The 250,978-nt window shown below is 39.0% G+C and overlaps 30 protein-coding genes across 43 annotated transcripts; 18 read left to right on the top strand and 12 right to left on the bottom strand.

Moving 5' to 3' along the window:
* The first annotated feature begins 18,859 nt into the window (after positions 1–18,859).
* LOC145889930 (adhesion G-protein coupled receptor G2-like) lies at positions 18,860–19,795 on the top strand. Its single transcript, XM_082980980.1, has 3 exons — positions 18,860–18,991; positions 19,073–19,555; positions 19,614–19,795. Exons 1-3 carry the CDS (start codon positions 18,931–18,933, stop codon positions 19,793–19,795), a joined length of 726 nt encoding a protein of 241 aa, XP_082837106.1. The 5' UTR covers positions 18,860–18,930.
* Positions 19,796–21,539: 1,744 nt separating this feature from the next.
* Positions 21,540–31,343, top strand: LOC145888717 (uncharacterized). Its single transcript, XM_082979539.1, has 9 exons — positions 21,540–21,614; positions 21,833–21,948; positions 23,966–24,053; positions 26,120–26,287; positions 27,055–27,117; positions 27,564–27,743; positions 28,863–29,023; positions 29,319–29,360; positions 29,582–31,343. Exons 1-9 carry the CDS (start codon positions 21,593–21,595, stop codon positions 29,636–29,638), a joined length of 897 nt encoding a protein of 298 aa, XP_082835665.1. The 5' UTR covers positions 21,540–21,592; the 3' UTR covers positions 29,639–31,343.
* A 795-nt stretch (positions 31,344–32,138) lies between these two features.
* Positions 32,139–37,560, bottom strand: LOC145888983 (uncharacterized). 2 transcript variants are annotated; one of them, XM_082979852.1, is made up of 10 exons: positions 37,215–37,560; positions 35,808–35,925; positions 35,340–35,482; positions 35,053–35,142; positions 34,785–34,896; positions 34,524–34,572; positions 34,291–34,364; positions 34,038–34,106; positions 33,811–33,866; positions 32,139–33,552 (listed from the first exon to the last, which is right to left on the bottom strand). In XM_082979852.1, the coding sequence occupies exons 1-10, from the start codon at positions 37,467–37,469 to the stop codon at positions 33,508–33,510; spliced, it is 1,011 nt and encodes a 336-aa protein (XP_082835978.1). In that variant the 5' UTR covers positions 37,470–37,560; the 3' UTR covers positions 32,139–33,507. The 2 variants fall into 2 exon arrangements, with proteins under 2 accessions (XP_082835978.1, XP_082835977.1); XM_082979851.1 differs by having other exon boundaries at positions 32,140–33,552; positions 34,524–34,578.
* A 3,016-nt stretch (positions 37,561–40,576) lies between these two features.
* LOC145888815 (protein dead ringer homolog) lies at positions 40,577–62,953 on the bottom strand. Of its 4 annotated transcripts, none has more exons than XM_082979674.1 (13): positions 62,788–62,953; positions 58,975–59,511; positions 58,594–58,695; positions 57,575–57,745; positions 49,047–49,119; positions 44,975–45,158; positions 43,735–43,848; positions 43,274–43,395; positions 42,947–43,089; positions 42,699–42,844; positions 42,454–42,530; positions 42,157–42,236; positions 40,577–41,706 (listed from the first exon to the last, which is right to left on the bottom strand). In XM_082979674.1, exons 1-13 carry the CDS (start codon positions 62,809–62,811, stop codon positions 41,635–41,637), a joined length of 1,845 nt encoding a protein of 614 aa, XP_082835800.1. In that variant the 5' UTR covers positions 62,812–62,953; the 3' UTR covers positions 40,577–41,634. The 4 variants fall into 4 exon arrangements, with proteins under 4 accessions (XP_082835800.1, XP_082835802.1, XP_082835801.1 ...); XM_082979676.1 differs by having other exon boundaries at positions 42,953–43,089; XM_082979675.1 differs by having other exon boundaries at positions 43,274–43,392.
* Positions 62,954–75,280: 12,327 nt separating this feature from the next.
* Positions 75,281–79,304, top strand: LOC145889492 (uncharacterized). 2 transcript variants are annotated; one of them, XM_082980455.1, is made up of 9 exons: positions 75,281–75,398; positions 75,793–75,814; positions 75,991–76,030; positions 76,170–76,186; positions 76,635–77,567; positions 77,784–77,912; positions 78,105–78,202; positions 78,326–78,541; positions 78,762–79,304. In XM_082980455.1, the coding sequence occupies exons 1-9, from the start codon at positions 75,340–75,342 to the stop codon at positions 79,123–79,125; spliced, it is 1,878 nt and encodes a 625-aa protein (XP_082836581.1). In that variant the 5' UTR covers positions 75,281–75,339; the 3' UTR covers positions 79,126–79,304. The 2 variants fall into 2 exon arrangements, with proteins under 2 accessions (XP_082836581.1, XP_082836580.1); XM_082980454.1 differs by having other exon boundaries at positions 76,632–77,567.
* A 1,480-nt stretch (positions 79,305–80,784) lies between these two features.
* LOC145889630 (uncharacterized) lies at positions 80,785–82,351 on the top strand. Its single transcript, XM_082980621.1, has 4 exons — positions 80,785–80,937; positions 81,160–81,315; positions 81,584–81,691; positions 82,029–82,351. The coding sequence occupies exons 1-4, from the start codon at positions 80,862–80,864 to the stop codon at positions 82,124–82,126; spliced, it is 438 nt and encodes a 145-aa protein (XP_082836747.1). The 5' UTR covers positions 80,785–80,861; the 3' UTR covers positions 82,127–82,351.
* A 1,374-nt stretch (positions 82,352–83,725) lies between these two features.
* LOC145889699 (intelectin-1-like) lies at positions 83,726–84,596 on the top strand. The gene is made up of 2 exons (XM_082980701.1): positions 83,726–84,250; positions 84,354–84,596. Exons 1-2 carry the CDS (start codon positions 83,741–83,743, stop codon positions 84,594–84,596), a joined length of 753 nt encoding a protein of 250 aa, XP_082836827.1. The 5' UTR covers positions 83,726–83,740.
* Positions 84,597–88,641: 4,045 nt separating this feature from the next.
* Positions 88,642–89,521, top strand: LOC145889779 (intelectin-1-like). The gene is made up of 2 exons (XM_082980810.1): positions 88,642–89,166; positions 89,279–89,521. Exons 1-2 carry the CDS (start codon positions 88,657–88,659, stop codon positions 89,519–89,521), a joined length of 753 nt encoding a protein of 250 aa, XP_082836936.1. The 5' UTR covers positions 88,642–88,656.
* A 4,616-nt stretch (positions 89,522–94,137) lies between these two features.
* Positions 94,138–95,017, top strand: LOC145889782 (intelectin-1-like). The gene is made up of 2 exons (XM_082980813.1): positions 94,138–94,662; positions 94,775–95,017. Exons 1-2 carry the CDS (start codon positions 94,153–94,155, stop codon positions 95,015–95,017), a joined length of 753 nt encoding a protein of 250 aa, XP_082836939.1. The 5' UTR covers positions 94,138–94,152.
* A 1,320-nt stretch (positions 95,018–96,337) lies between these two features.
* On the bottom strand, positions 96,338–98,753 carry LOC145889561 (uncharacterized). Its single transcript, XM_082980539.1, has 4 exons — positions 98,641–98,753; positions 98,163–98,306; positions 97,733–97,843; positions 96,338–96,536 (listed from the first exon to the last, which is right to left on the bottom strand). Exons 1-4 carry the CDS (start codon positions 98,693–98,695, stop codon positions 96,439–96,441), a joined length of 408 nt encoding a protein of 135 aa, XP_082836665.1. The 5' UTR covers positions 98,696–98,753; the 3' UTR covers positions 96,338–96,438.
* Positions 98,754–100,596: 1,843 nt separating this feature from the next.
* LOC145889929 (uncharacterized) lies at positions 100,597–109,353 on the top strand. Its single transcript, XM_082980979.1, has 21 exons — positions 100,597–100,654; positions 101,235–101,330; positions 101,725–101,832; positions 102,072–102,212; positions 102,507–102,633; positions 103,072–103,238; positions 103,521–103,789; positions 104,076–104,251; positions 104,514–104,689; positions 104,864–105,021; positions 105,230–105,428; positions 105,742–105,967; positions 106,224–106,376; positions 106,483–107,015; positions 107,099–107,236; positions 107,305–107,514; positions 107,704–107,832; positions 107,902–107,987; positions 108,218–108,332; positions 108,695–108,967; positions 109,175–109,353. The coding sequence occupies exons 1-21, from the start codon at positions 100,597–100,599 to the stop codon at positions 109,351–109,353; spliced, it is 3,717 nt and encodes a 1,238-aa protein (XP_082837105.1).
* A 315-nt stretch (positions 109,354–109,668) lies between these two features.
* Positions 109,669–128,254, bottom strand: LOC145890682 (myosin-binding protein C, slow-type-like). The gene is made up of 35 exons (XM_082981817.1): positions 128,039–128,254; positions 127,515–127,663; positions 126,764–126,900; positions 126,450–126,575; positions 126,060–126,224; positions 125,656–125,828; positions 125,129–125,312; positions 124,759–124,850; positions 124,270–124,411; positions 123,180–123,304; positions 122,835–122,971; positions 122,538–122,673; positions 121,708–121,822; positions 121,132–121,313; positions 120,730–120,855; positions 120,340–120,533; positions 120,124–120,258; positions 119,800–119,944; positions 119,298–119,452; positions 118,816–118,957; positions 117,568–117,720; positions 117,031–117,183; positions 115,927–116,082; positions 115,556–115,699; positions 115,223–115,299; positions 114,739–114,855; positions 113,906–114,148; positions 113,417–113,591; positions 113,036–113,136; positions 112,440–112,632; positions 112,235–112,373; positions 111,740–111,900; positions 111,217–111,367; positions 110,929–111,046; positions 109,669–110,675 (listed from the first exon to the last, which is right to left on the bottom strand). The coding sequence occupies exons 1-35, from the start codon at positions 128,139–128,141 to the stop codon at positions 110,613–110,615; spliced, it is 5,007 nt and encodes a 1,668-aa protein (XP_082837943.1). The 5' UTR covers positions 128,142–128,254; the 3' UTR covers positions 109,669–110,612.
* A 2,091-nt stretch (positions 128,255–130,345) lies between these two features.
* On the top strand, positions 130,346–135,226 carry LOC145889928 (uncharacterized). The gene is made up of 13 exons (XM_082980977.1): positions 130,346–130,359; positions 130,612–130,649; positions 130,835–130,910; positions 131,105–131,194; positions 131,299–131,427; positions 131,812–131,984; positions 132,313–132,465; positions 132,725–132,950; positions 133,245–133,419; positions 133,758–133,867; positions 134,159–134,315; positions 134,646–134,895; positions 135,117–135,226. Exons 1-13 carry the CDS (start codon positions 130,346–130,348, stop codon positions 135,224–135,226), a joined length of 1,701 nt encoding a protein of 566 aa, XP_082837103.1.
* A 723-nt stretch (positions 135,227–135,949) lies between these two features.
* On the bottom strand, positions 135,950–138,906 carry LOC145889174 (uncharacterized). Its single transcript, XM_082980068.1, has 3 exons — positions 138,639–138,906; positions 138,338–138,455; positions 135,950–138,042 (listed from the first exon to the last, which is right to left on the bottom strand). Exons 1-3 carry the CDS (start codon positions 138,853–138,855, stop codon positions 136,548–136,550), a joined length of 1,830 nt encoding a protein of 609 aa, XP_082836194.1. The 5' UTR covers positions 138,856–138,906; the 3' UTR covers positions 135,950–136,547.
* A 1,078-nt stretch (positions 138,907–139,984) lies between these two features.
* LOC145889161 (GDP-D-glucose phosphorylase 1-like) lies at positions 139,985–143,863 on the top strand. Of its 4 annotated transcripts, none has more exons than XM_082980048.1 (8): positions 139,985–140,044; positions 140,504–140,665; positions 141,001–141,152; positions 141,439–141,602; positions 141,674–141,703; positions 141,990–142,120; positions 142,470–142,590; positions 143,054–143,863. In XM_082980048.1, exons 1-8 carry the CDS (start codon positions 140,012–140,014, stop codon positions 143,311–143,313), a joined length of 1,053 nt encoding a protein of 350 aa, XP_082836174.1. In that variant the 5' UTR covers positions 139,985–140,011; the 3' UTR covers positions 143,314–143,863. The 4 variants fall into 4 exon arrangements, 3 of the variants coding, with proteins under 3 accessions (XP_082836174.1, XP_082836172.1, XP_082836173.1); XR_014399486.1 differs by lacking the exon at positions 139,985–140,044 and adding an exon at positions 140,186–140,406 and having other exon boundaries at positions 142,483–142,590; positions 143,054–143,192; XM_082980046.1 differs by lacking the exon at positions 139,985–140,044 and adding an exon at positions 140,186–140,406.
* Positions 143,864–144,065: 202 nt separating this feature from the next.
* LOC145889643 (uncharacterized) lies at positions 144,066–145,104 on the bottom strand. Its single transcript, XM_082980635.1, has 3 exons — positions 144,875–145,104; positions 144,432–144,670; positions 144,066–144,259 (listed from the first exon to the last, which is right to left on the bottom strand). Exons 1-3 carry the CDS (start codon positions 145,067–145,069, stop codon positions 144,211–144,213), a joined length of 483 nt encoding a protein of 160 aa, XP_082836761.1. The 5' UTR covers positions 145,070–145,104; the 3' UTR covers positions 144,066–144,210.
* A 2,656-nt stretch (positions 145,105–147,760) lies between these two features.
* LOC145889927 (uncharacterized) lies at positions 147,761–155,014 on the bottom strand. Its single transcript, XM_082980976.1, has 11 exons — positions 154,726–155,014; positions 153,498–153,757; positions 152,928–153,110; positions 152,517–152,591; positions 150,893–151,105; positions 150,583–150,605; positions 149,652–149,861; positions 149,080–149,238; positions 148,527–148,635; positions 148,155–148,291; positions 147,761–148,040 (listed from the first exon to the last, which is right to left on the bottom strand). Exons 1-11 carry the CDS (start codon positions 155,012–155,014, stop codon positions 147,761–147,763), a joined length of 1,938 nt encoding a protein of 645 aa, XP_082837102.1.
* A 3,958-nt stretch (positions 155,015–158,972) lies between these two features.
* LOC145888340 (histone H3.3A) lies at positions 158,973–160,252 on the top strand. The gene has a single exon (XM_082979070.1). It carries the CDS (start codon positions 159,011–159,013, stop codon positions 159,419–159,421), a length of 411 nt encoding a protein of 136 aa, XP_082835196.1. The 5' UTR covers positions 158,973–159,010; the 3' UTR covers positions 159,422–160,252.
* A 102-nt stretch (positions 160,253–160,354) lies between these two features.
* On the top strand, positions 160,355–173,018 carry LOC145888338 (rab GTPase-binding effector protein 2-like). Of its 6 annotated transcripts, none has more exons than XM_082979065.1 (20): positions 160,355–160,493; positions 160,870–161,010; positions 161,710–161,846; positions 162,190–162,256; positions 162,458–162,657; positions 163,011–163,145; positions 163,355–163,402; positions 165,270–165,405; positions 165,788–165,957; positions 166,832–166,911; positions 167,309–167,517; positions 168,094–168,158; positions 168,224–168,304; positions 168,638–168,853; positions 169,186–169,323; positions 169,517–169,642; positions 169,763–169,888; positions 170,170–170,274; positions 170,826–170,942; positions 171,610–173,018. In XM_082979065.1, the coding sequence occupies exons 1-20, from the start codon at positions 160,454–160,456 to the stop codon at positions 171,721–171,723; spliced, it is 2,451 nt and encodes an 816-aa protein (XP_082835191.1). In that variant the 5' UTR covers positions 160,355–160,453; the 3' UTR covers positions 171,724–173,018. The 6 variants fall into 6 exon arrangements, with proteins under 6 accessions (XP_082835191.1, XP_082835190.1, XP_082835193.1 ...); XM_082979064.1 differs by having other exon boundaries at positions 167,306–167,517; XM_082979067.1 differs by lacking the exon at positions 163,011–163,145 and having other exon boundaries at positions 167,306–167,517.
* Positions 173,019–173,425: 407 nt separating this feature from the next.
* LOC145889634 (tRNA N6-adenosine threonylcarbamoyltransferase-like) lies at positions 173,426–174,521 on the top strand. The gene has a single exon (XM_082980626.1). The coding sequence runs from the start codon at positions 173,469–173,471 to the stop codon at positions 174,492–174,494; it is 1,026 nt and encodes a 341-aa protein (XP_082836752.1). The 5' UTR covers positions 173,426–173,468; the 3' UTR covers positions 174,495–174,521.
* A 23-nt stretch (positions 174,522–174,544) lies between these two features.
* LOC145889636 (glyoxalase domain-containing protein 4-like) lies at positions 174,545–177,182 on the top strand. Its single transcript, XM_082980627.1, has 7 exons — positions 174,545–174,792; positions 174,864–174,913; positions 174,982–175,102; positions 175,362–175,557; positions 175,868–176,034; positions 176,257–176,424; positions 176,837–177,182. The coding sequence occupies exons 1-7, from the start codon at positions 174,703–174,705 to the stop codon at positions 176,933–176,935; spliced, it is 891 nt and encodes a 296-aa protein (XP_082836753.1). The 5' UTR covers positions 174,545–174,702; the 3' UTR covers positions 176,936–177,182.
* Positions 177,183–177,384: 202 nt separating this feature from the next.
* Positions 177,385–179,056, bottom strand: LOC145889637 (transmembrane emp24 domain-containing protein 2-like). The gene is made up of 4 exons (XM_082980628.1): positions 178,759–179,056; positions 178,410–178,605; positions 178,173–178,280; positions 177,385–177,955 (listed from the first exon to the last, which is right to left on the bottom strand). The coding sequence occupies exons 1-4, from the start codon at positions 178,933–178,935 to the stop codon at positions 177,831–177,833; spliced, it is 606 nt and encodes a 201-aa protein (XP_082836754.1). The 5' UTR covers positions 178,936–179,056; the 3' UTR covers positions 177,385–177,830.
* Positions 179,057–179,644: 588 nt separating this feature from the next.
* LOC145888668 (trichoplein keratin filament-binding protein-like) lies at positions 179,645–184,386 on the top strand. Its single transcript, XM_082979469.1, has 11 exons — positions 179,645–179,901; positions 180,133–180,300; positions 180,372–180,414; positions 180,584–180,709; positions 181,179–181,328; positions 181,725–181,864; positions 182,238–182,412; positions 182,606–182,749; positions 183,196–183,359; positions 183,658–183,823; positions 184,020–184,386. Exons 1-11 carry the CDS (start codon positions 179,711–179,713, stop codon positions 184,053–184,055), a joined length of 1,503 nt encoding a protein of 500 aa, XP_082835595.1. The 5' UTR covers positions 179,645–179,710; the 3' UTR covers positions 184,056–184,386.
* A 116-nt stretch (positions 184,387–184,502) lies between these two features.
* On the bottom strand, positions 184,503–192,632 carry LOC145888669 (CD63 antigen-like). Its single transcript, XM_082979470.1, has 8 exons — positions 192,549–192,632; positions 192,222–192,431; positions 189,735–189,809; positions 188,543–188,641; positions 187,810–188,104; positions 187,492–187,631; positions 187,040–187,123; positions 184,503–185,345 (listed from the first exon to the last, which is right to left on the bottom strand). The coding sequence occupies exons 1-8, from the start codon at positions 192,600–192,602 to the stop codon at positions 185,298–185,300; spliced, it is 1,005 nt and encodes a 334-aa protein (XP_082835596.1). The 5' UTR covers positions 192,603–192,632; the 3' UTR covers positions 184,503–185,297.
* Positions 192,633–194,220: 1,588 nt separating this feature from the next.
* On the top strand, positions 194,221–197,242 carry LOC145889306 (uncharacterized). The gene is made up of 6 exons (XM_082980241.1): positions 194,221–194,364; positions 194,759–194,935; positions 195,219–195,329; positions 195,392–195,505; positions 195,934–196,160; positions 196,432–197,242. Exons 1-6 carry the CDS (start codon positions 194,328–194,330, stop codon positions 196,453–196,455), a joined length of 690 nt encoding a protein of 229 aa, XP_082836367.1. The 5' UTR covers positions 194,221–194,327; the 3' UTR covers positions 196,456–197,242.
* Positions 197,243–198,599: 1,357 nt separating this feature from the next.
* Positions 198,600–199,295, bottom strand: LOC145890502 (uncharacterized). The gene is made up of 2 exons (XM_082981596.1): positions 199,182–199,295; positions 198,600–198,937 (listed from the first exon to the last, which is right to left on the bottom strand). The coding sequence occupies exons 1-2, from the start codon at positions 199,249–199,251 to the stop codon at positions 198,624–198,626; spliced, it is 384 nt and encodes a 127-aa protein (XP_082837722.1). The 5' UTR covers positions 199,252–199,295; the 3' UTR covers positions 198,600–198,623.
* Positions 199,296–199,734: 439 nt separating this feature from the next.
* On the bottom strand, positions 199,735–205,380 carry LOC145888347 (uncharacterized). Its single transcript, XM_082979077.1, has 10 exons — positions 205,096–205,380; positions 204,934–205,016; positions 204,659–204,852; positions 204,410–204,595; positions 203,220–203,455; positions 202,705–202,805; positions 202,218–202,388; positions 201,708–201,932; positions 201,288–201,483; positions 199,735–201,055 (listed from the first exon to the last, which is right to left on the bottom strand). Exons 1-10 carry the CDS (start codon positions 205,313–205,315, stop codon positions 200,694–200,696), a joined length of 1,974 nt encoding a protein of 657 aa, XP_082835203.1. The 5' UTR covers positions 205,316–205,380; the 3' UTR covers positions 199,735–200,693.
* A 1,278-nt stretch (positions 205,381–206,658) lies between these two features.
* Positions 206,659–208,231, top strand: LOC145888349 (bis(5'-nucleosyl)-tetraphosphatase PrpE [asymmetrical]-like). The gene has a single exon (XM_082979079.1). It carries the CDS (start codon positions 206,951–206,953, stop codon positions 207,869–207,871), a length of 921 nt encoding a protein of 306 aa, XP_082835205.1. The 5' UTR covers positions 206,659–206,950; the 3' UTR covers positions 207,872–208,231.
* A 1,839-nt stretch (positions 208,232–210,070) lies between these two features.
* LOC145888348 (uncharacterized) lies at positions 210,071–222,740 on the bottom strand. Its single transcript, XM_082979078.1, has 3 exons — positions 221,867–222,740; positions 212,582–212,688; positions 210,071–211,345 (listed from the first exon to the last, which is right to left on the bottom strand). The coding sequence occupies exons 1-3, from the start codon at positions 222,495–222,497 to the stop codon at positions 211,133–211,135; spliced, it is 951 nt and encodes a 316-aa protein (XP_082835204.1). The 5' UTR covers positions 222,498–222,740; the 3' UTR covers positions 210,071–211,132.
* Positions 222,741–243,094: 20,354 nt separating this feature from the next.
* On the top strand, positions 243,095–246,174 carry LOC145889926 (uncharacterized). Its single transcript, XM_082980975.1, has 9 exons — positions 243,095–243,133; positions 243,186–243,271; positions 243,485–243,580; positions 243,760–243,895; positions 244,014–244,202; positions 244,734–244,836; positions 244,897–245,048; positions 245,355–245,533; positions 245,974–246,174. Exons 2-9 carry the CDS (start codon positions 243,197–243,199, stop codon positions 246,172–246,174), a joined length of 1,131 nt encoding a protein of 376 aa, XP_082837101.1. The 5' UTR covers positions 243,095–243,133; positions 243,186–243,196.
* Positions 246,175–250,978: the final 4,804 nt, after the last annotated feature.

Below are 250,978 nucleotides of genomic sequence, written 5' to 3'. Positions count from 1 at the left end.
CCATGTGATGCTCAATGGTTTCGTGCCTATAAGTTTAAACAAAATTAATCGAAACAAATAAAGGTTGGAATTTTTCGAATTTGTGTCGTGATTTTAATTTTATTGGAACGGGTTTTGACCTACCACAGGCTTAGGTCTGCAGACAGACTTGCGCGGAGTGCTGCCCAGATCGTAAATATTTCCACGAACGATTTTTACCGGCTTCTGGTTTTACTGGAATAAATTTGAGGATGTTGCCACGACAATACTTCGTTTTGTATTATGACTAATCAATTACCTTCACACTGTACATGTAAGATACCTACCATAACTCCAAGCAGGAAATCATGTTAACAATTACAAAAATCACCTACAACATCATATCTAATGCAAGGGGTCAAATAGATAGATTCCTACTGAAGAATTAACCGCTATAGTTGCATCGCATTATAGATGAAAACGGTACCAGCTCTGTAATAACACGTAGAGTAATGATTGGTATTAATGGGTAGCGATGCTATTGATATAGTTATAATCGTCTGCTAAAACAAACTTACATCAGCTGTATGGCTATGTTGTCAGTTTTTTAAGGTGAATACTTTTTTTTGTGCTTAAAATCCTTAGAATATTTGTTATACATCAACACAGGTGTTGAATTTCCCTGCATCTCAAGCAGAATCGGTTTAAACAACAGGAATACCATCTACCAACGAAGGCAGCTCCTGATAACATGTTTTGTTTCCATGGGTGGTGTTTATTCTCGGTAGGATTTTTCCAAACATTGACGTCATTGGGTGTTGTTTATACTCTCTATGCTCGTGTGCAAATTATTTGTGTACAGGTGGATCTCATTTGCGTTACATTGCAATAAAAACAGGCAGTAGTGTTTTGTTACAGTATGGCTGAGGATCGATAACAAATGCAGGAAGATTAAATCAGTATTTTTCATCTTTGTCATCACATGCAAGGAAACGTTGGGGTTGTAGTAGAATTGTTCTTCAAGCCGACGCAAAAACATTCGAATATGAAGTTACTTATTACAATAATATGTGTGATTATGTTTGCAAGTTCAGTTCAAGGTACGATTACATCAAAGTAAATTGTTGAAATCAAATGTGTGCAAAAAATTTGCATTTTTAACATAATAAGTTTCCAAGGATTGAAAGCATTCATGTTCAAAGACCAAAAAACTATAAAAATTTTTTCATAGTTTGGACTCCAAGAATGCGTTCTTGTCCTTGTTGTGTACGATTTCTTATTCTAATTTAACAATAAAAGAATAACATATTTTGCGTGTTATATTTTTGTTGCAGCGCAAACAAAGACAAACCAACAATGCAAAGAACAAGGTTGTGACCGTTTGTGTCGTGGTAATTTATGCATGGTTGGTCATGCAATTCTTACATATTTCGTTTTATTGTTTTATTTTCAGTTTGTGGAAACTCGAGTCTACAGATAACATGTCCCAGTGATACCAGAATCAAAGTGAATTCCGGTTTCTTTGGACGGAAACTTCCATACTCAGAGTAAGTGTAGCTTTATGTTAGTCGTGTAAATTTTGACTCCACTAGTTTAAGCAACACCGACTATTTAATTGTGATTCCTGTGATAACGTGTTTTTTTACAAACAAATATTGCAAAATCGAAGAGTATCAAATTCACCTTGTCGTGACATGTATAATGTAGGTGTAAGCACTAATGCATATGCTCTGGTTCTATTGTAGGGTTTGTTATTCAACAATAACTAAGAAAGTTACAAACTGTGAACAACAAGGATCTGAGGAAAAACTGAAAACACTTTGTGACAACCAAACACAATGTACTCTGTCGGAAAGTGACTTTCTTCTTGCCGGCGATCCTTGTGCTGGAACCGAAAAATATATCGAAGTTGATTATACTTGTACCAAATATGAAGGTATGAGCCACAGGATTTACAAATTTAAATTGTAACAGTGCTTGCTGATAAACAGAAAATCGCGCGAATAAAGATGAACTTTCCCATAAAACAATATGTTCGAAGGCACTTCTTGCACGAACCCGTGTACTTGTAATTGCGATTGATTCCTCAACATTTTATCGGCATAAAACTATACGGCATTCAACAGACGTTGTTTTCTTCGCTTTGTTTACGGTTCTAGTTGTCGGCGAAACATATTTACACAAAATATCGCTTAGTGACAAGAACAAAATTACATCCTTATAATTTGCCAATCACGGCTGTCTGCAAATTCTGCACTTGTTACTTAAGATTATACAATCGATAGTTTCAAAAACTGTATAGGCCTGTGTATACACTACTAAAGTCATTAGCTGTTGTTTTCTTTGCAATTGTTCTAGTTGTCAGCGGAACGAATGCCACCTGTTGGCAAAATGGAAACAAACATGACTGCATCAGTGAGTGAATCGACCCTCGAGTTGCTTTGTTATGTTATGACATATTTAAAACAATTATTTATCTAACGTATTGTAAAATAATATTTCTGTTTCAATGCATCAGGCAATTTGGCAATATGATTAACAGTAAAGAATTGTTTCTATCATTATTGTTTATGCACTAATGTTACAAAGTTTACATAAAGGTTTTGTTACAAACAGTTTGTCAAAACAGTGAAGAAACACTTGACTGTTCGGAGGATGAGGTTATTGAGGTGGAATCTGCTTTCTATGGAAGGAAAGAACCCTACACAGTGTACGTAAAACATTTTCCGGCATTTAGACCCGGTGCAGATTCGTTGTTTTCATTGGTCGTGGGATCTTTAGGGTAAAATAATGGAGTATTTAAAAAACTGCGTAAATGTATCAACATAGCTTATCGAGTGCAGAGCAGTGAGAGTCAAAACCAATTACTCTACCAATGTAAACACATCCTTGATAACATTTTAGTTGAGTTGGGACCTAAATTTTAGTGTCATAAAAACAAAAACTTTTTTATTTGTAGTTATTGCTCGGAAAGAAGGTGCCGACAGTCCATGGAAGATACGAATTGTGACGCCGAACACTCATATGATAAAATCAAGTCAATTTGTCAACACAAGTCATCATGCAAACTGGGAGCATTCAATACAATATTTGGCAACCCTTGTAAACACACTCAGAAGTATATAGATGTGAAGTACAAATGCAAACCATGCAAAGGTAACAAATCAAGACAGTAAATGTTGCGCAATCAACACATTTATCAGAAAAAAACTAGAAGCCGCCTTTGTCCATTAAAAGCAGATGTCCTGCAAAGCATAAACATGCATTTGTTATTAATAGCAACGTTTCTCAGTACTGAAACCCGAGCTTGGGCCTACACAAATTTATTGTTGGAAACACTTCGCGAAAATATTTTGACTTTGCAGTTTTTGGATTTTAAACTTTGCTGTTGTTGAGGGGTTAATGATAACAAACGTTCTGTTTTTTTTGTGCTACGTCTTTTTTTAGATCCATCATGCCGAAAGGGAAAACAACTGGTACAATTTGAGGACAAAAATCTAGACGTACTCCGAGATTTCAAGGAAACCAATTCTTTCTACGAGTCAGAATCAACTATGGCTAAGGCTTTTCGAGCTGCAGAAGTGTTGGCTGGAAACGCAAAACCGTTCCTCCGATTTGATTCCGTAGAAGTAAAACTACAGAAACTCTTTAACCAAACCGACTTTGCCATCGCATTAACTCTACTAAATGTAAGCTTGGAAGAAAAGAAAATTTTTATCAACGAATCATCTCTTATAACGACCGCAAATTTCACCGAGCTCTTCGCCGTTAATGAACTTCCGTTGCTCGCCATCACAGTAAGCGACTTGAACACAGGACTTGTCACACAGGCTGAGGTGAACTACTCCTTGGCATTCCCGAGCAATTTGAGTTTTCAATCAGAGATCATGCCTAAGTTCAATGAAAAATCAAACGACAGCCAAGTTTCGTTTCACAAGTTAGAGTGGATTTGTGCTTTCATCGATTTTGAAACTCAGAGCTTTTCAAACGAAGGTTGCCAGAAAACAGCGACATTAAACGATTCGAGGTTGACGTGTTCGTGTAATCATACAACAATCTTCAGCATCCTCCTCGCTGTTGATGCTGTTTACCTCCCACCGCATGTTAAGGTCAGAAAATTTTAAATTGACATAAACACATTTCGGTAAATAGTACCGAATGTTCAACTGAAGGTTAATTTGGAAAGGTCGTTTGAATTAAGGATGGTTTTCGCTACGATATTCTTATCATGTGCAAGCACAATGCAAAATCCATAAAAATTGATTCTACATTGTAAACCATCACGTAAACTTCTATAGATTGTTTACATGCATTTTACAGATAATGTCGTACATCACTGGAGGAATATCGTCCTTCTTCCTCATCATCACCATCATTACGATCTTCAAAGTCCGCAAGAAAGTTTACAACGATCGCACTTTCATCCAAATCAACCTGGCGCTCGCCCTTCTTCTCTTCCATGCATTTAATCTGACTCACGAAGCCGCCGTGTTGAACCCACAGCTGTGTGAGGTGCTGGCTGTATGCTTGCATTACTTCCTGCTGTCTTCAGGTGAAATTATGACGTAAACGTATGCTGTCTTTCTCGTCTGAACAGTCAATAGCGTTAGACCAGGCAGTTAATTCAAATATACTTAGGATTCTTTTGTGATTTACCAGTACATATATTAAATGCAGTGTTCAATTTGGCATGAACTTATTTTCTTCCACATATTTTTTACAATGTACAATAATAACCCAATTTCATAGTGTTCTGGATGTTGGTGGAAGGCCTGACACTTGCTATGAAAACATCAAGCAAGGCCCTTCAGTTTTCCGCCATCAAGAGTTTCCAAATCAACGTGGGAAGATTGGTGGTCGGTTGGGGAATTCCCGTTATCATCGTGGCCGTCACAGCTCTCCTTGGTTTCATATTTTTGCCTCCTTACCTCACACCAAGTGTTGTCTACCAAGCAGGCTTCCAAACGTCAAAGTACGAGTACACACGTCGCTGCTTCCTCAACCATCAATCACATCTCTTCTATTGGACGGTGATTGGTCCGATTTGCTTCTGTGCCGCCGTCAACTTGTTGGTCTTGATCCACGTGGCTGTCTTCAGTCTTCGTCTAAGGTGCAGGAAACCACGACCTGCGCATCGAATGTCAAACGCCGAGGTCCTGAAGCGTATGATGCTACCAGAGGTGGCTCACGTGGCAAAGATGATGCTTCTGTTGATCCCAGTCACAGGAATTCCTTTAGTGATTGGAATGTTCATAGGTAATTATTAAATTTTGGATCATTTTCGATTTTCATGAGTTATTAACACAAACGAATTCCGAATTTTTGAACTGAAAATATTTAAAACCAACGTTTTGCTTTACAGGTATTGGTTCGACTGAAAGCAACGTGTTTTTCATGTACACCAACTTGGCAGTGAATGGGTTGCAAGGATTCTTTATATTTCTCGTATATTGTGTTATGTCGGTGGAAGTAAGAGAAGTAGTTGGAACAACTTTTTCCAGCATTCAGTTCAGCAGCCACTAGAATAACCACATTATTGCGTCCAAAGAAACCTGTAACTTTTCTATTACTGTATTCCCAACAGACAGAAAACATAAACCGCTCAATAAACCCCATTTGCAACCACATATTAATAACAGCACAAGTATATTGATGATGTGTCCAAACACTTGTATGCTTACCAGCTTTCATAAAACAAATGTGATTTTTTTATCCTGTCCCTTGTTTGATTATTTTTACCACACCTGGATTTGAACCCAGGATATCCAAGCCACAAATCTTATCTAACCAATGGGCTCTTGTTGAGTGTAGCTCTCGTACACGACTAGTGTTCAAGCCACTTATAGTGCAAATCACTGAAAAATGGAACTTAGTTTATTTTATCTTAATTAAACAATTGTAAATAAGTGATTTATGCAAAAGTGTGATTCAATGCAAAAAGCCATGCTTAATTTTCACTTCCTATTTCACCAGATTTGTTTTTATTTACTTTTGTGCCTGTGTATGTAAAAAAATCAATCGCCTTAGGCATTTGTATCGCAGTTGATCATACTTGCGCTTGGTTTATCTTTGCCGAGTGAATTTTTTTGACTTGATTTGCACATGAGAAGTTTCTTTCGCAATTTTTGACAAATAAACGGAAACAGGTTTTCTTTTGACAAATTACTTTATGTGGCAAGTTGCCCACGTGTTGCTCATTGGTTTCGTGCCTATAAGTTTAAACAAAATTAATCGGAACAAAGAAAGGTCGGAATTTTACACATTTGCGTCGTGATTTTAGTTTTATTGGATCAGGATTATAAGCAGATTTGCACGGAGATTTTGCACGAACGATGTTGTCACGACAATAGTTCGTTTTGTATTATGACTAATCAATCACCTTCACACTGTACATGTAAGATACGTATCATAATTATCATAAAAGAACGTATCATAAAAGCAGGAAACCATGTTAACAGTAAGAAAACCACCTGCAACATCATATCTAATGCAAGGGGCCTTTTGTATCATCCTTTATACTGTTTTTGCCTGGAATGTCGACGTCATGGCGTTTCGTGACTTCTTTGTCAAGTACTTCTAAGTACATCTATAGATGAGAACTAGATTGATTCCTACGGTGAGTTGCATCACATTATAGATGAAAATGGCAACAGTTCTGTAATAACGGGTAGAGTAGTGACTGGTATCTATGGTAACGATACTAATGATATAGTAATAATTGTAACGTCTGCTAAAACAAACTTACATCATCTGTACGGACTATATTGTTAATTTTATTTTATTATCATTTGTTTTTTATGCTTAAAAATCCTTAAGATAGAATAATTATTATAGATTAACACAGGTATTGAATTTCCCTACATCCCAAGCAGAATCGGATTAAACAACACGAATATCATCTACCAACGAAGGCAGTACCTGATAACATGATTTGTTTCCATGGGTGGTGTTTATTCTCGGTAGGATTGATCCAAACATTGACGTCAGTGCATGTTGTCTTTTTGAACTCTCTATGCTCGTGTGCAAAGCATTTGTGTACAGGTGGATCTCATTTGCGTTACATTGCAAAAAAAACAGGCAGTAGTGTTTTGTTACAGTATGGCTGAGGATCGATAACAAATGCAGGAAGATGAAATCAGTATTTTTTTATCTTTGTCATCACATGCAAGGAAACTTTTAGGTTGAAGTAGATTTGTTGTCGAAGCCGACGTAAAAACATTCAAATATGAAGTTACTTATTGCAATAATATGTGTGATTATGTTTGCTAGTTCAGTTCAAGGTACGATTATATTAAAGTAAATTGTTGAAATCAAAATGTGTGCAAAAAATTGCATTTTTAACATAATAAGTTTCCAAGTATTCAACGCATTCTTGTTCAAAGACCAAAAAACTATCAAAACATTTGTCATAGTTTGGACTCCAAGAATGCGTTCTTGTTCTTATACATTCACTGCAGTATGCATGCACATTTATTTGTGGTAAAAAGCGTCCTTGTTATGTGTAATTTCTTATTCTATTTAACAATAAAAGAACAACATATTTTGCATGTTATGCTTTTGTTGCAGCGCAAACAAAGACATACCAACGATGCAAAGAACGAGATTGTGACCATTTGTGTCGTGGTAATTTATGCATGGTTGGTCATGCAATTCTTACATATTTCGTTTTATTGTTTTATTTTCAGTTTGTGGAAACTCGAGTCTAATTAAATTCTTGTGTTTTTAGTTTGTAAACACTCGTCTCTACAGATAACATGTCCCAGTGATACCAGAATCAAAGTAAATTCTGGGTTTTTCGGACGGAAACATCCATACTCAGAGTAAGTGTAATTTAAGTAATCAGATAAATTTTGATTTTGTTAGTTCAACAACAATGACCATTTACTTGTGGTTACTGCAAAAATACGTTTTTTAACAAAACCAGATGACAAAAATCGAACAGTATTCACCTCGCAATAACTTGCATAGTATGTTGCTGTAGGAACTAATGCGTTTCCTCTGGTTCTTTTTCAGAGTTTGTAATTCAACATCCCTTTATGAAGAAACAAACTGCGAACAACCAGGATCTGGGGAAAAATTGAAAACAATTTGCAACAGCAGAACACAATGTACTCTGTCGGAAAGTGACTTTCTTCCTGCCGGCGATCCTTGTGTTGGAACCGCTAAATATATCGAAGTTAATTATACTTGCGCTGGAAATACAGGTAAGTTTAGTACAAAACATAGCTTACTAATAATTAAAAAATTTGTGATTGTTAAAAAATTGCCAATAATATAGTTTGTTCATCACGACTTTCTGCAAACTTTGACCTTCTTACTTGAGATGATATACAATAACTAGCTTTAGGTCACTTCATACTTTCAAAATCCAAATATATGGCATTCCCTCAAAATGTTTTGTCTTCTTTGCAATTGTTTATAGATATCGGCGACACGAGTGACACCTGTTGGCAAAATGGAAACAAACATCGCTGCATCGGTGAGTGAATTGAAAATTTCTGGGTGTATAGTTTGAGTCGCTCTATTTACGATATTACGATATGTTCAAAACATTTATTTATCTATTAATAGGCACAGTACAACGTCAATGCACATAAACTGACAATGCCGTTAAGGCAAAATTAATGTTATTGTATCAATTTTAATAAAAATCGCTTTGACGCTAATCGTCTGCCATTCTTTGTGAGTAATTTTGGACTGTGCACATTGAAACTTGATGCTCATTTAACTGCATGTATTATTGGTTGTTTAATTGAGGAAAAAGGCGTTTCAAATGTTTCTATCATTATTGTTTTTTTACTAATTTTTGCACTAAATTTTAAACTTGTAATAATGAAGTTTACCAAGGATTTGTTACAAACAGTTTGTCAAGGCAGTAAAAGAACGCTTGACTGTTCAGAGAATGAGGTCATAGAGGTGGAATCTGCTTTCTATGGAAGGAAAGAACCCTACACAGTGTACGTAAAACAGTTTCCTGCATTTAGACCCGGTGCAGATTCGTTCTTTTTCATGGTCGTGGGATCGTTAGAGTGAAATAATGGAAAGTATTTAAAAAACTGCGTAAATGTATCAACATAGCTTATCGAGTGCAGAGCAGTGAGAGTCAAAAACAATTACTCCATAACAATGTAAACACATCCTTGATAACGTAGATTTTGTTAATAAAAGGTGAAGTTGTCACCTAAATTTCGGTGTCACAAACAATACAAAAACTTTTTCATTTGTAGTTATTGCTCCGAAAGAAATTGCCGACAGTCCAAGGAAGATACGAATTGTGACGCCGAACACTCATATGATAAAATCAAGTCAATTTGTCAACACAAGTCATCATGCACACTGCGAGCATATAATACGACATTTGGTAACCCTTGTAGAGGCACTAAGAAGTATATAGATGTGGAGTACAAATGCAAACCATACAAAGGTATCAAATTCATACCATCAAGAACAATATGCCTTCTATCAGAAATACATGAGAAAAAAAATTAATTCATAGGTCGCCTGCAATCGGTGGCTTTTACCATTCTCTTCAGGTTAACCGCAACACGCCCCTGGTTTGCAAAATGTAACGAACTGTGTCAGTGAGCTATTGTATTATGCGCGTGATTTCAATATTTGCTCGTTCCTAATGTTTGTCAAGGAAAAAAATGTTTGAAAATATACCTGGCTCCCTCATTTTGACATGATCGCATTTTGCCATTGAAATTATTGATTGCTCAATAAACTATTTGTTAAAACTTTGGTTGGTTAAATAAATAAAATCTATTGCAGTTCACGTTGGTGGATTGGTGCAATCAGCCATTGGAAGTGATCCAGGCAACCCGGACGATTTGCTCAACATCGAAACCATCCTGTGGAATATTTCCAGAATTACAAGTTCATCACATCAGGGGGTTAACAAACTTGGGAATTCCTATCTAAGTATCCAATTCGTGAATCAAAACATGAGCTATTACACATCCAGTCTACACCTCGGTTCAACACACGTTAAATTCACTCTAAACACAAATACTTGCACCCTTATTATTGCTGCAGTATTTGAATTTAAAAGCAACCGAACCACAACACCCACGACCTTGCTACAAAATTCACCAAAACTCTCACAAATTATTCCCATAGCCCCTGTGAACACAACTTACTTAGTCGTTGTCGGTTGGTGCCAACCATTGAATAACTCCAAAGAAGTACAACGGTTGCCAGGCAACATCTCGTATAACGTCCAATCATCTTCCATGGATTCCGCGTGTCGAATGGTTGTTAAGGAAGGAAAGAAAACCAAAAATCAAACGAAGATGTCATTGCAACCAATGTGTTTTTTTCTTGATCCTGAAACAAAAAGGTTTTCTGATCGTGGATGCGTCACCTCCAGTAATGAGACAACAGGTCGTGTCACGTGCAAATGTAACCACCTCTCTATTTTCACCATCCTTATGGCTGTCAAACACGTAGTTATCCCTTACGGTGTAAAGGTTAGTAAAAATATCCCGTTATATTTAGTTGGACATCAGAAACAAATACCAAATTTATTTTCAGATAACAACCTACGTCACACAATCTACATCCGTTTTTTTTCTACTGCTCACTGTTGCAATCCTTGTCCTTTTCAACCGCAGTGGAGATCGTGTTCCGGTTCAAATCAGTTTGTCATTCTCGCTTCTTCTGCTTCACATTTCCAGCCTGGTACACGACCGTGTCGTCATGTATGATCAGCCATGCGTGGCCTTAACGGTTGCCACTCATTATTTCTTGATATCATCAGGTGAGATTAAACTCTAATACAATCTTGAAATTTCTTGCGGTTGCAATTACGAGGCAAATACACGTTGTTGATTTTTTTAAGGTATGTGGTTTCTTGCGGATGGAATACGTCTGTTCGTGGCAATATCAAACCCTATCGAATTCCAATTCATTCCCTCGTTCAAACTACTTGTTACATCAATGACCATCGGATGGATGATACCTGCTGCAGTTGTTGGTCTTGGAGCTTCCGTAGGTTTTATCTACGGTCTCTATATTCAACCACAAACATTCTACCAACAATGCCACACATATCAAAACCAATCATCACCAATTCCCAAGTACGATCGATGTTGGTTGGCTCCAAACACTCCCATCTTCTACTTCACCGTCATCGCTCCTCTTGCTCTCGTCCTTCTCATCAACCTGATCATTGCAATAAAAACATCCTACATAATGTTGAAATCTTCGAGGATGAAGAGAAGAGGACAGGAGTCTGACCACACCAATGTCTTGAAGTGTGCAAAATCATTTTTTCTTCTTTACATCACGCTGGGAGGAACTTGGGCGTTGGGTTTTTTTACTGGTAATCAGAAATACATAAAGTCAGTTTCGAGATGATTGCAAACATTTCCGTTTTACAGGCATTGGAAACGAGATCACAAACGAGGTATTCATGTACATCCACAGTGTGGTCAATGGTTTGCAAGGTTTCTTCGTTTTTTTGCTCTACTGCGTCATGAATAAAGACATTAGAAAACATATTCTTGCTTGCATCGGTTGCCATTGCTGCGGAGACAGACAACGCAACAATCAAAGCAACTAGAAATGTTGTTTGTCCATCACTTGTATTTACATAACCCACTATCACAGGTTATTGACAAATGATTTGCTTGTGTTTTGTTCTGTACGTGCGAAAACATCAAGACAAAGAAAGATCGACATGTCGTGAAACATAGAAATCCGTTTGAACGTTCACAGTCAGATGCGATCTGCTAGTTTCTGTTGTATGTGAAAATTGAAATACTACATTATATTACAGTGTTAATATTCGCATAGATTTCTTAGTTAAGTGTTTTAAAATGTGGAATGTACCTTTCTGTGTTTGCTATGTTGTTTGACTGAACTGTTAATCCTAGAAATTTGTGTTTTATCAATTTCAAATGCAGAAGTGCCGTTCTTTACTGTGCCTGCATTTTTGATGCTTGTGTAACAACAATTATCATTACAGATATTTGTGATCCAGCCTGGCTATGGTGTAAATTTTAGTATTTGATCGTTGTGTTACAGTGACTCTTGCGAACCTCCGATATCGTAACGTCATGCCTTTTGCAGCACAAGCACCTTCGTGAACCACAAAAAAAACATTCTGTTTATCAGATATCTATGATGCGCCATTGTTTACTATTCTGTATCCGTTCTTGTATTATGTTATCTCAAGCGTTACATAACATCACGTGATAAAACCAACCAATCAGCTCCCAGTACAGAGATCATAAAAAGCACTGTGTGTATTTGTAAAATCATTCTTTCTTGGTAAAATCAACATTCTATTTTTGAATCAATGTTTCACTTTCAAGTTGTAATAACTTTAAACTTCTATCGAAGACTTCGTTATGTGCTGTTATGAGGGACTGAGTGAAATTATCGAATACAATATTTATCCAGAGAACTTTCTAAGAACTGATTATTTTACCAAAAAAAGCAGCATAATTCACGCAATTACCGAGAGCGTTATTGAGAAACTGCTAAACATCTCTGAAGTAATAGAAGACGTTTACAGTTGCATACAATAGGTGTGATGGCCAGATAAATTCCTTCCCTACTTTGTAAGCCCTGTTTTAGAATATAACGGTTGGTGTATACAAACGATTCCACAAAACGACAAAATAAAGTCTAGAAATATATGACGTAGCAATAAAATTTAGTGATGCACCGAAAGTTCGGTTTGCCGAATTTATTTGGCCGAAACCTAGGTTTTAATAATTATTTGGTTTCGGCCGAATATTTTACAACGACCGCACTTTCATCCAAATCAACCTGGCGCTCGCCCTTCTTCTCTTGCATGTATTTAATCTGACTCACGAAGCCGCAGTGTTGAACCCACAGCTGTGTGAGGTGCTGGCTGCATGCTTGCATTACTTCCTGCTGTCTTCAGGTGAAATTATGACGTAAACGTATGCTGTCTTTCTCGTCTGAACAGTCTATAGCGTTAGACCAAGCAGTTGATTCAAATATACTTAGGATTCTTTTGTAATTTATCAGTACATATATTAAATGCAGTGTTCAATTTGGCATGGACTTATTTTCCTCCACGCCATTTCCACAATGTACAATAATAACCCATTTTCACAGTGTTCTGGATGTTGGTGGAAGGCCTGACACTTGCTATGAAAACGTCAAACAAGGCCCTTCAATTTTCCGCTACCAAGAGTTTCGAATTGATGTAGGAAGATTGGTGGTCGGTTGGGGAATTCCCGTTATCATCGTGGCCGTCACAGCTCTCCTAGGTTTCATATTTCTGCCTCCTTACCTCACACCTAGTGTTGTCTACCAAGCAGGTTTCCAAACGTCAAAGTACGAGTACACGCGTCGCTGCTTCCTCAACCATCAATCACATCTCTTCTACTGGACGGTGATTGGTCCGATTTGCTTCTGTGCCGCCGTCAACTTGTTGGTCTTGATCCACGTGGCTGTCTTCAGTCTCTGTCTAAGGTGCAGGAAACCACGACCTGCGCATCGAATGTCAAACGCCGAGGTCCTGAAGCGTATGATGCTACCAGAGGTGGCTCACGTGGCAAAGATGATGCTTCTGTTGATCCCAGTCACAGGAATTCCTTTAGTGATTGGAATGTTCGTAGGTAATTATTTCATTTTAGATCATTTTCGATTTTCATAAGTTTTTACCACTAACGAATTCCAAATTTTTACTTCCAGATTTGTGATCTGTGAATATTTTAAACCAACGTTTTGCTTTACAGGTATTGGTTCGACTGAAAGCAACGTGTTTTTCATGTACACCAACTTGGCAGTGAATGGGTTGCAAGGATTCTTTATATTTCTCGTATATTGCGTTATGTCGGTGGAAGTAAGAGAAGTAGTTGGAACAACTTTTTCCAGCATTCAGTTCAGCAGCCACTAGAATAACCACATTATTGCGTCCAAAGAAACCTGTAACTTTTCTATTGCTGTAATCTCAACAGACAGAAAACATAAACCGCTCAATAATCCCCATTTGCATTTCATATTAATAACAGCACAAGTATATTGATGATATGTCCAAACACTTCACTTTTTCCAAATATTTGTATGCTTACCAGCTTTCATAAAACGAATGTGATTTTTTTATCCTGTCCCTTGTTTAGATTATTTTTACCACACCTGGATTTGAACCCAGGATATCCAAGCCACAAATCTTATCTAACCAATGGGTTCTTGTTGAGCGTAGCTCTCGTACACAACTAGTGTTCAAGCCACTTATAGTGCAAATCACTGAATAATGGAATTTAGTTTAATTGATCTTAATTAAAAAAATTGTAAATAAGTGATTTATGCAAAAGTGTGATTCAATGTAAAAAGCCATGCTTAATTTTCACTTCCTATTTTACCAGATTTGTTTTTATTTATTTTTGTGACTGTGTATGTAAAAAATTCAATCGCCTCAATTTCATTTGTATCGCAGTTTTTCATACTGCGCTTGCTTTATCTTTGCCGTGTGAATTTTTTTGAATTGATTTGCATATGTGAGGTTTCTTTCGCAATTTTTGACAAATAAACAGGTTTTCTTTTGACAAATTGTGGCCCACGTGATGCTCATTGGTTTCATGCCTATAAGTTTAAACAAAAATAATCGGAACAAACAAAGGTTGGAATTTTTTACATTTGCGTCGTGAGTTTAGTTTTATTGGATCAGGATTATAGTCAGATTTGCACGGAGATTTTGCACGAACGATGTTGTCACGACAATAGTTCGTTTTGTATTATGACTAATCAATTACCTTCACACTGTACATGCAAGATACGTATCATAATTATCATAAAAGAACGTATCATAAAAGCAGGAAACCATGTTAACAGTAACAAAACCACACAAAATCATATCTAATGCAGGGGGCCTTTTGTATCATCCTTTGTAGGGTTTTTGCCTGGAATGTCGACGTCATGGCGTTTCGTGACTTCTTTGTCAAGTACTTCTATAGATGAAAACTAGATTGATTCCTACGGTTAGTTGCATCACATTATAGATGAAAATGGCAACAGTTCTGTACTAACGGGTAGAGTTGTGACTGGTATGTATGGTAACGATGCTAATGATAGATTAATAATCGTAACGTCTGCTAAAACAAACTTACATCAGCTGTATGGACTATATTGTTAATTTTATTTTATTATCATTTGTTTTTTATGCTTAAAAATCCTTAAGATAGAATAATTATTATAGATTAACACAGGTATTGAATTTCCCTACATCCCAAGCAGAATCGGTTTAAACAACAGGAATACCATCTACCAACGAAGGCAGCTCCTGATAACATGTTTTGTTTCCATGGGTGGTGTTTATTCTCGGTAGGATTGTTCCAAACATTGACGTCAGTGGGTGTTGTTTATACTCTCTATGCTCGTGTGCAAATTATTTGTGTACAGGTGGATCTCATTTGCGTTACATTGCAATAAAAACAGGCAGTAGTGTTTGTTACAGTATGGCTGAGGATCGATAGCAAATGCAGGAAGATTAAATCAGTATTTTCTATCTTTGTCATCACATGCAAGGAAACGTTGGGGTTGTAGTAGATTTGTTGTCGAAGCCGACGTAAAAACATTTGAATATGAAGTTACTTATTACAATAATATGTGTGATTATGTTTGCAAGTTCAGTTCAAGGTACGATTACATTAAGTATTTCACGCATTCTTGTTCAAAGACCAAAAAACTATCAAAACATTTGTCATAGTTTGGACTCCAAGAATGCGTTCTTGTTCTTATACATTCACTGCAGTATGCATGCACATTTATTTGTGGTAAAAAGCGTCCTTGTTATGTGTAATTTCTTATTCTATTTAACAATAAAAGAACAACATATTTTGCATGTTATACTTTTGTTGCAGCGCAAACAAAGACAAACCAACGATCCAAAGAACGAGATTGTGACCGTTTGCGTCGTGGTAATTTATGCATGGTTGGTCATGCAATTCTTACATATTTCGTTATATTGTTTTATTTTCAGTTTGTGGAAACTCGAGTTTAATTAAATTCTTGTGTTTTTAGTTTGTAAACACTCGTCTCTACAGATAACATGTCCCAGTGATACCAGAATCAAAGTAAATTCTGGGTTTTTCGGACGGAAACATCCATTCTCAGAGTAAGTGTAATTTAAGTAATCAGATAAATTTTGATTTTGTTAGTTCAACAACAATGACCATTTACTTGTGGTTACTGCAAAAATACGTTTTTTTAACAAAACCAGATGACAAAAATCGAACAGTATTCACCTCGCAATAACTTGCATAGACTGTTGCTGTAGGAACTAATGCGTTTCCTCTGGTTCTTTTTCAGAGTTTGTAATTCAACATCCCTTTATAAAGAAACAAACTGCGAACAACCAGGATCTGGGGAAAAATTGAAAACAATTTGCAACAGCAGAACACAATGTACTCTGTCGGAAAGTGACTTTCTTCCTGCCGGCGATCCTTGTGTTGGAACCGCTAAATATATCGAAGTTAATTATACTTGCGCTGGAAATACAGGTAAGTTTAGTACAAAACATAGCTTACTAATAATTAAAAAATTTGTGATTGTTAAAAAATTGCCAATAATATAGTTTGTTCATCACGACTTTCTGCAAACTTTGACCTTCTTACTTGAGATGATATACAATAACTAGCTTTAGGTCACTTCATACATTCAAAATCCAAATATATGGCATTCCCTCAAAATGTTTTGTTTTCTTTGCAATTGTTTGTAGATATCGGCGACACGAGTGACAACTGTTGGCAAAATGGAAACAAACATCGCTGCATCGGTGAGTGAATTGAAAATTTCTGGGTGTATAGTTTGAGTCGCTCTATTTACGATATACCATGTTCAAAACATTTATTTATCTATTAATAGGCACAGTACAATGTCAATGCACATAAACTGACAATGCCGTTAAGGCAAAATTAATGTTATTGTATCAATTTTAATAAAAATCGCTTTGACGCTAATCGTCTGCCATTCTTTGTGAGTAATTTTGGACTGTGCACATTGAAACTTGATGCTCATTTAACTGCATGTATTATTGGTTGTTTAATTAAGGAAAAAGGCGTTTCAAATGTTTCTATCATTATTGTTTTTTTACTAATTTTTGCACTAAATTTTAAACTTGTAATAATGAAGTTTACCAAGGATTTGTTACAAACAGTTTGTCAAGGCAGTAAAAGAACGCTTGACTGTTCAGAGAATGAGGTTATTGAGGTGGAATCTGCTTTCTATGGAAGGAAAGAACCCTACACAGTGTACGTAAAACAGTTTCCTGCATTTAGACCCGGTGCAGATTCGTTCTTTTTCATGGTCGTGGGATCGTTAGAGTGAAATAATGGAAAGTATTTAAAAAACTGCGTAAATGTATCAACATAGCTTATCGAGTGCAGAGCAGTGAGAGTCAAAAACAATTACTCCATAACAATGTAAACACATCCTTGATAACGTAGATTTTGTTAATAAAAGGTGAAGTTGTCACCTAAATTTCGGTGTCACAAACAATACAAAAACTTTTTCATTTGTAATTATTGCTCCGAAAGAAATTGCCGACAGTCCAAGGAAGATACGAATTGTGACGCCGAACACTCATATGATAAAATCAAGTCAATTTGTCAACACAAGTCATCATGCACACTGCGAGCATATAATACGACATTTGGTAACCCTTGTAGAGGCACTAAGAAGTATATAGATGTGGAGTACAAATGCAAACCATACAAAGGTATCAAATTCATACCATCAAGAACAATATGCCTTCTATCAGAAATACATGAGAAAAAAAATTAATTCATAGGTCGCCTGCAATCGGTGGCTTTTACCATTCTCTTCAGGTTAACCGCAACACGCCCCTGGTTTGCAAAATGTAACGAACTGTGTCAGTGAGCTATTGTATTATGCGCGTGATTTCAATATTTGCTCGTTCCTAATGTTTGTCAAGGAAAAAAATGTTTGAAAATATACCTGGCTCCCTCATTTTGACATGATCGCATTTTGCCATTGAAATTATTGATTGCTCAATAAACTATTTGTTAAAACTTTGGTTGGTTAAATAAATAAAATCTATTGCAGTTCACGTTGGTGGATTGGTGCAATCAGCCATTGGAAGTGATCCAGGCAACCCGGACGATTTGCTCAACATCGAAACCATCCTGTGGAATATTTCCAGAATTACAAGTTCATCACATCAGGGGGTTAACAAACTTGGGAATTCCTATCTAAGTATCCAATTCGTGAATCAAAACATGAGCTATTACACATCCAGTCTACACCTCGGTTCAACTCACGTTAAATTCACTCTAAACACAAATACTTGCACCCTTATTATTGCTGCAGTATTTGAATTTAAAAGCAACCGAACCACAACACCCACGACCTTGCTACAAAATTCACCAAAACTCTCACAAATTATTCCCATAGCCCCTGTGAACACAACTTACTTAGTCGTTGTCGGTTGGTGCCAACCATTGAATAACTCCAAAGAAGCACAACGGTTGCCAGGCAACATCTCGTATAACATCCAATCATCTTCCATGGATTCCGCGTGTCGAATGGTTGTTAAGGAAGGAAAGAAAACCAAAAATCAAACAAAGATGTCATTGCAACCAATGTGTGTTTTTCTTGATCCTGAAACAAAAAGGTTTTCTGATCGTGGATGCGTCACCTCCAGTAATGAGACAACAGGTCGTGTCACGTGCAAATGTAACCACCTCTCTATTTTCACCATCCTTATGGCTGTCAAACACGTAGTTATCCCTTTCGGTGTAAAGGTTAGTAAAAATATCCCGTTATATTTAGTTGGACATCAGAAACAAATACCAAATTTATTTTCAGATAACAACCTACGTCACAGAATCTACATCCGTTTTTTTTCTACTGCTCACTGTTGCAATCCTTGTCCTTTTCAACCGCAGTGGAGATCGTGTTCCGGTTCAAATCAGTTTGTCATTCTCGCTTCTTCTGCTTCACATTTCCAGCCTGGTACACGACCGTGTCGTCATGTATGATCAGCCATGCGTGGCCTTAACGGTTGCCACTCATTATTTCTTGATATCATCAGGTGAGATTAAACTCTAATACAATCTTGAAATTTCTTGCGGTTGCAATTACGACGCAAATACACGTTGTTGATTTTTTTAAGGTATGTGGTTTCTTGCGGATGGAATACGTCTGTTCGTGGCAATATCAAACCCTATCGAATTCCAATTCATTCCCTCGTTCAAACTACTTGTTACATCAATGACCATCGGATGGATGATACCTGCTGCAGTTGTTGGTCTTGGAGCTTCCGTAGGTTTTATCTACGGTCTCTATATTCAACCACAAACATTCTACCAACAATGCCACACATATCAAAACCAATCATCACCAATTCCCAAGTACGATCGATGTTGGTTGGCTCCAAACACTCCCATCTTCTACTTCACCGTCATCGCTCCTCTTGCTCTCGTCCTTCTCATCAACCTGATCATTGCAATAAAAACATCCTACATAATGTTGAAATCTTCGAGGATGAAGAGAAGAGGACAGGAGTCTGACCACACCAATGTCTTGAAGTGTGCAAAATCATTTTTCCTTCTTTACATCACGCTGGGAGGAACTTGGGCGTTGGGTTTTTTTACTGGTAATCAGAAATACATAAAGTCAGTTTCGAGATGATTGCAAACATTTCCGTTTTACAGGCATTGGAAACGAGATCACAAACGAGGTATTCATGTACATCCACAGTGTGGTCAATGGTTTGCAAGGTTTCTTCGTTTTTCTGCTCTACTGCGTCATGAATAAAGACATTAGAAAACATATTCTTGCTTGCATCGGTTGCCATTGCTGCGGAGACAGACAACGCAACAATCAAAGCAACTAGAAATGTTGTTTGTCCATCACTTGTATTTACATAACCCACTTTCACACCCACGTTTTTGACAAATGATTTGCTTGTGTTTTGTTCTGTACGTGCGAAAACATAAAGACAAAGAAAGATCGACATGTCGTGAAACATAGAAATCCGTTTGAACGTTCACAGTCAGATGCCGTCTGCTAGTTTCTGTTATATGTGAAAATTGAAATACTACACTAAATTACAGTGTTAATATTCGCACAGATTTCTATGTTAAGTGTTTTAAAATATGGAATGTGCCTTTCTGTGTTTGCGGTGTTGTTTGGCTGAACTGTTAATCCTAGAAATTTGTGTTTTATCAATTTCAAATGCAGAAGTTCCGTTCTTTACTGTGACTGCATTTTTTATGCTTGTGTAACAATAATTATCATTACAGGTATTTGTGATCCAGCCTGCCTATGATGTAAATTTTAGTATTTGATCGTTGTGTTACAGTGACTCTTGCGAACCTCCGATATCGTGAGGTCATGCCTTTTGCAGCACAAGCACCTTCGTGAACCATAAAAACATTCTGTTTATCAGATATCTATAATGCGCCATTGTTCAGTATTCTGTATCCGTTCTTGTATTATGTTATCTCAAGCGTTACATAACATCACGTGATAAAACCAACCAATCAGCTCCCAGTACAGAGATCATAAAAAGCACTGTGTGTATTTGTAAAATCATTCTTTCTTGGTGGAATCAACATTTTATTTTTGAATCAATGTTTTACTTTCAAGTTGTAATAACTTTAAACTTCTATCGAAGACTTCGTTATGTGCTGTAATGAGGGACTGAGTGAAATTATCGAATACAATACTTATCCATGGAACTTTTTAAGATCTGATTATTTTACCAGAAAAAGCAGCATACTTCACGTAATTACCGATACTCATGCGCTAGCGTTATAGGCGTATACAAACGATTACACAAAACGACAAAAAATGTCTAGAAATATATAAGGTAGCAATTAAATTGCTTTAAAATCAGATACGAACTGAATAATCTTTAAGGTTTATCTCCCATACCTTCTTTTTTCGTCAATTTGTTGATAGTATTTTTTGAGTTGTATATTTAAGTGATAAAAAATTAAAGTTATTGATTTGGGGTTATTATTAGTCAAGTCAGTTTTTAATACGACTCACGAGCATCACCTTGTGGTTAAAGTCATGTTGTTTTTACTCGAAACATTCCAGCAGCATGTACGTCACAACGAGAAAAGGTCGCGAGCGACTTGAATTTATTTTGGGAGTTGCGTTTTTCGTTGAAAGTACGGGGGCCCATCACGCGCCTAGCTTAGTTGAAGCGGCAATTTTACTCACCAAGAGTATGCTTTTATTTGCGGGACATTTGCAGAGAAAATCGTTTTGCGTTGAGTTGCGGTGTAACGACAAGTGTCATGCGCGTATTGTGTCAAACTAAGTCAAATTTATTAAATTGGTGAGCTGAAGTTATCCCCAACAAGTATTTTTGTCAGTTTCAAATCTTAAAATTTACGTAAATTATGTCATTGATGAGTATGTTAAATCTCCGACTGTATAGTAGTATTTATCACACTTCAGCATATCAGGACTCTGGAATTTAAACTTTTTGCCACTTGCTACGAGTACTAAACTTGCTTTTAAAAACACATTTCATGCAATATTTGTTTAAGAATAAAGACTACAGTTAAGTGAACTACTCTTTATTCACTAAATTTGCTATAAATGTTTATTGCGTTTGTTTCAACAGATTTTATTATTACAACAAATATTGTTTAAGAAATGGGTTAAATGAGTGAAAATGATTAGCAGCCTTGTTATCGGTAAGTTCCCATCTGTTTACACAGACCAAAATACAAGATTGGAGAAAATGTTGTGTGTGGATTATATATATATAGGCCTTAATGCATTTGTAAAATGACTGTCAGCTGATGTGTGTATAGTTAGATTTGTAACATGTAATTTAATGCCTTTTCTGAAGTGCCTCATAGTAAACTTCCATAATGTTAGGTTTGTTTGTAATCCATTTTTTATCATTCAGCTGTTGTGCTTCTTGGCACTACAAATGGACACTCATGTCCAGCATGCCATGAAACTTGTCAAGAAGAAGGTGTTTTCAGTTGTGAACCATGCATATGCAACTCCAAATGTAGTGCAGTAAGTTGTTTCTTCTTTGCATCAATTGCTTATCATACATATATATTAATTCTTGTGTTTATTTTAGCGACACGCCACATAAAAAATACATTTCGTATTTGATGCAATGTGATTTAAAATATTCACTTCATGCCATATATTGAACTCCCCTTCTATCTTTTTAGCACTACGTTGTCTTTTTTTTTTTATTAAATTAGGAATGGGTCTAATGCAAAAACAATTGGGATTATGGGAATGTTTTCTTCACTATGGCCTTAGATCTTATAAAATGTATTATATTAATTCTTCAAATGTTTGTATATGTTGTGTATCTGATAAGTGGAGCTGTATTAGTTAAAACAATTTCGTGCTTTTATAGTTTATTTACAGTAAACCATACCAATATCTCAATGACAACTTTGTGTGTGGTATATATAGATATATAAACAAGGCCTTTGTTATTTTCATAAAATTAAATTCATATGGTTTGTCATTGCAAGTGAACATAGCAGATGTTAATATGCAAAGCGTTTATTGCTAAATAGCTGAAATGTGGATTTTTTGTTCACATCAAAAATGCACTAACCGACATGGCTTAACTGCATTAGCTGCTTGGCATTGAATCACGCCAGCCGTTGTAAGTGAATAGAGATATTCCCATGGCTCATCACCATCCCTTTCTGCGGTGAGCAGATCTTTTTAAGGTTAAAGCCCAGCAGTGGGCCAAGTGCGTTTGCCTCACTTTAATCTGATTAAATTGCCTCTGAATGAGGAAGTGCAGCGGAAAAAATATTTGAGGAAGTGGTGGAGGGAAGATTAAATATAATGTGGTTTCAGTATTCCCAATGCTCTGTGCTCCTTAACCAGCATACACTAGCTGCTATTTCCATTGCAGCGACAAAAAGCGTTGCTTTTTATATCCCAGTAAACAAATTCATTTGTTGCAAAGGGTGCATGTATGATGAATGAAACAAATATATTAAATATTATCAATGAAAACTGTTTTTTTTTGTTTTTACTGCCTTATAACAATCTACACTGAGGCAAGATCCTTGGACTAACATCTTTTGAATCAAAACCACATCAAACCATATTGCTGTCAGATTACACTGTGTACTTGCGGTCGGCATATTTCCATGTAAGGATTAATTTTAAGGCAACATGCCTGTGGTGGCTGGGAGTGCCATTGGTTTTTGGATTCGAAAATCTTTCATGTACACATTTAAATGCTGTTTGTTGCCTTGTCCTTTTTTGTAGCTTAAAATGAATGATTACTTATTGCTGTAAATGTATACATATATATATATATATATATATATATGTAATTGGGACAAAACTGACAATTCCAACTTTTACTTAAAGTATTTCCCATGTCAGTCTTATGTATAGTGCCGGCTTCCAGAAAATATACAAGATGAGTTTCGTGCAATGAAACGTTAAATGTCAAACTCGCAGACACTTGGAGCACATTTTCCAAAAAAAACTCAAATGTTTTTTTGTCTGCGATCAAGTCAGTTTAATTAATCTTGACGAAAGGCGACAGTTGAAAGGTCAAATAGTGGATTGACCAATTCCAATTTAGTCGTGTCAGGAAACAGTAAACTGTTATTCAGATCAGTTCACACACTTCTCACTGAGCCTGTTGTTGATCAATGGTGCAAAAATGCACTTGACTGCTTTCTGCCTCAAGGCATGTTTGTCAGCTGTATGATTATGTGCCATCATCTCCACTTAGCTTTGAAACTTGAGCCACGCACCAAAAAATTGTGGACAGACATTTGCAACAGTTTGATTTCATCAAATGCGGTGTTAAAGTATACTTTCTTCCTTGATAATTTGGAAACACTTGATATAAACCCAAGTCGTACAAATACTTGGTTGAAATTTGCTTTCCATTGAGCAGTCGTTTTGAACACAGCTGCATTCATAATCAGTGCTAATTCGGAATGAGTTGAACACAGCTGTATCAGCTTTGGCATTTCTATTTAGAGCAATTAACTCCAAGTTTTTAGCACTTAAAAATGTTTTTATACTACAGGACTTCTGCTCGGAACCAAGTAAAGAGTGTGTCTTGGTGGAGTTCAAATGTTACTTACCTCGTTGTCCAAAACTGCCAACCTGTATAGGTGAGGTTTCATCTTGTTTGTTTAAGTGTGATTGATCTACTTCTCCTCCGAAACCATTTGTAGCACGAAAAGATTTATTGCATGTCTTCCTAATGATGCGCACACACTCCCCCAAGCTTTACAAATTTGTTTTAGGATTTTTTCGTATTTGTGTGATAAATTATATGAAACAAACTGCACTTTTTTTTCTGATGTGTTAAAGATTTTATGCGCAAAACTTAAAGTATATAATTCTAGATATTCTGTAGTTATTTGAAACACAGATCAAAAATAATTTATATTATTTTGCTAGTATAATAGTGTTGAATTTACCAAGTACAATTTCAACATTAAGCCTGCTTTTCATGGCATATACAATGTGTCACAATTTAGGATAAGAAAAAATGTCCTGGTGAAAGGGACAAAATTACACTTAATGCTTTGCCCAACAGTTCTGTAGCAATGGCAACCCAACCATGAAAGCTCATAATTTGACCCAAGTGCCCGTGGCTTATGCTGGCATTAAATGCGTATACAGTGAACATTTTGCTAATAAAACTCTACAAGGTTGTGGTACGTAAAATCAAGTAAAACATGTACATTTCTTCTGGTTTTTATTGGGATGTATTATTACTTTTTGTTTCTACTACTTTTCTGTAAGATATTTTTCATGGTCTTTTTTAATTTATGTTAAAAAAAAGTTATTAATATACAAACCTCATCAGTCTGGTGGTGTAAAGTCAACTAAAGGCCTTATCTAGAGACAGCAGTAAAAACACAAACATTAACTATGGCAACAAACTTTCCAATAAAAGGTTTCAAATCTTCAAATGTAAAAAAATCTTTATTTTTGAGTGGGCGGTAGATGTTCTGCTTGTGGTTTGTGTGGGTTGCTTGAGGTGGCATTCCTCATTGATAAGCGATGAGTCATTCTTGTTTGTCTTTTCAATGAGGTTCAGTATTCTAATTGCTTTTTTCCACCATGGCACAAATGTAATTTTGGGACAAATTTCAAGCAACTTTTGTGGTACAGTGGAGTGTTTAAATGGGATTAGTTCTGCATACTCAATGACAGTCGCCGCTTGTGCTTAATTTGCAACCTGATATGTTTTGTAAACACTCGCGTTTGCCGCAAGTACATTTCATGAGCAAAACACTGTTAATGTGAAATATCAGAAATCTTTCGAAATTCATGAGTAAGATTGAATGTTTAAACACTTATTGCTCTGTTATTTTCCATATTTTTTTGTAGATTCTCTTTAGCTTAGTTTGTTTCATGTACATTGTGTATACCAAATTACTGTTCGTAATTGCCTTCAATTAATTGATATTTTTTAATATAAACATATTTGAATGCTGTAACTTCTAAAGTATACATACATATTTTACAAATAAGACACAGTGGTTAATAGCATATTTTCATTGTCCAAAAACACAGAAAGTTTGGGTTTAAATCAAAGAACTTCTGAGTACAAAAACTTTTTCGCCTTAAGACGTTTTCCAAATGATCGGATTTACTCCCAACAGCCGTCAATGTGGGAAGAAATTAATTCCCAGATCAAATCATCATGGAATGTGGAACTTTATACTGGCTCTTTTGTTGTGTTTTGTTTTCCTGTTCCTTTCCTTTGTTCACCAACATGTTGTTATTTTAGGGCACATTTCTTGATCTTTGTTACATCACAATACAGTCCATCGCTTACATAATTATTTAAGAATATTACACTGTCATTAGTCGATCAAAACAGCTATTTCATTTAAAGACTTTTGTTATATGTCTTTACATTCTGATTGCATTTAAAACATTCTTGTGAAAACCAACATTAATTTATAACAAAAAAATAATAATTTGTACATTTACACAAGGCCCAAAATTATCAGCTTTTTCAGTAAATTAATAAAGGTTCTACTGATTATAAAATTAATATTAGTTTTCACAAGGATGTTAGAAATGCAATATTTGTACATATAACACTGCCTCTTCAGACAAAATCAATTTTGTAAAATTTTAAATGATCTAGCTGGCTTTAGTCTGGAACATTTAAAGTTTAAAATAATTTTATTTGTTACCTTTTTTTACACTTCAGATGTGAACAAGACATGCAATGGTTCCCCATTGAGAGTTAGCAATGGCCCAGCGGTTTTGTGCAGCGAGGGCGCACATGAATGCCCAAAGGACTATCAGTGCTCAAAGGTATCGAGTTACCCGCTATCAGTGTGTTGCAAAGAAGACATTAAAGTGGAGAAGCCTGAAGGTATATAACATCATGACTTTCATGTGGAAGCCATCTTCATTTTCAATTTACAGCTGTTAAACCTGTTTGGTTCACCCATATTATCTTGCCTAAGTGTGATTAGGAAAATAACTTTATATGATTTAGCTGGAGTTAAAGTTATAATTTTGTAATAATCACAACTGTTTTAAAATTGGACAGGTTTATTTATTTGGATTTATGTTCGAAAAAAAAATTATACAAGTTAATAAACCTTTTATAAGGCATTGCACAGAAGGTATAATCTCTCTATTTGTCATTACCAATTGCCCTTGACTAACTATGCCTGTGACTTGTGTTGCTCGCTTTCTTTCGGAAATGCAACGTGTGGCATTTTTGAGAGCGGCAGCTCGCCTTGCCGTCTACCTGTGACCTATGGTAGGTCATCTGAAACCATTGCCTTTGTCATGCCTTGTTGAATCATTACCAGAGTCTACCTGCAACTATTTTTCAAGTCAATTCAAGGGTGTCCGGTTGTGGGGAATAGCTGACATGGACCTGGCTTCAGTGTCTTGTTTGTTTGCTAAATAGAAGGGTTAGGTCTGAATTCTGTTTCACTTGGCTCAATTGCCAACAAAAAAAGTTATTTGTGTAAAACTAGTTATTTATTCACAAGCTAAAAGGTTTTTTTTTAAACGTGTTCCCACTCCCCCAAATTTTAACAAAAATGAAGCACATATTCTTCCTAAGAAACTGACTAAAAAAGGCTTAGTTAAATCCATTTCATTAATCTTGCTTTTTTTCTACAGAAGAAAATTTAAAGTGGAGTTGGCCGGTGGATCCAGGTTCATTTATACCAGATATTGAACCAGGTGGATACGACCAAATTATTTCTACACTTTGTACAAATGTAAACCAGACATAACATGTGTTGTAGCATGTGTAAAACATGCGCACAATGATAGTGGTTGTCACTAGTATTTCTATGGTTGTACAATCTCTCTTATTTCCTGGTATTGTGATGCTGTCACTTATTAAAATGCGGTAATGTTTAGAGCAGTTTAATTTGCTTTTACAATTTTTAGTTGTTTTTGTCTGTAAAAAAATAAAAACGAATATCTTTTGCCTTGGGCATGATGATGTTAAGTTAAATACTTTTTATCGCCCAAAGTTCTACCCAAACATACTTAATGATTTGTGTTTCATTTATGATACAATAAACGTATAAAACCATTGTGTACAACCGCCAAGCAAACTGTTCTGGTAATTAGGTATACAATGTTGTCCACCATTGTTATCATGTTTTTTTTGCATGCAGTTGACCCTGGCAAACCGAGCGACAAACCAGGTGGTGATGATGATTGTGAGGAATGCATACAGGACGCTTGTCTGTTTTTATCATGTCCAAACTACCCTGAAGCTGTGTGTGTAACAGACGACTGTTCCTGTTCATCCTATTTTATGGATGCCAATCAAGAAAAAGTCTACTGTGAGATTCGTAAGTACTTGCGTTGTTCACACTGTAGTTTCATGTGAAGTTTGCTTGTGTTTTCCGCATTTCTTTTTCATTGTATAAAACCAGGGTAACCTAGAACACCAAGGGGTTGGCCAATCTATGTGGCACATATCAGGCCTGCATATTAAAAAAAACGCACCAGGAAAAATACCTTTAGAAATCAATGAAAGTTGGTGATAGCTGGAAGCAAGTTTTGATCAAATCCAACCTATCCAACATTAACGTTAATTAAATGAAAAAGAAGGGGTAAAAGTTACGACACATCTACATCTAGAGTAAAAAATGCACACAGGAAGCATAAGGTTGTCCACTTGTCTCTGGTACTCAGTTTCTCCAAACAATATCACATGTTTTTAAATGGTGGCTATAACAATACAAAGGTTTTTTGTTGTTGTTGAAATCATTTGCTGACTAACAATTGGTATCGATACTTCAGCAACAAGCCAACATTCAGCATTCACAGTAAAATGAAAAGTTCACGTTTACTCCCATGTGGCAACTTATAAGCATGGCTTTTAGCAGAAGTGCCGACAGATATTGTAACCATGCTCCCAGCAGATATTAAACCTTGCGGCGTCGCTAGCTTGCCCTTGAGTCAACAACAAACTCATTTATGAGCAAGCGTTCACAACCACCTACTTGAGAACACCCTTTTGTGCTATTTACTTACAGGAGATCACTATTTGCCAAGCCCACCATCTTATTAAATGCACAGAGGGTGTGGTAATCCCGTTGTAATGTTTTGCGTTTCAGTATTTTAATCCTGTGTGGATCTCTATATTTTGGATAATGTGTTGATAAATTCACATTTAGTTTTTAAAAAGCCATTGATTTGTAAAAATTGTGTTATTCTGAGGACCGAAATATTGCAGAAAACACATATTTTATTTTTTTTGTTACTTACACTGATAGTGACATGAGTTTTTGCTGCAGTGTCAGAAAAAATTATATTAATGTTTACTGAAATGTGAATGTAGTGGCAAAATATTTTATTTTATCTGATTTTACAATTTGTCATAATTTACTGTGACATAATAGGTTTTAGTGTCAACCCGTAACAAAATAAAAGTTTTATTACAATGTCCTTGTTTTTTTCTATAGCTCCTGTATTTGACTTGTCATCAACAACAGCAGCCAAAATAGTGTCACTTGAATCTAGTGATGACGGGGATTCTGAAAGTTCAAAAGTGATAATGCAGCAAGTGATCATTGCATCTTGTGTGGTTTTCCTTTTTATCGTCATTCTTCTCATAACTTGCAAGGTTCGTAAAAAAAATCTCCCATCGTAAAAGCAAATCGTTGTTGTTCTCCCGAGGTGTGGTTTGTGTCTAGAAAAATGCCAAACCACAAAATTCATGTAAGACTTTCGTCATGAGCTCTTCTGACAACTTAAGCCAAGTGACAAAGTAGTTATATGTCATTGTGTAATTTACTCTCTTGTCTTTCAGTAGGCGAGCGAGGTTATATGCATGTCATGGAATTTATTGCCCTTTTACTGTTAACATGGTATTTAAACCTGGCAAAATTGTCAAAGTTTTTTCATGTTTTTATATTCAGGTAATTCATTGGAAAAGAAAAAGTATGTTCAGAAAACAACAGGTTGGTGTGTTTATGGTTTTAAATCTTTACGTTTACTTATTTTTTGTTCGTACTAGTACAATAATTACTTATATCAAATGCACTAATGGAAGTGATAAATATATTTTGAATTCTTTTAAACGCTGTATTTCAACAAATGATCATTAAACAAAAACATCTTTTATGTAACTTGTATTTATCAAAAATAATTACATTTTCATGACAAATTTTTTTCTCGGCAGGAAGAACAATTGAAGCCTCTTCGTGTTGGGAACAACAACAAAATGGACATCGCGTAGAATTTCAAAAAGGGTTCTCACAAATTTTACTCAGGCCACATATGAAAATTATAGAGTGCCTTGTACTTTGGACAAAGTACTTGAATGCATGCTATGAACTGTACAAAAACCCCTTCACTTGCTGCTCATTTAATGTTGTTTTCCAATTTTTATTGCGCCGTGATTTCACTGTATTTTTGCTGGGCTTTTGTGAGAATTCACCCCATCAGAATAGTAATCTACAACCCGCATGCCTCGATACTAAGCCAGGTTTCCCGCCGTGCGGCCACAACCGTTTTTTTTTAAACTAAATCACGTTTTCATTTTTGCAAACTTTTGATGTTGCATTCGCCAAAGGTAGTCCAGATATAATGGTTAGATTGCATTTATATGACTCCCCAATTCTATTATGACGTAACAACTCTTGGTTAAGGTGTGTCGCCGAATTTTGTAAGCATGACGTCACGGTAAACGGGTTGTGGAGCTCTGCACTGGTGTATTTCGATTTGTGTTTGGAATTTGGTAAATCATCCCTGATAAGTCAACTGTTACAACAGGTTTTCTTCCGAGACACGAAAGCCACCCAACTGTAACTTTCCGTTCGTGCTGATGAAATTGTGGGTTTACATTGACAGAATACATTTTTTTATAAATTTTTGTTTTAATGGTTTATCAGTTGCACTAACTTCTTTAAATTCTGCTTTGCCTCGAACTAAAACGCATACTCCCTATGTAATTATGTTGTCGAGTTTGGTTTATTTTACTAACGTTAAACAGTGCCATTTACAGTTTGAAGACGGCTGTTAAACCATTTGTACTTGTGCATTTCATGAGGAAATTTCATATACACCAGAACCGAGGTGCTTGTTACATCACAATGGTGCTATGCGTCGTGTAACACGCCTGCATCTGAAATCAGTTGTATCAAAAAATCTTTCTATCGAGTCAAGTGTTTTCTGCAAACGTTGAGTGTATTTTTTATCCGCCGGTGTATCAAATTATTTTGTCAAGTTGTGTTCGGAGGAGATTTATTGTGTTGTAAATTACTCTCGCTACAGGTGCGTGTGGACGTCTGCGTGCTTTCTAAAGGTGTTTTTCACATAACTTCTCCTTGTGGAAGTCACAAATCTAATGCAATGCACATTAATTTTGTCCAAGGAAGATAGCGAAACATTTGGAAAGATTTGCAAAACTTTGTGAAATTTGATGTTAACACGTGATATATATGTTTATTAGTCATGTTTGTTACAAACATATGTGGACCCAGTGGGATTGACGAGTTAGCTTTTTGAATTTTTTTATGGTTGCGTTGTATTTTGTAGTTTACGCCAATGTCTACTATATAAGTTTCTTGGAAGACGAATTTTTTTGCTTTGTTTTTCAATTTGCTGTTGTTGTTTTACGTCATATTCTTCTCACTTTTCTACTTCGTCAACAAACATTGAACGTCACAAACGCAACTGTTACGAAACAATTTACACGGACCACCGAATTGTATTGTGGTTTGCGATAAACAGTTGCTCCGCATGAGGCGCTCGTGTGCCGTAAACCCAAACCGCATTTGAATGTACACCCAAGCCTTACACGTTCATTGCTTACGGAAGTTTCACATTATGCCAATACGTCACTTCTGTGCATTACGCGAGCAACACATTTCTGTCACTTGATGGCGCAGTGCTGTTGTGGTACTGTCATATGAAATCATGTAAAATAAAAGTTCCTTGACCACCATAACCAGATGGTTCCTCGTATGAATTCTAAAATCAGTTGTAAATTAGATACAGAACATACAGGTTTTCAAACTACCATTGCCTTATGCGTACGTTTTCGAACGAACGGAAAATTTCCTGTACAAAGGCTTTTTTTTTGTTTCAAGAAGAAACAAACAGAAATAGACCAGGAGCTTTTTTAACAGCAGGAGCGTATGACGCAGCTAAAAATTAGAACGTTTTGATTTCACCGCAAGGTGGTGCTGCTGAGCTATATTTTGACGGATTTGCTGAAACATCGGTAAAGTCAACCCACCCATGCATTAAGAAAACCTGACCGAGGTTCTTGCCAAAGATAACCTAGGTTCCAAATTCCTTAGAACTCTGGACTTTGCATCCAGTGATCCGAGTTCAAATCTCGGTAGGACCTCGTTTCTTCTTTTAATCGCAATGGAACGTTTAGTTGGTTTGTCATTGCTTTACATGGTCCATGTGTGACGGTTTTGCGATTGTACCTTGATTCGTTGAATTCCTCCACATTTTAATAAAATCGAGATATGGTGGTCATGATTTGTATTTTTATCGATAATCCCCGCATCAATCCACAATGTCACGTGATCTCCAAACAAGCGACCTCGCTGCGACACATTTTGTTCTCAAATGCACCAAATAGGGCAGTATTTTCAACGATTCGTACACACAATAGAATGCTGCAATGCCTTACAACCGCACAGCAAAGCATAGGAAACAGAAATGTGCTGATTTTCTAGAGCGGCTGCACGTGAGAATTGTGGTTTATGTGACCAGTTCGTTCAATACAATGCACAGGAAATTAACACGTACACAACTGGTGTTAAAGCAGGTATGCAGAAACACACATTTTCTCGTGGTATGTCTTTCGCGTTCAATTTTTATGGTAAAAGAATTGTCATTCAGTACAATTATACACCTACCGAATTGCACTTATACTTCCAATAATATTTTCAAGTTCCAATTGAAAACAAGTGTTTTCAAAAGCATTTTTGATCTCCACTGTTTTTTTTTTATTTTCACCGAAATTTCAATAACACAACATTTGTGCATTTATTCCTTTAGCGATCATAGTGTTATACATAATAATAAGCGGAGAACGAGAGTCAATGCAGGGCAGGCGCATAAGGAAGACGTCACACGAAAGGGCAACAAAAACAACAATGCAACTGTTTGTTCCTGCCAGCAGGACCATTGGTTTGTTACTAGTCCACAACTACTTGTACTATGAATAGGCCCAGTGCATTGCGATGTATTACAGCTTGGCAAAATCACTTGTCCACCTAATTTTTGAGGTAGACAATAGTGTAACCTGATCAACAGGTCAAGCTGTGAAGCCAAACATCCAGTGCCCATTTAGCCAAGAAACATTGTCAATGCAATACATATGAATATGTCAAAGTACAGAAAAAGAAGTACTTGGTTTTACAACATTGAATATTGAAGTTACAACAAAGCTTCTATTCAAATAAATCGAATATACCTTAACTATCACATAAACGTGGATGTAAACAGACATTATTTTACAGCTGGCACATCAAAAGTGTGCTCTGGGAAAGGAGTTACATAATAGGCACATGTTATTGTTTTTTTTGTGAGAAGTTCATGCGCTGTAAGGGTTTGAAAGGCACATATAGCGAAAATTTTACAGTGTATCACAATTAAGATACTCGATGCCAACCATTACACTGTCAACATACTGCTGATAAATAAATTGTAACTGCTTTTTAGCTAGTATGTTTTTAAAGGACAACGCAGAATATTTGTATCTCTAAAGGTGAGAAGCAACATTGATATGCTTTGCAGTAAAAGGCATTTTTAATGCAACAAAAACCACAACTTCAAAACTTGCAGATAGTCCACACAAACCCCCTTTCAAATAAAGATGCATTTCAAACTATTTTCAACCACAATTCAGTTATAAATATACTCATCGACATTGCAAACTATAACAATACTAAATTTAGATAATAAAATACTTTCGTTTGGTTAAAAAGAGTTACAGGCCGTCAAGACAAACTTATTGTCTAATTGTAACATGGCAGTCATGGTGACTAAACGCTTACAAGTGCATACAATTCAACGAACTAAATAACGAAGGGAACTTTGGCTTGAAATAAAAAAACAAACAAGTAAATGAGGTTGGGAATATTATCGAGTAGTTTTCTTGTGATGGTTATGCTCGTGAAGTGTGACCTGTAACAACAACAAATACGCTCAAACACAAAGCAAAGACAATTTAACTGAAATTTCTATGGGCAACCTTTCCACCAAAATATTTAGTTTGGGCATGAAAGTCATTATAACAAAACATATTCCTTGCACTATCGTAACTAAATTAAAGTATTTTTTCAAAAAGTTTGGAGCAACATGGTCACAGCTTAGCACAAAAAAATACCAGTGGAAAATCATTGAGAATATGAGAGTCACTTTGTATATGTCGGATATATTTACCTGAGGAGGTTGCATTTGTAGTGAACTTGTTCCAGCGACAAATAACGGCTGAACATCTGAAAAAATATGATTAGGTAAAAATCAACATTTCAAGGAAAAACCTCATTCTTTCAATAAATAATGAATTTTTAAGTTGTAAAATAAAGGAACACTGCATATTTAAATGTTACAAATTTTTTTCTTTCCATCAGTCGTGAAATTACATTGGTTTTGGGTTGTTTACTTACTTGTTCTGGGAAAGGCTGTGTAGGAGTTGAGAAGAGCGATTGGAGATTCATCAGTTGCCTTTGCAGTTGCTGCAAAAGCAAAATATCACAGTTACTTTGAAATCATTTTCAATGTTGATAATGCACTTGTTTAAACTCTATTCTTGGAACAACATTGACTACTTTGCTATGCCAGATATTTACAAATAAATTGTTAGAAATAAATAAGAAAACAAATTAATCTATGTGTTGACTGTATGTGCAGAATTCCTACCATAAATGTGTTTCTGCTGTGGACTGTGGTGCATGTCAGATGACAGATCCTGAGACATCGGTAGCATGTGCATACTAAATTATAAGATTAATTTTTAATTTAATTTCCAGTGATTTTTGAAGGAAAAGGGTTGCTTAATGCTCCACCCATGATACAAAATTTTGCAACATTTTCACTTCATATTAACTCAACAACCAACAAATGTTCGTAAAAAAAACAAGAAAATGATTTACCTGGACGGAGAGTTTGTGGCTAGTTGCAAATGTTGTGAGTTGAGTTGCGCTGCTCCTTAAACAAAACAAACAGCATAAAACAAGCAAGAACAAGTGGGTAGATAAGTTCATTAAAGTATTAAAATATTCACCTTTTCCACATTTTAACTAACAATGCAAGTAAAAGTACTAAATTGACCACACTGAGCAAATGTTAGTGAAAGTTTTTTTATTCTCACACAATAAATTTCTGTTCATAAAATTAGTTTTGCTGAATCTCACCATGATGTGTTGACATCAGAGTAAGTGCAGGTGCTGACGGAAGGTGAATAGCTGCAGATTTTCCAACATCTGAGCTGTTCATTGCCACCAAGTTCACAGGAAGCGACGATTGCTGTTTACATAATTTTCAGGTTAATAGTGACATGGATACAAATTAGTATTAATTTGATGGTCCTTGTGGTAGGGTCACAATGTCCATCCAAAGATTTCAGACAAGTGTTGAAAAGCTTTGTATGGCAATTAGTTTTTGAACAGCTGCAAGTCTTACCTGCTGTATAGGAGGTGTTGGTGAATGCTGGGTATGTTGGCTTGAAATGCTGTTTAATATGTGATATGTTTTCTGTGCCAACATAGCATCCTGCATAAGAAATGAGAACAATGTTAGTCGAAAAATATACAATTAATTAATGTTTAATATGCACAAGTAAAAATTTTTGTACCATAAGCGATTTCTAAACCTAAAACAATTTAAGCAAACAAAAAACACTAAATGCAATAACAACACATAGCAACAAATATCAGAAAAAATACAGAAATTTACAGAAAAATGTTTACCTTGGTTTCTTCTGGAATATACGATAATTCTGGCTCCTCAAAGCCCTGTGCGCTCATTCTTTGCTCATCATGTGCTGAGTTTGTTACAACTGATGAATCTCCTGGATCCGGAGAGTTCAGGCAGGTTTGAATCAATTGTTTTCCTAAAAGTGGCAGGACTTCCCATTTACACACTGTGAAGTAACTGTACAAGCTCTACTAGTAATACCATTTATTAACAGAATCGAAACTATCATTGCACATACATAGTTTTACTGATCTTTTTTTTGCATTGATATTTATTTCATATAAAGTAATGGAATATATTTTTGTAATGAGGTTGCTAACATGTTTTGGTACACAGACAAAACATTTTAAAGTGTATGCAACACAAGTGAAATGTTATTTCATATTTTTTATGTGGCTTGAACACACTTATATTAGACATTTCATTTCAAGTAAACAGTTACTTAACAACACTTTGTTTACCTGCTTCACTTGATAGTATAGGCTGTAGTTTACGGGTGGCAAATGTGTACACATGACCAGTCTCACTTGCCACAAGCAACATAACTTGTGTGCCTGTCAGTGTTGCCAACTCGTGAGCCTACAAAAAATACATGATATTAGAGTTTGTGTTGCAAAAATATATATTTAAAATATTGTTTTCTTGTAGGACTTTCTGGATAAACATTTCAGTATAACATACTGTGATGTATATGCATATTGTACATCACAGGTTCCTATTGTTAGCGTGTCACATGTCCCTTGTGGTCTATATACTGCTGACTTGCTGCCAGTCAGTAAGTGGAGGTATAATTTTAGATCAGACCGCCGAGCAGGTTTATGAAGCCTTGTTTGGAAAGGGTAAGTTTCTGCTTAACATCATATATGGGCAAGAAACTTCAACCATTTTTTGCAGACAACACATAAGACAAAGGAAACTATTGCACTTCTATCAATAGCTGACAATACAAATGATCATTCAGAATAATTTTCCCAAATGGCAAAAGAACATTCGTAAATGTTAAGGATGTGACATAAGATTACAAATGTGTAAGTTGCGGACGTCTCATGCCATTTGTGGTATTTTTGTGACATCATTCAAGACAGCATTGCCTAATAGGTCACATGACGTGTGTTGAATTAAAGTGTGCGTCTTGCACTGCGCACGGCATGTGGTGACTAGTCTATGAATGAATTCTGACGTCAATTAGTTTCCTGCGTCTTCACCCACTATTCAGTGACACTCAATCAGTTGATTCAGCTTCAAAAACTGACTTAAATCAATATTGTATTCAGGAAAGTTTTGCATTTTATTGTTGTACCTACCACTACACCTACCCACAATAAGTTTGAAATATTGATTTATACATGCCTTAACCCGTGTAGTGTAGCTAGTCGTTTAAAACTGTTCAACCACCAAGAATACATGTTATAAACATCAAGACAATGACATTTTTGTTGTTTGCACTATGTGTCATACTTAAAAATATAGATGACCAACTTTCGATATTCACTTGTCAATTTTAAACATTAAAAAATGACATGTCAAAAATAATATAATATTTTGTAAATCCAGGTAAGGAAATTAAGCAAAATATTTAGCAAAATTAAAGAAAAAATTGAACTAAGTAGCGACACTGTTCAAGGCTGCAATTTCTCCAAATGACACCAAAAGGTAATACTTTTCACAAAACCACACAAGTAAAATTATATACAACAAAATTCAAAATAACAAGAACGCCAATCCTTGAAATGTGGTATTTGCTTTCGATATGTTTACGACCATTTAACATCTTTGCAACAAATTTGTTCGTGCGACATAACATTGTAAATTTAGATTTAAAACTACATTATTTTACTTCGGAAAGTAGCAAAAAAACAAATAGTAACCTTTTTCATTATTCCAGATTTCCTTTTGCTGAATGTGGTGTAGCGTCTAAGCTTGTTGTCAATGAATTCCATGTTAATCTTGACTCGACCGCGTGTCTTTTTGCCCGTTTTTGGCTGCGGCGTACCCGGGTTAGAGCCATGACTAGAGTTGTCGTCCAAAGGCAACGAATCGTCATCAGAGTCCAAAACCAAACCGTCTTCACCTCTAATGCCGTCCAGACCAGCGTCCAATCTTGATCTTTTCAGGCTTGTCATATTTGTTGACAGAAATTTCCTAATTTATTCTCAAAAACTGCCAAGAACACCAACGTATGCTTAAAATTCGCGCTGTGTTGATAGCAGCTGCGCCAGTTCCGTATTTGGCTGCTGACTCGAAACAGCTGACTGCGTTGTGACGACACAAAACGATGCGCGCGAAGAAGTAAACTCATTCAGATGATAATTGCTTCCTATGCCGACAATATTAGTACTATCTTCAATCAATTTCCCACAAATATGTGCATTACCTAATGCACCTAAAATTACTTCACCAGAAATAACAGGAAGGGCGTTTTGGAACCGCATTCTTTTCCGCGGATGAATACGTAGCTAGAGAGAGTACGCCCAAATATGGCGAGCGCTCGACATATATGGCGATGTGCTGCCAAAAAAGGAATGTAGTCAGCACATGTTACTGCCATAAATGGACTTGTACCTGCACGTGGAGTGCGCAACGATGTGTAAACATGACAGAAATAAATGGAGAAGGTTTTGTGCAATCGACTTGTGCATTTTACGACACTATTTCCTGTTTTTGAGGTACAGTGTCGATGAAATTGTCTTTGACCTGTTGTTGCATTGACAATTTTGCCTTTTATGCGACCGTTTGGGCAGCAATGCAGGCTTGATGTGCGGCATTTGGAAGACCTGCCAAAATTTTGCGCTTTGTGTGGGAAAGTCACTCCTAGATGGCGTGCAAAGTGAACTCAATCACGAAGCACAGCCAATTCCCGCGGTATTCTGTTCCAGCCCTGTGTCTCACAAACAATACGTCATACTTATACATCTCACAAAACAAGTCTGGAATTAGCATTGCAAGAATGAAAAATCTCACAATGCAAATTTTGACGATGATTTGTAGATTAGTGCTCGCAAACAGATTCACCTGGCCACCAAATTTACCTATGTGCAATCATTTGGTTTGCACATGAGTATTGCAAAAATATCGTGTTTTGATAAATATTGCTAAGGCTACACTGATAAAAGTATATCACCCAAAGCATGAACGTAATTGAGCTGACATATGCTAACTTGACAACATAATTAAATTATTTTATTTTAACTAGTCCTGCCAAAAAACGTAATTGAGCTGACATATGCTAACTTGACAACACGTCGAAATTATTCTCAGCGCATTCCTGCAAATCTTATCAGCCCGCTGTCACTTAAAGCGTCGCATAATTCCACCTCTTATCACATAATGTGATCGGTCATGTTATAAAGCGCGGTTAACCAAAGAGAGAAGGACGCGGGAATATCGTCCGAGGCCGTCTGCCAAGACCATAGAAGGAAATCGGAAACGAAATTCGCGAACGTGTTTACCGCGAAAGCATCGACGCACCCGCATCCACGTCATTCCCTTTCCGGGGGTTCCCCCGTATGGCCATGGAACGCACAGCCACGTCGTGGCAAGATAAAGCGAATTTTGAGCCTAGTGTGTTTTTTTGCCTCAACAGCAACTTGATAGCCGGCTTAGCCTCGGCTTAAGAAATTTTAACTGTCTCCAGAAAAACAACATAACTCTTTACAACTTGCGTTGATATGCATAATTATGCAGTACTTCTGCTTTCGACAAAGACTTAAGCTTTGAGATATGTTTGTTTAGAAAGAGGTTAAAAAACTGTTTGCAGTTAGTTACCACATGACACTGACTTTATTTTCGCAAGCGTTTACCCGACAAGAACAACACGATTGCTGAAACAGTCCATTACTACATACACAATAATGTTTAAATGGCAAATATACTGGGATGTGCATGTGGGCGCCAATCCCTTTATCTGGTGTGCTTGGTCTGGGTTTAAACTCAGCTCCTATGACTTTTCATGCATCGATGTTAATTGCAATTACTGCTGCAAACAGTTCTATACCATTAACAACCAATCAAATTCAATCGTTTGATCAGAGCACCTGAATACACAGTCTTTTACAATTATAATTTCTTTCTTCTCATCATACTGCACCTCATATAACCCCAATATCCAAACCTTTAAAAAACATCACTTCTTCTCTATTGCAAGAAAAATATTCAAATGCGAAACGACAGAAATAATTTTCTTCAATCATTTTTTAACGAACAATCAGTTGAAGCGAAAAAACAGAAGATCAGTTTTGACGAATTCCGACCAAAGCAAAATTTATCGAATCGAAATCTTTTGAGCGGTTGCTTTTAATCGTAATGACACGCGCAAAGACGATACGCGCCCTCCTTTCATCCCTTGCAATCGAATTGTGACGCAACAAACGACTCGTCGCGGTATTCGATGCAGCCTTCCACTGAACTGTGACGTCATTCGGCGTGCTGGTCATTTCGTGACGTTGGCAGTAACTGGAAAATCTTCGCAACGCTGAGTGGTCAGAGTGTGACGTAACAAACGTTGATTGTCGTGTACAATCGCCAACGCACGTTTATTATTATTCGAACATGACAGTGTAAGGCAACAACGTTCAGAAGATCAGTTGCCTTATGCGCAATAATGGTCTTGGCTTCGTTTCTTTATGACGCGATAATATGAGTTATTACTACGGCGTGATTTCCGCCGTGTGACTGTTCCAGACGCATAGCGGAGGGTTCAAACTATATGACTGACATTTTAACCCGAATGACCAAATTTAGGCGCAAATAACTTCGAAAAATGCAACAAAAGATCAATTGCTGTTCTCATTAAAAAGTGTGACAAATATAAATCTGTAGTAAATGAGGGTGGCGGCGTCGGCGTCACGTGACCTCGAAACTCCATCCGCTCGTTGCCATTTGATGAAGCACCGGAAATGAGATTTCTATTTCCTCCACAAATCACGTCTTCCGCATTCAACCGTGCTTCTGTAATTTGTATGCAAATTTCGTGTGTATTTTTAAATCGTCATTAGATTCTCGGGCGGTCTGGAAAAACGCCAATGCCAGAAATTCGAATTTTTTGTGCGCCACCGAAGGTCTTACCGAATATGTGGTTTATAATTTCAATTTCAGAAAAAAAATGCGTTGTCTGTTGGTTGTTATCATTTCAAACTGAGTATGTTGTATGAATAAATAAATTAATGTGCAACCTATAGAAAAACAGGTGAATTTTTACCAGTGCTGACCAACCATACAGCATTGAGGCAGTATTTTTTATTGACAAAATACCCTTCGTTCGCCGAATCGGACAAACCATTGCGCTAAAAAATTTATACATGCAAATATAACAAACGGCGGAAGAAAAAGGACAGTTAGTAGATGCGCGAGACAAATAAAAAACCCAGTTGCAATTCGGCTTGCTGCGCTACTGTATATCCGCAAATGACAAAATGTAAAATCCAGAACATAAAGGTTTTGTGATGTATCGGATGCAGGGATTAAAATGCACCGTATGAAATTGTTCGCACAAACAATCAAGTCGTTCAACGTTTGTACCAACTTTTGTTCGTGTTTATTTTCACTTTTGTTTATGTAAAAAAATCAAACTTCAACGCCGTTTAGGTCATCCGACACAAACGACGACATGATAAAACCGACAAAAAAATTCGCTCGATAAGCCAGAACACGTCTCGCTGGCGAGCTTTCACGCGCATTGGTGTCAATGGATGCCGCGATTGTTATCGTCGTTGTTCCAGACGGTGTGAAAACACTGAAACTTTTAGCGGGGCCGCCCTTGAGGTAGTGAGGTACGACAAGGATGATGAAGCACCAAAAACAATTAATTATGAAGATATCTGCGCGTCAAGTATGTTGGCAGATATTGAGCAGGTTTACACGGGTGGGGGTGAACGTATGTAACAGATACAAGGTGAAAGCCAAGATGCGCAAAAAGAAACATTGAGATGCTTTTTGTTGGCGTGTTCAGTAGCTCTTCAATTACAGAGTTTTAACAACGGGAGTTGTAGGCAAATAGAACAGATTCCTTTCCTACACATTCTAACAACACTGAAAGCGGCCGACCCCGTGTCACGTGACCCCCAATCGCGGGGAAACACCGAAAACACAAATAAAAAGAAAAACGAAAAAGAAAAGAACGACACTTTACATTGGGATAGGCTTGATGATTTACACCGCGCGGTGACAGTCGAGAGTTTAGTGCAATACGTCACGTCCTCACAGAGGAAGCAACTTGGCAGTGCGCGGTCGCCCTCCGGTGGCGGCAGTGCTTGCAGAATTGCAGCCACGAGGTGATGCAAGAAAGGTTGTTCATGTGGAATTGTGAGGGGGTGTGGATTGCTTCAGAGGTGAATTATTTGGGTATTGAGCGTAAAGAACTCCCTGAATGCAACAAATATGTTGATAGTCTACGGCTAAAATAACAGGGGTATAGATTTCAAGTGCAAGAAAAAGAGGGCCAATAAAGTTTTTTGTACTGAGCTGCAGACAGGGCAACTGTTTTGACCTAACATGTCTCATCATTGTAAGTCACACCATAACTGCACTGATGAGACCTATTAGGTCCTGACTACAGCTCGCCATAGAGATATCAAGACTGCTTCCATACAACAAGCAAATTCTGGCCCTCAACTGGGCATTGTTTTACACCAGTGACACAAATTTATTAAGATAGGAATTTGATTTAAACAAAGTATTTCACATTATTGTCAGCTGTTTTTTATAAATGGTTTAAAAATCATAGTTATCAAGCAATAACATGATGTTTTATAACTTTCTAAACACGCATTGATACAAATTTTAATGTGTCAACGTAAAGTTGCCATTTCTCACCTGATAAGTGATTCCGTTCACTTCCACTGACATGTCTATCGAGTCGCAACTTGACACTTCGTTCATATCCCCTTGTTTACCTGGAATATTTGCAAGGTAAGATATACGTTTTTATACGATTAAACGCAATTGGCTGTTACAGAAACTAACATTAAACAAAGAAATTTTTGAAATACTTTTAGTTCAAATGTAATTTTCATCGATAATCACGACTCGAAACATTTTAAGACAGTTAAAAAAATGTCACGTAACGTTGCAATAAATATTGCCAACTGAAGAAATAAGCATTGTACTAACCTCGGTCTGACATTGACATCTTTAGGGATGACCTTGAGGAAGATGAAATGCGACGCGGTTCTTCTGGAGTTAAACGTCTGCATAGAAATCATACTAAAGTAAAAATCGATTTCTCGTGAAAATAAAAATCTCATCCACCACCTCAACTACATCCGAATAGCTGTGTTTATTGTACTCTTTTACGGGTAGCATTTTTGTGACTTTAGCAAACATATGTTTCACTAATTTCAACACAAACAACTTACCTCGAAGAATCGTCGTAACACAGCTTTTTCTCTGGCGGTAATTCCCCTTCCGAGTAATCGGAGTCAATCTCTTTCTTTAGCGACATCTGGTGTTGGGCAGCCTGTTGCGCCGCGTGTTGAGCTGCTTGCTGAGCTGCATGGGCCGCCTAGATGCAAAACAATACGGATAATCACACCATAAAAATATCCAAAACACTGAACAATCGATATTGTCGAAAAACATCCGTACGCAAAATCAAGGGACTTACCCTTACTTTAGCTTGATTTTGAATGCTCTCTAGCGCCGCCATCGCCGCCACGTGTTGAGCGTTCGCCGACTGGAGAAGTTGTTGCTGTTGAGCGATGAGCTGTTGTGTTGGGGAGGTGGGCAGCATTCTGTCGTCGCTCTGGCCTATTGTTACGGAAAAATCGCATGTCAAACTTTGTAAAAACACGCAAGGAAATATCTTAAAATACAATAACCGCACTTTTTGACGATATTTGCAACCTGATGTGTTTTAAAGGTAAGTAATTTGATGTAAGCGAATATTTGTTGTGGTTCTAACATCAAATTTTTTTTGTGGAATCCAACGTACCGTATTTCGCTGCCAGGGAAGAGAGTTGTCCCAACCCGTTATGTGGAGGAAAGGAAAACTTGGGTGGAGTGAGCATGTTTCCTCCGTTGGCGTTTGGTGGGTATGAAAACAGGTGAGAGCTGCTGAAAAACACAAGTTTTAAAATTTAAAAAAGGATAAATTTATTGGTTGTTTTTCTTTGCAGTTCGAAAAAAAAATGAAATTTATTCGCATTGATAATTACTGGTGAACATCCATCATATGTTGCACATTATATTGGAGCGTCGTATTTTAAAATATGTATGCGCTTTGAAGGCAAGAGAAATACTCAAAGCAGACAGTTGACCTTCGCTACAAAAGGAATAGTATACGCTAGGGGGCAGCAGTGCTTCGTGAGCATCAAAATGTTTCAGGCAGCTGAGGTTGAAATTTCTCAGGTAGCGAAGAGTAACATTATTATTTATGTTACCATTGTTATTCACCTGTAGCTTGGTCGTCTTCCTTCTCTTCGGTTTCCTTCAATCGCAGCTTGGAGCTCAGATGGGCAGGAAAGCTTTTCCCTTTCGCACTCGAACGGATAAAGATATTTCATATACCTGGAAAGAAGGAACGAGTTTCATAACAAGAAGCAAGTAAGCGAGTGGAAGCTTGGTCCGGAATTGTTAACTTTAAAATGTTATACAGGAGGTCGATTGGCAACAACTTTCAGAGCGCCCAACAAGTAGAAACTTGATCGAAATTTGAGCCCAGGATGTCCTGGGTTCGAATCCCGTCGTGGTAAAAAAAAATAATATTCGGGACGGAGTTCATTATTTTCTTTTTTGTATTACCGCTGTATGCGTCATCAAACCGACGCTCAAAACACCTGCACGTATACAGTGCGGGCACAAAAATAAAGTTAGTGATGTAATGTGGGTGCGGAGCGAAGGGAATAAAACCCTGAAAAGGTTTCTATTCCTGGAACCAACAAGCTCGAATTCCGTGCGAGACTTTCAACCTTGCACCTCTCACAGATACAACCACCCCTGCTGTATTGCGCGCAGACTTAGAGACCTGATGTTATATGTACAGTATGGGTGATTGCGTGCTGCATATCGGGTTACGACCAGGATTAGTTGTTGGGCTGTAAGGCGAACCTCGCAGCCTTGGCCTGTAATTGAATTGCCTGACAGACGATTTGTCAACATATTAATGCCGCAGCCTTTTGTACAAAAGGGCGGGATGCGGAGGCGACGCCTTTTTACTTTCAGAGCTCGGCGCTTTTTGTGGTCGGAAAGGAGGAATTTGATCGGCCTTGAGGTACCATGAGCTGATTTCGCAACTCGGAGAAAGTTATTTTGCCTCTTCAAACTGCCTCAAAACAGAGATTAATCGCATTTTTTGTCTGCAAGGGAGCTTGATCATCTGTAAGACTAACATTTTAACTGAGGACTGTGGTTTTAACGAGGAAGACGCGGCGATAGCAAAAGATGAGTTTGCACCAAACCGTGGGTTTACTATTGATGGGATGTGAAATAAATGGATTATTTCTTTACTTTGATTTAAACTCAAATATTTCCAATATATTTAGCCACAATGTAATCCAACACTTGTTATATTTATAACAACTTTCGTCCAAGCTTTAACATCACAAGTGAATTCATTGCGGAGGCAGTCGCCCCAATTGAAAATCCTCTCGTCTTTCCTGTCATGTAAAATAAATGTAACAAAAAATATACTTACTGAGTGCGGAGAGTAAATGCTGCACTGGTGATAGAGGACGGAAGATTCAGACCCTTCGTTATTTCTCTCCAGATTTTCTTGTTGATGACTTCCACGAGGCCGCCTTTTTCAACCACTAGTTTGTACAGCTGATAGAGGTCCAACACTTGCTTCGCCATGATAGGAATTCGATTCACAGGCGTGCCTGAAAAAAGACAGAATCCGATAAGTTCTTGTTGCATTCAGTTTATAATTTCCCACAGTTTCGGAGTAAAGCAGTTAGTCCGAGTATCAGTGAAACCACCAAACAACTTTGTGTAGGTCTAAATACACTTAAAATATCCGTAGTCACTGCTGGATGCAGATCAATGCCTGATTCACATTGTTTTGCACGTCAACGAGTATGGTAACAATAACAATTACGCCTGTCCTTGGAAATTGTAATAATCTGTTTTTTCCGCATATTTGCGAAGGTGAAAGGTACCAGGTTTCTTAGAATCAGCATCGGTGACAAAAAACGCAGGGAATTACGTTTCAAAGGAGCCACGATTTTACTTCTGCGAAAACAAAGTTACGGTGACGATAACCGAGGGGAGGGTCGAGACCGCCGTTCTAGAATTATCGGCTCGCGAATCGAGATAAGACAAATCGCGGCCACGCTCCACTGATCGCGCTCCGTAATCGAATCCATTGTTTGAATTCGGTACGGCTCAGATGAGGGGGGGCGGTAGATGTGGGGTCAACAATGTTACCGACGATCCGCAACCGCCACCCCCCTTAATGAGTCAAGCGGCCCCACAAGAAGGGGGCACTGGCTCGGGGTCGAAACCCTCCCCAATCTTTCGACGTTAATCCGGCCCCGCGAAAACAATCGACTGCGACTCGATTTTTCACTTGTCGGAATTGTTACGCTTCGTTGGGTTCGCGCGATGCGGCGTTATGTGGCCGTCGAAGGGGGGTTGGGACCCTCAACATGAGGGGTCTTCGGCGCCACCCGCGCAGCGCGGTATTTGATTGTTACGTCAATATCAAACTGCGCTTAGGCGCACAACAAAGCATTCGAAGCAAAGATTCGATAACTTCGCCTTGACACTGCACATCAACTGTGACGAGAGATAAGCACGCCTTGGGCCCCACTCAGCGGCGCCTGGGGCCCGTTTGCGCCCTTGGCCCGTCATAGTTCAGTTTAGGTAACCCCGGGACGGCAGCAACGCATTCCGCGGGTAAATTTAAGCCATGGGGTCACGCACTTAAACCCAACTTGGTTACTTGGAATACACGAGGTAACATTTCCCTTTAATCTATTTTCCGCCGGGAGCAAAAAGTGATTGGTTTCCGACGCGAAAATGCTTTCTTGTTACCTGCTACTTTTGTTTGTGGCGTAACGTTAAGAGTAAATACAATAAAGTGGAAGGATTTATTCAAAATGTGTTAAAAACTTGCAGCATGTTACCGTTTTCAGATTTTCTAGTGAGCCAAATACAGATATACAATTTTTATTATCATAGAAAGTAGGTTATTTTAAAAGGTGACGTTGCAGAAGCGATGTTTTTCTCAATAAAGGCAATGTATTTTGGTCACAAAAATTACCAAACTTTTAGCCTCGTCGTGACGTGTCAGTAGCGGTTCCACGACCATCCACTCAACTTTTTATCCGAAATATCATCAAAAGTTTTTCGCGGCCATGAAAATCGCCGCCGGCGGTCCCTTATGCGCTAACAATGCTTGTTTTGTTACGCATTCGCGGGGACCGTGAAAAACTTCCCTCCCTATAGCCAGGCTTCGTGTAAGCGTCCCGACCCACACCGACGGATTAATCGATTGACGTCACAATAAAGACGTTATTGCGCAACAATCGTATGGGATACTAATAAACCGCTTGTGTTTGGCAACTCACGTTTAGGGTGAGGTTATTTCGCTCGTCGAATTTTGCTTTTAATTGAAGTGGATTATTCGCTCGACTGAACACGGGCGCTCAAGCGTAACCACGAGTTCGAATTAATGACAAGATCCAGAATTAAACGTCGGTCGACTATTTTAAGGGTGTTTTGTTCTGTTTATCACCATTAAACTTTAGGAATCGACTGTTTTGCGCACAAATGTGTCACGTGCACCTCAAGTTCAATTGCAATTTAATTTTAGAGAAGATTTTTGGCGAGTCTATGAAACCAATCACGTCTCGCATTGGTTAAAGCACATTGTGCGAAATGTGTTTTTTTAGAGGTTCACAATACCAATACCTAACAACAAAGTCTGGGGAAGAATGCGTGGTACAGCATATCCTTGTAATATTTATGGCAAATTCCAACAATGCGGCTGCGGTTCAGAATGTTCCAGAACAAAGAAACCGCCGTTCACTCTGTGTCCGCGGCCAATCATCAAGCAAAAAAAAAACCTTGCAAGCTCTCCATAATTGAAAACCTCAATTTGGTCACCGGTGGCAACCACCTTAACGTTTTGTGACGTCATTTCATGTACTTAGGCATGTCACCTATTCCCGTAGCGTTGCGATGTCGTTGTCTGCCGATGATTTATCGGCGATAATGGACTGTGGGCGTCCATTACGCAAATATTTTCAAGATACGAAAAGGAAAGAAGCAAGCACATAAAAAGAAGCTTAATTAACCGCTTCTGTCGGCAAAACAATGGGGCCTTTGCGTCACAAACGGAACGATTGTTGATGCAACAATAACATCGCTCAGCAAGGTACGGTTTCATATCGCAGACTGGGTCCAAGACCCGGTAAAACGAGACCCCGAATATGGGGCTCGGAGCGACCCTGGTGTTTCGGCGCTAATGTAACTCTGTTTACCGTGGCAACTGGCAAAATGGATTTCAAGCAGACTCGGCGGCGCCATCGGCTTCGAACGAGATGATGTGCGTGTTTTTATAGCGGCTTGCTATCGCTTGTATGCAGGCGCAACATTCAACCTTCCATGCATGATTGAACCAAACTCGAAACGCTGATTAAAAGTGGAGTGGGTGGAGTTAAAACAGCGCCCCCGCGTTGGGCAGTGAGTTTATTGAAGGTTTGGGATTGCGAGTTATGGGAGAAATTGTATCGGTTTGATCAGCTTCACTTAACATAATGTAAGGTGGCCATATTGGGTTATGCGGGGTTTGGGTTTCCGGTTGTAACTGTCAAACGTTTGACAAAAACTGTCCGCATATCTTCACCTAAACAGGAAGGCGGCTTTATTTGGACTAAAACGGTCATTCTTTGTCGGTGATATTCTATTTTAACTAATTTAAATAATATTGTTACATCCAGTCGTAAAACAATACAATATTTCAGAAAATTTCGCCATTTTTCGCCAACCAACTATACCCTACTACAAGTTAGATTTGTGATAAAAACTACCTAACGGCGCCCGTGATCTCGAAAACGCGCAGTTTTTGTGACGTAACAAAGCGTTAATTAAATATGACGCAGAAGGTTTTCAAAAAAAGGCCGTTGTCAACCTGACTTATCGTCGCTGCATAATGCATTTTCGTCACCAGGAGCAAACACACTTGTCGGAATTGTGGGTAACGCATTTTAATAACTCTCCTCGTGCATAATTTACACGGAAACCAAAACAAAAGAATCGCGGGGTTTTTGTGGCAACAATTCCCATGGAACAGCCTGCATAACACCGGGAATCTCCCTCGTTTGTTTAAATATTGCCCCGAAGGCGATTTTGAGGGTCAGTGTTTTCCTTACTACAACTAATAAGATTGAGTTCATTGCCTTGTTCATACAAAGCTTTGGACACCTTGATGTCGAATAAGGCTTTTTCTAAAAAAATGGGCACCAGACGTCGCAACCTTCGCATCAATGTGACAAGACGGGGTTAAACCCCTAGTCATTAATTCCCCCGTTCGCGAAGGATTCCGTGGTCAGAAAATAGAAGTGTCGAAATTCGACTCTAATCCGGAGCACTCGGACGGAACAGATCCCAAGCGATAAAATCCCCAATCGCTCGAGGGGCTGGGGGGAGGGGGTCATTTACGCCCCACCGGGCAGACTAAGACAACACGAGGGGCGGAAAAATCACGATTTATAAGTTTTGCACCCTCGTGATTGTGACGTCACATATAGCGATTGTAATACCTCGCTTTTGCATAAAGCTGAAGAGTTCGTCGAGGAATTCCTTCCGCTTGGGGTCGGTGTCGATTTCGTAGAGCTGGAAATAACATAGTTTCCATTAAACATTTCCTGTAGCGTTTACACTCATAAACTATTTGGTAAAGTTACAAATCTAACAGAAACATTTTAGGTTCACTGGCCCCACATTCTAACTTGTTTTTAAAGCAACATAACCAAGTTTACGTGATATAAATACAACAAAGTTCCGTTACAGCCCTACAATCTTGCATCTCACACTTTTTTTAAAGCAAAAGTATTAACTTTGCTGCGGCATACTTAATTGCAGTGGACACCATGTTGTTGTCATACAAAAGGTTTCCGGAAGGGCAAAGGCGAATACAATAAACAAACCATTACTTCATCGCGTCTAGAAGGCATCTAATCTGTGTTGGAAGCGAACACGTATTTCCCCCAACTGGTGACCCGCAATTAAACCTCATTAATACTAAAAAGAGGACGCGAAATTGCGATTACACCGCACTGCAGCCGTCGTGTATTGCGTCATAATGCTGAGATTATGACGTGTATATGCAAACACGGCCCTCGAAGCAAAATGGCGACTGCATGGGCCGGGATGTCTTTGAAGTATTGTCAAGTGTCTCAAGAAGCCTCTTTCTTGCTGTTTTATTTGTTTGTTTGTCAGCTTGGTGGAGTGTCGCTACTGAGTTTTCGGCCGCCGACTTCGAATTAATTAAATTTGTTCGAGTGGTCAGGGGTGCGCGCTGATCGAGGGGGGAGGGGGGCATCCCGCCCGCCGTCCATTGTTGCGCATTCCGTGTCCCATTGTTCGTAAACAATCGATTAAAGGCTTGAACACAAATCCACTTTCGCGCTTAAAGCGGTCAACCAATCTCAGGAAACTTGCCTTGAGACCAACTTAAAATTAACAACATTCGTTTGAAGAATCTGCAACTTAATGCCTCCGGATTCTCTCCAATCAATCCACATTTATGTTCATAACAAGAAATAGATCAAAAATATGTTTTTTTAGTGATTTAGGAACAATATTCTGAACATTATGAAGGGATCATTTTTTGGAAATTCACTCTGAACCTTGAGAGGATAACTTGAGTACAACGTTACAAGCATAAATTGGTAAGCGTGCCTAAAGCCGCAGCAAGATCTTTATTATCGACTATAAGCGCAGATTATGATTTTCCTTGCATTTAAATCTTCGGCGAAAGAAATTACAAGGCACCCTTTGGCGGTTACGTCACACTGCACGTAATTGTGAACAAACAAAGAGCACTTTTCGCCCCTAGATTAAGCCGAGATCCTCGCGAAATCCGCTCACCGAAGCAGAAATCGCGATTTATTGCTAAAAAAATCCCTGGCAATCCCTTATAAATCGTAAGGTATTGTTCGCGCGTGTACGTACAAGGGCTTGTGGCACTAATATCAGTTTGTGCTGCGATACTCCATGATATAGTTAGCTTGTAAGCAAGTACGTTCCCTTGGATATAACAAAACCAAATGAAGCGAAATGCTGCAGCCAAAAGAAACATTTCATGAATTGCGGCAATCAGAGGATTTTTGCATCTCACATCAAAAAAACGTTTTGCAAATAAATAAAAAAAAAACAGTGGACGCCGTTGTTTCGTCGTAATGGCAAATTAACGCGTTAACAGGCAAGTGCTAATGGAAAGTTATCCCAAAAGAATGCCGCTGTTCCACAGTCGAATTAATTGTTCTTTCGCGCGCTACGCGACTTAATTCCCGATCAATACGCGAAAGTGGCCGTTGTAGGGGGGGTGCGGCGGTCGAGGGGTGATGGGGACGAGGCCGCGCGAACGAGAGACCGTCGAGGGTTCTCGAATTGGGGGAGCGACAATGGAAAGTGACCGACGGACAGTGGGGGGTGTATCGATCCGATCTCGCGTAACTCGATAATAAAAAAGTTATAGCGCGCCCGCGAACATCTGTGGACTGAAGTGGAGGCGATGCACAATCAACAGCTCTCTTCAACTTCAACGAGCCGCCCTAAATGAAACTATCGCGCGTCTCTTTCGACCTTTCCATTAACGTTATCCTGATTGTAAAGCCCTGGCAGACACGCTGGCGCTCATTCGTAACGCTTATACAAGACCCAATGCCCCACCCCGCGCCGCCGAACCCAAACTGCATTACCCCACCAGGAGAGGGTTTATCGACTCGAGGTTTCACAGAGTCTGAGAAATAACTCGCCACAGCATCCCTTGCTGGTGAAGGGGACAAGGAATTGAAATGTCGCGGATCTTTACGTCCGATGTCTGCTTTCATGAATAATTGAGTTTATTTCTCAAAAGTCGCCTCCGGGGGTTGGCTTGAACGCCGGGGGTAAAAAGGGGGTGCATTTATCACGTGACCCAATCGCGAACGCAAAAATTGAAATATAAATAAATCATCGTGCCGCAATTAAAGATCAGCGCGGAGAGATTGAATCCGCGCAAGCGCCCGTCCGCGATATATTCGAATGTTTTATTGATGCGCGATTGTTTTGCCAACTGTTTCAAAAGGGAACCCATGAATTAGGCATGCGGGCAAGTGTTACGAAAAGCGTATCGCCCTTTAGACACGCTCGAACTCCTAGAAATCGCCAATAAGATTTGCTGCACTAAATGAAATTTTAATGTGTCCCCCCCTCCAACACTGCATCGACGCGAGCGAATCGCTTATTGCATCACAAAGCCCCACGCGCTTTATCTGCCCAACTGGCAGGATTGCGGACTGTTCATTGGCGCGTCATAATGCGCATTGTGACGCGCTGATTGGCGGAACAAATTTAGTGGCGTGTTTTGTCACAAGGGTGCTGTGAAGGGCGGTGAATTTGAATTAAAAGTTGGAGATCGAATTTACGAGCGTTTTTGTTGCCGTTTTGCGCATTCACCCGTTTAACGACTCACCAAGTAGTGTTGTAAACTGGATGCAGGAACACAATGTGGGTTTAGAGATTGTGCCTAAACTGCCAGCAGTAAGTTGTGACAAAATTTGAATTTCACGAAGGCATTCCAGTAGACTTTATGTTCATCATTATACCCAAAGTTTAAACATGAATCCTAACGACCAAATACAAAATAGCACCACTTATACCTTGGCACCTTAATTAATACTGTGACCAGTTTTTATTCTGCACCAGAACAGAACTTTTCAACCCCAGTTGGTCGCTGCAAAGACCCCGAACGTGATGTGTTCAAGTGTCCAATTTCCCCCCTGCCCTGGCGTGGACAGCGGTCAGCCATTGACCTCCGACCCTGATTTAAATTGACCGTCGCGGGGGTGGTTCTATATATCCGGCCCAGTGACCCCGTCCACACGTTCGGAGTGGTCAGTTAATGACCTTGCTGTTGTCGGACAACTCCGGTTACCGCGACCCCCACACGCGAGCCCCATTGTGACATCACGGGGTCTTCGATTCGCGCTAAATCTCGCGCTCTAATCCTGACAGATGTGAATCCCTTTAAGTCTTTACCGCAATTTGTCCACGTTCTGAGAGAACGCTGACGTGTCAATGGCGCAAAACATAACAACGAAAAAGACCAACAATTTAATATGGACTTGTCGCGAAAAAGAAGTGAGACAAGCGACCGTGCATCAAACTTAACATTCAAACTACAGGACAACCAGAACATTCCGGACTTGAAATCGACACTAATTGGTTTCCGAGGCAAGTTGAAACGTAATTTTAATCAAAAACTCGTGTGAGTTTCAAGCTTGCTGTCAGTGAAGGGGTCACGGAAACGGTTCTGGCAAATTTGATCTAAGTTTGGGGGGGGAAAGGTCCGAAAATCCGATGAAGAATTGGCGCGGTGCAAAACAGCGTGCTAGATTGGGTAAATAAGATGTCCATTTGGGAAGTGACCCGTGCTACAAGGGACATGCGGTGCCGGTCATCTCTAGAGCGCTTGTCTCTATAAAATAAGATTAATTCCCGCCCCAAAGGCGCCGAGTGATTTCTCGCAATGCTCATCTAACTACGCGGAATGCGAAGTGTCGAATTCTCGATGATGTTGCGGTTAATTTTTACTTCGTCTCTTATCAATGCGCTTTGAAATCGTATCTAGGTATTTTCGACTTGACAGCTCCCTTCAGAGAAATTAAAGCTGCGATGGTGGATCTATATATGGGTAGTAAAGCTTTTGGAATTCACCGGCCGTACCCATCGCTTGCCTTTTAGCGATAAAAAATCTCTTTTATATATACGGAGAAATAATAAATTTTGCGTTGATCTCTCAGAATGACAATAACGCTTTTTTATGTATATTGTTGACATTTTTGCAGCCTGCCAAATAAAGTGACATTATGCAACAAAACACTCGAGGTAACAAAGAAGTAACAAGTGAAAACAACAACAAACATTCCTTTATCAACCAAAAATGTGCAATTGTTCCCTCCACACAGTTTGATTTAATTCGAAATAGATTGTTACAGAACACATAGCATGCGATTATGTTTCTAAACATAATTCCTATTCTGTTAAAGGAAAGAGAATAACTTGTACAAATAAAAACTCGCCACCCCGACATTTGTACCGGCGCCAAAATGGGGCCCCAGTGCCCTTTTGCAATGCCGCAATTTCTGTCATGGGATCATGCGAACATCTAACACCGCCTTAAACCAACAAATAGCATCGAATGGTGCCTTAATGAGCGCATTAACCACTCGGCGAGAGGCATATATCACTCGACTTGGGCGAATTAAAACGGCGCACATGTAGCTGCTGCCATTCGAGCCTTCAAACAGACTCAATTGGCTGCGACGCGGTAACTTTGTAAAGCAAACATTTCCTGACTCTCTCTCCCATGACGTGGCGAAGGGGGGGAATTTAAGGGGCGCCCGAGAAAGTGGGGGCCCCACAAACGGGGCCCTCGCCCGAGACCCGAACGACGGGCGACCCGGAGTCTGAAACTTGACCTCGGGCGCTGGACCGTGGAAAAAACGCTCCGCTAATCCAATGCAGTGTTTACCGTGGCCTGTTCGCAACCACTCGCCTTTCATTCTCTGACTTCTTTCTGCTTCTGTTGCCGGGTGGCTTTAATCGACTTGTTTCAACCTAGAATGAGGCATCATGACTGAGTTCTGGGCCTCGGCGCCGGTTAAATGGAGGATGTGGGGCTTCGAAGAGTCGGTAAATACTAGCAAGGTGTACGTGTCATACAGTCCCACTTCGATTTAGCAAGAACATTTACGGTTGCTATTTTTTACATGTGACAGTCCTGTGACTATGATTAACTTGCGACAAAAAATATGAGGTGGTTCGCGCGCTGGTGAATTGTTTGACGAAGTAATTTCTGCTAAACTTTCCCACACAAACACCTGTTTATTTAAAAAATATAATTAGATATTTCAAATTTGGACAAAGTTGGAATTGGAGAAAATCTACACAGAAAAATCTTCTCTATCCATGTATGAGCCACGCAAGTTGACCTTCTACCTCTCGGTGTTCAACGCCCAATTACTGAACTGTCACAACACCGAATTGTCCACATTCCATTGATTGCGCAACCGCGCGCGATGCCGATGAAATTATTCGGAATAAGAACGGTAACAATATATTTTATTTACTCCCCTGGGTGAAGAGCAATGTCCATTCCGAACGGAATAATAAGTAATAATCACAATACGTCACAATCGCATCACTGTGACCGAACAATCGTTGATTTCAAACGATGCCGCGGCAGAGGGCAATGAAAACGCAATTAGTCGCATTGGGAGGGAAGTAATTGGTATCGCCTTCAACCAATCACGAATCGCCATCGAATTCCAATCGACCAATCAAAACAATTGACATGCATCGTATGAAGTATGGTGTGAGCATTTTTTTTTTTTAGTTAAAACCAAAACAAATTCTGTTAAAATGTATGTTTGATCGACAATAAATCAAATTAGCTAATTGCAAAAAAAAATTTTGAAAGCAGAGCTGAGTTTGAGATAGGGTGCTGTTTTCAACAAAAAAGGCATTTAATAAAATAGTGTTTTATAGACATAATTCATACTGTAGGTTTTTATAATTTATTAGGTTTACGGGTGCAGTTCTTCTATATCTCTGTGTTTCTGCTATTGTTTAATTTCCTGATATTGCGATAAGCCACAGGACGAACAGCGAAAAGTAATATCACAGTTGACTTTTTCAATAATTTATTTCCCATATCCTCATAGCACAGCCCACTAAAGGCATTGTCTTCAACCTTTCTCCCGTCTTTGAGACCGTACAATTAAAACACTTTTAATTTTATATTTTTGGGCGCCTCTAAGATCACCTTCGCACTTTAAAATACATCTCCTTGTTGTGTTTCATTTGTGTTGCGACCGTATCACATTTCTTTATGAAAGTTTAATGCCATCTCATCCGAGATCTTAAAATCCAGAGTCCGCCAGCCAATACCGCAACATGTGAGACATAAAATATCTGCTTTCAGCTTTAATTGCAACAGCCGCGCTGTGCCAGATGGGTTTTGTGCCATTTTTGTGACAGCAAATAGTCACGAGATGAAATGAAGGGGTAAACTGCGGTAAATTAACTGTCGGATCTTTTGAGACAATAAAGACAACTTATGGCCAAATGCATTTTTTAAATTGTATCATACAACGGTGTGTTGGATGTGGATTTATTATTAATTATTATGGAGTACACCAAAAATTTAGTCTTTTTTCCACCAATTAAGTAGCCGCATATCTGTTTTTAATGATTCATAACATCGGCAATACCTTTGGTGGCCGAAATGCCAAACAGCAGGGGAAGAAATTGTGAGTAATAAGTGATCCTGGAGTTGGAATATGCGAACAAACAACTTAATTATTAAAAGAATTTTAGATCTTTTCCTCGCTTTTACCCTTACGAGATCGAGTGGAAAGCTTTCGAATCTAATCCATTCAGAGAGTTGTCTGCAGGGCAGGGGTGAGTTGATATAAGCTCTCTTTAATTCAATCTTCTCGAGGCATCGATGCTTCGCGCGCTTGAGCGCTCGTTTCATCTCCTCTGGTGATCAGCCAAGAAGCAGGAATTCGACAATAATCCTTTACTATCTTCTACCGCAACGCCCCATCACAAATGTCTGCGATAAACCGGGGGCTTCGAGCGCGCGCTTGAGGCAAAGGTCCCAGTATAAGGGACCCCGCTAGCCCCGCTGGCGCCAGATTGTTGTTTCTATCTTCAAACGAGTTTAGTAAGAATTCAATCGCTCGTCGATGTCGTAATTAATTAGGTTCGGATCATTATCGCGAATCGCTCAGCAGCAAAATCTGACGAGTTGATTGATCGATACAAACCACCCGTTTTAAACGATTGAAAAGTGCCGGTTTCCTTTTGAATAATTCGAAACGGATTGTTGTTTCAACAAATCCGAAACGCACTGTTTTCTTTTCTACTACGTCTTATTAAAAACTTGTTTTTAAACATTTTGAGGGGGTTTAAACCGAGAGGTATTTTTAAAGTTGATTCGTGATATTGTGGATTGCAAGAAACATAAATAAACAAGGAGAAAATAACATGAATTCTGTGGGCTGCATACAGATGACAATTGTTTCGACGTACAAAGTCTCATCAGTGCAGTTTGGTGTGACTGTGGATGATACTGCCAGCCAAACGAATAATGCAGAACAAGAATTAACCAGTTAGATTAAACGTGGAGCCGTAAGTTGACAAACACAATTTAGCCCCGCTACCCCTTGTGGTGACGCATCCGAAGCGAGAACTTTTGTCCCCGGCCAGATCATTAAGGCTTCCACGTGACGAAAAAATCAAGATAAATGATTTCAATGCCTCACATGGCGTGTGCATTTGCACCGCACTCAAATGGACGCACTCAACCGTGGCTGAAAGAAATATTCCCAGTCAAGAAATTGCGAAAAAACTCAAATCCTCTTTCACATCAACAACGCAATGGCAAGCACCTTTATCTTCAGACCGATCAAAAAACAACCCTTGCTCAACGACAAAACAAGAATCCATTACAAACCGTATGTCTGCAATAGCGAAAGTGTTGTGCAAATCTTTCAACACATTTGTGGTCGTTCGCGACACCCCGACGCGACACTATAAGGGGCGTAAATATGTTTCCTCGCGGTGTTTTGACTGTCAAAAGCCGGTCGAAGCTATTTGAAGGGTTAAGGTGGGTTTTGATTTAAGTCACTGCGTCTGAATTGACGTTGCATGTTTCTACAGACGTTGTACACCGGGGTTATTGTGCTTATTTAGGGATACGGCGCCGCCTCTATACAGAGCTGGTCACGTGGTAAAATCAAGCATGGAAAGTGAATACAATCGCACAAAACCTTTGCCGTATATCGTCTGTAACTCTCTTGTAAAAACTATGATTTCATTCCAAATCAAACAAGCCCTCATTATCTACGGAACAATGGGGTATAACACAATAACAGCCTTCTATGAATCGAGCAGCAAGTTGACAAGCGTCAGTTAATCATGATATCACCTTACAAACCGTCATTTCCCGATAAAGCAAAGTACTCAATCTATGACGTCACGGTTATGACGTTGATCCACGCTCTCTGCTTACCTGTTTAAATTGTTCCTCGTACGTCCATTCCTGTTGACTGGCGCTGCCGCCGCTTGCAGCGCCCTTCGATTGTGACGTCACGCCGGATGACATGGACGAGTTTGATGACGCACTGGATTGTGTGGCTTGGTGTGTTGGGGCCGGAGTGTGCATGGGGGGATGGTGTGGTTGCTGATAACAGAAGTAACAGAGTTACACTTTGAGCAAACCAAAAAATCGTGCGCGTAATAATACTTGGAAATATTGAACTCGTTTAAAAACCCTTAAAATTTCCCTAAAGACGTCGAAACGATTTTTAAGTACAAATACACCGAGGTTTTCTAGCTGTTTGTAAACGTTGTACGCGAGCGTTGGCTTTCTGTTGCCAACTGGAATTTTCTACAAATTCCCTAGAAAACACGGCCCCATATTTGTTAACCAAATACGGCTTTCAACTTCGATAAAATAGGGAATCAAGGCCGCCTTCTTTGTACAAGCTCGCTTGCGATAGCATCTGGTCGACAACTAAGATTTACTGCAGATGGATATAAAATGTTCGGGGCACGATTTTATCTTAGTCCTCCGAGAAATTTCGTACATGAACCGAATTAATTTCGAAGCTTGTATCGAGCGATCCAATTCACGTTTTTCGGCAGAATCAACGACATCGATACAGACTTATCACGAACTTCACTCGTGGCGGAATTAAACGTTAGTTATCGAGTGATTTTTCATCACTGATTCGATAACAACATGATTTACTCAGATCTGCCCACTTAACAACGACATAAACCGCTTGTACTACACCAACATTATCGTTTTGAACATATTTTAGCCTGTTATTCATACATATGCTACTTCAGTTTAGTGCCTTGTAGAGTAAGAAACAGACTATAACTCGTTTTAAAGATGTGACGGAGCGGAGTTAGTTACCAACTACTACGTTACCATATATTCGGCATGTATTTTCAAATATTTTAGGTGAAATTTCATTTGTGGCGACATTCATTTTCCGTTAAATGTTTTGCCGACGTCCCAACCTGGTGTTGTACGCTTTGGTGTTCCTGTATTCTCTTCTGTGCTTCCACCGCCATCCTCTGTGCCATCTGCTGATGCTGATACAGTGCCAGTTCCCGAAAACCCTAAATAAAAGTACCAAAGTTGGAGAAAATACCAGTAAAGGCGCCAAATAGAGGCATGTCAGAGAATCGAGGTTCATTATCAAATCAAATCACTTTTGTTTGCACGCATTTTTCCACGCATGTGAACAATAGACGTGATACAAAAAATGGCATAGGCACCGAAAAAAACACAAGGGAATTTCGAGTTGCCCATAAGTCAGGCACTGGTTCCACTTAAACCAGTAATGATATTTGAAAAATGCCTTGAAATGTCAATGCAAATTTCCGGTGTTTGCTTACCTGGGGGAGTTGCGAGGGGTCAAAGTTAGCGAGGTTGTTCTGGAATTGCCCAAACTGCTGCAGCATCGCTTGGGGCATGAACGAGTTGAGGGCTGGGGCCATCCCGGTGCCCTCGGGAGAAGAACGCTGGGCCAACGCGGCAGCAAACGCAACCTGTTGAGCCATGAGCGCAGACGATCGCTCGCCCATCGGGGAACCACCTCTGTTGTGACCTTCGTCTTCATCCTTCCCGATTCCCATTGGCGAGGACAAGTCCTGCCTCCCATCCTCGTCAGCAGAGTCCTCGCCTCCGGGACCACCTTTGGGGGACTCGGAATACGAGCGTCTCCTATGGTCCGAACTATCGCTGAAATCGTCGCCGCCGCGACTGACGTCACCCACCATGACGTCGTCGGCTTTGTGCTGCTCAAGCATGCGTTGCTGGTGTTGGCGCTGCAAGTTTTCCATCACAGCTTCGAGTTTCATTGTGGCGGCGCTGACGTTTCCCGCTGACGCGGCTGCACCGAGGCTACCGGCCAGACCGATGTCAGTTTTTGCCTGCGAAGAAATTAGGCAGCGAGTTAAGGGGAAGATCGGGTTAAAGCTTAATGACGTACCCAAAAGACTTATTGTTTGCAATAATACACGCCAAGGCCAGCTGTGGTCAAATTAGCCATACAAATAAAAAACTTCAATGCAGTTTTTGTACATAAGTTTGAACAAAATAAACGATTGTTTTCAATTTTGCGAGGTTTACGCATCAAAGTATGATATTTCAGTGCAGCGGGCGGACTTTGTTTCGTCGCAGTAACCTTTGCAGGCACGAATATTGGGTCAAGTATGCACGATTAAAGTCTCGATCAGATCAGCATTTAATACCGTAACGCGACCTTTACGCTCGCGCTCCAATTCGCTTTCTATTTCACGACGGCGACGCGCGCAATCTCGAATGCACAATCTTGTGGTGAGGTCGTCCCCAGGCTTCGCGTGCATAGCAAGATCGAGATATCAAGGTGTTTATTAAACGCGGTTGGTTTTCCTGGAACGTTCCGTCCCAGCATCAAGTCTAACCGCCATGATATTAAAAATCGGCACGTCGACATTCTGTCAAACTTTCTTTCGTCCGATACAGGCAACAATGTGCATGTTGTTTGTGACGTCACAGAAGGAAATCGTAACTGCGATTCGCGACGTGTCGATTACGCTTTAGAAAGCTCATTGTGGCGCATTACACAAACATCGAACAACGCGCCCAATACACAATGCAGAAAATCCCCTGCACGACATTTAATTGTGACGTCATTTTCGCCGGCAATTCGACAAGGGATTAACATTGTCGCGCCAATTAGGGGAAAGTTTTAGAATAGCGACTATTTCTGTGCAGGAACACCCACAGAAGTTCGTGTCAAGCGTTTTACGCGCATGATCGCATCAGCAATATGTTCCACTATTTCAGTGTATTTAGAGTGAACCTCGTCTCGTCAACCAAACACTTAATTCAAAGTCTTGGAAGTTCAACATGGGAGTCGCCACGGGTGCTTTTGGAAAACTCAAGTCCTCACCAAAATGGAGACCACTTTCACCTTCGCAAAAATGGCGTCCACAGTCACGTTCCACGGTCGATACGCAACGTTTGGCTCAGCAAAATTCGCTACCTAAGCGACTCAAACTTCTAAACAGACGAACCGCGACCCCCCAAGATCACGTGACGGGCCTGTTAAGGGTGTCCGCTTATATCCGGTCGTTGTGAAGATAAGCGATTACTAAATAGGGGGGGCTAAGTAATAGCAGAGCTCTTTTGATATTTTCGGGGCAATACGAAACTTTCGTCAGGTGTGTGATCGCCTTTTAGGTGCGGTAGGAGTTCCAACGTCAACAACGCAACACCACTCTTGGCAGGTGGTAATTTGTTTTGTCTACTGAAACTTTTGTAGCGATCGCGTTCCAGTTTTAGGGGTAAAATTGCCTGGCGCGGTGGATAAAAATATGCATAAGAACCAACGGCGAATATAATTTCCTGAGAACTGGAATAAAACTGTTTTGAAATGAAGGCGCCTGAATTGAACAAAAAAAATATTTGATAGAAATATGCACGCGTCGTTCGGTCCACGTTGCTCGATACAGACTCGTGTTATTTTGCGTGGTTCACGAAAGTCATACGATTTTTTATGTGGTCATATTTTTTGAAGGTGTGGACCTGCGGTTAACACATAATCTGCTTTTGGGTTCGTACAACTTGTTCCCATGATCATTGCGGCCGTACTTTCCCGAACCTAGAATTAACTATTCGATCGTGTGCAACCAAACGCGTTTCCTGGGCCGATAGAGAAACCCTCAACCCGATATCAGAAGTGCCCGGCCTAAGAAACACTCAGCAAGCATTTCCATGCAACTCTATGGACGACTGCATTAGGCGTCCTGCGTGCATTACTTAATATTGTAATTATAGTCGGGTGCAACACGCTTCAACGATAACCAAATCTAAGTCTAGTGCTTACTATCTTGATCAAGTCCAGACAGTTGGATGTTCCAGAATACGTTGTAGTTATGACGAAACAAACGATATCGCTTTCAATTGCCAGTCGATAAGCGCCATTAACACAAGTGTGACGTCACAAGGGGTGATTGTCGTTGGTCTTATCGCATCATAATGCAATTTGAGGCTGACTGCCATACGTCAAAAACAGTTGGATTTTTAATTTGAATACGTACGCAAGCGTTAAGATTGATTAAATGGATGAACGCCAACAGCATCGATTCCAACAAGGGTATCACGTGTTTAATGCAGCTTCCAAATGGCGTCGATTTTAATATTGTTATTTTTTGGCACAAAAAACGGGTTGGCTTTGAATTAAATCTTCCCTTGGCACACGTAGGATTTTTGTGCATTTTCGCCAAATGTGTCGAATGTGTTTGCAGAATAATAAACTAATTTGTATCAGTTTGAACCAAGATAGCTTGGCACGCTGTCGATCGCGCACCGTATCACTATGTTACATATAGAAATACAATTTATGTTTGAAGTAGATTTTGGCATTTTTGCTGCTAACTCTACTCGTAAAACGGCATTTGTAATTTGAAATAAAACGTTGAGTAAAATAACGCTGCCGGTCCGGTCAAACCTAGTCGACGCGAAACACAATGCAGCGCAAACTAAACAGAGTATTTGAAATTTTATCCCTATTAATCGCATGTAAATGCCTGTTCTAACTAATCCCCCAACAATTAGATCCATCTAATCAACGTCACTCCCTCATCGCAAAAATATTGTTGTTTCAAGCGATTGTGACGTCACAGTGGGGGCATCTGTTGCGGGCAATTCGGTTTATATTATAATTCTATTGTTCATACGCGCGCGCATTGTGTGTTAATCGTGGGCGTTTCAAATCTCCCGCATTGCCGCATTCGAGCGCCTTTAAATGTGTATTATGCGAATTTGCTTAATACCTCACCCGTGCAGACGGGCGCGTCCCATATATTACAATACACCTGGTGGATTTCATCTTCGATTTTTGCGTATTGCGCAGTTTTCGAAATTACGATTCATCAATTCAAACCATCGGTTTATTGTCACCCAAACAAAATGCTCAATCACATGCCTTACAACTGACCGCCCAATGCACTTCGATTGGTAGTGATAAAACTTATTAGAATTGCTTGTCCACGTTTTCATTAACATAACTTATGAACAAAGCAACTGCTTTTCCATATTAAAAAAGAAACAATTTAGCAAATTTTTAGAAAAAAATTACGAAAATAGGCATTTTTCGTCGGTGATCGGCATAAAAAATATAAGTTAGGTAACTAAGCAACGGCACGTGACGTCAAACTAACCTGTGTGAGGTTCCCGACCATCATCTTTACGTTTTCTACGTTGTCTCTCGTTTGTGAAGTATAACAATGTCCTTTGTGACGCACTTCGTGGGGCTGTCAAGTTTATCTTTAGTGGTTATGGATCGGGTTTCGGATCATAACAGTGACAAACTACAAGTTATCAAAATACGTCCTGTAAATGAAAGAATTTATCATTTTTTTCTAGATTTTTGAGTAATTTAGATCTAAAATTCTCAGCATAATGGACTTCTTGTCCAGAATATGGCAGAAATAATGCTCATGAAAAACGACAACCTGTTAAAAATACTACGAACTTTAATCTAAACTATGATTTCAATGGTCACATCAAAAACAACAATACGAATCCTCCACACGCACGGTTAAAGTTCATAAAAACATTCTTTAACAACGCAGACAGACTTCAACGAAACTTAACCAACAAGCGAATATGGGGTAACTCCATGTCAACAATTTTCGAATCTTTTCCGTCTCCGCCTTATCGCAGTAGATTAATTTGCATCCCTCACTCCCGTAAACAGCGCGACACAAATACGAGTCGCGACCAATTCGCGTAAACCGCCGCGCAGAGACGTCGCGCGCAAGAAAAAAGCTACAAGAATTTCTGAGCGGGCGGTCCGGCATCGAACGAACATTTTGCGATAATTTATTTCCCCGCATTGAGATAAGATCGACATAGAACGTAATCTCGAGCGCTTGGTAGGTTTAATACACTGGCTTAACTGAGCCGAAACTTTGCTGCAAATATATTTACCTGCGTTACAAATCTTAATTGTCCGCATGTTTTTATGCTGACGTTTACAGACAATGTAAAGTTTGCATGAATACCTGAGCAATCAGTCCTCAGGCAAAACATTGACGCTTGTTTTTTAATTTTTGACGTTTTTTAAAATGATTAATTTATGAACACACATTATGTTCACGCGGTTTGCCAGTCTGTAATCGTAACAACCAGACAATACATGCGTAACATAGTAACATAGTAACTGCCAAAACAAAACAGTTTTGCAAATATTGTGGAAGGATATATAGGTTCAATTGTTCCTGCCTGGTTCAACTCCTCAATACACAAAAACATTTCGAAACATTTTTCATACGTTCGTGAAAAGCTTCAGGCCATTAAGCGTGAACTAATGTTTGGAAAGGCCATTTTGTTTTTGATGAGAGCGTAAAATATCGTATGGTTGACGGTTCACCAACTCACAATCCTCACTGTTTAGCCATCAACTCACTTTCAAAGACTTAAGGTTTGATAAGTTCGGAAACGACACTTTTTTGCTAATCAACGAACTTCTGAAACCTACAAACCATAGACCAACTGATTTCCTTGTTATACGACTTATCTAACAATACACTGGGCTCTGTCGTCCCAATACACCGAAGCCAAGACCACTGGGTTCAATTAAAACAAGGAAAGCGATTCAAATTGGACACTCTCATTAATTGCCCCTCTGTGACAAAACAAACACGCGCTTCGAATTATCAGGCTTTCATCGATTGTGACGTCACCACGCTTGACTCCATTAGTATCTGCGCACTGTCAAGCTAATCAAATCTCGAATGTTCTTCAAACATTCACTTGCTGCATTGATTGAAGCTGAAACTTGATTTAAATAACATCGGGGATACGTTGGTACTAGTTGATTTGTGACGGTTTGGAATGCTGTGTAAAGAATACTTGCATCATGTACAGATAGCAACGGGCAAGGGTAATAATTACGCGCAGTCAAATCTACCACAAGCAACATTCAAATAAGCCCCATTTTCCTGTTAACAATAATGATGACGAAAACACAATATCCAATCTCTCGTAATTTCGTTTTCTTTTCCTGTCTGCTCAGTTTTAAGGAAGCTGATCGTGGTTAGCCGATACAATGAGCAGAAGCTATTTCAAGGGCCAGCTGCGAACAATCTCAACTTATTCGATTGCGGTCGCTACTTGTGCGAAGACATGAGGATTCAATAAGAATTGCTGAATTCCAATGACAATTTGAAACTTAAGCTAAATCGCCCGGGCCCAATGCATTTCAAGTTGATTTTTTGCTCGTCCATGATTGTCATTGATTAAAAACACTAACTTGTGATACATACAAGTATAAACTTCATCTATTAATTGCCCGTACTAAATAATATAACACAACGCTCTTCGTTCAGCTCCACAGTCTCCAACTTCAACAATATCTTAGTCCTTCCATTAGTCGGTAATTTAGCAATACAAAACATAACTACCAGCTTTTTCAAATTTTCACGGAAATTGGACAATCACAAAACCAATACTATCTCACATTAAACCCTTTCATACAAAACGATCCAAAGCTCAATCCTCAGTACAAAAAATACAAACAGACCATTGCACCCAAACGGCGATGCCAGCTGCAGGCAACTCACTAAATACTTCGAGAGGCAAATGGAATCGAGGCGGGCACACTGGGCTTTATCCTGCGGCTGAATAACCCGCAATTGAGTGTCGACTTCTCGATGCAACAGCCGTATCGCGAAAGACGCAGTGCGCAATCGTTCGTTCCCTTCTGCGACTCGAGAGCTTCGACCGACGTTTGTTCTTTTTCCCATTCCGTTTGTCAATAAAAAAATGTACTCGCCCGCCCGCCCCCCACCTCAACGCGATCGCCGGGGAAGGGGGAAAACGAAATACCAGTTTTAATTGCGAAGTTGAGATATACCGCGACACTGTGCAAGGACAATACACGTGGTTTATCAAGGTTAAGTGCTGAGTGGCCGCTGGGCTGTGGCGATTCTTCCCTTTGACCTGACACCGCTTAGTGGTAAACATTTAACTTCAATAACCATAATTTGATTGGCACACGGAAATGTTACCGAACCAGTGTTTTTCTGACAATGTATTTTTGTGACCAGTAAAATTTAATTCTTAATATATACCACCTTTTGGCGCCAATTTATTCAATGTGTATTCAACCAACATTCGTCTGGCATGCGGCGAGACATCGGGCTTATAGCATTAACATTGAGTCTAGCTTTAAACTTCAAAAGACTGGGAAACGTTGATAGTTCAATACAGTGCAAACCTTCCTAGCACTTATTGAAATGTTTTCCTGTTTCTCGCCATTAAATGTCCCGTCAGCAAGAGTTGTGTTAAATAGGAGCGAAGGTATAAAGTTACGTATACCCAGAAGCGACATTTCACAGTTCAATTAACGTGACCGGTCAAGCGCGACGGGTTATAAACCAGACTATGTTTGAGTAACAAACCTCATCAAAAAACAGTCACACCCCAACGAACACTGTACATTTCTGCGGCCTTTTAGAGGCATGTATGAACTTTGCGATTTTGGCGCATTCGTTTATGTTGGTGATGGTGGTTAGATGACTTTTCGTTTTTCGATCAAAACAGGTGACGTTCACGAAGTGGAAAATATTTGGATACCAACAAGGGTTGTTTTGCCTCATTGAACACAGAACTTAGTGTTTTCATAGCCTTTCAACTCCTGATGGCATTAAGGCCTATACTTTTCCCAGCAATTTCCAAACCGATCTTCTAGCAAAAATTACCTGCCGTAAGTTCTATTGTAAGTTCCAAGCACAATATATTTCCTTGTGGTGGAAATGGTTACATCTGAACTTTTCCCCTTCCAGTGGCAGTTTTGAGCGAACAGGACAAAATAATTCTCACCAAAATCCCTTGGACACCGGCTTTGTAATTGCAACTTGTCAAAGTCGGGCAAGTTTTGTAAATGATGAAAGATTCTATTGGCATCATTGTCACAAGTATTAGTGGATTTTACAAAACAAACTCAACCAAACGCTACGGCCACAAAGTTGCCAGACCCATAATTCGATGACGGTCTACTGTCATTCAAATTTATTGTTAAATATCACACGCATATCTTACAATTATTGCGTCATAAACAAATTTGTTTGAACACAAAACAGTGATTTGATTGTACCAATTTCGAACGTTGCGTTTGTTATTTTAGACATCCGAGCGTAAAAGAGGCAAATACCGCCCAAAGTATGAGTGGCAGTGGTTTCACGCCCTATGCCTTAGTGACGTCACAAACAACATAGTGACTTAACAGGCAAAAAATATTGAATTTCAAAGTCTTTTTATAGCTGCTTTTTGCAGATAACTCGCTGTAACAAGCTGCATCAAATAAAGCGTGAAGGGCACTCGATGATTTCAAAACATGTCAAAAAATCGTCCATTCTTACCGCTAATTATTCAACCGTAACAGTTGGATTTGTTGTGTAAAGGTTAGATAGCTCGTCCTAAAATGTAACTACAAATTTAAAGTTGCTGCCACCACAAACCACAGTTTTGAATGTTCTTTTTATAGTAGTTTGTGGAATTGGTTTTAATCGCATTAGTTTTCTGACAGGGACTCCGAAAAAGTTTTACGTAACCCCATTTAAACTGAGATAATTAAAAACCTACTGTTACCCGAATAAAACTAATCACGAAAATTAAATTCAAACTACAATGGCCGTAATTACAAAGAAGGGTCTATATTTGTTGTCAAGGAACAAAGCTTGTTTAATGGAAAGCAAAACCAGCTGGCGGTCGCGACTGATTATGTAAATGCCTTAATACAGTTAGAAATAGGCACTTTAATTTACAGCCGTTGGACGAACAATAACAAGCGAAGAAAAATAATCAATATTTAACGAGCTGCTTCAAAGGAATTTGGGTCGCCGAGCAAAAGTAGGCACCCGCTAAGAAACAGTGTAAAACAAGCGTGATGCCCATTGTCTTTAGCGGTCATAATGCTCGCACTGTGACGTAACAACGCCGATTGTCAACGTCGAGCATCCAAATCGACTTGACATTTATTAGCGTTTTTGTGCAAAGTAACTTTCGCACGGCGACACATTCGCAACAATCGCCCTAACCGTGACGTAACCATTGCAACCTCTGCGACGCAACAGTGCATTAATTGAACCGGAGTAGTGCCAAAAGGTTCCTAGAGTTGCTAATGTACTGTGGTTAACGAGCGGACAGTAGGTTAAAATGCTTAGCAAACAATGAGACGACTATTTTACAAACCTGGTAGCTCGCTTGTCAAGCATGCCTATACACGAGTAAGGCCAAACTGCTAAACGGCAACGAATGAAATCTGTATTCCAGAAATAGGTTAACGTATTTAAAATACAGGTACACAGCCCCTTTTCTTGACACAATCATGTAATTGTAAAGGATTGACAACTACAGCAACTACAGTAACCAAAGTAATCACGTAATTTTTTGATTATTCCGCAAATCCATGCAGATGACTTAGTTTTATTACAATAGTCACATTCGTTGTACAGACACTTATGTTGAGATTTTTACCACATATTCCATGGGCAAAGACAAATAGCACCGCATTTCCCAATGCAATAAAGACAACGTCGAAGGCGCATTTGTCACATATCCCATAAATCAAAGACCGATTAGTTGCATGAAGCCACAGAGGGGCTTGCAAGGATATCCTACCATCCCCTATCGATTTGACGCTGAGCATGAATCCAGAGACATCGTCGTTTGACTTCATGGATTATAAATCGATTTTTATATTGATATGCAAGCGGATGAAACGACATCCACTAGCTGATTAAGTAAACCGCCCCTGAGGCCAATGATGCGAGCGTTTGAGAGAGAGCATGAGAACGAGGCAAGTAGGAAATCGTGTTGCATTGATTGCACTTTGTCGGGTGAACGAAACGGGAATATTCAAAATAAAGAATGCGGATCGTGTTACCGTAATTACGCATAGAATCTTTTCATGAAACAAAGTGCACAATAGTCTCTGCTAACTTGACTTCACTGATGTCTTGGCACATTGATACAATCTATTAACATTGCTAACAAGCTTTTCGCGAGTTTCCGGCGCTTCTTCAGGTGTAAATGTCATGGAATTTTTAATCGCTGGATGCGAAAGGATCGCAAAACCTGGAAAACCGTGCAATAAAACTAAACAGAGGCAATAATAGATTCAAATACACAATAACCATTAGCAAAATTATGCCAACTAGTTGTGAATTGGAAAAATCCGTTACCCAAAACAACGTTGGCACTCTGGCTTTGTGGAACAACAAAATGCAACAAATTCTAAAAAATATTTAAAAAAAACATGAGCACCGCGATTATAATGTAAGAAAAAGTACCAAATACATTGTGCGCTCTGTAATTTCCGCATTCCCCAATCCAGGCACCTTTTTATATTTAAACCAACTGTCTGAAGCCTCGTTTAACAAAGTTCGCATGAAGTTTGTGTCAATATTAGAATTGGCAGTAGCAAACACATGGTAAAATATGTTTAAATTATTAACTATGTTGTGAAACATATTTCAGATTGCATTAGTTTTATTAGGCGCATTACAGTGTGGCTATTTCAAAAGCCTTTAATCGGACTTACAGCATGAAGAAATGTTGAATTTCAAATCAAAACATGTAGTCGGTCGAACAATATTAAAGAAATATTCGCACAATGCACTCGCATTCTAATCTCAATACGTGTAGTTATGACGTCATAGTGAGCAATGGGTGGGACGCGCGATCGATCGGCATTCGACTAAATCATGGCAATTAAATCGAGACCGCCCCGATGTTCACCGTCCGGTTTGTCTGCGTTCGTCCCCAAAGGAAATAAACGCGAGATACAATAGACGGCACTGTGGAGTGGACAAGGTTATCAGCAATATTGCAGGCGGATTGGTAAATCGAATTTTCGCCTCGTCCCACATCCCCAATTGCAGCCAACAAATTAAGTACCGACTGCTCGCTTTTATTTGCTCGTGAAAAGGAAAGCAAACGACGCAATAACACTTGAGGTAATACGCGGACCGTCGAATGAGGTTCGGTGACGACGTTGCAGTGGCCGAATTCCCAAACCCACTGCCCATTCCCACGCACTTTATTGGCTAGGATACATGTATGTCCATTCGGTTCAAACATATATACAAGCAAACAGTATAATACAGTCTGGTGCTTCGTAATGACCGGTGGTCGTATGTCCACAAAAAATATTAAATTCGATGGAAATATTTCAACATAGTAATCCCTGTCCACAACGTAACAGATAGTTTATTTGTTAATTATGTTCAAAAACAAACCCGTATTGCCTTAAAGCTGGTACGAAAATAGACATATATGCGTATCTCGGTCACATGTTAAGAGATTATTTTGGGGATCTCTGTACGCGAAAGACCTCAAAACCCAAGAGCATAATGAACCGAACAGTACAACGCAAATTTTATGAATTTTTTTTAAGCCAGATTGTTACCACAATATACATATACTAATCATAACGCAAACGTATAGGACTTTAATTTTTTAATACAAAACAATTTGCCAAACTGCATGAGTTTGTTTATCGGACACCTGCCAGCCCCCACCAATTCACGCCCAGCATATGCGGCTCACACACGCATTAGCGAAATTGCGTTGGACGCATATTGAAATCGGACAAACCTTTTTGCATGTTACGGAGATTATTTTGCCAACAGCTTTTCGCGACAATTTGTTGTTCCCTCTTTGAATAATTCAGCTTATTGACTGCTAAAGGTCTCCATAATTTATGCAGGCTCATAATGCAAACGAACAAATTTTGTTTCTAAAAACATCACGTTGTATTCTTGGGTTTTCCGGGATAAGTGTTGACATTATAAAAGGACATATAGAAAAAAAGGCTAGAAAATTGGGATTGGATTTTATATGAGATTAAATAGCTTCAGTTATGGAATAAAAGTCATTTTGAATTTTTTTATAGATTTTTTTTACAATTGACAGGAATTCAATGCATTTTAATTTATTTATAATTTGCTGAAATTTATTGCGGCAAATGAATATAAAAAATAATTTGTTGATAAAATTTATGACCATTGTATGATTTAACGAAAAAAACACGGAGTCAAAATAATAAAACACACAAAAAATAGTTCTCGACGTTCGGTTTACACGAAACGCGCTTTGCACCTGGTGCGTCACGAAGCGCTCACACACCTACGTCACAATCGCTACGATTGTAACAATCACAATAAAACGATGAGCGCGCATGAATAATTGAGTTCGCGACCGCCGCATGCGGGAACAAGAAGACGTTTCGTCGTCCATCACAATATCGCACCCCACGACCGTCTCAACCTCCTTCAGAGAAAGATAGCAACACAGAGAATTTGAACCGCCCTTCGGCGTGTATATTGCGATCGCATTATGACGTCGACAATGCCGGATTGTCGTGGGCGCCCCGGTGTTTAATTATAGCCCACAGACAGAGCGAACGTCGTAAAACAACTAGGATTGGAACAAGATTGGGGGTCGGTGAATATTAACCGCGTAGGGGCGTTCCGCAATCGACGAATGCGCGCAATAAATACGCGAGACGTGTAAAGCGATCGTAAACGCGATTTATGTGATGGGGGGATGTATTGGCGGGCTTGAGAAAACTCGCCATGACGTTGCCCCATTGCGACAGTTGATTAGCGCGTCACTTCTTTGTGACGCAATAAATGCGTTGTTCGGATTACCACTTTCGCGTCAGAGAATGTTGGAGAGGAATAAAAACATTACGAAAAGACAAAAAAGGTATTTAAATGAAAACAAAACTTCGGGTATCTGTGCAGTCATAGTTTTAAAAAACACAAACACAATAAAATGAGTCGTTTACAGTCCAGGCACCCAAATGATTTGATTGTACAAATTTGGCTCAAGAAATACAAATAATTTCAAATGTAGTAATCGTTTCTAAAGTTAGCATTCATTAGGCCAGAACTCCCTTATCATGGCATAAATCACCACAGAATCTGCAACTCCTTTATCATCGTGACCACCCTATGATTTAAATCGTAATCATAGTCGTTACAAACACCTGGTTTACATTATGCACCACCTAGGCTTGCAGAAATTGAAATGTTTAAACGATTTTCATTTTAGACTTTTTTTTAGACCTCCAATTATAATTGGAAATAAATCTAGTTTGTCAAGAAAGAAAAATTCAAGAACATAATTGTGGACACAGTAGGACTATTCGAAACTGTCTGCTCTTTTCTGTTCAATACTTTATCCTTAAAAAAACAACCAGCTAAACCGCATATCACCCGCTGGCATAACTGCACAAAAATCATCAATGAGTTCGCCTATCACAAGAAATACACTTGCAACATATAGGCTTGGTGTCGGCTTGCCATGAGTTGAAAGCACTCATTGCGCGATTCACTATCTGTATTGTTTACTTAGGGAGCGCCCCTCGAAACGAATCGATATCATGACGTAGGAGTATTAACCCACCTCACTTTATCTCTTACCATAACCAAAACTTTTGCAAAAATATTTTGTCACATTTTCGTTCGTAGCATTTTGCTTTTATCGAAAGATGTGGCGGAATAATATGAGTAAAAAAACTGCGAATCTTTTACTTCGACTCAACGAGCAGAAACAAAACTGTTGCAACGACTTTAAAATCCCACCAATTACTCACAACAAAACTGCGACCGAGAATGATTCTCTCAAGTTCTTCGAAACCCAATTGTTTAGCCTTTTGTATATCACATTGGATTGTTGAGGCGCCACAGACTTTGAGGCTGGCTATCTATGAATAAAATCAATAAAACTGTGATGTAATTCTATTAGCCAATATTAAATATATTACATCGATTTGTATTCGATCGATCGTTTGTATGCATCAAATAATTGATGGGATAATTCGATATTTGCCGTAAATTCGCAAACTAACTGGGTTATTTCTTTTGCGTGACGTCTTTAAACATTCAATGGAACAAGGTGATTTGCAGGTTATGTATAGGGAGACAGCACCATTGAACACGATTTATCCCATATTAATTAAATAAAGCACCTGTAACTGATCGTACCAACATGTAAACATGCATGCACTATGTCAAAATACATGAATTTTTGAAAACGCCATGTCTGCTTCAAGCAACATTGCATCGCTACTTTAAATGCCTTTACAACTTTTTAAAATTATTTCTTGATGCCGCACCGGGATTTGAACCCTCGTTATCTACGCCACGAATCCAATTCACGTTTTCTACTTGGGATATTGGTCGGGCGCCCGATGTTTCCAAACTGTTGCCTATCTGACAGTACTGATTGCTCGCTAACGCCACCAAGCGACGTTGGGAGAGCCAGGAAAAATATATGTTAAAATTATGAATCTCAAAATACGCATAGATTTACACGCAAGTAGCACACAACCAAAGTCGGGTTAAACACTTGCACTAAAGATGTTTGGTAAAAAAGGAGGCACCTGAAACGTGATTAGATACTTTATATGCTGGTAAAACCGCAAAAACAGTAGCAAAGTAAATAACTTCCATTAATGTAATGTTTTTAACATCAAGTCGGGCTTGTACCATATTCACGTACATATATAACGAAAGCTCGTGCTAATAAAATTGTTCAACAGTCAGTCTGTTTAAAACAGTGCACCAGCAGCAAGTACTATACTGTATATATAAGTCACATACCGAACCGGTACCGAACAGTTTACAATAGAATTATTGCTGTTCAGAAACCCGAAGGTGAAATTTGCATAAAGTGATTCCTGATTTTAACCAGATCACAAACATTTTGTTCTAAATTTATTTTTCCTGAAGCGAGGAAGCAAAATAATTCTAACCAATCGGCAACTCTACAAATACATGCCTTTTTTATACCCTGTATGATGCTGTGCTATTTCGCATCTACCTTCCACTCAGACCAAAGCAACCTCGACATCACAGATGACTTACACAATGATGGTAGCTTAATTTAGTGCGATATGCGCCAATACAACTCGATGATCTGCACGTGCAAATCACAGAGGATTGTTGTTTTAGGAACTTGTAATAAATTGACACTTGAGCACGTCTGCTCGCCACCCATGCCTCTCTTTAAAGGGGAACTGACGATTTATTTCCGTCCAATATGCGTGTGGTTCTGGCTCAGGTATTTCACAACCCACGCAAGAGATAAAGTGGTTCTCTGGGTGGAGTTTGTCCTGTCGTTGAACCAATTTTTTTGATTCGTTTATCATTTACAGTGCATTGAAAATACAGAATCATGTGGTAATAGGTTCAAAAAGTTGGAAAAACTGTACAACGACATCGCGTATTTTCAACGAGCGGGTGGTTTAACTGCATTGCGAAAACATGTTTCCATTAAGTTGGTTTGCATGGAAACATACGGTAGGCTACGTCATCATTGTTTTATTGATGAAATTTCTACGGCCCCGAAAAGCGTTTGATGTTTCAGATCACAAATTACAAAATAAATCCAGGTAGAATTTAGCTGACACTTTTCAGTGAAATCTTCACGTAATAATCAGCAAGTAATTCCCCCACAGTGTGCACGTCTATAGGGGGCGTATTGTGGGCGGTTTTCCAGACCATCCCAGCTTCATAAAATGACACCGGTTCCCCTTTAAAGCTGGGGCGCTTTTAATACGGCTGGGTCGCGAGGCCAATCGATGTAATATAGGTAACTTGATTCCATTACACGAAACCGGAGAACGGCGTTTTATATAAAGCAGATGTTGAAGCGAGCTATGGCAAATCATAAATATTGATGCTCTTATGACGAACATGGCGCAGCGATTACGACGAAACAAAGCCGCTTGCTGTCCTTGACTGAAGGTCACTGATGGATTCGTTGAAAGTTCTGGCGACTTCTTCGAGGAATTTATATGTGTGATGCCTAATATTTTTAACAGAACTTTAACGTTCCTTTTAATAGCATGGTTTTATTGCAAATACCTTCCAGCGAAATCAATAATGCGAAAGGAATTAAACCTACTGAATGTAATATCGAGCTGGCAAAGCATTCCTCATTACGAAATATGATTAAAGTCCCGAAATTACGATAATGCTTGACTACAAAACACTTATCTTTACTTTAAACTTTCACCTATCATGAGGACTTAGTAAAGGTTGTGTAAAGAATGGATGCGGAATAAGCCTGGCGTGTTAAGGCTTTTACTTCCACAGGTGGTTGCAATATCATACTTATCCACACTGTCCTGTACCCCAAATAATTGAGGGTTTCCCTTCAGTTTGCTTAAGAAAAACTTTTTTAGTCAAAGAATTTCATTCGTTTCATTAGCGCTCTCTTGGTTGCAGCTCATTCTAAAATGCAGCAATGATGGACGCAGTCGTGTTCGAAACCTGACATGTCGAAACACCAGGTATAGAACATCACCGGGCAAAATAGGTGCCGTCATTGAGGCCGAACCCACAGAACGTAGGAACGCGGAAACGCTTTCACTTTCAACGGAGGTTGCAATTTCACCGAATGACCGATCACTTAATAAGCGCATACGTTCGTTGCAATATCCTTCCCAATGCAAGTACGTCATTAAACGCCAACGTGTTGAAATATACTGGTGGCGCTTCACTATACAGTATATAGCAAGCCCGCTTCCCAAACAATACGCCAATATTCATGACTCATAGACAAACGTCATGACGCAATCAATCACGTGATTTTAGTGGTCTGTCGTTACCGCTGTTACAGTAGTAGTGGTAATAAGATAGGTTGCAGCAGTTTTGCTTGAGCAGGAATTATTCACTAACGCGAAGAAAAACATGGATATAACGTGTCTAGAGCTACTGGATGGAGTTTTTTCGATATTCTTTACAATTCTGTGAGTGTTAGTGTGTTCGCACGCTTCTTGTCAGCATTGCTGCATGGTACTATGTTTACGTGTAATATGTGTATCAGACCTTTGAATTAACCAACAAATTAAGCGTGGATATGATTGCATTGTATTGTTTTGTAGTCGTAAGTCCAATGATAACATTAGCATAGGTTCATGACCCCTCCCAAATTTGAAAGTTTAATATTCACATTTTTTTCAAACATCCGAACTATGGCTTGATTTATGTATAAATAAAACTCGTTTTTATCGTTTTCTGCTTCGTGAGGCGATGTTTGTAACCAAAAACTTTTGTTCGTTCAAATCTATAAAATATTTGACCCCGCCAAAAGTTCAGACTGGCTACGCCACCGAATAATAACGTGGATATTTTGGATTACAGGTTACTTTATACCACATACAAGGTGAGTTGTTTTGTTGACATTTTGCGATTGGTTAATGGAAGTTTGTAATAAAAACAGAACGTCAAATGTACAAAACTAGTTGTACAACAACTTATTTTGATGACGTTAAGCTAATCTACTACGTTAAATGTTTTCAAACGATTTCCTGGGTGTAAACTTATGTTGTTTTTCTGCAGGCATTTCGTAAGTTTGCGAATCAAAACAAGAAGTCTATTGGTAAGTTCCATATGCATTAACAACAACCTTTCCAACCTGGTTTTGTTAAGTAAATATTGAAGCGTGGGCAGACTGAACAACTTTACATATCCATGACGAGTTGAAGCAAAACACTCATCGATACGTAATTACTTTGCAGGTGACGTCACAGCGCAGGTAAGACGAGTTGAAAGCGATGGGAATGACGTCATGCTACAAAAATCGCGCTTTCTTATACCGTGGTTCTTAACTAAGCATCTACCCCTAAGGGTGCACAGTGACATATAGAGGGGCTCCATTGCACTTTCTTATACAGCAATACCTTGATTGTTGAAGTTCACTTGCATGGGGGTTTTAAATAAAAATATATTTTTTATTATTATCGGTGACTGGGGGTTATCAGAGTTCATTAAATTGGCCCAATGAGTTGAAAAACCTACTAAACACATTCTGTTATACGATTCAAGTAGGCAGCAAATCGAAAAACACCAAAGTTTAAAAAACAAACCAAACTTAGTAGGTTAATTTGTTACAACCATGCAAGGACCAATGGTCGCACATTTGCGTTTAATTGAAGGTAGCATATATGTGGTTTAAAATAAGACAATTACCTCAACAAAAGCAGGACTTGACGAAGGCAACGCAAGAAGGGAGTGCAGACCGTGGAATTAAGCATAAAGCTGATATCTCCACTCCAAACATACAACGCCGTACACCTCGTAACCGTGTGGACGACAACCGAATTGGTTCTGAAGACGAAGCAACAGAAGACACAAATAGTTTGAATCCTGATTCAATAAATGACCTGTTTCTAAAAACAGCCGAGTTGGCCCAGAGGAGGAGAAAGGCGGGACAAACGCGCAAGGCGTTTCCTTGTCAATCGAAAGATTCCGAAACGAACGAAGCGCAAACTCAACCGCCTCCAAGAATACCTGCCAATGGTGAAGAAATATCATCGGAATCGCCAACAATCAGTGGCCCGGACAACACTGACACTGCGACTATGAGCGAGTTTTCCACTCCAGTTGTAGATTACACATACCGCGATTTGCTGCCTCTCCACTTAGACTTTCTCAAAGACAACAGCGGACCAACCATTTCAGGTCATTCTTACCCGAGATGTTCCACGTACAGCAAAGATACAATTTGCTCCCATGACGATTTGCGTGACTGGATCGTTAATATGAGGGATAATATCCCCCATAACCGAATACCTCTGTATTCCATTTCGAATCCTTATTTCAAACCACTTTGTCGAACGGATACGCTCGCACGAAGCGACGTTTTTCCAGCCTCGCCGATCACAACCCGTTTGTCGGTGTTATCCAATCACACCACTGTTGCTATGGATACGGATGATGCGAAGCTCATGACGCTCTCCGACTACATCCGCAGAAACAGTTTTACATCGGCCCCCATTCCGGAAGACGCGTTTGAAACCACGGTTCGCATCGGTCCGCTGGGTGGCGTGGCAGGCATCGGAGGCAGCATCTTACGCGTACCGCACGATGGCAACAAAGAGGGAAACGTTAAAATCGCATTGTGGTTTCGGAATGGGGTAATTGCTGAGTGTTAATTTCGATTTTTGCGTTGTACTTTTTGTCAGGGTCGTACGACTTTTGAATAGTAGACTCTGGATTTGAATTCATTGATTTTTACTTTCTAAACAACTTAAACGAACACAAGTTGATTTTTAACCATCGTTTTTGGGGGTAATGGTTGATAAATTATTGGAATTAATGCCACATTTGCGATTTAATATTTCTGTTTGCAGTCAGACCTCGGAGACCGGATGCTCGTCACTCCCACAATGCGTGTAGAGCGTGATTGTGACGTCACAGACAAACCTGTGCGGATTTCTTTGCCCACGTGTTATTGCGCCAACGAGGAGGCTAAAATATCTGTGAGTAAAGCAAATATGATCTGACTGGCAAAGGTCATACTTGTTATGGATGTTACATCACCAACCGTGAAACACCGATTAAACGTTTTGTTTGGCGGGCTTACGATTATCATCCAATAACCTGTAGGGCTCGGGATATCCTTGATCTTATATTAGTGTTGAGAGAATTTAAAACTCTTTTTCGGAAAACAGGTCGAATGGAGTTCGGATGGTTGGACATGGCGCCACCTAACGGAAGTTTCAAACAACAACTCGCGTTTTGTGGAGTTCGAAACGATTATGAATTGCAGGTAAATCAAAAATTCATTTTTTATTTATTTTAAAGTTTTCAAAAATAACAAATTGCAAATATTTTCTCAAACTTAAGTGAAATTCATAAGAAACTACTTCTACATACATTATGTAATAACCAGATTTCGAGCGACGATACCAAAGGATCCGGAACTAACCTTTGTAAAGTTTATGACGTCAGTGGCGTTCGCACAGAACACCGAATCAGAGGTTTCATTCACAAAACTAACCTGGTGCCTCTGTGACGCTAGCGGATATTCCGAGGCACGTGTTTGGCTGCACATGTCTCCTAGAGGAGTCTACGAACGTGTTGTGGAAGCAAAGACCTTCGCAATTCAGTAAGATAGTGTCCCTTATTCATTTAGCACTTAGAAAAACTTTTATATGTCGAAATTTCCGGATAAGACAGTGGTAGTGGTTAATACGTATAGCACTTGCAGTTCTTAGTTAATTTTGTGACAGTTGTCAAACATATCGAAGTGGCAACACAAAATCTACTAAAAGATAACTTCTCCAACCACCAGTGTCGATCAACCAACTTGTCCGACATTTTACCAGACAAAGTGACGTCATCAAAGTTCAACTCGTGGACAAAGAACAAGAAATTGAAGGAAAGGATCTGTGGCCGAGTCAGACCTTCAACAAATACAGCTTCCAGCTTGATAGCAGCATCAGAAATGCCCCTTACAACATCGCGAGAAACGATGACGTCATAATTACAAGTAACGTATGGCTTGACACTACGGACGACTGTCCCGAGACTAGCTCGCTACTTGAGCGGCAAATCGGGGAGGAGTCGGTGGAGGATCACTCCACCCACTCGGGTGAAAGGAGCAAAGTTCGAAGAGCGAAGACGTTGGCGGGACACGGATTGAGGAAGCTTGTTCGAAAAGTGCGGAAAAGGAAAACATCGTTTATTTGAAGCTAATTTTGTTGAAATCGTAGAAAACAACAAGACTCGTTGATGAGAAAAAAAGACTGCCTTCCATAGTAGTGGGCAAAAATGGTGGACTTTGCCTATATTATAATTGATATTGCACGCCACCTGTAACGTATCTTGCTCATATTGTTTTAAAACAGGGCTTTGTCAATGAATAAATAAGTTGCTTACAAAACAACATTATCCATACAAGCCAAAGAGCCTTACCGACCGAAAACATTGTGCACTACTATCTACAGCTCAATGCACATTGCACTTATTACGTCATTTTGAAATGAACGATTTGCAATCATTTGTTTGCAACGAAAGAAAAACAAATTATAAGAATGTCTTTTCAGTGGCAGGTGGTGACCACACAAACCAGCTTGCATTGTCAGTTTACGGTTGGTCGCAGAAAATCCGAGTTGTTAAAATGATAAACTTGTAATCTTCACATCTTTGTATGGGATTACTGTTCTCCAATGTCAACAAATTCAAAAATGTCAGTAAAGATGTTGCTTTCAAAAAGATTATTTTCCCCTTTAACACAGAATTTCATCAACAAATATTGCTGATACGTTGTGGTGGCTAACGTGTCCAGGCGGCGAGATGATGGACAACAACAAGCAACCGCTCGGTATTTTTTGCACCATCCAGGCCGTATCATTTTATTCCGCTTACAACAATACAGAAATGTATCGGATGACCCACTTGCCATGAAATGAGGTTGAATCGGCAAACACCAAACAGACAACCTCACCTGGGTTCTTGGTGGACGGGATATCTAGGGTTCGAATCCCGGTGTGGTCAAAGAAGGCAATAACAAGTTCCATGCGCTATAATTGCATCGAAATTCACATGTAATTTTTAATCAAACCGTACCTTACTGAAACAAGTAAGAGAGATTTAAGTTTTTGTCCTTGAATAACACCAGGCAATACAAGGGAAAGGGAAATATCATTGTGTTGTCGTCACACAAGCAAAAAAAATCAAATAATTTAAACCTCTTTTCTAATGACTTATCACGAAAATTGCCTTCGACTCTGTTTGGCTGCAATGACAGTGAACGTAACAAACCTGTTTTATTGGTACATTTGTGTTCATTGGAAATGTGTTTATTCGGCGCTTGTTTTTCGTCGACCCTGCCTTAATTGTTGACAATGCGAATTACGCTCTCCTAAGCACTCACTTAGGATCAGTTACACGACGCCATCAACAATGCGAGCGCACAAAACGAAAGGACGGCGCACTCCAGTAAGTTTGTAATTAAAGGTTTCGTGTCTGTTTGAAAACATACCTCGACCACCGCTGGGGTTAGTGCCGTTCGCAGAAAGCAAAGCTAAAACAAAACAGGGCTTTGTTACGTTGCGTAGCGACGGCTTGTTCCTTTGTTATCTGTCACTTTTGCTCGGCAATGCTCCGGGCCGATGTGGCTTCGCAATTTACTCACAGATGCCACACAAGACTGCATTTGATAGCACGTATAGTAGAAACGTTTTTGGCGCACGGTTGGAAAAGTAACAATAAAAGGAAAAAAGAGATTTGAGGAACATCAAGACATTGCAGCCAAGCTGGGTTAGCTGCAGATGATAGACATCCGCTTCGTCAGTGTTTAACAACGTTTTTCAAATTGTATTTTCCAATATCACTGTAATTTGTAACAATACGAATGGTTTTAGCACCTAACACTTTTTTGAAAATGCTTCAGCTAGATTGTTTACTTTTCCTATTTAAGTCTGATGTTTGAAAGGAAACGAATCAAGATGAACACTCTTCTTCTTACCAGCCTTGTGGCGGCCATGTGCCTTTCCTATGGTAAGTAAAAATTCATGCAATTGTGAGTTGGTTTAATGTCTCCCTGGTAGTTTATTTTTGTGGTTACCACGAATACCATTTTCCCATGGATCTGGAGTGTTTTGTTCTCCTATACATTGTTAGTCTGTGGCGTGAGCAAAATCTATTTCCCGCCATTTTGTCTGCTTCGTTCCTTCCGAGTTCACGCACCAGATTTTTTATCCTGTTTTGGTCTTTCTACAGCCTCCGGCTTGCAGTGCTATGTGTGTCTTCGTACCAGCATTGGAACGCTAGTAACCGGACACACCGATTGCTTGGGACCGAGTCCAAGCAGCTCACATTTGACTAATTGCACATCTGCATCCACCTACTGCCTGACAAGTGTTACCAACACCGAATGTAAGTAATTGATTTTAGAATTCTCTCTTCACCACATTTGACTCCACCTCAAGCGAGGTTCAAATGCTTTAGAGCACTTCCCGCTTCTAAAGGTCTTCGTTATTTATAAGTTTGGCCATGATTTCTGGCATTCCAAACCAAAATCGCTGTTCTTTATATTACTGTAGTCGAAAACAATTACGAAAACCAGATAAAATTAGAATTTGCCAGGGAATCCACCGATTCAGGTTACATACATCTATTGTAAAGTATGTGTTACCTCACGCAGTTCTAGGCCTACAGACTCAGATTATCTCACGTTACTGTTCTATAACCCAACTGAGTGGATGCAGCGAACTCCTTGGGGGAACTATCTGCCACACTTCCTGCAACACAGGTTTGTTTTTGCGTGCGATCTATTTGTGGCCCCTTAAAATCAAAGAAGTTTTAACGGAAAACAACTGTAACAGAGCCAAGATAAAAACGTCTCACAAACTTAGAAAAATCGTTTCGGCAAAGCGTTTTTACAATCGAGTAACAGGACTGTAATATTTGTCCATGACGCATAACTACAGCGCAAACATTTCACTGCATACATAAATTGGATGTAAGCTTCATAAAAAATTATGTCAGGAAAATGAGCAAAAATGTAAAATGATTCAAAAAGCGGCAGAAATGTGATGAGCAATATTCGAAATCATACCAGAAATAACGGTATCGAATTCTCTCTGCAGACGGTTGCAACACTGGCAATGGATCGGCTGGATTGAAAATCAACGTCGTTGCCATGGTGATGGCTCTCTTTGTCGGTGTTTTGTTTTCCAAATTCTGAGGACGCAGTGAACGCTTGTGCTACATTATGTTTGTGCCTGAAATGTAGCCGTTTTCGACTGATTGTAAATATTTGCTCATTGTACATGCACTGAAATTTATACACCGATCGAAACGAAAGGTGCAAAATGTTGCCTATCTTTTATTTAATTTTAGATACTACCCATATTTCGAATTTATGTAAAGCGATTCCATAAAAGCCTTAAAAATACACTGGACTTGTCAATACATGTCGAGGTTGCCAGGAAACAGATGAGTTGCGATTAAACAAACAGCGCGTCACCTGCAACAGATTTACGTAATCAGATACCACCAGTGTGTTCAGTGAATTTAAAACCGTTGAAGGGTGAAATGGGAACAACGGACAATCCGCGCGCACGTGACTGTGTTTCGCACAATTAAGATCACCTAAGATAATAGGATGAAAAACATCCCGGCCCAGTTATGACGTCATGTATGCGTCCACTCGTTTTAACGTATTGGATTAACGTTCTTTCTCTCATTTGAACTCCGAGTTCATTTGTTGGCAGAAAAAACGGCTACATTTACTCCACGTTGTTTCCGTGGAAGCATTGAGAAAATGAGCAAACTATGTATTAATTAAACAATGTCATGGGCAATGAGGTGGTTTACTTAACGTAAATCGCCTTCTGCCGTAGCAATACAGATGATTGCATTTGGAGGTGGTGAGTTGCAACCAGCAAACCAGCAAACCGGCTGATCCACCCCTAACTTAAACATCAAGTTTAACGAGTTAAACGAACAGGACTTGTTGACACAACGCGGCTGCGTTCACTCCCACGCTGTTTCCGTGATGGAATGAGAAACTATACACCTGCTATGGCATTCCTAAATTAGCACTCATCTTGTTAAAAAGCATTGAAGGGAGGTTGAAAGTAACGAACAGACGGTTTGGAAAATCGGGTTGTAAATATTTTTGAAAACTTTTGGCTGTGAGGGTAAACGATTGTTTTATTGTTTTAGCTAGAAGTCGTACAAAATGAAACTGATTACTTTTCTTTTGTGCGTTCTTGTCAGCATTTGGGGGAACATTTACTATGCCCGTAAGTTGAGATAATAAGGTGTAATGTTATGGTCTTATGAAAAACGTGCAAACCTAATGGGTGTATGAAAGTTACATACATTTTTACATTGTTAAACAAAAATATCGTAGTGTTGTTGTTGCGTTGACTGGATGAAAGTCGTCCAAGCGAAACGGGAGATAGGGAAAGGAAATATCTCATTTTCAGTGAAGTCATAACTCACGACGCGGTGGTAGATATCGGCCACCCCACTTATAGAGATTACTGTGAGATCCCAACGTCCAAAGGGTAGTGACTAGTATACCGCAAACCTAAATTATGAATAATATAAATGACTTGAAGCTACCGTAGGGTTTCCAAAAGTCCAAAGGGTGGATGAGCATCTGAAATTAAAAATTAAAATTGCAGTGAAACGATTTGGCGACTTGTTGGTCTAGAAAACAAAACATGTTTTCCACGCAGACGCTCAGTCATCGTGTCTCGAATTGCTCAACAACTCCACCACGCGGCCGAAAAGCGGTGTCTACACTCTGTACGATTCCAACAATGTCCCGTACCTCGCCTACTGTGACATGATCACCAATTTGGGAGGTTGGACCCTCATCGCCACCATCCATGAGAACAACATTGAAACCAACGGTTACTGCACTAGGGGGGACAGATGGTCGAGCGAGCAGGGAAATTCCCCACTGCGACCAGAGGGGGATGGGAATTGGGCGAACAGGAACACATTCGGGAACGTGGTTTCGGCCACAAGTGACGATTATAAGAATCCAGGATATTTCGATATTGATGCGAGTGATTTGATGGTTTGGCAGGTTCCCAACGAGACACCGATGGAAGATTGGAGATCGTCAGCTTATCTTCGATACAGAACCGACGACCATTTCTTGGACGCGTTTATCGACAAAGGAAATCTTTACACGCTTTTCCACGTCTTCCCGATCAGGTCTGGAGTTTATTCGTGGCCTCAAGACAACGGCCCGAGTTTTCCCGTCGTGTTTGATGAAGGTTCTGTGGGAGATGTTGTCCAACATTTTGGACCGAATGTTCAATCTCAACTTATTCCTGGCTACATACAGGTAAACAAAACTTTGAAGCAATAAACGCTCGTTATTTTCTCATCTTTTAACGTAGTATGAAATATATTACAGATCTTCCCATGTAAACACATGACATTTATAGTTCAGAACACTCACGGGATGGGCCCCGGACAGAACATACGCCTATGCGTTTTGTCCCGGTGTGAAAATGAGTTCAGACGGTGTAAGTAGTGAGATCTCCTGCATTGGATCAACCGGTTTCAACTACAGCGACAAACATTGTAGCGACTTTTCTGGAATGGCCAATAATGGAGTAGGGACAGGAGTTGATTGGAGCGCAGATCGACTTTTAATTGAAACCACATTTATGTTGTTTTATCGTTAACCTAGATAGACGCGATGAGGTATTGGCTATTTGGGTCAATATAAAATAAAAGCTACGTTAACGTGGAACTGAGTTTATACTTGTCATGGCATCACGCTTTGTGCAGAACAATAAAAAGCATGAAAAAGTTTTAATGGACAATCACCAGTAGTGTTTTAGTTGAAATTCGTACAAAAATAATGATGCGTAGACGCTCCATCCTATGTCTAGAGTTACTAAATAACTCTACCGTGCGGCCCAAAACACAAAGTTCCCGTTGCAACCAGATGGCAATGGGAATTGGACAAACAAAAGCAATTTCGGCAACGTGGTGACGATTATAACAATTCGGAATTGATGCAAACGACTTTTCAGAAAAGATTCATGCAAAATACCATGAGAGGGCTTCGTCCTACCAGACTGATATTATTGTGATTTTTTACACTGAATATACGGATGCCGTGCTTTTTCACGGGTTAATGGCATTCCAGTAGTTTGAACAAAATGAATTAAGCGCATACTCTAAATCCACAAACACACAGAATGAACTTGTTTATTTCGTCCATATACAATCAAATAATTACAGCGATACATTTTAAGCCTTTGAACAGCATAAGCATAATTATATGCGATTGTTATTTAGAATTTAGAGAATAAAAACCCAGCGAATACGGACATGAGCATCATAACTGCACTCATCTTGACGTTGTTTGGACCATTGTCACTGTTGCATCGATCTAGAGCGTTACCAGTGTGACTAAACGCAGTTGTTTAAATTATGGAAAAAAAGTGTGGTCTTCTTCCGCCGAAAATAAAATAAACGCGGCCACTCGGTGACGCTATTATTGTTTGTTCTGATTTAATCGTGTGCTAATGATAGCAGTCAGAAAATAATTTCTGGATTGGGATGATCAAAGCGATAGAACATGCAGGCACTTAATATCTTTACACTGACTATGATCTCTACAAACAGTAACGCGGTTAGTACGGCGAGCTTATTTCTTACAGTTTACGTATACAAAACTTAAGATAAAAGTGGATGTTTTTTTTTGTTTGTAGTTCATGGTATGGGAAGAACTTTCGACAAATGGACAGCATACATGATAAGTGTTGGTTGTCTATGTTCGTGTTTACCAACTCAATTTCCTCCTTTAAAGTCTCTCAGTTCAAAATTTTCAAAAACACCATCAAGCAGTAGTTAATGGGTTTCGTAATAACACCCAATGCGGAACCGGCACTGAAGGTTCTGCCCGTGAGAAACGACACAGTTGTTCGGCGTCGCAACTTGTGTTTGTGCAGATCATCACGTGACAAATATCCACGGTAGTTAAGTAATGATAAAAGCTATTCTTACCAGTTGCGGGTTAACCATTAGGTATACAAGACACATGCCAAACGCCAGTAAAAAATCTAAGCCAGGTAGGATTTACGATAAAAGAGGTTAAGTTTCCGATCCAAGCTTAGCTTTAAAAAATGGTTGCTGAAGTTATTTTTTGTTCTTGGGGAGTTATTTGTTGGTTTCGGAGCCACTTTCACAAATTGCCATAAGGCCTACAGTGCCTCAATACACTGATTCTTACTATATTCCGGAAACTCGAAAAGATTGACGCTGCGGTGGTCTGTTATTCTTTTTTGACTTTAGGCCGTTTAGGGAATATCGTACACGTAAAAAGACAGATCCATCCCTCAACACCAACCTGCACAGGATTGTTCCTGTAGTCATTTCATAACTATTTCTTGCTATTATTTAAAATACATCAATGCATTTGTACGAATGATATTGAAGCACAAGCACTTGTGTTTACGCAGACGCACAATCCTTATGTCCAGAGTTACTCAATACCTCCACCGTGCGGCCTAGAATACAAAGTTCGCATTGCGACCAGAGGGGATGGGAAACGGGGATTCGGCCACAAGTGACGACTATAAGAATCAAAGATATTCGGAATTAATGCGTCTTTTAACTCATGGGGGCCTTTGCGCCACAACGCTTTCCCTATATCAGACCGATATTGTTGTGAATTTTTACATTCAAGACGAGGAGGTTGTGCTTTTTCACTGGTAAAGAGCATTTCAGTAGTTTAAACAAAATGAATTAAGAGCATCCTTAAAATCCACAAACACACATAATGAACTTGTTTATTTCGTCCAAATACAATCAAATAATTACAGCGATACATTTTAAGCCTTTGAACAGCATAAGCATAATTATATGAGACTGTTATTTAGAATTTAGAGAATAGAAACCCAGCCAATATGGACATGAGCATCATAACTGCACTCATCTTGACGCTGTTGGAACCATTGTCACTGTTGCATCGATCTAGACGAATGTAAAATTGAAACAAATTATTACGTTTATGGCTTTTGCGAATCAAATATGATTTTTTACTACTTTCGTTGAAAAAAAAGTCAGGTTAAAAAGCATAAACTAAGTTGGCTCAAATGATTGTCATAGTTCCGTACACAAAGCAAAGTTATGAAATCTTATTGTTCCAAACCTTTGCAAAAAAAATTCAAATCATATTTTGTGAATTCTCGCGACCCAAACATAAAATTCTTATAGAATAAGTTTGACGTAACAAACGATAAAAGAACTAAACAGCATTGTTTAAGTTTTCGTCCTTTGCACACCCAGACACACGTTACCACAGGCTGGCAAACACTGAATCAAATCAGAAAACATAGCGGAAACCGTGTTCTGCTTGTGTAAGGTATTAAGGCTCTTAGCTAGCAACGGAAAAAAATGTGTATTTACAAGGTGAAAAATGATTGACATTGCGCCAAATATGTCTTAATATTCGTTCTGCGAGATCAGGAATGTTATTTGAACGTGACAACGGACAATCCGCGCGCACGTGACTGTGTTTCGCACAATTAAGATCACCCAAGATAATAGGATGAAAAACATCGCGGCCCAATTATGACGTCATGTATGCGTCCATTCGTTTTAACGTATTGGATTAACGTTCTTTCTCTTATTTGAACACCGAGTTCATTTGTTGGCAGAAAAACGGCTACATTTACTCCACGTTGTTTCCGTGGAAGCATTGAGAAACACGAGCAAAATATGTATTAATGAAACATTGACATGGGCAATGAGGTGGTTTCCTTACCGAAAATCGCCTTCTGCCGTAGCAATACAGATGATTGCATTTGGAGGTGGTGGGTTGCAACCAGCAAACCGGCTGATCCATCCCTAAATTTGTCATTAAGTTTATCCAGTTAAACGGACAGCACTTGTTGGCACAAAGCGGCTGCGTTCACTCCCACGCTGTTTCCGTGATGGAATGAGAAATTATACACCTGCTATGGCATTCTTAAATTAGCACTCATCTTGTTAAAAAGCATTGAAGGGAGGTTGAAAGTAACGAAGAGACGGTTTGGAAAATTGGGTTGACAAAAATTTTGAAAACTTTTGACTGTAAGGGTAAACGATTGCTTTATTGTCACAGCTAGAAGTTGTACAAAATGAAACTGATTACTTTTCTTTTGTGCGTTCTTGTAAGCATTTGGGGGAACATTTACTATGCCCGTAAGTTGAGATAATCAAGAGTAATGTTATAGTCTTATGAAAAAAGTGCAAACCTAATGGGTATATGAAAGTTACATACATTTTTGCATTGTTAAACAAAAATATCGTTGTGTTGTTGTTGCGTTGACTGGATGAAAGTCGTCCAAGCGAAACGGGAGATAGGGAAAGGAAATATCTCATTTTCAGTGAAGTCATAACTCACGACGCGGTGGTAGATATCGGCCACCCCACTTATAGAGATTACTGTGAGATCCCAACGTCCAAAGGGTAGTGACTAGTATACCGCAAACCTAAATTATGAATAATATAAATGACTTGAAGCTACCGTAGGGTTTCGAAAAGTCCAAAGGGTGGATGAGCATCTGAAATGCAAAATTAGAATTGCAGTGAAACGATTTGGCGTTGGTCTAGAAAACAAAGCATGTTTTTCACGCAGACGCTCAGTCCTCGTGTCTCGAGTTGCTCAACAACTCCACCGCGCGGCCGAAAAGCGGTGTCTACACTCTGTACGATTCCAACAATGTCCCGTACCTCGCCTATTGTGACATGATCACTAATTTGGGAGGTTGGACTCTCATCGCCACCATCCATGAAAACAACATTGAAACCAACGGTTACTGCACTAGGGGGGACAGATGGTCGAGCGAGCAGGGAAATTCCCCACTGCGACCAGAGGGGGATGGAAATTGGGCGAACAGGAACACATTCGGGAACGTGGTTTCGGCCACAAGTGACGATTATAAGAATCCAGGATATTTCGATATTGATGCGAGTGATTTGATGGTTTGGCAGGTTCCCAACGAGACACCGATGGAAGATTGGAGATCGTCAGCTTATCTTCGATACAGAACCGACGACCATTTCTTGGACGCGTTTATCGACAAAGGAAATCTTTACACGCTTTTCCACGTCTTCCCGCTCAGGTCTGGAGTTTATTCGTGGCCAGAAGACAACGGTCCGAGTTTTCCCGTCGTGTTTGATGAAGGTTCTGTGGGAGATGTTGTTCAACATTTTGGACCGAATGTTCAATCTCAACTTATTCCTGGCTACATACAGGTAAACACAACTTTGGAGCAATAAACGCACATTATTTTCTCATCTTTTAACGTGGTATGAAATATATTACATTAAAGTCAGATCTTCCAATGTAAACATATGGCATTTATAGTTCAGAACACTCACGGGATGGACCCCGGACAGAACATACGCCTATGCGTTTTGTCCCGGAGTGAAGATGAGTTTAGACGGTCAAAGTAGTGAGATCTCCTGCATTGGATCAACCGGTTTCCACTACATCGGCAAACATTGTAGCGACTTTTCTGGAATGGCCTACAATGGAGTCGGGACCGGAGTTGATTGGAGCGCAGATCGTCTTCTTATTGAAACCACATTTATGTTGTTTTATCGTTAACTTCGAAGCAACAGAATCATTACCAAATGATACATTAATAACGACATCAACAAACCATAAGCAAACCACACATAGGGTCAAAAATTCATCATGCCAGAATTATGCCGCTAATAAACGTATAGACTAAAACAGAAAGCCTTTCAAAATATACATGGCTTCGTATATTATCAATTGGACAGAATGATTACACTTATACTATAGGATACAGGTACTCAATTGCCGTGTATTTTTGTATGCGTTCAATTCTAAAACCGTTTATTCCAATTTGCAGTTGGTGAACAGTTTTACAGCAAACAGACGAATAAACTAGAACAGACACGATTCAAAACTAAATGCCTACACGGCTCCACCTTATTTAAATAGAATAAACTTATCTCAGCCAAGAAGGCATTACAATAACGTAAGATAAACCAGATTACAATGGATATGCACTAACACAGCATTACAAGCACGCGCACAACCCGAACACGAGACAAGTTTCAAAGCTATTTAAAGAAATCGAGAAATTCTAATTATCCTGATCACAGGCACAGGTTTAGAATTTTCCATTCCATCCATGTGAAGAGTGGTGAGGATAAACGCATTTGTTCAATCGCTTACTATTGTTGTGCTGAACATCACATGGCGACCGTCAACAACTTTCAACTCAATATTTTTTCCATGTTCCGGAATGTTGCTGCACTTAGCACGTAATTACCAAATCCATAAACTGTTTCTGTAACGTTTAACTTTCAAGGCTCGTAGGACCTGCTTCAAACCAGTATGGTGTATATGTCTTTATTAAAAACATAAAAGCGCCGCCAAACAAATAAGCGCTTCGCACAACGAGTCCTTCGCGTCACTGACCAAGAGCATAGAAATCACACTTAACCGTTAGAGGCGATAAAATGTCATGACGACAAAAATAAGTAAAACTTCTTAGTCATATTTTGGCAAAATTTCATGGTCAAGAAATTAAGTGGAATAAAGTAAAGTTTGCAAACTTTTAGCAGTTTATACTTTTTCATATTCTTGTGTTTTTTTGACACATTTAAGCGTTTACCTGTTTTATATGGTTCTGACTGTCAACAACTTCCTGCACAAATTAAAAGTTTGCTGTCATACGATGACGAGTATCACTTCCATGTCATTTGAGGAACGGGTGGAGTTTTCGTGATACGCAAACAAATATGTAGAAAAAAGCCTGCTGTTAAGAACTTTGCGAGCCACACCGAAAATTGGATCACTCCTAGACAATTAGTACAAAGGCAAGTGAAGTCAATAAAAGGATTTCTTTGAGCAACACACAGTTTGCTACTGTTTCGACCTAAAGGGTCTCATCGGTGCAGCTTGGCGGGACTCTTCAAACGACTTTGCCTACCAAATGGCCGTAGTGTTTCCATCTTCTTATCTCTGTAAGGATGCACCTAATTTGATGCCCAACGGATGCAGACGATTGTAGTCACCACAAAGTGGAGGTCTTTGTCTGGCCGTTTGGTCGGCAAAGTCGTCCGTGTAGTCACACCAACCTGCACTGATGAGACCTTATCGTTGGAAACCGTGGTAAATTATGTGCAGCTCACGGAAACTAAATGCTTTACCGAAAATACGTCAAAATCGTCAGTGCTATAAAAAGCATAAGGGGCTTGGTTTTATATACAGGCTGTGAAGTCGTAGGGACAGATGACTGGCAAAATATACCTAGATTAGCGATAAAACAACCCATTTCCATCTTTAAAGTATTTTAGTTTATAATGTGCAAAAACACTATCAAGCAGTAGTTAATGGGTTTCGTAATAACACCCATATAAAAGGTTCTGCCCGTGAGAAACGACACAGTTGTTCGGCGTCGTAACTTGTGTTTGTACAGATCATCACGTGACAAACATCCACAACAGTTGAGTAATGATAAAAACTATTCTTACCAGTTGCGGGTCAACCATTAGGTATACAAGACACATGCCAAACGCCAGTAAAAAATCTAAGCCAGGTAGGATTTACGATAAAAGAGGTTAAGTTTCCGATCCAAGCTTAGCTTTAAAAAATGGTTGCTGAAGTTATTTTTTGTTCTTGGGGAGTTATTTGTTGGTTTCGGAGCCACTTTCACAAATTGCCATAAGGCCTACAGTGCCTCAATACACTGATTCTTACTATATTCCGGAAACTCGAAAAGATTGACGCTGCGGTGGTCTGTTATTCTTTTTTGACTTTAGGCCGTTTAGGGAATATCGTGCACGTAAAAAGACAGATCCATCCCTCAACACCAACCTGCACAGGATTGTTCCTGTAGTCATTTCATAACTATTTCTTGCTATTATTTAAAATACATCAATGCATTTGTACGAATGATATTGAAGCACAAGCACTTGTGTTTACGCAGACGCACAATCCTTATGTCCAGAGTTACTCAATACCTCCACTGTGCGGCCCAGAATACAAAGTTCGCATTGCGACCAGAGGGGATGGGAAACGGGGATTCGGCCACAAGTGACGACTATAAGAATCAAAGATATTCGGAATTAATGCGTCTTTTAACTCATGGGGGCCTTTGCGCCACAACGCTTTCCCTATATCAGACCGATATTGTTGTGAATTTTTACATTCAAGACGAGGAGGTTGTGCTTTTTCACTGGTAAAGAGCATTTCAGTAGTTTAAACAAAATGAATTAAGAGCATCCTTAAAATCCACAAACACACATAATGAACTTGTTTATTTCGTCCAAATACAATCAAATAATTACAGCGATACATTTTAAGCCTTTGAACAGCATAAGCATAATTATATGAGACTGTTATTTAGAATTTAGAGAATAGAAACCCAGCCAATATGGACATGAGCATCATAACTGCACTCATCTTGACGCTGTTGGAACCATTGTCACTGTTGCATCGATCTAGACGAATGTAAAATTGAAACAAATTATTACGTTTATGGCTTTTGCGAATCAAATATGATTTTTTACTACTTTCGTTGAAAAAAAAGTCAGGTTAAAAAGCATAAACTAAGTTGGCTCAAATGATTGTCATAGTTCCGTACACAAAGCAAAGTTATGAAATCTTATTGTTCCAAACCTTTGCAAAAAAAATTCAAATCATATTTTGTGAATTCTCGCGACCCAAACATAAAATTCTTATAGAATAAGTTTGACGTAACAAACGATAAAAGAACTAAACAGCATTGTTTAAGTTTTCGTCCTTTGCACACCCAGACACACGTTACCACAGGCTGGCAAACACTGAATCAAATCAGAAAACATAGCGGAAACCGTGTTCTGCTTGTGTAAGGTATTAAGGCTCTTAGCTAGCAACGGAAAAAAATGTGTATTTACAAGGTGAAAAATGATTGACATTGCGCCAAATATGTCTTAATATTCGTTCTGCGAGATCAGGAATGTTATTTGAACGTGACAACGGACAATCCGCGCGCACGTGACTGTGTTTCGCACAATTAAGATCACCCAAGATAATAGGATGAAAAACATCGCGGCCCAATTATGACGTCATGTATGCGTCCATTCGTTTTAACGTATTGGATTAACGTTCTTTCTCTTATTTGAACACCGAGTTCATTTGTTGGCAGAAAAACGGCTACATTTACTCCACGTTGTTTCCGTGGAAGCATTGAGAAACACGAGCAAAATATGTATTAATGAAACATTGACATGGGCAATGAGGTGGTTTCCTTACCGAAAATCGCCTTCTGCCGTAGCAATACAGATGATTGCATTTGGAGGTGGTGGGTTGCAACCAGCAAACCGGCTGATCCATCCCTAAATTTGTCATTAAGTTTATCCAGTTAAACGGACAGCACTTGTTGGCACAAAGCGGCTGCGTTCACTCCCACGCTGTTTCCGTGATGGAATGAGAAATTATACACCTGCTATGGCATTCTTAAATTAGCACTCATCTTGTTAAAAAGCATTGAAGGGAGGTTGAAAGTAACGAAGAGACGGTTTGGAAAATTGGGTTGACAAAAATTTTGAAAACTTTTGACTGTAAGGGTAAACGATTGCTTTATTGTCACAGCTAGAAGTTGTACAAAATGAAACTGATTACTTTTCTTTTGTGCGTTCTTGTAAGCATTTGGGGGAACATTTACTATGCCCGTAAGTTGAGATAATCAAGAGTAATGTTATAGTCTTATGAAAAAAGTGCAAACCTAATGGGTATATGAAAGTTACATACATTTTTGCATTGTTAAACAAAAATATCGTTGTGTTGTTGTTGCGTTGACTGGATGAAAGTCGTCCAAGCGAAACGGGAGATAGGGAAAGGAAATATCTCATTTTCAGTGAAGTCATAACTCACGACGCGGTGGTAGATATCGGCCACCCCACTTATAGAGATTACTGTGAGATCCCAACGTCCAAAGGGTAGTGACTAGTATACCGCAAACCTAAATTATGAATAATATAAATGACTTGAAGCTACCGTAGGGTTTCGAAAAGTCCAAAGGGTGGATGAGCATCTGAAATGCAAAATTAGAATTGCAGTGAAACGATTTGGCGTTGGTCTAGAAAACAAAGCATGTTTTTCACGCAGACGCTCAGTCCTCGTGTCTCGAGTTGCTCAACAACTCCACCGCGCGGCCGAAAAGCGGTGTCTACACTCTGTACGATTCCAACAATGTCCCGTACCTCGCCTATTGTGACATGATCACTAATTTGGGAGGTTGGACTCTCATCGCCACCATCCATGAAAACAACATTGAAACCAACGGTTACTGCACTAGGGGGGACAGATGGTCGAGCGAGCAGGGAAATTCCCCACTGCGACCAGAGGGGGATGGAAATTGGGCGAACAGGAACACATTCGGGAACGTGGTTTCGGCCACAAGTGACGATTATAAGAATCCAGGATATTTCGATATTGATGCGAGTGATTTGATGGTTTGGCAGGTTCCCAACGAGACACCGATGGAAGATTGGAGATCGTCAGCTTATCTTCGATACAGAACCGACGACCATTTCTTGGACGCGTTTATCGACAAAGGAAATCTTTACACGCTTTTCCACGTCTTCCCGCTCAGGTCTGGAGTTTATTCGTGGCCAGAAGACAACGGTCCGAGTTTTCCCGTCGTGTTTGATGAAGGTTCTGTGGGAGATGTTGTTCAACATTTTGGACCGAATGTTCAATCTCAACTTATTCCTGGCTACATACAGGTAAACACAACTTTGGAGCAATAAACGCACGTTATTTTCTCATCTTTTAACGTGGTATGAAATATATTACATTAAAGTCAGATCTTCCAATGTAAACATATGGCATTTATAGTTCAGAACACTCACGGGATGGACCCCGGACAGAACATACGCCTATGCGTTTTGTCCCGGAGTGAAGATGAGTTTAGACGGTCAAAGTAGTGAGATCTCCTGCATTGGATCAACCGGTTTCAACTACATCGGCAAACATTGTAGCGACTTTTCTGGAATGGCCTACAATGGAGTCGGGACCGGAGTTGATTGGAGCGCAGATCGTCTTCTTATTGAAACCACATTTATGTTGTTTTATCGTTAACCTAGATAGACGCGATGAGGTATTGGCTATTTGGGTCAATATAAAATAAAAGCTACGTTAACGTGGAACTGAGTTTATACTTGTCATGGCATCACGCATTGTGCAGAACAATAAAAAGCATGAAAAAGTTTTAATGGACAATCACCAGTAGTGTTTTAGTTGAAACACGTACTAAAATAATGATGCGTAGACGCTCCATCCTATGTCTAGAGTTACTCAATAACTCCACCGTGCGACCCAAAACACAAAGTTCCCGTTGCAACCAGATGGCAATGGGAATTGGACAAACAAAAGCAATTTCGGCAACGTGGTGACGATTATAAGAATTCGGAATTGATGCAAACGACTTTTCAGAAAAGATTCATGCAAAATAACATGAGAGGGCTTCGTCCTACCAGACTGATATTATTGTGATTTTTAACATTGAATATACGGATGCCGTGCTTTTTTACGGGTTAATGACATTTCAGTAGATTGAACAAAATGAATTAATCGCATACTTTAAATCCACAAACACACATAATGAACTTGTTTATTTCGTCCATGTACAATCAAATAATTACAGCGATATATTTTATAAAAGACACAGACCAAACGCCAGTAAAAAATCCAACTAAGGTAGGATTTACGATTATAGATGTTAAGTTTCCGATCCAAGCTTAACTTCAAACAAATGGCTTCTGGGGTTATTTTTTATTCTTGGGGAGTTATTTGTTGGTTTCGGAGCCACTTTTACAAATTGCCGTAAGGCCAACTGCGTCTTAATACACTGATTCTTATTATATTCCGGGAACTCGGACGTGCACGTAAAAAGACAGATTCGTCCCTCAGCACCAACCTACACGGGCTTATTCCTGTAGTCATTTCATAACTGATTCTTGCTATTATTTAAAATACATCAATGCATTTGCACGAATGATATTGAAGCACAAGCACTTGTGTTTACGTAGACGCACAATCCTTATGTCCAGAGTTACTCAATACCTCCACCGTGCGGCCCAGAATACAAAGTTCGCATTGCGACCAGAGGGGGATGGGATTTGGGCGAACAGAAACACATTCGGAAACGGGGATTCGGCCACAAGTGACGATTATAAGAATCAAAGATATTCGGAATTAATGCGAATGACTTTTCAAGATTTATGCAAATCGTCATTTAACTCATGGGGGTCTTTGCGCCACAACGCTTTCCCTATATCAGACCGATATTGTTGTGAATTTTTACATTCAAGTCGAGGAGGTTGTGCTTTTTCACTGGTAAAGAGCATTTCAGTAGTTTAAACAAAATGAATTAAGAGCATCCTTAAAATCCACAAACACTCATAATGAACTTGTTTATTTCGTCCATATACAATCAAATAATTACAGCGATACATTTAAAGCCTTTGAACAGCATAAGCATAATTATATGAGACTGTTATTTAGAATTTAGAGAATAGAAACCCAGCCATTAGGGACATGAGCATCATAACTGCACTCATCTTGACGCTGTTGGAACCATTGTCACTGTTGCATCGATCTAGACGAATGTAAAATAAAAACAAATTATTACGTTTATGGTTTTTGCGAATCAAATGTGATTTTTTACTACTTTCGTTGAAAAAACGTCAGGTTAAAAGGCATAAACTAAGTTGGCTCAAATGATTATCATAGTTCTGTACACAAAGCAAAGTTATAAAATCTTATTGTTCCAAACCTTTTCAAAATCATCAAATCCTATTTTATAAATTCTCGCGAATTTACCATCACAGGTTGGCAAACACTGAATTAAATCAGAAAACATAGCGGAAACCGTGTTCTGCTTGTGTAAGGTATTAAGGCTCTTAGTTAGCAACGGTAAAAATGTGTATTTACAAGGTGAAAAATGATTGACATTGCGCCAAATATGTCATAATATTCGTTCTGCGAGATCAGGAATGTTATTTGAACGTGGGGCATACCAACAACGTAATCAAATTCGTTTTTACGCGTGGGACTTTTTCTGAAAGCAAACTTGCGGTTTTGGGTTCGCTCTGTTCCAAAAAAATTGTTGGTACAAGTTTTATCAGTTTCTACACCAAGCAAAATGCGACCAGGTGATGTTGTCGCTGCGAGTTTCTTTCAAGAAACGGTTCCAATTTAAAATTAGTATGTCAGTTGCTTCGCTACCTCCCATTGCTTTATAACTGTTTGTTTTTGTTCCGCCGTTGCTAACGTATTTGTTCGGTCGCTAAGCGACTCTATTCATGTGATTCCGCAACAGCAAACACCAACCCCCTAATTTATCACGGATGCTCAGCCATAAGACGCGCCATTACAATGGAGTCTTGAGCTGCCTTTTATCAGACAACAATGCCCATTGTTTCTGTCTAAACAAGTGACTGCACGGCTTGTATGTCGAACGCGGCATTTATTGTGAACTCTAAGGTTTGTCGGTGAGTTACCGAGTCGGTAAACTAATATTTTTACAGTTTTGACAACTGCGGTGCTCGGGAAAAAAATGACCCGACTCCCGTTTGGGAGATTTGTTGGGCAGAAAATAATACTTGTTGCGTTAAGAAACCTCGGCTCGGCGAAAAAATAACTCTATATTCATTCATATGTTGTTAATTGTTTCACTTTTATCTTCTGCAAAACGCGTATAATTACGAGAGACAAAACACATCCACGATCTGGTACAAACTAAAAGTAGGTCAGAGGAAGGACATGTGATGCGAACCCACATAATACACTTACCAGTGGTGCAAGAGTAGGTGCAAGTCTCAACGCTGGACACTGACTGACATCCAGTTGTAATCCCGGCCGTTCCACACGATCTTGTCACTGTAGTCTGGGTCACACCGGCCGCTGTAAACAGTGAGGTTTTTTTTAACTGCATTAACCAAGCCAGAACGTTTTACGATGAGCGGATCCCTAAGTTAGTTAAACCATTATTTTTAACTTGCAGAGAAGCTTATGGTGAATTGAAATTCCTTTTGATGTGAGCAACTTTTTGTAGAATTTGGATTGTTGAAACGAATCCTGCAAATCGCTTATATTGTAACAACACATACAAATTTCCAATAAAAGTTGCTCGTTTCTTGTGTGTTGTTTAAATATGGCTTCGGTTTACAAATTAAGGACGTATTCTTGCAGATTTCTAAAAATCCTGACGTTACATTCATACCAGATACAGTGCCGACAACATGAATGCAGTTGCTGGACGTGCAGTTTATCAAAAAGCTGGCACTTGGAGTTGGTCCGCTGCATTGGCTGCCGGTGGTAACAAGGCCGCTGGAGTAAGAACATACGTAGCATTCGATGCCGGTGGCTATAAAAGCAAAGATACGGTTTATTCGACAGGATAAAATTGTCCCATATAATGGAATAGAACAGTTGGACGAACTGAAATGACTGTGTATGGCAGTTTTGCAATACATTGTATTTTCAAACATGCATGAAAACAAATAATATTTATTTAGGGTATACACACTTGAAAGTTAATCATTACCAAAAAGTCATAAAGATTACAATTTACAGTTAAAACTGCGGATACAACTGACAGAATGCAATTAAATTGCGGTATTTCGTATGAGATACAGCCCTGGATTAATATCAACACAAATCATTTAAATTAACAATAGTTTAGCGCCAGTAAAATTTACCAATGGTAGCGCAAGCCACGAGAAGACCCAAACCGATCAGGAATTTGTTGTTCATCTTGTGAGTGAAGAAGGATTATTAAGATTTACACAAAAAAAAATGTATTAAAACCTATAAAGAAAACGTTTTTTTAATATTTTGTTTTCAACTTTAAACGTATTCATCGCAATTGCGTTAATGTGACATTTTTTTTCTTGAACAAAATACCAATACTTATCGCTTAGCTGCCAAAGTTATCTTGCATTAAATTATGCTAGCCACTGAAGTACAGATGAAAAACTAACTCAAAATATACCCACTGGCGCCAAGAGCTTAAGTAGGGAGCACTAAACATTGTGCCAACTGCTTGAGGTTCTTAAATGCGGATAAATGCGTTTCCACGTCAACGCCACAACAAACAGATATTTTTTCGTCACATACAATGTTGTTTGAACAGTTTTGTTCAACCGTTGAATACAAACATCCGTACGTACGATCCCGGCACGCCAAACCGTTTCTCTTATATGATCAAATCTTCCATTCAGGACGGGTTGCGACCAAGCGCGTCTTTTGTCACGATTGAATGACCCTTTAATAGGAAGTTGATGGCTTTGTCGACATTTTCTGTGCTACCTTTACGTTATATCTTAGTTAAATCTGCATCGCCAACGTCAAATCTTGACAAAATAATAGCGCCCCACGCATAGTTTTTTATAAACCTGAAGAAGTTGTGTTCATTGAGATTAATATTGTTCTTTTGAACATGGAAGCTTTTATTTATTCTCATTGTTATTACGTTTAGTTGTTTAAATTTTGGTTAGGACGCATTTTTAAATAATTTCAGAAAATTTACACTGATGCAGGATCTGCTTCGTTCTAACATTATCAATATTGTGTCCCGCTACAACAAAAAATACCATTGGACAATTGCCGAGCATATCCCATATTCTCTGTAGCAATCTTCTACGTTGGGCAAGGTTGTTTGTTCTCTCGTCACTAAAAGCGAGGTATTGTTGTCACCTATTGTCGCGGAGGTGGTTGTTACGATAATAAAACTCTGCTTTCCTTTTCAAAAAGCTTTTATTTTTGAGAAAGCAAAGAAAATAACGTTACAAAAGGCCCAATGTGCTGTAATAACAGGTAGATGCCATTGTACTGTTCCTGGTATTAAAAACACTCGTGTTTTTTTCATGGGGGGACATAAATGATGCGAATTCGAACACTGTTTGGCCTTCCACGCATTGGCGTGCAGAATATCGTTGCTGACTTCTTTGTGGTTAAAATAATGTCATGTCTTGTCATGCAATAACACTGAACCCTACTGCGTTGGTTAAATTGATGCAACAACACATTTCCTACTCTTAAACACAAATACCGATTTGAAGCCGACGTCGTCGAGGGTTTTATTCCTGAAAAGAACTCGCTGTTCATCCGAATTCATCGCCGACAATTACACGCAAGTATACTTAAGCATAGCAAGCAACGCGGCATCGCGAAACAAATTTGTGACCATGAATGATGGGGTGTGAAGAGTGTACCGGTAAATGTCAAATACAGAACCTCGGGCACGTTCAAGTTAAACACCTTGTGTTGAAAGGAGACAGAGCAGAAAATTAAAATCACATGGTTGGCAGACTGGGATGGGAGAATGATTTATTGTCTTGTCATAACTTATACCACACGTCTTCTGTCCACACTTTATCACAAGTAGTTTTTTAAAAACTGTCAACAGAACACGCGCAGATGACGACGTAAAATTGTCTGAAAAATGAAAGCAAATATTACGTTTTGATGCTAACACAAACAATTTTCCACAAAATAGACAATGGAACATAAAATCTCCCTGTTAACCTTAAGAGAATATAAAGTTCAATCTCTCCAATGATGAATCGGACACTGCAATTCGACGCAAACCCAAACATTAAAGCACACGCAGTTATTAGAAGGCTGTACTGCGTGTGCAGTTACGTAGCATAAACATGGCTACTGACGTGTCTGGTATGAACCCCACGTTGAAAGACGTCGTCTTGCTGGGGCGTTCGACTGCCACCGTCCCACGTCATTACAATATTAAACTTTCGTGACATATTTTGTCACAAGATTTCCACCTTTCAAAACGAGGAACAGTTTAGAGGAAAGAAGCAACATTTTAGGAGGGTAGGAAGGTTATTAGTCGGCAAACCATTTGTCAGCTGGTTTACGAACGCGAGTGGTTTTCTTTCAACAATACATCTTTATCTACAGCAAGAAATTCAACTACAGCTGCAAGTTATGCATCATCGTTGTTTTTGTGTTGCTGTGCTTTCTTTTCTTTGTGCATGTTTATTGTATGCAGGTAACTTGCAATACTATTTATTATCCTTTTAATAATGTCAAAAAGTAAGGACTTTTCGAAAATATTATGTTGCTGTATATATGTAATTGTATTTTAATTGATCTGTTCTCCTGGCACATTACCCATTACTCTGAGGAAATCTAGCTGAAAAGTAAAACGTCGGTGAATAAAGATTACGTTTAATTGTGCCAGAAGGACAGATTTTTCGAAAGTTTGAAGTGGAGATCAAACATGCAATTTATCATTTAAATTTCACTAACCTTATGTATTTCACCTCTTCAGATGGATGTTCAGACGTCATATCAAGCGTTCAATGCAAGAAACTAAAGCCACATATTTGCGGTGGAACGACAGCGCAGCTTTGTAGGAAGACTTGTTGTAAGTTGTAACCCGATCCAAATCTGTTTGCTTCGTTATTAAGACAATATATTTATTTCGCTGCTAGATTGCAACTTGGAATTAAACGCTTCTATGTTTGTGGTATAAAGTATATTAGGTGGAAATCGTCACGACGATTGGAACAGCATGGAAGAAGATTCCCATAATCGATTAACACGATACAAAACATAACGAAATTGTAAAACCACCCTAATTGTTATCACGGATAAGTTTTTTCGTAGCAGCATATTTATACTATTTCTAGCAACCTGTTACAATAAAATGACGCGGTCTTATCTTGACTGCAAACCAAATAAAAATACATAAGATAAAAGAATGAAAATACCACATATCAACCGATATAAACAGAGCATTGATAAAGACATGTTTTCAGGTATGTGTCCAGACTGGGTTGACAAATGTGCGGAACTCGTGACGAGCGTTACGTGCAGTCATCTCTCTGTGCGAACTCTCTGTGTACGAACTTGTTGCCAGGTATCAGGTGAGTTTGTTAAACCTCGAACTGGTTTGAATGAATGGATTGTGTTGTGCAGTTAATGGATATAATTGTGAATGTGTTTTTTTTGTAGTAAAGTCAACACATTATAATTCTTTGTATAACTCCCATTTAAAACAGGTTTCTTTCATAGATTTTTCGGTTCTTGGCGTTGAAGCTATTTCAGTAGCAGCTTTGGTTTATCTTAAACTTGTTAAAATCAGTTTTTTATCCTCGTGTTTCAGAGTGGCTCAATTGGTCGGAATGGTCGACATGCTCAAAGACTTGCAACGGAGGAACCAGAAACAGAATTCGAACTTGCAGCAAAACACAATGCGAAGGGAACGCGATTGAAACAACTCCATGCAACACTCCATTATGTCCAGGTAAGATGGAGTAATTACGCCGAATGCTTTGATGTGTTGATAAATGATTGATCTATCGTTGAACCTTATGTGCAACGATCATAAAATCGTTTTATATTCCCTCCACCTACCAATAGCGTTATCAATAGTGAAGAGCCAAGCATATAGATATGAAATAGCCAACTATTATCTTGCCACATACCGGTTTTATGTACAATTGTACACCCCTGGCCACCTTGTTTTATCACAACTAATATTAGAGGATCTACAACATAATTTATAAAGATTGACAAAAAGTTGCACAAAATCAAACAGAATGGAGTCAGTGGGGAAGTTGGAGTGACTGCTCCTCCTCCTGCTCCGAGGGTGTCGCGAAAAGATCAAGGTCATGCGGAAATTCTTCGCAACAAAACTGTGTGGGTTCCTCCCAGGAAGTGAAAAGGTAAGCTAAGGGGTAGGATTCGACTACAGTAAGTGGGCTACCATATAGACAATTTTTCACGAAGATAGCAAACGTGAGGCTTATTGTTTTTTTAAGAATGTTATCAAAATAAATCCTGCAAGAAATTCCAAATCAATTATTCTGTGGAGCAAATTTACAGAAATACAATTTCAAGATCACCCTAAAAGTTGAACAGGTTGCATGCTGTTTGGTTATTTCAATTTTTTTCATACCTGGAAAGGAAATCCAGTTATTAAATCCAAAATACAGTTTTTTCTGGGTTTGAAAACAGCGCCAACCATTTTAGTAAATATCCAGACAGGACCTTCTTTTTTGCCGCACCGGGATTCGAACTCACGTTATCCTGGCCACGAATCCCATTCAGATTTTCTTCCTAGTAGTTGGGTCAAATACCCTCCCAACTCTGTCTCTATGTAGATGTTTTCTTCCACCATGCGCTCCCACACTCTCCCATCTAGCGGTCGCTACAAGCAGAGACGGTTCTCTGCTTGGAGATGCTGTACCTCCGTGTCGGAACCCATCCTGCAACGACACCAAGTGTTTAACAGGCTTCAAGTGGTCCGCACTGACGCAGGAGTGTGAAGGTGAGGAACTCAATCCATGTGTTTTGTAAACAAGCAGGCGCAATACCACTGCAAACAAGTTTAGGGCACAAGGGAGTGTTTGCATTACACAACAGAAAAGTGGAATCGTAAAAATGTTTTACTCACCAAAGATTTTGTTGCAAAGAAAGTCAATTGCACGCGTTTTTCTTAATTAAAGCAAGTATGTTTGGTTTGTTGACAAAAAAAAAATTGTTCGTAATTCAGAAAAGTTTTAAGTTTGACTTCGTGTTATTATCAAAGCGAAACTGTTTTATTTACCAGATATAAACGAGTGTTCTTTTTGGAACGGTGGATGCGACGAAACGTGTGTTAATTCTCCTGGATCGTTTTCCTGCATCCGGACTCCTCCTCCTATATCGGGATCATCCTGCGTGGATGGATACAGCAGGAGGTATGGGAAGAAGAACGGGTGTTGCATTAGCGATGAGGAAGATTACAGGATGGAGAGGGGATGCGGAAGGAATACCGAAGATGATTTGCAGAGGATCGTCGGAGGAGAAGATGCGAAGTTGGGAAGGTGGCCGTGGATGGTGAGATAATCTAAATATTTGAAACTGTTTTTGGCTTTCACGAACATTCCGGAAAAATTGTTTTGATAAATATCCGAATGGTAGGAAAGTTTCTGCTTCCAACCTAGCAAAAGTGTAGCCACGTCCCACAAATGCACATCACAGCCCCTTTTCTGCTTTTAATCATATCTTCTTTCAATAAAAGCGCGAATATAGACAGAAACTCTGCACTCAAATTGTACCGCAAACCCCAAAGTTCTGTCCTTTAAAATAAACTGGGCGGCAAATGGTGGTGTTGTTATATCAGGCTCGCTTACTGATTGGTGAAAGAAATTTGTGCGGAGGGACTCTTGTACATCACCGTTGGGTTCTGTCGGCCGCTCACTGCTTCAAAGACCACGATGTATTACGTCACGGAGCTGTCGTCATAAGCGTAGGAATGTTTAACCAGACATTGAAATACGAGAGAAGTCGACAAATTAGGTACGAAATAAACATCAAAAATCTTCAAAAATTTTCGTCATGCTTTTTATTAATGAAGCACCCATAATTGAAAAGGAAAGGTGGGCTTTCATCGTATCATTGACACCATAATGTTCAGTTTTCATTGAAACAGTGATTGTCATTTTCGGGACTTGGTGTCCCAGATATATTAGTTGTATAAAGTTTCAGTTTTGTATACAGTTTTAATAAAGTAGATACACTGTATCTCAATATCAGCCAACGTAACGGTTATTCGTCACAGAGTGGACAAAACCATTGTCGTCCACCCGATGTTTAACTTTCCGGAAAACGACATAGCGCTCATCCAGGTGGACCGCCCTTTTGACGTCACGATTTTTGCAAGTCCTGTTTGTTTACCCAACGGGGAATTACCCACGGAAAGTAAAGTGTGTTACGCTACTGGATTTGGAACATTAGGTAAAGTATTGATTTTTTCGTTACAACAACTAACATACCTTCCGAGGGTTGCAGATAAACCCGATTGTAAATACGGTGTAGCAGGAACACAAAATCACTGTCACTCGGACTCCAATTCAAAACCCACACATTAAGTATCCGGTGTTACAAAGACTGTGTGTTTGTTCTTGACAGGTTTTAAGGGTGAACTGGCTCCAGTGTTGCAGCAAGTTGCCTTGCCGATAGTAAATAAACATCAATGTAGAAGATCTTACTTATCACGTGGATGGAACCTGAAGGAATATCAATTTTGTGCGGGAGATCAAAGAAACGGTGGAAAAGACAGTTGTCAGGTAAATGTTCCTTACAGTGGTCGATCTTGTTCCTCCATCTCAGATATTTGCAATAAGTGCCAGAAGGGTGAGTATATATAATTTTTCAGATTAGGCGTCTTGGATGATTTTGCAATAGCCTAGGTTAGTCCCAGATTCACTTTTACGAAACTTGCAGTGAAACGATCCCAAAACCAAATACAGTTGGAAAAAAAAAGTTATATTGTAGGGTGATAGCGGTGGACCCCTTGTATGTCAGCGATGTTCCACTTGCCGCTGGTATATTGCTGGTGTGACGTCATTCGGCCACGGTTGCGCAAACCCGGGATTCCCCGGTGTTTACATTAGCGTTGAACGGTTCGAAGGGTGGATTGCCATGGAAACTGGCATGGTAGTAGGGAAGAACAGAAGTTGCACTTTATTAGCAGGTAAGAAATCGTAGAGAAAACTGGTCAACACGGGCTGTTCAGTTTAGTCTGCATGTGCTCCACTACACAGCTTCCTCTGGATGTTGGTTCCACGGTAATTTAGAATAGTAGACACTGGTGTGACGAAATCAAATGGGTAATTATCATGTATCATAATTACAATCCCTATAACATCTTAAGTAGAAAAGTTTTTCAAATTTGTAATGCTTATTCTGATTTTATTCACACAATGAAACAAATGTGGCGATTTGTACTGAACAACAACACAATGCAATCGTAACTACATTTCTTACGTACCTTAACCTATCAACAGAATGGGGCAAGTGGAGTTCTTGGTCAAGCTGCACAAAGACCTGCAACAGTGGATGGAAAACAAGAGAGAGGTTTTGTGTCAGACAAGGTCTGCGGGCAACTGATGGTGAATGTGGCAGAGGTCAGCCTGACGAGAGAAGGCGTTGCAACACAAACAAATGTCCAACTTGGAGTGCTTGGGGAGATTGGTCCCCCTGTACCACGTCTTGCGGTACATCTGGCGTAAGGTAAGTTTCAGGAGAGGTTTCTGCTGCCTGAATTATTTGTACCGTGTTTGGTTTCTAAAATTTGGTGTTCTACGACTTTTTTGTTCGGCCTCTTATACACATTTGTTTGACGTAAAATTTAATTTAAACAAACGAAAGAAAAAAACGCTCGATCAAACTCGCAGTATTAGTTTTAACTGTTTATATGCAAAGTATATCAATACCCCCAAAAAATATTTTAACAGCCGATTTTCAGAAACTTTATGTCGTTTTACAGACAAAAGTCTCGAATCTGCCTTAACGGAGTCCCTGAAAGTTGCCAAGGGACAAACGTAACTACGTCACAATGCAATAAACGACCTTGCCCAACGTGGAGTCCATGGACATCCTGGAGCAGCTGCAGCGAAACATGTGGAACCACAGGACTAAAGTAAGATTAATAATAAACAAGGTTTTCCGTTGTCATTGCATGCTTTAAACATAAGTTTCGTAAACCTTGCTTAAAATGCTACAATGATTGCATATTATTTGTTAAGGCAAAAGTTTCGTCGCTGCCTTTACGGCAATACATCGTCGTGTGGAGGGGGCGGAAAAATCAGAAACATCCAATGTAATATACGTCCCTGTCCTAAATGGGGCTCATGGGGGCCCTGGGGCGCCTGCAGTGCCACGTGTGGACACACAGGACAAAGATTACGTCATCGATACTGTGAGAACGGAATGCCGGGAAACGCAGGTTGCAGTTCCATCAACAGCACAAGTGGAGCAGAAAACAACGTGACGTCATTAAATATGACGTCACAGTCCACTAATTGTGACGTGGGACCATGCTATCAGTGGTCACAGTGGTTGTCGTGGGGAAGCTGTTCACAATCATGTGGAAGAGGGCAAATAAACAGAGGAAGGAATTGTCTCGAAGTTTTGAATGAACCGTCCATAAAGGGTGTGACGTCAGCAACGCGAAACCGAACAAACAAAACAAATTATTTGCTCGGCGACGACTGCGCTGGATTCGCGAACGAAACAAAAGAATGTGAACAGATCGTCTGCCCGAAATGGTCGCAGTGGGGTAAGTATACGTCCTGGGCCATATCATCATCCAACCTTTATTTCTTATCACCCTGTGTCATTTTAAGTATAACTTATGTTCAGGTAACTGGACTTCTTGCACCGTTACATGCGGTGGTGGGATAAAGTTTAGATTGAGGGATTGTCTAAACGCCAATGGAAACGATAGTTGCCTTGGCAACTCAACACAAGGTACCTTCTGCAACACACAAACATGTCCGCGTAAGTCTTTTTTCCGTCAACTGTGTTTATGCCAAGCAAACAATGCAAGATTCTGCTGCTTTTTACAGCCTTAAGTTGCCCGGAAATAAGAAACTTTTCAAATGGAAATGTTGAATGCTCGAACGCCACCTTTGTTGGATCACAATGCTTCTTCGATTGTTTCTCTGGTTACGTCATAAAGGGTGTTCCAGTGACGCAATGTGACGATGACGGAAAATGGAGTGTTATGAGGCCAGAATGCACCAAAATGCAACTGAATGTCGACACATTTGAACAAAGTGGGGAATGCATTATAAAAGAATTACATTACCTAGACTCTTATATGTTGTTCCCGCAACAATAATTAAAGAAAAAAATCTTTTAAACATGGCACTTTATACAATAGCACTGGAAATGCCAACATACAATAATCAGTTCAAACGAATTAATTCATTTTTGCAATTAAACGTATTTCTTCCGCATGACAGGCAGAAAGCGTAACAAAGCTACCATTGATTCGTTGTCATCGGGAATGGCAGGGACTTGGATGGTGAACGAAGTGGGAAACGTGTTTTATTTAAACAACAGCATTGGGTATAAAGTCTTCTCAAAACAAGGTGAAGACGTCGTTTTTCATTCTTTTTTTGCTTTTCACAGCAAATATGAACAAAAGGGATTTTTTTCAGATGAAAAAAGTCTTGGTTGGATTCAGGTGGACAAACGAGGGTTAAGGTCTTGTCAAGAGAGCGTGAATGTCAACAACACAACACAGGTAACACTGTACGGTCGTAGACAACTTACCCCTCAGTAATAACAAACATTTTCCCACAAAAATAGATCATACATGCTGTTTCAAGTCATTGGCGTAGTAATCATAAGGGGTGGTAGCACATTATGATATTAAAGCGCATATTGGTATTGTATTCAACGTATGCATAAACGTTCTCCAAAAAAAAAATTCGAGTCAATGTCACTTATTTACTTTGCCATTTTTTTGTAAAGGTAAGAGTGGTGAGAACAACAGTTACGATATCAATACCCGACTGTGGTCGTGCTTACGAAAGAAGGGGTATTTCCCCAACCTCACCAACCGGTTGGTATTGGCAACAAGTAAGAGGTACGGGAAAAAATATCAAGTCGGCTACATATTTGCAGTTAGTAGAGTCAGCAAAGAACATTAATTACGAATATGTTTGGCATCAGTTAAGTTTGCAAAAATGCGTCAAATAGATATAAAAAACCTAATGGATTTCTGGTTGTTTATTATCGGATGTTAAGTCAATAACATGTGATCGGTTACCTGGCGATCACTGTCCTTTTCAGTTATAAATTACACAAAGCACTTGTTACACTATCAGAATCAGCATGCTTTCTACGCAATATGGAAATACATGTATATTGCCATGTTGGCATGGTCTGTTCCAAATTGTTATGTATCACCTTTTTTACCACTCACAAATATAAACGATTTGCTTTCAGGTTTTCCGACGAACAAAGGAACCAAAAAATTTAAATCCGATGCAACCTCGTGGAAACTGAGTCAGAATGGAGAACTTACTGCTTCAGCGCCACCTGACGGTTTAACGAGAATAGAGGAACAGACGCCTGAGGACGATCTGACAGGTGTTGGAAGGACTGTAAACGTCTCCAATCCTACTTTCAATCGGACGAAGTTACGGGTTGAAGATTTTTGCGTTGCTTCCAAATACGTATTTGTGGTGACGCAAGATGGTCAAGTTTATCATAGAGCAGGTTAGTGAGAAAATAGAATTACAGGAATGCAAGGGGAAAATAATTATAAATAAAGTCTCAACACTCGTTCGCGACCCCTCCAACCATTTAAAAATATCACAGGACCAAAAGTAAAACTGATTTTTATTTGACCTCTGATTATATTGTTGAACTGAGAGAATTTTTCTACAATCGATTTAAGATAGGAATTTTTCTTTATATTCTCAGGTATATCAAATCTCCTTCCCGAAGGTATGGATTGGACGCCACTGTCAACGAAAATTGAACCACGCAAGGGTAAAACATCCAAGTACGTCATTAGCTGTGTGACGTCACAATGGGAAGATAGAGTAGTGGTGTGGATGGCTAACGGATCCGGAATGTTAAAGCGATATATGATGAAGTGAAGATGACGATTTCTTTGTATTCGACGATGTGTGGAAAGTTGAAACTTTTGAGGAAGGAAAACTTTGCGTAGATGACGTCATCAATAGTTGACAAGTTCGTGATATTCACCGTCGTTGTTATTATCACCAACTTTTTCCGCAATGTATCGGGAAAACTATACAGTTTACAAGTGGTTACGGTCACAACGTAACGCTCTACACTAAACCTAATTTTTCAAATCCTTTCCGTTTTTTTTTTTGGAAAACTCGCCTTTGATCGTTTAAACTTTTAAAGCAAATTATCTTAGATCTGTGTTTTGGGAGCAAGACCTGTAATTCATTGATTCATTCAACGTTTTTTATTCCATTTGCCACAAAATAGTTCGTTATCGACAAATAATACTTCAGTGGTTGCGTCGCAAAAGTACAAACTTACTGGTAAATTTATGCAGTCATGCGCTAACAAGACCAAACCATGCGATTTCTACGTAACAATCACGGTCCTTATGACGTCAGCATCGTCGGTCAGGCACTTTTTGTGCAAATCGTCATGTCTTTAAAACTAATTGCATGCATATACAATGAAATATGCCTGTTTATACTTGAAGTATTTACAAGAGGACTAGCGTTGAAAGTTCGTGAGTTTACGATTTGTACAATGTGAAAGCATTCACTCAGTTTCGTTTGGACAATGAGCATCGTATCGTGCAACACATTCCTATTTCAAACCCTCGCCCCTTCAGTTCATCTTTAGATGTGTGAAGATAATAAACAAACTAATGTGAAAACAGTTTGTGATACAACATGAGAGCAAGGTATAAACACATTATATTTTGTGTAACACTGAATAGGGTAAAGATACACAGTAACCAACATTTATATTGTGAATTGTTTCCACAAGTAATGGACAAGCAGCAGCAGCAGCAGATTACAGTTCTACATGCAGCAAATCCGTAAATAGGTTTAAATCTCATAGGAGCGCGTGAGCTCTGGCAACTGTTTGAGAGAAAACACTGCAGAGAAGGGCTGGAGTTGACAAGCAGAAAAGGGGGGTTACCTAATATTGATAGCACTTCGGGGAAAGCCCCCAGGCAAGATACAGCTACAATCTTGGAGCATGCAGAAATCAAATCCATTTACGCTTTTTGTACAAAAAGATACTACGCCGGTTTGAAGCACCGGCAAATACAAGGACATATTTATACTTTCGAGCCTCGAAATTACAAGTGCGTTCGATTAACAGGAAACTAGAGCGATTCCAATTGTGACGTCATGTTGTGTTAATCGTGGACTTGCAAACTCGCCTCTGACATCACAGTGCCGACTTCGTTTTCGGCAATAATCTTTCGAGGAAGAGAAAATTAAAAAAAGATGAGAAAAGAAATAAAATAGAAAAAGGAAGATTTGGAAATGTTTTCGTATTGATTTAAATTTTTGAATATTTCGTCCTTCTTAATCTCTTGTTAAAATGTACCTGTACGTTAGTAATGGTTTTGCGGTAAAAGAGGAAATCGTTTAAAGGATTCAAAATTATTTGTATATAAGCCTATTGATATTTGTAAAATAAGTTAGAAAGCACGTAAGACGAAGACTTACTTTGTACATGCCAGAATCAGATTTTTTTGCCTGTGAAATCACCAACCTACAAAGACCGATCACATTTTCCTTGAAGTAATAATTATCGTCGGTGACGTCACGCCCGTCTTTAAACCACCTGTGACGTAAGTTGTATTGAAACGTGTACTGAATGTTAAATTATAACATATCACGACAAACAGTCCACCAAAGGGTCATAAAAACCAAAATGTTTAGACAGAAAATTTCGAAACAAAAGTAAAATGTGTTTTTTTTGTTTAACTCCCAGTATTTGGAGTATTTGTGTACCTTGTTGAAGGGTACGGTTTTCCGGAAATAGAACAACTCATTGTGACTTTAACTCCAGATGGAACGCAACGAGGTTTCAATGGAACTGTGGCAACGGGAGGTTGGCGAAGATCTTTCTCGTCGAACTGGACATCTTCTATTTGGATTTTCTCTGCGCAAATATCATCGTTTAGAGCAGAGGCCGCAACCTTTTCCTAAAGCCGAGGGTCAAGCCAAACTCTGCCATGTATCAGCATATAGTACTATTGTTCCACCAAATGTATCGTTCTCTTTGCTGCTGTGGGGCATTTTATTTATATTATAGCTTATTTAGTACTGTATAATATTGCACTCGAAGAGTTGCTGCAATTTGTAAAGAGACTGCGGACCGGATGCAGGTCGTAGGTTGCCCACAACTGGTTTAGAGAGTTCCTGATTATTTTATTGACGAATACACATAATAAAAGAGGTCCAAATTGAAGGCATTTTCTGTCACATTTTCAGTGGCACCAAAACCACAGAAGTCGCGTAAAAGCAATCTTACCAACGTGTTCCTTGATGTAGATCATGTCCTTGATTTGCAACGGTTCGCTCTTTCCTACATTGTTCTCAGCAAGTATCCTCAGATAGTAAGATCTCTGCTTTCGGAGGTCGGTGATCTTGTACTGACAATCTGTGATGTTCTGACAGATCGTTTGCCAGTCTCTGCATGCAATGTATAGAAAACCGAACTGGTTAATTGTTTTGTCCCGCCAAGTTTGTCAATACATGAACGAAGCATTTGCGTAGAACAGGGGTTCTCAACCGGGGGGATTCCCCATCACAGGGAATATATATTTGGAAAGGGAATTTCGCTCAAAATATATATATATATTTTTTTTAGCTCGAAAAGGCACATTTTTGATAACGTCTCCCTTCTTAGTATTACTGATAAAAACATAATATTTACACACTGAATATCCAGGGGCATTTTTACTTTGACAATCGGTTTAAGGGTCAATATAATAAACGTTTGACAACCACTGGTGGAACACTTCACCTTCCGCGTGCCTCCCGTTTCTGGATCGTATATTTCGTCACTCCCTGGTTTCCATCTTTGGCGGGAGGTCGCCATGACATCTGTACCTCACTTCCGTTTATTACGATCTTCACCGGACCCTGAGGGGGTGGAGGCACGTCTGTGACGTAACAATACGTTATGAGTTTCCTTGATTATTTTACCTAGTAATGATTCTATAACAAACCGTGGACAAGTATCTTGAAGGAGAGCGTCTTTATTCCGGAGGCGTTCTTGATTGACAGTTTGTAAGTTCCTGAATGGTATCCACGTGCGTTGCGTATTTGAAGTTGAGCTACGCCATCCGTGTCCATAATGTTGACTGTTTCGTCACACTCGGCATTGTCTTTCGTCCAATGAACGTCGGGTCGGGGCCGGGCCTTCATACAATGTTTAAAGTTGTGTCAGATATAAAAATAAATGACAAATATGTGTAAATTTAGTTATTTCAAAAACAAAGATTGTTAGAATCAATTTTTAATGAAGGGAATGCACAGCGCATTCTTACAATCTTAGTTACTGTTGTAAGCTGTATTTGCGACTGGTTAAAGGACAATCGCATTTTTTTTTAGTGTAAAAGTTATTTCATACAAAAATACAAAGCGTGGCAGACGATCATCGTCAGTTTCTATTTTGTATTTTTTACCAACAGATCCATTCGGTAACCACCTTGTAACACAGGGTGATTCCAGCAGCTTTTGTGATAATTTTTCGTATTTAATACAATGTAGAAAAAAAACAGCAAAATTCAAATAGATTCAGGAACCGTGAAAATAAGCTCACATGATAAGGTACGTGGATTCTGATCGTTCCACCGGCGTTGATCACGAATCCCTCCCGAATTGCAGTTTCTAGTTCTGACGTAAGCTTGAAAGACGGCATTACTGGAAGAAAAACATGCGCTTGTTGTTTCAGAAAATGTGGTTTGGCAACCAATGATTCACACACCAGGAAACATAGCACATTATTAAATGAGTATTTACTCTCAGTCGACTGTTTACAGTGCGACAAAAATTTTTACATTGAAAAAACATCGTTTTCAAATTACATAAGCAAGACAAAATGTCAGTTTTCCTAATCATAAACTAAGGCGAATCCCATTCATTTCTTTAAAAATAACACTATTCAAACTCTCTGGACACAACTAGTAACAGCATGACATACCGTGGAACTCCTCAGCAGTGAAGGTTCCCTTGTATGTGTAATATTTGCTGTAAGAACCGGCGTTGACTGATCGTATGCGAACGTGGTATATGGCGTTATGTTGCAACCCACGCACAGTATAGGAAGTTCCATTGACGTGACTTTCGTTGTACTTGATCCAGTTATCCGTACCTTCCTGTGTATTGTTATGTGTCATGCTGATAAATACAGCATTTTAACGAGCAGTTGCAAACCGAATAAGAAACGATCAGACAAGCATGTGAATAAACTGGTATAATAAACAATAGAGACATGAAAAAAAACATTGGATTCAATCTTGCTAAACTAAACAACGAAACAACAAATAATCCAATATGTTATTGCAATGAGAAAGAGAAAAAAACAACAAATAAAAACGACGTTAAGTTTACAAAACTATTTTGGCAAGCAGGCAGACACGTTGTATACCACAGCACAGCAAACAACCAATCACATTAAAAGCGCACCAACCTTGCGTAGTTCAATGTCGTATCCAAGCAGATCAGCTCCTCCTTTCCTATCCGTTCCCTTCCACGAGAAACTCAGGGAGGAGTTGGTTGAATCGACAAGTTCGAGGTCGCTCGGTTCCCCGGGTGGATCTACAGCTTCAGATGCGCGGAAAGCTTTCGAAGTACGACTCGGGTCGCTCTCACCAGCTGCATTTACCGCCACCACGCGGAATTCGTACTCCAAGTCAGCTTTGAGGTCAGAAGCCTAAGAGGAAACCTCATTTTTACACATTTTTAGAGTTTGTATAGTTTGAATCTCCTGTTGTCTTTATGGCCAACAAAAACTCAGCCAACAAAAAACAAAGACTTGAAAGAATGAAAAGATTCTCAATGGCCAACAGGATTTTATCAATTCCTACAAGTAATCCTAAGTCGTTTGTTTGACGTTGTTCATGACAAATATATATTTCGCATGTATTTACATGCATCATCGGTATCGCTAAAAACACAAACACGCAGTTTAAACACCAACATAAAAAATGTGTTACATAACAAATAATTAGCACGAATGTTTTATATAGCTAAGCATAATGCGGTAGTAGGCAAAAAAAACAATAACACCCCACTAATAATGTCCGAACACAAAATCCTCTCAATTTTAAGCAACCACGCAAACATCAGAACGAATAACCAATGGCACAAACATTTGTCAACTTTCCAATGCCTGACATTACTGGGAGTTTAAATCTGAGCAATTTACTTCAACAAAAATAAGAAAACCTAATTGATTTCTTACTTATATCTACAGTTTAATACCTACAAAGTTTACTGACACATATGAGGAATTCAACTCACAGTATATTGTTGACCTTGACAAGGTGAGTCCTTGTTACATCTCGTCCACATCGACGTCCCCTTCTTCCTCCTCTCCACGATATAACCTTTCACCGGACTCCCTCCATCGGATGAGACCTTCGAATATCCACGGAACATTTACATATAATTATTTAAAACTTTTATGAAGCAGTAGTTAAGATCACAACCTCAAAAAAATTGCATGAACGTAGCTTGAAACAATAAATGTCACCAAACAAAGCATTAAGAAAAAAAATAGCCCATAAAAGTGCAAACGTTTCAATTGTATTTACAATCAATGTGGATGCGGAATGCATTTGGTAATGAATTTCAGAGCAATTACATGGGCTTTATTGTCTGTCTTAACAATGCCGTAAGTTATGTTCCTAATTTAAGAGTATTCTTGAGGTACATCAAAACCTTTTTACACAAAGACAGAATAAAATAGAAGCTAACAAATAGGAATAAAACAAGTTAGACCAACCTTTCCCCATTTAATGGTGATGGAACCGTTGGAAGTTGAAACGCATTCAACATCTCCAGTGATTGGCGAAGGTGGATCTGCATTTATTCACATAAACGTTATCCCAATTCATAAACGTGATTTACGAAATTCCAAATATTTTGCGACTTAAACAGAATGATGACCTCATCATGACGCGGCAAAATTGTGCCTCATCATGACGCGGCAAAATTGTGCGCCTCAAAAAATGCGAGTTGCTCCTTATAGTATTATTTTGTGTTAAAGAGCATTATTACGACACTTTATAGGCAAGAGAAATCATTAGGACACACAAAAATAAAAGTGATTTCTCACCATAAGGATCTTTGACCTTGATGACCTTGGATTCGAAAGATTCGCTTTCTCCCGCCTCTGAGACAGCTCTTATCCTGAAACTGTAACTCTTCCCTCCAGGAACGTGAGCTCTGAAGTTTGTGTCGGCCCCGCTTGTTTTCCCGACTGGAAAGTGGAGAAGTCAGTTTTGAAGACAGCATGTGAAACAAGTGTTGCAAGTTTCACATGCTGTCTCGTACAAAATCATGAAAATGCAAAATTGTTGAACTTTTGAATGCATACAGTCAACAATAAAACCTTTATTTGCTGCGAAACACATTTGTATGTAAACAATATACGGTGAAGCATTTACGTCAAGAACTTTACACACCGTGTTTCAAACACACACGAACCTGAAGTCCAAACTTTTCGGTTTTCTTCTCTCTTTTCTATGATGTAATGTGTGATTGCGCAACCGCCATCGTCGACAGGTGCTTTCCACTTCATTGTGACGCCTTTGGATGACACGTCAGAAAACTGTACAGGACCAGCGGGTGGCGCTGGAGCGTCTAAATCATACCGAGACAAGTTATGGGGTAATTTGTAGTGAACTGTAATCATGCCCTGGATTTATACGCACTATTTTTCGGGAGGTTTAATATTGTTAATTGAAATCGAAAATTATGGAAACCTTGAAAAGATTGAGTTTAGACAGTAGTGCACACGTTTCCACCTGTAAGCTCTCATCAGTGCTGCTGGTGACTGTTGCAGTAGCTTATGAAGTGTGTTTTGTATTGTCTGCAGCTTAATAATTTATACGGCCTTTTTGCTTTTATTTGAAAACATTATCCTGCAATGAGCATTCAAACAAAAAACTCTTTAATTCATGTTTCTATGAAAAAAAACTGAGGCTTGATGGTTAATTTTGAAACTGCACGGGTCGTGTAACGTTTGGTTGTTTCACGTTGTCAAGGCACTAAAAAACGCATTAAAACTGCGATTACTCATGAGGTTGTTGAAACCGGTTTAAAGGGAAACCGAACACAAGAGACACGTCAAAGTGCGTCACACTCGACATGTGGGGGTTGATACCAGTTGCTGTGTGAGGATATAAAGGGAAACCTCAAAACCGCCGGTAATTCCGTGCATGGGGGAGAGAACTTATTGCAACCCACGACAACCCACAAACAATTTACGTTTGGAGATAAAAGATATGCGTTCATTTATATACATAAATAACATGCATGTATATATACAACATTTGTGAGTAGATTCACATATTTTTTTTGTGCGAATATTTATCAACTGAATGAGAATCTGGCCCTCGGTTAAGTATTGCCTTTTCATCTGCGACAGCAAGTTACTGCAAGTGGTACCACGTGACTTTTAAAGCAACAAGTCTCTAATTTACGTCAGCAGATGTATTTACAAGTTTCTGCGAACATAAATAATGAAACCAACAATACACACAAATAAAATAGGAAGACCGTGGAAAAGCGAACAATCTACTCGCTCACCCAACACTTGTACATCGACTGGAATAGTGATCTCCCCAGCATCGTTTTTAACTTTACACACGTACTTCCCACAGTCGCTCCTCTGGCATTTGTGGACGCACACTTGGGCGTGGTTGGAGTCCGTGTGGTTGAGTACAACCCTTTTACCATCGCCTGCAGAAAAAAAAGTGTTTATATTTGTTCTTTAAATGTGTGTCACAACCAAACAGTTGGTAGGAGTTTTCAGGAATTTTCAACAATTGCTTATAATGTATCTCTAGATACAACAAAATGTACAGCAAAATTTCACGGTACTTGAAAACTACTTATGTGCCAAACTTAAGAGGACAAAAATGTATGCAAATACTACATTGTGTAGACGCTCCTCGCTAGACATTGTGTAGACGCTCCTCGCTAGAACTTTAAACTACTGTTAACATAATACTGTGTTCATATTCCTGTACATTTTCTTGTACGAAGAGTACATAACATACCTCCCTTCACCATACCTACGCAATGTGACTAGCGTAAAAAAACGCAACACATAATAGAACAAACCTTCCAATGGCTTCCCATCTTTCTCCCACGTGATCACGGGTGGGGGGTGACCTCCGTCGACAGGAATTTTAATCCTGCCCGTCTGTCCTGCCTTGAACTTGAACGGTTTTTCTTGCAACGATTTTAAGATCTTCTCATCGATGCGGGGGGCAACTGTGTACACAATGTGAACATGACTTGAAATGTTTAAAGGCATTTGCCACAGACAAAGCAAGCGACATTAAAGGTTTTTTGCGTGAAAATTGAATAACAAGAGGACTACAAAGTTTGAAAAAACTTTGCGAGGCCTGCTTTAAAAAATCTCCTGCGACTTTAACGCAAATGCGTTAGGAGCATTTTTTAATAACAAAGCAAAAGCAAGTTGCGCGTAATAAACTTGGGAATAAAATTTTAATACAGTAATTTTAATGTAATATTTTCGTGTCTTTATCGTGTACCGATGGTGTACGTAAACAGTTTTTCTCATTTTGAAAGCAGTGCTGTGCAAAGCATTGGCGCAGTTGACGGCGTGGCAACAAATATGCGACAAAAATCCACCATTTTTGCCCTCGAAACAGGTGTTGTGTCGTCCAACTCTCTCGTTTCTGTTACCTTCTTCTTCTCCTTCTTCTTTCAAGGGTTTGCCTTTTTCTTTTTGTTTGCTACTACTCTCGTTTGTGACACAAGTATGGTGCGACATACAAGCCCCCAAAACTTCGTTTACTTGTGTTTGGGTTTGAGTTTGGGTTTGGGAGGTAACGTGATGGTCACAATTAACAACCTCCAATTTGGCGGCAAAATGGAAGGAATTCGCAAAAGATAATTTAACTTGGGTGTGTTTGAAAACCCGGGACACAGAAATCATATCTAAATGAAATGTTAAATTTACTAAAAATACGAAAGAAGCGAGAACAAATTTTCTCCTTGTTAAATCATTGCAGCAAAGAATACGGGAGTCGTTATTTAACCATGAGGACTTAATTTTGTTCAATGTAAAGCTTGCACAACAAAATAATCGTTATCTTTGTACAATATCGCATAACTTCGAAAAGCAAAAATATTTTTTAAGCGGTTCGTTGATTTCAGTCATATTTCAATTATTTAACTACAATGACAACGAACGACGTTTAAACTTTGTGTGAACAACTTGTTGCTGGAGCTAGCAGAAGAGTTTATATCGACTTAACTCGTAAACAGTTTAAAACAGTTTACGCAATCATACACAACAATATTGTTGATAAGTGGACGAAACTAAATTGGAATCCTTACCTTGAGCCAAACCACAGGATACAGGGGCGGACACGACGGGTTCACTTTTACCCTGAGCGTTAACAGCTTTCACTCGGAATACATATTCCTTGCCAGGTTGACAGGAGGAAGTGCGGAAACTTGTTCCTTTTACCTCACTTATCTGAAAGGAAGCGATTTGTTTCAGTAAAGTAGATTCAAAATAGACAAATTACGGCATCAAGATTTTAAAACTATCCTAAAATCATTAAAAGGCACAAAATTTACAACAGTATAATGTATTTTATAGAACATAACAGACCATTGTTTTTACCTTTGTAATGGCCAGCTTTACATCTATTGATTTTAATAATTTTTACGTCATTAATTCAGTATTCGGAGAGCAACAGGTTTCAGTAAATACTCCAGTTCAGGTGTTATGGAGGTTACTGTGCTGGAAACTAGGTATTTAAGTACGTTTGCCAAGGAAACAATGGGATCACTTTCCGCACACACTCAGTCACCTGCGTCCAGTCATCTTTCCCGGCCTCAGAGCGCTCGACCACGTATGACGTCACGGGACTTCCCCCGTCCTGTTCGGGTTTCTGCCACGAGATGGCGACCTCTTGCGGCGTGATTTTGTCAAATTTAATGTTGGATTTACTCATGTCCGCAACGTCTGGGAAATAAACAAAATTACGTGGAAATATCCGGACCGACATGTCTGATTGGACTTCTTTTTTATAATCGCTCATTGTTGTTTAACGACAAGTAAAAAGCGCGTCACTGAACCATTTCAAATGTTTATATGTAATAACTAATAGCCCTTCGTAATTATTCGTATGTTCAGTTCAAAAAAGGATGATGACTCCTGACCCAAACCAAAACATCAACAAATTTTAACGGAACAACAAAAATTACGGGAAATACTCTCATTGAAAATCAGGTTAATGCCAAACAGCTCCAAAGAGGCAAATAATATCTTACAACCATTTAAATATATTGGGTACCTTTTGTCTGACTTACCCATGACCTTCAGCTTGGTTTTGACGATCACACCTCCGATGTTATTGAAGATTCTTGCTTCGTATTCCCCACTATCAGATCCCTGACATTTGACAATCTTCAAACTGACCTCATTCATGCTTGAACCTTTTGTCGCTCGGTGGTGCTAACAACCAAATATATTTCTCAAAAAATAAGGTCTTTGCGCAAATACTAAACCGAATACCCTGTGAATTTGTGATTTTTTTACCATATGTCGTCACTAGAATTTTTAGGGCCATTTGGTAATGGGTAATAACTAGGAATGTCCACAACACGTGGGAAATTGTGTACGAATTTCCTCACCTTAACCGGAAGAACTTCATCTCCGTCATGCATCCACGCCGCGCTAGGTGGGGGATTCCCCTTGCACGGGATCTTGATGGTTGCGGTTTCGCCCGCCTTCACAACGATTGGTGTCTTTTCCAGTTTCTCAATGACCTGAAAAAATCGACAGCGTGTGAGTTTGTTTAGTCTCTTTTTCAATATTTTGAAAAACAAATTTTTGATTCAATCCGCTACCTTGGGGTCGATGAATGGTGGTTCGTCCGGAGCGGCAGGGGACACGGGTTGAGATTCGAGAGGAGCGCTTTTCCCTTCCTGGTTGGACGAACTGACGCGGAACTGATAAGTTTCCCCCTCCTTAAGATTCTTAGCAGTGAAGTTGTTCTTGTCAGCTGCTACTTTTGCAAGCGGTTTCCATTTCCCTTTCGAATCTGTGGAGCAAGTTTAAAACGTTTTCTTTTAAACTGCACAATTGGAGGCAACTTTTGTAACAAAATTAACAAGAAAAGAAGGAAATTACGAATAAACCACAAGAGCGTGCATTTAGATGGGACAGCAAAAAAACAATATTTCTTAATATTAGGTTGGATATGAATCCAGGTTATACCACAGGAGTGCAAGACTGACCTTTGACCTCTATGATGTACTCCTCTGCTGGTGTGCTCTGGTCTATCGCAGGGTTCCATGACATTGTAAGTTCGTTCGCCTTGATTTCGGAGAAGGCGATTTCACCAGAGGGTGCAGCTGGTTTGTCTGAAACAACACAAGTTGTTGTCACAAATCTTAAACGAAATGTATCTGGCCGAAATCTTGTAAATTTAACACCAAATCTTAACACGCCGTGAAGCATTGAAATGCTCAAATGTTTTACAGTTTCTTCAGAGCTAATTGACCTCTTTAGAGCTAACTGACAACCTATTGTAACGCATAAAATAAATGACTATAGATGATCAGAAGATGAGATATATTAGGAACTGAAACTCTGGCAAAAATAAGGAACATTTTAAATTCAAGGAATGACAAACTCACCAACAATATTCACTGGGATTTCTACTGTGATGTCACCGCTCTCATTGGCAATAGTTAGTTCGTAGACCCCGGAATCCTTAACCTGGCAATTTTCCACGCACAGGGTGGCGGTTTTGTCTGAGTTTTCCATGTGCATTCGACCCCTTTCCATCAATGTAACTCGACCGTTTGTCCATTGCACGCTGAACACAGTTTATATGATTTAAAAACAACGCCGTAAATGCGGTCGGAAGCTTGGAGCACATTGTATTTTCGCCTGAGCGACATAATAAAATTGTAATTTCAATATTTTTGCGCTAAATAAGCCAGTTTTTGTTTCTTACTTTCAAATTTCGTGTTCAAACCGCGGTCTCCCAAATCCCTACCGATTACCACACAAGGTACTAAGATTTTAACTTGGAGATAAAAGCTAGGAATGTGGTGACTAACATTATAAAAGTATGCAGACGCTTTAAACAAAACTGTGTTCATCCAAGTTACATTAAATAAACTGAAATTAAAATATGCAAAAATTAAAAGGAAAATGGAAAGTCAATCAAGCGGAAAACAAAACGAACGTAAAGGTTTGAGACTCACGAAGTAGGGGTTTTCCCCGTGAATGGAATTTCGATCTTAGCTTTGGTTCCAGCTTTAAACTTGAGCGGGGTTTTGCGAAGTTTCTCCAGAAGGGCGTGGTCGACAGTGGGGGGGTCTGAATGAATAATACCAGGGTTAGAATAAATGAACCTAAGCTACTACGTACATCCTTGTGAGCATTGCTACAGTATAGTGCAACATGACAACATGTTTTACTCTGTGTGCTTAAAAGCGTGTGCTCAATTGTCTACTCAAAACATAATGGAATAATGTAACACGCAATTTGCTAACTGTAAAAACGAAGCAATTTCTTTAAAATGCAAGATGTCAACAACAAATTGTTTTGCTTTAGTAACATTCTGCTATCCCCACAGCAATTCTCACAAACTTTTGACAAACAACTTCTAGATGCCAGCGGTGACGTCAATTTTTAAACAGTTAACAGCATTATTGCGTCACGACATTCAATTCTTGTCGTAGGGCGGTAAGCCGGGGTGTGACCTTCTCTGCTTGTGACGTAAACGGGTGATGGGCGACGACAAATTGACATTCAATGAGAACCAACTATTCACGTCTGCTAACTATAATACAGGGGTCACCCATGTAGAAACACAATCTACGCCCAATTTACTATTTTGTTATTTTCAACTTTTCGACAAACAACAAAGCCCAAATAGCTGCGAGAAAGTTTACTTTGTTGACGTTTTGATTATTTTTCCAAATTTTTGCGTCAGATACATGGGCTATATTGTTTATTTAAACGATTTACAAAACCGTGAGTTGTGTTCCGTATTTTAAATTACTCGATACCAACATTCCTTTCAGCTCACCTGCACAACTAAGATGGGCCTCCGATCGCACTCCACGTATTTGGAACTGATAAAGTCCCTCGTCTTTGGTCTGGACATTTTTCACCACGAGTTTGTATTTTCCACGTATTTTCACCATTTCGTACTTGCTGGAGGCCTGCAAGGGTACAGTGGTTAAAACAGCCTAAATATTGATAATAAATAAACAAAAATATTTGTATCTGGTTCTGCCAAAATTTCGTTTTCTATCTGATGAACTTTTTCAGAAGTAGAAGTGCTTTCGGTATGTGAAAATACGTCAGCATTCTGCCCACGTACCTCTATAGGTTTGTCATCTTTAAACCATTGCACTGTAGCGTCGGCATCGGCGTCATCAATTTCACAAGAAAACTCCACGGGTTTTCCGGCTCTGCATTTGGCGTCCTGCATTTTGCTGATAACCTTTATAGGTTTTGCTGCAATGCAGAAAAAACAAAGCAGGGTTGGAATGCAAAAAATGATAAAAATTTATCATTTTCTGCATTGATCCGTTACTGAGTCTCTGTCTGCCATAGAGACTACACAGGCGATTCATAGAAATCAAACTCTCATCAGGGTTGGAATAAGTGGAATTAGGCGTTTGTTCCACAAAAGTATTATTAATTTACTAATGTCGACACTTACCATTAACTTGAAGTTGTGCGGAAGAAGTCGTTTCTCCGAAAGTAACTTTGACCACCGCATTGTGATCAGCCAAAGCCACCTTTTTGACAGTAAGACTGTGGACATCACCGGATTTGATGACATATCTGCAGCAAAGTGCGATAATTACCGGCGGTTCAAAACATTCCAAATGCAATATCATCTGCATTTTGCTGAATAGATTTCCAAGTAGTTGGCAGTTAAATATTATATTGTTCTGTGATACTCAGCACTTGGATGAAGCTTTTGTGGGAGTGAGGGTTGACATAGGGTCATCAATAGGTATGAATTTTAATGTAAGAACGGGTCGTGTTTTTTAAAGAGAATAAGACAATATGCAGCGTAATAAGTGGAAAATTATTAAACATACTATTAAGAGCGAATTGTACAAATTTACCAGTTATGTTAGTTAGCAGACAATAGGTCTGCACTGGCCACCATTGCAAACTAAAATAGAGAAGCATTCCGAACAGCTGCAAGGCAACATCCACCCCGGGCCAATGCGCATGCGCTGAACAGTCCCTGAGGGGATTGTAAGCCGGCCGCTAGATTCGGCATCGCGACTACTTATGTGATGTCATAATGGGTGATTGGCTTGAGACGTGATTGATGTTAACCGACGGATTGGACGGGTGGGAGATTGTGCTGGTAGTATTAATGATGCTGTAACTTGTTTTGCAAACATAGCGTTACTTGAAGTGCATTGATTGTGAATGAAAGTATTGCCCATAAATTACCACACCGGCAATCATCTCATGTGGGTTGAGTGGAATCAAATCATATTTTATTAGATAATGTTGTGATTGGTAACAGAGTGCATCAAGCTCGTAAAACAGACAAAGGGATCACTGCAAAACTATATCCAAGATTTCTGTAGTTTAAACTCGTGATAAACTCATTGGCACAATATTCTACATCGTGAATTTAAACCATGGGTTTGTTCGCAATAATCGCCATACGCTACACAAGTCCGTATCACAGAAAGTGCTTTCTATAATACACATTTCAATATGCGCAACCACGATGAACAATTCCAATAGAATTGAAAACAAGTCAAGACTTCTCTGCTCACCTTCCACCATTCTTAACCACTTCTCCATTAACAGTCCATACGGGTGTTACCTCTCTGCTGCTCACCGAACACTCGAACGTGGCGGTGCTTTTCTCCTTAACCTCTGTGTTGACAAGCCGCTGTCGGAAACGAATCGGCGCAGCTGCAACGTGGAAGGTCAAGGTTTACGCACGCTGCAAACGCGCCAACCTGAATGTGCGTGAAGTACTTTGCACTGGTTGTTACAACTGAGGGCACCGGCGTTCATGCGGAGTGACGAAGGGGACAACGGTCCCTTTTAAATATTTAAGTTAAAGATTCTTTTTCGGTTTTTGCGAACGTCTAATTTGTTCGTAGGGGTCAAACGCTGGTTATTGAGAAATTGTAATTGCTAGAATGAAATCAATTTTACGCAATAAATATTGAAGTAAAGCACAACGTATTTAATAAAATAAAAACAACATAGATAAAATACAAAAAATATATTTATACTTAAATGTATATTCTCACCTGTGACCTTGAGATCAGCGCTGGATGTAAGGTCACCAAGCTTGGCAGTGTACGTCGCACTGTCTTTCATTTCAAGCTCCGTGATAATAAGCCTGAAAAACAAGCAGCACTGTAGCAATTATTTTATAATCAATCTTAGTCCTTGACTGCAAATTACCGGCTCGTATTTTGCTACCGTTGCTGCCAGGCATGCTACAATTTCAATACAATTGATCTTCTGGCATAAAATAACAGCAATAACTTATTGTATTCCGGACGAAACGTCGGAGAATTAAACCATGTTATTTTATGCCAGAAGATTAGTTACAATTCAATAAAGACAACAAAATAGAAAACGGCTACACAAATGAACACAAATGGAAGACGTTACTTGTGAACTTTTCCTTCAGTAACCTCCTGTAGGCGACCGGTCGTTCCCCGGACGTTCAGCACCTTACCATCCTTTATCCACGTGATTCTCTGTCCACGTCTCGTCAAGACACATTCGAACACACAGCGACCGTGAACCTTTGCAGTTTGTGATGTCAGTTGCGACGTGAAACTGAGGGGTTGCTCTGTTTGTGACGTATTGTTAGTTATTTGTATTTCAAATCCCTTCTGAGATTAGCAGAATACCAACGAACTAATGTTTCTCTTCCAAGAACTGTGAAAATGGCCAGGCAAGTAATCAAACCAAGCTTTCTAAATCTCATTACAAGATTTAAGGCAACTCACAAAACCCTTTATATTTTTCACGGAAATCTAGGGTTCCGCAAAACAGAAAGGAATCATTGTTCCAAACGTTGCATCGGTCGCTATGTGTGGTGACTACAGTTTATCTGTTTCTTTAATCATGTTCGCAACTCGTCTGGTGTACAATTGCCTGCCAGACAATCACCGTAAGATAACTAGTTTTACCTTTAATGGTGAGCACAGCATCAAACTTCTCTCCGCCAATGTCCAGTGTATAAGTCCCCGCATCTTCCGCATTTGCATTCCTGATAATAAGTTGGAAAACATTTCCTATTCTCCGCAGCTCATGGCGTTTCTCGGGTCCAGGAATTTGGACAACCTCGCCGTCTTTATACCACCTGGAAACCATAATTAAATGTAGGTTGTTTTAGGTTTCCAAGCATATTTTGACAATGGTAATAAATCGGTAACCACCACCCGGTACTTTCCCAGGTCACTACCGTTAGCTTGTTATTAACATTTTGTCACCCAAGAAAACTCAAATATTTGAACACAATAATGTTTTCCAATATGAGCTCCACTGCTAGAAGATTTAGCATCAACAACACAGCAAACGTGACTTAACCCACATCATGTGTTTGTTCGGGCTGACATTCTCCAGGTGAATTTCGAATACGGCCGTCCCTTCGTCGTTGATAGTCACGTGACGCAAAGCCTTGAGAACTTTCGCCGCCTCGAATTCTGGTGCCGCAACATCAACCTTTTTCATGTCCTTTAATTTGTGTAGGATGTGCCTGTACAACACGTGGGTGAATTTACAAAAAGTTGTCTTGAATAAAGTTTTCAAACACATTATAAAGTTTAGGTGAGTACTTAAAGTTTAAGTACAAACATTAAGGTTAGTGAGTTTTTTAAAATGTATGAATGAAGATAGGCTTTGTTGCAGCAACAAGTGAGACAAACTTTTCGGGGACGGTATATTGTTAACTGAATACAGGATCATGAACATTTCTTTTAACCTGAAATCATAAAAGCCATATTCCATACAGATTCGCTCGTAATCTTTTGGCTCTGCAGTTTTTAGAATCTCCAAAACCTCCTTTTCTCGTTCTTCGGCCGTCTTCTTCTTGACCTGTTTAACCTCTCTGCACACAGAAATTTGCGGATTTCGAAACGAGTTAAGTTTAGGTGAGTGGTTTGTTAAAAATGGAATTCACCGTTACCGGCACCATTCCACTTCTTTTCCAAAAAACAGTACATAAACACGGACATGACGAAACACAATTCAACAGGTTTGAGTTACATTATTCCACCTACTAATCCACGAACGCACCTGTGCTTCAGTTGTGACTTGAAGTTGATGTTCTCACTTTTCTTTGCGTCGATTTTCACCTGAAATGGACACGTGATCTCCCCGCAATCATTGGTAACCACCACTCGGTACTTTCCCATGTCAGCAACTCTGACTTTCTGTAATTTGTAAAAAAAAGAGTATAGAGCAACACCTATTCCACGAAACCGCGAAAACACGATTCCGTGCCGACATTTAAGCTGCAAACTTAACGTTATATCCTATAAGTGAGTAAGAAACCATCCATATAAAAACTTACAGTACGCCATAGTGATCAAAAAAACTCTCGCAATATCTCAGTGATTACAAATTTTCATTAAAAATTGGTCGCAAGGTAAAATAGGTTTTGGAATCACTGGTTTAAATGTTACAAATTCGTTTTTTAATGCTTGAAAATAAACATGACGAGCTATTTTTAAAATCCTCATTAAAAAAAATATATAGCCATATTTAATACCCTACAAAGACAGACAAGTTAAGAGAATTTGCATCAATACACAATCGGAAACAGGAAATGGGTTAAAATAAAGACAGTGTGCGTACATATGCCTACAATAAGGGCGTGAGATATTCCCAACACGTTGATCATTTGTAATTACGCATCAACGCCTCCCTCAGTCGACCGAATCAATGTTAGGGCGCATAATTTAGAAAAGCAGCCGGCTGCAATTTGTTTGAAGTAAGGAGACACTGGAGAGACGGCGGCGTCGCCCTTTTCATGCAGTCATCGTACCTTAATAGCCATCGTGCATATCCCTGAACCCGGGTTGGTTTTCACTTCATACCGCACCCCATCGTCAAGCTGCAACCACTGCCCCTTTTTCCACGACACTTTCGGGAAGGGCGTTCCTTCCACTGTGCAGCTAAACTCCAGTCGAGCACCTTGAAAGATCATTATTATTGCTATTGTTGTTTTTTATATTTGCAAAGAATATGTATTTGTGACACAATTGAACGTACATTTTTACATGCACGTATGAAGATAGCAGGCGAAACGTCTGCAAATCAAAATCTTTGTTTGATTGGGCCAGGACAGATTCTTTGAAATTACAACATGCCCAGAAGCATCACCATCCCTATATTGTTTTTATTTTTTTGGACAACAAATCGAAATTGGAATAAATGTCCACGACATTCTAAAGTCTGCGTCTCACCCAACATTTTGTATTGAACAAATCAATGGTCGAATTTTGGGCGAAAAACTTATTGCCCTACTGTTTTATGTAAGTGGAGATTCAATGTTCTGCAAGTATTCACCTTCCATTCCTTCCCCGTCAGTAACTTGTTTCACAAACTTGGGAAACGACTCGCCCTCCTCCTCCACAGGTTTCCTGAATTCTTTGAGTTGTGGAGCAGCCATGACCCACAAAATCCAACGTCCTGAATAACTGGTAGCAAATAAAAGTCACTGAGCTATAAAAGCGAGGTACACGTTTAGGTTCATGCACTCCGTGGGAGTACGCAGGGTTTCTATTTGCTGTGGAAAGAAAGAATAATATAAGTTCATAATACCTATGATGTTCATGTTTAACATGATAATGATCTGCCTGCAATTTCTGATACAATTATTATTTGCCTGATATTATCAACAACAATTCGTTTAATATTACCATTGATGTAGATTGGAATAATGAAGGACCTTATGTTATACTAATTATAAGCGCTGTAACTTTCTGATGTAATATTTCAGACAGAAAACTGAATTCAAGACAACAAAAACCAAACAATTTAATTTTCGTTTTTTTACGATAACTGTTCATTGTAGTTTAGGCTGCCTGTCTTCTAAATGCACGAGAGATACTTGGGTTTGAAACCAAACCGACCCAACGTACTTTATCAGTGCTTGCACAACAAAGCGACAAAGAAGTTTTTACGTGAGATAAACAGAGAAAAAAGTCTTTACCCAACAAACATTCACAAAAAGATCGCTATTTGGTCTCGATCCATAACACCCTCTTAAACAAAGAAGACGCTTACCATTGCTGGACATTTCTCGTTGTCGCATTCGTACGACAAACCCGTCATCTCCATACATTTCCCATGGGATGGGACTATTGCAAGCCCAAATATGGAGCGTGCGTCGATGGCGTCACTGAACTGTGGGTTGTATCACGTAATACAGCTCCTCGTAGAACCATGACGTTCGGCGAGGCACCTAAAAAAAGCTGTTTACGTTAACTTCCCAACTCCTGACTCGTATGGAGCTTCCTGCAAATAATTGACAAAATAGGTGCTTTGCAGTTAAATTACCTTGAAATAAGCATAACATGGCACATATCTATCAAACTTTAGTCATAATATATTTGCTGCAACATGATGGTTCTGCCTGGGGTTCAAAGAAGATATCCAAGGGTCGTGTAGAATGGTTTCAGGGGGTTCTTAGTTAGTAAAAGTGCAGGCATTTTTAACTCACTGTCTTACACAAAGAAACGTAAATTTACAATTAAACCAAATTTCATAATAGCCTGTAATTAACATAAGATTACGTAGCTGCGACGTCGGGGAAAGTAGGCCATTAGCGACCAAAAAGGTTTAGGACTTCGAAATTTGACACAAAACGACGAGGTTTTGTGCATATGATGTCCCAATAGGTTAGCTACAAGTAAAGAAGGAAGCAAACTTACTCATTTGCTGTATAGCCTGCACCAGTGACCTATGTTTTGGGACAAAAGATTTTCCTATTTTCCGTTTACATTGTATTAACATGTGTGTATATATATGTAAAAGGTTTAGACTAAAATGCTGTGCTAGAGTTGATACACTTTGCTAGGGTACAAAGTGTGGTTGCATGCACTTACCATGTAGTTGCAAACCAATAGGGGTCTTTGAAATATCTCCCTGCATTATATTCCTGATCCTCACCAGTGCTGTATTGTATTCTATGAAATAGTTGTGTGTTTTTGCAGTACAAATACACAAGCAACTGTTAACAATGCAGATAAAACATCATGTGGCAAAACAAAGCGCAACCAAAACCTTTATAACAACCAGCAAAAGTAAAGTCTCACCCAAATACAAAACTACACGATACAAACAAGAAGTTTTTCCAACAACTCTGATAAAAGTTGATCAAAAACTTTTTAGTTTAGCGCCAAAATTTAAACACTTTTACAAGGCCAGTAGTACCCTGCCTTACAAAACATAGAAACACGACTATAGTTTTTGTACTTTTTTGAACAATACGGAATAAAGTAAACTATTGGTTTTTAATACTCTTAAAAGTTTGAATTGACATATTAATACTCTTTGAATATTTTTTTTTATTTTAATGACAAAATTATGTTATTTTAATGATCACTTAGTTAGGATCTATTCTTTAAAGGTGTGTTACTTTTTAGAGTAGTTTATCGTGTAAGAATATTAACTTTTTGTTTCCATTTCATTTCATTTAGATATATTAGTCATCAACTCCACTTTCAGAAAAAAAATTCCGAAATAATCTCGAACGCAGCCCGAGCTAAATCAACCAGGAAAAATTTTCTCCACGTGTTTTCGCTTAAAAGCTTCGCAAAACCGTTTCATCGGCTTTACGAGTAATTTTGGGTTATTTTGTATTTGTTCAATATGTTGCTTTTCTGGTAAGTATGCACAAGTACAACTAATGTATAACGCATAATGATGTAAACTAAATGCTGTGCTGTAGAGGAGGAAGGGAATAACGATAGTTTGTTTTCCTCCGCTTGAATTGCAAATTATGTTTATTGGGCTGAACGGTTTTCGTGTCATTTTTAACTTTTGCATGAATAGTTCATTAACGTTGTAGGCTTTTGAGCAAAATAAACATGATTTCATTTGATTATGCATACGCATAATTTGTTTATTTATTTCAGGTTTATTTCAGTTTTGTCGTCGTCTCTTATCCTTGCAGGTAACTAACACAACAGCGGTAATTTACTGTAATTAATAATGTCAGTCAGTAACCTAACTAAATCGCGAGCAAAGGCATTGGAATTGGTCAAAATATTCCGTTTTATTTCCTTTGACTTTATTTTTCTCGGAAGTTATTTTTTAATTTCCATAAAATGAAAATTCGTGCTTTTTTGTTGTATTTAGATCCAGATTCAAATGCAACTGCCACAGAATGTGTTCCACCTTGCCCAACCAATTCTACCCTTTGTGCCTTGTATCTGTAAGTGTGTCGGTAATTCCAAATAAATGCCTCCCAAGTCCGTTCCAATCTTGGTGTCATCGCAGCTGTACATACAGCGATTGAACTAAATTGTAGTTTGCTATTTTATGCTTCATACTTGTCGAACTTACTACTGTGATGCATTGAAAAATCGCTACTACACGAAGTTTGATCACTCCTATTCACACTTGCAGAGGTGCGCCAACGTGTTTGGTCGCGAACGATACTTTGGACCAAAAGTGCAGCCCCAAATGTTCAAGTCCTAAACGATGCGTAGAGTTGCCGTGAGTATGAGTGTGTTCAAGTTTTAGGCGGTACCAGGCACATTGATCTATTCAAGTAAAGATTGTTTGACGTAATATATAACCCGAAAGTGATCGAAATGCAGGAACGGTGCAGGAACTGAATGCATGTACGGCCGAATGTTAACCCCAAAGTTTTGCGAGATTGATCCTTGTGCGAATGGAGGTACGTGTTCCGAAAAATACAACATGATTGGAATTTCCGTTGGATTCAGGTTGGAAAATTGTTAATTTGAAAATGTCGTGATATAGGAGATTGATTTTTAATTTTAATGTGTGCTGTTGAAAGTTTAATCAATAAAAAAGGTAGGGCCGGGCCCCAATTTGCTACATAAAAGGGCACCTGAAAGAGGGAAGGTGGAGTATTTGACCACCATAACCCTGAAAAACAGAAAACAAACACATAATCAGGAGGTTATAAAAGAAAACACCTTTTTGCTCGATTATTTTGTGCTGACGCCCATGCCTATCGGGGTTGTCATATCGTGCTTATTTATATCTATGTAGCGCGTATGCTTATTTCGGTCCTGGTTGGTGGTAATCCTGGCTATATAACACAATATCATAAAGGGGAAAATGACCAGGGATGTTCGTTCCAGGTGCGATTGTACTCCAGACTGGGTCGGTGTCATTTGCGATCGACCCAAAGCCGACGCTTGCTCCTCAAACCCGTGCATGAATCGTTGTGCGTGTTTGGCTTCTTGTAAGCACGAGCGAGGTTACCAGTGCGTCAGTTTAAACGAAGGGTTTATTGGAAAAAACTGTGACGTGGGTATGGCTGCGACTTCTGTGCAATTTATTTTACGTAATTTTATGAAGTTAAGATTGGATTTAGTACAAAAACTCTTGAGTAATTTGGGTTTTTAATTGTTTCCATGAAATCTCAAGAGTACTTTTCAGGGCCTTTCTGAAATTTTAAGCAAGGTTGCACTGATAACTACACTAATAAGACAAATGAGAGTTTGATTTCTTTGAATCGCCTGTATAGTCTATGGTTGACAGAGACTCAGTAACGGATTAGTACAAAATATGATAAATAGCCCTAGGACGTCTGTCTATTTAAAGTTTCTAATAAGACAATTGACAGTTTCTGTTTATAGCTGTGCCATCTGTCGAATGTTTGAAGAACCAGATAGTCGTGAACATATCACAAGCTTTCTATCAGGAGTTCGACAAGGATGTCGGCAACAGTTTCATGTTCGTGAATCCAACCGCTGGGCAGCAGGAGATCACAAAGTCAGACAGATGCGCAGGTATAAAAACAACTCGCTGTTTAATTGCTCTCGGTAACATTGATTAGCTTTTGAACAACCAAGTAAGGCATTAAATATATTCCACCCACTTCTGCAGTTATTTCCACACTAAAATCCAAAAATCTGAATAGTTACTGCACTCAAATCAATATTACTCCATTGTATAAGAGAAATGTGTGCAAACCAACTTCTAAAGAGACGCTTCAATAATGCTGAAAAATTCGTGTACATACCGGTTTTTAATAAGGATTTTATTCAGTATCGGCTGCAAGAGATGGAAGTTACCAAATGAAGATCGACCTTCCATTTGTTGATGTTTGTGGTACAACTATTGCTTCGGACCCAGTTGCTGAGGGAATCGTTTTCGAAAATCGAATATGGATAAATCGCGATACGCGGATGAGATTCGATATGCCTGTTCCAGTTATTGATTTCAGCTGCGTGTACGCCCGACAATACGAAGCACTGGCCTCCTTGAAACCTCTGTAAGCGAATTTTAAACTATTGAACATGAAAAGTTTAGGTTTTTTGCTCGATATTTGTCTTGGTAACAAAAACGTTTATCAAAATTCTGACAAAACCAAGCATTACTCACAAGAAGTGATTGTGACGATCAGAGTGTTATCTTTTGTTTAAAAATCTCACAGAAACATTAAATACATCCGGAGAAACATATCCTACGGTACTATATACCAGTTATCTAAATGACATTTTTCTCTTAACGAAGCGCCTATATTTAAACCGTCTTAAAAGTATGTGTCTTACGTTTCTTTGTCCAGAGTCGAACCAAACGTCGCCGTCATTGTGCGGACAGGTTCTTTCTCTGCTGATATAGGAATGTGCAAGATCCCCTCCTGTCCCTCATCCTGTCCTACTTTGTATGAAGTTTTGGACGAAGCTGTTTATACCATAGGTGATATCATCCACGTGAAGATCGGCGTTAATACTGAACAGGTGGGAATGTCCAACCCAGTGGTCGGTAACCTTTATGAAACTAATATTTTGTGTTCTAACATTTTTGTGTGAACTATAAAAATATGTACCAATAATCTGAAAATAGATTTTAATCACAGCACTAACAATGCGTACAACTATAACATGATAACATGACGAGCAATGTAATAGATTTGGTAAATTCAAAACCACATATCTAAAGCTCGTGCGTGCCGTAAACAACCGCTAACCTTGTTACACTGTCCATTGTCGTCGTGAAGTTTCGAAGGTTCTGTAGTTCCAATCCGACCATGCTTGTACACAACACTTCATAATTTTGACTTGGATTTTTCTTGCAGGTTTCTGTCAGTGAGGCGTTCCTTGTGGTGACTGTTGCTGAGTTGTTCCTGTCTTGTTCTCCTAATGCGTGGATGCCAGGATTTGCGACCATGGTTCCAGAACAGTCCGGGTAATTAATGGTTTGCAATTTTATTTGCCTGAATGTCGTAACGCCGCAGCTGCTGAGTTTGGTGGAAGTATCGGTCATAAAAGCTGATGCTCGCCAAGCGACACGGACAATTTTGTGAAGGGAAAAATCATACAAACATAAAATGCTAATCAATGTGCATAATAGCCTTTGATACTGTTATGTAAACCCTCTATTATGACCTGGATTATAATAAAGCAATCCTTTAGCCAAGCGGCTTCCTAAGTAAACATCTAAATTTCCAACAAATAATTTTTACTTATATTGTTGCAGTTGTCCACAGAACCCAGGTTTCAAGTTTTCGTTGCGGTCCGGACAAACTACTTCCCCTCATTCGGTTTGCTTATCATTTCAAGTTCCGAAAGCAGCGAAGTGTGACCTCATTTACCTCCACGCAACCTTGCAACTTTGTCACGTTGACGAATTACAGGTAAACGTTTTTCACAAATTTTAAACAGAGACGATGCACGCTAACTAACAAAAAAACATAAGTTTTAATTTAGAACTATAAAAGTGATCGTGACCCGTCGATTTTCCTTGGTTTGTACCAATACCGAACAGAAAACTGAAAACATATCCGTCTCTAACAATGTCCATGACTATTACATCATGACAAACTGATCACAAACTTTCATCTCAATAAACATATAAAGTTGCAATTTAAAACTAGTCAAATTATCGTAAAATGTTTCACTATTAAATATCCAGATATTAATTTTAACATTTCGAACTAACAAATCTTTGCCGTTTTTCTTTCCAGCAATGCGAGCAAAATCCAAACGTTCTGTATTGCAAACTGCGAAGAAAGCGATCATCCAATCATACGAACGTCATTACGGATGACGTCACCCGCACGTTTATTGGTCCGATAAACATATTTCTCGGGTCAAAGGGTCTGAGGTATGAAAAACTTCACGTCGACGGGCAACCGGGCAACGTTGTTCTGTTTACGGACAAAGAAGACGTTCCGGAAAACCAGCGTCCTTCTCATCCGCAATTGGAGCTGGAACGTAAGTGCTCCTTTAATACATTTTTTCGGACGTTTTCTAACACGTAATTGTTTTTCATTGTATAAATGAGTTTCATTCGCAGCTTCTGGAAGCGAAACTACGTGTACTTGTTGTAAATTTATAACCTCGTGATAGGTAATATCATATATGTAACTTACAAAACATTCCTACAATCCATATTACAGTAGTTCAGAGAATATGCGATTGGTTTCCCTTTACAGGAGCTTCCCGCGTCGTCTTCGTGCTTGGGATATGTTCAGCCACCATATCGTTTGCGGTGATGCTTTTCTATTGGTTTCGGTCGCGCGTTGGCGCTAAAGAGCCAGCCTAATGCCCGTTTTTCGAAGTAAATGGCAAGGTTGCTGTTTCTTGAAATAAAACTAATATCTGCACTACGTTGTCGTGACTCAGAAGTAGGTTGGACGTAAGCAAAAGCGAATTTTAAATTTTACTTATTCGCTCGCCTTTGTTTAATGGAACTTGATTTCATGCAGCTTACTGACTGACAAATTACTGACTATTGGGTATACACAAACAATGTACCATTAGGAATGCAAAGGCCTTTTTGGAGAGAGACCGTAGCCAAACCTAAAAGATCTTTAATTGGATTTGCATCAGAACAACTAACACAGCTATAAATTCCCACCTACAGTAATTTTTGAGCGTTTTTGTTGAGAAAATCTCAACTGTGGAGGATTAGTTTGGTTGCATCAGTTGCAGTTTTGGAAGAGATTCCGTTCAAAATCAGCCGATGTTCAGGTAGGTGGGTGACCAAACTCTTACTCCGTTAAAAAGGCGGTTGAAATTTTCGTAGCCCAGATTTCGTGTGGAACTGTGTAGTTGGCTGCGCTTTGTTAAACGTCTTTTTTACCTTTCCACGTGGCCCAGCAAGAAACTGCGCTATAGTTTGCTGTTCGATAAACATGGACCCAACATCGGTCGAGCGCCCGACCCATATACCAAGAAGAAAACCTGATCAGGATTCGTGATATGCTGGGTTCATGCAGTGGGGTAAAAAAAAAACACATAAAAATTTTGAGATCAAATATATTCTCCAGCCATTACAAGCGGATACTCATCGCAAAAGTTCTAAAGAAAAACAATTACGGGCAATCGAGGATGCTTCGAAATGGCACAGCAAGCAAGGAGGATGCGTATTAAGCTGTTGCAGATAAAGATAGGTAAAAAGGGCTATGGACAAAAAGCGGTAAATTATCCTGATTTGTCTGGCAGAATCACAGTGTCAAGTAAATTACAAAACAGGTAAAAAAGGAATGAGGAATGTTAGCGAAGAAATTGAGGCAATTACGCAATGCATAAGCTCAAATCAGCTTTAGGGATCCAATGTAATTTGAGGATTTTTATGGAAGCAAAATGCGGTACAAATAACCAATAATACAAAATTGTAGAAATCCATATTTAAAGTTACAACATTTAGAAAATATCATATTCACGATTCAACATTGGTTTACACAAGGTACTTAAATAACACAAAAGCTTTTGACATAATTTAGGTAAACAATACAGTAGGAACACATTGGGTTCAATTGGAAGAATTATAAAATTCCCTAAGTTATTAAGCATTCCCAACATCACAAGCCACTGTAAAGTTTTGGTGCCGTATTTACACAAACCCTTTGCAAATACCATCATCACATGACAGGGACAGCTTGCTGCTCGAGGTAAGTGTCATTGCGAGCTCCCAGCTTGGCAAGTCGCTTGTTCTCGCGCTGCAGCTCGTTCTGGACATGTTGGGTTTCATTTGCGGCTCCTCTGAACTTCCTCAACATCCATTCCGCGGTGCTCCTCTGGTTCTGAGCGCTCACGACCTGCGCTTTGGCTCTGATCACCTTTTTCCCAATATCTTTTTCCTTCTTGTCGACCTCCGACACACATTCCCTGATCTTCCCTGTATTTCTTGCTTTCGTCCGCATCAGCTGTTGTTCTAACTTCTGTGCGGTCTGCTCCAAACTCTTCCGGCCGTGTTCGTTCTGGCGGCACTTCTGATACAGCTGGTGTTCCATCTCATTGTCGTGTTGCACGATGCGTGTAAATGTGCGTAGGAGATCCTTGTTCCGACGTTGCACGAATTCACGGTAGTTTTGATCAAATGCCTTTTCCCAAGTGTTTTGCCGCTTATGGTTGTTCTCCCTAACCGCGCTCTGCGTCTTCCTCAACGAAACCTGTTTCCGCACCACATGAGCTTGGACGTTGCGTTGATATTCTTTTCGCTGCTTATCCAGTTCTGCAGCTTCCGCGGCTTCTTGGAGCTTCTTCTGAGCTGCTATGTTGCTTTCAACTAGGTTTCGGTTATCTGTGACGCGTCTATCGCCCTCCCGACTTCTTTCCAATAAGTGGGATTTGTTGATAGCAAGAACTGCACTCGCCTGTCTTCTGCGGTTCTCGGAAGATCTGCTGATGCCGTCAGTCTTGCTTAGTTTCTTTCCCAAGTCGGCTTCGTGTTGTCGATTCTCGGTGATGTATTTCTGCGCTTGTACTCGCTCCTGTCGCTTAAACTCGGCGTCGGCAACTTTGCCTTTCAGCGATTCGAGATTCATCTGCATCGCGAGGTTCGAGAGCTCCTGAGAAAGATGAAATGTCTCATTCTCTTTTCTCTTCAACCGATCCTCAAACTCCTGCGTCATTTTCCTAATCTGGCTCTTTCGGAGTTCAAGTTCAGTCATTTTTGTCCGATACTGACGTTCTGCATCAGTGACGATCAGGGTGTTCTTCCTCAATTTATCTTTCATCTGCTGGAGGTCGGAATGTCCTTTTGTGATCCTCTGTTTCGTTCTTTCCTCCTTGGCGTGAGAAGCCTCCGATCGGATCTTCTTCACTTTCTGGAGTGACTCATTAAGATGTTTCTCCTCATCCAACATCTTCTTGCTCATGGACGTCTCGAACTCCCGCATGTTCCTCTGCACTGCTCTCTTCTTCTTTGTGACGTCACCTTCTACCCTCTTTAGCTCCCTCTCCTCCTGCTTGTGCTGCCACATGTGATCCTCAATCACCTTCATCCTCTTCTCAAACTCCTTTTGATCGGCAGCGATGCGGTTGGTGAGAGCTACGACTCCCATTGGCTCTTTATCCGATCTTGTACCTCGCGGCGAAACGTTGAGAGCTTGCAGTTTGTACGAATGCGTGTACCTGCATGCAGCAATGAGTTGGAGATGTAGAAATATAAGTTTGTGGATTAAATGTAAAAATTTTAGGCGGAATCTATTGATAGTAATTAGGTGTGGGATTATGGGCAACGCATAATGAGGAAGTACCTGTGTTGCTGTAACAAATAAAACGTAAAATTAAATCAGTTGCGCGGTGAGTTCTGCGCTACAATTATTGTATGTTGTGTGGGACATCAACATAGCAACAGCAACAATCTAGATTCCCAGATCTTATATGCTTGGCAACATTACAGTGTCACGTCGAAAACATTCCAAACCTGTCGGAGTCCAGGAAAGTATTTGAAGGTCCCAATGTCCGGTCATACTCCTTCAAAAATCGCGCGTATTCGACACCGCTCTGTTTAAACTCGTCGTCGTTCACTTCCGCATTAAAACCTACAAAACACCATACGCCATAGTGGTTGAAAAAAAAATTCCAGATTTGTAGTTTAAATTTGTCGTTTAATTGATATCTTTTATAATGGCCTTAAATTAGGCAGTTTCAAGTGTTAGTCTCTGTTATTTGCAGAGGTCTCAAAACTCAAACCCTCTTAAATTACAAGTTCTCACCAAACTCACCTGTTGAAGAAGCGCGTGGACTTTTGACCTCTTTTTCGGCAGGTTTGGAGTAAAACGGCAAGTTGACGCTGTTTGGACGATGGGTGTTAGAATAACGGAAGTTTAGCTTAGGTTTGATGTCGAACGGGAGATTAGTGAGCGTGTGGTATTCGGTGACTGCCTTGGGACCGCGGTCCAGGTAGGGGACGTTCATTCCATGACCGAGATGGGAAGGCATGACGTTAATTTAGAGAACGGATGCACTTTCTAAGATTTCCTATGAGCTGTTGCTTCTATAACAGAAACAGTAGGACATCAAAAACAATCACCCTTCCGGATATTGATTTGAAAAATCAAACATCATTTGGTTTAAATTTCGTTTTCATAGAAAATACGGCGACTGGAAAATGCAATGCAATCAATGCTGAAATCTAATAGATATTCAGTATTAACATTATCAAAACAGCATATTTCCAAACCTCAGCTAAATATTTAAAGCTTTAAAGCAATTTTGTAAAGCTGTATCACAATCTCTATGCATAGCACATCTCAAAGTCGTGAATTCATGTAAATGAAAGGTAAATTATACAAACTGATTTATTGCTGTGTACATACTGACTGTCACTGGCGTTATATCAATATATTGAATGTATGCCATCCATAAGTCGCCACCCTTCTATTTTGGTTCAACAAGATATCAATACAGATTACTTATCAGGCAGCCAATACACCTTTGATTCAATTTACTCGGCACGTAACTCGCAGGCAGGGCTTTCTCTGCGATGTTTTGACCTTGTCACGTTTGTTTGCCTACCCTTTCTCTGGGCCGAACGCCCACTGAGTTGACAAAAGCTTTTCAAGTATTTTGATACCTTTTAAAGCTCAGCTTGGCGTGCCAAGTCAAGCGGAAAAGTTGCTACCGGGATACCCATTCAAGCATGAATTAATGTTTTGGAATTGGGGAATGCCATATTCCCCAATGTGATGATTTCCGAATGTATCAATATCCATCACAAAGTATTCATGTTAAAAAAGTGGAATAGGGTAATGCCTTATTTCCTTATGTGCTCTATAATATGCAAAAATGCATTTATTGTGGAGCTTCTGTACCCTTCGCACTTTGTCACCTACAAGGTGTAAATAAAATTTGCTGCGTGCTTGTGGGGTCAAAAAATTTTGTGTGTAGTTTAAGTAATTTACCCTTCAAATGATTTGTCGTACTATCAATCATTTTGTTATTAATTTTCGAAAATATGTCGCAATGTTTTTCACGCATTGATGCGTTTGTTTACTGACGCTACCAGCACATGTGTGTCGTCGCCGTGTGTCAGCTGTTGCGAAGCTGATCCTGCTGTGTTTTACGAAAAATCAGGTTTCGATGGGAACGGAAACAGATGGATAGAGTGTCGGGTTCTGCTGTAAACTCGGTTAGCTTTCTTTGTGTGATTTTGTTGAGCTGTATGTGTACAGTTAAGATAAGCGATATATTCAAATGTGGTAAAATACACAGATCGACAGTCACCTATTTTCGCTATTTGTAACATTCTTGTTTGTTTAGTACTGTAGTAAATTGCTTGTTTCTGTAAACAGGCATTGTGATATTGTATATATCAATGTTTGCAACTGTTAAGCTTTTTTTGCGATGACATCTGTGAGTGTGTTGCATTATGATACCTCTGATCTTTTTGTAAATAAACATGCAAGTCCAAAGCCATCCAAATTCGATTCAGTTTTGCTCTCAAAATGGAAAAATGTCCATGATAGTGGCCAGTGCAAGTATATTTTAAAGGTATGGTGGGCAATACCAAAGCAATTAATTTGAGTTTGCCTATTTATTTGTAAATAGTTTTGTTGCAAACACTTTTCCTAATGCAAGATTCATTCAGACGCAATGCAGACGTATTCCTGGCAAATATGGATATGTGGCTCAATTAAATAGTCAACGTTTGGAAAGAAGAACTCCACAATCATTTCACAATGTTAACATGTCGTTTGATTCCAAAAAGTTTAACTTCACCAAAATTCGAGAGCATGAAATTCTCTTTCAGGTTTGTTTTAGCCAATTGCTGTTCGTTCTGAATGTTAATTAAATTACAGTTTTGCCCAGCTCCAGATTAACCAGTCAGTAATCAATGTATAAATTTTTAATAACTTACAAACTTGCACTAATGTCTTGGCACTGCATAATTTATTTAAACAGTCTTGAACCCACTGTAAGCCACGTCAAATTATTGTATGTATGTGTATTATTGTATGTTTCATAGATCAGTTATATAGTGAAAATATTGTTGGTTTAGAATTTAGCCTGAAGGTAAGTTCTCATTTCCATTGAATACGGTGATGTTCATCAAACTGCTATTAACAATTGTACAGAATGTTATAGATTATAAAGAAAAATGGTGACATACCAATTGTGAATGCAATGTCGGACATTAATGAAAATGAAGGTAGCATGCCTCAGGATTTAATTGTTATTAATGTTAGTCCGTTTGCCATTGGACATGTGCTGGTGGTGCCTAACCTAACAGAGTGCAGGTGCTTTGCATGCTTTTTCATACTAACAGGGTTTTCAATCTTTTCTTATAATCAGCTGGATCTTTAAATCAAAAAACATTTAAATGAAATGTGTCATTATTTAGAAAATTGTTTAACATTTCTGTGTATTATAGGTAATAGCAAATACACACTGAAGCAATTATGCTTTGACCATACGGTTATGATCTAAAATTTGTAAAAAGATTGTTGATGCTGTTTTTTTTAATATTAACAATATTATTTTTATGAACACCAATATACGGGTTTGAAAAGAATACATTTTTAGGCCACAAGTCTTGACTAGCCATGCCATACAGCTTGGAATAGAAATCCAATGCCTCAGTTCACAGTCCAACTTTTTTGTGGTTTTTAATGGAATGTGTGCAAATGCATCTGTTAACCATCTTCACCTGCATTGCTATTACTTCAACATTGCAAATGACCATGAAGGTATTCATTTGCGTAACAATTTACTTTCCTAAACTTCACCTTTTAACCTTTCTTTATTGTCTGGATTCTAGAACAGGGATCACTAAACTTTTTTACTTACGGTAAGACTCGTAAATTGAGGTAGTGATGATCAATGGTATGACTCAAGAAAAGATCTTTTTACCCAAATCATCTTGTACAAGGATATAAAATCAATATTTTTTAACTTTATTGTCAAAAAAACAGCATCCAAAATAATATCTTAAAAATGTAACATGTTATGTTCCAGAATGAACTAGATTTATCAATGGGTGTAAATAACTTGTTTTGTTTTAAGGTGGCAAATTTTAACAGGCTGGAGTTGTAGTAAAGCTGTTAATTGCTATATTAACAAGGGTTATTGTACAGGTTCTACAGAAGGAAGCCAGGGTTGTGTCAGTAACGAGTTGATAGTGCAAAGAAATGACCATCAATTTCAAGCACTCACAAAGCAATGTTTTGTTTGCCATCTCCCACACATGCCAGCTATAATGTTCCAAGTAAGTGCAAATATGTTGTACTACTTTAAATAACCAACATATCTTCCCTGTGGTATGGTTAGATTATAGCAGTGATTCCCATAGTAGTCTCCTGGGATCGTTTATACTCATTCTGCAAAAACTCCTGCATATGTCTGTTACGCCTTTGTGCAACATACACAAGAATAAGACCAATAAGAAAAAAATACTTGGTTGCAGCAAAAACGCATGCCAAAAATGTCCTTTTTTTGGCTGCATGGTTGGCACGATCGTCCATAGTAACACCAAGCTGCACTGATGAGACTTTATACAATAAAACAGTGGCAATTTGTATTCAGCTCACAGAGTTCTTTTTTTTGTTCCAAACCAGGTTTTATCTTCAGCTGAAGTTTCATCAACCTCCACTCAAGTTCATCTGATTACAGACTACTTTGTACAGGAGGACATTGCCCACAATATGTTCATCACTAAAGCTCCCAAAATACTTCCAGGTTAATTATATGTGATTATATCTTATAGTGTGTGGACGAATCTATTCTATTCGTAAGCACTTCATGCTGATAAGTTCCTGTTAACGGCATCCCGTAATCATTCTCCATTGTAACTCCATGGTCACAACGTTTTTAGACTCTTCCTGTTCTACGTTTATAGAACAGGAAGAGTTAACATCAGTCACATACTATCTAAATTCATGGGTCTCTGATACTGATAATGCAAAATGGAAATTACAAAAAAAAAGTTAAATGCGAAATATTATGGAACTTTCCCATTGAAATCGCAAAAATACGCAGAGCTTTAAAGAAGATATGTGTTTCCAAGGTTAAAAAGTCGGATAATGGGCGAAATTCATTGTCTTTGATTCTCATTTCACTGAAATAATAAATACAGTACACTTTGCTTTCCCATTAAAACAAACAAAGTACGCAGTGCAGTAAAGTAGGCCTAAATTTGCAGAATGTTCTTGTGCCTCTGATGACACCAAAGCGTTCGACGCGGTGCGTATATTTCTCTGGCCACGTCGCAAGGTCACCGGAGCCAAGACGGAGAACGATTTGAATGTCGCGGTTTGTGAGCTGGCTGGTCATGCTTTTCTGCAGCCTCAATTGTACGAAACAATGACCGAAGAACACTTAATTAAGTTACTTGCCAAGGATGCTCTGTCCGCTTCAGAGTTCAGTCGTATCGTTGATAAAGTTGCAGATTTAATATCTTAACAGATCTAATCATATGTGTGTGTCTTTCGTTGTTAGTGTAGATGTTTGTCAATCTTAATGTGAAAATACTTCAATTGTTTTCTATGTCTATATAAACCGTTCTTCAATGCGCGTTTCTTCAAAATTGGTTGTTTCATGTGTTTTTGACAGTGTGTGTGTAATTTCACTGTTACTTGACAAGTTAGATTACTTTAACTCGAAGCCTTCATAACCTAAAGCTGTTTATTCCCGTATGCAGCTCTTGCCTTTTTTCATAGCTTTGTTGCTTAGTGTACAATACGTACTCGGTACCCATCATCACGTGATTAGCTGCTTCTCTTTTTAAGTTTCGACTCCAAATGGGAGGAATTGCTTTAGAAGATAACCAGTGTGTCAATGTTTGTCTTACGAAGTTTTGCATTTTATAAGGGCAGTGATTAAGGCAATTTTGTGTGAAATTTGAATGAATTGTTTGTGTTCAAATCACTTTTGCTTAATCGGGATTGCGAAACCTGTAATTTCCGGTGAACGCCAATTTGTGTTGACATTACGTATGTATGCCAGCCAACTACCACGAAAACCACAAATAGAAAATAAAGACATGAAACCCCATGGACTTAGTTTGGTGCCAAACAAATGACAGGGATTGAAATGTATATAATCACAATATAATAGTCTTGGCGGTCAAAATCGTCCGCGCAATAGTTAAACCAAACTGCACTGATGGGTCGAAACAGACCATGTGTGCAGCTCACACAATCAAATATCTTGTACAACAACTTTATTCCAAGTGCGGCATAATTACAGCTAAACAACGCTAATTACGTAAATGGCATTACATTATAAACTGTGAACAGGACAAGTGAAAACATGAAGAATTTGGCACGAAATATTTTAATTTCTAACTAAACTGCACTCTTAATACATCTTGAATTGGCGGTGAGTCAAGTTCATCTCGTCTACGTACCTGGAATCAGACAAATAGCACGGTTTAAAATTTGTTTTAGTTGGAGGAAGCTTGTGGGCAATTTGAATGTTTGGTTTGTTTGAGTCAATTGAACTTTTGTGGACAATTCGAAACTAACGTCACAATATATGAGAAAGTATTCAAAAAAAAGCTTTGCTGCGTCGTCTTTTACCTTGACATGGCACTTGTGATAATAGGGTGACGATTTCCAGATTTCGGAACCATATCAGGGGCTGGGCCTAGTCCGGTGCCCCATTTTGGGTGTTCGATCCGCTTTGGGCGTCCACGGGAGGGCAGCATTTCTCTTAAAGTGGACCAATCTTCACAACGGGTGGTGCGCAGAGAAGGATACGTGTTGGTCTCCTCTTTTCGCCGACTCATTTCTCGAAGAGATCGTTGATGTTGGGGCAGCTGTACGGAAAAATATATGTGTGTCAGAATCAACATACAACAATCGTTTTCACAATTTCAATTATTGAAGCTCACAAAATTTATATTATTGGCGCCTTGCTTATCAGTCTGAAGTCGCTCCAATCTATATCTTATACCATTCAATGCGAAACATTAGTTCAATCACATGCAGAATCTTGGCTACAAACTTGATTCAAATCTCACCCATTCAGGTGAAAGGTCACTTGGTGACCTTGGTGTGTCAATGGTCTTATGTCTTGGTACAGGCGCCGAGTCCCTCGTATCCAAAGGGTCGTAAGGCCTGGATACCCAAACTGTTTCTGGAGCCGGTGGCGTCTTTTTCCCACTGCTATGAGTGTATTTAAAGTCACCGAAAGTTCCTAAACACGCTGAAGCCATGTTTGCAACCTATGCTGTTTTTCCTGCTTTCTTCTCAGTCTGTGACACATCAAAAGGTTTTCAATAGCTTAAGCTGTTTATACAACAGTAAGTTTATCAAAACAAAACCTTTGAATTGCAGTTTAAAAGCAGATTATTTATCACCATGCAAATCAATTGCATTTTCGTTTATAAATACTGCTGTGACAACAAGTATAAACCTTGTTTTTTCTTGATATTGGTTATAAAACCAAGAACACAACTTTCCGTTGGCAGTTTATACATGAGGCCTAGCAAATAGTCGTAAAATTAACTATATCCTGAGGCTGGTCAGTGTAAATGCCCTTGTTCAAACTTTGCTGGTGCACGTAATCCATTTAAGCTCTGCTACAAACTCCCGCACACATAGCTATCCGATTTCGTGCCCAACATATTAGGATCAGCCTTCTGTGTGTCGAATTCACCATACAAAGCCTTCAACAAGCTTGGCGAGGGCTGTTTCAAAAGCGCTGTCACACAATAGACTGGAGTTGCCAAACAATGCGGTTTTTAGCACTCCTCTCCGGGGGTACACGCGCCCTGAGATATTTAAAGGTCGTGCAAACAAAAGTGGGCGGTAATATGATTACAGGCAACAAGTAATTACATAAGATTTAACTGTTAATTCTTGCACACGTGGACTGAAACAGATTGTTTTGTTTTGGGAAGTATTTTGTGTGTAGATTGTCCAATTTTTGCTAATAAAGCTCTAAGATAACACAATTCCCCAATAAGTTTAATAACATTTTACCCTCTATTGAAAAAAGATTCCATTATGACATCACAATAATTGTTCACGGGTTCACGCCATTGGTAAAGTTGTTTGTGAAGAAGCTTTGCATGCTGTATCAGAATTTTGCTTGTGCAATACGGTAACATGGCGGCAAATATAGTGATTGCTAATGAAAGGTCTTCAGTGGGATCGCCGTTTCAGTTTGTGCCGTGCACGCCTCGGTTGTTGTCGGAAAACCAACCTCATTCTGTGCTTGGAAATGGTGAAACACCACAACTTGTAACTCCTCGTGAGAGAAACTGAGTTTAAAAATGTAGTCGCCATGTTTATTTGTATGGGTTGTTATGAACTGAATGACGTATACAAATATGAGTTTATTTCATATGCAATGGTTTTGAATTGCTGCACTGCTCCTGTGCACAAAGTTGACGCGCTATCTTGAACCAATTTATATTGGTCAAATATGGAATTTCATTCAAAACTGGACAAAGCCAGTATCACGAAGATGCGTGTTTTTGTGCAGTTGCGCCACCTAGTTGCACAGTATTTCAAACCCGTTTAAAGAAACTCAAAACAGAAAGTAAAGATTTCTGCCAATTCTAGCTCAAAATATATTTGTGCCACTTAAAACAAACCCATGACCAACGAATGAAAGAAATAGGTAACTTTCTACGGTGATTTCATTGTAATTTATCATTTGAACTTTTTACAGGGTCTAACTCCACACTTCTTGATCAAAATGTACCAGGAACACCGTTTAGCCACAATCAGCAAAACCCCAGAAATTGTGCAATAGTTAACAACCTTTTGACCCCAACTTGGACACCAATCACACCAGTACCAAATCTTACAGGTACCTCAAGAAAGTAACGTATGTACTAGCTTAATGATACTTTAGTGTGCAAAGAGCCAGTTACACGCTTTTTACATCAAGCAACACATGTTTGGAGTTGCAGAACCTATTTTGAAAGGTATTCTTTTGACTCTTTATCGATCCAGGAACATAATATAAGCGTCACTTTTCGTTTTCAGTGAAATTGCTAAATCTACAGGAACAGCCAGGTTGTTTTTTGTTTGTGTCATATTTTTTTTCTACATGTGTTTGCCGTGTATAATAGAGGGTAAAAGAGACGCATATTCCAGATGAACAGTTAAAACTTAATGCACCACTACACTGCGTGAAAGTTATAAATTAACTGTTGTCAGTTGCAGACAAGCAAACGCCGATGACAAACGAAAAGAAGATTAAGCTGAGGAAAACGGAAGGTAAGGCTCTTTACAATTCCCTTTTCACGTTCATTTTCACCAAACTCTTCTTGTTTCAGGCGACGATTTTCAAATTGTACCTGAACGTACAGTTTTTGGCGACCCTGACGAAAGTTCTACAGCCAACAATGACGAAACTGACGACCCTTTTTCATCTGGGCCGATTTGGGGGTGACTCATCTAAACGGACTTTTTCTTTGGCCATTTTCTTTGGTTCGCAAGTTCTTTCTGTTCTCAGTTGGACAGTGATACGATACAACAACTATTCAAGTTTGTTCTGAACTGCCTCAAAGTTCTGACTAAACATGTCTTTCGCAGGCATTGTTACGTGACAAGTACAGTTCTCCGCTCGTAAACGCTTATAAAAATATTTAATCGCAATACAAAAGTTTGGTACAAAAAACAACAGTTTAAAATAAACCGGACAATTAAGTGATACAGAATAAAAAAAAAAACATCGCAATTTTCTGAGGTAGCAATTATACGATTAGTCGAATACAGTATATGCCACGTCACCAAAACTATACTTGATCGCTTTTTGTTACCACATGGCGTCACAGATTATGAAATAGCATTGAACAATGACCAAAATAGGTTGCAGGAATTATACGTTGGTGTTTGTTCTTGAACAATCGGCAAAGACCATGACAAATGTGTTGCGCCTTTCTTTGCTATCACCTTGTTTTCCAAACCAGGTTTCTTGGCACAGGTAGACCTGTAAGCAACTGTAGTTTTCCTTGTCTCAGCGATAGCAAGGGCCAAACCGGCCTATTAAAAAACGTCCGAAAAGTGTAGAGATGTCGTTTCTCCGCCGCGGTACTTGCATTATAAAACGAGAGAACCCCTCTCTCGTAATCGAGGAATATTCCAATCCGTATCACCTTGGTTGCATGGTTCGCAGCGTGCGTCGGAACGAAGATGTATTCCTTATGATGCTTGTGGATGGCAGAAAACCTGCGTAGGCGCGGATTAAATTAGGTACCTTGTTGTCATTGGCGTTATTTCAATATTAATTTAGCATAAAACTATATGCGTCAGAGATTAGGTTATATATACTACGTCATTTACCTGTCAGGATAGGTGAGACATAAAGCCCATGAATTGTGTTCGTCGGCTAAAGTCCGGGTTCCCTGCATGTGTTTGTACGCTACACCAAGTCGGTATTCCATACTCCTGTTAACTGATACTTCCCAGTATTGCTTACCCTGTGACAACATGACATATAGTTGCTGCATAATTTGGTTGATGTATGTGGTTCTATACTGTAGGTAAGTATGTGCATTGTGTAAGTCCGAAAAAAAGCTTTTATTAAAAACTACGACAGAATCACTTTTTTTAAATATACGACAGAAGCTACAAACTGCAGCATAACATTCATGTAATATAGGTTTCTGCTCCAGTATTCATCAGTAACTACGGTAGAACTCGTGCCCCACTCACCTGGGTTATGGAGGAATCCCCAAGTACAGTGGAAAATTGTGCTCGTTTCATTCGACCGTTCATGGCGTTGAGGTTGTTTGCTCCGTACGGTTTAGTTTGGTACGGATTGCTACCAAAACAAGAAGTTTGAAAGTTAACAACCATACAGAGCAAACAAAGGCTTCAATTTTGTAAGAAATACAAAATCTTTGGTATAAAGTTATTCACAACAATTGGAACCTTATTTTGTACATATAGCGTTGAGTAGGGTTTTTTATCTTTGGAGCAAAGATTCCCAAATGGTGAGTCGTCTTAATGTTACTAGGAGCCTCACAAACATACTCTAAAGTTTTGGACAAATTTTTAGGCTGTTTCCACAAACTGTCGAATAATCGTATTATACTGGCGCATCCGTCCCTAAAAAAACGGCCAGTAATATAAGTAATCTATAACTCTGAAAAAGGTCAAGATTTTTCAGGTGCGGCGTTACGACATTTTGTTAGGGATGAGTGCATCGCCTAATCATAAAAGTTTGGAAACCACTGCTTATTTGTTATATTTCTTATCGTCGTACCCGCCCGATAATGATGCGAGGGAGGGGTGGCTTTGCTTGGTAGTTACACCGTTTCTTTCCGAACCGATATATTCCACGGTTGAGTAGTTGGATGAGACACGCAAGGCGTTGTGTGCAGTGTTGGCGTCCAACTTAAAGGAGAATCTCTTCTTGATTTGTCTGAACATGACGAAATATATTGCACTGTTGTTGCTGCCTTACCAGGCATAGTGTAGTTATCAACGTAACCGAACTTCTGGTTACCATGCAGACGAACGAAACGTTGGTTGAATACAATCTACGTTACTTGTTATGGCGGAAGGTCGGTTGTATTAGTAATAACAAAAATACTCTCGACATCATGGTCATTCTTACGCATCACTACTATAGGCTACATGGCCACAAAACGCCTTTGTAGTTGCAGCAGACGTTTCACTTAATTATTATAGGCTAGCTAAACAATTTCTCGATTTCGCGCAAGAAGTGTTTTTTTTAATCATTTTGAAACACTCAATTTGGATAACCTAGGAAGCAACAACAGGACATTCCCTAAATACCAACATAAATCTTGACTACAAATCGGCACAACTGACCTTGGCGTGATTCCGTTTGAAATTACAACGTCATTTCCGTCAAAGGTACTGTCAACTTCACAGCCATTTAGACGAATCTTTTCAATCTCGTCCTGGACTGCGTTGAGGTCGAGGCTCGGTTTGGGGACTGTCCCATGCAAAGGGTACCCGTCAGCGCCCTCCTGCGGCGAGGTTGCACTAATGTCGTTGGCAGTTGGGTCTTTGAAATCACTGTAACAAAAATTAAAGTGTTCAGGAGTTACTCTGCTTGGCGCCCAAGATTCATAGAATTTTGAATAATTTTCAACAAATAACTGACAAAATACTGTGGCTGTATAGCGTTATCAAACAAAGTAGTTTCTCTGAAGGCACATAAATCGTTGCATAAAACCTCCCATGACCGGTGGAAAAGTGATTCACAACTTTAACGAACTTGACGTTGTTACTCGCAAAGGCGATACAACGCTCTCAGCATTGTCTTAGGGTTTGTGACGCAACAACCGCATCCTTGGGCTGGTACAGCCTTCAAGTACGGTCGTTTGTGACGTTACAATGCTCTCTAGAACGTCTTGATTGTCCACTTCACAGCCGCGTCTCGAAGTTAAGCGCGTAGGGGAGGTGTTTACTACTGTGAAAGTTTTCTAAAATTTCCTATCTGGGTGCATCGCATTGATCGGTTTCCCAAACTTTTTTGCTCGATACTCGAATAATCATAAATTAATAATAGTTTTCCGCTACCCTTTGTCTTTGACAGTCATCTGCTTCAAATATATTTATTTTACTGCAATTCATTTAAAAGACTGAATTTCATGGGCCTATTGTCAAAACATATGTGCGTGTTGGCGTATTTGTGGGTATTCTGTATGACATGGGTGTACTCTTTACGACTCCCCTGTTTTGGAAGCCCTGGTATAAGTCTTTAAAAAAATACCAATGAAAAGAAGATACTTACACGATGGTTAGTCCGTTGTATTCCTGGAAGAAAAAAACAAAACAATTGTCACCACTCAATACAAGCGTTTAGTAAATTTAATTCAATAATTTTATCACATACAATATGTTCTTGTTCAATGTACTATGTGACCAATGTAACCAGGAGAGATTAGTTATACGGCAAAAAAACAACTGAAATTCAGCGTGGCCCAGGAGGAAGCGAGTAAAGTAGCTCGCGAAAGCTCGTGCATTAAAATTGTTTCGAAAAGTCAAGTGTACTTGTAACTGTAGCAGCAAAAACAACAGCTTTCAACACAACTTACACCCACCTCTAACATTTTGACGTCATCGTGGGTCTTTAATACTGCATCAATTTGTCCCCACGTGGTTTCCTGTTGGTTCTGGATGCCGTAGATCAGGTTGATCCTCTTTTGCTTGAGTTTGTTCAGTTCCGCCGTCACCTCTTCTTCTTTCTTCCGAATTCTCTGGATAACTTGTTCAAACTGTGCGTGGATACGTTGGAGTGATTCCTCGTTGCTCGTCTTGGATAAAAGAACATGGTTCGAATCAGGGACTTTTGATAGCATTAGAAAACTCAAGAAGAAAGTTTCATCACACAACATCACCCTTTTTACTCAAATATTCAAAAATAAAATCGTTTCGATTACCGTGTAACTATTATGGTATGCAATAGCATCGTTTCTGCGTATACAGTATATAATAAAATAAATAATGTTACTAAATTGCGCACTCGTTGAAGCTTAAAACATACTCCGACTCCGGAAGCAGGTTATCTAAAATCTTTTCAAAACCGATAACCTTTAGTAAAACAAATATTTGTTTACAAATTACAATCTTGGGTGCGAATTTAGCAAAATGTGCTGCTGGATTTAGTGGATATGAGGTTGCGGTTTGTTTCTTGAGAGTGCGACTAAAACTCCACCAGCAGCTGGCGAGTGGTGCTCGTCGGCCGGATAATAACTCAAGGAGCTAATACGAGGGGCGGCTTGGCATATACGAGCATGTTAAACCCCAAATAATCACCGCTAATTCAGGCGGAGGCATTTTCGGCGCCATCTAAAACACTGTGTGCTATTTTTGGCTGTGGCTTTTAGCTCCAATTTTAAGTAGTCGGGACCGTGCGAACCAGTGTGAATATTAAATGTGATTTCTATTTGATGGAGTGGAAATGCAGGTGCAAAATCTTGAAATGAGATATTTTTTTGTCCGGTTCAGTAAAATGGCTTCAAACGTTTGGTATTTTTGCAACACATAGCAAATATGTGATTATTTATGTGTGTCGTATCTTCAAAGGGATCTAAATCTTATAAAAAAGACGTGTTAAAAAACGTTAAAATATGCACAAATATATTGCGGAATATAACTGCCCTCCTAGCAAACTTTATTTGTTTTCAGTAACAATTTATGCACAAATATTTTAGTAAAAAAGCGTTTGGCAATTGTTTTATTTTTGTCAGTTGAAAACATTTCATTCTTTACTTCACAAAATATCGATCACGTGCTGGCGTTGCTAAATGACCGTTAAACACTTTCCGGCACTCAACACGACAACAAACAGGTCGCAAGTGGTGGTCATCTCCTTTATCTGTTAAAGTGACCAACTGGACACACAAACGCACGCGCTCCCAAGTTGGATTAACATTGCTACAGGCACTACAAACCAGACGGGGTAAGGCAGCCCACTGGGCTTCCCTTTGATGTATGCTTATCCATTTTATTTTCTGCTACAGGTATTTTTCTTTATAAAACTATAGTGTCTTTTTTTGTTAAAAACAACAAGTGACCTTCAGGAACAACTTATTATTACATATACCGTATCAGTCTTATGTCTATGACGAACTGAATTCAGTTAGGAACAAAATAGTGCCGACTTGGCAAGTTTGTAATATTGTCTCGGATGCCCATATTACTATATGACTGTTCGTTACCAACCTCGACCGACTTTCTCTTCGCTCTCATTTGTGAGATAGTGTTTTCAATCTTACGCTTTCGTTCAGCCAAGTTCACCTGGAAAATAAAATCCATGCAATTATCGAATTTATAAAGAGAAGGGAAAAGCAAGCATGATAAATGTTTGATGTAGTCTTTTGGTTAAAGTTTTGTTCAGTCGTGATAAGTTAAGCAACAATAAGACTTGATTGGCGAAATCTTTGGCTTACAACTTAGGTTTGACCGAGTTCAAATGGGACCAGCAAACTGTTAGCGAAAAAATAATTTTTTCTCAGCTCGGTCTGAATGCACAAGAAAAACACCCCAGGCAGCACCAGCAATTATTTCGTTAGAGGTTTTAAAAGCTACGTGGCACGGCAAAAACTGAAACAACATATATATACAGTTACTCACTCGTATAGATTCTGCTGCGACAGGGATGGGTGACACATTATGATCTTTATGCTTCTCAAACGCACATTTATAACAGACGGATTGAACGCAAGGGCCACAATACAAAACTGCTTCAAGTGTTTCTCCGCCGTTTCGTCCGTCGTGATTCGGACATACAGAAACCATATAACGAGGACTCGTCTGCTTCACAAAGAAATAAAATGATTTTATGAAACTGTGAAGTATCAAAGAACAAAATTTAAACAACCATAATTTAAGTATTATCCAAGGCTATATAAACACTTCGTATCATCAATCCTATAAAAAGGCATGGAGCCGTTAATGGTTTATTGAGAAAGGAATCGGCACTATTGGTTTAGCTTTGGCTTGACCATAGTGTTTCCACCTTGTTTTCACCTAGTAGGTGCCCAACGGATAACGGTGATTGTATAGTCACCACGAAGTGGGAGTCTTTGCCTGGCCGTTTGGTCGGCAAGATCGTCCACAATTGCAACTAACTCCCCTTTTGATACCTTTTAGGTCGAAACAGTGGCCATCTGTATGCAGCTTACAAAACTTATCATAACTAACCTTCGCAGTTATTTGAGGTAAATTGCTCTGTTTTTCATTCTTTTTCTGATGGCGGACGTTTCCTGGACATTTAACGTCGCAAGGTAATTCCCCGAGCACGTTAGCAGGCTCATTTTCATCCAAGATTTCCATCTTCCCTTTAAACAGATGACGCTGATTTCTTTTCAGTCCGACCACTCCGTTAAGTTGAGTTGGCAACGTGTAACTCTTTTCCAAAGTTCGGCTTTTTTTCTTGTCTTTTTTATTCGGGGTTCCGGTGTCTGTAACAGTTTACACATAAAACCATTGCATGACATCGCGCTGTTAAACCTCAGATTTGTAGCTTTACTGTAGTTTATTGAATCAGCAAATAATTTTGACCAGTTTAACCCCTCGTCCCCGTACTGTTTAACATATTTGTTGCCTCGTAAGGCCGTGAAGGGCATGGCCCTAATACATACACAACATATGGTATGCTAATCATGTGCATGTTGCACGGCAAATTTAAATAATACAAATAACAACGCAACATATGCATGGTATAATCATGACCGGTTATTATGCTGTCAGATAATTACCACTAATCCATTCGAATTAAATTTAGTGCTCTAAATTCAATCAATCAATCTCTAATGCCACGTTTGCGAAAAAACTCCTCTAAACAAACAACTATTCTGCCACGTCTGTTGCACAACAAGCTCAACGAAGCTCAAGCTTTGTGATATCACAATGGTAATTGATTGCCTGTTGTCGATGATTTTGAGACAATAAATTGTCCAATGGTGCTTGATAGCGTACTTCAGTTTCCCCTCTCAAAGCAAACAATTGAAAAATATTTCATCCCCAATATATTGATTGACCCCAAGTTTTATTGTAAACTAAAAATCTCATTAAAATATTTCAGGAAACACTTGAGTAATCAGCTTTATGGTTACATAGATAGAAACACAGCAGTAACTACCTGCTCTATACTTGTTGTACAGAACAGTAGCCTATAACGGAGTACCACTAATACGACATGGCTGCAAGATTGGCGGTATAACGTTCATTTTTTTGGAAACACCCTACATACTAGTATGTTTATAGACTGAGATCGGTTAAAGACATGAAACGTTATTTTTCTTTGCTGTGTAGTCAATCCGCCAGCCGTGCAAAACTTTTCACAATAACAATACAAAAAAGTGGATTCGCTTATTCAAACGAATCATAACATGCCCTGTCTAAACTCTGAAGCAAGCTTTTGTATTACCTGCGTCCTTTGTAACATCCGTCTTCGTACAATTCAAATCACTGCTGTTCTCGGATATTTTCTTGTCGCTCTGCTCGCAGGCAACCTGGCTTTTCCGTCGTCCGTTTTTGCAGCTGCACAGACAGTTCAACTCTTCTGTCCACTTGGATGTAACCTTTCCGTTTTCAGTACCCTTGCTATCAGAATGCTTTACGTCACCGTTTTGAACTGTGCTTGCATGGCCGTTAGGGAGACTGGCTTGGCAGTGGGGACAAGCTTGTTTGGTGCTAGACTCTGTCGCTGCGGCCATATGTTACTCTACAACAACAGGCACGACGCCTGTGCGTGACGAGAGCAAAACGCCCCTGTTACACCGTTAAAGGGTAGCTCTTGTAGACAAATTGTTGCTCTTCAGGGCCCCTCAAAACAAAGCTCGCGGTGACAGTTTTGTGCTTTTCCTCTGGGCGCCGTGCCTTGAAAACGGAGCGAGAGTGTTTCAAAACAGTTGAAGAACAAGTCTTGCTTGGTCGTATGTTTTTCTAACCGCTAATATGGGAAAAACCAGTTCCGGTCTTCTGCGGTGCATCGAGTATCAGAATGAAGGGTTTTAAAACAATCTTAGCCCTAATTGGAAAACTACATAAAAATATTGTATGGTTTCATGAAATAGTTAACACCAATACATTGGATGTAGTGTCAGTTAGTGCACTAGAATTACTCGAACAATCGAATTCGCCTATAAAGCATCAACACTTTCTTATTCAAATAAAGTTACCAATTTATCTTTACACAATACTATACAACTTGACACATAAACAGTATGAGTTTTTACAGTGTGCTTTGACAAAACATTGGCATTTTTGCTATATCGTTAAGTTTTGCAATAGCCTGGTAACCGGTTTGGCCTGTAGCCTACATTGTTTCTTATCATACACTACACTGACTTTGCTCTGATAAGTTGCTACCACTGTCGTAGCAACGTTCTTGTGGAATAAATTTACACAGCAGAGAAATTGCAAACCCTTCTCCTGTTCTTGTTTTGATACACATATGTTAATACCGCCTTTACAGCTTATCCTTCAATGCCATATGCCCCTGAACTCTTACACTCTGGGAATCTATGTAATAACAATGGATTATGTTTACGTCACAATAATCTTGGAAGATATATATCAGCGCAATTGTTGCCTTTGTACATGAGTTTGCACCGCGTAACATCGGATGCATGAGAAATGCGGATCAAAATGAATTATTGATTTGTATGTCTGCCATCTGCAGTAGTTCGCTTCATATGTATTATTTCAGCGTTTAGGGGAGGGCTAAAATATTTCGTGAAAACTGAGACACAAACAAACGTTATAATTACTTTTAAAAGTTATGTACCCTCGGCCTTCCGTCTTTATTTACATTACAATATGCTATACACTATATCAGTTCTGAGCTTTACTGCAAAACTTCGTATTATTTTCGCCAGCAATCAGTTCTCAGTAAAACGCTTCATAGATTTTACTTTTGGAGTCATAATTTTGCATAGATCGATTAGCCCATATTAGCCAATTGGTGATGTTTTGCACATTCAGTTACTCGACAGAACGTACGAACATGCATGCAACTTTTCCTGGGAATATTAAGTACCTTTAAACTGTTCACTGGTCACCAACCGAGAACATATATTAACCCAACGTTATAAAAGTGGGGGCGAAATTAATCTCACGCATCTACATTGAACTCCACTTGGCTGTGTATAATTTATCTCATAACGATTATCGTACAATTACACGACTCTTGACGACTGGCTTGGTAGGGCGGATGTTTTTTTTTACAAAATGGAACAACGTAAATGACAGCTAAGTTTCAATAAACGAACTTCAAGTTACATCTCCACCAGGGTTGAAAGCAAAAAAAATCTAACCGCGAAACGATTGAATTTACAGAAGAAAAAATTACCATTGTGTTTTGTGACAATTCTTAAATAAGTCAAAAGTGTAACTATTTCTCATAACTATTTGGGACACACCAGCCGTCGAATTCTTTTGAAACGGTGTTCCAAAACGTTATACCTCACTTACAGCACTGATCTTTACTCTGTCTATTCTGGACACGCAACTGCATGCTGCCCAAAAAAATCAAAAAACAACTTTCTACTCGAGACGAAAGGAAGACAAAATCACTCACATAGCTAGGGCGTATGATCCAGTACTTGGGAATGCCAATAACAAAAGACCTGTCAGTTGGTCACCCCGAAATGAGCCCAAGAGTCCCAAGCCAAGTGCTTTGCAAGTCACTAGCGTTAGAGTAGTTACTTGGGGAACGATTCGAGTGGATCGATACATGGCCTACTCGAAAGACTTTCTCTGGAATGATTCGCCGCCGATGTCCAGTTGACTTAAAGTGCGTCTGATAGATGAATGGTTTGCGGCTTAATTTGAGTGTTAATTGTTCTCAAGCCGTGTGTCCCTGGAAATTATTTTATGTGCATGTGACTTAGATCCAAAACCCAACCCCAAGAATAAAAAAACACATTTCAATAGATAACACAAAAAACATGCATGGTTGTGATACTTACGTTGTAAAAGATTCTGAAAATGTACACATAACTTGCGATTGGAAGTTGTTTGGTCGAAAATCGTTGTTCAGAAACAGGCAAATAATTTATTTTTCGCCAGGTGGAGACAAAGAATACCAGATGCCATCAACAAGCTTACAGCGACATCTGACGGCAACTGTGAAATGCATGTATTTTGTGGCAATTTATCCTACGTTCATTATTAGTCTTGACCGGAGTCGACTCTCAAGGTTAAATATCACAAAGGACGTCTTGTACATTTATACTTCACTTTAATGTTGCATGTTTGCTTGATAGGCAACTTTCCTGAAACTGATGAAGCATTATTCCTTGACAAATGCCACGACGTCGCCAAGAAGCAAATATTTACAGTTGTTATTGGAATAAGATGGTTTGGTTTGATTATTGCGAGGTATCGGAAATTATCGCAAATAACATTTGAAACGCCTTGTTGTATTTTCTCGTTTTTATCATTTTATCAGCTGAAAATCCAAATTTGCACAAATACGATGCGGCAAAATGAAACAATATTTTGCAAAACCTCTCAAAATTCAGGCGATTGATCACAAATTCAACGACAAAAAGCTTGCGACAATATTTAGAAACGACACCACCATCCCAGTAATGCGTCGCGAACACCCTTTTGGAAACTTCTGTCGCATCGTGATGCGGAAAATCACAAAGGAAAGCCACTTTTTGAAAACAAAGAAAAAGAAGCGTCCAACAGATAAGTGAAACATGTCTTTGCAGGACTTACACCTTCGCTTAAACTTGACACAAAAGATTGTTTGGTTCTCGCACCTGTGCTGAAGCCAGACATTTTTATCTTTTTTGTGTTGGAGCCTTATATCTTTTTTCTCCTTGTCGCTTTTGCAGTGTATAAAAGTTACGTTAAGGGCCTTTGAAAGCTGTAGTTTGTTTCTTATGTTGTAGATATCGCAAACGGAAATTGCGCGTGCTGTACTATAGCTTTTAATTGCAGTAAAGCAAGAAGTAAGGGTTGGTTGCGATTGAATGAGATTTCTAGTTGTTAAAACTGCGAAGTAAGTTCCCGCAGTCAAGCGTGGGCTCTCGAGTCCTGTTTCTGTTGCGGCGTCAAAACTCAAAAGTATTGCGCCATAGCTGTTGACGTTTGCCTTTTTCGTGACACGTTTTACTACGCATATTACTTTGTTGCGTCATCCGCCATTTTTTCGGAGTCTGTCTGGGTTGTGTTTCTTTGTAAGGAGCGCTCAACTCCTCTTGGCAAAGCGTGACGAAATCCAAGATGGCCGCCAGTCATTGTTCTACTGCCAAACAGATAGAGACGCGTGGTTAAGACTTATTTTGTGCTTTTGTTGTGCTATATCTGGAAAAAAATCACCGAAAGAGTTGACCAGAAAGAGTGTTTGTGCTTGTGGTACTTTTTGTACGTGGTTCTCTTGTAAGTGTTTTCGCTAAGTTATATAATACCGCTTCTAATATTGTCAATAAGGCAAGCGCGGGTATATAGGCTTTAGGGGAACTGGTTCTTGCGCAATGCCCTTTATCGATTGCTGTTGGTTTCAAAATGCGGTGCTAATAAGATAAACGTATATTGTCCCAATACGCAGCTGTATTTAGTGTGTAAAATAAACGTTTTAAAATGATAGTTTATTTTGTGTATTGTCAGAGTATTGGAATAACATGGCATTAACAATTGCCTTTTTGTTGTTTTAGATTGTAGCTAATTAAGCTTCCATTAAAACCTCAAGTCTTGAAATGGCTCGTACCAAGCAGACCGCTCGTAAGTCTACAGGAGGAAAGGCTCCACGTAAGCAGCTGGCCACCAAGGCTGCCAGAAAAAGTGCGCCATCCACTGGTGGAGTCAAGAAACCACATCGTTACCGTCCGGGTACTGTTGCTCTGAGAGAAATTCGTCGTTATCAGAAGTCGACTGAGTTGCTTATCCGAAAGCTGCCATTCCAGAGGTTGGTTCGTGAAATCGCCCAGGATTTCAAGACAGATCTTCGGTTCCAGAGTGCGGCTATCGGTGCCCTACAGGAGGCCAGTGAAGCCTATTTGGTTGGCTTATTTGAAGACACCAACTTGTGTGCCATCCATGCCAAGAGGGTCACCATCATGCCCAAGGACATCCAGTTGGCGCGCCGAATTCGTGGAGAGAGAGCTTAGAGCGATTGGATAACTGTTGTAAGAGGAAAATGTTTTTGTACATATGCTGGTTGACTTTTTTTACAGTGAATTGATACCATAGTCTGAGTAGAAGATGTACAGCTCAGTAATCTGTCATTGAAATTGTGTGTTTTTAGTCACCGGCTATTATACCAACTAAATTTGTGTTGCACATGCGAAAATTTTTAACCAATATGTAACAGTTCATGATTGGTGTATTATCTCATTTCAAGTGTAACCAATATTATCTATAAAGTATTGAAATGGATGAAAATGAGTTTAAACGGAAAACTTAGTTTGCAAATTCTTGTCAACATCATAAGCTTACTCTGTTTGTTTTACATTGACTTTATTTTTTATATGTTAATAAGTTTGGAGTTTTGTCAAGTCCTTTGATTGTAATTTCTCAGGCTATTCCTCACAATGGTTGTTAAACTATACAGACAATTTGTATCTTTAAAGCATTGAATTCTGTGGTACTTCATGTCATTATGAACGCAATAATTGGTTTCCAGTTTCAAATGTTATTTTAAATTGTATTTCAAACGTGATAAATTGGTAAAATTGTAAAATGTGTTTTTCTATTTGTGATTTCATTTGACGCCAGTTTGATTAATGTGCACAGTAATGTGGTAAAATAATCGTAAATCCGTTTTAAACAAAATGAATATCAACATATGATTCTTCTGACACAGTTTTATGACATGGACTGTAGTTTTAAAATATTAAATAATCTTTTGTCACACCCTTTTTTGATTTGGAGACTTGTAGGCAGATACCAAAAGCTCAATTTTAATGTGGATTTTGTGTTTTGTTGTTGTACATAATTAGGGTAATTAAGCTCTTTTCAAACAACATTGCAAACAATTGTGACTGCTCTGTGTTTTGTTCTCTTGTACGGACGCATAACATGGATTAATAGATGGACTAAAGAAACAGCACAGTAGTGCAACTTGGGATTACTGACCAACCTGATGCTGTTGGACATAAATACAGACATTACCACAGGACATCTTGCCTAGAAGCAGCTTAATGGTTTACGTAATGGATGCTCAACCAATGCCAACGCAAGGTGAGCATCTATTACTACAATTTTCAAATATTTTCCGCATAAATATATATAGCATAAGTGGTGACGGGAATAGCCAGTCAGTTTTTTTCCACGAATCAAATCATTAAATCGACATAATAATTTTGTAGTATATATTTTTATTATTTAACGGGGATTAGATGTCAAATGTTGTAGATGTGATTAGGCAAAAGTATGAAACGCTGGATGCCTTGTGGTTACCTGCTTGAATGTACACATACGGAAATAATTTCAAATTGGATTGGTGGTTGTAAAGGGGAAGTTTAACTTCACTAATAGCAGAATATTGGAGTAAGAAATGAGACAAAGACAAAAAATGTTTGTTGGTCAAAGTTTATGAGAAAATATTGTTTGATAGACGACATGATGAGCCAATTACGCAGCCAGCTTGTTGATGCAGAGAATCGCTTTGCTCAACTTCAACAGGAAAAAATGCAAATGGAAAGTGATTTTGAATATAAACGATCCAAGATCAAAGAACTTTACTATGCAAAAGAAAGTGAGGCAACTTTCCTAAAAAAATTTACTAAGGGTTGAGTAGCATTACCAGTATGTTTCGGTTTCCCCCATGATAATAATCAACCATGTTTTGTTAATGGTTAGGCTGTTTGTTTAATGGTTTGTTTGTATAAATCATACATGTACTAAGATAAGCAAAGTGGAGACAATAATATGAATTGTGTAAGCTGCAGATGAGACCTTTTAGGTTGAAACAGTGGCAATCTGTCTGCTGCTTACACAATTCATACATGTACTGTTTGTATTTTTCCTGTAATAATTAAATTGTAACATCATTATTTGAGTGCCAAATTTTCCTGTGTTTGTTTATAACATTCATAAATCCCAACTACAATGATTAAATGCAAACACCACTGTTTAAATTGTAGTTAAATATTGGGGGATGTCCAGTCAAAATTCAGATTCAGTGTCCATGTTCAGATTTGGACAATATTGAAACACACCTACTTTTGAGCCATTTCCAAATATTTTAATTCGGTGCAGCACATATCTACTAATGGCTGATATTTATAACACACTAATAGTCCAACTTAAAAAGTTAAAATACCTTTCTGCAACTTTGTACCAAGCTTATAACAATTGCATTTTGCCAAACAATCTTTTTTTTACGATTGGTTTTGACCTTGGTTTCACATGCTGACACAAAGTCTACATCTGTTGTGCAAATATTGTGTTGTAGACACCATTCGTGAACAAAATTCAAAGTTGTTTGAAGCGAGCAAACAAATCAGTCAACTGGAAGCCACTCTAAACTCACAACGTGAAGAGATTGAAAATGTAAAAATGATTGCATCAGTGTCAGAAAACACAAAACAGGTATATGTTCAGTTTGTTGTATGACATAGTTTTGGAACTATGTTCTGTGTGCTATCTATGTTTGTATATTTACGTAATTACATTGAAAGCAATGGCAAGTCATATATGTTGCACAAAGATTACACAATGGTATGTCTTTCCTGTCAGAAGTTTTGGTGTAGTGTTATATATTGTGTAATAGCTTGGTTAATACTTTTGCAATTTACACATGTTGGACATATTCAACACCCACGCAAATGCCATCATCACCCACATAAAATAATGCATTGTGATTACCTTTTATCTTATTATTGTGCTACGCAAAATGTGTTTCGCATGGGTAGGTAATGTATTTCTTTAATAGGAAGCTGTGGAAGATTTAAAAAAGCACCATCTGGAAGAAATTGAGTCTCTGAAATGTGTGCTACAAGGTAGTGTGGTTTCTGTGTACGTGTGGGCATGTTATGTAGCCTTTATCTTTTTCGGCAACAATTAAATGGTTTTGATGTACAAATGGAAAGATGCTATTTATTGGATATACCACAATAGAACCTATTTGATTAGGGAACTGACAATGCCTGTAGGGTGAATATATGTGTACTGTTTTGGCAAAAATATGGCTGTTTGTTTAGATACATTTGAAGATCAACGTCAAGAACTTCTCGCACAGTTTGAACAAGAAAGACGACGTTGGGGACAGGAAAAAGAAAAGATTGAATCGGACAAATCATATTTTCAGAAATTGTTGTCAGAAGCTGAGGAATCATTGCAAGACAAAGAAAAAGAACTAGCAACACACGCAGACCAAGAACTTGAAACTAGCATGATAAAGGTATATACAATCAGAAAGACCCTTTCAAAACTTAAACCATATTTAAAATTAACGTTTTTGCACTTCAATCTTAGTTATCTTGTGCTTTGCTTAGGAGTTTTAGCACTTGTTTGAACTGTATGCTAAATTGCTGTGAAATGTTTGTAACCATGTAGATTTTTCCTGTGCTATGCATGAGTCTTCACTGAGTTTCATCTGCAAAAACTAATTTTCAACTTGGGAGGGTAAATCCATTGCAGAAATTGGCCATTATGTTTTTATATATAAACATATATATGCCTGTGAAGACATAATACATAGTGTTATGGTATGAACGGGAAATGTAGCATGTTACTTTACTGTGTTAATTGAAGGCACAGAGTGAAGCAGAAAACCTTAAGGCAGTTGTCCTTCCCCTTGAACAAGAAATTGCCGACCTTAAAGACAAACTTCGAGAGGCAGAAGATAACATAGAAAAAATGCAAGATGCCTCCACTGTGAATCACAAGGTTACAACCCAACTAAAATGATAATCAAGTTATTTCCAATTTCCCTGACCTGCTGTGTGTGCATGGCCTATGTTGTACAATTAGTTGAATGAAGGTTATGTTGTAGACGCATGCCCTGTTTGTATAATTTTAGATGTGGCAAATCTTATTTTATTATTTAACAATCTGTGAAATTGTTGTGTCTAATTTCGTCTTAACCGCTGACACAGCAAGTGGACAAAGCAGAGGATTTGGATCTGAAGGAGACTTTAAATGAGGTTTGTTTTTTGGAAGTGGTTGGATATTTACTATCATTTGTACTGTAAGAATACATAACCATTCTGAAAACCCAAAACAAGTGAATAACAAAAGGACTACCAAGTCTGTTTTCCTAATTGTGGCAGAATCTAGGTTTCCATTGGGCCATATCTTGGTACCAGGGATATGAATTTGTTAAAATAGCAATTTTAATTGTGATTGAAGTTATTTAAAAAGTTCATTTGGTCAGCACAGACATCATCAGTTTTTCACTGAAATAGATTAAATCATCTGTGCTCTGTGAAAAAATGAGGAAGTGTTACAATTACAATATCTTGTATTATAGCATTAACTAATTTATGTGCACATGTCAGTAGAATGTACTTGGCCTGTAAAGGGAACTATTCATTGCACTAGGCAAGGTGTTGTTTTTTGTCCGCAAATAATTGGCAACAGGAACTAAACTGCAGTTAATAATGACATGGTGTTACCAAGCAATTTGTCATAAAACTGCTCTGCTTGTCGTTAAATATTTCATAATACGGAATGTTCTATTTTATTTTGGCTAAGGTTGGTATTGATTGGGTGCTGCTGATAAAGGTCCATGAACAAACATTTCATTAATTGTATACATGATGTATACTATATGCATTTAATTAATTGGCAAGTGAATGTTTTGATGGCTTTTTTGACTGAATATAGCACAGTCATTAACAGTCAATACCGTTTTTTTGCCAATAAAACTATAGTCTTCAAAAAATTTTGAGACTGGATCCATTTACAAATTTTTCAAGCCCCACCAGAATCAAATGGTTACTATTGATATTCCCAGTTACTTTTGAAATGAAATGCTTTAACAGTGATGGAAAGATCAAGCATTTTGGTTTATTATGTCTGAAACCTCTGCTTAGCTTCAACATTTTGCCCCACCCTGTTATTGGGGAGAATTGTGACCTAATACCTAACTTTGGAAACCACTGCGATAGTCAGTGCCATGCTTTTATTCAGTTTGTTTCAGCAAAATGTTATATTTTGAGTTTGCGAATAATGAAACATTTTAATTGAAAGCAAACACACATTGTGATCTTTGGTCTTATACCTTTTACCTGTCTAAAGAAGATCCATTTAATATGTTACTGACCCGTACTTTTTTATGCACCTATGATGTTTCCAAATTAGTGTTAGTGTTTTACTGTTACTGCCTAAAATGTAGATATGCTTACATATGACAGACCGTCATTTTTCAACCTGAAAAGCCGGATATTTGGAAATTGTCACACATCTATCAGTTGTCTGTTTAACATCCTGTTAATGCTGACTGACCATAATAACTAATTACTGTATATAATTATATGTAAAGTCTTGTATACTGGCAAAGGCCCAAGCTTTAGAAATTTTATAATTGAAAAGTAAAGTGCTTTCTGTCTAGTAGCTTTAGTTCAATGTTTAGATTTAGTGTTTTGATAAAAGTAATATGTGTGTGTGTAGCTTACTCAACAGTACCAAAAGCGTAATGAACACTCTCCCACTGTTAAATATTTCTTTAATATATAAATATCTTTACAGTTATAAAATACTTTAGATCAACATATGGATTTTAGTCACAGGTTGAAAGTGTATCACAAATTGCTTTGGTTTATTGGTTTTATTTCACGGTGCTAAAAGTGCAATGAATTTAGTTGTAAACTTTTTTAGTTGTAAAAAATCCTCTTTGAGCCAGCCAGATTGTATATTATTGTCTGACAAATTAATATGTGTCCCGAACTGGTAGCAGTTGGACTTAGAAGTAATTTACCAGCCAGTTACTGTGGCACAATATTTTTGACATAGATTAGTTTACTATTTTTTTGTATTCTGCATAGTTTAAATGAGCATGCGTACTTTCAGGTGAAGGAATTAAGTTACTGCTTGCAATCTGAGAAATCTTCACGTAATGACCTCGAACAGTTCGTTGACGTTTTATCTCAAGAAAAGATGGTTCTTCAACGGGAAAATGATATCCTAAAGCATGAAATGCATGAGGGTATGTTTGAGCTTCAGCTTGCCAAACCCTTCTTTATGCCAACCCCATTACACATATTTGAATTGAAATAAATTTTGTTGCTACTTAGCTTGCTTTTTAATGTCATTGAGATGTTTTGTCAAACCGATTCAGCTGAGATCGTGCCAATGCTAAATGTGTTATGTGTTACCAATCATACTGTCAAAACTGGCCTTTTGGCTGTTGTTCAAATTGTTTACAGGCATTTTAGCACAGTTTTAGGGTATACATATTAAGTAAATCCCTGCATTTCTATGTTTGTCCACTTAATCTCAAATAAAACAACATGATGTGTTGTGGGATGAAACTATTGTGCTGCTGTGTGAAACTTAAATTAATTGCTGAAATATTGTATTTGTCACAGTTTGCCGATCACTGGAGCAAGAACAGTCGGATCACTCGATTTTGAAGCAGACTTGGAGGCGTGCAAACGAGCACTTTATGATATCACAGGATAGACTCATGAATGAACTAAATGCCGCAAAAGCCTGTTTAACTGCTGAAAATGTTAACCAATTTAAAAAAATGAAAAGGGTAACTTATTGTTTATGATAGCACCTCATTCATGTTTTTTTAAGGAGCAAGGGTATCTTGGCATACCTAGTAACAATTGGCTTTCCACATTGTATGCTTAGTACAGAAGTTAACTTACCTGTTGATTCCATCGTGTTATTTATGGGTAACAGCTGCTTTTGCTTTGATAACAATGCCATAGTGGAAATGCCATTTTATTGTAAATGTATAGGCAGGGAGTGAGCAGGAAGCTGCCTAACTTAATTTGCCTGGTTCGAATAGATGTTCAACCATTTGAGTCTAATCGGCTTTTGCCTGGTATCCTGAATAGCCGCTGTATGCTGTAAGAGTATACAATGTTACATGACATTTGTATTCCTTACGGGGGAGAAATTGTGTCAGCAATTTAATGCTTACACTATACCTAGTTACTTTATATATGTATTATTACGCATTAGATGCATGTGATTTAGGGAAACGCACATGCGAAAAACACATTTTTTGCTCCAAGTTGAAGATGCTTCAGGCTTTTCTTGCATGCATTTTTGTGTGATATTTGCAGTGCTGTTGTTTGTACTTTGCATGATTAGTATTGATTTCATGCATGACCCTTGTGTGTGGAATATGTTTGAGGCTGTGGTCAACCTCCATAGTGGTAGAGTAGTCTAATAAAATAACTTTCCGTCATGTGGATGTAATTATTATTACGGTTTACAATGTACTTTGGTAATGTTATTCTGTTTGCAGCCAATTTGCCAACTTTTTAATATCTTGAATAAAATCCAAAGTCCTTCATTAAGTAGACATATAACTATATTATCTTTTACATTTTCTTGCAATAAATATTGTATGATGTAGATTTGAGTGCATCTTAATGTTAAACATTTGTATGCAGGTTGTGTCACATGATGGGTTTGAAGTGATCCAAAGAACTCATGGAAACTCAAATGCACCTGATGCCTCAAAAACCAATGGGTGGGTGATCTTTCTTGTAATTGCCCATGATAATCTTTAGTACTCAGTTTTGTTAAGCCAGGTTTTCTCAAGTTTTTAAGGTTTCGGACAAGTTTTAGAGCAGTGTAAATATTCACGGATAGGAATTCCAGAGGGGGGATAGGGGGCACATATGTTCAGTCACATCATAGATATATGTAACCTCTCAAATAAAATTGTGTTGCTAAATACTGCTCTTCTGTCAAACTTTATTTTTATCGACGTTTCTCGACAATTTAGCTGTTATGCAGCAGCCTTCATCAGGAGGTATGAAATGTGAATCCAGCAATGTGGACAATGTTGTGGCACATAAACAAAGAAAAAGTGCTACAATGCCTGGCAGCGTCAGTAACAATTTATAAAACTGTGTCTTTAGAAGCAATGCCGCTGACTCAACTCTGACTGACAGCAACTCGTTTGGATCGTTTCAAGGCCACCAAATCTTACTGGAAACACCACAGTCGGTGATCCGTGACACTGCGTCCACACCTGCCACTGAGCTTCACGACACCGTGTCAATATCTTCTGTTTCATCCTACCCTGAGACTGGATCAATTCCACTGCATGATGAACAGCAACCACCAAGAGGTATTTTAAGATTTTGTGATGCAAGTTTATTAATTATTGTACAAGAATGTACCAGCACAGAAAAGGTTTGGATTCCAATAAACTGTAACTGCCGATATTGGGGTGCATTCGAATATGTAATGATGTCATAAATTTACTGATTGGTTAAAAAAAAGTCACATGCACCATCTGCATTTTGACTTTAGTGACATATGATTCTATTTTCGTTTTTGCTAAACTCACTGGCTTCATACAATTTCATTTCTGTACATTTACACCTGATGAAGCGAGAGGTACACACAAAAGTTAGTGTGCATTTTTAAATACAATAGTCAGTCTTTTTTACAAGAGTGCCAAATCAAGAGAATTAAGTTGGTATTTCGGTACATAAATCCATATTGTTTAAATTTAAAAACGTTTTTGAAATGCACATAATATTGTTTAAATGTAAGTTAAACATAGCATTTCTCATAGTTATGATTGTGTGCCTTTTGACTATGACCAGTGTTTCTTTGGAAATAATATCACTACACAATCATATATGTATGTATGCTAACAACATAGTTTGTTTTTGTATTTGTTTGTTTGTGTTTACAGTTAACTCTGCTCCACCATTAAACCATGTTGGGAATGAGGAGACTCCAAGTAAAGTTCAGTATCCTGTAAGGTTTCGTTTAATATTTCTTGCTGTTGTTTATTGTGTTTAATTTTTCCCTTTTTACTGCAGGGTGAGGACATTTCATCTCCCACCCGACACTTGAAACTTCTTCGAGCAAAAGAAACAGAAATTGAAACATTAAAACATAAGGTAAATATACCTATTTCCACCATGCTTGATAGACTTTTTTTATTTGTTTTTTTCACCCCTATTCTGGCTCCATAGAGTAAATATTACATTCCACATTTACCATGTAGGGCATGGTCGGCTGTACATTTGTCTTTTAATACAGTACAAAAACATGCAGTGCTACGTATTTGGTTACATGTGCAGTAGTGGGTAAAATTAATCCCTACCAGCTAAGGTTTTGTGGCTCCGAATAACTTTTATTTCAGTGCAAGAAGGCATATAAATGGTTTGCTAATGGTTCCTGACCTGAGTGAAATTCTAAGCAGTAATTCCAACACCAACTTTATCTTTCAGAATGAAAGTCTCGAGGTTGAAATTGCTGAGCTGCAAAAGTCTCTTGCCAGTGAGCAGGAACACAGGAAAGATATGGAGGAATCCGTGTTGCAAAGCTCAAAAGAAGCTCAAAGGCAAATTAAGGAACTTCAAATAAAAATCCACGATATTGAAGACAAGTTGACGGATGATCGTGTGTACAGAAAAAACAAGGAGGCAGAAGACAACGAAAAACTGGTATCACTTTCATTAGAAAACCTTAACTATTATTTGCTATGTGTGCAATTTTACTTTAACCTTCTGAGCTAATTAAGCGATTGAAAGCCAAATAATTTTACCCCATTATAAATTTCAATTAAATTTGGTTAGCTTATCGTTTTTTTGCCACACATTTTTTCAAACAGATTTTTAACCACATGTAATTTCAGTTCAATGTTAATACGTACAAAAAAAATTTATGGTCATTGAAAAAGTAAATGCAAGAAAAGAAAAAAAAACACTTCTTACTTTGTCAGGATATTAAAATCTGAAACGAATAAAACTAAAATCAATGATTATAATTTTTTTAGCTCACAATTGCTACTGATCACGAGAGAATTCGTGTTAGGTATGAGAAACTTAGGAAGGAACAAACTGCCATTAAATCATCATTTACAAGAAGTAAAAATTCAATTCAAAGAGACTCGAGCAATCCTACAAGTTTGGAGGTAAATGTTCCAAAATAGTTTTTTAAATTTATAATTGTTAATTTTTTTTCTAAATCCTTCCTGTGCAAGTTGTATTGGATTTTTACATGTATCCTCATTAAACTATGTATTGATAAGTTGGCAAATATAAGTTTTTCCAAAATAAATCATAACTTTTGAGAGAGTTATACTTTTATTGTTTGTTATTGCGTAGGGATTACGCATAAGCTTAGACAAATACAAGGAGGCGTTTGCGTTACTACAAGTGGAAAAAACACACAACGAGTCGATTTTGAATAATCGATTGAGTTTGTTGGAATCTTCCCTGCAAGCGGAAAAGGTGGTTTATTATTCCTTTATTCTTCAATTAATAATATGTGACAAAGATTTCAAAGTGTTCATTACAGTCACTACAAAAATTGTTTCCTTTTTTGTAATAAAACGATATTCCAATATTTAGACAGCAAAAGATCAAATAGAAGCCGCGCTCATGCACGATCTTGAAGAATCGCGTCAAAAAATTACCTCCCTTCAATCTCTTCAAGACCGAATGTTGCGAGAGTCAAATCTCAACAAGGAACTAAAGGTGCAATAAAGGTTTTTGTGAATAAACCTGAGGAAATTATATAGAATTAAGTTATAAATAAACTTTGAAAAATTGTGAAATGCTTGGATTATTATGATAACTTTAGTGTCAGTCAAAAATAAAAATAATAACCACATAAAAGCAGAGTAAAAAGAGGTTTTCAATGCCAAGTTTTATTTATCTCATTTCAAACTTGCACATATTTATTGACAGTGTACATCAAAATACACCAAAACGTGGCACTCGGGGATTAAATAATTTTCATTTAATTTTTGTTGCAGATTCAAGTCGAAAAAGACCAACTTTCAATGGAATCGATTCGCAGCAAGTCGCGAGAAATCATAAAAAGTCTGAAAGACAAACTAAGAAGCGAAACTTCTGAAAAGGTAGAAGCAGAAACTCATTTCAAAACAATCCTTTAAATGATTTTAAATCAACTTCTAAAAATAAAATTCATTAAGAACTTGCACCATTTTTTTTCAAACTTTGGCTTACAGAATGTAGAAATTGTATTTTTGTGATTTGATTTCAGGTGTGATTTGCAACAAGAATTAATTTGCTTAGAAGCATGTGTGAAATTGGTAAAAAAATTTGCAAAAAAGAAAATGATGCCAATGTGTGCCTTGTGTAGCAATGAAATAAATGGAATTGTAGGTTATTTTTTGACAAATTCGCTGTATTGTTGAATTTAGTTTAATATTTTCCATTTACACCCTGAAGTCGGACACACAATTACTTGTTAGTATGGCAATAATTCTTTGCATGCTTTACTGCTCTTAAGTTGGAAAAAAACTATGTCTTGATTTACTAACGTCACAGATTAATTGGGGATTTAATAATATTTTCATGCGTACAACAATTCCACCGCAATACGGTGCATAATCACACAATTGTTGTCGTCGTTTTGCTTTACCAATGCTTTGATTATGGCCACTAGGAGGTGCTAGAGGCCAAGCTTGCCGATGCAAAGAACCAGCAACGTTCATTGCAGGAATCTCTGGAAACGAGTGAACTTGTGCAGCGAGATTTTGTTAAGCTGTCACAGTCTTTACAGGTGTGTACGCCATCCAAACAGTGCCCATAGCTAGTTTGCCGTATTGTTAAATGGGTTTAAATGTAACTGACATCGTGCCATAAATAAGATTTGTTCACTCAAGTAAATATGTCATATTTTAATGAAAAGAACAATAAAATGCCACCCTGTACACTTGGACTTCTTAGTTGTCATGCATGTTTTTGTGCTGCATGTATGTGTGTGGTAGTTTGGTTATTACAACAGGTTGGTGCCAGGTATAACTTTGTGACTTACAAACCACTGATCACTAGATCGACACAAACCTAAAATTTTCTCTGTTTTATGTCTAATAAATGAGGTGCATTAAGCCTATACTGAACAGTACAGTTTAATGTCACAAGGGTGATATAGCTTATTACATACTTAATTGTTTAATAGTTAATGCAATATTGCATAAATTTTTGTGTGTATAAAAGCATAAGAGCCATACTAATTGTTGAGCTGCCGATGGCAGTGTTATTAGCTGCACTGATGAAACCTTACAGGTCAAAACATTGTGCACTACTATTTGCAGTTTAAATTTTTAAACTACATGTAGTTTCAGTAACTCGAGCCTTTTTTGTGGTAACATGCACATGCACAAACTAAAAGCATGTGTGTCTTGGTGAAACACACTTGACTAAGTTGTGCTCATTTGTTCTTTAAGGTTCAATTAGAGGAAATTCGACTAAAAGAGGAGGCAGATTCATTAAAAGCTAAAGCAACCGAATCAGAAAAGCAAGACAGTGCATCAACTTCTACAGCAGGACCTGAACATTGATAGCTGAATTGCAAGAATTTATTACTTAAAAAACCTTTTGCATTGTCTGCTTAAAGTTTTAATAATTGTTAATGTTAGCCTAGGGGTGTTAGTATGCTTGGTTTAGCACTTTGAATGTCGATTCATTTTTCCAAGCACCATATTTTTTTGTAGTTTTAAATCCTATAGAATTGCATGATTGGTGCTTATGGATTGCACCAATTCAGCACCATTTACTGTTAAATTTGGATAAAGACATCTGCTGTAGAAACTGTATAACAAATGCTATTTCCTTGGTTTAAGGTAGCATTTTTTCAAATATTTAACACTGGAAATTTATAAATTCATGTTTTTTTGACAGATTAGTACATTTATTTACATATATCATATTTATTGCCGAGTAAATTTACATATACACAAGTATGGTCAAAAGTAAGTGAATCGATTCAAACTTAACTTTGTAAAAACCATACACACCACTGTTCATAACATCCTACAGGCACAACAATACCTTATTTCTCATACATTATTTTAGGTACAATAACATCTATGAAACTACACAAGAGAGGCCATATTTCTTTTTAAAATTTTTGTTTGTTTGTGATGTGCTGAAAGTAAAAAAAATATTGTTGTCTATGCTTTGTTTTAAAACATTCTGTCCTTCACACTGTTTTGTGCTTACTGTCCTGTCTGCCTGTAGTCTGAGTCATTAGGAGTGTTAACGTGTTCATCTGAAACCCAACAGCAATCGAATATATCCTTGCCTATTTCCTGCAGTTAGGCAAATTGTTGTGCTAAGAATTTAACATTGGTTGTTGAAGATTAACTTGTTTCATGCAAAAAGCATTTCCATTTGATTATTCTTTGTGCAATAATTTAGATTTGAAAGCTGATTATGACAAAAACATGTTTTGGAGTTACTTTTGTGACAACTGACATCACCCTACTTGTGCTAAACAATTGTAGTGAATTTCATCAGAAGTAATCCTTAGGAAGTAACCGTTTTTTAAGATGCGGTACACAATGAATGGAAAAAAATGCTCAGTGAACATTGGCAGCATACTACTTAAATGTATCCGTTAAAAAACATAAGATGGCCAAAATTTTTCAGTGTTAAAAAGAAATATGTATGTTATTTCATGCCTTGCTATTATGCTCAACAAACTAACGGTATGCACCAGTTACTCCTGCAGAAAATATTTTATCCCTTACCCTTAGTGTCAAGTATGTAAAATTTTTGCACCTGAAGTTAGTTGATTTTATGTGTGTGCTTTTATGGTTTGCAATTGCTTGCGCAATAAAATGTACCGGCGATATGTTGTCCAGTAATTTACTGAATTTATTATGACCACTCACAGATTCAACCTTTGGCCAAAACAGCATTCGTCCCTAAACATGTAGATTATTGTGGCATGTGGGAAACTTTCAACAGATAGAACCAGAGGTGACTGTACTGCCCGTAATTCCAAATTTGGCGAAATTGAAGCAACGTCCGCTTCCTGAATGCTTTGTTCTGGTGATTTTGCAGTCATATGCTCTATGGTATTTATAAAACTCGGGGCTTGGAATCTGTTTAGGAATCCCAGTAAAATATTCATAAAGCACGCTTAAGTACATTAAATAAGTAAGAACACCGAAGTACCAAAATTTCGCACACGTTCAGAATCATGACAGGGCACTTTATTTGCTGGTCATACTCACGCCGTCTGATGTTGCTGTTGTCAGAACTGAAGAATTCCTCGAATTGTTAGACCGAACGATAAGATATGTCGTGTACTATCATAGGTTTCGAAGGCAGTGCGAACAAGTTGGGAATTGGAATAGTAAGAGATGGGCAAGTGCTTTCCAATCCGAGACACACGTACATCTCGCCGCCGGGAGAAGGCTTTTTGCCCAGGGAAACCGCACAGCACCATCGAAGCTGGCTTTGCAAGATATTGCGCAAGGCATTGGACGAAGCAGGTGTAAAGCCAAATGAAATTGATGCGGTTGCTTATACTAAAGGACCAGGTATGGGCGCTCCGTTGGTTTCCGTGGCGGTAGCTGCAAGAACAGTTGCACAATTATGGAATAAACCCATTCTTGGGGTTAATCATTGCATTGCCCACATTGAAATGGGGAGGTTGGTTACAGGTGCTGATAACCCAACAGTTCTCTATGTTTCTGGTGGCAATACACAAGTTATTGGTTATTCAGAACAAAGATATAGAATTTTCGGTGAGACAATAGATATAGCTGTTGGCAATTGCTTGGATCGTTTTGCAAGAACCATTCAAATATCCAATGACCCAAGTCCTGGCTACAATATTGAGCAGATGGCAAAAAAGGGAAAGAAGTACGTGCCTATTCCTTACACCGTCAAAGGCATGGATGTATCTTTTTCTGGGATTTTGTCGTTTGTTGATGACTGCGCCAGAAGCAAGATAAAGTCTGGAGAGTGTACGGCGGAAGACTTGTGTTTCTCGTTGCAAGAGACCATATTTGCAATGCTAATAGAAATAACAGAACGGGCAATGGCTCATTGTCATTCTTCTGAGGTCCTTATTGTTGGAGGTGTTGGATGCAATCTGAGGCTGCAAGAAATGATGAGGATCATGGTGGGAGAGAGAGGAGCATCACTTTGTGCGATGGACGATCGCTACTGCATAGATAATGGAGCTATGATTGCTCAGGCCGGATATGAAATGTTTAAAAGTGGATTGAACAAGGTTGATCCAGAAACATTGTTCAAAGACTCATTCTGCACACAAAGATTCAGAACTGATGAAGTCCTGGTGACCTGGAGAAGATGATTGTGTGACTGTTGTTTTGCATGTAGATTATTGTAATACTTCTGCCAAAAAATAAGGCCATTTGTATTGTAGGTGGATATGATGCACCACTTCATTATTTTTCATTATAAACCTCAGTTCTAGTTTTGTTGTTCTGCCCTTTCTCAATGAAATTTGAAATGTTTTTAGTACCCAGGTAGTTGATTTATTGATACTGTACCCTAAAAGCATGGCTGGACGACGAACACTCCACTACGTTTTCAAAGTTGGAAACAGAACCGAGACCATGAAGTTTTACAGGGAGATACTTGGTATGAAGGTAAGTCAATGTTTGTTTTAAACTACTAAGTATGCTCGGAATGCACAAATGAGTGTTGATTTTGTTTTTAGGTTTTGCGACATGAAGAATTTGAAGAGGGGTGCAAAGCAACTTGCAATGGGTAATGGGAAAAACGTGTTTTGTTAAATTATGTTTTTCAGGAATACAATTCAAACAGCATTTTTTCAGTCCTTATGATGGGAAATGGAGCAAAACAATGATTGGATATGGACCAGAGGATAATCATTTTGTGTGTGAATTGACCTACAATTATGGAATTGGAGAATATGCACTTGGAAACGATTTTCAGGTAAAAATAGTCTCAAAGAAATGTATTGTCAAAACCTGTATTTTTTTCTGGTAGAATAAAATTGTTTCTTGGCATGCCCTGTGTATTTTTTTCAAGATAATGTGATTATTGCTTGTACATTTTCCAACACAAGATAATCCTGAAATTTGGGAAATGAAATGTCTGACAAATATGTACTTAATTGCTTTTAAAACAACTAATAGGATGTTTTTAGCACTTGTGATTTAAAATTCTTAAATGAGATGATAAATATGCACAGGGCATTACCATTAATTCGAACCAAGCCATCACCAACTGCAAGAGCAAGGGGTTGGACACCAGGAAATTGAATGAAACCCAGTATGAAGTCTGTGCACCAGGAGGTTACAAATACATTCTAACTGATGTTGAACAACCCCAAACTGATCCTGTGCAAAAAGTGTCCATTGCTTCATCAAACCTTCCCAAGTCCATTGGTAAGCATATGTTGGGATAAAAATATCGCAACATAGTTGTGAAGTTTTCCTTTTATATATGCTGCCATCCCACAAAACAAACTCTGCTCTACAAAATTTACTTAAATGAGCAATTTCTTCTTATTTTGTATGAAAATGTGACACCTTTTTCAAATTTGTATGACCAAACTGGCTTGAAAATGTGACTGTGATTTTTTTGTGGAAAATTGTAGAGATCTGTTGGCCTTATTCTCTTCGCTTGAATACACAATAATGTCCACAAGCAAAAGTGTAATGTTTCAGCACACTATAAATTCTTTTAACATTTTAGAATATTGGACAAGTATTGCTGGAATGCAGGTTTTTGATCAAAATGACAAGGAAGCGACTCTTGGGTTTTGCAAGGAACAAGCAAAACTTGGTCTTTATGCAATCAGCGGAGAAGTTGAACACAAAAAAGCTTTTGGCAGAGTTGCCATCGCATGCCCACGGGATCAGGTAAATTCAATATTTACTTTCCAAATTGAATGAAAGAATATTTGTGTAACCTATGCTATTGTGAAAAGCTTCTAAGCGAGGTAAACACAACGCCTGAGCCTAATTAAGGCACATTCAACCTCAGCCCAAACAAGTCAAACATATGTTAAAGTTCGTTTGGCTTATAAATAAAAACAAAAAAAAATTCCAGCTCCAATCATTTCACGCAACTTACAATTGCAGTTGCCTGGCATTCAAGATTCAGCAAAGGCTGCACACACAAAAATTTTAACTGAGCTTGTTAGTCTGGACACACCAGGAAAAGCCACTGTTGAAGTTGTTATACTTGCTGACCCCGATGGACATGAAATTTGCTTTGTGGGTGATGAAGCTTTCAAAGAGCTGTCCCAGGTTGGAATTGAATAAAACATCTTGAAATAGAAAATTATCAATTTGTTGTGGGCTTTACTAAAACACTGTTTCTCAATTTTTTTCCTATACCACCCTCTGAAGAGCTTGGCGACAAAAGATGCCCCCTCAATTGACAAAAAATTAATAGAAATTAGTTTCTCCACCTATATCAGTATTCCATCAGTGGGATTGACGATGCTGATGCAACAACCCTGGTGTTGTTAACTTTAATTGGCACTAAAACATAAAAATATAACTTTAATTTAACCCGATGCCATAGGTCGCATGCCCTCCAAATGTATTTTCTGGCAACACCTGTTGGGGGGCTTTAGAGCCCACTGATTTAAAGCAACTCTTTTTTTGAACTGATGCTAATGTTCCCATTTATTGCTATTAATTTTACAATTTCCAGGTTGACCCAAAAGGCGATGAACTGATTAATGAAGCAATAGCTGCTGATAAAAGCAGCGAGTGGTATGCCAAGAGAAACAAAGTGAAGCCTGCTGCGTAATATTCACAAGATATGCTTTTTTATCAAGAGTGCAATTATGCAAAAGAAGCCATAGACATGAGAAGTTTCTTTTTGGCAAATCATCTTGGATTTTTGTGTGATACAAATTTAATAATCCACGTTTAAACTCATTTTTGCTTTTTACGCTTTCTACCTATAGAAAACTGAATATTGCTGAAATACTGTTATTCGTAACTATCAAAGATCCCTTTTACATTTATCATGAAAATTACCCAATTGCAACATATGTATACTAATGTACTTCTATGCTTTTGTGCATTGTAGAATATCGGTTTTGACACACTCACTGTATTTTGTAAAAAGTGTGTGTGTTTTTCAAGATATAATTGACAAACGAAAGACATGCCTGAGAATTTTTTTAGACTTTATGCAATTATAATTATCTAAGCCATAGCAAATCTGACTTCTTTAACAACAAGACCAACTCATACAGAAAACCTTTGCATCTTATTTTCCTTTCCAAGCAACATTGCAATAAAATAGTACACTCAAAAAATTTTGAGAATCCCAACCAAAGCAAATTATATCACCAAACACCTTGCAATTGTGGCCCAAAACTGTTTTACTGCCGATTTCAGCTTAATGCAGAAAAACCAGCGTAAGATATTTTGGAACTGCTAAGTTTTAAAATGTGTATTATTAGGATGTAGGTTTAGGCGAATAAAAGCACTTAGTTTCTTTAACTTTCAAAGTATTATGCTGGAATTGGAAGCATTTTCTATGCCGAAGAAGTCTTTGCCTAATGTTCAAGCATTTTTAACCACAAAATAGTGGCATATATATATTGCAGCAGCAGCACAAGTACTCTGCCCTGTGGAAGTTCAATGCAACCTACTTTGAGTAACAAGAAATAAGAAACAAAGAAAAGAAGGTGTTAGATAACACGGCGAACTTCAAAAAATCTCTTGAGATAATAGATTTGACCCAGCGTCATGGCAACCAGGACAAGGGATTCGAAAAATGCCCATAGGACCACTCTTGAGTTCGTGTTGTCGTTGACTGTAATTATAAGATAAAAAATAAAGTTTTACTGTATCATGCGGCAATTACTTAACTACACCAATGCAAGATGTCTTACACAACAGAAAACCTTCTCCATTATAACTTGTTAACCATTTGTGGAACAGACACATTAACTAAGGTGTAAGATATCGAGAGAAAGGGCAGTCTTTGCCAGCTTCTTTTGACTTTGAAAAACACAATGTTTACTACTTACTTGCTCTGTGAATTCTCTCCCGGACTTCCATATATTCCTGTTCATGTTTGACACCAGTCATAGCTACCGATAATTCGTTGATCATGCTCTCCAACTTGTTTTGATGTTCTGCATGAAAACATATTCCATCACATAAATAGTTCAATGTGCATAATTAATCAGCACAATAATATCAAGTATATATTCTGTGTGATTTGTCCCTAATTTTTTTAACCTTAGAGATGAAGCGTAACCCACCATCAGTGTCGCCCTCTTCTGTTGGTTTTGCAGCCTCACCCACTTCAATGCTAAACATAACGATCTTGGGTGTCATGGTTGACATTTTATTGCTAAAACAGAATTTGTATTTTCCTGAGCTTGGCGCACTGAAAGTGTATTTGCCATTTGATTCCTTCGAGCCTTGGTAAATAGTTCGACCATCTGGGCCGGTGACCTACATAAAAAGAATATATATAGGAAAGTCTGTTTAAATTGAAGTAAAACAAGATGGGGCATGTTCAATTGTTCTATTGTGTTACATTATCCATATGGCCAGAATAAGCTTTCAAAACAACAAACAAGCAAGTATTAGGAATTGTATGCAGACCTCAACATCAATATCTAGAAATCCTCCTTCAGCAACTTCAAACATTAAACCAAGTTTTGTTCCAGCTTCTGCTTTGTCAAAGAAGCATTCTTCAGCATGGGCATCCACTGTTATGAAGTAGGAATGCCCTCCTCGCACAAGGAGCAAAATGGAGGCAATAAATATTATTATACGCATTATTTACAAAATATCTATACTGCTTTTGAGGAAATTCTGGACATTTAGACAACAAAAAATAACCTAATAGACTATATAGTTTCACACACAATATAATTCCTTCCAAGCAAACTAAAAGAATTCCTTTAATTGAAGTATACATGCGTATTAGTGTATCGACTACACACCGGATGCTGTATCTTATCCATGAGAAAAAGGATGAAAACACATATGGCAGTTTATTACGGGCCACGTCCTCCAGTGTTACAATCACAACGGTTGAATCAGACGGCCATTTGCATTGATGGTTAGTTGCAAACTGGAAATTGCAGCGATATATTAAGTTATAGAACAATACAAAGCCTTTTTATTTTTCGATTTCTTTTCCATGATAATAATACATTTAAGTATTACCCAAATAGTTTCCGAAATGACGAGAAAAACATTTTTCCGTTGGTGGGCGCCAGTAATTTTGTCGGTTTCAATCCAATGCAGTTTGATGAACTGATATCCAAAATAATGTATTTTCGCGTTTTACAATTTGTTACCTAATTCAATATGAGATGTACTTACTTCACGTCAATTATATTTGTATGTTTTTTTATAAAACTATTTAATATGAGTTGCTTATCTATTTATAAGAATGTACAACTAGAAGTACAGGTCCGGATATTTCATAAATAGAAACAACCGTAAAACGTAAACATTTAATTTTGTGTTTGAAGTTTGAATCTGTCGAAAAATTAACTTTGCGCTCGTCTGTCTGTAGCGGTGTTTTATTATATTTGCTTTAATTATGGCATTGCCGACCTTACCTTCGTGTTGGAGACACAAACACCAACATATTGAGCAACAAATGTCAAGAATGCATCAGCAACATCAAATGTATCGCGAACAATGGAACAGCGCTGCCAGTTATTACAAGGAACAAAATGTGGACACGAAAATCAGAAATAAACTGGTTTCGGAAAATGCAATCAGAAAAAGGTGAATTCTACATACTTCTAATGTGGTTTTTGTCATTACAAATCTTTTATATCAACAGTAATCAACACGCTCTATCTTAAAATGCCATTTTGCAATAAATGTAAATTCATGTTAAAAGCATTACATATATTTGTTTTGTACGTATATTATATACATATACACTATTATGTGGACATGCAAAATTGCTGTTGGTTGTTTGCTATGGCCAAATTCAATAGTTTTTTCCTGCAGCATGGATGCTTATTCATCTCGTGAAGAGAAATCGCGCAAAGCATCTGCACTTCATAGAAGAAGAGAGAAACTCCAGAAACTCTTGCGTGATGAAGCTGATATTTATGAGGCAGAACTGAGAAATCTTTCTCTGGGAAATTATTCCAGAATCAAAGAAATGAAGCAAAAGTAAGTCCCTTCTTTGTTGTGGTTGTTTTAAACGGACTGAACCCTCATTCGTTTGATTGCAATGTTAACAGGACAGAAGATCTAAAATCTGCGAGAGAGGAAAAGCGAAAAAAGGTAACAGTCAGTTTTCCAACCTATTAGCAGATTTACTCATGAGAACAAAAAGACTTGTCCATATTTTAGCAAACATTGACACGTTCTGTTTATTTATTAAACTGTTAAATGCATTACATTGATCATTGCATGAGTACTCCACAATCATATATTATTGCTTTATTCAAAGCTTGCAGAGGAGAAAATGTATGAGCATTGGAAAGAGAACAACCCTGACTTGCGAGCGGTGGAAAGGGACTTGCATCGAGATCATGTGATTGATGCGTGGAGTGCACAAACTGAGAGAAAACATGAGGTATCTCTTACAAGCCACTCAGTCAGTTTGGTCCTCAACAGTATTCAATTGTTTGTTAAGTGTATGTCATACCTCACTTCCACACGGTGCACAAAAGATTGGTACTGTACTTTTATGGTTTAGCACTTTTTAAAGTACAGTTCAGTGTCACAAGACTGATATGGCTTTTATATAATGAAAAGATTGACCAGAAGTATTAGTTTGTTTATAAATACGCCATCTTCATTCTTCTGTTGATTTGAGATGAACCCACAAGTGAGATTATTACAAGGAAAATAGTTTTTTTCTATCTTTTAATTTAAACAGAAGACCTGAATTTTTTTTTTTACCGGAAGAATGAATAGTTTAGAATCATGTTACCTGATGGTCGAAAGTTTTGACTCAAAACCTATTTTCAGCATTCAACATATATAAAGTATTGTGAGAAATTTGTTTCATGCTAAAATTTTTGTGCTTTATGAAATGTCAGGTAAAGAAGGAGGAAAAGAAAATAGAGCAGAAATTTGCCAATGAATATGAAGAAGCGCGATTAAAAGCCATCGAAAACATCCGGAAGAAGGAGGAACAACGAGTAAAAGAGGAAATGGAAAGGGCAAAAATATTAAAACAGCAAATAAAGGTCAGTAATATGCCTATGTTTTTTATGCAACACACCCACAACTGATTGGTGAGATTGTTCTGGTGTTTTACAGATAACCAAGTTTTCAACATTTCTGTAGTAATTAAAAAACTATGAAACTAAGGGCTTAAAAACAACACAATTTATACCTGTGTAAGACGTACACACTAAACTTTACCTGTCACTACAGTATCATGAAACATTATACGAAAAATTGATGGAAATATTTCACAATGAAAGATATTTTTCTAAACCTTCGATTGTAAACAGGAACAGGAATGTAATTCAAACACTACAAAGTTTTGTGTTGTTTACACATTGCTTACACAATACTGATTGTTTATGTAAAAAAATAACTTTGTATTTTTATCGTAACCTGTGTGGTGTTACATTAAGGATTTGAAAGCTAGGGAAGCGGCTGCGACTGCTCTTAAAAAGGAGGAGGAGGAAATTCAACAAGAGGAATGGAAGTTAGAACAACTGAAAGAGGAAAGAAGAAAAATCGAAGAACAAAGAAAGAAGGGGGAGCTGCACAGGTGTTACATGGTTTTGGTCCGTTTGTTTGTGTCTAATGTAAGATAAGTATCATTAGTGTGTAAGTTTGTGTGCTTTTATTACAATTGTAAGTCAGTTTATTGAGATTTGTAAAACTGTAACTTAATAATCTGTACTTCTGGCAAAGATAAAACGTAACTTTATTCACCGACGTTTCGCCTGTTATTCAACAAGGCTTCCATTACCTTGAGGAAGCCTTGTTGAATAACAGGCGAAACGTCGGTGAATAAAGTTACGTTTTATCTTTGCCAGAAGTACAGATTATTAAGTTACAATATGCCTGGCAGCAACAAAAACAAAACATTATATTTGTAAAACTGATTTACCAGCGCTAACTTTGTGGAAATGTTTCAGATTTCTTCATCATCAGTTCAAGGCTCAGTTGCGGAGAAGAGCTCAACAAATCCAGGAAGAACTGGAGTTTGATCATCAAATCCTCAAGATGCTGGAGGTGGAAGAAAAAAGAAGACAAGACGTTGCAACAGAGAGACAAAAGAAGGCAAGAGAAGACGTACAGTGGATGAAAGAGGTAAATAAAAAAGATATCAATTGTTGCCATTTGTGTTTGTGTGCCAATATTTGCCATTAGTTTTGTTACTAATACATTGTTTATTTCATATTTGGAATCCTTCCTAATACATACCCACTTAACATCCCAGACAATCTTAAATTTGCGATGTATGGGCTGATATTTATCAAGCATTTTCTGTGCCTTCTTCCAGGTGCTTGAGGAACAGCTGAAGTTGGAAAAGCAGCGAGAAGCTGAGTTGGATCTTGTTTATCGGGAGGAGGCAAGAAGAGTTTGGGAGCAGCGAGAGGAGGAGTGGAGGAAAGAGAGAGTTGCAAGAGAAAAACTAATGATGGAGGTAAGTTGTCTTGTTTAATTTCTTTCTTTTTTCTGTTTGTTCTTATTTGTTGTTTTTTATATGATGATCCAATCATTAACATTGCTTTTAGATATGTACCGTGTTTTAAACATGTTTGTATGTTTGCAAAGTTTGATTTACATTTTTACAAAACTTTTTTGTATGTGAAACACTGCAAGGTTATTTAAGTTGACAAGGAACCCCGAAAATCAACAAATTGTTGTTGTTTCTCCTACTGGTTTTGTTCTCATCCATTTGTTGCCTAAAGCCCTAATGATTTTTGCCTGAAACTGGAGAGTTCATGAAACCACTGATATTTTGACATGGAACCCTAAGTTTTCGAAGAATTTCTTTAAGAATTTGCCAACACACAACATTAATGCATGCGTTTAGCTGTGTAAGGTTTTTGTTTCACGAACTACTTCTAAACCACAAACTTTCCACAGGTACTTGGTGAGCGAGGAGAGCAAATTAAAGAACGATCGGAACAAAATCTTCTCCGACAACAAGAACTCCTTCGGGAGAGGGAGGATCTCATCGACCAGATGGAGGATGTTCAGAAAACTGCAAGAAGAGACAAGGAAGAAGAAGAGAGAAGAAAACAAATGAGGTTTCATGGAAATTTATGGCAAAACTTGTCCTTACCTCTGTGTCTGAGGACATTATTTTGTCAATTATAATTATAAACAGTAATGATTACATTTTGTATCATGCAATAAAATTATAAAACTTAAAGCTTGTTTTAATATTTATACCCAATTTATTGTACCAAGCATGGATACTGTGATAAACCAAAGCCAGCTACTATTTTCTAGCTGGTGTTATTTGGGCACAAAATATATTTTTTAAAAACATGGTACATTTATTAGTTACATCTATGATTTAAATTTTGTTTAAACTATTTCCAGACAAGAGGAGCTCCGTGGCCAAATCAGTGCCAGAGATCAACAATTGATCACTGAAAGACAGCAGGAGCAAGAGATGCAGGAGCTAGAGAAAAAAGAAGAAGAGGAATACAAAAGGTTGATGGAAGAAGAACAAAGAAGAATGAGGAGGGATGGATTTATTGAGAAGGTAAAATTTCTTACAAAAAAACCTCTGCAGATAACGATGGAAATTAGTAGGTTGACACAAGGCGTTTCTTCTGAAAAAGTGCAATGTGAAATTTACAGATCCAGAAATTTTCTTTTGAACTTTTCTTTTGGTGCTTTTGAATTATGTGGTTTGGACTTATAATAAACCTTACTCTGACTTTCTGTTTATCTTACAGAGGCGACCAAGATCTAGTCGACCAGCATGGGATTGAGATCCAAAGTTTATCTTTTGTATGGTGAACACTGTGTCGAACTTCTGCGTGGGTCATTAAAAACTTCTTTATCTACAATATGGCCGGAAAATTGGATGTCTTTTTGCTGCTATGTTATGTGTTGTAAACTTTACTGGAGATATCAAATTTCTTCATTTATTGCAAAGTTTTATTTCATCAAAAAGAATTTATTAAAGTAATCCTTGTTTTTTCCATATGTGAGTTCACTTGAGATTTTTGTAAATAAATGGTTTGATTCACTTAATCTTGTGTGGTTTAATTTAATACCTGTGAACTTGTTTACAAACGCCAAAAAAGTTGCCTCTTTATGTTAAATTTTGGCATGAAAATGTTACATTTAAGTGAATAAGAAATAATTATATAAAAAATGGAGCAGATATGACAATTTCATCAAACCCGTAACGCTTAGTATTACGTGCAGACAGCTACCTGAAAAGTTTGTATTCAATATTTCGTAGCAAAGCACAAAATAAATTTACGTACAGAATTAAGATTAAATGACAACTTCCGTTCAGTCATAAGGTTCCCAGGCTTCGCAGCCAAGCTGGATCAGCCACTTTTCACGACAAGTCGGATCGAGATCTGAAAAATCAAGCTCCCGGTGAGGTTTGAACTCACGAGCCTGGGCTAACCAGGTCCAACGCTCTACCAACCGAGCTACAGGAGCTCAGTGGGGCACGGGGTAAATTGTGGCCAAGGTACACTGGTGCGCAAGCGCACAACTTGTCAGGCGACCTTCACATGCGTAGAGGATCTCCACCACAGACAACGCAGAAGTAATGCCATGCTTTGGCATAGCAAGGCTTTAAAGGGCCTGCTGCGCAGTGGGGCGATCCTGCCTTGCTATGCGAAAGCATGGCATTACTTCTGCGTCTTCCGTTCAGTCAGTGGTATTTTGAAAATCTGTTTTCCATGATGTTATTGGGTGGAAAGCAATAAAATGAAACAAAGAAAATATTGTCAATAAAAGCCAAGACGTTCAAGAACACTTTAACATAGAGTGTATACAGTACAGTACAAGCACATACATTGAAATTCCAGTGATCACTTCTACTAAAAGCTAAAGGTTACTTCGATTAATTGATTTATACAATAAAGCACATCACAAAAAAGGAAAAAATACAAAAACATTAAGCTGCAGCACCACCTCACGGCAAGTACTGTGGTATTATTACGCCGAAAAGGGGCGCTCATGAACAAACTTCTCTTTGCTCAGAAACTTTAATCAATGGATTTCCGAATGGTGCAGGCCACTACCATTGCGATGAGCTGTAACAGCAAACACATCGTTAAGTTGTACCAAATGTTTTTGCTGATAAGAAATTGTTCGTATGAACACAAAGTAAAACACGACACATTCCTTCCTAAGATGCGATTCCTGCCAAACCCGTACGGAACGGAGACAACAGTTAAAGCCTATTTGTATTCGGAAATAAGTCAGCGTGTGACTCGTGGACTGCGGGCGTGGTATAAATAGTTAACATCCTGTCTTATCGCAGCCCACGGGTTGGTGCAATACGCTGTACCATTTATTCGTGCGCGGTGGAAAAATCGACCAGTATAACCCTGTTTAATCACATAATATTTTGGTTCCGGTCATCCATTTAGTGTTTGTGTCATTGGATTTTGAACACACTCGGACATATCCGTGTTTTAATTCGCAGTTTATTTTTAGGGGACAAAAAAGAGACCTGAATATTAAAACCAAGTGAAACAAAAACCTTTCACGCTCACACAGATGTTTTACTACAGAGAAAAGCCGACTTTCAATAAATTAGCCACAAGATCTTTCACAGAACGGAAAGTTGTTTCGAAGTTGGAGACGCAAGTTATAATAAATATCCATTACGAGGAAGTAAGGTTGAATGCGATACGTTTCGACAGTTAGAACAATTGATCAGATCGCTCATGCGCACTTTCGATACGGGAAACAATTCTAAACGGGACTTTCATGGAAGTTTCCATTATATCCTCTGGTAGGTTCACGACCCAATGGTATCGTTTAACTGCATGGCACACTTCTGTTTAGGTGATAAAGCTGGTTGACACTGAAAAATGACAACCGAAAGAATGTGGGACTTGTTGTAAAGAATAAGAAACTTTTAAATTGGCATTCGCAAGAACAACATTTGTCTCCAAGACTAAAGGATCAAGGTGTAAATTCTGTTCTTTACAACAACGTGTTTCAATTGTTGTCTTCCAGCGTTTTCTAGCCGTATCACGTGACGCCGCAACAGGTGCTAACGAGTCCCTTTTGTTGAACTTTCACCGTTTCATGTGATACTGCGTTTGAGCCTCATTGATAGGAAACGTGGATAAACGAAAGAATAAACGTTTGTTTGTGCCATAAGGTCAGTTCCCTATAGTTGGACTTTTTTCACAACTAAATTCTGTATCACATCATTCACATGCATTGCTAATTATACAAACATCGATGGGAGGGAAAAAACACCTCGTACTTCTTTCACATGAACGCATTTGTTTGAATAGACATTATTTTCACCGCCACACACGCTGGTGAACGTAAAAAGCAGCCCAGTTGCAGAATTTCATGCGTTGGTTTTGTAAACAACCGCAGGAACCACGTATAGTGTTGCTCCATGGAAACGAATGGGAGTCAAATATATGAAGAGAATTTGGAATTTACAAACATTCGCGGCTGCATAGTCTTGTTACCAAAGCTCAGTCCAGACATTTCGAAAACATATCGTACCCCTGAAATATGTTGGAGCGACCTCCAGCACCCCCGAAACATGTTATAACACCGAAAAAGGGCCTGGGGTTTTTCGTCATTTGTCGCGTGTTTTTCCCGCACTTGCATAACTATCTATCTACTGGTGCAGCGACCAAAAATCGCCATTATCGAGTCACAATGTGCTTTAGATATAGTAACCGTGTCCCCTAGAAAACATTTCTGGATCTGGCCCAGCTTTGGTTAAAATTGATTGCATTTCGAAACTTACCTCAACAAACGCGATTCCAATTGCAACTCCTCCGATGATGATCAGGTTTTGTTGGAGGAAAGTTTCAAGTGATTCTGTGCAGCCCTATTGGTTGAATATCATATATAGTAAAAAGTCACTTTCTAACGACGGAGTCACCAACACGCAGCGGTGTGCGCATTTTTGTGCTAAGTAAAAAATGTTGGTGAATATTAATACACTCCCTTGCTTTTTTGGCATAGTCCATGGAAATGGGAGACAAAAAGGCGTATTTGGAATTCCCATGAAATTAAATGTGGAACGCAGCCTTTACGATATAAATGGAGGAGGTCCTTTTTGCTTATCATGGCACCCCCTAAATTATAATGGGTCCTGCTACATCACACACCCCTCGTAAGACCTGGTCTTTGGTGGAATTTTACGCCCTCTAAAACTGGAATGTTTTCGGTTCAGCAACTTGCTCGTTATCTTACCTGGGTATTGAGATAGTTTTGGAGAGTGGAAAGAGGCAGACTGTTGTCCATACAAGCTGTGGTGTTTATGTAATTGCCCTTGATTGTCTTGCAGCAACTTTGCGGCCAGTAACCGGAAAGGTACTGTGGGCCCGTTGTGGCTATAAAGTGTTTACATTGGGGTTTATAATGAAAAATTCCACCAAAACAACATATATCACTATAAGTAGATACAATTCCTTGTATAATGAGAATAAAGTACGTGCTTAGAGCTGTTTCATTTATCCGCATGACAGCATTTCTTATCTGCTGTTTCCAAGTAGACGTTTGCTTACTCACCGTTGCCAGAAGTCATTTGTGTGACGTTGTCCGTCGTCATATTCCCAGTTGTTACAGTTGTCATGTCATTAGTCTCGAGTGGTTGGGTTGTAGTGGTCATGGTGGTCATGGTGGTCATGGTGGTCATGGTGGTCATGGTGGTCATGGTAGTCATGGTGGTCATGGTCACGTTGGTCAAAGTGTTGTTCGAGGACGTGGTGTTGCCTAAAGCCGCTGTGGTTGTGCTTGATGTGATGGCGGTATGTGGATTATACAGATAGAAATCCTGCGTTCCGTTAAATCCGCAACAGTCGAACTAAATACGACAAGAAAAAAGAAGGGTCGTTGATACAAATGCTCAACCATTCATACACGGTTAAAGTTGACAATGGACGAAAAACAGTACATTTTTGCAGAATACCAAACATCATTAAATGCAGCCAGCTGAGGAATTCACTGCTTAGTTCTAAGATTTGTCCTTATTTTGAAAATCACCGTCCCAGAAAATATTAATTGTCCGTATTTATAAGAAATGCTCTGAATTTGGACTGACGATATTTGATTGTAAACCTTTTCGTTGTTTTGTCAATATGTTTTATGAGGCACTCTTATGAATATAGATGTCAAGGTTAAACACACTCTCTCGTATCACGAAAACGCTGCATCCATCAAATTAAAATAATAATTTTTGCCTTGTTTTACGATCAGAATCTATGGCAGTCGGGAATAAACATTTTCAATGTTGTTTCCTTACGTTTTGCTGTACGAAGTCGACCACCGCCATCTCATTTGCGTTGTTTCCGTAACCTCTCACCAGCAACCCGAAGTTTACTTCAATTTGCTGAGCTAAACTCTGAACCATAAGAACTTAATGTCAGTTATGGTCGAAGCGATTGTGAAAACGATTATGGGCAAACCGTTTCGTAAACGTAAACGTAACTTTGAGAAAAATATATTAAAGATATATTGCGTGTCTTTAGACACATAATTACTGATTTAAAGCAGTCCTTGGGTACAAAGTGTCAAATATATAAACCACGTAACGATTTCAGTAAAAATAAGGTCAACGTCATATATATCACTGTGGATTTTGACTTGGCCTCGAAACCACTGGAAGTATTTTGACTGATGGTGGATCGAAAAATCGAATGAGGTTTCGGAAAAAACCCAAGCCAGTGCGAAAAATTCCAACGACCTCTACTAACCAATGGGCAACTTATTCATCTTTTTCAAAGCTTACATACAACGTATTTTCATAAAAACCTGGAATCACTTGCATTTATCTTTGTAATACTTGACTTGCGTGTGACCCGCGGGAGAAAGCTTGGCACGTATGTGTTTATACTTAGTCGTTAGGTGATTTCCTTACTTCGCGCGGTAATCTCTTTGCCGGGTGACGCGCTTTCCTGTCACGCCGGTTCTACGTCATAGTTCTTATATCAGCCATTATACTCTGGTGTTTACTCATGCATCCTGGGTACAAAACCATCAGAGTTTTGAAGAATCACTAATGTCAAGAAGCAAACCACATCGATTCCACGAAAATAACGAACAACTAAAGTTCACAAGTTCTTTCTCTTTATACAGCAGTGGTTCTCAAATTCGAATGCGACGCACTTTGAAAAGGTTCTCGCTAATGCGATAAACAAATTACAAATCTGTTATACCGATTTGTTCCTATATTTACAAATGGATGACCCACTTCAACACTTATTCCCTAAAAACTCTAATACCCTTTGTTTAAGTTGTTACGCAACGCCTTTTGAAAATCCAAAGGACGCACTAAGGGCATTGCGACAAGCAGTTTAAAAACCACCGCTACCAAGGGTTTATCGTCTGATCATATGTACATACGACCAATATGCAGTTAAGGACACGTAGTTAAATAAGTATTCCCTGCGGTGATTAAAATCAAATCCGGTCTTCGTATAATGAACCCCCCTTACCTGGTATCCGTACACGAATGCGGCGACAGCGACCCCAATTTGCCCGAGAAAGAGGAGCAGGAGACAAACGAAGTACTGCGGAATAAGTGAAATTGGTTAGAAAAGTGGAAAACACCGGTGGAAGGAAAAATGAATGAATTAGATTGATCCGTTTGGATTTGACAAAGTTTGTGCGCAAAAATGACCATTATTGATTGCATCTAAACAAGTTACATGAGAGAAAACCCCTAGTGTTGTTTCTGATATATACGTTTCGCCTACAATTCGACATCGTCAGTATCACTAAAAAATAACGCGTTTTAAAACAAAATCAGATTCCAAAGTCTTTGGTGCCCATAAGAGTGTTATTAACTGATGGCGTATATATTGTTTTTCACATCGATTAAAATTCTTCCTATGCAACTTGAATATTTAAATAAAAGAAGATATTTAGGTGCGATACTGGAATAGAAAGAGCCAGGAAATAACAATGATATTGCAAAGCTGCAGACAGGGTGTGTACACGCACTGTTTCGACCTGTAAGGTCTCATCAGTGCAGCTGTTGAGTGGCACTGTGCTAGCTTTCACACTAGCAGGCACACTAGTTTCCACTTTGTGGTACCTTTCGGTCAACGTCGATCTGCAGGGTACCCTATACTAGGTACCGAACAACAGAGACGACGAACCACTGTGGAGCGCACTATGGCCAAACGGAACTGCTTGGTAACCGATAGTGAAAAAGGCAAAAAACACCAATGTAAACACATTTGCACATATATAACAATGATATTTATTCACAAATATTTCTGCTTTTTGCATTCAAGAAAGCATAATATTTTTCAAACAAGGAACAGTGCTGATATATAAAGCGCAAAGTCGGTGAGTTAGACGACTTATCGAGTGTCAGTCATATGCGGAAACACCATGTAAAAACGTGACCGACAGCCAGTTTCGTTTCTCTTAGAGATGGCCTTATTTTTGTTCCTCTACGCATGTGTAACGCAACAGGAAACCCCGCGTTGTCATCGAGACCTTTTAAGTATAGAGCAGTGGTTCTGGAACTTTAGGCATTTACGGATCCGTAATGTTTCAAATAACTTCTACAGCCCCCGGTGATTCGATAAAAAAAAACATAAATGTATTGAACAGTATGTTCTGAATACTTTTATAATGAGAATATTTAACACGGGAAAGGAATGCACTTTGAACTAAAAGAAACTATTTAATGTGAAAAGAATATATATTTGGGGGGTTAACGCGAATTGACGGCAGAGAAACACTGCATGGCACAGTTCAACATCGGTCCTTATTTAACTTGAATTATAATTGAAGACACAACGACACCATATTTGTTTTTGGTACTTATAAGGTTCATGTCTCTCATACCAGGCGCGTTTAGCCCGATATGATTCACAGAAAATGTAAATCGAAGTTAAGTCTACGCCTTATGCACATGGTTCGCTTTAGGACGGTTAAATGTGCATTGTGACATCCTAGGTGCTGAAAGTAACCCAGGAAGGCAAAATTCAACGCCTGGTGTGTTTTAATCATTCTGGTTTAATCAATTTTTTTACTTTTAACCTCTGGACATAAATCATATTGTGCAGATGCACACTTCCTACCCGTTTGTTATTACGAGGAGAAAAAATTAACAAAATTAGCCATAACAGATGGAGTTACGCGTGCAAGCACCGATGCAAGTCGATGTATTTTTGAAAAATTATCGAACGCTGATTGAACTCAATTAACCGAGGTTGCATACGCCACTCTCTCGTTAATATTTCATGGTTGTTACGTAAACGACAATTCCGGTATGTTTGTTGATGTGTTAATGCACCAGGCGTCTCTTTCGCTTTGCTTGAAATTTTAATGAGCAGTTTGGTTAAAACACAGCATTTATGTCATTGATTTATTAGCGCATTTCGCGTACCGATACGCGTTATGTACAGCACAGTAATGTATATATGAGACTGCTGGTCCCTTGTAACTCCAATGCCCGTACTACACCAGACCTAACACAGAATTTTAGAGCACAGCAACGCACAATTGCGGTTTGTGCAATGTAAAATTTCGGTGAAAATTGCTGACATAAATGTTGCTCCATTTATGTCGGAAACATAATCAATGTGATGAAACAATTGACCAAACCACATACAAATGCCATCGACCACTTTTGTGCTGTGTATGCATTATGAAATTATTCAAAACACGGTTTTAAGGTCTGCCCACGAAACCGCGTGGGAAAGTTAAAGGTTATGTGGGACGTCATACGCTGCATGTCCGCCATGTTTCGTTCAAAGTAGCGTCTGTAAGAACCACTCCAAAGCAAAGCAGCTATATACACCGTTTTCCAATTTCAATTAATTTATGAAACATATAGTTTCAAGTTGAATACATGTATGCCGTTTTGCCACTAAGGAATATACGAAAAGGACAATTCTAGTACCAACAACACAACAAAAACACCACGTTGTGCGTAAAGTTTGATTTCGTAACATTACACTTACCACACCCAAAAGCCCTCGGCTTTCGGATACCGCTCCACAGCATCCAACCAAAGAAATTAACAACACCAAAGCCCCCAGCGCTATAAGTCCCACTCCTATTCCACCGACTTGCGTTGAGGTGATTGAGTTGTTTATGGTTTTCAATGTATTCTGAATCACGTCCATGAATTGGATCAACATGCCACCAGTGAACATGGCTACCCCGGCGAACTGTGAAACACATAAATTTTGTGGTGCCATTTGAAGTTACAATATTTCAGCATTAATGTCAAATATATCAAACGACAAGGAACATTTCATTTCAAACAAGTAAATTCTACTACTTACAAGACATATCACGTTGAATGAAATAAACAAAACTTTAGTACAACTTCCGGCCATATTGTCAAATCTACTTTACCCCTATAACCTGCACACGAAAGACAACATTGTGACATTTCCGTTATGCCGTTGGTTAAAACGTGTTTAAATTAAAGACTAATCGGTATAAACACTAAAATTGTTTCCCTGTTTGCTACATCTTATCACTTAACCTGTATGCGAAAACCTTTTCCTTTGACAACAGGAAATGATAACGTCACACATCATCATTTATGTTTGAGTTATAACTTTCTGTAACGTACACTACCGGGGGTCTGAACCACTCAAAATAAAGCTGTGTTGTAAATAAACACACAACAGCACCGCTCACACACAGGTTTCTTATAACGACTTGCAAGGCGCTGGTTTTCCACTGTGTGATTCACGTTTCCTTGCCAAAGCACTACCCACACTTTAATTCTAAGGTCAGCTTAGCTGTGATTCAAGCTGGATGAATGGTAGAGCAGCTTCAACACTCCGCTTCTGCGACGCGCTGGAACCTTGCGCTAGTTTTTACGTCACGCCTCGACCGCTGTGCCTTCCGCAACGTCACTTGCAATATCGTATATAGTTAGAAAGTAAGAGAATTTTCTCGCTATTGTGGAAATAGTGATGAAGATTTTGAAGACATTAATTTCAGTGTTTTCTCGCTATAAAAGACATATTTCTGACAAGCACGGGTTCTACAATAAAGCAATTCAAACCGTCATTTCAGACATTAGCATGTGCGGCAACACCACCATCGTACACGATATCTGAAATATGTTGATCGAAAATATCTGAAACCAATATGTAAATCAGAACAAAAGATAATTCAATAAACAAACATAAGCATTATGCGCGGAAATGTGTTGATCAGTTTTATATATAGCCTTGGTATCAAAATACAATGCGTATATTGATAAAAGCAGACCAACAGCGCTCCCGAGCGACAGCAAACTGTTGTGAAGTTGTTTGTATAGACCAAATAATGCTGGTAATATTAGGCCAACTGCATTATGTCAGAAGAGAGTCTTTATCTTCTATCTAAAAGCCTATGCACAAATTGTTAGTAACTTTACATCTAATGCAATGATAGTGTTTTTAATTTTTCTGGGTATTTTATGATCCCGAGAGAAGTACAAGAAAAAAATTTGTTCATAGCTGTACTCTTTGGTGCCTTAGCATAGCATAAAAAATGCTTGTTCGTTTTTGTGCATAATTAAAAAAAAATATCGAACATTTAAGATATCGAACAAAAAATATCGAACAAAAAAGAAAGAAAGATATAGTAGGTGTCCCGCAACTGGACTCTTTTTTATTCCTCAGCACTGGCCAACCCGCGCATCAGGGAAGATACTTTTACACCGGGTCACAAAGTTTTTTCCAAACTTGATCCACATATAAGCCTATGTAACATAGAAATCTGTGCGAATGTTAACGCTACGATTTCGTGTAGTATTTCAACTCAAATTTATAAACAAAAATAACAGGCTGTGGCCCTGTTCACGCCTAATCATTAAAATTCGCACAGATTTCTGTTTTACACATGCTTATATGTGGATCAAGTTTGGAAAAAACTTTGTGACCCGGTGTAGTAGTATTTTCCGCGCACAGACAAATGTTTTCGTAGATTTGAGGTATGATATCTATAGAAATATAGTTTCGATAAGGAACAACATTAGCATTGTGCACTTATTCAGTTCAGTACAGCGTTTTCAACTGAACTACGGAAAGTTTTACAGTTCAACCTCCCGAGAAAATAAAATGTCTGTTCAAGGTGATACGGACGCATTTGATGACGGTATGTTGTCAACGTTTTTATGTAAACTTGCTGTGTGCTTTAGAATGTGTTAATCACAAACGTAGGTAATATTGCTATTGGCTATTGTTTGAAAAATGTTAAAGCCAGTCCTCATTTATCATATATGTGTTACTGATTCAAAACAACCTGAACCACGTGTAATATAATACTATGCCAGATTGGATATTTTTTTATTGGCGCAGAGGATGTTTATTAGCGTTCGTTAATTTTGCAGACCATTGCAACATTCTCCGTATGTTACTGCATTAACTAATTTGTATGGTGTGGATTCTCGGTAAATTTTTGCAGAAGTGTGCGAAGGATAAATCCTTTCCACTGCGTTTTTTTCCAATCTGGATGCCATGTTTGTTTAAAGTTGGATGTATTTTGCAAGGTGCAAGAAATCCAAAGAAAGGAACTGCACAAAGTACAATGACAACAACCCATACATCAGGACCAACACAGGTTGAGAATAAAGCTGAACCTTTTAGGACCGATGTACAGCAACCCACTCAGTTTTCTCACCAATTCCAGCCAAACACAGGAGTGGAGATCCAGGCAGCTTCAGAAAGTTAGACACCACATGTCATATAACCCAATACAGAGACTTTAAATGAAGACAATTTCTTTTGTGGGAAATGTTTTACATATAAATGCTTTAGATAAAGGCACATTTCACAAAAAATTTAATGCATATTAACAATTGATGAACCATTGGTCAACTTCACTTGCAGTTTATTGTGGCTTATGTCTTACCTTAGCTATTTTATCACCAGTAAAGTTAGCAACTCTTAAAAGTTTAAAACAGTTTTTTTCAAATTTATTATTTCTAATTATGTATTATTTTTAAACAGGAAGAACTCAGGTGAAACATGTCAAAAACAAATTTAACATTCGAGCTGCAAACATATCATCAACTACATTTGGTAATATGGGCCACGTGAATATTAACACCAACAAGGCTGGTAGGCAAAAAGGTTGGAAATTAGAGGTTGTAGTATTGATGTTGTTCATATGTTTGTTGTAGTGTATAAGCCTGGCGCAAAAAAAGAAGAGGTAAACATCAAAGGTGGGCAGTTTGTTCAATCTACTATTGGTGGAAATAGTGAGTACCATAATGAAAACACTTCTGTTAGTGCAAGTAAGTATGTTAAATATGTGTTGTTGTGTTTGGAATCTATACCTTTTTTCTATGCTGCTTTATTGTATATTCTGATAAAACAATGGAACAATCTAAATTGTTTCCAATTTAACTTGTGGTGGTCATTTTGAACTTCAGTATATGTATTGTTTTATTTGCACAATTTAGAATATAATCTGAACTTAAATAGTACTAGGGCTATGTATGGCATACAACCACTGCCGAAACATTAATACACCATAAATTACCTTCAGTTGTCACAAGAATACAGGTATAAATAGACATGCTTCAACTTCCTGTAAACATTTATTCTACTGAAAGAAATTAAACAAACACTGTATGGCACCAAAGCAAGGAATTGTTTCTACAATTCCATATACTTCATTGTTGTCATGATTTAACAATGATTGTATTATCTTTCTTTGCAGCCAAGACAGACAGCCAGCCAGGTTCTATGGATATTCCAGACAACCCCCCATACACTCCGGAACAAGTTGTGCTGAAACTTCTTAAAACTGGAGTAAACTCCAAGGATCTGATTGATTTACTTGAGAAGGAATACTCTGTTGTCAATCTTGCTTATGCTTTGCCTAAGTCTGCATGCAAACGGAATGCAATGATCAATGCCCTCTTGAGTGCAGTACAGGAGGAAGAGGTAGAAAATGTCTATAATTTTTCTTGTTTTTAGTAAATAAAAAATACATTTTTAAAACCGTTTGTCCTGAGTGTCATAAGTTAAGTGTTTTTAAAAAAGACCCAATTTTTAGTATGTTTGAAACTTTAACACAAACCTTTTTAGTCATGTTGCAATCTTGATCTAATGGTGTGAAGAAAGGGCATTTAGATACAAGAATTATTTTTGGTTGAATAAAACTATTTGGGCACTTATATTTTTTATGCAATACAACATTTTTAATGTTTCTTAGATGGAAATGGAATCAGGTCAATAGTCACTTACCAGAATGCACATTTTGTGAATAAATGTGTTTTGTTTGTCGAGAATTTAGAAGTTGCTTTGTTAGTGTACTCCTTTTTACCCATTATGCATTTCTTGTAGCTATAGTCATTGGTTGCTTAACTTAAACTCTGTCCACTACAACTTTAAAACTAATTATGTTGGGGTAATCTTTTGGGACAATGGTTTCCAATCTTTTTATGGATGTGGACCCCTGTATAATTTACCTGGGCATCTTGTAATGAACTAAGTTTTACATTTTCTTGACATAACAATTACAAAAGTTTGAAATTGATCGTAATATTTGCATTGATAGCTCATGAAAACTATTTCATTGTCCCTAAACCACATCTGGGAAGCACTGTTTTGAAGGTATCACAAACTTCTGTGAAACAGAAAGTTGTGTTTTTCCTAATTATATTTTTGAAATCTTGTGATTTGATGTGTTCCAAAGTTCCAATTATTCAGATAACTGTCTTTTTAATGCAAAGCATAGAAACTTGTTTTGATGTGTGTATGTTTTTTTTATATTTCATTTGTAAACAACAAAAAATATAAAAAAAATGATTAATTCCATCAAAATTAAAGTATGTCTGTAAACTAACAAACATAAAATACCACTGCAAATAATTGTTTTGCAATCAGATGCATGTCATTTGACAATTACAAAAGCCTTCCTGGAGTTAATTTCTTCAATCCATTTCTGTAACATAAACTGTGTTTAAAAAACACCCGTAAGTGTGGTTTATTTGTTACAATAAAAAAGATATGTGCAAATTATAGCAATCTTCGTCCGGATCTATGTATATCTGATATTGTATATGTTGTAGGTAGTGCTGAGCCACAACATCTATTTAACAAACATTTTTATGACTGACATGCCATGGTCTTGCAGCATTTTTCGTTTTCGGCGAATTTCACTGATTTCGTACAGTGTTTTTCGCATAATTTTGAGCAGTTTTCGGTCTTGACTGTCCTGAACAAGATCATAAAATATTGAACAACTTATTTTTTTAAAACTGCAATGGTACGTTTTTTGAAGTCTTGCTTAAAATGCCATTTTCCATGGGCTGTGGCGAAGTTGGGAAGTTGTAAATTTTGGAAATCTTTGCCGGGATCTAAAAACAAGATGTTAAATATCAGAACCGTGATTTTGGAAGTAACAAAAACCAGTAAAATCATTTTACTTTTGTTTTTGCCTGGGTGTGATTTTCGGAACTTGTTGCGCTTCCACTTTTGACAGGTGACAAATTATGGATTTCAGGTTGCATTGGTTCGTCGTATTCCCGACCCGAATAATCTTCACAACAGCAATAACTGTGTGATTTTTCGACATGCTGTTGTCATATTAACGGGCGATTACAGATCTAGGTCCTAGATTGGTTATTTCGTAGCGCTGCATGCGCAAATTTATAAAACCACAAGCCTTTGCGTTTACAAAACTATGGGTTAATTAAAAATTGCCAATTAAATGCCGTGGTTCTTGTAAGTATACAAGAAAGGACTCTAACCATTGCCAAAGTTCGTGCTTTTCGCGATCACCATATTTTGTAGAGCAGGTGTTTCGACGTTTGCCTTTTCGCCCAGCAAGTTCTCCACGGTATAAGCTTGAGAAGTGCGCTGCGGTGAGTCGACATCTGTTACGATATCTCTGGACAAAGTCGAAACTCTGTTTCTAAACTCCTTGCATTGTACGCGCGGTGTCACAAACTTGCCACAATTAACAGATTGTTGACTCATAATTGCACTATAACTTAGTTTCGCCTGTCACCTTTCAAAGCACCAATTTGCATGTGTTGCAAAACACCCCATATACTAGTAGCTATATGCCCTACATACGCTACCAGAGTCTAATACGATAGTATTCTCACAAAGGTATACTATATGCTATAAAGCTAATAATCTAATTTTCATTTACCAAAAGTCGCCTGCGACTGAAAATAACAGCTGGATTTAAAGAACTATGATGCAATACTCTTTTTTGTTACCGTATTTGGGAAATTCGACTTTTTTCTGCTAAATATAAATAAATATATATAGGCCTATTTGAAAATATAAAGCACTTGACGATGCAGCTTTTATTTAAACAACTTAGATAAAATAAAACAATCAGTACAGCAAATATGTAAGGGTTATTACGAAATCAACTACAGTGATATAAATTCACCCCTGTGGAAATGGATAACAGAGTCTGACAGCGTAGTCGCGACATTCTTGTCGACGTCGATTTTCACACAACAATCCCTTTGTGTAATCTACATAGGTTAGGTATTGGAAACCGTACACGTTGGTGGGGTTTGGTCCACTGACCACTCTTGCCTCAATTGCTTGGACCTCGTCGAAGTAATGGGCTGGGTATTGTTGCTTCAAGTTGGAAAAGGACTCGTCGTCTATTCCGTATGTAACCTGGTCATGAGGGTCATCTACATCCATCCACGGTGTCCAGAGGTGGCCAGTTGGAGGACAGGAGCCCAAATCTAAAAAAAAGCTAAAATTGTTGCCTACTGGTCACATGTCGTTTTGCAGACCACATTATACAGTAATTCGGTGATGTTGAATCTTGTGGCCTAATTTGTATCTGTGTTGCAACATAATAATCGGTCTGGAGTTTTCAAATTGGCCTTATTACTGTTTGGCAAAAAAATTGTTCCAAATTTGCATATCATTGTTATGTTTATCTTTCAAAAAAAAACAGCATTAGAAAACGCATCGCTAACTTACTTATCTGAGCGTTGCAGGTGACGAAAAAACAAGTCATCGCTACAAGAGTTTGTAACACAACCAACTTCATCTTTCTCTCGGTATATAGTTGATTAATCCTGGGTTCCAATTCTCTCTTCAAGAAAGCAAGTGACTTGAAGTGTGACATTGGCATAGCTTTTATACTGAAACTGAGAGCTTTGCAGCTTCATGCCGGGGTTTTTCGGCATCAAGCGGGTCACGATTTCGATTCCGACGTGCACTTATTAAGTCAAATGGATTTTTCAAACGTGATCCATTTGGCGGCAAACCACAACATTTCTATGTAGCTCGTTTATTTTTCTGTGACCTTTGGTCTTAAATTGGTTGTAAATTCCATCCCGGAGGCGAAGTTATCCCTTCGGAAAATTATGTAAATCAATTCGTGCCCCAGGGCAAAAATGTCGCTTTCAGAATAGTTATTGTTGGTTGTTTCTTCAGCCATGATTGAAAACGATTAAAATAAAACGTTGAAACTTCCCGAGTGAAACATATTTCACTAAGTTCGACCATATGACAGGAAAACACTAGTCGGTAGAATATAAATCAGAAAATATATTTCTAGCTTAAAAATATTCACATGTTCTTAATTGCAACAAGCTGAAACACAAACACAAATTGGTGTTCTGCGATTATAAACACGCACGACCAAAGAAGGTTGTTTTAATATCTTGTTTTTTGAGACGTAAGTGAAAAAAGGTTACGTCAAATCCGTGGGAATTTCATTCAAATGAAGGAGCTTTTATTCGAATTGGCAATAAAAACAACGGTATAAGTAACAACAGTGGCCAAAACAAAGCTTTATATTTTCTTCTGGAAAAACATAACTGTTATTTTGTGCATAAACTTACTTACATCACATAGTTGCAGTAATAAATGTCGCAGGTTAACAGTAAAATGCATTGGATTGAAAATTACGTTGACTGCACAACAGAAACTGGAGTGGACATGTATATTATCGTAAGCAAAGCAGTTCGACTTGCACCATTGCGGCAATAAAATTCCATACAAATCTCAAGCAAACAATTGGAAAGAACAACCTGCTGTTAGTATGGATTGAAAAGCTAATAATAAATCGATCATCTCATCGCATTTTTAAAATTTCTACGTCGAATTTGGCACCCTGACGTCATACAACAAATCTGATACCGAAAAATATCGTGGGCGGTAAAAAAGATTGCAACTAAGCATGGAGTGAGACGGACAGAGATCGGAAACGGTGGGGGATTGGAAGAAAATATTTGTGGCAAGAAACGCCGACGGGGAATACCAACATGACTTGTATTTGTCATTATAATGATTCGTTCCCACGAGCAATGACAAATAGCCCAGGACAACTTAGCGCGGCGACAAAAATAACTATTTTCGGACGCCTAAGCCGGAAAACTATTAAGGGAACATTTTAAGTGATGGGAGACTTCCAAATTTTGAGTAATAGCCGGTTTTTACACTTGCCAACATTCCAATTCAAACTGTGTATAAATTAATTTTTCATCAAGAATCTGATGACGTATCACTGTCGTCGCTCTCTGATTGGCTAGAATCGGTTTCGGATGACTGGTGATCCAAGTTAGGCATCGAAACAGTCGACCGACTTCGGGGAACTGCGAACTTTTTGGGTCCCGCCGTCTTTTTTGCTTTAACTGTTTGAGTGTATTGTATTTTCGGTGCGTTGGGAGATTTGGTTGTCTTGGAAACCGAATATAGCGCCATCAAGGGGTTGTTGTTGCCATCCGATGAGCGGTTTGGTTTGTCTGTGTGTATTGGTTTCACAGGCAGCGGTTTGGGCTTGGCTGTGCTTTTAATGAAGTCATAGTAAGATATGTTTGTCGGTGGTTGCACAGGCTCCCCAGATCCTGAAAGTTTCGTCGGTTTAAGCAAAATTTACGTACTTTTTACCAAACCAATATTACGTGTTATTTTAACCCAAAAAAGTTCTAACAAAACCAAAAAAATAACCCTGTCTTTTCTACAGCCTTTTTAATTTAAACACCGTTAAGGACAACAAGTGCCACGTTTAAATTCGAGTTTTTACAACAAAAAAATCACGTGACGGAGAGACAACCAACCCCCGCACGTAGATCTTACCACACTCCCTTGTTTTGCTGTTGGGTTTGGGGAGTGGCGTGGAACGTATTGTGTGGAAGTATCGCTTGATGTTACCGTCCGCTGGAGGCGGCAGAGATCTACTCCGCGACCCGCTTGCTTCCGAGTCTTTGGAGGAAATGGAAGATGCGCTCGAAACTCCACTGTCCGTCCTTCCATCGTCGCTAGACAACGCCCCCTTGTGACAAAACGCGTGTTTATTAGGAAAGGGCATTTAAACCAAAACACACCGATTTGCATCAAATCAACGTTGCAATACGAAGACACCAAATTTTATCATGGACTATTCAAATCTCTTAAAACTTTTACTTCAAACACATTTGCTCAAATCAAATTATCAAAGGCTTGCCACCCATAGCTTAAACAGCGTTTAAAAAAGTATGCAAAATTATCAAAATAAACCTTGGCAGTGGCCTTCTCATTCTCAACGATCAAGTCCTGAAAGAAGTCTTTCCAGTCGAGTTTCTCCACAATTCCTTTCACGGTTTCGGTTAATTCCCCTGTGAGTGCGTGATCACGTGGTCTACCTCGGCTTTTCCGCACGAACGGACCGACCCTGTCTCGGTTCAGTAAAAGTCGCGGCACGTTATAGCGTGTCGAATCTACCAGGCTGGCGAACGGTTCAACCTGACACATTATAAGGACATGCAAGTAAAATGAAGCTAAGTTTGTGGGGGCAGTGGTGAAACTAAACCGCAACGCGTTTCCGACAAGAATTCAACGGCTGGTTTGTCCCAAATAGTAATGAGAAGCTGAAATTTAGTATTTTTTCTACTCATTTAAGAAATCTCATCTAGTATACGAAAAACACAACGGGTATTTTTTTCTGTACATTCAATCGTCCCGGCAGCAGTTTTTTTAAATTTAAACCTTTGCGAAGGTTAGTGTTTGTCGGTACCAAAAGGATCTTACCTCAAGCGACGTTCCCATGACAATAAGCATGTCACACACGGGAAAGTCCCTCAAGTAGTAATAGAAGCGTTTTGGCAAATCCTCTCCGAAGAAAACGATGTCGGGTTTGATCACTCCGTAACACAATGGCGTTAATTGGCAACGGGGAATTTTGCCATTGAATATCTTTGCCTAAATATAGCACAGGTAAAAAACAAATCATTAGCACAGGCCATTTTTCTCATTACAATGCATGGTGCATGTTTTGGGTAAAATGTATTATTTCTCACATCTGTCTAAATACACATAAAAAAAGAACAGCACGGGAGAATTTTCAATTACAGTGTCCAAATTTTTTTGGGCAAAATTGTCGAAGTTTAACTTTTTTAAAGCAGGGGTTTTCATTACCTGCATAATATATGGTGTCTTCAGTGATAGGCATGCCAAAAAAACAGTTGACTGTATTTTTCATCTTAGCAGTTTTTTATTCACAAAATCTGTAACAAACCTTAATGTCTTCGCCGTCATATTTCTTTCCACATTTCACACATGAGGCTGTTGCGAACGTTCCATGGGCTTCAACTAACTTGTTTGAAGGAATTCCAGCAACTTAACAAGAAATTAAAACTTGATGATGTGTTCATTCACAAATGTCACAGATATGTGTCAGCCTTCCCTTAAATAATACTGTAATGTCCTTCTTTAGGGTCTAGAGTTGTCCATTTTGTTACATTGTTGTTTCATGTGTTTTTCACATAATAATTATACACATGATAACATTTTATGGACTTGTTGGCTAAGTTGAAATGACCCATCACAAATCAGATTTACCTTCATTGCGCCACAGATTTTTTAATCTCAGTGTTACATAAAAAAATATCAAGTTGTTTACATGTCATTCTGTTACAATAATTTTATGAACGGGTAATACAAAAACACAATATAGAAGGTCAGTTAATGTCATAAGGTGCAGAAAAGTCTGGTAAATACATGATGCAATTTTACAGAAATTTGGTCACCCACTTCTTTCAAGGCCGTCAATATTCTGTGTATAAAGCCTCATAAGTAGGCCCTTCTCATGAAGAGCCCTCACAAAGTAATGTGCCCCATTTGGACGGTACTTTCCACTCGGATATAACTCCTTGGCAAGCTCAAAGAAGGGACGGGGATTATTCTGGAAGTAGTCAAGGTCAAATACTGCAGTTGGGTATGGAATATTGTAACGCTTGAGGTTGTCATAAAGTCCTGTTCCCGGAGTCCTGCAGATCAATATAAAACAAATGAGAAAATTTGTAAAAGAATTGCCGACCATGCCTTAACATACTTATATTCTTTTCACAATAAATAGATTGATGCTCTTGCCAAATTAAATAATTTCTAATAATATATTTATTAGATTTAAGTTGAGATTTTATAAAATCACCGGCCCATAAAACTTGTTTGAAATTTTAGCAGTCCTGATACAGATCATTAAAAACAATAATATGGTGAATTTACGCAGGAAAAAAGACAATCTAATTTTGCTAAGGTTGCAAGATATGCATATGGGTGATCCAGAATAACCAACAGTTTAAACATTAAAAACACACATGAGGTCTTTGCCATAAGAAACTTTAATGGCTTAAGCCTTTGTTTAATGAAGTATTTTTAGAGTAACCTTTACCACCAATTGATTCCCAGAGCAAGGAGTTGACACTCATCAAGGGGGGTGATTATTTGTAGAAAACAAACCTGACACTTGATATAGTGTGTCATCAGGCTTGGGTAGAACAATGGCATGAGGCAATATGAAGCCACAGTCATAGCAGTTTATTTTACACATTTTGAAACTTAATTTGATTTTACCTTCACATGAGATAAGACTGAACAAGTGGATTAAGCACCCTTGTCTTGTTTTTTGTAATTTTTGTCAAAAAAACTACAAATTAAATACAATTAAATTGAGTTTTTAGCTGTAACAGAATCAAAATCGCAATCAGAACTTATATATATAAAAATATATATACACCAAAACAACGCAATTTAAAAGGCTCATTTTATTAAACCAAAAAAACAATTTTACTTTAGTTTAATTTTACTTTATTCTGAAGAACAATTGAGATTGCCTGCAAGCTAAAAAAAATGTTCGGTATATTTATATACATTTTGAATACCCCACTCTGTCTTTTATCTTTAGCATTGCATAACATTCATATTAAGAAGTTTATTTTTACCTGAAATCAGGAATTCCACTTGCTGTGCTGATGCCCGCTCCACACATCACAACTATGTTTTTTGCTCGGCCAGATTTTATATAATTCACAATTTCATCAAGGGAATTTTGTTGGGTAGTGCTTGAGTGTGTTGGACCTGCACTGTGGGTGGAGTACGCCCTTGTTTTCTGAACATTTACTGGAAGTCTGAACAAATATTACACTTATTTAAAAACTAACAAACCAACCAATATTTTGGTTGCTTTTTACCTCCTCTGATATTTTTTATTTGCGCCAATTTCCAACTTGGATAATGACTGTGTGATTCCTGCAGTTAAGTCAGAATGTCTTTTCTGTTTGTATTTCTTGTGTTGACGTTTCGGTTTTGCTTCTTTGCTGTTGAGAGGTTTTAGCTTTGATGAAGGTTTGTGGCTGTGGCCCTTCCCAGCTTTTTCCTGTGATTTCTGCAAATAACATATTATATTGAATTTTCGGCAGTTTAGGAAAGATTTTTGTATGTTGTAATTTATGCTACAATGACTCACACTGTTTGCAGATTGTGTAACATTTGGTGATGACTTTGTGCTTGGTACTTGTTGAGGTATTAGCTTGCGTTTAGCTACAGATTCTGCATAAAAGCATTTCAGTGTATATACAGATTGTTTTCACTTGAAAATATTTTGAACAACAGCAATGAGGTTAATTACCTTCAATTTGTTTCTTTGCTTTTGATGTTTTGGCCATGGCTCCCACCACAAAAAAATTGTGGCAGGAATCAATACTTGTGAGGATGGATGTCACATATTTGGATCTTTTGGCCAAGTTGGTGATGCGGAAAAAGGAATCAAATTTGTCAAAAGTTGTTTGTGTTCGTCTGGGAAGGCCCAGCAGTTTTGGAACAGCTCTACCAAACTGAAGAATTACCATAGACAGTTGTAGTAGTTTTATATCGCATATGAACTGAACAAATAAAAATACCTACATGCAGAACTACAACTGAATAGTATTTCATTAACTATGTAAAATTCAAATGTAACCAAATAAAATTTTTGACAATAACAAAGCAATAAGCCCATAACTACTTTTTACAGATAAGCTGTAAATAGAATTTTGCATCACATAAATAAATAACCATGCAACCAAAAACATTGAACATGGTTATATCTGTAATAACATAATTAATCATTCGGATAACAACAACAGCAACCGACGAAAATGAATCAACCCGCTGTGTGACGGAACGACAACAAAACACAGAGCTGCGTCGCTTGTTGACATGGAAAAAAACAAGTCCCGGTTCCATATCACCGGTACTACGAAAAATGCCTATTTGGTTTATATATAAAGAAATTTATCAAGTCAACTATCTTGTTATTATTTAATTTAATTTTTCATACAAATGGTCATAAAATCCTTATTTAACAGAAAATTTAACAGTTTATGCACCAACGGTTCGGTTTCCTCTGGTCCGGACTCAAGTTTTGCTTCGTGAGATTTGCAGTGGTCCAAAATTTGTTTCTTGTTGTTGGTATTTTGGTTTGTAATCGGTATAGTTGTGACTTGAAACAAGATTTGAAACAAATTTTGCAAGGAAAGTATTTGTTTCTGGTAAATGTTATCAGACAAACGCCGAGCAGTCCAGCCAACGATTTTCGCATGTAAAATCATAGTTTATTATTTTCCATGCGGATTTCTGATAAACTTGCCCCCTGCACATAAGTTTTTTCGATCCGAAAATGTACCACGTTATTTTTGGGAAGGGTAGCCTATATAGAAAGTTCTGACAACCACAGGTATACGTGTTTGTCGTTTATTGTTGTGGTTTGAAACCACAAGTTTCAGTGTTAAGAATATCGTTGTTATTTCAAATTATTATTTGTTTGTCAGAAACTCTGTAAAAAACATTCAAGCAACATTACTATATAATTGTGACCATGAGCTATCAACTGTATAGAAACACAACACTTGGAAACAGCTTGCAAGAGTCATTGGATGAACTGATTCAAAGTCAACAAATAACTCCACAACTTGCACTTAGAGTTCTGTTGGAATTCGACAAAGCAATAAATCTTGGATTGTCTTCAAGGGTCCGAAACAAGGTTGTCTTTAAAGGAGATTTGAACACTTACAGGTTTTGTGACAATGTTTGGACATTTGTATTGAAAAATGCTGAATTTAATGACTGTATGTTAAGAAATAAGGTTGACAAGGTGAAAATTGTTGCATGTGATGGCAGGACAGCAGCGACTAAAGATGAATGAAGAAATGCTAGAGTGGCCTGGTTATTGTTTTTGCATTTTGGTATTATCTACATATTGAATTTTCTGGAGGTACATTTTCTTCTTTTGTCCCAAAATTATGAGTTCATGAATTGTTGAAAACATAATAATATAGTTAATTGCAAAATGTTTGGTTGTCATTTAGTTGTGTTCTTGTGTATACATGTAAATTGTGTTTTTGTCTGCGGGCAACATTTTTCTAGCCGAGTTTTTTGTATCCACCATTTATCTGCCAATTTGTGTGACAAATGTGTTCCATTACATTTTTTTGCAGGAAAATGTTATGTTTAAGGTAGCACAGGTTTGTGAAAAGACCATGACAAGTCTTGTAGCATACACAGTTTCTTTTGTATCCCCCTATATATTCCGCAAACATATTTACAGCGACCAAAGATTCCAGGATCAAACTGAACCTTTCATTCGCCACAAAGTGATTCATGAAAGTGTTTTGAAAGGTAAAGACTTGCTAATTGTTGGTGATGTCCATGGGTGTTGTGACGAAATAGATCTTATAGTAAATGAGGCAAAGTGTCGAACTAACAAGGATATTATCACTATTTTTGTTGGTGATCTTGTCAATAAAGGCCCGAAAAATAGTGAAGTGCTTGAGCAGGTTATAAACTCAAAATGTTCAATGTTCTCTGTTCGTGGCAATCATGATCAAAAGATCTTGACTCTCTACTATGATTACTGCAAAGGAAAAGTGTCCGAACAAGAATGCAAAGCATGGGTTCGAGCTTTGCGCCCTGAACATGTGGACTTTTTAAAAAATTTACCTTACACAATATCCATACCTTGCCTTAACATCATCATTGTCCATGCTGGGTTGATGCCAGGTTTGCCACTCAAGGATCAGGAGCCCAACAGTGTGATGAATATGCGGAGTATTATTAACGCAAAAGATGATTTCCATGGAGAAGTGTGCCGACCAAGTAACAAAAAATATTTCGGTTGTTTGTGGGGAGCACTCTGGCAAGGACCTGAACATGTGTACTTTGGACATGACGCTGTGGAGGGCCTTCAGTTAAACAGACATTCCACAGGTCTTGACACTGGCTGTGTGTACGGAGGCAGACTAACTGCTGCTTTGTTGCATTTGCCCAATATTCCATCTGAAAACAGAGACCAAACTATTAAAAGAGAAATTATTAGCGTCAAACCATTGAAAGTGTACAAGGACGTGGGCTATGGAAGTAGGAAATAAACTTACTGCATTGTTTCGACATGCAGATTTTTTCATTTAATCAAGCCTTATTTTTACATTATGAGGAATTGACTGCTTTTATAGACTTTTTGTAAAATTACTGTACTGTTTTGCTTGTTGACAGTATTACTTTTATTTCATAACGACAACTTAGTGCTACATTACGTCCTTGTGTGCTAAGCAATAATAAAGATATATGTGCTACTTCTGTAATAATACAACCAAAATAGTCTGTTGTCAACAAGATAATATGCAACTTTTTAATATTTTGTCTTGTTATTTATTTGGTCCTTTGTTAAATGGAGTGGTAGATAATTATCAATACCTGCGTGGTGTTTTTATTTTTTTTCTGACATGAATTTGCGGACAGTTTGCTAAAAATTGTGTAATAATAAAATCCAAATATAGGAGGTTCAGATGAAACGTTAAATTTTGGTCTCTTCATCAGCTAACAGTCCAAAACCCCTAGGGACAAGACCGCATATCACTATTTCTATTGCAAGTTTCGGCGGCAGGAAATTTTTCACACTTTGCGCCGGCGGATTCTTTGTTTGTTTCATTATACGCCGGCGTGCGGGCGTACGCTCGGGACATTAAAACAAACGAAGAATCCGCCGGCGCAAAGTGTGAATGTGGACCCGACCTTAACAGAGTACTTCATAATGCGACCAATGATGCATGGGTTAATAATTTTACGGCTGAATGGGAACAGCTTCACGAGCAGTTGCATGGGCGAAATTGGGCAGTTTGAGACGTTTTGGTCCAAACAGTTAATGGTACTGGGTATTGTTAAAGATGTTATGTTGTAGATTAAATTCATTTGCAAGACAAATGTTTTTACTGCCCCCCCAGGGAAACATTTCGGCCCCCACTTCCCTCGAGGCAAACTGACGTCGTGCGCCTGTGCACAGTTTTGCAGTACCTGCGGCATGCAAGTTTCATAAAAAAAAACACATCTTTTACGAGCGTGGTGGCAAAAAAAGTGTCTTCTCGCTTGCTTGCCGATGTTGTGCCTTTTTCTCACAAAACCATTAAGCATAGAACTGTGTTTGCTGCTGCAACACAACCCTGTTACTTTCTTGTTATTTTTACTGTACGCACATAACATTTTGAGTACGATTTATGCCAGCTCAGTTTACAAATATGAAAGTGAATTTAACAAATAGGTAGGTAATCTATTTTATGACGATTGTTTCTACTATTTATGCTTCTTACATCAATGGGTGTGACGTCACATTGCTGCAGGTAAAGATTGGCTGAAAATGTAACAGGAGTTCTTTGATAAAATGCTTTATTGTACCGCAGCGGTAAATACAGCGCGTCTGGCAGTTAACCGAAGTCGATTTCCCCCTAAACATTAATTTTCGTTTTTTTGTTGCTTGGTACCAATACTCTCGATACTTTTTGCTTTGCTTAAACGTAAAATTTGTCCCTCAAAAGAATTTACCGCTGCGCTACACGCATTTTATTGAAGAACTTCCATCTATTCTACATCAATGCATTTTTAGCCAATCTTTACTTGGAACATTGCGACGTCAGACCCATTGACGCAAATGCTACTTACGCTCCGAAAGAAAATTACTATTTGCAGTCGAATGTATGTTTGAAATAAGTTTCATGGTGAAACAGGATTTTTTTTAGAATAAATAACCTTTTCCTGCTTCTACGAAAGACCGTATGGGCCTCTATGCCAGATTAAGTTTTAAATATTCATTGTTTGTGCCGTGAGACTGTTAATATAGAAATACATTATGACGTATTTACACGTCACTATGACATTTGTTATATTAGAATATTTTGAAAACACTATTTTATATTTTGAATCAGTTTAGCATGCACTCCTACTGAGAAACTAACTGGTAAAATTTATGTGAATTGCAATTTTGCTTGGACGGGGGAATGGAAGGTAAGATTTTTTTGTGTTGTTATCTTTTCCGGTGTGCTATGCTAACGATTGATCTTTTTCATAAACGTACTGAGATGTAGTCCAATTTTTATTGTTAAAGCCTGAACCCAGGAAAGAAATCACCATCTTACATATACCAGATTCGTGTGGTGTTTTATGCAGGCTTATGTGAACTGCATCACTATTCTAGTGTTAATTGCCGCTTTGTGCATGGTAAAGATCAGAGTGCCGACTATTCTGTTGACATTTCTGCAACTAAATCATTTCTGAAAAAATCTCCAAAAGGAACGACATTTTTTATGTTTATTATTGGTTCTGCGTTCCATCATAACATAGCACCAACAATGTTACAAACACAATACTGATTGTTGCATTAAATACCAGTAAGGTAGATTGTCGCTTGAAGGTGAGTTGGACGTGAAATGGAGTTCATTATCACGTCACAACGGGCATTGTTTCGTTTTGTGTCAGCGATCGGGTTGGATGCCCAGTCGTTTCGTATTGCGTTCATTAGTTGTTTATCAATCCAAAACAGATATCATCGGGGTTTTTATATGATGATGGTGTGACTGCGTACAGGTGTTTTGTTTCTTTGTTTACTTCTACTGTAATATGCGGAATACGCAATGTGTATGGCACATAATGTTGTGTGCTGTTATAAAGTGTGTGAGTGCGTAACTTCCCGACCCGATGGCCCGTGCGTCGAACCCGTTTGTGACGTAATAATGGGGCAATACGCTACAGAAGTTTCACCTCCCTGCGCTGGGACTGGAGGCATGACGAAGGGAGTTGGACGGTAAAACGGACGCTGTGAGAATAGTGATTGAAGAAGAGGAAGGTTTGCGAATGTTTGAGTGAAGGTCATATGAAGGACGACGAAAACTTATATGAAAAGGAATATATGAAAAGACGACAAAAACACTTAAAAACTTTGAAGATAGGTGCAATTTGACGAAAGACATTTATTAATGCTTGTAGGCGTTCGTATAGGTACCAGTTTACGACGTATGAACAGACAAACATTTCATACCACAACGAAGAAAGTCGAGAACGGTGAAATATCTTAATTTGTTGTGTGACCGAAATGCCAAGTTGTTTTACAACACAAGGGTGTTTCATGGTACGTGGTTATATAGAGTTAATTTGTCATGCATCCCGGTTTCCCTTGACTGCGCAGCAGGTTGCGTCATAGTTTGTCAGTGACACTCACGGTGACGTGTCAGTCATATTTCTTGCGTTGTTCTTTTATGGGCTTATTCTTGTGTGTGTGTTTCTCCTCGCGGCGTGGTCGGGCTTCGCAGTAGTGGTTTGTAGGCGAGGTTGTGGGGGTGAGAGGGCGAGGTTCACGTGACCTCTCACAGTTCGGTGGGAAGAAACCACGATGACGGCAGGTCGACGCGCGCGCTGCTTGCCTTTCGGGGTTTTCCGGATTTGTTCAGCGCCACATACCACTTCTTGTTTCGCCTCCGCCGCCGCCATCCGCTAGGTTGCGCACGAGAGTGGTAGGTGTTATAGAAGTTTGGTTGCACCACTTCCACGAAGTCGCATAACCTGGGGTTATATTCACTCTGCGGAAGTAGACAAAATGCTGTTTATAACTCAAAAAGATATCAATGTTTGGTGATTGACTTTCGAATTCAACAGGAATATTTTTGGCACATACACAATTACCCAGGAGTAAGAGCCCTGGATACGTCAGTCTCGCAATCAAATTTTGTTGCCGCTAGATGGGGCAGTTAAGTTGCAGCTTCGCTGGCGCTTGGAGTTCAAATAGCGAGACGCGGGCCTGAACCGATTAACAGGGGAAACAAAATTTGCGCAATGCTAAGCCAACGTGTCACTGGCGTGTTTCCACGGCAGATTTGGGGCCACACGTATTGCCGAGTCATCCGCGTCACAGGCGACGAATACGTGAAAAAATCGCCGCCTCACGTTTTTTCCGGCCTCCACCGACTTGAAAACAATTAGCATTTCTCATTTCCAGAATGCGTGAAATAGCGAGGCGCGGCCGACAGCAGAAAATGGCCGCCACCGATCAAAGCGGATTCGTTTTGCGATTTGTTTGCACGAAAGGAACGATTTCGGTGGTTGACCCAGGAAGGCGTTCAAAACAAACCTTTGACGTTTTGATGCCACACACGTTTCTCATTACTATCTTCGATTTCGGAAATTTAATTGTGTGTAATGATGTCGTTGCCGCAAGAAGTTAACAGCTCAATTAAATATCCAGTTTTAGGTTTTGCTGATGGACTGTTATGAATAATTGCTTGTTTGGCTTTTCAATTTGTTTTAGGCAACCGTGTATTTTGGTTTCAATGTATATCAGTCGAGTGGCATTTCGTGCACAGTACTATAAGTTAACAAATGCGTCAAGTTAGGCTTTTTTATTTTTAGCTAAGCGCGAATATTCACCCAATACGAACAGTCACATTGAACTTCTTATTGCCCCAAAATACCTTGGAAGGTTTAACAAAAGCCACAAGTCTAATCCAATTAAAGCGCGAAAAGGAGCTCAAAACTCCCGTCTATATTTGTTGTTTTCCGCTAAGCTTTTTAACTGGGCCAGTTAAATTGTAGTGGTTAAAAGTGTGTCAGGCAATGTTAGAAGAATTTGTTTAGTGTTTCTGTCTTTTTTCTTGCTCTGACGTAATACTTTATGAAACGCTTTGGGGCAAATTATGAAAAACTTGTTGGGATTTGTTCGTTAATTATGTCACGACTTACTACTTTTGCGTTTAAAAATAATGATAATCAATCTCCAAAGTCTGTTAAGATATATTTTTTCTTCGTAAAACTTCACTTACCGAGCCGTATAGGTGGCCGGCGTCGGTCATGGCGAGGTATTTTTCTGCGGCTGTTCCAAATATTCGTACAACTCCACCTTCGTGAACCGCTTTTATTTCGACGGTGGCTGCAACAAAAAAAAAACTTCTTTTATGCAACAAATATGGAACGAATAATTTAATTTCCTTGCAAAGTTACGTCAAGAAATGAATCTGTGAATGTCTTGAAATATCAAACGGTCGTGCTGTTAAGAACTTAGGTAACATTATTAAAAACGCAATAAAAACAATTACGAACCGCAAATGAAAAACGAAATTCTACGGAAAATGGGCAAAATCCGCACAGAAAGTTTGACATTCCTGACACTGCGTGCGAGTCTCTTGCAAAGCCTGAGCAGCCCCGGATTAAAGCGACTGTTTCTTCCCGCGTCCCAGTGTTTCTAAACTTGTCGTTGCGTGCAAAGGCCCCCGGGAGTAAGGGTGAAAGTGCTTGGGTCCGGCGGGCTTGATAAGATCAGTTGCAGCGAGTCGGACGTAGTGTGCTTGCATGCAATATTTTGTCGATCTTTTTTATTTTCTTTCCGCCTCTGTTGCGCTCTATTTCAGCCTGAGGGCGGCCGCACCCCGGCCAAGCACGCCAAAGCCTCCGTGCGCGTTGTTTGGATGCATGAGGTTTGGAGGGTAAGGGGGGTAATTTATGTTTGCACTGAGAAACTTCCCGCAAAACTTACTCGCCATTAAAAGCAAAGCGGTCAACAAGTCATCACGTGGTCCACTTTTATGTCGCAATCGTTAATTCTGTTGTCAAAAGTATGTCCAACCCTCATTGGTTTTAATGTGGGGCACCGCCGCCAAACGAACGCGACAGAATTGGGTCACAGGTGCGCAAGTGCGAGTTTGTCAACGTTGAGATAACGGGTTTTGCGTCAGGTGCAACGACAACAGATATTTGACATGCGTATACGGGTCGGTAGGGCGCTGCGTTGCCAAGCAAACAGAAGAATCAAACATTTTGCGGATGTGTATTGGCTGAGGGAATGTTGTTTTGAGTTTGAAATGCAACTTTAAGGGCTGTAGAATTTGTTGATCTAGGTTCTGTTTGTTTTGCTGTACGTGGCAAAATTTATTGGAGAAAAATATATTTGTTTAAAAACGCCGTTTATGATGAATTGGTATAAATTGGCTTGCAATATTTGTTAGCTAGTTTCCCTAACACAACGTACATAAATTAAACTTCCAGTTTTGTTTGCATTCGAATTTATGTTGAACCCAAACGCAAACGAATAAAACCCAACCCTGTTATGACGCATGGAGTCACTTATAAATTCAATTAAATTTCTTAACACCACAGAGCGTCTGGCGATGCGCCATCATGCGGCATGCCATAAGTGCGCCAAATCCCAACGTGACGTCAGCAGTAATTAATTCGCCGTTGCCAAGCGGGCGGATGGGGCCGAACGTTTATCGCACGTAATGCTCGGGATGAGTCCTTATTGAAATGCCTCTGATGCCCATAGACGTGCTGTTGATTCGAAAGGGAGGGACGTTGATTATTTTGTCATTTTCTCCTAAGTTGGTTTGCATGGGCGAGTATGCATTAGTTATGTGTAAGTTGCCTTGGGAAACAGCAGTCTTTTAGTTTCCGTGTTTGACATTGATGCCTAACTTGTAATACTGTTCGGATTTTGGCATTATTAAAGCATTTCGTTTACTGCGCGCTTCATTATTTCCCAATATTGTTGGAGTCCCAGGTGTTCTGGGTTTGCCTCACATTAAAACTAATCCCTGTGCCTATTTATAAATGAATTAGGCGCCTGGAAAAGACGGTCGTCGCCCAGCTATTTCGAATCGAGGCCAAATACAATAGAGACACCGGGGAGGCCGTTATGTTGAAGAAGGTGTGTTTCGTCGCGAAATGGATGGACAACAGATAGGGACAGCCCCTATCACCAGCGGTCGCGTTTGATGCCTTTATGACGCGATAATGTGCCCTGACAATTCGGATCGTCCCGACAGGGCGCGCACAGCACAGCGTTAATGAGTTAAACAAACAAAAAACTTTCCCAGGGTGCCGCCGGAAACCAGGCCTGGCGTTTTCTTCCTCGCGCCGTGGATTACACTCGGCCCGCTGGTCGGCCGCACGAACCCGTAGTCCTGTTTACCCCCCACCCCTTCTACCCAACGTCTCACAAACAAACGTTTGGTCAGTCGCCCACTGAAAACGACACCCCGACTTGTAATTCTCCGCCTCCAGGTTGTTGTGTTGTCTTAAGCTCGATTGTTTCACACAAAACGAGTGCGCTCGCGTTACGAACGCCCTCTGTCGCCTCGATTTAAACGCTGTTTTGACGACAACCCGTGGCATTGTGAGGTCACAATCGCTAGTCGGTGTGATTGATGCCAACTGTTTGTGATTGGTGGCGAATTAAAGTCTAATCCAAACTTCGATTTCACCCGAAACATACAGATTTTGACCCGCCTTTGTGATTAAAGGCATCTTTATCTGATTAATCGTCTTTGTTGCATTAAAGTTTATTTTACTTTTGGCCGTTGAACGATACCCTAATGTGTGCAAGGGCAACTTGGAACGCAATGAACGCCGTGTTTTGGTGTTACTTGAGTTCTTTTGTGCCGCAGTCCGCAGTTGGACGGTCCGGTTCGGGTCGAACGCACCGCCCCTTGTGCTCCCGTGTGCACGCGGCTTAAACTGTGCATTAATAGATTAGCTGGCATCTGTTTGAAGCGCTCCGGACCGTTGCCATATTTGGTCACTTTGTATGCGCCGATTCCGGCCCAAAGCGAATCACCACTTTTGCCAAATCTACGTGAAAGACGAGGTGTTTTGCAACTGGTTGAATTTTTTTTTGTGATTTTTTGATAATATTCCGCTAATAACTTCAGACGCGCGAGTACGAGTTGTTTACTTTCATTAACTTTATTAACTTGGAACTCTCCCAGCCATAAGCAAAATATGGGAATAACATGAAAAAATAACGCAAAACATTTTTGTATTTGTTTATAAAAGAAATACTTTGAAACCATGTTCAAATGCTAAAAAAACAATCATCACTGCCCGCCAATGAACCTCAAACGTGTTATTGCACTTCGACTTGGCCGCAAGGAGGCAAATCCGAACGAAAATCCTGGTGCAACAACCGTTTGAGGTGGGAGGAAACCCAGACTTTCTCCCGGTTTAAAACGCGCTTTGAATACTGGCAAAAGGGATCGAAGCGGATTTTTCTCAAACTCCGAAGCGCTGTTGTACTATTGCAATACGGTAGCATCGCGCGCGTTTCGTGCAAGGCCCGCTGAAGGAATGTTAATTCGATGCGTTACAAGACCGATCTGTTTCGTCCGCTACCCCTCCGTCGTATTATTTTGCCCCCAGTGCTTGGTGGCGATTTTCTCTTTTGTCTGCCTTTGGGTTGAGGCGGCGTTGGGGGCAAAAGGAGATCCCAGCCACTTAAGGTATAGTGCAAAATGCCAAACATAGAACGCCCTTTTGTTGCGATGTTTCTGGTCGGCGTGTAAAAGCAGGGATGGTACTTTCTTCACCGCATGTGAATTTAGTGGCTCTAGAAAACCAGTCGGTATTCGCCGAAACCCATATAAGGACATGTACTATATTTACGTTCTGTCAACACTTTTGGGCTACGCACAAGTTCATTGGAACTTGTTAAAATTGTCCTGATCGTCATAAACACTATAGACATAGATGTTTTTACGCGGTTTCACTTTCTAGAATTGATCCTTTCGCGCGTAGCTCTCGTCATAGATAGAATATTTTGATATGACGCTCTACAAGACACTTCGCCCATTCTAAATGTCAAAATGCGAATTTATTTCCACTCGAAGGCGTCTCGTGAATGTCAAAAAGCGGCAGGTGTAAAAAACCCACTTAAATGACCCTCGAAAAGCACTCCAGTGGCCGGTAATACGTCATGTCTTACGTCACTGTGACGATTGAGTACCCAAATTTTGAGATTTGTGCGCAGTAACATAAGGACACGTATTGTCAAAACTATGAAGACAAATCGCTTTGCTTCATATATCATGTCCTGTATGATTGGAAAGTGATGTAATTCCGGCACTTGCTGCAACACGTCACGGTAAGCCTCGTTTGTATGAAAAATTATTTGTGGCGCATAGGCTGTAACAACACAGTATGAGTATACGACACACTCTTTGTCAAAGTTGACTCGAATTCCTAACAATCCTCTTCTTAAACATGATTATAACATGATATGACCAACGGGACAACAAACGAGTTACTCTTTTGGCTTGACCTATAAAATGCTCATCCACATAAAACCTTTAATGAGTTCAATTTAGCTCTTTACGTTTCCCAAAAAAGCAACGCAAAGATCTACCAAACGACATAATGAACTTGTGCGGTTTTGTGACTTAGTTTTGTGGAAATTCCCAAAGAAATAAAAATATTTTTGTCGTCTTTGTTAACGTTTGTTCGAAAACTAATCTACCGAAGCGTGTAGGCCTTTTGATGGGAAAACTTTCTTTTAACATGCTTAATTTAGGGAAGAATTTGACTTTGGCATTTGCCAAACTGACAACATTAATTTATTCTCCGTATGTTTACCCATCTGGAAGAAACGTGCTTCGTTTTGGGGGTAGTTGAGGGTAAAACGATCGATACTAACTATGCATAACCAGGTAAAAACCGCTAAGTGAAAAATTAAACGTTTTAAAATGCCGTAGTTTGAAGTTCTTTAATGCAATGCTACGCCGGCTTGTTTTATGCAGTTACTGAATACACAAAGTTAATATGTGTAACACGTGTCTGTGATCAGTGCGTAGTGATTGACCAGAGTTTCTCAAAAAGACAATTGTTTTTCCCTTTTATACTTACAGCAACTTGTATGGAACCTGTTTATGTTGTGTCTGTTCAGAGCGTTCGTAAATGCGTGCCGCATTGGTAGCGACATATCGACCCAATGCGGATCAAAGCGATCGTGCGAAAATATACAAGGATTACGGCAAGGAAAACGTGGATCACTTAGGTGCCGTGAGCACGCCTGCTTATAGCCATTCTCGTAAGGGTGGGTCTCGCGACTTCGTTGTCACGTTTTGTTTACATAGAAGAGTGCGGATGGGGCACTTTACATAGAAGAGTGCGGATGGGAATCAGGACTGTAACCGACGTTTGTTGCAGCTACATCGTTAGTTATTCTCATTGTTTATCAGTGGTACGTGTGCCATCACACAGAAATGCGATTAACTAAAATATGTTGCCGCGTAACCCCTGGTAAACGGTGGTATATTGCAGTGAAGTGACTTCACCCTCCAGTTATAGAGCGTTATTAAACACCAGTTAGCGATGTGGCCATCACCAGTGCCTTAATTTGCTTCTATCAACAATTTCAACTTCTCTCGAAATTCGCCACTTTGACGTCGCACGAAACCCGAACCATTAGAGGTCTGCGTTACACGCGAACCTCAGCTTTGGCACGCGTTCGTGGCCCCCGCATAGTTATCACTCAAAAGATCAATGGCCAGTCCGCAGTGACTTGTCAAATCGTCAATACTAACATCGATTTTCCCACAGTGATCCAGGAACACCCACAGAGTCGCCGTCTTGCCCAAAGCGATACAGATATCCTTCTTACCGCTATTTCGAATCTTTTTCGCGGGATTTTGGCTTCGGTTAAAAGGACGCGCGTGTCTTGTTTTCCAATGGTTTGAATGGCTGCGGTATGTTATCATTGTGTCGTCTATCCTTAGTACTATTGTTACAGCACTAAGAGATCATGATCCTAAGTGTATGCTTTGTTGCTTGGAAGATGTTACAGCTGCAATGTTTAGTGACGGGGGTTGCGATTTACGTTATGGAAAGTGTTGTGTTTTGTGTACAAACGACAAAAGGCTATTTCGACTAAACAATTCCCTTCCTCAGCCCTATATGTTGATGAATGTGACCGTAAAATGAGAAAGAAATTCTCGCGGTTACGCGCTGTTTATATTTTATTCGAATTCGGCGGGAAGGCCGTAGTTTCCCATCCGCAGCTTAATACCGGGTTGTACAGAAATTCTTTTCAATGTTCCCTAAAATAGCCGCATTTATGTTGACGAGACAGTGGGGTCTAGTTAAACGTCGCTCGCGGGCTTCTGGGACCCAATTTACCGCAGATAACCAATAATTTGCCGTGACCCCACCCAGCCGACTATTTCAATTACACCTTCCTTAAGGGTGCGACCTCAATTACGATCCGCTAAGGGGTTTAGGGGGGCCGTCAAACTGACGTAACTTTCCCCAAAAAACGCGATAATTTAGATACTTTGATTCGCAGCCAAACCCGTGCACGCCTCCTGTTGTACAAATATAAAATCGTGTGATCAGGTTGTTTACTGGGGCTGTTGGAATCTAATGACTCAGGTAATTGATGTTTACACGAAGTAAATCGTTGGCTGTCATTTGATGGTTAATGGTTTGTTACCTGTTTTGCTACGTGGTTACGTCATGCGTCGCGTTCTTAACTTTCATCACGGATTTTTAAGGGATTTTGCTTTGGTTGAAAATTGTTCTCGGAGTTTGACGTTAAATTTTCTTGAAAAAATGCCTCGCAGTTTTCATTGTCAGTAGAAAAAGTTTATTATATCTGGGAGCGGGTGTGAGAAAGGGTTGGGAACTACTTTCCTGGTCACTCCTTCGTTGAACCTTAAAATAAACTCAGTCTGTGTAATAGGGGCAATGACAACTTGATCATGAGTAATGCATGTTTTTTGGGGATAACCTTTAACATGAATCCCTACTTGGGCGGCTCGGCGCTGATTCTATGCCAACAACATGTGGTGCCTCCGTGCCAGTTGTGCTAGCGAGACAGTCGGGAATCTAGATAAATGTATTTTTGCTTCTAAAAATAGAATCATTAAGCCCACAGACATGGAAAGCGCTGCTGTAGGTTTGACATTGAATGTAAAAAGATTTATCATTCTCCAGGGACTGAACAAATATAATCAAACACTTCGCGCAAAAGCTGTTTGTACTTTGCCTATTATTTTAACTGCTGACCTTTGCACCAACCAGTGTCCAAACTATATGAGAATAGATGCAACCCTCTGTCATTCATGGTAATAAATAACCGTTTAAAGTGAACATGCCATCTTGGCACGTGATTAACAGCTGACCCAACCAGCCTTTATCTCTCAGGTCCCAGAAAAGCCCCGAAACACTGCCCAGTCACGTCCACTGGCCACAACCCGACCCGTCATCTCATCGTTAAATCAAAAGAAATTGTACCGGAGAATCGCAACGCTTTCCCCTCACCCTCCCTAGTGGCACCTGCTAGGAGTGAATCTGTATGTCATCGCATAGGCGTGAGCCGCCCGCACGCGAACTTTCACTTTGATTTGGGAAAGTGATTCACTTGGGCGGGTTTGGGATAAGCTTTTACATTCCTTCTCACGAAAGACTTTCTTTAGAAACCGCTTTATGAGAAAGAGGTTTCGCTTTTGGTTGCGTTTTTATTGAAAATATTTACCCATGTTATAAAGTCTATCTTTTTACCCACTATTCCACGTGGCAGCAGAATTTTGTAATTCCTGGGACTGAACCTTCAGGAAAGATTGACTTTCGCCAACAAACAAGTTGTGGGGGACCTAATGTCACTCTGGTAAATGCCACAATGCTCTGACATTTAAGAGTATTTCTCCCCACATCAGGGCGACGGAGACACTTATTATCGTCTTTAATCAAATTAGATCTGTAACGCCGAGGGTTTCAGACGTCGCATAGAGACAGTTGTTTTGTCTCAATTTGCATGATGCAAGTGACTTTATGTGTTAAACCAACATTTACATATCACAGTGGCCGAGAAAAGACTATTCTGCTGACCCCTTCGCCACTGTAATGCGGTAACTTTTGACACCAACGACTCGTACAGATTGCGCCACAGGCGCTGTCACAAATTGAATTAGGGCGCAAATGCGCTGTGCACTTAAATGCATTTTGTGGCGGGGTTGGTGGCTTGGCATGAGTTGCAATCAAACAAGGAATACCACAATAAGAAAACAGAAACTTTTTATTGAACAGATTTTAGTTCGGGCTTCACTTTTTTATTCCATTTTTACTTGGGAATTTTACAAAACTTGATTACAGGAAATGTACGGTATTATGTGCACGAAAAGTTTACGATATATCGTGTTTGAAAATGGTTGAAGTGGGAGCGATTAAGCTTGCACCGCTTATCGCGTAACCGGAGAACGGTGGAATCCCTGTGGGTCGTTAAGGGTTTGTGAACGCAAGTGGTGGGGTCGAGTATTTGCCGACCCAGGAAAATCATTATCTGAGTCAGCGACAAAGCGGACAGTCACGGTTCAGGCGGGAGGTTACGCCGCAACACGGTGGTTAAAGCACTTGTGTTGTGTGTGGCAAAATCATTCAAAATTTACTTGCGATTTGCATTGCAAACACGTTTGATTGAAAAAGATCGTTTCTACTAGACACAGTGCTTTTGTGGCACTGTATAATAATATGACGTTTATTTTATTCAAGGTTTGCTTTTTCTTTATTACTGGACTGAATGAGTGTTCCAAATTATATCTGTACATTCTTCTAACGCGATTTCGCATTGCTTTGTAGCGGTGTAGAAACGATTCCTTGTCCATATACGGTAGCCGTGCTTTTTCCCCATACCCTGCACGAAGAACAAATATCGCGAACCACTTCTGAAACGCTAAAACCGCAATGTTTCGTTTAATTGGGTTTTGCTCCGCTGGGCGACCTTCCCAAGATCTAGCTGATTGCCAAAACGTCAGCAAAACCACAGCCGTAAATGACCCCTAATTCCCTATCAGTTTTTGAAGGCTTTCGGTATTCAGGTTAAAGGTAACCCAAAGCCTTTCATATGAAGTTTGTGCGAAATCGCTTTTGATCATTGAGGATATTTAACAAACATTTGGTATAACAAGACGAACTGTTCCTTGGAACAGTAGTTGTCCGGCTGCAAACATATCACACCTTTCACTGTTTATTCGCCAGGTGGCGCCCCTGCAGTACCTGATAGATATTCGCGTTAATGACAAACCTGACCCAACATTTCGATGTGACAAAAACACGGCCCCAAAAAAGCAGTATGCGATTTTGGAGGACAACCTGACCGTAACAGTTTTTTTTGTAACAAATGCACCTTTGCATTTTCACATAGAAATTTACGTAAAGTTATTTCCGATGACGCTACATGGTCTCTATGGATACCGAAAAATATCAGATGGGCGATGCGGAACTTCTAGTTAGTTTGTAAGGTTGCTTTTTGCTAGTGGTTAAAAAATAAAACTCACAAAACGACTTACTGTAAATTGATGGTGTGGAAACTCCTCGGACTGAACCATCTGCCCGGATCTCTAGGTAAAATCCGGTCTTACTAGAAAGTCTTCTTATTTTAACGTCTCCGTCGCTCGCCAATCGCCTTTTGCGTGAAAGCAGTCTTTCCGTTAGTGACGTCACGCTTGCTTCATTTGGTTGATGTGACGTCACTATGTCATGGGTTTCTGCGTTTCGACAAAGAAGTCGATATTGTTCGTACGTTAAGCCACAGGCACGAGCCAGGTGTTTGACCTGAGCGCGAATAAGTCTGTTCACGACCCTTGACGTAGGCTTCGTGACGTCAGCGAGTGACGTCATTTGTCTGTAAAGCTGGCAAGACTTGCACCGGTTGTCGTTGACGATAAAATTCGTTCTTGCGTTTCGTGTGAGTCTTTGCGTGAGCGACGGATGATTTTCCATCGTGGTCGTTGTGCTTTCGTAAAGTTCCGCCGCAGTCGGCGTAAAGCAGCCAAACAAGATGAGCGCGAGGTAAATCGCTGCAATGATTTCAGTCCTCTGATGACGCAGTATTGACGTCAGCGTTTTGCGTAGTCCACTTGTCGGCGTTGCAAGATTCAGAAGCGAGTGTTGCAAGTCGTTTGCTTGTTGCGTGGGCATATTGATGACTTGGCTGGATAGAAAGCAAACATAATTACGTTCCAGAGAAGCTTGACTACATTTGCACTCGTTCGGCCGAGATTGCGATGCTCAAATCCCCGCGAAAAAGTGATCGTCTTCGTCGATGTCCGCTCGCAAGCAAATCAGGTGTCGGTCTTCTTGGAGAGCGTCGGTCTCTTTTAAAACAGCGGGCGTATTTTTTCTTTTCGTCTCTATTATTTCAGATCACGCCCCGGTGGGTGCTTAAACTGCGACGCAAGAAAAATCGGTCGTTATACATCACTGAGGCTCAGCACGAATAGTAACATTCACAGAATCGCCCGACCAATGCTGTTTATATAGCGTGTCTCCAGAGGGGTATGATAGATTCGCTTGGCCCGCGACGTTAAAAGCGCAGCACTGACACTGTGTAAACTGACTTCGAACAGAAGTGCTACCGTTGCGTACTTTTCCTGGAATACGAAATTGAACTGTTGAGCGCATCTTTTGTGCTGTCTGTTGAAAAGTATTTTCCGTGTGTCTGGGCTTTTGATAGAGCGCGATCTCTCCCTTTTGATTTATTTCTGTCTGCGTCCCCGAACCACAGTTTCTGTGTATTTGGGCTTATCAGATTAAACCGACGCCCAATGAAAACGCGGTCAAGTACGCTTTTTGATAAACTAGTTTGGAATCATAGAAAACATCGCACGCTATAAAGGCGTAACATTTCAACGCGTTCTTACCAAAAATCGCTACCACCAACCTCGACTAAAATATTTCAATGATTATCATCAATAATTCCCACTTCGAACGAATCTCTCAGCCAATGGAATTTTCGGTGATTAAAGACAATCTTAATTTTTCAAGCACACGGCCTTTTCGTATCATGTAACACATTTTCATCTCTGTAGAGCGTGGTGCCGTTATCTGGGCAAACCGCCGCATCTTGCACCTGTTACCATAGAAACAGGGGGATCGGAAAGGTCGTGGCAGAGGCGCGAATTCGTTTAGTCGGTATGTAAACATTACGCGAGTGAGATGGATCGCGTTTCTGCGGCAATTCACAACGCCACTTGTGGCTTGTAAGCCTCACTCAGTTCTACGCTTGTAACTATTTGGGGGCTTAAAATCCACTTGTCCCAAACGTCTGTGTGTCATGCCAAACTTGTCCCTGTGCTATTTTAATTGAGAGTGGCCTCTGGGTGTTACTCTAAAAACATTTGCTTCTATACGCTCGTATAACTTTCCGAAGAAAGGCGTTAAATGAAGAGGTCATTATTAAAATGGCACAATTTTTCTGCCTTTAGATGCTTTTCAGTAATGTGCTTCCGATGTGCCAAAAAGCAACAACAAAGACTTTATAAACCAAAATTTAGACACATTAAAAAGGGATTTTTTTTCGGCAATACAATTCGATTATCGCAATAAGTTAGTGACAAATTTTTTACAAATAATATTTCGTTTGATACAACGACACTGAAACACATCTGCGTTGGCGAACATTGGTCCTATGTGTAGACACGAAGGTGTGCGAGCAACATTTTAGAACCTCCTCTTTGTTTGTCAACTACTTATTCATTTCTCTCACAACTGTCACATATGCATTCGCTAAAACATTTTCAACTTTGCCAACATAATGCAAACTCTGACTCTCCGTGGCGACCGACTTTCGCAAATGCGAAACATCCAAGTTTCCCCTCCGGGAAATCGAAAGCGCTTCTTGGTCGCGGTCCCTTCTTTCCCCTCACTTTTTGCTCTTAGGTCATGTGACTGGGCAGCAAGAAGGAGGTGGGGATCTAAGGGGAGGGGGGCAGCTGGTGAGGGGGTGGGGGACGAAGAGTGATGGATGAGTTGGGGGTAATCTCTGGTCAGTCACGCACATGTCTTTTGATTTCATGTTTTGCTTTCTTTTTGCTTGAGCACATTAATTGCATTAAGTTTATGCATTTAATGTGTACTCACGCCCGGAAATGATTTCTATCACGCGAATTGCTGATTGATTATTTTTTTGTTGTCTACAGTTACCAATTATGCAAAGAATTCAATGTCAAATTTCGCAATGTTTTGTTGACGAAAACATTTGTAAGGTTTAATCGCAGGTAATTCTTTCTATTTATATTTTAGGTTTACTATTTTTAAGACCAGGAAATCAATTTGTTAAAAGCAAATACAAACCAACATTCTCGGCATAAAGTCGAACGCACATGAAAACACTTCAAATATAAATGAATGCCAGATGTATACAGTAATTAATAGTTGCAAATACATAGCCTTCGTGTGCAGTTGACAACCAATCCTCTAAATAGGGGGTTGCGTTCGTGTGGGTACTTTGACCCACTGGGGTAGTTTGATGTTTTTCGTGGGCAACCACAGAAAACATGTTGACTCTAATAATTAGCGTTTGTATCAGGCTGGCGCGCGCCTTTCGCTGTTGTAAACGACAAACCAGGGCGATAGACGGTGGGAGTCTGTTGCGCTGTCCGACACGCCTCGAATTTATCTTTTTCGTATGAGCGCAGATCTTTCCGCATGGAGGAGTCGACCGCCTTTTGCAAGATGAGGGGGATCGGAACCCCCGTTCCTTGTGGCGTCTCCCAGCCCCCGTTTGCACGCAACCTGCCCTTAGATCACGTGCCCACACTTACTCTCACGCGACAAGTTTTAGGGTCGAAAGCGCATAGTTTCGCGAATTCCGCGGCTTGCGAAAGTTCCCAATCACGGACGGGGACTAAATGCGAGTTTTGGGGTCCTTATGGCGAGTGGGGTTTTGGGGACCGGGTTGCCAAAGCCCCTTAACACCAACTCATAATCCCTGGGCAAATAATGGCGCACAGAATTTTGCGCAATCCTTTACGAAGCGTGAAAGACCGACGACTGAAAGTCTCAAGCAAACATGTCAAGTCATAGGGATCCCTTACAAGTTTAACCCATCACCTAGAATACGTATACTATCACCAATAATCTGTAATAGTCATTTTTTTAAACGTAATTTTCCCTCAAACATGAGTTATTAGAAGTAGAAATGTTTCTAAACCATAATGTAATAACTGCACGACCAGTGAGCATTGTCTACAAGCCTCATGAAAAACTAAAAACTGCATCAGCTATTAAAATAATCGGCCAATGACTAATTCAAAATCGTAACAAATCAGAATCCATCAGTGTTTTAATGTGGTAATTCAACATGACATTTGCAGATTGAGTGAGAGGCACTGCCAGATTTCGTATGTTAGCATTAGGTCGTTGACACTGTGGGCGTGTTATTCCTGATAACTCCAACAAATGGCGCGGCCAAATCGGACATTATCACCGGCGTACGTTTGATGCAAGGAAGCACTAATTACACTGGAGTGTTGGGCTAATATTGTCTTGCGCATCCACCTATGTCGCCAACACCTGGTTGCAAACGCTATATTGCAGCTGTTGACGCAACCTCTTGGTTTGGGAAACTTCATTGTTTGCAGAAATACTTTTATTTGCCGAAATTCTATTATATCACGTTTTTTTAATTTTCAAAGTTTCGAGAATAAAAAAGAGGTGTTTGTCGCGTACACGTTTACGTATAATCTAACCTATCGAGTAAGCTAAACTACTTCTGGAATCAAATACATTGACGTTTGTTCAATACTGCCTAAAGGTTATCGTTGGGGTGTTATCCTACTCTAAATTTCCCAGGCTTTCAAAAGGCAATGACCTTTGATTCCGTGTGAACGTTTTACTGGAAACGGTATGACCGATTTCTTTGGCAAAGTCGCAGCTTCTTCAGATTCTCTTTATTCGGCAAGTAGCGAAGATCATATCTTGGCGAACCAATATTTGAACAATATTTAGCAAGTTTGCTTCCGCTCTCTGCAATGACGTTATAGTGACGCGCTTTGCGGCGAAACGGTAATTGATCGTCGGAACAATATGGGCGTCGATTAATGGCGATAATGCATCGTTCGGTGTATATTGGCCACCATTCATAAAAACGCGCCGCTTCAATATCGTACGACGATAAACGGCGTGTGTTTGGCAGTTGCTTCCGCCCGTGTGAGGTGTGTAAGCACGTTCGTATGTTTGAATACCTTCGTTTGTCAAGGTTTTTATTTCCAATTTATCGTTGGAGTTTTCGCAAGAAGTTGTCGCATGTCGCAACTATATCGCCACGTGTCCTTTTATTTCAGCATGTTTACGTAAAACTAAGACGTTTGTCAAATTGTGGGTCAAAAAGTTTGGACCAAACCGGATGCAAAATTTGAATTTGGGATTTTGGATGAAGTGTGACGTAGTTAATTGATGGTTCATTTTATCCTGATGGTACGGATGACGTCGGTGATGGTATTGGGTACACACAGGAGGGCGAATAAGGTCGATAAAAGCTTTGATTTTTGTGTGCGTTACGTTGTTTCGCCTTGAAATAAAGGCGCCTGGCCGTATTCGACCGTATCGCAAATCAGATCTCTCAATATTACAATACCCTGACCTTTTTGCCTATTTAAACGCGGCTAAACCCGTAAAAAGTAAATGGCATTACCTGTTTCCGTTGCTGAACAGGGGCAATGACGTCAAACGCAACCCGCTGTTGTTAGCGATATTTTTTTTATAAATTTGAAATTTCCCAGTTCGCAGTATATATTCATGTGATAGGTATTAATCCCAAGTGCATTTTCGAGAACTCTTTCAGTGTACATTTAATGCAGCACCGCATAACGTCTGGCTGTTTTGCTTCGAAATAAGTCCTGTCTTTAAACATACGATTTTTCCCATAATGACCGTACCTGAACTTTTCTGTCGCAACTTACTCGGGGAATGGTACCAATTTATGTAATTCCTATACTAATAATAGCTAAAAAACAAACTGTAAAACATAATGGAAAGAATGTTCATACACCGTGAAAATGTATCAACAACAGGTCTGTGGGTCACAGTGGCAACCAGTTGAGTGTGTTGACTCTCGACCTTCGCGACCACAACACCAGCGACAAACAACCCACTATGATGTCATAGCTGTGATGTTTGTTTGCTAATCGGCACAAGCGGCATTGTTGCTATGACACCCAATTGAACCGCATGATGATTTCACGGTTGATTTTGCGGCCAAAGTTTTCATAGCTAGGTCGCAACTGTATCAATCCAAGTCAATACCACAAGCCATGGCAACATGAATATAAATATGAATTTTACGTCAGTTTCTCACCTACCGCCTGTAGCCAGTGTATCTGTATAGTTACTATCGTATGTTTATTCAGCGCTATTTGTGAGGACTTGGTGGTTTTACGACCCAACGCGTTACATCACTTTGATTAGATATACGATTGTAAAAGTGTTCGGATTGCGCAAATAAGGAAAACAATTGTGTGTTACATTGACGTAGGTAACAACTCCTCTTATTATAACTACATCACAAAAAACACTGTCAAAGAAAATTGCTGCAATGTGGAATGCTTAAAAGTGTTGTTCGTTGCTACAAGATCTATAAATTGTTCGGTCTTCTTATTTTACACTCTGAAACAGATTAGCGTTGTCGATAATTATCTATAAATGTCCTGCTTGCCTTTTTGCCTTGACTACCAAAAGCCTTGTCCTTGCCTTTTCCTAAACCCACGTGTACTCATTGAATCAAGCCAAGGTTACTGTTCGCCCCACATACCTTATCAGTGCGTCGACGCACAGGAGAAGGAAATTAGATTTAAAATCAAGGCTCGACTTTTCTGCCCGGCCCCTGTCGTACCGCCGCCGATCTAACGCTCCTCACTCCCAGCGGACAGAGATGCAGAGGCTGCCAAGTATGGAAGGATTAGCGCGCATGGGTTGGTGTAAAACTGTAAGCAACGCGATGTTGGTCCCACGGGAAGGCAACTGAGACAGATTAAGGCGTTACTGGCGCCCTCATCGTATTTAACGACGATCATTCTTGACCGCTATTAAGGAACGAAGGTCAGTTGGATCTTGTTAATTCACACCTATTTGTGCGGTGGGTTTCTGTGCGGTTATCGAAAATTACAAAGGTTTTTTCAGATGCGTCTGGAGCTACAAAATACAGGCCTTTTTGGATCTTCGAAGTTTTTTGTTTTTGAGGTTCTTGTGCGTTTGAATGAATCAAACATTTCATATATGCGGGCTTAAATTTTGTTGGAATGATCGTATGTAAAGTTCCGCACATTTAACTCTCGTAATATGGTAGTTGTCAATAGTAAATATACAGCTGTCCACATAATGCAGCTTTTATGTCAAAAGTATTCACCACAACAAAATCAAATGCCTGAAACCTTTTGGCGCTGTCGTCTATCTGTGTGCGGATAAATGATCGGTTGTGCGTCCCAATTGCGGCTTCGTACGGCATTGGACGTGGCTTGGGCGACACCGTCATGTATTTGGAATGTCTGAATGGTGCCAGGATTACGTAAGGAACGTATTCGGGTGTGGTATATATTTGTTTTAACCAATATCCTGTGGTAAACCGTATTTGAACCACCCGTAGGTCGCCTGCGAGTTGTTGTTGTGACGCTTATGGGCCTCTGGTCTATTACAGACACTAACTTGGTTCTGACACACTCTGAACAGAGGAATTTTAAAATCGAATCTTCTTGGCCGGTTATTCTAATCAAGACCAATTTCACGATCTAACATCCGTACGTTAAAAACTCGGCAGAGAAAGGTTATTAGACAAAGCTGTCTATAAAACAACATTTAGTTTGCACCTTATCAAAGGAAGATTTGATATAGCAAACAATGTTTATCAATGTAGGGAGTTGCTTGGTAAATTTCAACCCCACATTTGCACTGGTACAACATCAAACAATGGCGCACTGCCGAGACTTTGTGTGCAAAACCGCGGTAAAAGTTTTCATGGCAACACTATAAATGACATATTGCAAGGATGAGATGTTTTCTCTTGCATTAGTTAGTTGTAATCTTCTTAGTTAAACGCTTTGGTTTGTTGTTGTTTGTCTAAAACCCGGCCCTGAAACCAATTAGATGCCTCGCTCTCGTAGGGGGTGATGAGTCAAATTCATTGCGCTACATATCTGCCTACAACGTCTCTGTAAATTAGTGTTGTTAGTCGCCATTTCATCGTGCGTTAACGGGCCTGCATTGGAGAGTTTCCAAAAAAATACAATTAAAATTTGTTTACAAGTAAACGTAAGCGACGGAGTTCTGTATGGAAATTAAACCTTATTTCGATCGATTAGTGGCAACTAAGAAGTTAGACTTGAGGGTATTCACTTTCCATCAATTTAGCCAACAAGTGTTTAACGTGTTTTCATGACAGTAATTGAGAGCCCCCGTGACTCAAGATTTTTGTGCAGTCGCGTTTTAAACCACATTCTGGGCGATGCAATTTGACCTGGAAGGAAAGATGAACCCCACCTTGCGAAGAGATAGTGTTTCACTGATTATCTCCGGGCTGGTTTTCGGTTAAACCCTTCTGAAACACAAGATTCTGTTTTCTGCACCTTACTTGGTTGCAGTGAGTCACACGTGCCACCCAGGAGGTTGGGAGTTGGTATCGCCCAAAACTTTTTTGTGACGTGCGCTTTTGCAAACACCACTTAAAATTTGTGCGCTTCTGATAAATGGTGGAAAAGGCTGGGTTAAAATAAACGTTTAATGCCGGGCGTGGCGGAAAGTAGAGCGAATGTATCATATGATGACTTTAGCTAATGTTTTCTTGGAATGAAATTACATTTTCGAGTTCTGTGTGTAAAAAAAGATCGTTTGTAATAATTAATTATTCAGCATGACACAACATTGAAAACTTGGCAGTTGAGTCTCTAAAAATCCTAATGGGCCATAGGACAAATATTTTCCAGCTATTAATGGCGCACGTTGACTGACTTCTAGTTGGCGTGCAAAAAGAGAATAGTCCACACCTTGACATCACAAAGGGTCGAATGTGATGTCACAAAACGATGACGGAACGACCTGGCACGTGTGCCGTCTAAAGTTAGCTACTTTGGGTCATCGTGGGCCCCATATTGGGCAGCAAACAGCGTTAAACGGTCTCGAGGGCTGAGTGTGGATTTAACTGACTATGATGGATTGATACTGGCTGGTTTTTAAGCCCGTCACATGGAATCAATAAGTTGATCGCGTGAGTCGGCTTTATAACCGGGGTAAGCTTAATTTCGTGTAAACATGTTAGAGCTGCCCTGTCTCTTTGCTCGTAAGGTTTTCCAGGGCAGCCAGGCTGCTTGTGGGGCCGTTGCCACCAAGCAAGCCACGCGCCCTAGATGCGAACCTTAATGTTCAACAAATATCTAGAACTTCTTTATCTGTGTTTGATGTCACATACCTCTGAGTCTTACACCCGTATGAGTTCCTAAGAACACCTTCTGGCTTTCATGTTAACATATTAAAGGGAGAAGTAAGCAAGTAGACAATGGTTCTAAACTAATGCCGTTTGATTTCATACATTTCTGAAAAAACTTCCAAACTGGACAACTCATATTTATAAAACACACACACTTCTACTGCAAAATATTTGCGTCAAACGATATGTTCCTCACACTGTATTGTCCAGAATAGGTTTTTAGCGAACAACTAAAATTAGCAAAACCATAACTTGAGTGGGTCTTCAGTCTCCATAACCGCAAAGTAACGTTTAACTTGCGTCTGAACAGGAGGCAGTAACAGCCTTTGGATCGGCATTGATCACAAGGGTCTTGTTAGTTGGACAAATAAAATTTAATCTCTGCTACGTGAGCTACGTAACAAACCTAGGACTCAAAAGACACAGCGTTTCCGTCCCATTGTGGCTTTCTGCTTGCTGTAGATTATGTGGTATTTGTTCGCTGTCCGGGCAGCCCTGCAGCGTGTGGCCAGTGCCCAGTAGTCGGGCAGAATATAAACCACCGCTAAAGGTCAACACCACTTTAATCTTTGAGCCTATTTTGGGTTGTTTAAAAGTTAAACTATGATTGCATTAAAACATGCACTATGGTGGGTAATGTCCTTTTGTCCCTCTGTTATTGGACCTTTTAACCTCGTATAGTGGCCGAGTCGCCATCCGAGAGGTCGTGGACCTTCCCGGGGTTCCATTGATGCGTCGAGCGCGTTTGTAAGTCGTTGGTGTTAATGCAAGCGGCCAGCTGAATATACAAGCGGGAGGCGACCGACGGAACGCAGCACTGCGCCACAATAAGCTCTTTGCGGCAAGTAAATACTGCACAAAAGCTGACCGGTGCAAACAGTCATGTCTCTGCTGCTTCGTTGTTGTTTTCGCGCAAGGCTCGCAGGGAAGCTATTCTGTTATAGCATTGTTTAAACGTGGCAACGGGTAAAATATTGCATTTTGCTTCTTCTAGTTGAAAATGTTTCTGTATTGTGTTTTGTTTAGTTTTACATCAGCAGTTTATGCCCAACTTGCTATAATTTCTGGTAATCCATGAAAACGACTTCCCTGTGGCAAAAGTTTTATATAACATGCTATAACAGAAAACGAACAGACGACCACCGTAGTAAACACGTGTTGCAACACTGGTCGCGATATATTTGGAAGAACCGCATGTCTGTGTGTAAAGTAAGTACAAAAAACAAAACGCCGTCAACTGGCAAATGCCAACACCTTCCGTTGCAGACAAGATTCGCTTAAAATAACTGAACACAAAATACCAGCCACCTGCTGTTTGTTCAATTTATCTTCGTTTTGCATTTTGTTAAAATTTATCGCCTGCAGCAGCCGGACGCGTCACTCCCCTTTGATTAGTCCCCGTTTCTGCGAGGACGCCCTTACCCACACCCACCCTGGCCCCACTCGCTTCCTGGTCGGCATCAGGCTCACAACGTTTAATCCAACCCCAGGTGTTGGGCAAACACGTGCTGTTTAATAACTGGAACGTTAGAAGCAAAAGTGAAACAGGATCTGTTTCGTGGTGGAAATAGGAAAATGTCGAACACCCCTCTTGCTACCCAGCGATACGTGATAAGTCCAAAACCCACGCTTTTCCTCTGCTTACAAGACACGCGAACACACCTGCATATGGTTCATAATTCAAAACAGAAGCGATGTCATTGAATTTGGGAAAGACGTCGCTACGGAAACCGTTTAACGTGACTCCTCTTCCTTCGTAGCCACTCTTGGGGCAAATTGGATTATCCGTAAAAGTCAGAGCGCAGCTGGGGTGAAAACAAAAAATTACGAAATCTTTCTTTTCAAGACCAATAAAACTTTCCGTCTCCTCGAAAAAGTCAATTAATTGAACATAAATTTAAACTCTTGCTCTAACTAACGCGATTTGTGTTGTAAAACCTAAGTTGCCAGAAACAACAGAACTCGACGCGAATCAAAATTACTTTTTTGATCATGAATGAAATATTTAAAAAAACGAAGCCTTTAATTTGTTTGAAAAAAGCGCAACGCAATCCCCAGACGTTTCAAGTATTCAATCACCATTTCTTGTTTTTTGAAAGCACGAGGTTCTCGTACATCCTAGAAAACAAAACAATATCAACCGGTTCTAAGTAAGAAAAAACACCTTACGAAAATGCCTCTCTGTAAAAACCTGCAGACTTTCCACACTATTGCCTCCTAATGGGCCAAGCCATGCTGCCGCGTTATTGCCGAGCTGTGCGGGCCGACATCGATTCGCTGTTTGTGCAAAATGTTTACGTTTCCATCAAACGGGCCGCCCGCATCCAAACCAGACCATCTTTCCGCTCAATCACTTACAATAACTCGTGTGCCTTGCTTTAAATCAGGACTTCTTTAGGTGCATGAAGTCACGTCTGACTTTGTTGCACCGTCGTTTGCCGAAAGGGCCAAAATTTTCCATGTTTGTATAATGTTTGTTTTGGGTCAAAACGACATAGCCTTTTCAAACAGTTCAAAATTATTAATATATTTTGCTCTTTTCTAAAATTGTACTTTGTACAATGTCACATTACCTTTCTCTTTCGAAATTTACGCCACCCACTTTAATAAGAGATAAAACCAAATAAACAGGCATGATATGCCTGATAATATTGTGGTATTTGGATCCCATTTTGTAAATCTTACACATTATTGCGCATTCTTAACCCTATTTTGGTTTTAAAACTCTTATTTTTTTTCCTTGACCCCAAGTTTTTTAAAGACATGCAATGCCATGACGCAGCACTTTTGTTGCTGAAGTTACGTAAACACGAGATTTGTTGAATCATTTACGCCCTCAACCTATTGTTGTGCAAGAATCTGTGGCGCGCGTTTTTTGTTTAAAAAACAGACAAGTTAAACGAAAGAAAAAACGGGTTTTACTCATTGGTATACGTTGAGCTTTGCTGTAGTGAACTGCGGGGTTCAACCATTTGCTATTCTACAACACAACAAGAACACAAAACATTTCCAAACAGCACGCGAACATTCTCCCGGCGGTCTTGCCACAGAGACCGCGATTTAGGGATGCCTCATTATCATTAAAGAGTCGGCCGACTTTCTATAATCCATCGCACGGAGGTTGTGGGAAAAGTGCAGCGATGCCGAACGGAGTCGTTTGTTTCGTAACAAAGGTAATTCGTCGACCTTTTAAGACTTAAAAAGACAAGCGGCTCATGGTACAAGTACAAAATTGCCACGACCCACTTCAGACAAAATATCTTGTTACGCTGTGTCTAAACGCTGCCAGTAATTTTGACAGATAGAAGCAACTCGCCACAGTTTCGCACGCTGTTCTAATTGCTGCTATGTGACTAGTTTTCAACTGCGCTAAATGCACCAAAATCGTTGCTTAAATATTGAAATTTGTTTTTCCAACAAAAGAAAGAGGATCGAAATGCTCAACGGTGATGTAACGATTAAATTATTAATTCCAATTATGCGTTAGGACGCAATCAATATGCGTTCTTGGATAATGTTTGTGAGACAAAACAACGCCCGTACAGTATTTCTGTTAACACCAGCATTCAGCATATACCTTTATCTCTTCTTTGCTGTTTCAAATTTGTCGATTTTCACAAAAAAACTGTTTATCTATATTTTGAAAATTTACACATACACACTAATCTCCATAAACTCGGCACTCTTACTATAACTCAGGGAAGTTTGCACTGTCTTTTCAGGTGAAACAACTGAACATTCTCAACAAGTGAATTACAAATTGGACTATTGCGCTTTTTATATATTTCACATTATCTTCTCTCTTTTTTTTTCACGCGAAAATACGAAGATTGCCCAATTCGATTTCACGCCTGACGTTGCGGCCGGCGCCGATAATTTCTTTGAATCACTTCCGCTTGGCTGTTGCTATGTTTCCGTACTTGCTACAACGCCGGTTGTAGGGGAAATGCAAATACTTATAGTGAGCAATTTAAACATATTTTACAAGCTTTTTGTGAACATGTCTTTTAGAATATATCAAGTGGACTAGTTTACAAAAAATGTAACCTGGATTTTATGATTGTCATGTATTCACTAAAATACATGTAGTTTTTTACAGTTTTTAAATGTCCCCTTCATTTGAATAAATACGGACATAGTTATAACCAGCAATTCCAAATAACATAAATTTTCTTTGGGTTACTTTATTTGCTTTTACCAAATTTCCCCAAAGTGTTGTTGAAAACTTTATGAGCTAACTATTTACATCACGATTGGATTACTGGAATTTTTACTGCCTTCTGAATCACAACTGTGTATGAAAACAGCTTTAAACAATATTGATCGACATGCTAACTTTTTAATTGAAAATTGTTGTTGTCGCGCCGGCATGAATATTTAAATACGTTCTTTGTTTCACAAACACCACTATCCCACGTAATGATCGTGTAGCTTGTGACTTGCACAATTTAAATTTGCTTTTACAGCTAGACAAAATAGTTATGTAATAAAAAAAACTAGAATGATTTAGACGGAGTGGCATATCTTCATTAAATATTATAGAAATGTAAGTTATCTGTGGCGTTAGTCGTTTTAAATCAGCAATTTCAAAATAAAAAACTTGGTTAACTTGTGTTCTTCTATTCATATATTTTTAAGCTTTTTGCTGTGTAGAGTTTCCCGAAACAAAATTTTTTTGTGAAAGTAAACACAAGAGGTTAAAATTACTATTGGTTCAAACAGTCCTATAGGTTTGTCCTTTGGGTCCATTTCAATTCAATTACGTAGGATGCAAATCACGCCCTCCCTTGAGTTTAGATTTTCAACACGAAATTGCTTTCGTCTTGCCTTTAAACTGTGGGTAGACAAAGGACTTTTCCAACGAGCTTGATTGTGTATTGTGCAGTCGAAGGATTCTTAAACGTTTTCCGTTGATCCGTTTAGGCGGAACTTAATTATCTTATAATTCGTTTTGCGCCCTGAGCAATTGGAGCGAAAAACAAATCGTACAGTCACGCGACTGCACAAAGTTTCGTAACGTTTTGGAAAATCCCAACTTGTTTTTGTAGTTATTTTGTAACACTTCACAATAAAATATCGATAGACTGACTACAAGACAACACGTCACGTGATGTAATGTTGTATGTAAAGCATCACAGACCCTTTTTTTATTTGTTTTTTATTTCTCACTCTTGTCAACATTAAATTGGTTTTATTTCATAGATCAGTGTTAAAAGAAACTGACTTTGACCCAAATGTTAACAATGTTATTGAAGACGCAGCGCGGTATTAGCTATTAGGTGACTTTTGTTATGCAAACAACTTTAAAAGCATTTTCGAAAACAACAACAAATGGTAAATGTCATGGGAAAATGACGTACGAACTTCAGGGCAAATTTAAAAACCGCTCAAAGTTTTTAACTGTCACAAGGATTAGGGGCCTATTTAAGCTGGGTTTAAAATTCCCATACCACCGTGTGTTGGAATGACCTTTTTGCATCGGGTCAAGTGCACGCGTGTGATTCCTGCCTGAGAATTTACCCTCAACTAAACTGCATCTTCATTTAACGCTTTTAACTTCAACTTAACTTGACAAAAACCAGATTCTTCGACCGAAATCCACTTGTGGAAACAATGCGTTTGGCAGCTGACAGACCAACATCGCTCTCCTAGTCTTTTCGAGCATCGTTTCTGTTCAATTACCATCACATGGTCTTCTGATTTACTGCAATTCACATTCTGGGGTCAAACTGGAGAACTGTTTTTGCCCCCCTGTGTTCTGAAATGGTTTCAGTCAAACTTTAGTTGAACCTTGCCAGTAATTCGATTAAATAGGTGTGGTCGTTGAAAGACCTCATCATGTATCGCTGCACGTGCACAACGCGTGCAATTCCAATCTTGCAGATCAACTCACGCTGCATAGTGTGGTGATCTTCAACATGAACACTTCGCATTTGGAAAGGCCTGTTTATAGTTATTCTACATAACCATGCACATATTTATCCTATTTTTGTATTATGAATTTACCTTTAGAAGCTTATACTAAAGGGCTATGAATGGTTTCGTGTTACAGTAGTGGGCTATATGCAGGGTTAGGATACCGTGAACAATGACAATATCTTAAAAATTGGTCGGAATTCTGACACAAATCCGATATTCAGCAACAAAATATCACATGGTTAGCTTTTAGTCGATGTTGGCTACATGATATGCGTGCATAAATCCATAAGTTTCTTTGGTATTTAAAATTAAAAACATCTAACTTTTATATTGTGGATATATTTGTAATAAAATTAAAATGAAATAAAATTTGTGGATTGGTGATTTAAACAACACACACAAATCCACAGTGGCAAAATATCGGGTACAATGAAATAAACAAAATAGCCCCAGTGGGTCGCGAAGCATTTCGAAATGTTACAGTTTTCTATTAGATCACGAAATTATTGCATTATAATTGTTTTTTATTCGTTTGGTCATATATCATTGTGGGTTGCACAATAAAACTTGCATTAAAAATGGGTCGCAAACTGAAAAAGGTTGGGAAGCACTGATTTAGAAGATGTTTCAATAGTTTCTACAATTAATGTCAATGGACAATAACGTGTGTTTCCTTTCCTCAGATATTACACATTTCGAATCATGACGGCCTATATACTCTATTGTGGATTCAGAGATTACGTAGATATCGTACAAAAGAGAACTACGTTTTTTCCGCAAAATTAACAAACGTAAAACGCGGATGGGTTGCGATGATCCTGCCCAACATTTTTGCTCTAGACAAGGTCTGGTGATTGGCAGCTGTCAAAGACTTTTCCTCTTGGCCATAATTGTGCGAAACACAGGGGAGGGTGAACGAGGAGTTAACGTTTTTGTTGGCGCTGACGTAAAACGAAGCGCATGTTTTTACATCTCAAATGGTCCCTGCAACCACTCGCTGTTTTGACTGTCACCGCACATCTGGACAAAGTGTTCAATCCCTGGAATTTTAAATCGACATTGACGCAGAGCTTGGTGGGCTCAGTGCATCCTTATGTTGAAATGTGGTTTTCCGTCAGCGCTTTTTGTTGTTCAACGGGCCGTTTTGATGGGAACCAGTGTTTTCCAACGAGCCAAACTGCAAAACAACGAGTTTGGACACGGCGTTTGAACTTGAATAACGCTCAACACTTGTTTTGAATTTTCACAAGCCGGTTAGGGAAGTTTCGGTTTTGTGATTAAATTACTTTAAGTGTGTGTTTTCTGGCCTACATTTTTTCCCGTATTGTTTGCAGTCTGATATTTAGTAGATGCTTCGATGCGTCTGATACGAAACACAAAAAATTGAGTGAGTGAGAAAATCTTTTTTTTTACCTAAATTTAACTTTTTGTGTAATATTTCACCATGAAACATCAGTTTATTTGCGTCAAAATTTTATATGTTTTGCGTGTAGGGAAAATAAATCGTTTACAAAAAAGAATTTATAGGCATAACAAAAGTATGCCACATAGATTTTTGCTATTCCCTCAATTCGAAACACAGCAGATGCTGGTGATAATATTGTAGTTAATGTGTCAAGAAAATGCCATAAAGACCACAAATTTTTCGGTGACTCTTGATCATAAAAGCACTGGTGCTTATCGTTAATGAGTAATTTGGATGTAGTTTGTGTATTGACATTTTATTAAATATCTGAAAGGCTAATCCTCCAGCAGGAATAACATGGGATCCTGAACAACGGTTGAAAAGTGAGAGTTAACTTCTTTCAATTTGACGTTGACTAAACACCTTTTGCACAACTCAACCAATCTGTGTCAAAATCTGCGTCCATTGACGTCATAGTGACAGACGGTCGTTGATTGATGGGGGTTGGGTGGCTTGGATTGATGCCTCCTAATCGTTTTTAGGGCGTCATATGGCCTTTTGCCGAACATGTTACCGGCCTTATACAGTGATCTGTTGTGTTGCTGGAAACTGCAACAATTTTGAGTAAAATTTTTCCTTGAATTTGGAGCAAGTTTAGGTTTGTATTTAGACACATACAGGTGTGGCCCCTTTAACAGTCTGTGTTCTGGACTGTGGATAAAATAGAAACGAGGAAATTTTGCCACGGTCATTGACAATTGAATAACCGACGCAAAAAGTTTAATATAATCTCTTTAAAGTTTTTCTTGACGAAATTTTGTACGCGCTTTGTAGTATTCTGCTATACATTTCCTGATTTCGCAATTGCACAGGCGACATGTTATGTATGAGCGCATACGCTAAACATTCTCTGGAATGACTGTAACACCGCCCCGCCCAAGAGTTTCTTACTATCCCGTCGTGAGGTCAACTTGCTGCTGTTGCGCGTACTCTGCATTTTCCCCATTTCTCCTGTAATTTAGATAAAGGTCGGTATATCCCACCTACGTACGAACGTGATACGCTCAAGCGGACGCGTAAATTGCCGACAGCCTTCCGTTTTCTTGTGCGCAGATCGCCTTGTTTTGCGGCCTACGCGTCCAAATCGTGACCTAGAACAGACAACGTCAACCGCTTTTACCCCAAATCGTGAGATTAATGGTGGGCTGAAGCTATTTGCAGTAAATTACTTTCGAATAGTTTTGCAAAGTGATTATCGCTTAGCGGTGCTAAGAAAACAAAATTATACCATTCTCCCGGAGAGGGCGATTCCCAGAGACACAAAACCGTCGAAAAACATGTTTTTTGACATCCGAAATGTCGGGTTTTAAGTACAACGGTATGCCTGACATGCTACCTCTCATCGTCATAAAAGTTATCTGTTACGTCATATTGCCTTCGGTGTTGAGAAAACCATTTAATCCACGTCGCGGCGCTCCATCCTGTTACTGGTATCATTCGCAAACAGAACTATCCAAAAAATAATAATTCAAACAATTTTTTTGCTTGTATTAAATTGGTGTAATATGTAAATTCGTATGCGTTGATAATTCTAATATTCCTTTGATTAAAACCTTTATTTTAACTTTTGATAATTGCACAAAGTTTTTCTTCTGTGAAAATCACATTTTCAATTCTTGTGTTCTCAGTATCGGGGATCTACCACGTGGCAGGAGCGTCGTTCGAAGTTCTTTGAAGTTCCTCCAATCAAAGCTTTTCGAAGACTACCCACCTCGCTTAGTTCGGAAAAAATAGACCCCAGGTCCATCCCCTGATTAGAAGCGGTTTCCCCCGCTAGACCCAAAGTCTAAACAAGTCCCCGGGACACGGACAGACTTGCTGCACGTTTACGTCTCTCCCGTACTGCCAGAACAGTAGCGTGGCCAACTCGAAATTCGTTTGGGGGGTCAAATGTTTTACAGGTAAAAAGGGTCAAAATTTCTGATTTTAACATCGCCCAACTAGACGGAAAATGCATGTTCAGCCACCAAGGGTATATATCGATAACCTAAACTCGCCAATCTTTATTTCGAAATTTTTTGAAGTGGCCAAAGACCCGTTGGCCTTTGTCTGGGTACGCCAAAGCTGCCAAGATTGGCATTCGGATTGTCTGGTCCCGACATTAAAGCTAGCCTTATACGTTAAACTCCTGGATGACAAAACAATCGTCGTTTATTTCGCAACGTGTACGTCATACTTTGAATTGTAGCTTTGATTCTGGGTGGTTGGTCAGACTTCCATCGAATGACGTATTGAAAGGATTTATCGTGGTAATACGTGTTATTTGCGCGCAGGTTTAGTTGTGACGAACAGGTTACGTCATCGGCTGGTGATAATACACGTGAGACATCGGGAGGACCTCCGACGTTATCGGGAGAGGTTGGGACAACAGTAAAGGGTAACAAAACAATGCGTGTTTTTCCATAACGACGGTACAATCTGTCAGGATAAGCTCGTTGCATTTTGAAGCCGAAATTGGTCCAAAAACGCTACATCATTATATAATCCGTATTTAATTAAAAAAAAGATGGGCACCTTTTGATGAGAAATAAAAGTACGCAAGTCCAAAATAAGCAAATATTCATCAAAAACAGTTTTGCATTTTTCAGAGTTAAGCAAATTTGGATACTACTTGCAAGAATATGCACAAATCTGAAAAAAAGCACGGTATGTTATCCATGACGCAAGAGAAAATGACGAGGGTTTGGTGTCAACATTGTCAGAAACAAGATTCATCAAAAGGTTTATTCGGGTTTTGACTTGAGTAAGACTTTTCATTTCACTTGAAATATTCATTACCCTTGGTTTCACCCAGCCTTTAGAATTTCTGCGGTTGCGAACCCACTTGCCTTCGCACACGACGCAGGGTAAGTCCCCTGTCCCAACAGCGCAAGGTCACATTACAAAGTGCTGCGCCGAGAAACTGACAAGCGCCGTTCTACTGGGATTAGTGCGCCCCATTGTGACGCAACAACGTCCAGATCGTACAAAATAAACTTGATACCGCGAAAGGTTTGATGACGTTATTGTTAACGTCACAGAGGCTTTTATGATCGGCCAATTGCACAGGGCAAAGTTGGATCTGCGAAGATTGACAAACCTAAACAGGTGAAACGGTTTACGGAAGACAAGACAAACTAGATTGTTTCAACACAACAACGGGTGATAGTGACGTAACAATCGAATACAACCCTTTGGTTTCTGCGGTAAACGGATCTTTCTAGCCTAAGGAATTTTAAGCGTTTTGTTTTCTAAAAAATTGCTCTGAAAGCTGTCTCCGACAACCAAATTTGGTCACTTTGGGGCGCTAATAATTTACCTGCAAAAATATGCGGCCAACACCCAAAAGCCTCAAAATTTTCGAGCGTATCTTGCATCAGCTTTAAGTAGCTACCGTGCTGCAAATTTAAGTCGATTCCTATCATGAAAATAAACAATTGTCTACGCCGGATCGTAGATCTCAAACGTCTGGCACGCACCAACCGATCGTATCACACCAGTCTTTTACCGTGCCAGGTTTAGACCGTTTTCAAAATAAATCGTGCAAGATTTTTCAGGATTTATTCTTTGCCACAATTTTGTCGAAAAGATATTTTAACCTGAATGAAGGTGCGGCGACGCAAGTTACATTTGTTTCGCAGAGACAGAAACTTTTTGCGTTGCAATTGCTTGAAATAAATTATACGTAACATTTTCGTTCTAATTTTCACTTTCGGATTTCATTCAAGCTGTAAATAAGTTATCGGGTTTGGTTCGGACAAAAAAAAAATACTGGGCCCGAACACAATTCTAGTTCGTATGAGTTACTCCGGGGACAGCTGGATATCAACGTCATCTCAAATTTCTCCTGTCCGTCCAGAAATAGGCGGACAGACTACAGCTGGTCGGTGAATTCTTTCTCGTTAATTCTAATCAGCATTGAAATGGGCACCGGAGGTCAATCTCCAAATCCCCAGTTGGATCGACAGTTTTAACACTTAGCGGCGAAACTGTAGGCGTTGATTTTCCGTCCCTTTGTCTCCAATAACGTTTTCGGTCCAAGTGAAGTCGAGTGATTTGGCTGCTTCTATTTCCGAAGTTGTCTGATGGAACGGTATAGCGTCTATTCTGGTGATGTCCCCTGTAAGAAAATGGACAAGTTTTATTAAGGTTGCGATCAGGTGCCAGTAGATGACCAAACAATCCTATATAAATTTATTTGTTAGGAGCTGCAGACAGTATATAGAGGACACTGTTTTGACCTCTAAGGTATCATCAGTGCAGCTGGTCTTCACATTGTGGTACCTTTCGGTCAACATAGATCCGTTAGGTACGAAACAACACTAAGAAACCACAATGGATATCATTAAGGCCTAGCGACAGCTTGGTATAAAATACTGCTAAGGCTCGGGGATCACCCAAATCAATTAGGCCGAAACAATGTGCGCTATACAGTGTACTCAATATATTTATTATGGCTCATTTGTGCATAGAAAAATCATTTTGCACAAAGAATGTCAGCACGCGATGAATAATAATAAAACACAATGAAATACAATGGAATGGACGCCGATAAAACTATCAATGGTTATCGAGTCAGGCACCCACTTGATTGTGAATCACTTTCTGTAGCATGAAAACAACATTGACTGCAGTAACATGACTAATAAAACACGCTTAATTGAAGCTTATGAGATGCTAAATTATGTGACAAGCTTAATTGTTAGGTGTGACACAATATTACTACGGCATGACGTTGCCAGGTTGGTGGATGTGTAGAGAGAGAAATATGTGACTCTACCGATAAGATCAGAGCTGAGAACGATGTAATTGCCGCGCTCTACACAAACACTGGGTTCAAGGTGCGAGATTATTGAACGCCCCAAAGGCGTAGCCCCAAGCGATTTATCATTATAAATTACAGAACATGCGCTACTTTCCTGCATTGGTGAGTGGTCGTCGAGATGGAGATGTCGTTTTTTTTCTGTTCTATTTTCAGCATCCTTGGACTTGCCGCAGGTGACCGTTGTAAGTATCAATTTACCGAAATATTATATTATTTATTTGAAAGGGTTGAAATGTATGACTTGCCGGGATGCGAGCAGCTTTGAGGAATGTGACGTAACGGGCAAGTTGGAGGAATGCAGAATTAACCAGGTTTGTTATTAAGTGTTTGATGAGATTATTGCTCTGAATGCTTAGTCAAGCACAATTATTGTACGAAAATCTTTAAATACACATATACAGTGTACTTCGACGATTCTTCCGCTTTTCCTTTTTAAAAAGTGCTAATTTTCTTGACTGTAAATCTGAAACATTAAATGACTGCATATCTGTAGCCTACATTGTTCTGAACTGAGACATGTTTAGAAATCGTGCGAAACAGTTGTGAGACGGAACGAATATCGGTTGACAATAACCAAGGGATGCAAGGACGCCAACGCTTGTAGAAGCAATTATATGCAGGTAAGGCAGCTTCGATCGATTCATAACTAACTTGTTATATATTTGCCGAATTAAACAAAAACGGCGAACGTAATTTGTTCGTCGTCTTGTAATGACCTAAACATCCAGGCCTGTACACATAAGAGAGCCAACGCAGCATGTGGTGAAATAGTAAATGCACTTGTCCAATACACACACAGAACGTCGGAACTTCTGGTAAGTCAAGCCAGTGCAACTCAGATCAGAGTAACTCGGTTTGCTGCTGTTGCTGTGAAGAGAATTTGTGCAACGCAGGAGCGCCCACTTGTGTGCCGTATTATCAACACAACGGGCCAGGTAATCGCAAAAATGATCTGTATTAAGCACATGGTAAAAAAATGTTATAACTTGTAAAGATCTAACCACCTTGAAACCTTTACACCCAACAAGACCCATAAAGTCGCTTTGTTTGCAGTAAACGACTGCCCAGCAATGCCGCAAAACTTCCAGCATGGCAACATTGAATGTTTCAACGGAAACAAAGTGGGTGCTGTGTGCGAGTATCAGTGCACGGACGAGGAATATTATGTGTGGCCGCCAACACGTAACAACAACGTGTGCCAAACTAATGGGACGTGGGCTCACGAACAACCCTGCTGCGCCCGTAAGTATCTCTAACAGTGGAAGTTTGCGTAACATGAAAAGTGCAGTGTTAACATTTCAGTCGTTTCTAACTTTCACGGGGACCAATTCATCCCAACAAAAAGTTAAAATTTTGCACCCCAAGGTCGCGAAAAGCATTTTAGAAGGATATGAACCTATATCAAATTTTACAACTGAATTGTGCACTTTAAATTTACAACAACAATAGTTTACTGTCGGAAAAGTCGTCTAGAAGAGTCACACCAAGCAGCACTGGATGATACCTTATAGGTAGAAACAGTGGCCAATTGTCTGTTGCTCACAGACAACCATAGTTTTGTTTCTGTTGCTGCCAGGAATATTGTCTGTTCTTGTGGCACAATTAGGACGTGAATAGAAAAGTTACGTTTTAATTGTGCTAGAAGAACAGACTATTAAAATAACATTAGTTTTGTTTATATTCCTGCATCCATGTGCACTGAATATTTGTAATGCACCGGTTTTTAAAAAACTTTGACCTGTGTTTGTATTTGATTGCGTTAACTTTGTGTAGGACCTTGTCCGCCCTACTTGCTATACGACGATACTTTCGTGATGCATTTTTCTGGTGAAGGCGCCGAAGATAGTTTACGTCTTGCGAAGAAAGCCACTCTCTAGTAAAGACACAAAATAATACTAAAAATGAAAATCATTTTTTCAATTCCGGTTTTGTTTAGCGGTAAAATAGCGGAGGATGCCTTAAAGTTGACGATAATGACATTTGCCTCCGAACCCGTGGAATCCAGCGCCATCAGGTTTAACGACTATGAAAGCGATATTGTTCGTCTTAAACAACTCTTGAAAGACAGGATTCATGTCTTACCAGAAGGTATGTATATGAGCAATATATATTTAAACGTGCATCGCATCGAATGAAAGAACAAATTTTGTGAACTCTCTGCGTCGGTGTTTCTCAAACTTTTTTCCACGGAACTTTGCAAGGTGACGTTTGACATTGGACGTTTATGTTTCGTCTGTGTGTTTTAATACCTAAAGGTTGGTGATGGTATTAGAAACTGGGAGATTATTTACGTAGTTAGTTTATAATCCAAAGCTATATAGTCACCAACTACACTGATTAAACCTTATAGGATAAATACAGCCAACAGCTCACAGTTGAATATTTTTGTTTAAGGTCCCGTCAACGTGGTACCGATTATACGATACGTGATGGACGAGCTTTTGACACCAGAATCTGGGATGAGGGACAGTCGGGTGCCGAAAGCCATAAATGTTGTCATGAACCGCAGTCCAGACGATGATATTGAGGAAATAAGAACAATTGCTGACGAGGCAAGAAGTCGAGGAATTAAGGTATTTATTCGCCGCACTATTTTTATCAAAAAAGCAAAGGAATGAGCCTAATAAGTCCATAAAGTGTCTAGATCAATTAAAAACTGGTATTTGAATGATGACAAACTGTACACAGTGCACAGGATATTGCTGTAGCCGATTTCATACCGCGCACAACAACATGATTGGACACAAAAGATGAAATTTGTTTCTGTGTGAATATAATTAGGAGGTTGAATGTAAAATTTACATGTTGGTATCTATTTTGTATCCAGCTAACACCACCTCTAGCCTGGCAATCTTATCGTTGTTATTTTCTGAATTTGTTTAAGTGTGTGTGGTTTTTCTTATAAAATGGCCCATTTTTATATTTAATGCATTTGGTGAGTTGTTTTAGTGCATGCATAGTCAACACCAAAGGTGGAAACGATCGGATGATATGAAATGTTTTGACCATGCAGATTCTGGCGTGGGTTGTGTTCACCAACGAGGGATACGAATTTGACGAGAAAAAGATCTTGGCCCTGGCAGGGGATAAACGCAGCATTTTGCGCATGTATCACCAGCAATACAGCGACGCCGAATTGACTGCTCAGTTGAACAGATTCACGGCCAGCTTGTGCCGAGACCCCTGTCGCCATACCCTGCGTAACCAAAGTTAAATTGGTGCTGTTTGGGCATATGCACAGCGTAAAGGAATTCATCCTTCTATTGGTATTAAGTAACTTGTAACTGTTAGTTGGTGTTAAAATAACCTGATCGAACAATAAAACATTGGTTGTAAAACATGGATTCAGAGCCACCAGAATAACAAGGGATAGAAGGGGTTGGGAAATTGAGGATGCTTCCCAAAATCCCACAAACTTGAACCGCCACAGCCCATTGGGTATGGCTGACTTTCACTGAGGCTTCTTTGGCCTCGTTGACAGTTTAATAGAAGTGTCATTTGTTGACAAGGAAATAGGAAAGTTTAAGAGCACCGAGGGAACGCGCTGATCAATCAGGGTTGAATATTTTTCCAGAAGATTGTGTCACTTTATAGCGCGGCTATACGTTGTTTCCTTGTTATGTACCCCTTGACCGGGCTTCTTTGGGATATATGCTTTTTGACTTCCCAACAATAACGTTTAAAAGCCAGAGCATCTTGCTCATCCACAAAAATACCCCCAAAAATGTTCCATGGGTCACAGGCAAACGTTAGGAACAGTGCATTAAAATACTCTAGGGTTACTGTCTCTGATGAGTCACAATTCCATTTAATTTGAATATGTCTTTTGGGGGGAAGGCACCGAGGAGGGTTTGGGTTCATGGGCCACCTTTGGGAAACACTACATCAAATGGCAGCGAAGGGTGTTAACGCCTTTCGAGAGACACCGTAGATTCCAGTTTCCGTATGTTTCAACAATTATGCGTGCGATGTTCTTTGTTTTAAACAACCTTTGAGAGACAGTATACGGCGGCTTTTGAATAGCGTAAAAAACCTTAAGAAACTTTAAATTAACAGGTCATAGCTTACTTAGACTTGGACATGAATGCAACCGTGAACAGCGCATCACTGTTCTCAATACCAGAAATAGAAATCGTATGTTTTTTGCGACTTGATAACGGGATGAGTCAGTCTGTTTTTCTCAAGATCCCACGTTTAACCCCTGCGGTTACTGTAAAACAACGCCTTAAAACTCAATCAATAAGACGTCAAGTGCTTGTTTGTGACGTCACAAGGGCACTGGAAATTTTCGCTGAAACTTTTCAAGTGTCTGATGTGGTCAGTGACGTCGAGAAGAAACAACACCAATGATTCGTGCTGAAGTCTTAGTCCCTGAGGTTTCCTCGTTTTTTTTTTAATTAGAGTGATCATATGTTCGCGCAAAAGAGTAGTGCATTCTCTTGTTGTCATGGCATCCGATTAATATGAAGTGATGTTGGTAACGAAGTTTCGGTCGAATCCAGTCAGTGATTGTAACAAAAACCTGGCTGAATCACGAGTCAGCTTGTCCAAAAAAACACCCTCAAAATCGACGGCAATCAGTGACTAATCACGTGTTTTTTGTCACGTTCCATTTTTGCACCCAAACCTGACCTCATACATACATAGAAATCATCCTTTTTTTCTTTTGTGATGTCACAATACGGTGAGTCATCCCTCTTTGCGTCGAGGACCCCGGGGAAACCTTTTCAATCGTTTCAAACGATTCCCACGCCAGTAAACGCATCCTATTATACTTAGCTGCGTCAGAGACAATGCCCTTACTAAATATAACTAGATTTCTGTGTTAAAGCGTGTGAAATTTATGGAGTTTTAGTCAATCTTTACACCTCAATCACTAGATTACACAACAACCAAATATATGACTTAGATAACTCACTTAATTGTAGCTTATTACACGATTAATAGTACCCAATGGTTGGGTGTGACACAATATTACTACGGCTTGAAGCTGCCAGGCTGGTGGATGCTATTGCAGTGAGAGATAAATATGTGACTTATAATGTATATGTGACAGATAATTTTAGAGCGGAGCACGATGTAATTGCCGCACTCTGTAAACTGGTGTTGAAGGTGAGAGATTATTAAACGCCCCAAAGGCGTAGCCCCAAGCGATTTATCTTTATAAATTACAGAACATGCGCTACTTTCCTGCATTGGTGAGTGGTCATCGAGATGGAGGTGTCGTTTTTTTTCTCTTCCGTGTTCAGTATCCTTGGACTTGCCGCAGGTGAGCGTTGTAAGTATCAATTTAACGAATTATTTTTTGATTTATTTGAAAGGGTTGAAATGCATGACTTGCCAGGATGCGAGCAGCTTTGAGGAATGTGACGTAACGGGCAAGTTGGAGGAATGCAGAATTAACCAGGTTTGTCATTTAACTTGCGTTAGGTCCAGTGTTTATAAGAATGTTGCTCTGAATGCTTAGCTCAGCACAATTATCGTATGAAAATCTTAAATACACATGTGCAGTGTTCTTCGACCATTCTCCCGCTTTTCCTTTTGCGCGCTTTTACTGCTGATTTTTTCTCTATTGAAAATCTGAAACAAAGAATGACTGAATATCTGTAGCCTACATTGTTCTGAACTGAGACATTTTTAGAAATCGTGCGAAACATTTGTAAGACGGAACGAATATCGGCTGACAATAACCAAGGGATGCAAGGACGCCAACGCTTGTAGAAGCAATTATATGCAGGTAAAGCATCTTTTGTTATAGTTCATCACCAACTTGTTATATATTTGCCGAATTATTTTGTCCATCGAGCAATAGAAAGCCTTGTAATGACCCAAAGATCCAGACCTAAACACTTTCGAGAGTCAACGCATTAGATGGCGAAATAATGCATTTGTTTAATATACACGCAGAACGTCGGAACTTCTGGTAAGTCAAGCCAGTGCAACTCAGACCAGAGTAACTCGGTTTGTTGCTGTTGCTGTGACGAGGATTTGTGCAACGCAGGAGCGCCCACTTGTGTGCCGTATTATCAACACAATGGTCCAGGTAATGATGGTCACCAAAAGAGTATGGTCTCGAAAAAGTTATAACTTGCAACAGCAATAATCACTTGTTTTTGGATGCCAAGCAGCTCCACGGTGGTTCGTCTCTGTTGTTTTGGTATCCAGTAGGGTGACGTCGACCAAAAGGTACCACTAAGTGGAAAGATGACCCATTATATATTCGCTTTGTTTGCAGTAAACGACTGCCCGGCAATGCCGCAAAACTTCCAGCATGGCAACATTGAATGTTTCAACGGAAACAAAGTGGGTGCTGTGTGTGAGTATCAGTGCACGGACGAGGAATATTCTGTGTGGCCGCCAACACGTAACAACAACGTGTGCCAAACTAATGGGACGTGGGCTCACGAACAACCCTGCTGCGCCCGTGAGTATCTCTAACACTTGAAGTTCGTTTAATATGTAAGGAGCAGTTTAACACCACAGTGGTTCCTAACTTTCACGTGATGTTGTTGCAATTTTCCAAGATCGCGAAAAAGCATTGAAGGATGTTAACCTACATCATAACCTAATTGTGCACCTTAAATTTACAACAACAATAGTTTTGACTATTTTTGGCATTCATGCACAATGAATATTTGTAGTACACCGTGCAAGGAAGTTATAAAAATACTTTTACCTGTGTTTGTGATTGTGATGTTAACTTTGTGTAGGTCCTTGTCCGCCCTATTGGCTATTCGACGATGTTTTCGTGTTGCATTACTCTGGTGAAGGCGCCGAAGGTGCTGTAAGCTTTGTGAAAGAAACCCTCATCTAGTAAGGCACGACATCGTGGTAAAAACAAAACTTGTGATTGTAATTCCGGTTTTGTTTAGCGGAAAAGTAGCAGAGGATGCCATAAAAATTTCGATGATCAATTTTGCCTCCGAACCCGTGGAATCCAGCGCCATCAGGTTTAACGATTATGAAAGCGATGTTGTTCGTCTCCAGCAACTCTTAAATGAAAGGATCCAAGTCTTACCAGAAGGTATGAATAAGAGCAATATATACTGAACTGTGTATCCCAACCAATAAACAAACAAATTTTGTAAACGTCAATGTTTCCTATACCGATTTTCCGTGGAACCCTGTATAGTTTCATCTTTCACATTGGATGTTTATGCTTCGTTTTAGTGGTTTAATATCTATAAGTTAGTTAGAGTATTAAAAAGTGGGAAGTTATGTGCGTGGTTAGTTTATAATCCAGAGCTACAGTCGCCAGCTGCACTGATGAAACCGTACAGGATCAAAACAGTCACCACCTCAATGCTAAATATTATTATTTGAGGTCCCGTCAATGTGGTACCGGCTCTACGATATGCACTGGACACACTTTTGACAACAGAAGCTGGGATGAGGGATAGTCGGGTGCCGAAAGTCTTAAGTTTTTTTATGAACCGCAGTCCAGATGATGATATTGAAGAATTAAGGATCATTGGTGACGAGGCCAGAAGTCGACTTTTTGCGGTAATTTTTTGCATTTTTCTTGTTTATAGAAAAGGGAATGAATAAGTGCAGTAAGTGCAATGTAATGAATTAACATTTGCAATTTAGAACTGCTATTTGAATGGTGATAGTATAGTCAGCACAAAAGTTAGACATCTTACGATGTTTCCACCAATGTTTTTCACAATGCAGTTGGTGGTGTTCATTGTAGTCACTGACGACGGTTATGAATTCAACGAGAAGAAGATATTGGCCCTGGCAGGCGAAAAACACCGCATTGTGCGCCTTAATCACCTGCTGTTTAGCGATGCCGAATTAAGTGCTCAGTTGGATGGCTTCACGACCTTCTTGTGCCGTGATCCTTGTCTTCATGTCCTTCGTGACCAAAGTTAAATTGGTGCTGAATTCATCCGTCCGTGGATATTCAGTAATTTGTAACAGTTAGTTGGTGTTAAATAAACCTGATCGAACATAAAAACTGTTGTTGTGAAACATGGATTCAGTGCCAGAATAGAGGGGGATAGGAGGGGTAGGGA

Source organism: Ascidia mentula, chromosome 2, assembly GCF_947561715.1.
Source record: "Ascidia mentula chromosome 2, kaAscMent1.1, whole genome shotgun sequence".
NCBI classification, from domain to species: Eukaryota; Metazoa; Chordata; class Ascidiacea; order Phlebobranchia; family Ascidiidae; genus Ascidia; species Ascidia mentula.
This window is presented reverse-complemented; position numbering and strand designations above follow the sequence as displayed.

What these genes read in the sequence shown, in the direction of transcription:
- LOC145889930 (XM_082980980.1), top strand. Translation starts at nt 18,931, where the DNA reads ATGTATGATCAGCCATGCGTGGCCTTAACGGTTGCCACTCATTATTTC. An exon ending in TTATTTCTTGATATCATCAG is followed by an intron (nt 18,992 to 19,072) that starts GTGAGATTAAAC and finishes GATTTTTTTAAG; the next exon opens with GTATGTGGTTTCTTGCGGAT. An exon ending in GGCGTTGGGTTTTTTTACTG is followed by an intron (nt 19,556 to 19,613) that starts GTAATCAGAAAT and finishes TCCGTTTTACAG; the next exon opens with GCATTGGAAACGAGATCACA.
- LOC145888717 (XM_082979539.1), top strand. Translation starts at nt 21,593, where the DNA reads ATGATTAGCAGCCTTGTTATCG. An exon ending in TAAAGTGGAGAAGCCTGAAG is followed by an intron (nt 26,288 to 27,054) that starts GTATATAACATC and finishes TTTTTTCTACAG; the next exon opens with AAGAAAATTTAAAGTGGAGT. An exon ending in AAAAGTCTACTGTGAGATTC is followed by an intron (nt 27,744 to 28,862) that starts GTAAGTACTTGC and finishes TTTTTTCTATAG; the next exon opens with CTCCTGTATTTGACTTGTCA.
- LOC145888983 (XM_082979851.1), bottom strand. Translation starts at nt 37,469, where the DNA reads ATGACAAGCCTGAAAAGATCAAGATTGGACGCTGGTCTGGACGGCATT. An exon ending in TCTGATGTCAACACATCATG is followed by an intron (nt 34,579 to 34,784) that starts GTGAGATTCAGC and finishes GTTTTGTTTAAG; the next exon opens with GAGCAGCGCAACTCAACTCA. An exon ending in GCCACAAACTCTCCGTCCAG is followed by an intron (nt 34,365 to 34,523) that starts GTAAATCATTTT and finishes CTTATAATTTAG; the next exon opens with TATGCACATGCTACCGATGT.
- LOC145888815 (XM_082979674.1), bottom strand. Translation starts at nt 62,811, where the DNA reads ATGATGGTCGGGAACCTCACACAG. An exon ending in TGGTCGGGAACCTCACACAG is followed by an intron (nt 59,512 to 62,787) that starts GTTAGTTTGACG and finishes ATTTCTTCGCAG; the next exon opens with GCAAAAACTGACATCGGTCT. An exon ending in TTCCCTGGCAGCGAAATACG is followed by an intron (nt 43,090 to 43,273) that starts GTACGTTGGATT and finishes CCGTAACAATAG; the next exon opens with GCCAGAGCGACGACAGAATG.
- LOC145889492 (XM_082980454.1), top strand. Translation starts at nt 75,340, where the DNA reads ATGGATATAACGTGTCTAGAGCTACTGGATGGAGTTTTTTCGATATTC. An exon ending in TACTTTATACCACATACAAG is followed by an intron (nt 75,815 to 75,990) that starts GTGAGTTGTTTT and finishes GTTTTTCTGCAG; the next exon opens with GCATTTCGTAAGTTTGCGAA. An exon ending in GAAACGATTATGAATTGCAG is followed by an intron (nt 78,203 to 78,325) that starts GTAAATCAAAAA and finishes TGTAATAACCAG; the next exon opens with ATTTCGAGCGACGATACCAA.
- LOC145889630 (XM_082980621.1), top strand. Translation starts at nt 80,862, where the DNA reads ATGTTTGAAAGGAAACGAATCAAGATGAACACTCTTCTTCTTACCAGC. An exon ending in GGCCATGTGCCTTTCCTATG is followed by an intron (nt 80,938 to 81,159) that starts GTAAGTAAAAAT and finishes GTCTTTCTACAG; the next exon opens with CCTCCGGCTTGCAGTGCTAT. An exon ending in CCACACTTCCTGCAACACAG is followed by an intron (nt 81,692 to 82,028) that starts GTTTGTTTTTGC and finishes TTCTCTCTGCAG; the next exon opens with ACGGTTGCAACACTGGCAAT.
- LOC145889699 (XM_082980701.1), top strand. Translation starts at nt 83,741, where the DNA reads ATGATCACCAATTTGGGAGGTTGGACCCTCATCGCCACCATCCATGAG. An exon ending in TTATTCCTGGCTACATACAG is followed by an intron (nt 84,251 to 84,353) that starts GTAAACAAAACT and finishes TGACATTTATAG; the next exon opens with TTCAGAACACTCACGGGATG.
- LOC145889779 (XM_082980810.1), top strand. Translation starts at nt 88,657, where the DNA reads ATGATCACTAATTTGGGAGGTTGGACTCTCATCGCCACCATCCATGAA. An exon ending in TTATTCCTGGCTACATACAG is followed by an intron (nt 89,167 to 89,278) that starts GTAAACACAACT and finishes TGGCATTTATAG; the next exon opens with TTCAGAACACTCACGGGATG.
- LOC145889782 (XM_082980813.1), top strand. Translation starts at nt 94,153, where the DNA reads ATGATCACTAATTTGGGAGGTTGGACTCTCATCGCCACCATCCATGAA. An exon ending in TTATTCCTGGCTACATACAG is followed by an intron (nt 94,663 to 94,774) that starts GTAAACACAACT and finishes TGGCATTTATAG; the next exon opens with TTCAGAACACTCACGGGATG.
- LOC145889561 (XM_082980539.1), bottom strand. Translation starts at nt 98,695, where the DNA reads ATGAACAACAAATTCCTGATCGGTTTGGGTCTTCTCGTGGCTTGCGCT. An exon ending in CGTGGCTTGCGCTACCATTG is followed by an intron (nt 98,307 to 98,640) that starts GTAAATTTTACT and finishes TTGCTTTTATAG; the next exon opens with CCACCGGCATCGAATGCTAC. An exon ending in TGTTGTCGGCACTGTATCTG is followed by an intron (nt 97,844 to 98,162) that starts GTATGAATGTAA and finishes CACTGTTTACAG; the next exon opens with CGGCCGGTGTGACCCAGACT.
- LOC145889929 (XM_082980979.1), top strand. Translation starts at nt 100,597, where the DNA reads ATGGCTACTGACGTGTCTGGTATGAACCCCACGTTGAAAGACGTCGTC. An exon ending in TGGGAAGGTGGCCGTGGATG is followed by an intron (nt 103,790 to 104,075) that starts GTGAGATAATCT and finishes TTGTTATATCAG; the next exon opens with GCTCGCTTACTGATTGGTGA. An exon ending in TGCGGTACATCTGGCGTAAG is followed by an intron (nt 105,968 to 106,223) that starts GTAAGTTTCAGG and finishes GTCGTTTTACAG; the next exon opens with ACAAAAGTCTCGAATCTGCC.
- LOC145890682 (XM_082981817.1), bottom strand. Translation starts at nt 128,141, where the DNA reads ATGGCTGCTCCACAACTCAAAGAATTCAGGAAACCTGTGGAGGAGGAG. An exon ending in CAAGGTCAAAGATCCTTATG is followed by an intron (nt 115,300 to 115,555) that starts GTGAGAAATCAC and finishes GAATAAATGCAG; the next exon opens with ATCCACCTTCGCCAATCACT. An exon ending in CTACATCAAGGAACACGTTG is followed by an intron (nt 111,368 to 111,739) that starts GTAAGATTGCTT and finishes ATATTTGCGCAG; the next exon opens with AGAAAATCCAAATAGAAGAT.
- LOC145889928 (XM_082980977.1), top strand. An exon ending in ACCCTTTGTGCCTTGTATCT is followed by an intron (nt 130,911 to 131,104) that starts GTAAGTGTGTCG and finishes TCACACTTGCAG; the next exon opens with AGGTGCGCCAACGTGTTTGG. An exon ending in AAACGATGCGTAGAGTTGCC is followed by an intron (nt 131,195 to 131,298) that starts GTGAGTATGAGT and finishes ATCGAAATGCAG; the next exon opens with GAACGGTGCAGGAACTGAAT.
- LOC145889174 (XM_082980068.1), bottom strand. Translation starts at nt 138,855, where the DNA reads ATGCCTTCCCATCTCGGTCATGGAATGAACGTCCCCTACCTGGACCGC. An exon ending in TCCACGCGCTTCTTCAACAG is followed by an intron (nt 138,456 to 138,638) that starts GTGAGTTTGGTG and finishes GGTGTTTTGTAG; the next exon opens with GTTTTAATGCGGAAGTGAAC. An exon ending in ACTTTCCTGGACTCCGACAG is followed by an intron (nt 138,043 to 138,337) that starts GTTTGGAATGTT and finishes TGCTGCATGCAG; the next exon opens with GTACACGCATTCGTACAAAC.
- LOC145889161 (XM_082980046.1), top strand. Translation starts at nt 140,260, where the DNA reads ATGACATCTGTGAGTGTGTTGCATTATGATACCTCTGATCTTTTTGTA. An exon ending in AGTGCAAGTATATTTTAAAG is followed by an intron (nt 140,407 to 140,503) that starts GTATGGTGGGCA and finishes AGATTCATTCAG; the next exon opens with ACGCAATGCAGACGTATTCC. An exon ending in ACTAAACTTTTTTACTTACG is followed by an intron (nt 141,704 to 141,989) that starts GTAAGACTCGTA and finishes GTTATTGTACAG; the next exon opens with GTTCTACAGAAGGAAGCCAG.
- LOC145889643 (XM_082980635.1), bottom strand. Translation starts at nt 145,069, where the DNA reads ATGGCTTCAGCGTGTTTAGGAACTTTCGGTGACTTTAAATACACTCAT. An exon ending in GTGACCTTTCACCTGAATGG is followed by an intron (nt 144,671 to 144,874) that starts GTGAGATTTGAA and finishes TTTTCCGTACAG; the next exon opens with CTGCCCCAACATCAACGATC. An exon ending in ATCACAAGTGCCATGTCAAG is followed by an intron (nt 144,260 to 144,431) that starts GTAAAAGACGAC and finishes GTCTGATTCCAG; the next exon opens with GTACGTAGACGAGATGAACT.
- LOC145889927 (XM_082980976.1), bottom strand. Translation starts at nt 155,014, where the DNA reads ATGGCCGCAGCGACAGAGTCTAGCACCAAACAAGCTTGTCCCCACTGC. An exon ending in ATGACGTCAAAATGTTAGAG is followed by an intron (nt 150,606 to 150,892) that starts GTGGGTGTAAGT and finishes TTTTTCTTCCAG; the next exon opens with GAATACAACGGACTAACCAT. An exon ending in TACAACGGACTAACCATCGT is followed by an intron (nt 149,862 to 150,582) that starts GTAAGTATCTTC and finishes TTTTTGTTACAG; the next exon opens with TGATTTCAAAGACCCAACTG.
- LOC145888340 (XM_082979070.1), top strand. Translation starts at nt 159,011, where the DNA reads ATGGCTCGTACCAAGCAGACCGCTCGTAAGTCTACAGGAGGAAAGGCT.
- LOC145888338 (XM_082979064.1), top strand. Translation starts at nt 160,454, where the DNA reads ATGGTTTACGTAATGGATGCTCAACCAATGCCAACGCAAG. An exon ending in AATTTAAAAAAATGAAAAGG is followed by an intron (nt 165,958 to 166,831) that starts GTAACTTATTGT and finishes ATTTGTATGCAG; the next exon opens with GTTGTGTCACATGATGGGTT. An exon ending in CAGAAGACAACGAAAAACTG is followed by an intron (nt 168,854 to 169,185) that starts GTATCACTTTCA and finishes TAATTTTTTTAG; the next exon opens with CTCACAATTGCTACTGATCA.
- LOC145889634 (XM_082980626.1), top strand. Translation starts at nt 173,469, where the DNA reads ATGTCGTGTACTATCATAGGTTTCGAAGGCAGTGCGAACAAGTTGGGA.
- LOC145889636 (XM_082980627.1), top strand. Translation starts at nt 174,703, where the DNA reads ATGGCTGGACGACGAACACTCCACTACGTTTTCAAAGTTGGAAACAGA. An exon ending in AAACCTTCCCAAGTCCATTG is followed by an intron (nt 175,558 to 175,867) that starts GTAAGCATATGT and finishes TTAACATTTTAG; the next exon opens with AATATTGGACAAGTATTGCT. An exon ending in TCGCATGCCCACGGGATCAG is followed by an intron (nt 176,035 to 176,256) that starts GTAAATTCAATA and finishes TTACAATTGCAG; the next exon opens with TTGCCTGGCATTCAAGATTC.
- LOC145889637 (XM_082980628.1), bottom strand. Translation starts at nt 178,935, where the DNA reads ATGCGTATAATAATATTTATTGCCTCCATTTTGCTCCTTGTGCGAGGA. An exon ending in AGAAGAGGGCGACACTGATG is followed by an intron (nt 178,281 to 178,409) that starts GTGGGTTACGCT and finishes GTTTTCATGCAG; the next exon opens with AACATCAAAACAAGTTGGAG. An exon ending in GGAGAGAATTCACAGAGCAA is followed by an intron (nt 177,956 to 178,172) that starts GTAAGTAGTAAA and finishes TTATAATTACAG; the next exon opens with TCAACGACAACACGAACTCA.
- LOC145888668 (XM_082979469.1), top strand. Translation starts at nt 179,711, where the DNA reads ATGGCATTGCCGACCTTACCTTCGTGTTGGAGACACAAACACCAACAT. An exon ending in GAAAATGCAATCAGAAAAAG is followed by an intron (nt 179,902 to 180,132) that starts GTGAATTCTACA and finishes TTTTTCCTGCAG; the next exon opens with CATGGATGCTTATTCATCTC. An exon ending in ACGTACAGTGGATGAAAGAG is followed by an intron (nt 182,413 to 182,605) that starts GTAAATAAAAAA and finishes GCCTTCTTCCAG; the next exon opens with GTGCTTGAGGAACAGCTGAA.
- LOC145888669 (XM_082979470.1), bottom strand. Translation starts at nt 192,602, where the DNA reads ATGGCCGGAAGTTGTACTAAAGTTTTGTTTATTTCATTCAACGTGATA. An exon ending in AAAACTATCTCAATACCCAG is followed by an intron (nt 187,124 to 187,491) that starts GTAAGATAACGA and finishes TTCAACCAATAG; the next exon opens with GGCTGCACAGAATCACTTGA. An exon ending in TTGGAATCGCGTTTGTTGAG is followed by an intron (nt 185,346 to 187,039) that starts GTAAGTTTCGAA and finishes TTGCTGTTACAG; the next exon opens with CTCATCGCAATGGTAGTGGC.
- LOC145889306 (XM_082980241.1), top strand. Translation starts at nt 194,328, where the DNA reads ATGTCTGTTCAAGGTGATACGGACGCATTTGATGACG. An exon ending in AAACACTTCTGTTAGTGCAA is followed by an intron (nt 195,506 to 195,933) that starts GTAAGTATGTTA and finishes CTTTCTTTGCAG; the next exon opens with CCAAGACAGACAGCCAGCCA. An exon ending in GTGCAGTACAGGAGGAAGAG is followed by an intron (nt 196,161 to 196,431) that starts GTAGAAAATGTC and finishes AATGTTTCTTAG; the next exon opens with ATGGAAATGGAATCAGGTCA.
- LOC145890502 (XM_082981596.1), bottom strand. Translation starts at nt 199,251, where the DNA reads ATGAAGTTGGTTGTGTTACAAACTCTTGTAGCGATGACTTGTTTTTTC. An exon ending in CACCTGCAACGCTCAGATAA is followed by an intron (nt 198,938 to 199,181) that starts GTAAGTTAGCGA and finishes GCTTTTTTTTAG; the next exon opens with ATTTGGGCTCCTGTCCTCCA.
- LOC145888347 (XM_082979077.1), bottom strand. Translation starts at nt 205,315, where the DNA reads ATGGTAATTCTTCAGTTTGGTAGAGCTGTTCCAAAACTGCTGGGCCTT. An exon ending in TTACACAATCTGCAAACAGT is followed by an intron (nt 204,853 to 204,933) that starts GTGAGTCATTGT and finishes TGTTATTTGCAG; the next exon opens with AAATCACAGGAAAAAGCTGG. An exon ending in AATAAAAAATATCAGAGGAG is followed by an intron (nt 204,596 to 204,658) that starts GTAAAAAGCAAC and finishes ATATTTGTTCAG; the next exon opens with ACTTCCAGTAAATGTTCAGA.
- LOC145888349 (XM_082979079.1), top strand. Translation starts at nt 206,951, where the DNA reads ATGTTTAAGGTAGCACAGGTTTGTGAAAAGACCATGACAAGTCTTGTA.
- LOC145888348 (XM_082979078.1), bottom strand. Translation starts at nt 222,497, where the DNA reads ATGCCCACGCAACAAGCAAACGACTTGCAACACTCGCTTCTGAATCTT. An exon ending in TTCCACACCATCAATTTACA is followed by an intron (nt 212,689 to 221,866) that starts GTAAGTCGTTTT and finishes TTTTTGTTGCAG; the next exon opens with CCACCGTCGAAATAAAAGCG. An exon ending in CCGGCCACCTATACGGCTCG is followed by an intron (nt 211,346 to 212,581) that starts GTAAGTGAAGTT and finishes CTACTTCCGCAG; the next exon opens with AGTGAATATAACCCCAGGTT.
- LOC145889926 (XM_082980975.1), top strand. Translation starts at nt 243,197, where the DNA reads ATGACTTGCCGGGATGCGAGCAGCTTTGAGGAATGTGACGTAACGGGC. An exon ending in AGGAATGCAGAATTAACCAG is followed by an intron (nt 243,272 to 243,484) that starts GTTTGTTATTAA and finishes AGACATGTTTAG; the next exon opens with AAATCGTGCGAAACAGTTGT. An exon ending in CAAGAAGTCGAGGAATTAAG is followed by an intron (nt 245,534 to 245,973) that starts GTATTTATTCGC and finishes TTGACCATGCAG; the next exon opens with ATTCTGGCGTGGGTTGTGTT.